Raw genomic sequence first — 267,355 nt, 5'->3', positions numbered from 1 at the left:
GCGAATTTTGTTAAACTTGTATATTCATTTGACCATACATGTGCTGCCTAGCCATACTAAACACCTTGCTAGCTAGGTTACTGGAGTGAATGTTGTTGATGTTAACATTGAATTTATGGTATCGCTTTCAGAATCAAGAAAACATAGAAGTCTATGTTGCAGATTTGTACATTGCAGTATACAATAATTGATATCAAACACAAATTAATGGCAAGTATTTGGAAACATATATATATATTATTGTAAATTGTGATTGATTCCTTATGGAAAGTCCCTGTACGCAATAGATGGGTACGCAATAGATAGGTACGCAATAGATTGGTACACAATAGATTGGTACGCAATAGATAGGCACGCAATAGATGGGCACGCAATAGATGGGCACGCAATAGATTGGTACGCAATAGATTGGTACGCAATAGATTGGTACGCAATAGATTGGTACGCAATAGATAGGTACGCAATAGATAGGTACGCAATAGATAGGTACGCAATAGATGGGTACGCAATAGATGGGTACGCAATAGATGGGTACGCAATAGATGGGTACGCAATAGATGGGTACGCAATAGATTGGTACGCAATAGATAGGTACGCAATAGATTGGTACGCAATAGATAGGTACGCAATAGATAGATACGCAATAGATAGGTACGCAATAGATAGGTACGCAATAGATAGGTACGCAATAGATGGGTACGCAATAGATGGGTACGCAATAGATGGGTACGCAATAGATAGGTACGCAATAGATGGGTACGCAATAGATTGGTACGCAATAGATAGGTACGCAATAGATTGGTACGCAATAGATAGGTACGCAATAGATTGGTACGCAATAGATAGGTACGCAATAGATAGGTACGCAATAGATTGGTACGCAATAGATAGGTACGCAATAGATAGGTACGCAATAGATAGGTATGCAATAGATTGGTACGCAATAGATAGATACGCAATAGATGGGTACGCAATAGATGGGTATGCAATAGATAGGTACGCAATAGATTGGTACGCAATAGATGGGTTTGCAATAGATAGGTACACAATAGATAGGTTTGCAATAGATAGGTACACAATAGATAGGTTCGCAATAGATAGGTACGCAATAGATGGGTACGCAATAGATAGGTACGCAATAGATTGGTACGCAATAGATAGATACGCAATAGATGGGTACGCAATAGATGGGTACGCAATAGATAGGTACGCAATAGATTGGTACGTAATAGATGGGTTTGCAATAGATAGGTACACAATAGATAGGTTCGCAATAGATAGGTACGCAATAAATTGGTACGCAATAGATAGGTACACAATAGATAGGTTCACAATAGATAGGTACGCAATAGATTGGTACGCAATAGATAGGTACACAATAGATAGGTTCGCAATAGATAGGTACGCAATAGATAGGTTCGCAATAGATAGGTACACAATAGATAGGTACACAATAGATAGGTTCGCAATAGATAGGTTCGCAATAGATAGGTACGCAATAGATAGGTACACAATAGATAGGTTCGCAATAGATAGGTACGCAATAGAATGGTACGCAATAGATAGGTTTGCAATAGATAGGTACGCAATAGATAGGTACGCAATAGATAGGTACACAATAGATAGGTTCGCAATAGATAGGTACGCAATAGATTGGTACGCAATAGATAGGTACGCAATAGATAGGTACACAATAGATAGGTACGTAATAGATAGGTACGCAATAGATTGGTACGCAATAGATAGGTACGCAATATATAGGTACGCAATAGATAGGTACGCAATAGATAGGTACGCAATAGATTGGTACGCAATAGATAGATACGCAATAGATAGGTACGCAATAGATTGGTACGCAATAGATAGATACGCAATAGATAGGTACGCAATAGATGGGTACGCAATAGATAGGTACACAATAGATGGGTACGCAATAGATAGGTACGCAATAGATGGGTACGCAATAGATGGGTACGCAATAGATGGGTACGCAATAGATTGGTATGCAATAGATAGGTACGCAATAGATAGGTACGCAATAGATGGGTACGCAATAGATGGGTACGCAATAGATAGGTACGCAATAGATAGGTACGCAATAGATAGGTACGCAATAGATGGGTACGCAATAGATGGGTACGCAATAGATGGGTACGCAATAGATGGGTACGCAATAGATAGGTACGCAATAGATAGGTACGCAATAGATAGGTACACAATAGATAGGTACACAATAGATGGGTACGCAATAGATGGGTACGCAATAGATGGGTACGCAATAGATAGGTACGCAATAGATAGGTACGCAAAAGATAGATACGTAATAGATGGGTACGCAATAGATGGGTATGCAATAGATAGATACGCAATAGATACATTTTGTACTCGGCAACAGTACGCAAGAAAACCCAGCTAAATGTGGCTCTCTTGCGTATACCCAGAGTATACTCAATAAATTAGGTATATACGTGACAGGTACTCAGGAAACTTAGTTTATACATAAAGGGATATCATGTGATGGAAATTAAGCACATCGTTTTTAAGAATTGTTTATTTATATATTTGTTTTTGTATTTCTAACAATTTACATATGACATGCACCAAAATCTGCTCCTTATATTTTTATTAATTAATTAAAAAAGAACGTATTCGTACATATCTGTAATTACCTCATGAAATGGTTAACTCTAATTGTTATTTATTTCATGTAGACATGATTGCATCATTGAAGCACAGTGAATTTACATATACAACATGATGTACTTCTCTAATGGACAAGCAGCTTCATTGAAAATAGACATTTATAGCAGTCTGAGATCTTCAGTTTATCAAATAGCATTGTATTTAAATGTCAGTCTCGAAAGCGATAACATGAAATGGTTTTTATTTTTTACTCTAGGCAAAAGATTTACTAAGATTACTTTAATTCAAAATATATTTCAAATCATGGCATGTTTTCATAAAAATCCAGTTATGTTTGGTTTCAGTACATTACTTTAGTCAATTTTATGATAAATATGATATGCATATTGACGTCCAAATAATACCGTAATTCAAAACGTATTTCAAATCATGGCATGTTTTCATAAATATCTAGTTACGTTTGGTTTCAGTACATTATTTTAGTCAATTGTATGATAAATATGGTATGTATATTGACTGTCAAAATAACACCTTAATTCAAAAAGTACTGCAGGGTATTTCAAATCATAGCATGTTTTAATAAATATCCAGTTATATTTGATTTCAGTACATTACTTTACTCAATTGTATGAAATACATGTTGATACTGTTCATTTCGTATTCCAATCCAACATAATTCAATGACAAGCAGCCATCTTGTTTTTTCAAATGTTACTGTTGACATGCATTTTTGTACATGTTAAGATACATGACAATTTCTCACCAGTGAATTACAATTCTTACCACTGAAAATAACATTGTTCTTGTTCACAATAGTGTGAAAGAAAACCAATTGTTACCAAACGTTACTTATTCTTTTCGTATGTATAGTGTTGGTTTCAGTAAATGCTTTAGTCTGTTGTTTTTTTAATTGCATTTTGATCTATTAATAAAAGTATTTCAAATCATGAAGTGGCTTGATATATATTATTGGCTATCCTCAGGGGCGGAGCTACGTCACAAGACGTTCCACTTTGCTAAGAAGTGCACCACTGTACATGTATTTCTATGGGCTCGGTGCACGCTGCTGTGGATCACCAGTCGAGCCGGTGAAAATTCGAGAAAACAACACAAACTCAACTTTGAAGTAATCCTGAACAACCGAATTTATTTATGCGCACACGTAGGAATAATCTTGTTACACTGTTCAGAGGAGTCTTGACAACCATCCAAAAGTACTGTTTTCTGAGAGTTTTTGGCCTTTGTTTTCACCCCGATGGTTGCCAGGCGGTGAAAATGCCCGGATGTCCGCCCCCGAAGATTGCATAGACCCTTTTTAGGGTCGAGCGCCAATGTTATCAATATTGTAGCCTTTCTTTATATTCACACATATGCATGACAGCAAGTTAACAACATTTTGAGAGAACAGCGCCCTCATGCTCGATATATGGTGAATTTCAAATGTTTGTAGCCATCATGTCATATTTTTGACAAAAGTTTGAAAGTTGTTTACGTAAATTGAAGCTGCTGAGCAAAGCGTTTCAAAGAAATGTTTCATAAAAGTGTTGTAAATCATAGAGGACCAGCACTCTACCACTTAACATATAGCATAATCGTTGTGTATTAATAAAATAGAAAAAGAACCCTTCCAAAAGAAAGATGTATTAAACAAAAATAAAACATGTACACACTGATAGTACAGGGCGATAACCTTTTACTGGAAACTGTTTTTGTGTACGTCCTAATTCTAATCCTACCCTGCAGTGCCCCCAAATTTAATTGAATATACCTTCCTAAGGACACCTATAGTTATATAGAGAGGTGTAGGGTTAGAACTAGGGAAACCTAAGGATATATTTTAAATGGTGCTACTGAAATGATTACCATATATGTTAATTTGTACATGTCATTTCTTATAAACAGACAGTGTGCAAATTATTACCATATATGGTGTCATTTTCTAAGATGACAGTATGCAAATGATTACCATATATGGTATAACATGGTGTCACTTTCTAAGATGACTATGTAAATGATTACCATATATGGTATAATATGGTGTCACTTTCTAAGATGACTATGTAAATGATTACCATATATGGTATAATATGGTGTCACTTTCTAAGATGACTATGTAAATGATTACCATATACGGTGCAATATGCAAATTATTTCCATATATGGCATAATATGGAATCATTTTCTAAGATGAAAGTATGCAAATGATTACCATATATGGTATATGGTGTCACTTTCTAAGATGACAGTATGCAAATGATTACCATATATGGTGTAATATGGTGTCACTTTCTAAGATGACAGTATGATTACCATATATGGTATAATATGTCACTTTATTGCACACTGGAATTTAAAAATCGAACTTGGCCAAGATCACAAACTGGTTAATATCCAAGATTTAATAAAAACTTGTTGATAAAAAAGTCTAGACTCATCGTGAAAACATCCCCGACTGGTCGTGAAACATACTGATTAGGAATTCATCCAAACAGGTAAAATATCTCCTGTGTAATCGTGAAATAACCTCTACTGGTCGTGAACTCTGATTGGTCGTAAAATCATTCTTGAATATGCTAATGAGCTTATGACATGGCAATATGAGAGCAAATCACAGAATGGTTAAGGTTCCACATTCATCACACTTCCCACCACTGCAGGTGCTATGTCAACAGGTATAACTAGACAGTTATGTCTTTATCATCAATTGTGACTGACAATCATAAGGAAATATTACCTGGAGGTAGTTGTGATTTTTTGTGTTGAATGAGATCAGTCAAGGCATTCTAACATTCTAGGCAACTATTACATCGAGTGTCACACATAAATGTCACACATACTGGCAACTATGTTACAAAATGAATGTTAACATAAATACACTAGTCATTTTAAGAACTACCTGTTTATTGTGAAAGTAACCCAGTGCAGACAATTTATTAGACTTTAAAATATAAACACTGTCAACATGGCAGTAATTTGTACACCAATACCAATTGTAGTTTCTGTTCACGACACACAGACAATTAGTAGGTTGACCCTTAACCTCTGAAAAATCCAAGATGGCAGACAAAAATTAAATGCTGAGTCATTCAAACTTGATTGAACTTTCTCACCACTGAATACATGTTGTCTATTATACATCAAGATGGTTTACAAATATCAACCATTCACTGATTCATGTTCACATGTAAAGATGGTTGACAAATATGTATACGAATGGATTCTTTCACAAATTGCTTAAATAAATTATAAGCAATGACAAAATACAGTAACCAACTAATCTGGATGCGCCAGTCATAAAAATTTTAGAATTTGAATAATTCTTAAAGTGACTAACCACAACGCTGATGTGCACAAAACTGACAATATTTATTTTATAGACAAAACAACTGACCATAGAAAAATTAATTATCAGATATTCTGAAAATGGATGACATCTCAGTTCAAAATGGATGACATCTTGGTTCAAAATGGATGACATCTTGGTTCAAAATGGATGACATCTTGGTTCAAAATGGCCGACATCTTGGTTCAAAATGGATGACATCTCGGTTCAAAATGGCCGACATCTCAGTTCAAAATGAATGACATCTTAGTTCAAAATGGCCAACATCTCAGTTGAAAATAGATGACATCTCGGTTCAAAATGGATGACATCTCGGTTCAAAATGGATGACATCTCGGTTCAAAATGGATGACATCTCGGTTCAAAATGGCGGACATCTCAGTTCAAAATGTCCAACATCTCACAGTTCAAAACATCTGACATCTCAGCACAATTCATTATGGCGAGCGACTCAATTCAATATCGTCATTGTCTTTATTTAAAATGTCCAACTAATGCAATAAAAAAATACTGGTGTCCAAATTCAGAGTATTGTTATTCACACCATCTGTATATTTGCTGTTTCTTCATCCCCAGAATCTAAATCCATATCATCATTACTAAATGACCTATCCACATTAAATGGATGTATGGGTGGAGGTGGCATTAACCTTTGTAGACTTGGTGGTGGCATTGGTGGGGGTGGCATGAATCGTTGTAAACTTTGTGGTGGTACAGGGGGTGGTGGTAATGACATTGGCATTGGTGCTGAACTTGATTGTGTAGAGAACTGTATACTGTGGAGGAAATAAACAACAATCATTATCATATGATCAAGTCCTATTGTTTTAGCAGCGGCATTTGACCTTTTGATAAGTCCCATATATCCCACATAACCTAACACTCCATACATTTGATACTCCTTGTCTCACAATTGTTTACCTTAATACTAGACCTGCTTCTCCCACAATTGTTTACCTTAATACTTAGACCTGCTTCTCCCACAATTGTTTACCTTAATACTAGACCTGCTTCTCCCACAATTGTTTACCTTAATACTCGACCTGCTTCTCTCACAATTGTTTACCTTAATACTAGACCTGCTTCTCCCACAATTGTTTACCTTAATACTAGACCTGCTTCTCCCACATTGTTTACCTTAATACTAGACCTGCTTCTCCCACAATTGTTTACCTTAATACTAGACCTGCTTCTCCCACAATTGTTTACCTTAATACTAGACCTGCTTCTCCCACAATTGTTTACCTTAATACTAGACCTGCTTCTCCCACAATTGTTTACCTTAATACTAGACCTGCTTCTCCCACAATTGTTTACCTTAATACTAGACCAACTTCTCTCACAATTATTTACCTTAATACTAGACCTGCTTCTCCCACAATTGTTTACCTTAATACTAGACCTGCTTCTCTCACAATTGTTTACCTTAATACTAGACCTGCTTCTCCCACAATTCTTTACCTTAATACTAGACCTGCTTCTCCCACAATTGTTTACCTTAATACTAGACCAACTTCTCTCACAATTCTTTACCTTAATACTCGACCTGCTTCTCCCACAATTCTTTACCTTAATACTCGACCTGCTTCTCCCACAATTGTTTACCTTAATACTTGACCTGCTTCTCCCACAATTGTTTACCTTAATACTAGACCCCCTTTCCTACAATTGTTTACCTTAATACTCGACCTGCTTCTCCCACAATTGTTTACCTTAATACTAGACCCACTTGTCTCACAATTGTTTACCTTAATACTAGATCTGCTTCTCCCACAATGGTTTACCTTAATACTAGACCAACCTCTCCCACAATTGTTTACCTTAATACTAGACCCACTTGTCCCACAATTGTTTACCTTAATACTAGACCCACTTGTCCCACAATTGTTTACCTTAATACTAGACCCCTTCACTCACTATTGTTTACCTTAATACTAGACCCACATGTCCCATAACTGTTAACCTTAATACTAGACCAACATCTCTCAACTTTTTTACCTTAATATTAGACCTACTTCTCCCACAATTGTTTACCTTAATATTAGACCCCTTCACTCACAATTGTTTACCTTAATACTAGACCCACTTCTCCTACAATTGTTTACCTCAATATTAGACCTACTTCTCCTACAATTGTTTACCTTAATACTAGACCCACTTGTCCTACAATTCCATACCTTGATATTGGGTTCTCATTGTCTTCTTGTTCTGATAATTCCATTGGTAATTCTCCTCCTTCAACACCCTGTTCATCAACTCCTTGTTCGTTAACTCTTTCCTCAACATTCTCCTCAGCATTCTCCTCATTACAAGGATAGTAATCCTCCTCCTCCGTGGGGGGATAATATTCCTCCTCTTTTTCTGGCATATCCTCAGATGAAAAATATTCCCCGTCTTCCCGTTCTTTTGGACTTGACATTTTTTCAGTGGTGTTGTCAGTTTTCTCAAGTTCATGTTCTTTTTCAGTATTTAGTTCACTGTCTTTGCTGTCGATTACTGCATCACTGACAGGGGTCACTATTTCAGTGGCCGACTCTGTTTCATGTGAGGGCGCTGTTTCATCTTCTTCTGCTGTTTGAGGGGGTACTTCTAAAGGAGGCTCAATTGTTTTTTCTGAGTCAACAATTGATTCTGTTGATTTTGGTATTGTCGGGTCTGGTTCAATGTTTTTATGTGTATCTGTCTGTTCTGTGTTTTCTGTAGGTTTTTCTGTTGTCTCCATTTCAACAATATTTTCTGTATTTTGTTGCGTGTCTGCAATTTTGTTATTAGCATCAACACTTGTCTTCTCTTCACCATTCTCCACCGATTTCGGTTTTTGTATTTCACCTGAAACTGAATAATTTAGTGAAAGTGTAACACTTTGTGAAGATAACATCAATAAGCTGTGTAATGCAAACACAAGTGATAGCTGTGTAATGTGAACACCAGTGATAGCTGTGTAATGTGAACACCAGTGATAGCTGTGTAATGCAAACACCAGTGATAGCTGTGTAATGTGAACACCAGTGATAGCTGTGTAATGTGAACACAAGTGATAGCTGTGTAATGTGAACACCAGTGATAGCTGTGTAATGTGAACACCAGTGATAGCTGTGTAATGTGAACACCAGTGATAGCTGTGTAATGTGAACACCAGTGATAGCTGTGTAATGTGAACACCAGTGATAGCTGTGTAATGTGAACACTAGTGATAGCTGTGTAATGCGAACACCAGTGATAGTTGTGTAATGCGAACACCAGTGATAGCTGTGTAATGCGAACACCAGTGATAGCTGTGTAATGCGAACACCAGTGATAGCTGTGTAATGCAAACACCAGTGATAGCTGTGTAATGTGAACACCAGTGATAGCTGTGTAATGTGAACACAAGTGATAGCTGTGTAATGTGAACACCAGTGATAGCTGTGTAATGTGAACACCAGTGATAGCTGTGTAATGTGAACACCAGTGATAGCTGTGTAATGTGAACACCAGTGATAGCTGTGTAATGTGAACACCAGTGATAGCTGTGTAATGCGAACACCAGTGATAGCTGTGTAATGCAAACACCAGTGATAGCTGTGTAATGCGAACACCAGTGATAGCTGTGTAATGCGAACACCAGTGATAGCTGTGTAATGCGAACACCAGTGATAGCTGTGTAATGCGAACACCAGTGATAGCTGTGTAATGCGAACACCAGTGATAGCTGTGTAATGTGAACACCAGTGATAGCTGTGTAATGCGAACACCAGTGATAGCTGTGTAATGTGAACACCAGTGATAGCTGTGTAATGCGAACACCAGTGATAGCTGTGTAATGCGAACACCAGTGATAGCTGTGTAATGCGAACACCAGTGATAGCTGTGTAATGTGAACACCAGTGATAGCTGTGTAATGTGAACACCAGTGATAGCTGTGTAATGTGAACACCAGTGATAGCTGTGTAATGTGAACACCAGTGATAGCTGTGTAATGCGAACACCAGTGATAGCTGTGTAATGTGAACACCAGTGATAGCTGTGTAATGCGAACACCAGTGATAGCTGTGTAATGTGAACACCAGTGATAGCTGTGTAATGCGAACACCAGTGATAGCTGTGTAATGTGAACACCAGTGATAGCTGTGTAATGCAAACACCAGTGATAGCTGTGTAATGTGAACACCAGTGATAGCTGTGTAATGTGAACACCAGTGATAGCTGTGTAATGTGAACACCAGTGATAGCTGTGTTATACAAACACCAGTGATAGCTGTGTTATACAAACACCAGTGATAGCTGTGTAATGTGAACACCAGTGATAGCTGTGTAATGTGAACACCAGTGATAGCTGTGTAATGCGAACACCAGTGATAGCTGTGTAATGTGAACACCAGTGATAGCTGTGTAATGCGAACACCAGTGATAGCTGTGTAATGCGAACACCAGTGATAGCTGTGTAATGCGAACACCAGTGATAGCTGTGTAATGCGAACACCAGTGATAGCTGTGTAATGTGAACACCAGTGATAGCTGTGTAATGTGAACACCAGTGATAGCTGTGTAATGTGAACACCAGTGATAGCTGTGTAATGTGAACACCAGTGATAGCTGTGTAATGCGAACACCAGTGATAGCTGTGTAATGCGAACACCAGTGATAGCTGTGTAATGCGAACACCAGTGATAGCTGTGTAATGCAAACATCAGTGATAGCTGTGTAATGCAAACACCAGTGATAGCTGTGTAATGCGAACACCAGTGATAGCTGTGTAATGTGAACACCAGTGATAGCTGTGTAATGCAAACACCAGTGATAGCTGTGTAATGTGAATACCAGTGATAGCTGTGTAATGTGAACACCAGTGATAGCTGTGTAATGTGAATACCAGTGATAGCTGTGTAATGTGAATACCAGTGATAGCTGTGTAATGTGAACACCAGTGATAGCTGTGTAATGCGAACACCAGTGATAGCTGTGTAATGCGAACACCAGTGATAGCTGTGTAATGTGAATACCAGTGATAGCTGTGTAATGTGAATACCAGTGATAGCTGTGTAATGCAAACACCAGTGATAGCTGTGTAATGTGAACACCAGTGATAGCTGTGTAATGCAAACACCAGTGATAGCTGTGTAATGTGAATACCAGTGATAGCTGTGTAATGCAAACACCAGTGATAGCTGTGTAATGCAAACACCAGTGGTAGCTGTGTAATGTGAACACCAGTGATAGCTGTGTAATGTGAACACCAGTGATAGCTGTGTAATTTGAACACCAGTGATAGCTGTGTAACGCGAACACCAGTGATAGCTGTGTAATGTGAACACCAGTGATAGCTGTGCAATGTGAACACCAGTGATAGCTGTGTAATGTGAACACCAGTGATAGCTGTGTAATGTGAACACCAGTGATAGCTGTGTAATGCAAACACCAGTGATAGCTGTGTAATGCAAACACCAGTGATAGCTGTGTAATGTGAACACCAGTGATAGCTGTGTAATGCAAACACCAGTGATAGCTGTGTAATGTGAATACCAGTGATAGCTGTGTAATGCAAACACCAGTGATAGCTGTGTAATGCAAACACCAGTGGTAGCTGTGTAATGTGAACACCAGTGATAGCTGTGTAATGTGAACACCAGTGATAGCTGTGTAATGTGAACACCAGTGATAGCTGTGTAATGTGAACACCAGTGATAGCTGTGTAACGCGAACACCAGTGATAGCTGTGTAATGTGAACACCAGTGATAGCTGTGCAATGTGAACACCAGTGATAGCTGTGTAATGCAAACACCAGTGATAGGTGTGTAATGTGAACACCACACTAAAATCAAAGAAAGCTTAGGAAGAACTCACATGTGCTGAGAGTATTGGAGAAACATTAAAAATAATTCAAAATTACTTGTATTTGAGATATTGATGGAAAAACTGAAAACAAATTATGCAAATCAGAAAATTAATATGAACAGATTTGAGTGTAAAACTAATGAGGTCTGTGCAAAGTAACATACCATCTATGTACCAAAAAATTATGAATTATTATGCTAATTAGAGAATTAATATGAACAGATTTTAACCCCAAACTAATCAGGTTTGTACATTGTCTTACAGCATCCATGTACAAAGTTTTATAGATATGTGATGATTGGTACTTGAGTCATCAGTGTGAAAGTTGAAAATCGATTAATTATGCAAATTAGGTGATTAATATGCACAATTATTTACCCTAAAACTAATCAGGTCTCTGCATGGTCTTAGAGGATCTATGTACCAAGTTTAAGTGAAATGTGATGATTAGTACTTATATATCCGTGGAAAAGCTAAAAATTAACTAATTATGCAAATTAGGTAATTTATATTCACAAATATTTATTCCAAAACAATAAATCTCTGCATAGTCCTTGAGTATCTATGTACTAAGTTTCATTGAAATGTAATGCTTACTACTTGAAATATCAAAAGCTGAAAATTAATTAATTATGGAAACTAGGTTATTAATATGTACTAAAAACTATCAGATCTGTGCAGTGTCCCATGACATCTATGTCCCAAGTTTCAGTGAAAATTAGGTAATTAATATGCACAAATTTTCACCAAAAACTGATCAAAACCTAGCATTAGTTCAGAGCATCTATGTACCAAGTTTCATCAAAATTCAATGAGTGGTTGTTTAGTTATCAGTGGAACAGTCATGGAACAGTCATGGAACAGCTAAAAATTGGCTAATTATTATGCAAATTAGGTAATTAATATGCACAGATTTTTACCAAAAACTAATCAAAACCTAGCATCAGTTCAAAGCATCTATGTACCAAGTTTCATCAAAATCCAATGAGTGGTTGTTTAGTTATCAGTGGAACAGTCATGGAACAGCTAAAAATTAGCTAATTATCATGCAAATTGGGTAATTAATATGCATGGATTTTGGAACAGACGGACACAAATACACACACACACACATTAACTGCAAAGACTCCCATTGTGTGCTTCGCACATGGAAGTAGAAAACATACCTGCTTGCTTTGCTTGTTTCATCTGTTGTTTTATTTTAAGTTTTTCATAGACTACCCGACTGACTGCATTGGCATTAGCATCACCTTCCTTCAGAAATATGTGTTTTATTTTATTGTATAAGTAATCAGCTTTCTCTCGCACTCTTTTGTTTCCTTTGTATTTTTTTATCTGCAAATAAATAAAAAATAAAAACGAGTGACTGAGACAGTTTGGAAAACGGTATGACCTAATGTTGAGTCATCTCATGTACCAGGTACACAAGGTATGAACCATCCCATGTACCAGGTACACAAGGTATGAACCATCCCATGTACCAGGAACACAAAGTATGAACCATCTCATGTACCAGGTACACAAGGTATGAGTCATCTCATGTACCAGGTACACAAAGTATGAGTCATCTCATGTACCAGGTACACAAGGTATGAGTCATCTCATGTACCAGGTACACAAAGTATGAGTCATCTCATGTACCAGGTACACAAAGTATGAGTCATCTCATGTACCAGGTACACAAAGTATGAGTCATCTCATGTACCAGGTACACAAAGTATGAGTCATCTCATGTACCAGGTACACAAAGTATGAGTCATCTCATGTACCAGGTACACAAAGTATGAGTCATCTCATGTACCAGGTACACAAAGTATGAGTCATCTCATGTACCAAGTACACAAAGTATGAGTCATCTCATGTACCAGGTACACAAAGTATGAGTCATCTCATGTACCAGGTACACAAAGTATGAGTCATCTCATATCATCTCACCTTTTTCAGTGTTTGTAGAAAATCTGTGTTCTTTTTAAACATAGCACCACTTAATTCCATACAATCAATGTCAGCCAAGGCTTTGATGCAACGATCAAAATCCTGAGAGAATAAAGAAAACCTTTAAATACTGTTTGAACACTACGTCACAAAATGAAAAAAAAAAAAAACACAGAATTGTATCTATATATGCAGTGAGTTACCACAGAAATACAGTGACCCCTTGCTAAGTCGCGCCTCGTTAAGTCGCGAGTACTTGGATGGCTCCCAAAATTTCTATTGTGTTTTGAAGTACAAAGACTAACGTTTCATGGCACAGTATTTTTAACTAACCGTTAAAGAGACAACTTAACACCTCCTGTCCAGCAATTGCTAAGATTCAATAGGTGATGGCGGCCTTACTCAAGATGTCAACAGGGGTGTCAAGTAGTGATCATACATACTGTAAAATCTGTATTAGAAGCCGCGGCTTCTATTAAAATGGTACAATGCAATAGAGGGGATGCGGCTTCTATTAGAGCACCTACACATATGAGAAGTGATGAATTTTTAGTTCTAAATTATTCAAAAAGAATGGGTGCGACTTCTATTAGGGATGCGGCTTCTAATACAGATTTTACGGTACTTCTTGGCCGGTCCCATTTTGGTATACCTCTATAAAACTCGCTACAATGAGTTGAATTCATTATCTGATCTCTATTTCTCAACTGTGCAGCATGTCAAAGCGAACGCTATCCAGCCTGTTCGTACGTCATAAACTCACAGCGATCGACCGTGTCAAGAAGAGGTGAAGGTTGCACGTGATCTAGCCGTGGGTGAGCCCACTATTCGTGGGTGGGTAAAAAATGAAGAGTAAATTTGTTTTCAAAGTTGACCAAGAGGCGAGACTGAACAGAAAAACGTGCGAAATTGTCCAACAATGATGACATCGATAAAGCTGTTTACGTTTCTTCAAGAACGGTCTGCCGGAACTCCACTCTCTGGTCCCATCTCCCAATGCAAAGCACGCAACTTAGATACGAGGACTTTGAATTTGAGGCCAGTTCAGGGTGGTTCTTGCGATGGCAAAAAAGACACGCTATACACGCAGTCTCACTCCAAGGCAAAGCTCAATCTGCGAACATGGACGCTTTCAGAACTTTTCCCGAAAAACTGAGAAAAATTATCTATGAAGGTGGTTATTTTGACGAACAAGTTTATAATTGCGATGAAACTGGTTCATTTTGGGAGCTGTTACCATTGACATCGCAAGCAACAGCAAACGACCCACATAATATCGGACACAAACAAAATAAACGCATCACTGCAGTGTTTACAGCAAACATAGTCATGATTTCATTGAAATACTGCCTGACACAAGATGATACATCAATTAACTAAACTGAGGGTTTATATGTGCTTTTATATGTTTTTCAATGCATGTCCTCCCTCTTTTATAAGGTCCCTTAGTAAGTCGCGGCCCTCGATAAGTCACGGTTTTTGCTTGGATCCCGACACCCACGACTTAGTGAGGGGCCACTGTATTTGTCACCTCTAACAAGGCACCCTAACTTGCCATCTGTGGGAGAATTTGTATCATCTAACAAGGCACCTATCACTGGTAGCATAGTGGTTGTCACATCAGACTCATGACCGGTAGAATCCAAGTTCAAATCCTACCTTAGGCTGAACACCTACACTGGGCGAGTGTACCAAGGACTTGATGGTAAGGCCAATTCCACATTTAACAAGGCACGTTAACTTACTACTTCTAAGAATATTTCTAACTGACACCCCAACTTGCACATGTAAAAATAAATCTAACTCGGCATCCTAACTTACTACTTCTAAGAACTTGCACATTTAACATCTAACTCGGCACCCTAACTTACTACTTCTAAGAACTTGCACATTTAACATCTAACTCGGCATCCTAACTTACTACTTCTAAGAACTTGCACATTTAACATCTAACTCGGCACCCTAACTTACTGCTTCTAAGAACTTGCACATTTAACATCTAACTCGGCACCCTAACTTACTGCTTCTAAGAACTTGCACATTTAACATCTAACTCGGCACCCTAACTTACTACTTCTAAGAACTTGCACATTTAACATCTAACTCGGCACCCTAACTTACTGCTTGTAAGTTCACATGCAGTGCACAACTCGGTCCTTGGTACACAATATGTGATATTAGAAACAGTAATGATTTAAGCAGAATCTTTAAAAGATAATTTGAGAAGAAAGATGTATTATACCTGATTTTCCATTGCTAGTGACTGTTTTACTGTCATATGGTGTTCTTCTAGCATTGCTTCTAACTCGGTATCTACACACAATAGAGATTGTAGTACATATAACAATTTTCAGAGTTTCGTGACAAAATATATAATTCATTTTCTCAACGGTGGCAGACATTGATTTTAAACACAGTAGCTACACACACATAATTAAATAAAAATCTGTAATAATTTACCACTAAAAAAAACAACAAACATGAATGCAGAAAGTAAACTTACTTCTTCTCTTCTCAAGCTTCTTGAGTTCCTTTTCATCTAATTTCTCAGGCCTAACAATGTAACACAGATTGCAAAGAGTGAAAGTATTAACAATATAATGTAATATTATTTCATTGCAGAGCACCCAGCTGATTCAGTTGAAAGCCCCCGACCTCATAGTACTTCCTCGTTCATTTCTAATAGCCATAATTCATAAAGCATAATTCTGTAGTGAGATGACGAAAGTGAGGCGAATTGACAATAATAACTTGAATTGCATAAGAAATCTTCTGACCTTTTTTTCAAAATCTCTTGTTTTTCTTTTTGTTCTTCTTTCTGCTTTTTGTGTTTTTCTGCCAGTTCAGTGATTTTCTTAATTTTCTCTGCACTTTTCTTCTGTAACAAACAATATATTATATTAAGTTAGGTCAACTTGAGGTTGCAAACAGCTTAAAAATAATTCGACCCACAGTAGGTTGGCTTTGTGAATTGTGGCTGAAACAGAGATGTGAAAAAAGTAACCATAGAATCTAGACTGAATTATTCTGCTGATAATTAAGTGAAAACCCAGTGAGTGTATATAAGTTGACCATAATCATAATAGTTTTCTTCGCAAACCAGTTATTAAAAAATATTCCAAAAAAAGAAGGTAAATAATGAAATCTACTCACCTTGTCATCGTCATTCTCTGCCACTTTCTTTTCTTCTTTTTCTTTTGCAAGTCTCAGCTTTTTCTCTTTCTCTAACCTTTCTCGCCGTTCTCTTTCCTTTTCTTGTTTCTTTTGCTCAAGTTCTTTTCGCTTCTTTTCCCTTGCTTCTTGCCTCTTCTTCTCCAGCTTCTCTTCTTTCTTCCTCGTTTTCTCCTCTTCTTTTCTTCTTGCCTTTTCCAGTTTTTCTTCTTCTTTCCGTCGGGCTTTATCTGACTTATCTTCATCTTTAGACTTTTCACTTTTCTTATCGTCTTTTTTGTGTCTTTTTTCATCTTTCATCTTTTTCCTTTTTTCTTTCTCCAACTTCTCTTCTTCTTCCTCTTGCTTTTCCCGTTCCCGCTGCTGTTTTAACGCTTCCTCTTCTTCTTGCTTTTTAGCTTCTTCTCGCTGTCGTCTTCTTTCTTCATCTTTTTTCTTCCAACTACTGATTTTATCTTCTTCATCGCTAGAGTCACTGTGTACCAGAAAAATATTTTTTATTATTAGTAATATAATTTGAAAATGGAATTACTATTAAGATGTGGAAGTGAAGGGGAGATGAAGATGGAGATGATTTCATTTTTTTGGTTCTAATTCTAAATTAGATTGTTATCTATTTAATGATTCATACTAATTAATGTCTTTCTGGGCCACAGGCCCATATGACTAAATATAATATACAACACGAAGTACCTAACTAATTTTATGAAATCCTCCCTCACTTAGTTAGATTTATAAGCACTGTTACCAATTTGGATGTCATTAAATTTTTAAATTTGTCACGAGTAGGGATATGCTAGAAATGTTTTGCAATCAATGTGAAACATAACATGGGATATAAAGGGGACAAAATTGGAATTCATTCTCGATTGAATTTAACGAGCAAAATGCACATGTTTTCCCTTCACTCACTACATACTCCAGGATTTTTTTTAAACAAGGGAACAGGGGTGCAGCACCCTCATGCCATGGCCATGTGCCCCCTTACCCTGGGGAGCAGATCCTCTGGCAACCATAAAATTCTGATTGACCAGGGATCACATGTTGCCACTGTCTTCAACTGTGACCTGTCTGATAGTAATTTTGGCCTCAAGGAATCCATAGAATGCAAAGTTTTTTCTAGAAAAACCCCTGCGTACTCTCTAGAATGCACAACTAATATGGATAAGTGCATATTTGTGCTTAACATTTATGATTTATGATTATGATTATAAAGTAATTTTCTGGCTCTAATATACTTTTGAAATATGTACAATATGTATGTAGTATGTCACGAGGGCACACTTTACTGATTGAACCACTTTTGTTTATAATAACTCCGCCATGAATAACTAGACATTTCCCACACCCTGGGCAAACCACACCAATGCCAAATCCATAAGAAAACAGAATATTTTTAATTTTTGTTGCCCATTATATGTCCTCATTTTTGTTCAAATTGTACATCAATTTATACGCATATTTGGTTTAGATTATCCAGCATCTCAAAACATATAAATGATCAATAGTTAACCTTTTCACCACCACTTCCCTCTTATCATCACAAAATTACAAAATAGTTATATTCTGCACTGTCCTAGCCAAATAATCAAATTTTTTGAAAAAAAAATTAAAATTGACTCAAATTTTGTCAGTTGGCTCCAAAATTAGGGTTCATTTCCAGGAATATTGAAAAATAAAAAAAAAAGTGCAGAAAAATTAGGAAGAGAGACTGGTGGTGAAAAGTTTAAGATTACAAACCTGCTAAGACTGCTGATGCTGTCGCTAGAAACTTGCTTGGCTGGGGTTTTCTTTTTCGCCGAGGTTGATACAGACCTCTTACGTGGTGCCGACTTTGCTTGTTTCCTTGGCTTTTTAACAGCTGTGGCAGACAGATAACATGAGTGAGGAACTCTGAGACATGTCTAGTACATACTTATACATGTATATAATTATCGTTACTATATATATATATATCTGACACCGCAAACAATAAGATTTACCCATCTGTAAAATGCCAAAATGTGCTACAGACACATTTGGATGTGTTCCATATTTGGAGATTGTGCGTCATCTTTATGTCAAACACTTTCCTTTGCTTATTGCTATCAGTGTAAGATGGAAATCAAAGAACGCCACAGAACACAAATATTCGAAAAGAGCAAAACATTGTCATTTCATAACTTTCAGCATGATGATGCAATCTCACAAGTTTTCTGCACTCAAGTTTCATCCTAACTTGTAAAACAAAATGATGCACATCATGGTCCCATGAATTCAGCTTGTTTTTAATAAATTCTATTTTTTTGAGTTGAATCACAAAACTCCTCCTCCTCCTCACAGTGAAAATGTGTGACAAATGTGATTGATCCAGCCATGTTTGGGATACAGCCATGTGTGTTATGTACGTACAAAGGTTAAACTGTAAGTCCCTGACTTCAGACGCTGACAAATAGTTTTATGCAGTATGTTACTAAACTAAAATTATGCACTACAATCTCCTGTACATTGAATGAAAGTGATAGTGTTATGTGTTATACAACACGTATCAGCTGGCTGTAAGAGCATACATTTTTCTCCAATGGTTTAAAGCGGGAGAGTCGTCACCTGCGCATGCGTTAGATGGCCATAGAGTATCAATGTTTACAAACAAGTGTCTACCCATGAGCCTTTGCGTTTTTTTAGCGTGTGTTGTTATGATTGCTTGGAACTCAATTCCCTCACATGCGCAGATGACGACCCCCCTGCTTTAAACTACTTTCCCTTAGCCTGCATTCCTGACAGAAACAAACACGTATATTATTGAACATAAAGTTTACCTTTTTTTGCCGTTGTTTTCTTTCTCTTTTTTGATTTGCCATCACTACTATCTTCATCACTTTTGTCATCCTCTGACACCTTCTCTTCTTCCTCATCCTCCTCCTCCTCCTCACTTTCAGAATCTCTGGATTTTCTTTTCCCTCTCTTCCCAACTTTTGCAGCACCTTTCTTCCCTGATTTTTCTTCCAGCACAAAATCCTGCAAACAATACACAGATCAGTTTAGAACAATGTATTACTTATTAGTGAAAATTGTTGTTTATTGAGTAAAAGACCAATAAACATTGGTGAGCACAAAATCTCCACTACCAGAACAGACAACTCAACACCACTACATAACAAAAAATACCAGGGCTTAACTACAACAGATCCTACAACAACCAAACACAGCCATTACAGAAGGCAAGACCAAGACCATAAACCAACACAAAAACAACCAGCATGGCCACACACTATCACCTCTCCACCACCAAGACCACAAACCATCAACACAAAAACAACCAGCATGGCCACACACTATCACCTCTCCACCACCAAGACCACAAACCATCAACACCAAAACAACCAGCATGGCCACACACTATCACCTCTCCAACACCAAAACAACCAGCATGGCCACACTATCACCTCTCAACCACCAAGACCACAAACCATCAACACCAAAACGACCAGCATGGCCACACACTATCACCTCTCCACCACCAAGACCACAAACCATCAACACAAAAACAACCAACATGGCCACACATTATCACCTCTTCACCACCAAGACCACAAACCATCAACACCAAAACAACCAGCATGGCCACACACTATCACCTCTCCACCACCAAGACCACAAACCATCAACACAAAAACAACCAACATGGCCACACATTATCACCTCTTCACCACCAAGACCACAAACCATCAACACCAAAACAACCAGCATGGCCACACACTATCACCTCTTCACCACCAAGACCACAAACCATCAACACAAAAACAACCAGCATGGCCACACACTATCACCTCTCCACCACCAAGACCACAAACCATCAACACAAAAACAACCAGCATGGCCACACACTATCACCTCTTCACCACCAAGACCACAAACCATCAACACCAAAACAACCAGCATGGCCACACACTATCACCTCTCAACCACCAAGACCACAAACCATCAACACCAAAACAACCAGCATGGCCACACACTATCACCTCTCCACCACCAAGACCACAGACCATCAATACCAAAACAACCAGCATGGCCACACACTATCACCTCTCCACCACCAAGACCACAAACCATCAACACCAAAACAACCAGTATGGCCACACACTATCACCTCTCAACCACCAAGACCACAAACCATCAACACCAAAACAACCAGCGTGGCCATACACTAACACCTCTCAACCACCAAGACCACAAACCATCAACACCAAAACAACCAGTATGGCCACACACTATCACCTCTCAACCACCAAGACCACAAACCATCAATACCAAAACAACCAGCATGGCCACACACTATCACCTCTCCACCACCAAGACCACAAACCATCAACACCAAAACAACCAGTATGGCCACACACTATCACCTCTCAACCACCAAGACCACAAACCATCAACACCAAAACAACCAGTATGGCCACACACTATCACCTCTCAACCACCAAGACCACAAACCATCAACACAAAACAACCAGCATGGCCACACACTATCACCTCTCCACCACCAAGACCACAAACCATCAATACCAAAACAACCAGCATGGCCACACACTATCACCTCTCAACCACCAAGACCACAAACCATCAATACCAAAACAACCAGCATGGCCACACACTATCACCTCTCAACCACCAAGACCACAAACCATCAACACCAAAACAACCAGCATGGCCACACACTATCTCCTCTTCACCACCAAGACCACAAACCATCAACACCAAAACAACCAGCATGGCCACACACTATCACCTCTCAACCACCAAGACCACAAACCATCAACACCAAAACAACCAGCATGGCCACACACTATCACCTCTCAACCACCAAGACCACAAACCATCAATACCAAAACAACCAGCATGGCCACACACTATCACCTCTCCACCACCAAGACCACAAACCATCAACACCAAAACAACCAGTATGGCCACACACTATCACCTCTCAACCACCAAGACCACAAACCATCAATACCAAAACAACCAGCATGGCCACACACTATCACCTCTCAACCACCAAGACCACAAACCATCAATACCAAAACAACCAGCATGGCCACACACTATCACCTCTCAACCACCAAGACCACAAACCATCAACACCAAAACAACCAGCATGGCCACACACTATCACCTCTCAACCACCAAGACCACAAAGCATCAACACCAAAACAACCAGCATGGCCACACACTATCACCTCTCAACCACCAAGACCACAAACCATCAATACCAAAACAACCAGCATGGCCACACACTATCACCTCTCCACCACCAAGACCACAAACCATCAACACCAAAACAACCAGTATGGCCACAAACTATCACCTCTCCACCACCAAGACCACAAACCATCAACACAAAACAGCCAGCATGGCCACACACTATCATCTCTCCACCACCAAGACCACAAACCATCAACACCAAAACAACCAGTATGGCCACACACTATCACCTCTCAACCACCAAGACAACACAAACTCTCCTTACTTCATCATCTTCATTATCATTGCCTGATGTAACATTTTCTTCTTCGTCATAATCTGTTTCTGGAGAGTCACTGCTTTCATACTCTGTGCTGTCTGTCTGTGCTTGTTTGACTTTCTTAGCAGCTGGTTTCTTCTATATATAAATACAAACAAATAAATATTAATTAAATTGTTTCTACCTGTAAAAACATTCTGATGTCAAGGAGGCATTGTTATGGTAGTAAAAATAACTAAACCAACATAGTTAAACAAATTCCCTTGTGGCAGCTCTGAATTGCTCTTTTTACGCACACATTTCAATGATCATGTCCATCCATCGTTGAATCAGGTTGTTCCCCTATTTGAACAGAGGAACCAATCAGAGAGCTTCTTACTTATAGCATTACAAGTTGAATATGATAGCCAGATACAAAAGAGACGAACACCAAGTTTCAGAAGTTACATAAACAACCACACCAATATTTAATAAATGACCATGCCCAAATGTTTTTGTAACTCGATGTTCATAACTATATTTTCGTAACTCGAACAATTCAGCATCTCGATATGGAAAGCATTACAGTGCACCATGAAAAAGAGTATATATAGTCAATGCACGTTAATTTTAGCACAACGCTAAATGTTTTCCGTCGGATTTTGAGCTATTATCGCTTACCAGTGTTTTTTCTTGCAAGCAAAACACAAATGAGAACTGTACTTATTTGCAAACAGGACAGAAATGAAAACTGTACTCGTCTGCCGGTAGTATCCATGAGATGTTTGTTAAACCATTGCTTATTGTCCAATTATATAAAACCAAAAAATCAATGGTTGCTTATATTCAAAGTATCGCAATGGAATTTTATTATTTTTATTATTTTTATCATCTTTGATTCAGGGTGCAGTGCTATCTTGGATTCAGGGAGCAGTGCTAACTTGGATTCATGGTGGAGTGCCATCTTGGATTCAGGGAGATGTGCCATCTTGGATTCAAATTCATGGTGCAGTGCTATCTTGGATTCAGGGAGCAGTGCCATTGAGGATTCAGGGAGCAGTGCCCCTGTGGATTCAGGGAGCAGTGCCCCTGTGGATTCAGGGAGCAGTGCCCCTGTGGATTCAGGGAGCAGTGCCATCTTGGATCCAGGGAGCATTGCCATCTTGGATTCAAATTCATGGTGCAGTGCTATCTTGGATTCAGGGAGCAGTGCCATTGAGGATTCAGGGAGCAGTGCCATTGAGGATTCAAATTCATGGAACAGTGCCACTGTGGATTCAGGGAGCAGTGCCCCTGTGGATTCAGGGAGCAGTGCCCCTGTGGATTCAGGGAGCAGTGCCCCTGTGGATTCAGGGAGCAGTGCCCCTGTGGATTCAGGGAGCAGTGCCCCTGTGGATTCAGGGAGCAGTGCCCCTGTGGATTCAGGGAGCAGTGCCATCTTGGATCCAGGGAGCATTGCCATCTTGGATTCAAATTCATGGTGCAGTGCTATCTTGGATTCAGGGAGCAGTGCCATTGAGGATTCAGGGAGCAGTGCCATTGAGGATTCAAATTCATGGAACAGTGCCACTGTGGATTCAGGGAGCAGTGCCCCTGTGGATTCAGGGAGCAGTGCCCCTGTGGATTCAGGGAGCAGTGCCCCTGTGGATTCAGGGAGCAGTGCCCCTGTGGATTCAGGGAGCAGTGCCCCTGTGGATTCAGGGAGCAGTGCCATCTTGGATCCAGGGAGCATTGCCATCTTGGATTCAAATTCATGGTGCAGTGCTATCTTGGATTCAGGGAGCAGTGCCATTGAGGATTCAGGGAGCAGTGCCATCTTGGATTCAAATTCATGGAGCAGTGCCACTGTGGCTTCAGGGAGCAGTGCCACTGTGGATTCAGGGAGCAGTGCCATCTTGGATTCAAATTCATGGTGCAGTGCTATCTTGGATTCAAGGAGATAGTGCCATTGTGGATTCAGGGAGCAGTGCCATCTTGGATTTATGGTGGAGTGCCACCTTAGGCTCAGAGCCAAGTGCCATCTTGGATTATATTCAGCCATATTGTGCTCACCAGTGGATCATACACTTTTACACATCTATGCATTTTCTGAATTCACCAAAATAAAGAATAACAAAACTTGCAAGTTGCAAATACCCATGTTAATATGAATACAAAGTTACAAACACTAATCAATTTTCAACCTCCACAAACTGCCTTTGTTTTTGTTTGATTTGTTGTTGCTTATTAACCATGAAAAGCCTGGTGGAAAATAAATTACTTTATAGTATTTTATTTTCACTTGCAATTTGGTTTTGATATTTTCACTGGAGGGATGAATTGGTGGAAGAAAGTTATTGTAAATTACACTGCCCCCTATTGCAATTTGGGAGAACATTTGGCTGCCAGTCATCTGTCTTTGATAAAATCATGTAGGACGTATCCTGAGCTTGTCCAAGATAATGCACTTTCAAAGAAACAAAATGGCTGTTGTTTGGCCATATTAGATCAAATCACTAAATGTATATATGCCCCACACAAATCACTAAGGGACGACATCAAAAGATCGATGTCGGATAAAAAACTTAATTCCTTTACTTTTTTTCAAACCCCCCCCCCCCCACTGAAACTTAATTGATAAATATTGGTCATGGCGTCAGACTACATTCACCATTAAGGAAGCGAGAAGGGAAAAACTAGAAAAAAAAAACATTTTTCTAAAAATCCCGAATTATGCAACCTTATATTGTGTACTTTCTTTATCTTTGGTCCGAATTTACAGTGCGCGATGCATTTGTTGAGTAATTTCAATTTATTCCCGGAAACTTAGTTGTAGGTGAACACGTCCTTCATGCATTTACATATCATGTTGAGTGACGGACTGAAGACAAAGGATTTAATTTGCATACTGATTTGTTGACCATCCGGCTTTATTATATCCTGTGTGATCTATAAGTAGTATCCGTTACGCGATCGCGATCGAAGCACAAACAAACATTACACTATAGTATTTCAAGGTTTCTTGGTGTTTTAATAACCTGGCCGCCGAAAAATGTCTGACACCGTTAAAATATATCTAAATGAAAGTGACCTGGGCTCTTATTATAGTCAGCCCATAAAGTGGAATCAAAAATGTAACTCCATGACTGACATTTTTCCTGCATCAAAAAAGAGTGGACATTCTTTTGATGTGAATTGTAAGCTGGTGATCGCGGCTCGTGGCATTGGAAAGGGTCGTCGCGCAATGCGTAAATTTAGTAGCTATATGGGATTACCGCCTCTTCTATCTGGAACCACATTCAGAGAAAACACTCAGAAAGTTTTAGACGTTGCTATAAGACTATTAGAACAAGAATTTCAAGATGCCGCCGATGAAATAAGAAAACTCAAAACAGAATTGGCGGAGATAGACGAGAATGATGACACCGATAAAAATCCAGTGGATATAGCGGTTTCTGTCGACGGGTCAAGCTGGGTGGTCCGAATTCAAATATCAGTGTGTGAACCCAATGCCGCACGTAATACAAACATGTGGTTAGTAGAGTTCAGTCGATATGTACGTGAATAATGCGATCGAAGTGCGCTGCCCAGAGTTTATTATATTATAGTAAAATTTAATATGACGCACGGTATGGTTTATATCACATATTCACTTCATTTCGAATAAAATAATTCACCATTGGAACATCGATGAATCACAAGTATTTAAAATATTTTCTCGATTTTCCGTAGACACCAGACTACTATCCTTTTTAATGATTTAAATGCGCCCATGTTTATGTTTGCGTAATTATTACGAATGCAACGCATTATCAAGTCAGTAATATTGAAATATTCACAGACCCAATACCCCGGGTCAGTGCCCTAACAATAGTAAAAAATAAAATGAATTTTGCGTAATTATTATGAAAGCAATATATTACAAAGTTGAAATATTCAGAGCTGGTACAATATTGTAACAAATTTGCGTAATTAAAAAAGCAGTGCACCAAGTAAACGATGTTAATATATTCAAAGTACAGAGTTGCATACAAGTTGCGTAATTACAGTACTGTCGGATACAAGTTTACTAGATCGACGCGCAGAGCACGAAAGAAAAAGGTTGCTAAGGTAACACGCCAGTTCAGTGCGTGAATTGGGGTCAAACTTCGGTCAACATACACTTGATGTCAGCATCGCCGTGCAGCAAGTTTCGCAAAGAAGTACTTGAAGTTCAATTGCACCCCAAAATGATGTCACTGATCATTCAGTTGTCGCATCGTGTGTTGTGTCATGTCATGTCCATGATGCACCCCGTTTCGACTTTGGCTTGCTTTTCCTTCTTAGTGCATGTTCTTGTTCACGTAAAAAGCGACCTCTCACCAATGTATTAAAACACTGATTATATTTGGTCAACGCGAAACATTATTTTTTCTAAACATTTTCTGAGACCATTTTCATCAGCGCAGGGTTATTTTTTCAAACAAGATTGCAGGCTTCGTAATATCTGCCATAACATCGCCCGGGCGACCTTTTGGTCCACATTTTTCTAAAAGGAAATCGAATCCTCCATAAGATCGCCCGGGCGGGGTATCGACCGAATCCGGTAGTGCTGACTTAGAGCTAACTGATTATAACAAATCCGATAACGGTACACTCTCCATAGGCTGAGAGTAATGCAAACATATCTGTACTTGAATGCATGTATACCCCGTAAGTAAATATGCTGTCATGAAGGCCCGCCCTATGTTTAGAGAACCGATTGTACTGTTGACGCTGTTCAACATAACAAAGGGACTTGAATAAATTAATTGCGTGGGTACGCCTTTTTGCTCAAGTTAGCACCCACTTTCGATGAAACTGCTAAGTTTTGTCACGTTTTAGGAAACAACCAACCAATTTTACATGATCTAATATTCCACGCATATCAGATACTTGTATATTTACAAAGTATGATCGAAATGGTAGACATTTTGTCATTAATTAGCTGTTTATCTGTGGCCAAATTCGAAAAAATGTTTTATTGAGTTTTTACGAAAACTAATTTTTGACTATCATAACTATTGAAGATGTCATCTTTCAACACTTTTCTCTACGCTAACGATGTACAAATTACACAATCTATTTGCCACAAAATGGGCTAAAATATGATGTCTCATGGACATTTATGTGAGCCGTTGACGTTGAGTTACGGCCTTGGGAACAGGAAGACGTTCGTAAAATTTAGTCCATAAAGTTCAACAGGCTTTATCTCCAGAACTAAGAGGCACATAAAAATTTCGAGACGCATTCTCAAAGATCATTATCTCATAAAGCAACAGTGAAAAGATCAGAAACATAGAAAAAAGGAACACCGAGAAACGGCCAATCCCGCAAAAAAACTCTCTGTTTAGAAGGCTAACGGGAACGATCTAACTTAATCCCCTGAGCAAATATCAAGACGAAACATATATGATCGTATTCTGCTATATCTAAGCTTTCTGAAAACATATACATTGCCATAACTGCATGCTTAGTAACTGGTGAGGAAAGTCCTAAACTCCATTAAACTATAAATTATGTTTCCCCTCTCGCTACCTTAAATACAAATTGATAATAGGACAGTAGTATGGCATAGCAGTTGGTTGTCAGGTGGGTGTAAAAAGACTTTACAAATGCACTTCATTTGACGCACATATTTACACTCAGACCAAAACATTTTCTCGTCTTGGATGTTTTTTTTATTAATTTTCTGTTATTTCTGTCCATGATTGGATAGAAAAAAAACGAACTACAAATTCTTCAAGATTTTTTTGAATTCATTAAAAAATAAAATCGTTTTTGTAAGATAGAAACTTTTTGAGGTCAAACCCCCCACCCCCAAACTAAAGCAAATAAGTTTTTTATCCGACATCGAGCTTTTGATGTCATACAAAACAGCCAAAATGTCTTTTTAGGGAGAATTATTTTATAGTAAACAAAATATAGACAGTTTTTGATCAATTGTCATAAACATTTATTATGAAAAACATCGAGCATACTGTGGTTTTTAATATGTAGTGATAAAAAACAAAAATTTCTGGTCGCACAGTAAAAATATATTTTCTGTCGTTGAATACATAATTAAGTATTTAATAAATGATTCAAACCTTAGGTTTGCGCGAGAAAGGTTTTCGTTTTCTTGCTGGTTTCTTTTTCTGAGCTGGTTTTCTAGGTTTCCCCTGAAATAGATGTAAATTAATTAAATTAAAAAAAGAAGTTATAACGCTACAGTTGTCACACAGCACGGGTTCAAATTCCATGTAAAACTACTATGTACAATGTATTTTACACAAAATGCATGTAGAGAGTCGGGATCAAAACTTGGCACTTGGCAAAATTTGCTGTCTGAACACTTGGTATGACCGAAATCATGCCCTCAGTAGTGAATTTAGGAAAACATATACTGTAAAATACTTTATTTCAGCTGGAACTAATTTTCGCTGAAAAGTGTTTTTGGCTATTTTGCATGAAATTTATTTTCACTGATTTATGACGAGTTGAATGTGAAATATAGGAAAAAAAGTATATTCGCTGGATTTTATTTTCACTGAATTATTCCTTCAGCGAAAATTAATTCCAAACAAAGATAAAGTATTTCACAGTATACTAAATTCATACTAGTATGACATGACGATGGAGGGAAGTGCAGCTATATATGGTCAGACACTGTAGTAATGAATGAAATGAACGCAAGACGTTGTCGGCAATGCAATCAGTTTCTACACTGACGTGTTCTTTTTGCCATTCATGTGCATGATGACTGGCAATAAATACCATAACAGCAAATGGAAATGATTTCAATAAAGTAATTATTATTTTTATAACATCTGTCACCGTAATGCCGTAAGTTACAGCGTGCCGTAATTTTGCGGTATTTTATGGGGTATTTTCATCCTACCATAATAGGAAATGCGAGTTCTGAATATGGAATGATTACGTTTAATAATAAATAAACCCCTTCAGGGTTTGACTGGACTCTACACAAAGAAAAGAAGTTTGCTGATTCTGTTATAAACTTTTTGGATTTCGGCATTCTCATGATTTCTAGGGTTCTACACAATGAAGTTTCAGCGACTTGTACAAATGTTTTTCTTCACAAATACGATAGAATTCTGAAATCATAAAAAATTCTAGCAGTGAAAATGTAACCGTTTATAGTAGTTAGGGAATCAATGCTGTAACTATGGGTAACCAACCTTTTTTTTGGGTGCTTCATCAATTACTAGTTTTTCATCTTCACTACTACTCTCATCCTTCTCTTCTTCTGCCTCCTCTGGTTCATCTTCTTCCTCTTCCTCAGCATCTTCTTCCTCTTTCTTCTCATTTTCCTCTTCCTCCTCCTCCTCTTCACCTTCCTCCTCCTCTTCTGCTTCTTCAGACTCTGTTGACTACAAGGGCATCAGTTTTATTAGTTTAAAATAAAGTAACAATCATTATCTGAGCGTTTCCATGACATCTGATCTCAACAGAGAACACAACAAAGGCCAGACTTTTTTTTATTCCTTGTTTCTCGAGTTTTTATAAGGCAACTTTCTTGAGGAGAACGGAAAAAAATAAAATTAATTTTTTTTTTCATTAGATTTGTGTGATTCTCAAAGAATTGTAAGTGAGGTCATTGATTGGAGATAAGAAATGAAATAAAATTTTATTCCATGTATACCTTTGTTACTCATCTGGGTGAGACTTTGGTACTTTGATCATGATGCTCCCACGAAAATGCAACTTGGATTTGTTATGCGGCGGGCGGAAAAAATGGAGATAAAAATAAGTTTTTTTTAGCAATTGTTTGCACTTACAAGTGGGCGCGAGAAATAACGGTGAAATTAAATTTTATTTTTATTTCATTTTCGCCTCCTGTTCGAAGGGTTCGCGAAACAAAGGATAATAAAAGTCTGGCCTAAGCTGTGTTGCAAGAATAAGCAGTCCAAAATCACTACTTAATCCATGACCTTTGACCTTATCAAATAAGCCAAGGTACCTGTCATGCCTGAGCAGTCTAGAACTACGGCTAATTCTGTGACCTCTTACTTGAACTGATCTAAGCTTCAGTGCGGTCTTAGCATAACTTAACATTTAGCGTGTTTTAAGCTGGCATTAAGCTAACTAAGCAGCTACTTATCTTAATTGCACAGAGTAATCAACCTAAATAAGTCTCTACTTTGTAGCACAGGTAAATGCTATAGAGAGAATATGTTGAAATTAATGATGACAAGTATAGCTGCATTAAAAGTTACACCCTGACTGTACTGTACATTTTGTGACCGAGCAACCTAGAATCAATGCTTTTTTCCATGACCTCAGTTACCGTATGCTGTGACGAAGCAGTCAAGAAACTATGGCTAAAACTATTTCTCAGGTAATACTCGGCACCACTGCACTTGACACTTGACTGTGATTTATAACAAATATGGTACTTACTGTTCCCGCAAACTTGACATTTGGCTTATTTTCAATTTCCCATAATCCTTCGTTAAAGCCACGCCTCTTATTTGGTTTTCCAAACTTATCTTTGAATTTAGCGTACGGAAATAACTCCTTTGCTGAAAGGAAGGCTCTGAATAAAAGAATTTATAAGAAATGCCACTCAGTAATCTGGTACTCCCAGTTATCAAGTGACTCACCCTACTGGCCTGTTTAGTATTGAACTATATATTGAAAACTAGACTGGGTGTCTGCATTATGCTGAAACCATAGCTGGAGTCAGCTTTGATGCAATCATCTATTATGTATCAGGACTAGTAATGGCAGGAAAATGCAACTATTTGAAAACGAATTAATTTGGTCAAACTATAGTCAAACGAACGATGGGCTCCAAAGCAAAAGGACTATTTATTTGATTCTGTTGTAGTTCCTGTGCACTGTTAACAAACCCCAGCAGGCAAGTGCAAGGCTCAATTAGCATAATGTCTTTCATGGGATATGTAAACAACAACGTCATCTCTTCAAAACTATGGCGGTTGATCTTGTTGTTTTGATTGCTCTATCAAAACAAGTTGATCACATTTTACTCAACATTTTATTGACTTTGAAGTGAATACCAATATTTAATAAATAATAATTAAACAAATGCATTTAATAAATGCCCGGTAATGCTATTTGTATCTCATGCTGTAAATATGTGATTTTCCGTTCAACTGCGAGATCTCGCAAGATGCATGATAGACGCACGTCAAAAGTTTGCCGAAAAATCAAACAATTTGATTTTGAACTTGAATTTCTTTATTTCGTAGCTCACATCGTCCGGCCGATCTTCGACAGAGGAATATTGCTTTTGAATACCCTTACTTATTCGAAATTGTCTATCATCAAATGTGTACAGCACATTATTAAGCATTGAAATGCCCCAAAAATATTTTCACATTTGTCGAATCCCACGCGATGTTTGACGCCACTACGATGCTATGACCTTTGTTTGTCCTATTTTTACATTCGATTTCACGCATAGCGCGTGATTCTCGCAGTGACGGAAAATGGTCTATTGTACCAGCACTATGACAATGGATGGTATCAAATTCAGTACATTCAAATTATTTCAGTAGTTATGAAAAGAGGAACCTATGACAAAATTTGTTCATACCGGTAAATTATTAACTATGATATTGTACAAAATTAAGCAGGTGTGAAAACATGTCAATAAAGCCTTTTGCGGAGCGCTCTTGTGATCATTGCAGCTTCATTCGGTTATTTTAGAAAATATATAACAAGTCAACAGAACTTGTTGCTTTCTGTAAGTCAGTCGTAATAGGCAGTTCAATTGAACACTTTGGCTGGTAAATACTGACAGCTCTATACAGTGTATTTACATGTGAATTTGGTTGGGACTGTTTGATTGTGACCATTATAGGCAAGTAATAAACAGTATTAAAAATGACATGTTCTTCTCCATACTGCATCTGTAACAAGGAATCATTTGGAACTGAATTCAGATTTATCATACCCATAACTGCATAACTGCTCCTCTTAAATAGTGTACACTGTACTTACGTTTCATGAGTTCCATAAAAAAATATTGGAAACTTATTTGCTGGTGGTTTGACAGCACCTTCCTGGATGTCATCAATCTGCAAATCACAACAACAATAAAATCGTGTATTTATAATTGTTAGAGATGAGATTAAAAACAATTACAAGCAGCCTTTGCGGGTAAATTTGATGTTGTGATGCAGATAATTAATTTTATTTGGAATTTAAGATTTTATTATTTAAGACAACAATAAAGAGATGTTCATTGTCTAAATTATCACCAAATACACGTATAATTGCCCCAAATACTAATACAGCTGTAGAAAATTAAATTTACAACTACAAGTCAGTTTCATTACCCTCGTAATTTCAATTACAGTAAAATACTTAAAATATTTATGGGTGTTTTGTATGGTATTCATTTTCACTATATAGGAAAAAAGGAGTATTCTCTAGATTTTATTTTAACCGAATCATTCCTTCAGCGAGAAAAGCAAAAATTAGTTGCAAGCGAAAATTGTATACAGTACAATGGCTATTGTTGTTATAACAATAACAATAATACTAGAACAATAGCCTATCCCAATACAGCAATAGCTACTAGCATGCTATTGAACTTGTGTTAGAAATCTGCCAAGCAAAGAGGTTTATGGAAACAAACGTGTACCAACATGTGCACGAGTATGGTACTTGGACTGTCTGTAATGTATGGTAATTCTTCAATAAAAACTTTATGCATTCATGATTGATTACATTGCTCAACTCTAGACTTCAGTCAAGTTCACAGGCCAAGATTTTAATTACTGTGTTGCAGAAAGCCATTTTCAGCTCCCCATTTATTTTAAAAAAATTGCTGATGAATGAATTGGAGGGACTGTGGCCTCAACCTGAATGGCTTCTCTTATTTTAAACAGTAATTGTGTAAATTGGTATTCAATACTACAATGTATGCTACATCTAATTTTTTACTGTGAGGGTAAAAATGTCATTTTGTTTATATATTCGTTTCTAGCTCTATTTTACTTGATAACATGTGTTTTATACAGTAGAAACAAAGTCGTAGAAGCAAAATAAGTACATGTATAATTTGAGACTAGGATGCAAGATGTCAATGTCAGCTCCAATGAATATAAAACCTTACTTGACTATTTACTCACTGTGGATAATTGCAAAGTTTGGTACGCTCGTCGATGGTAAGAGAAAGTGTCTCAAATCGACTGCCTGGATCACCATGATTTCAAGCTGCAGCCTATTAATGTATGCAACGTGAAATGCAGGAATACATCGAAAACGTTACATGCATATGTAATATAAAATTTATATCTCACCACACTCACCCTCGCAGGCCAATGAGGATATCCTTTCATTTTGGCAAAGATTTTATCTCCTGGTTTGAATGTTGGTTTGGCAGCCATCCTTCAATGGGATAAGGAACAAAACTGAAACTGCAGTCTATGGTGACAGTCGAGTTGAACAAACACACCGATACCTGGTTAGATTTCAGTACACAGCAACCGCTATACAGTTGTAATTAGTTCCATGGACCGTATAACAGCATTAAAATCGGTTCCTGTTGCAGTATACTGCAAATTCGTCGGGATTTCCTAATGCGTTTAAAATTAGGGTATCACATGGACGCCATATTGCCTGTTGAGTAGCATCTCATTACGTATGCAGCGGAACTATTGACCTTAGACCCCAACTAATATTTTTCCAGTAACAAAAAACGAAATAAACAGTAAGAAATACAGCACAGAATGTACTACTGTTCCCTATTGTATTGATATATTACAAAAATATGTGAGTATTTTCGAAACTTCAGCAAAAATACTGGAACAAATTAAGTTAATAAAATATAGTTGACCTGATAACCCCTAACCTTGTCCTCGTTCAAGGGAATATTTTAAAAATTAAAAAAAACAATTGTTTTAATTAATATTGTTTTGCTCTAAATCTACAAAGGAGATATGAGTTTTAATATTCATCAATCAGCCTACTGCACTGACCATTGAAATTATGTTTATACGATTGTAAAGCGAGTCCGTTATATTTTTGTGTTGTCAATGTGTATGGTGTGGGAGTTGTAAATGTGTAATCTGATTGATATGCCAGGCGTATATATCAGCATTGCCAAACTGCGATAAACCAGTGTATGTGGTCGTTGCAATCGATGTACTCTTGTTATTGTACATCGTTTATGGAATTAGAGTCCAACACATAGTTTGTGCATGGTAGCTGGAATACTAGGTACGTCAGTTTTGATTTGTTTTACTGAAAAATCTGTCGATCCTACTAATTTGGTTTTTGAAGAAGCGTTTGACGTTTGACAACCGCGTACGTGGATAGTCATTGACGCTTACTTTAAATTGCGGCTACCTGTACCGCGCTTTTATAATACTATTCTCTGTAAAAAGCGAGATATCTTTTTGCACACACCTTGATAACATCTTATTATGTTTTTGTCGAGAGCCGCTATAATTCAAACCGGAAAATAAAATAATATTTTGATTAGTGTGTAGATTGTGAACGTGTGTGTGGGAGTGTCTCCTCGCACTAACCTACAGAGTACATGTATGGCTTCGCTGCGAACATCGACGCATTGACAGTACCCGTGTAAAGTTATTTTATACAGACTGTAAAAAAATCTAGTAATAAAAACAAACAAACTTTGAATCAAATGTTTTCATTTCGTCATAAAACGTGATTATTAGATTTAAAAATAATACAGTAGAAATACTAATCGAGTATAGTAATCGCAGTGTAGTCACGCATATATAAGAGTTAACTCTGCACACGCAGACAGCTGGGGATGTTTTTGAAAAAGATGCTGGTTGGATTTGTAACAAAGTCTACAATACACCCTTCCTTGGTATGTTTGTACTCAGGAAGTGGCTAGCTATTTGATATCCAGGTGGTTAAAGGAATTGTAATTTGTATATTGCGCTGAAATAGTGAATTTATTTATTCCTATTACAAGACAAAAATCTTGTTTGATAAAATCTTCCAGCGAACCCCCTCTCCGTTCCTCGTTTACCAGGAACTGGTTTAAAAGTTTAAATGGGGAAAAGCCTCTAAATATTTTTGACTATATACAATGAGTTGCAAAGCTTACAAGTCAGTTTCTTCAAGGGCAGTTTTCTTCTGCAGCCATGTTTAAATTTTGTGTATTTTACACGTTGTGTAAGTCGTTATGAATCCCATATTGAACAGAACGCAACACGATGACCGTCACCCTATAATTATATATTTCAGTAAAATCATCTTTTTTTTAATTTTAAAATCATAATTAAAATGTATACTGTTTTCTATTTTCAATCTTTTATAAAAAACAAATTTAACTAAAAAAACATACCTTGAAGCTTTTAACCGATGCGTATGCGACAGAAACATAAATATTTTTTCTGTGTCTAATACAATACTGTAATTTAATAATACATGTTCTCTGTTGATACAAATTCAAAGCACACTTGTTCAGCGTCAGTTTTAATATTTCATAATCTTGGCTCACATCCAGTATTGAATCATTGATCAGTGAATTATGCAAAATAAATGCTACATTGTACCAAATAAAACATGCAAATTTAAAATTGCTTTTTGCATGAAAAGAGAGGTTGTAACAAATGAATGGGTGAATCTGAAAATATATTAAAGCGAGAGGGTCGTCACCTGTGGACACGCAGGAATTGAGTCCCAAACGGCGATAACAACACATGCTAAAAACACAAAGGCTCATGGGTAGACACTTGATAGTAAACAATCACATGCTATGTTCATCTGACGCATGCGTAGGTGATGACTTATCCGCTTCAACATTCAAATTTGAACAAACTTGTTATTAAAATCACATGAAATAATATTTTGCATATTTAAGTAATTAATTAAAATTAAAAATACAATTACCAGTAATTTAATTACTGAGTAAAAAAACATACTGTGGAATACTTTATTTTCGCTGGAATTAATTTTCGCTGAAAAGGCTTTTTGGGCGTTTTGTATGGAATTTATTTTCACTGATTTTTGATGAGTCTAATGTGAAATATAGGAAAAAAAGTATATTCACTGGATTTTTTTTTCACGGAATAATCCCTTCAGCGAAAATGGCGAAAATAAATTCCAAGCGAAAATAAAGTATTCTACAGTAATCAAAATTGTTCAGCTTCTGTCAATCATTTAGAACCTGACAGGTTAACAAAGTATATTTTAAAAACATTTATTTGACATCTACCTAATTATTTTGTTTTTTCTCATTATTTGTTGATTGTTAATACTAAACATCTTATCTAAATCAAAGCAATTCCACAGAGCTTTTTCAGTTGTTGCTTTCAATCCATGTTCAGAGTGAAATTGGTGAATTTAATTCCCTTAGATCAGATTACTAATATTATTCCCAAAGTACCCAAGATTAATCTCTGTGCATTTTATTGTTTTCTATATATAGCTGTAAATCTGGTCTATGCTTGATTTTTAATCATTCAGATGCTGTAGAGATACTGTAAATAATTTGTTTTCCAGTGGTTCAACTGAGCCAAGATAATATTCTTACCAAATCGTTTAAATGAAAAGATTTTACTTTGAGATTTGATGATGCGATCGAGGGCTACTGTGTTATCTTTCTCCATTAGCAACAGTCAGTCAGAATTTTTGCCAATAAATCTGTCGAGACAGTCAGTGGCACCATATTTTTTTTTTTTGAAAATTATTTATTATTATGTTGCAAATTATGAGTTTTCAGACATAAGTGGACATATGCCTGTCTAAAATGTGAATTTTGTGTCTAAAATGACAGATAGACAGGTGGCTGGCTAAAATGACAGGCAGACAGGTGGCTGTCTAAAATGACCGGCAGACAGGTGGCTGGCTAAAGTGACAAGTTGACAGGTTGGCTAAAATGACCGATAGACGGGTGGCTGGCTAAAATGAAAAGTTGACAGGTGGCTGTCTAAAATGACAGGCAGACAAGTGGCTGGCTAAAATGAATGGCAGACTGGTGGCTGGTTAAAATGAACGGCAGACAGGTGGCTGTCTAAAATGTTAGATAATGCTTGATAATATGCATAAAATTATTATTGTATAGCAACCCATAGTATTTAATGATTTATTTTCCATTCTTTCAAAGTTCTTAAACCATATAATTTTACCTGTACCTCAGACTCTGGCAGACCAGGTAGATTATGTTAAAATTTCCTACATGCATCTTGCATCTTGGAATGTACATGTATATGTGCATATATATTTTTATATTTTTTTTATATTGATCCAGTTCAAGATGGCCTAATGGCAGCCATTTTATACCTAAAAAGATTTTATGAAATGGCTTAATAGTAAAGTTATGCTTGGACTGTATTTTAGTGAATTCTATTCCCGAGTGCATTGCATATATGCTCACTAACATGCTTAGTCGTGTAAAATTTAAATTTCTATCCCATAATGCATTGCACATGCTCAGGAGTGTAAAATTTAAATTTCTATCCCACAATGCATTGCTTATGCTCAGAAGTGTAAAATTAAAATGTCTATCCCATAATGCATTGCTTATGCTCAGAAGTGTAAAATTAAAATGTCTATCCCATAATGCATTGCATATGCTCAGAAGTGTAAAATTAAAATGTCTATCCCATAATGCACTGCATACATGTATGTTCAGAAGTGACAAATTTTGTTAAAAATCAAGCATGACAAATTAGCATAAAATTTGCATATTAATAATTTTATATTTAAACTTGAAAAAGGAAATCAATAAATGATACGTATGTGTTGTACTGCTGTGCACCAAATTATTATGCAGTTCCTGGCTTTCAATATAATATCATTTAAAACTCTACTTTCCTGATTATCTGTCAATTTCTGATAAGTAAATGTAATTGGCTTAATTTATGTTGACATAAATTGTTTGAAAATAAATTATTTTTAAAAACAAAACAAAATACTTGTACTTTGTAAATCTCTAGTAGTCCCCCTTGGGTACTAGTTTTGGCATACTATACTATAGACTATAGGGTGTGAAACGTTTCGTAAGGTTTCGCCATTGAAATATTTTTGGAGTAATTTTAGTGTATTTGGTGTCCATACACATTGTCAGCTGGGCTACTAGTTTTAGAATACTGTAGCCTTTAGGAAAGATTTTATTAGTAGAAATTAAGGAAAGAAAACAAGTTGAAAAATCGTTTTTTCAGATTCGTACAAATCATGGAAAAATACCAAACTTTCACATCAAACGATCAATTCAGGCAATATAAGGCCAACTGCTTATATTTAAAACGAATTTGTTGTTTGTGTGTGGACAAATCTTTTTTATTATAACATGTACACCAGCAGCAAGGGGGATACTCAAAAAATGCAGCCTGTTACCCACAACACTGAATTTGGATTTTTTGAGAAGCATACATCAGGGGTTTTTCTAGAAAAAATGAACAAGAGGGAGCACAAATAGGGGAGGAAGTGGAGCGAGCAAGTGGGGGGGGGGGTACTATACTGACTATAGGGTGTGGAAGGTTCGGTAAGGTTTCAGCACCGTTTTAACGGTGTATCTATCGCCACTGAAATATTTTTGGAGTAATTTTAGTGTATTTGGTGTCCAGACACATTGTCAGCTGGTGTTGCTGGGAGGTTTTCACGGAGAAAAATATATTTGAGAAAGATTTCATGTTGTATGGCAGTACGGAAATGCCCAGCTCAAGAAATATATTCAAGTTCAATTGGCAATCCGGTAGAGGGCGCCAACCGAGAGTATCAGGGTGCTGCGCCCCTGTTCCCCAGTTTGGAAAAACCCTTGCATACATGGCAACATAGTTTTCAGAAGAGTATGACACAATTGACTTTTAATGGGAGCTTCCATATACAGAGTAATAATAATAAAAATGAGGTATAAATAAATGTATTCATGACTGGGCATATTTAATGTGACATACCATATTTAAACACTAGTCTCTTGGGCCAGTGAATTTTTATGACTTATGTCAATAACCTTGGTGCTTAGGGAGTAAAACAAGAGAATGCCAGTGTAATGTTTCTACTTGATATATGTTCTATATTACCCACTCATACCGCTGCTAAAGAGACTTAAATCTGTTGCTTGGCAACTGTTGCTAAGATTCCTCCCTTCAGTTTTTATGAGATGTTCTAAATTTGTATAAAATGCTAAAAAAGGTTGAAAACTTAAATTAGTGAGTGTGTTTTGCTGCTTTCTAATAAATTCTAGTGCAAATTTGATTCTAGCGAAGATTTCCTACAATCTTTGTTTTCATCTAGTGGAGTAGTAAGCTATTTAGGAATCTTAGCCTGTGGCATATTTAACTAGACTGGTTATTTTAATATATCACCTGTATTTGACAACATATCAAATTATATTTATATTTTACGATGTGATGTTTATGATGAGAGTAGTTATTTTTTATTTTTCCCCCACTAAACTTGTGTAATTTTTTTTGTAATTTCTATTATTATTAATAATTTTAAACAAGATATATAAGTATTTCTATATTATTATGGGTGAAAAATTTAAAAAAAAACAATGATATGGGTTTATTTTTTGAAAAGTGACAAAATTTACAAATTCTTGATATTACATGTTTTGTGTCAGTATTCTTTAAAATCCTTGACATCATCCCTTCAGTAGAAATTAATTCCAAGTGAAAAAAAAGTATTTTACAGTATTGGTAGACAGTATGATCTGAGCGATCTGATTGGTAGACAGTATGATCTGAGCGATCAGATTGGTAGATATTATGATCTGAGCAATTTGATTGGTAGACAGTATGATCTGAGGGATCTGATTGGCAGACTGTATGATTTGAGCGATCTGATTGGTAGATATTATGATCTGAGCGATCTGATTGGTAGACAGTATGATCTGATTGGAAGACATTATGATCTGAGCAATTTGATTGGTAGACAGTATGATCTGAGGGATCTGATTGGTAGACAGTATGATCTGGGGGATCTGATTGGTAGACAGTATGATCTGAGCAATCTGATTGGTAGACATTATTTTCTGAGCGATCTGATTGGTAGACATTATGATCTGAGCGATCTGATTGGTAGACATGATCTGAGTGATCTGATTGGTAGACATTATGATCTGAGCAATCTGATTGGTAGACCATATGTTCTGAGCGTAGCTTAAATTTAAATACAGTTATGCTGGATTAAATTTAGCTTAGCTTGCTTTCAAAACTGCCACATATCTGAAATGTGTAGTAATCTGTCTAACAATGTCTTATATTTGTAATGTTTGTAAATATTACAAAGAATAAGTTGAAAATATTGACAATCGTACTCGATTTATAAACTGTAAATTTTCATGAAAAGCAAACCCTGATAGACAGCTCGGAAGTTACACCTGCACTGTAATGTATGGGTGGATACACCTTTGAATATAAGCTTATAACAAGAATACCAGAAAGTATGTACTAAGGCCCTACAGAGATTGTATTCACCAGTGCACAGCAGAGGTTGATGTGATCCTGTGCTGCCTGAGTGCATAATTTTTCGGTATTCTCACCTGAACTGTAATGTATGGGTGGATTCACCTTTGAAAATGCAATTATAACAAGAATACCAGAAAGTATGTACTAAGGCACTACAGTGATTGTATTCACCAGTGCATAACAGAGGTTGATATGATCCTGTGCTGCCTGAGTGCATAATTTGTAGTATTCTCACCTGAACTGTAATGTATGGATGGATTCACATTTGAATATAAGATATTATAACAAGAATACCGCAAAGTATGTACTAAGGCACTACAGTGATTGTATTCACCAGTGCGTAGCAGAGATTGATGTGATCCTGTAATGCCTGAGTGCATAATTTGTGGTATTCTCACCTGAACTGTAATGTATGGGTGGATTCACCTTTGAATATGAGATTATAACAAGAATACCGCAAAGTATGTACTAAGGCACTACAGTGATTGTATTCACCAGTGCATAACAGAGGTTGATATGATCCTGTGCTGCCTGAGTGCATATTTTGTGGTATTCTCATGATAACTTTATTATCATACATGCACATCTTTTTGTAGGAATAATTTATTCCAGAGATTACAGTCTCAAATAACATTAAAATTGTTGCGCTAGTGTGGGAACGTCTGCGTGGGTGATGGGATGTTATTTTCATCGCGTACTATATCGCTTCTGAAACCAATGTAAACAAAGGAAAGTATTCAAATGTGATTTTGATAACCTGGAATGCATCAATATTTGTGACATAGTTTACTCCATATAAGGGGAAATTTGAGTGTTCGAACAAATGTTGTTACGTTTATAACGAATGCTGATACAAACTTTTACAGAACGGCAAAGTTTTCAGTGCTAGATACCGTACTCGACCGCGTTAGCGCCCAGGGGCCTCAACTCAGTATATACTAGTAACATTGGGCAATACTGATTTGGCTGAATTAATTCACCTGCAGTTACAAACAGTAGCAATAAAAAAAGTTTGTTTCTACGTTTCTATTCAGTTTATTCTTGCCAAGTGCAAACCATTCATCGTTATATCAAAACACGACCATCGTGTAAAAGTATGTTTCCACTCACGCTGACAATTAGAGACCAATTCAAATCTAATTATTCAGGTTTTTGTAAAGGTTACATTGACTTGATAGAAATGTATGAAAAAAACAGGCCCGTGAGATTGTTACTATGGCAACCAAGATGGTTTGTTCTTCTTAGTGTTGTACCGCAGGCATCTGATTTTTTTATTTGCAAATAAATTTAAAGCTTTGATTGTGTTAACAGATGCTATCGTAATTCTTTGACTTTGATTTCAGTATAATCTGTCGCCAGAAATATTACATGGTATTCACAAGTATTGGTTTAAAATGCTTTAATTTCAGAGAAAACTTCATTCAACTTTAACTATCTAAATAAAGATGAATCGTTTTTTTCTATTCTTTAAAAACAAATTTTGCTTGAGACTGCCGTACTGTCTTTGTATGTACTTTATATTGTGCCTCTAGAGATCAAACAATAAAAAACATACAAAGTTGACAAGTGTGCATATTTTAGTGTGTATAACAGTGACAATATTTTATGTCAAAACTTATATAATTAATTATTTGTAAAATGAGAGCTGATTTCTCATAGTCGTTTGAGCCAGTTTTAGTCAGGAAATTCTTCTAAAATGAGTTCTCACAGGAGAGTATTAGTCACCAAATCCCATGTAAACTGAGAGCTGATTTCTCACGGGAGTGTGAGCCAGGTGAATATTGGTCACCAAATCCATGTAAACTGAGAACTGATTTCTCACAGGAGTATGAGCCAAGTGAGTATTGGTCACCACATCCATGTAAGCGGAGAGCTGATTTCTCAGAGGAGTGTGAGCCAAGTGAGTATTGGTCACCAAATCCCCATGTAAACTGAGAGCTGATTTCTCACGGGAGTGTGAGTCAAGTCAGTATTGGTCACCAAATCCCATGTAAGCTGAGAGCTGATTTCTCAGAGGAGTGTGAGCCTAGTGAGTATTGGTCACCAAATCCCATGTAAGCTGAGAGCTGATTTCTCAGAGGAGTGTGAGCCTAGTGAGTATTGGTCACCAAATCCCATGTAAGCGGAGAGCTGATTTCTCACGGTAGTGTGAGCCAAGTGAGTATTAGTCACCATATCCATGTAAACTGAGAGCTGATTTCTCACGGGAGTGTGAGACAAGTGAGTATTACGGTAGTCACCAAATCCCATGTAAGCTAATGACTTAATAGTTGTTTATTATTCAACTGCTAGGCCTGCATCTGAGCTTAAGTCCTCACCAGATGTTGCATACATTATATTAATAACAATATGCAAATGACTCACAGATTACATCACAGTCTGAAGGCATCATACCCTTTTAGTATTATTCAGCACTATGTGGATGCTTTCTGTCAATGTTTTGAGAAAAACTGAATGGCAATTATGACAATTTAGCAGCATTTTCCCAGACCACAATGGAAACACATTTCGTTATTAAAACTCTATTAAAAATAATGTAGTAGATGTAAAACACGTAACTTGTACTTTATGAAGTATTTAGTTTATTTATCTTTTTTTTCTTCTGATGTCACCAAGCAAATTAATGAGATGTACCGTTGCTATAGGAAACAATGTTGAAATGTTCTAAAACAGTCACAACATGTATATACATCATGAGTACAATGACCCCATTTCACTTTATTAATAATAACATCAAAATTATAACATCTTTACATGTATATCTAAACAATTTTATGACTAAATATGTCTCATATTAATAACATAGATAAATAATTATTTTCATAAAGAAAGTTAAAGCAATTATTGAGAACAATTACATTCACTTTTATTAGAAAAATGAATCGATAAGAGTTCTTTAGGGTGCTTCGTCACCAATAACTACATGTATAATCCAAAACCCTGCCCCTCCAGGCTTGACTGTATGTATCAAGTGCCAAACTTGTGAAGACCACAATCATAGTAAATCTTGTCATGAAAGTGTTGAAAACTGATGGTGATAAAAGGGACTCGAGATGCAAGTAGCTGTCATGGTAACTGCAGTCATGGTTCCCAGTCGTACTTGACCACTCCAGCTGAATCCCTAGGGAACACATACAAAGAATCTCAATTTCCAGCAATTTGGTGGTGTTACATAATGGTTGTCATGGTAACCACTCCTACTTGGCCAGTCCTACTTATTCCCTGAGGATTTCAAACAAAGCAACTCAATTTGCAATTTTCAATCAGGTTTAATTGTGTTCACTGAAGGAGGAACAAAAGCACAAATTAGTCAGGTAGCACGTTACATGGCAAAACAAAAATGCATGATTCTGATAACCAGTACTTCAAACACAGGTAGGATTGGTCAAGTTTGTTTTCCTTCATCAATTTCTTTGATGTTGCTTTCTGATAAGTCCCTATGTTTAACAATACTTGCAGTCAAAGTGTTCCAAATTTGGCCTAAATTCTGGACAATTGAGTCAATTTCATCAAAGTCTCATTGAAATTTTGTGTGATTCCTCTTGTTTAACCAAACAGTCGAAGGTGGTTGGACTGGTTACCTTAATATAAAAGTTATTTTCACGAATTTGTATGTTTTTTATAAACTCTCTGTATGCCAACATTTTAGTGCCATATTTTGACTTTTTTTATGTATTTTTCAGTAATTTTTTTGACAATTTTATATTGCCTACAGGTATATGTATTGATCACAAATTTGGAATTGAAAATGCATTGTATGTTTTATCACATCATGCAGTATCAGTGTAAAACCATGTAATATTTTCTATAATACATTCCCTGAGTGGCAAATCTGATTGGTTCTTGCACACAATTTGAAACTGTGATGTCACCTCCTAAAAGCCAAAACATATCTCATTTAAAGAAAAATTACACGTATTTTAATTGTCGTGAAAACTGATTTTTTTTTAAATGTTTATAACTGATGGACAAGTATTGTAGGTGGATTATATATATGTACGAGGTATGATTATATTTGGTGACAGATGGCTATAATCCGTTCATCTTGTATGTATGTTGCTATGGTCTGGTATAATCATTGCTGACCATGAAGTGGCAACAACATTGTGTATATTTACACTAGGTTAGAATAGTTGATAAGAATGGTTGATACAAAACACATATCTGCAACCTTGTCCAACAAATCAGCAACATTGTAACAGCGTATCGGCAACATTGTCACAGCATATTGGCAACATTGTCACAGCATATTGGCAACATTGTCACAGCATATTGACAACATTGTCACAGCATATTGGCAACATTGTCACAGCATATTGTCAACATTATCACAGCATATCGGCAACATTGTCACAGCATACTGGCAACATTGTCACAGCATATTGACAACATTGTCACAGCATATTGACAACATTGTCACAGCATATTGGCAACATTGTCACAGCATATTGGCAACATTGTCACAGCATATCGGCAACATTGTCACAGCATATTGACAACATTGTCACAGCATACTGGCAACATTGTCACAGCATATCAGGAACATTGTCACAGCATATTGGCAACATTGTCACAGCATATTGGCAACATTGTCACAGCATATTGGCAACATTGTCACAGCATATTGGCAACATTGTCACAGCATATCGGCAACATTGTCACAGCATATTGACAACATTGTCACAGCATATTGGCAACATTGTCACAGCATATTGGAAACATTTATCACAGCATATCAGCAACATTGTCACATCATGTCTTCAACATTGTCACTTTTTGCTATTCTAATGACTTATAGAGGGTCCAACTGAACTATTTATTTTTGATGGATATTAGGGAATTAGATGTCTTTGAATTTTGATAGTTATTTTACAATACATCTATTGTATTTAAATATAATTTGGGCAATGTAATTGATTACTGAATCTTTTAATTTTATAGTGTTTGCATCTAAGTAGAGGATATGGAAGAAATCCTGGTACACTTGTTTGTGAATGATGCATATCCAGTCAATGAACAGCACTATTTTATTTATTATTTCACAAATTAAACCAAGTCAATCTGATTAATATTCAATATTAAAGCTCTATTTTTGTTTACCTTTTATATAATTATATTTTTTTATATTGTTATTTTTGTTTATTTCTGACTTTTTGTTTTGTTTTACTTTCTGTTATTAAGTTAAGGCAACCAGGATACGTTATATAAAAACTTAAAAGCCTCAAGTAAAACAAATGTTTATAAATAATCAAAAATAGCAATACAAACATATAAATATAAAAAACAAAATAATTGGAGACTATACCTGCATCAGATTTTAATAAAATTGGAACAAAGTGTGACATGTCGTTCATGGCGAAACAACAAAAATGTTTCTCAATAATAAAGTACTTGTTTTATGATGGTAAACTGTGAATACTTGTTTTGAATTATTTTTAGCTGAAAAGATATGCAAGTCGTGCATGACGCCATCTTGATTATCTAATCTGTGATTTAATAAATCTGCGATCTGAATTTCATCACTTCAACATTCAATAGTTATGTCTTCACATCTACACTCACTCATCGTGTATTGCCTGTTACATTTTATCTGTTTGTTTTTTCTTTGCATTGTGTATACCAGCTCCCAATAGACACATCACACTATGAGGTATAAATCAGTGATTCATTTGATACTATAAATTTATAAATTTGAACAGAAATGATCCTACTTCCTCTACTATAATATCGCTGGTGATTATATAACAAATGGAAAAAAGTGTTTCCATGGTGACTAATAACTCATTTTAATAATAGTTGATACAATAGATGTGAAATTTACAGGTAGTTAGATTAGCTGTGCATTCAATCAAGCAAATATGGTACATTTAGTTATTATGAGATGTATGATATGTTTGTCAGCTCAAATTAGACATTCGTATTTGAGTTTCTGAACAAATTTGTTAATTCACATATCCTGGTTAGGCTCCCAAGAAATGTTTTAATAGCAACACTGGATATGCACTTTTATCACATATTTGTAAAATTCATGTTAGACATTCGTATTTGAGTTTCTGAACAAATTTGTTAATTCACATATCCTGGTTAGGCTCCCAAGAAATGTTTTAATAGCAACACTGATATGTACTTTTATCACATATTTGTATTTTGTAAAATTCATGTTAGACATTCGTATTTGAGTTTCTGAACAAATTTGTTAATTCACATATCCTGGTTAGGCTCCTAAGAAATGTTTTACTAGCAATCCTGGATACGTATTTTGATCACATATTTGTATTTTGTAAAATTCATGTTAAAAGCCATTTGATTTTTTGACATAAGCCCCTCCCCTCCCCTCCCCCTCACCCCAAAAAACACCTTATCAGTAATTTGATTGTTACATTGTTTTCCTAGAATGCTGACTAGACAATATGTTTCGATGATATACATGTATTTAAAATTCGGTAAATTAGAATGTTTATGCAATATATAGTTTCAGATATTCTCTAAAGTTGTTGACATGGTAATATAGTTTTTACTGTAAAACATGTTTAAATAGCTACATGCTATTTTAGTGAATTTGACTCCATGCATGAATTAACTGAATCTTAATTTAGCTAAAGTGCCAACAATCTCATTGTGAGATTATACTAAATTAGCGACATCTTGAATTAGCAAAATTACAGATTAGCTAAATTAGCTAAAATAACATGCTAGCACAAAAAGACATGCTTTACAGTATTGGACTATATATATATATATATATATATATATATATATATATATATATATATATATATATATATATATATATATTATTTCTAAGTTTTCCATCCACATCTTGTTTTTCCAACTGTATCGCTTGCCAATCTTTCATGAGCTGTATGTTGTATGTTACTGCTGATAGAAAAAATTATCTTGAAAATGTTGTTGTAACCAAAATATACGACTTCACAAATGAATTGTTTTTTAATCACAGGCAATAAACTGATGGTAAAACTGTACAAGTAGCAACATTTCTATATATAGTACCGGTATATGTACATGTAAGCATCGAACAAGCAAAGACGTATTACAAATGTGGTGTTTCTTTTGAGGAAATAGTTACATTACGGTTACATCAATGTTCTCATTAATGTTTAGTACTTTATTTTCACTTGGAGTTTATTTTCACTGAAGGAATAAATAGAGAATTGAAGAACGTTTCACACTGTGTGACTGTTTACAGTGTGTGACCATTCACAGTGTGTGACCGTTTGCAGTGCGTGACCATTTGCAGTCTGTGAACGTTTGCAGTCTATGAGTGTTTGCAGTGTGTGAGCGTTTGTAGTATGTGAGCGCTTACAGTGTGTGGTCGTTTACAGTGTGTGAACATTTAGTGTGCGAGTGTTTACACTGAGCATTTACACTGTGTGAGCATTTACACTGAGCAGTTACACTGTGTGAGCGTTTACACTGTGTGAGCGTTTACACTGTGTAAGCGTTTACACTGTGAGCATTTACACTGTGTGAGCGTTTACACTGTGTGAGCGTTTACACTGTGTGAGTGGTCACACTGTGAACGTTTACAGTGACAGTATTCTATTTCCATTGCACACTGATCGCATTGCTGTATTTAAAGTAAACAAAGCCAAGTGTTAAAACATTACTAAATATGATTTTCACAATTTCTAAATAAGGAAGATACATGTGTAACATTTGGAGTATGTCTGTACTACTTTTACAGACAGGTAACAGTGCCAGATATATAAAACATAATGTGATGAGCAAACACACTGACTGAAATGTATTTTATAAATGTGCTCTACAGAGTCAGCTCCATGAGAAGCATTTGTTTTCTATTTATAGATAACTTTTGTAAATGTACATGTACACATTTAATTGATGAATATAGTCAGATTAAGTGTCAGGAAATCTGTAAACTTATTAGGTAAAAGCATTAATTATTTACTGGGTTTTAATTTCACTATTTCCACTGATAAATAAAACTATGTGAACATGTAAAAATAACTGTTACAATAAAACTGAATATGCTCAAAATATTAAAATAGTGAAATTATATGTCAGTGAAAATAAATGGTTTTACAGTATGTAAATAAATCCAGGGTGCAGATGAAAGGTTAAAGAGGTTCGTCACCAGCGCACACACGGGAATTGAGTCCCAAATGATAACATGCTCTAAAAATGCAAAGGCTCATGGGTAGACGCTTGTTTGTAAACAATGACACGCTATGGTCACCTGACGCACACGTTAGGTGACGACACCTCCGCTTTAAGCATAGTGTCTGTGAATATGCTAAAAACATTAAAATAGTAAAATTAATTAATTAAAATTAAAATAAATGGTTTTAGAGTTCAGGGTGCAGATGGAAGGTTAATTATTATAAAAATTATTGATTTCTAGCTGACTAGACACTGTTAGCATATACATAGTTATGTAGGTATATAGGTCATGCTGATAACAACAAAAATAAATACACAATATAACGCATGTATAAGTAGTCCTGGTATTTAACCTTTTCACCACTAGACTTCCTTGCCCAAAAATGTCTGCTCTTTTTTCTCATAATCTTCAATATTTCTGGAAATGACCTCTAATTTTGGAGCAAGCAGACAAAATGTGAGTAATTTTTCAGTTTTTCGTCAAAAAATTGGCTATTTTTATCCAATCTTCTGAAGGAAAGTACAGACTAGAAACGGGACTATTTTGTTAATTTGTGATGAAAAGAGGGAACTGGTGATGAAAAGGGGAACGCAACACTGATGTATATAAATCGTAGTTAGTCACTTTTTAGTATCCATGATATAATGACATAATAAATATTTCAGATAATCCTCTCAAATGCTGATGACATGTAGCATTTATTGAGGAACACATAGACTCATCGATCAATATTTGAGAAATTATTCATGTTCCCATGCAGTTATCGTTAAGTCTGATTTTACTTTCCTCACCCACTAGCCTTGTAATCTGTATATTGATCTCTTGTCTGACATCTGTTGGTGGAATTATTCATGTTCCCATGTAGTTTTCGTTAAGTCTGATTTTACTCTTCTCACCCACTAGCCTTGTAATCTGTATATTGATCTTTTGTCTGACATCTGTTGGTGGAATTATTCATGTTCCCATGTAGTTTTCGTTAAGTCTGATTTTACTTTCCTCACCCACTAGCCTTGTAATCTGTATATTGATCTTTTGTCTGACATCTGTTGGTAGAATTATTCATGTTCCCATGTAGTTTTCGTTATGTCTGATTTTACTCTTCTCACCCACTAGCCTTGTAATCTGTATATTGATCTTTTTTCTGACATCTGTTGGTGAAATTATTCATGTTCCCATGTAGTTTTCGTTAAATCTGATTTTACTTTCCTCACCCACTAGCCTTGTAATCTGTATATTGATCTCTTGTCTGACATCTGTTGGTGGAATTATTCATGTTCCCATGTAGTTTTCGTTAAGTCTGATTTTACTCTTCTCACCCACTAGCCTTGTAATCTGTATATTGATCTTTTGTCTGACATCTGTTGGTGAAATTATTCATGTTCCCATGTAGTTTTCGTTAAGTCTGATTTTACTTTCCTCACCCACTAGCCTTGAAATCTGTATATTGATCTCTTGTCTGACATCTGTTGGTGGAATTATTCATGTTCCCATGTAGTTTTCGTTAAGTCTGATTTTACTCTTCTCACCCACTAGCCTTGTAATCTGTATATTGATCTCTTGTCTGACATCTGTTGGTGGAATTATTCATGTTCCCATGAAGTTTTTGTTAAGTCTGATTTTACTTTCCTCACCCACTAGCCTTGTAATCTGTATATTGATCTCTTGTCTGACATCTGTTGGTAGAATTATTCATGTTCCCATGAAGTTTTTGTTAAGTCTGATTTTACTTTCCTCACCCACTAGCCTTGTAATCTGTATATTGATCTCTTGTCTGACATCTGTTGGTAGAATTATTCATGTTCCCATGAAGTTTTTGTTAAGTCTGATTTTACTTTCCTCACCCACTAGCCTTGTAATCTGTATATTGATCTCTTGTCTGACATCTGTTGGTAGAATTATTCATGTTCCCATGAAGTTTTTGTTAAGTCTGATTTTACTTTCCTCACCCACTAGCCTTGTAATCTGTATATTGATCTCTTGTCTGACATCTGTTGGTAGAATTATTCATGTTCCTAGGCAGTTTTCTTTAAATCTGATTTTATACATGTAGCATTTATTGAGGAACACATATTGTTGAAGCAAGGTGGATTATACACAATGTAACTATTTTGAAATTGTTTTGTGAAACATCTCTTTTAGGATGAGATGGTCAGAATCTATCTTTGTATTAAAGGGCGGTGGCCATCACGCCGTGTCCTGTTCGATGTGGGACTTATAGCAACGTATACAACACGTGTAAAATACATTGTTTATTTACATGAAATTTGAACATGCGCTGCACAATGACCACCGCGTTTTAAATGATTAACAATTCCATTAATAGTCTGCTCTGCTGTCCTCTGTATTAATCAAAATTCTTGTCTTGTTTTCCTTGCGTACTTATCATTTTATATAATTCCCAAATACATGATGGTAGCATCCTTGTTGATTTTTAGACTTACTACAGTTCCCTCCCCCCCAACAATGCTTATAATAATGCATACATTTTACTGTTTTGAGAAGCTGTTCTGAATCACATCGCCAATCCGTTTGAGAAATATGATTAAAGTTCACTTTAGTGTTGAAAGAATTAAGTACAAACTATTTATTTTAATACATTTGTCACATATTCTGTAATTTTTCATAATTCTAACTGAATTCAATCTTATTATAATTTAGGCCAAACAGACAATATGTGACTTTTACCCTAGTTTTTTAAAAAAATTTTGAATTTTTTGCAACATTTCATAGCAGACTGTAAATGGAAATATTTTGTGGATAGTGTCTATATGAAGTTGACTTTAGTGCTCAATGAATGGTAACTATGCAAAGAAGGCAGTCAGATAGTTTAGTCCGGAATCTAGCCAATTCAGAGTGCTCTTCCCAGTGCACGCAAGAATGGTCTGGTGAATCACTACATGAATTTTTGCATAGACAGATTGACTCATACATACATGTAAGGCTCATCCACAGCCCTCAAGACTGATTCCTTAGTTTATTATTTAATAATAATAATAATAATAACTTTATTTAATTAAGCGCAACAATTCCAACATATGAAGATCAAAGGCGCTGATACAATAAACAATCAGTCAAATATTAAAAGCACATTTAAATAAGTGCGTTTTCAGTCTGGATTTAAAAATGTCTACTGAAGGACTAGAACGAACAGACAGAGGTAATTCATTAAAAAGTTTAGGACCTAAATTTTCAAAAGCACGGTCTTTGTATAACACCTTGGACTTTTTACTACACACCTGACGAGTTTTAATAAGAAACTTTGATTCAGATCTTAAACTACGACTAGGTACATAAAATTCGATTAATTCACATAGATAATTTGGGGCAAAACCATACAAAGATTTATACACTAGTAAAAGTAATTTGAAATTGATTCTTTGTACAACTGGTAACCAATGAAGTTTAATAAAAATGTCTGTAATGTGGTCATATTTTCGAGCACGAGTGACAAGGCGGGCTGCTGCATTTTGTACACGAATAAGAGGTTTTATCTTAGTTACAGGGAGACCAGACAATAATGAATTACAGCTGTCTAAGCGAGAAGATATGAATGCATGTACCAACTTTTCAGTATCAGATTGGGATAATGATTTACGAATACGATTAATATTTCTTAGATGGGAATATCCAGATCTACAAATAGTAGAAATGTGTGTTTCCATAGATAGCTGCGAATCAAACAAGACACCTAAGTTTCTAGCACTTGACGAAGCACTAACCAATTCTTCACCAATTGCGATACTAGACAAAGGACACGAGTCTTGTGAGAATCTCCGAGACGACATGCACACAAATTCAGTTTTCGACACATTCAAAAGTAGGAAATTACAAGACATCCAATCGCTAACGTCTTGAATACATGTCTGAAGTATCACCCGGGCGCGAATTTGATCATCTTCAGAAACCGATAAATAAATCTGTGTGTCATCGGCGTAAAAATGATATTTTACGCCGTGACGTCGCAATAACTCGCCCAATGGACGCATGTACATTGAGAACAATAATGGCCCTAAGACGGAGCCCTGTGGAACACCGGTTTCTAATATAGACGTCATATCAGAAAATACATTTCCAATTTTCACTTTTTGAATGCGGTTACTCAAATACGACTCAAACCATTTGATGATGAGACCATTTAAACCAAAATTTGATCTCAACCTATCGATGAGAATCCTGTGATTCACAGTATCAAAAGCGGCTGAAAGATCCAAAAGTACGAGAGCAACTGAATTCTTAGAATTATCAATACTGCATAGTACATCGTTAGCGACCCGCAAAAGAGCCGTTTCAGTGCTATGTGCGGTCCGATACGCTGATTGAAACTCTTCATACAACGAATAATTCTCTAAATGTTGTTTCACTCTGGATGCAACGACACGTTCAAGGACTTTAGATATAAAAGACAAATTAGAAATCGGTCGATAATTTTTCAGCATGTTTGAATCCAACGATGCTTTCTTGAGCAGAGGTTTAATCAGCGCACATTTCAATTTCTCAGGAACACTTCCAGTGCGAAGTGATTCATTTATGTTATTTGCTGTTATTTCAAAGTCTCACATTAAAAAGCCTAGTTATGTAGTCCTTTGAAATCCACAGGTGGTTGTGATTGTTTATCCCTGGTTGATTCAGTGAAAACATGTTTAATTATCATTTATGAAAAAAATATTGTACACTGCCTAGTTATGTACCTGTATAGGATATATAATTTCTTTATATATTAAAATATTAATTGTATTTCTTGGTCAATTTGTTCGTTTTTGACAAAAATATAAATAAAACACATTTATCAATATGAATATGAGAAAATTATAGAAAAACAAAACAATATATTAGCCAAAATTAAGAAACAAGAGGACACAGAACCGGCAAGTACCGGTATAGTGTTTTCTTTGATGTAATGTCATCTGGGAATAGTAAAGTTTTGAGCTCTGTCAATACCTTGGAAACTTGTTCATTTTTGTTAAAAAATGTTCCAATTTTAGTGTAGTGGATTGAAATCAAAGTAGCAAATGTTTGATACTAGTAACTTATCAGAATGCCGGGAACCAGGAAAACCAGTGAATAATTTGTGCAAGCCAGAAATTAACACCACGTTCTCGCACAAAAACTGATGATCACTTGTGAATGTAAATTTTAAATGTACGTCAAGTGAGATTACATACAGATATTACATGCAGTAAAGGTTAACCTATTTATCATCACTTTTCATCACAAATTCACAAAATAGTCCGTTTATAGTCTGCAATTTCTTTCAAAATATTGGAACAAAAATAGACAAATTTTTTGAGTAAAAACTGAAAATCGACTAAAATTTTTTCCGTTGTCTTCAAAATTAGAGTTCATTTCCAGCAATATTGAAAATTTTAAGAAAAAAGTGCAGAAAAATTTGGGCAAAAACGTATGGTGGCGAAAGCGTTAAACGTTTGATACAGCATGTTTTGAAAAAAATACAAAAAGATACATAAACTCTTTAAAACTTGTGGCTGCTATGGACTTCTTGTGCACACCCAGATACTGTATATTCATAATAGTACACAATATGTTTTTTACTTGAGGTGTCGACAGGGGTATAAAATCGCAACTTTATGTATTTCTTGGCTGTTCCTCTTTGATAAAGCTCACTGGAATGAGTTGAATCTATGCGGACATGGATGCTGTGATGTTGTCCAATAAACAAAACGACTATTAATTACTACCCGGTAATTAATTTGTTTTTTAGCCATTTTCAAGCATAAGCTCCCCTTCACGAGACCCCTCGATAAGTCGCGACCTTGATAAGTCATGGTTTTTGCTTGGATCCCAACCCTCGTGACTTAGCAAGGTGCCACTGTATATAGAAAATTGTAGTAGGTGATGGTATTATTTATTCATTATTACCAGATGTTGTTGACAAAGTATTCTGTCTCAATTATAGATATGAACAGAGAAATACTGTGTTCTGTATTCCTGTCCATAATTGATAAGAAATAATTTGTTTGGAAAGTCTGATTAGATTGAATAATTACCAGGACTACGATTATCTACTACTTCTATATATTTATCAGTCCTAGCATCATTCAATAATTCTATTCTTTTTGATTTTTGTATTCTCTAGGGTGTAAATTAAAAAAAAAATTGTAATAAAAATATTAATGATTATAAAATAAGAACTATCAACAACATGATCTGTACAAAGGAAAATTATTATTTTGATCAATTTTGAAAAGCGGAATTGGTTTTACCTTGAATGATACACAGAAACGAACATAGAACATATACCCACAAATTGGATTATTATCTCATTTATGTGGCCACACTGTATAAAACATTTGTTATGCAATATGCTTTCGAGAGAGTATTTTTGTGAATACCAATCGTTCTAATAATCACATATAGGTACAGTTTGCCTGTAATGTAGGGAAGGTTGCAGACCCAGTATACGTAGGTCATACATATATGGCTGAAGTGTAACTTAACATTTAGTTAGCTTTAAAGGAGATGGTTGTCATGTTTGATATGGGATCAGGGTCCATAGCATTCGGAAAATCTTTTGAAAGTCTTTGGATTTTTTGAGGTCTGGAAAGTCTTTGAGTTGTCTTTAAATTACAGGAAAAATAAAAAAAATGTGAAAAGTCTTTAAATTTCTTCATAGTTATTAATTCATTTTAAAAAGGCCCATTGGTCAGAGTTTGAACCTTGAAAGTAAGTCTTCATGGTTATGAACTTGTAAATACAATATTGTTTTTGTACACATATAACCTGCTATTTTGATGTGCTTTGGTGATGATATTGGTCTGAATTAAGGGTCAAAATGTCTTGGAAAAATGCAAGAAAGTTTGGGAAAAAGTCTGGAAACGTTTTGGAAATCATTTGGCTCTTGTTGCTATGGACCCTGGGGATTCATACCGATTGATACAATTAGTGTAATATGCAATGCTTGTTCATGTGAAATTTGAATATGTGCTGTGCGACGACCATCTCCCTTTAACCTTTTCTCCATTAGTTCCCCATTAGTTCCCCATTTTAATCATAATTTCATAAAATAATCCTGTTTATAGTCTGCACTTTTCTTAAGAAGACTGGGGCAAAAATAGCTGAATTTTTTGAGTAAAAACTGAATATTGACTCAGATTTTGTCTGTTTGCTCCAAAATTAGGGTACATTCCCAGAAATATTGTAAAATGAAACAAAAAAAAGTGCAGACAAATTTGGGGGAGAAAGTCTTGTGGTGAGAAATTAGGATGGCTAAATTGTGCAGAATAATCTTCCTAAATAGATGTCAAATACTTAGCTTACTAACTTAGTGTAGGCAAATACTGGAATAATTTGAAAATATTGATTCTTACTTTTGTATGTATAGTATGTGTTATATAGTTTCCATGATTAGTTTTCATGACTGGGTAAAACTAAATAATATCAAAAGCAAAGCCAAGTGATAGCCTGCAAGTTGAATATGTTTGCACTGTACTATATGTATATGTGTGATGAATCCAATTTTAATCGATATTCAAAAAATGCAATATATTATTTTATTTATGGATCAGTAGTATATATTTAATTCTCACGAGTACATGACAGGAAACGCATTCATGCAGTGACAAAAATGATTCTCAGAATTACTGTAGAAAAATATGTCTGTCAAATATTTTTTTTTTTGCAGAATTTTTTTATATCAAATTGTTGCTAATATGAAAAATATAATAAATGCTTTTTATGAATATAAATTGAATTTTTTTAATGAATAGCCAATTTCACTGGAGTCTATAATTGTATCCCATGGTGCATTGCTACAAATTGGATGAATGTGTTTATTATCCATGGCAATAGTAAATATTTGCAATACAATTTGAAAATTCCGCGATTTCTTAGAATTCCTTCATGTATAGTTAATCTATTCATCATGCATGGAATGTGCCTACGAAAGTTATTACAAGGGAATTTCCTTTCTGTTATTAGGCCATATTTACTGACTATTGTGTTGTATGGGTAATTTAACATTTACATTTATTTCTATAGAGTGTGTGATATCTACAAAGGTCAATAAATTGGGCCATGCAAACTGGCTGTTGTGTTGTATGGGTTCACATTAAGGTTCTATTCCCAAAACTGCAGGTAAATAAATTAGGCCATGCAAACTGGCTGTTATGTTGTATGGGTTCACATTAAGGTTCTATTCCCAAAACTGCAGGTAAATAAATTAGGCCATGCAAACTGGCTGTTATGTTGTATGGGTTCACATTAAGGTTCTATTCCAAAAACTGCAGGTAAATAAATAAGGGCCATGCAAACTGGCTGTTGTGTTGTATGGGTTCACATTAAGGTTCTATTCCAAAAACTGCAGGTAAATAAATTAGGCCATGCAAACTGGCTGTTATGTTGTATGGGTTCACATTAAGCTTCTATTCCAAAAACTGCAGGTAAATAGATTAGGCCATGCAAACTGGCTGTTGTGTTGTATGGCTTCACATTAAGGTTCTATTCCAAAAACTGCAGGTAAATAAATTAGGCCATGCAAACTGGCTGTTATGTTGTATGGGTTCACATTAAGGTTCTATTCCAAAAACTGCAGGTAAATAAATTAGGCCATGCAAACTGGCTGTTGTGTTGTATGGGTTCACATTAAGGTTCTATTCCAAAAACTGCAGGTAAATAAATTAGGCCATGCAAACTGGTCAATAAATTCTAGGCGATGCAAACTCAATAATAACTTTTTTTGGAATGTACATATGTTATATGAAATGAATACAAAAAATACTTATAATAAATAGCGTAACAGGCGTAGCGGGGAAATTTTGATACAAATATGCAATACTGTGATTGGTCAATAAAAATGTTGTCTCTCGTGTTCGCACATAGCACATAGTCTTATCCCGTTTTGTTACATTCAAGCTTAGGCAGTATAAACTATGTATATAGCAGTATAATAAAACTATACAATATCAGTAATAATAATAAACAATAAACCTTTCCATAAATATTTCCGACAAGAGTATATGTAATGCATCATGGGAGAGAACTTCCCTGACTAAATGAAATGACAATTTTACTTGATAATGTTTTATATAGAAGAATTTCTATTAATAACAATATGTGACTCTTCATCTCATGTCACTGAACACAATATTATATCTCCATAGTAACCTCTGAACGAATTTTAGCTGTTTTTATAATACAGAACATTTTGGAGTAGTGGCCCAAATTTTGTTTTCAGTTGCCCTACTTGAATGGCTTTAAATCGTGATGATGAAGTATGAAAAAGTTGACTAATTTAATGAATAATTTTGTACATTTACCAATATAATTATGGTAGTTAAACTGTTAATACTTCTGGTTAATCCAGTATAATCCAGAGTGTTCAATTTAAGCTCTTGTGAGATCATAAGGGTAAATTTAGATTAATTTTTCTGTTCTGTTTATTTTAGATCTATTTATTTAAAAACATTGAGTCAATTGTTACGCCCACAAAATATATTATGCAAGTTCATTAGAATAGTTTAAACGCAATTAGATATTCAAAATTACGCAACTGAATCGATCTGGCGAGCTTGTAGTCAAGGTGCTATCCAATCAAAGACATGAATTCATGCGTCGAGTACCTCTTTGCCATCCATATATGGTAGGTTTGAACATTCAACATGGCGTCGAAGTTATTCACGCTCTCAGAGCGATTTCTATATTCTATCCAAGTTGTCCGGGAGGAATTATCTATATGCTTTGTTTGTTGTTCGGCACATGTCTATGTCATACATTTATGTCGTAAAAATAAGGTACAATACAAATGGCAGCTGATTTGAGTCTGAGTTGATTATAATCACATTACTGTTAACACGTCTTCTCTTGACGCTGTTTGTACCATTCATGGAACCTTTCAGCTGGCGACGTGTAAATCCTTTTCTTCAAAAGACTTTTTTGTCAAAATCTTTCTGCACTTTTTTTTATAATCTCCAATAATTTTGGAATGAACTCTCATTTTTAGAGCCAACAGATAAATTTTGAGTCAATTTTCTGTTTGCATTCTAAATTTTTTTCCCCCAATCTTTTGAAGGAAAGTGCAGACTATAGAGGGGACTATTTTGTGTTGAAAAGAGGGAACTGGTGGTGAAAAGGTTAATAGAACCTGATAGACCAGTAGAATAGGTTGAAAACACTGATCGCTTATCAAAAACACTGATCACTTATTGAGAACACTGATCGCTTATTGAAAACACTGATCGCTTATTGAAAACACTGATCACTTATTGCAAACACTGATCGCTTATTGAAAACACTGATCACTTATTGAGAACACTGATCACTTACTAAAAACACTGATCGCTTATTGAAAACACTGATCACTAACCAAAACACTTATCACTTACTAAAAACACTGATCACTTATTGAAAACACTGATCACTTATTGAAAACACTGATCACTTACCAAAAACACTGATCACTTATTGAGAACACTGATCACTTATTGAGAACACTGATCACTTACTAAAAACACTGATCACTTATTGAAAACACTGATCACTAACCAAAACACTGATCACTTACTAAAAACACTGATCACTTATTGAAAACACTGATCACTAACCAAAACACTGATCACTCACCAAAAACACTGATCACTTACCAAAAACACTGATCACTTAATTGAAAACACTGATCACTTATTGACAACACCACTTACCAAAAACACTGATCACTTAATTGAAAACACTGACCACTTACCAAAAACACTGATCACTTACCAAAAACACTGATCACTTATTGAGAACACTGATCACTTACTAAAAACACTGATCACTTATTGAAAACACTGATCACTAACCAAAACACTGATCACTTACTAAAAACCATGATCACTTATTGAAAACACTGATCACTTACCAAAAACACTGATTACTTAATTGAAAACACTGATCACTTATTGACAACACCACTTACCAAAAACACTGATCACTTAATTGAAAACACTGATCACTTAATTGAAAACACTGATCACTTAATTGAAAACACTGATCACTTAATTGAAAACACTGATCACTTATTGACAACACCACTTACCAAAAACACTGATCACTTAATTGAAAACACTGATCACTTAATTGAAAACACTGATCACTTAATTGAAAACACTGATCACTTAATTGAAAACACTGATCACTTATTGACAACACCACTTACCAAAAACACTGATCACTTAATTGAAAACACTGATCACTTAATTGAAAACACTGATCACTTATTGAAAACACTGACCACTTACCAAAAACACTGATAACTTACCAAAAAACTGATCACTTATTGAAAACACTGATCACTTATTGAAAACACTGATCACTTACCAAAAATCACTGATCACTTACCAAAAACACTGATCACTTAATTGAAAACACTGATCACTTAATGAAAAACACTGGTCACTTATTTGAAAACACTGATCACTGGTTGAAATGTTGGTTGTAATCGTTAAGTGTGAGGATAACTACATGCAGGGATCTCGCCATGCTGGTCGGCGGTGGTCGGCCCCGACCAGCACTCATGTTAGGCTGGCGAGATCCCTGACTACATGTATTATTAAAAATATATGACACTTAGTATTGTTTGTGAATGCAACTTGAACTGTGACCTTTTGTTCCATGATTTGAGTGCCTTTGCTGATTTTAACAAATTAAATGTAATAGTTTATTTTATTTTAATGAAATGGGATGTAAGTGTTACTGTGGACAAAGTGAGAGAAACGAACAATTTCATGGAAAAATTTGAATATTGAAGTATGTATCCTTTATGTCAGGTAGCCACTCTTTCTCCTACTTGTATAGAGTATATCCAACAGAAATTATTCATGAAAAAAACAATTGTTTATATGGATAATAGTGTTAAATGGAGATTTGAAAGGCTTTGGATTCTCATTTATTTAAGTTATTGTGGGACGATGCATCATTAATGACAGATTGGAGTGTTTTTATTGTGCAGTTTACATTAAAATAGAATTACAGATAATGAATGAAAACCCTTTATGTGCTCAGCAACTCAGATTGTGAGTAATTCACTTTATAAGTGTGTATAGCTTCATATATATATATTAATTGTACGATTCAAGCATAACTGAACATATAGCTAGTTTTAATCCAGCTCAAAGCGTAGCTTCTTATCAAAACATCTAAATTGCGCAGAAAAATCTTTCTAAATAAATTTCATATTAAAGTGGAGGAGTCGTCACTTGCGCATATGCGTTTAGTTCCATGCGACGACAACTACGGACGCTAAAAATGTAAAGGCTCATGGGTAGACGCTTTTTTGTAAACAATGACGCATGCTATGGCCATTCGCCGCATGTGTAGGTGACAAACGCCGATTTAATAAATTTTTAATAATTTAAAAAACTTTAAAGAATATGTTTAAACTATTGTAAATCCGACCATTACTTTAATTTAGCTTGTTTTCTTTTCAATCAGAAAAAGATGTATAATAATTAGATTAATTAATTAATTAATTAATTATCATAAAAATAATAACTCAGGCAGACAAAATCACATCATATGTGAGTTAATATATTCACTGTACTGCATACCAGCACTTCTTAGTATCATAATAACAATATCTTATCATGTTGTAGTTAGCAGTGTGTTTTTTATTTCTGTTAGATATCTGACTTGTCTAGTCAAATTAATTAAATTGATTGCAGGAAATTATAATTAATAATTTAACATTAGTTATCAATTATTCCAGGCAATTAAATCAGTTAATTATTTCAAGCAATTATTGTAATCAATTATTCAAAATAATAATCAATCATTTTTCTTTCAATCAATAATCATTGCTTGGTATGGAAACACCCGCAACAGGATTGCGTTTGCATGAAAGTCGGCATGAATGGCAATCAGAAGTCGTCCATGTCATTAGTTACTCACACTCATTTGTCAAACTGGATAACTTTGATACATGTATGTTACTAAACAGTCTCAGTCTGACATTTATTTAGCTTTAAGCTGAATTAAACGTATCTCAGCTTGTTTTCAAAACAACCATACATATAAAGTGAAATCTGCCTGATTATAAGAATTAAATCGTGACAGGTATCTTGGGTGGACCTCAGATTCTTTTTATTTCCATGGCAATATTTTCAATACTGTAATAATATTATTTAAGTAATTTTTTATGTAAGTTCAATAATGTAAGTGATTATTTTTGTCATTTTTAACAAGAAATGCTACTCCCAAGTTCTTGTGATTGGTTTATAGCTGATTTTTTGGTGGACTTCCTTTATACTTGTTTATTTTGTGGTTATATTTCAATCAAACTTTATCTATATTGTGGATAAGATTTCTGAGTATGCAGAATAATATGATGGTCTGTCTAGGTCTACTCATCATCAGTAGGTTGATTGTATATTGATAAATAATTTTACAAAAATATTAACATTTTACTTAGCGACAGTGTATGTCTCTGTAGGTTATCAAAACTGCATATTATACTAATTAAAAGTCTGCAACACTCATTTCCAAAAATGTATTGGCTAATAAATTTGATAGTGTTCAAGCAGGGCCAACAATTATTTTGACTTGTATAGATCCTTTAGACCATCAATTCATCACTGACTACAGATGTGAAGAATTACATCTAATGTAGCTGAGGTCAAGAGACTATTATCTGGAATATTACGAGGTTATCACAGGAATACCGCAAAGTATACATGAAGACAGTACTGGCAATTGTATTGAGCAATACACAGCAGAGGTTGATGCAATCCTGTGCTGCCTGAATGCATACTTTGCGGTATCTTCATGACTACAGATGTGAAGAATTGCATCTAGTGTAGCTGAGGTCAAGAGACTATTATGAGGGATATTATGAGGTTATCACAGGAATACCGCAAAGTATACATGAAGACAGTACTGGCAATTGTATTGAGCAATACACAGCAGAGGTTGATGCAATCCTGTGCTGCCTGAATGCATACTTTGCGGTATCTTCATGACTACAGATGTGAAGAATTGCATCTAGTGTAGCTGAGGTCAAGAGACTATTATGAGGGATATTATGAGGTTATCACAGGAATACCGCAAAGTATACATGAAGACAGTACTGGCAATTGTATTGAGCAATACACAGCAGAGGTTGATGCAATCCTGTGCTGCCTGAATGCATACTTTGCGGTATCTTCATGACTACAGATGTGAAGAATTGCATCTAGTGTAGCTGAGGTCAAGAGACTATTATGAGGGATATTATGAGGTTATCACAGGAATACTGCAAAGTATACCTGAAGGTAGTACTAGCAATTGTATTGAGCAATACACAGCAGAGGTTGATGCAATCCTGTGCTGCCTGAATGCATACTTTGCTGTATTCTCGTGATAATCTTATTATTAAACATCTTTTTATCTGCTTGTATTAATAATTTAATGAGATTATAGCTCTGCAAGGATGTTTGTGTTCAGTATCTCTATTTTCATTGCTCGCGATATTGCTTCTACGTCCAACAAAGGAAAGTGTCCGAATGTGACATCAATTACTTTGAATGTATCAATGCAGGGGATATACATGTAGTTTACCCATATAAAGGAAAAAATTAAACTTCCTTATATGAGTGATAATACTTTTCAGTATTAGTGCTGAATCTTGTTTTCGGTTTCTAATGTTTAATAATTAAAGAGGGGGTGTCATCATTTGCTCTTGCATCAAATGGCCGTAGTGTGTCATTGTTTAAAAATAAGTCAACCCATGAGCCTTTGCGTTTTTAGTGTACGTTGTTGTTGTCATCACTTGGGTCTTGATTCCCGCACGTATGCAGATTACGACCGTTCTGCTGACGACTGTTCTGCTGACGACTGTTCTGCTGACGACTGTTCTGCTTTAAGGTTGTATTGTAATTTGTAGTTCAATATTTGAGATTTTTCTCAGATTTTCTTTGTTTTGTATCACTATGTGCCGTGGTAATTTGCAACAGACACAGTCTTAAAACAATCAAATGGAAAGCCAAAATGCATCGAATGATCGCTAACAGTTGGACAAGCTGAAAATACTCAAAATCTGTAAAGAAACTTGTAATAATTTTAGAATGCAAATTCAAGTACTGTAAAATGACTAATTTTCACTGGGTTTAAATTTTTCTGAATATTCAGTGGGTTTTAAATTCATGGTTTATCATTTAGATAATGTTACATATTCACTGGGTTTTAATTTAAGCGCATTTTTCAGTCAGCAAAATAACCAAAATTAAAACCCAGCGAATAATTAACCCTTTTACAGTAGTTGTGATGCTGAAACAGAATTTTATTTTGGATAAGATTTCCATGAGGTGAAATGTAATCAATAAGGTCGGCACATAGGGGAGACATCAGTGTCACAGTGATTGATTGCTATCACATCAAGTGTTATTTCTATCATAAGATAATAGGTCTTTTGTAATTACACTATAAAGACTCTAACCATGCAAAGTCAGGGTGATCAACGCTTCAATGATCTTACTTTATGTATTGAACTTCAAAAAAGTACTGCGTGTACACACACAAAAATATCAAAGAAAAAAATAGAAAAGATTTCTAGATCATTATTTTATAAATTAATATTTATATTAATTAAGGTCCTTATTTGTTGTATTCTAATGCTTACCACATTGCCGACTGAAAGTTTCCATTGTAAAAAAAGAATGGTGCTAGTAGGCGCTAGCTACTTTTGCTTAGTAGGAAATCATTTTTTCCAGAAAAGCCATTTGTAAACATGAAAAATGTTTTGAAGGGTAGTTAATAAATCTTTTCATCCTCTCATCCCTGTATTGGCATCTACAGAACCCTTCCATGCATTTGGCCATTCCAGATTTTACTAGCACCCCCTTTTATTGTGGATCTTCATGTATATTTCCACTTTGCACGTTGCCTAATTTTTGTAATGCTTGTACAATGTTTTACAATCACTCATGGCGGTTTTCAGTCAGTGTTTTGCGTAGTTTTGCGATTTTGACGCAATCAGTACAAAAATAACTTTAAGCTCCTTGAATAAAATGACTAAGGGATGGACAATTAGAAAATTTTAGGCGATGGCACAATTGAAAACAAATTTGCACAGGAAAAAATCATGAAGAACAAATATTGCATCGATCAATAATAAATTGGATCAATTGTCTTATATATCACTCATTGGAAAAAAAATTGTAGTGGATTGAAAACAAAATTGCATGAAAGTAAAGGAAAATAAAAAAAAATTTGCATATTTTCTCACCCACCCAAAGTTTCTAATGGTCCACCCCTTAATTTCTTTTAACAATGTAGACTTATCTACATTTTCACTATGTTTTCAAAGTAGTATCCACTTTGTTGAACAAATAAGACGGCTGTTTTACGAGAGGTCATGTTTGCACTGCATGTAACTCCTTGGGGTAAATTGATTTAGAAAAGTGCCATGTCTACATATAATGCATTCTGACTAATCCACTCTTAGTATTAGTATTTTTTATGTGAATAGAAAGACCGGTCATGTCATTTTTTTTGTTTTATATGACAAGAACCAACACATACCAAAAATTATATCTCAAAAGTGAATATTTTGGTGTGTTTTGAGTCTAACCTGACCAGAAGTGGGGATTTGTTACTACTCTAAATATCCAAACATATTCTAGTATAAGGTAGCAATAATAAAAATAATAAAATTCCTTAAAGGCAATGTCCACTTGTGAGATGAACAATGAACAATTTCAATAATTTATTGCAGACTGGTTCAGAACTTGATATTTTTGAGTCATTTTAAATCTAAGGTACATCAATTAATTTATGAAAGTTAAATTCAGATTTTCAAATGTATATGTATTTTATCGTATATTTTTGTATTTTATTTATTGTATTTTGATGTATGTGTGAGTGAGGAGTCTGTAAATGGGACTTGTCTCTTAGATCTTTCCAAGTAAATAAATAAACAAATAAACAAACAAATAAATAAATAAAAAGCATTATTGATCATACCAACAAGTGATTCACTACTGAACCTTTGATCAGTAAATCCCCCCCCTCCCCCCAATGCTCGTCAACTGACTTTCCACTAAAAAACTCAAAATGTTATAAACTATGGGCAAGGTGATACATTCTATGTCACAGTCTATATAGGGACTGTATGTAAGTTCATGTAATCATGTAACTGACTTTTCACCAGAGAACACAACATTTTATACAGGTGCAGGCAAGGTGATGTGTTCATGGATATATAACAGGTGAAAAAGTCAGATAATGAAACAGTGAGTTACTCAATAAACATAGCAAGATAGGGAAGTCTTTCTTTCTGTTCTTGGGCATGAGGGTTAAGCCCAAACATAAACAAAATTCTCATTTTAATTGATAAAATATCAGTTTTCAAATATACCCAAACTATAACATTTTTCATTGAAATACTTAATCAGAATTGTGAATGAAGGTACTGGTGTGTATTTTGTATTATGTGTGTTATAAATTGTAGAAGTTTATGATGAAGTGTCAATGGAAGGTAATTTTAGAATTGCACTCGTCATTTTGGAGTTTGTGGACAGTTAACCAGATAATACCCATGATGCTCTGCTGCATTTTTATATTTTGCTAATTTCTCTATTTTAAACGCTATAATGCAAACATTTTGTAATGTAGAATAAATGCGAGCAATATTCCCCCACTATTGCATGTGAACAGAACTGTGAGCATATTCTCCCACTATTGCATGTGAACAGAACTGTGAGCATATTCCCCCACTATTGCATGTGAACAGAACTGTGAGCATATTCCCCCACTATTGCATGTGAACAGAACTGTGAGCATATTCTCCCACTATTGCATGTGAACAGAACTGTGAGCATATTCTCCCACTATTGCATGTGAACAGAACTGTGAGCATATTCCCCCACTATTGCATGTGAACAGAACTGTGAGCATATTCCCCCACTATTGCATGTGAACAGAACTGTGAGCATATTCTCCCACTATTGCATGTGAACAGAACTGTGAGCATATTCCCCCACTATTGCATGTGAACAGAACTGTGAGCATATTCCCCCACTATTGCATGTGAACAGAACTGTGAGCATATTCTCCCACTATTGCATGTGAACAGAACTGTGAGCATATTCTCCCACTATTGCATGTGAACAGAACTGTGAGCATATTCTCCCACTATTGCATGTGAACAGAACTGTGAGCATATTCTCCCACTATTGCATGTGAACAGAACTGTGAGCATATTCCCCCACTATTGCATGTGAACAGAACTGTGAGCATATTCCCCCACTATTGCATGTGAACAGAACTGTGAGCATATTCCCCCACTATTGCATGTGAACAGAACTGTGAGCATATTCCCCCACTATTGCATGTGAACAGAACTGTGAGCATATTCCCCCACTATTGCATGTGAACAGAACTGTGAGCTTGAGCTCCATGTGTGTGACTCGCTGACTTGGCAGTGAATGACTTGTTTGTTTGTTCATGGTACTAGAATGCTATTGCATTAACACAACATTTAAAATTGATATTACAGTTACAACTTTAGTTATTAGTAATTCTTGCTTATTTATCTTGAGATATTTTTAGTAAATCCCAATTCACTAATGACAGATAGAGCATTGAATACGGTACGAGTATAACTTAACATTAAACTAGCTTTCACCTGGATTTAAGCCAGCTTAACTTAAAATTGAAAATAGATTATGTTTACATTGTTAGAGAATAAAATAGAAAATGAGGTACATTTTTTTATGGAATGTCCAAAATATTACAATAACAGACAAAAACTATTGAGAGATGTAATAATTCCAAACACAGCCTACAACGTTAATCAGAAATTTATATACCTGATGAGTTGCAATGATGTTGAAATTATAAGGCAAGTGGGTGAATATGTATATGCCATATTTGACATCAGAACACAACATCCAATTAAAAGATAATTCTTACTTTTATCATTTTTTTTCCCTTTTCTTTTGAGCATTTTACAACCTACATTATGTTATTAACAAACATGTAGGCACAGTCAAGTTTAATCATAATTAACTTATAGTTTGCTTTTAAAAGTATCAAGTCTGAAGGTCTTGTATTTAATCTAGTAAAATAAAATAAGTTGAAATTATTATGGACATTGATACTAACTTTAACAAAAGTTTTTATAAAAAGTCAACGTCAGCTTATAGCCAAGTTACTGTAGAATACTTTATTTTAGCTAGAATAAATTTTCGCTGAAAAGACTTTTTGCGTGCTTTTTGTCTGGAATTTATTTTCACTATATGCACTGGATTTTATTTTCACTGAATCATTCCTTCAGCGAAAATTAATTCTAAGCGAAAATAAAGTATTTTACAGTGTACCTGAAGTGCACTGTATTATTTACTAATTATCATAGCAACAGCAGTATCATGTGATGTACCACCTAGCACTGTCATAAAAAGTTACAGTACACCCTGGTTCAGGTGTAAGGTTAACTTCCAGCCCACCTAGCACTGTCATAAAAAGTTACAGTACACCCTAGTTCAGGTGTAAGTTAACTTCCAGCCCACCTAGCACTGTCATAAAAAGTTACAGTACACCCTAGTTCAGGTGTAAGTTAACTTCCAGCTGGCTTTGCTTTCTTGCAAAAAGTTTTTCAATTTTTAAGTGAGTATAATTGTCATCATTTTAAAGTTATTCTTTAATTAATTACTAATATGGATATATTTAGTTAGATTACAGATATATAGTAGTAAAGCTTTAACCCTATTGCCACCACACTTTCTTACCCAAATTTTTCTTATATTCTTCAATATTTCTGAAAATTAACCCAAATTTTGGAGTGAACAGACAAAATTTAAGTCAATTTTCAGTTTTTACTCAAAAAATGTTTTTTTTTTTTATTCAACTCATCTGAAGGAAAGTGCAGACTATAAACAGGACTATTTTGTGAATTTGTGATGAAAAGAGGGATTAACTGGTGGTGAAAAGATTAGCTGGATTAAAGGTAGCCAAATGTTAGGTTACGCTCAGTCATCAGTGATTATAATCTTACTCATGACATCCTTGACTGGCGCAGTCGGAGTGATTAATTTGTTTTTGTAGTTTAAATAAAATAAAAAAAATTGCGAAATGGAGGTGTTAGCACGAAATCACGCCCGACTGCGCCAGTCTAATGACACCCTTGAAGCAGAGATTTTTTAAAAAAGGGAACAAGGGCACAGCGCCCTCATGCCATGGCCATGCACCTCCTTACCCTGGGGAGCAGATCCTCTGGCAACCATAAAATTCTGATTGACCAGGGATCACATGTGGCCACAGTCTTCAGCTGTGATCTCTGATAGTAATTTTGGCTCCAAGGAAGCCATAGAATGTTCTATTTTAACTTAGAATTATCAAAAACTCCACACCTTGATTGGGAGAACTCTATCTCCTCCACTTGGTGACGCCGCTGAATAGCAGTGCTCCCTCTTGCAGTTTTTTTTTCTAGAAAAACCCCTGCTTGAAGGGAAAAAAGATGACAGGTTGCTATTAGCAACTACAAGTACATTACAAGTCCCATACACACCATGTACATTGTTTTTACAAAATTTACACAAATGTTATTTCAAATATGATTTGTGATAAGAATAAACCATTTTCCGCCTGCAACATCCAGTGTTATGCGTGAAATCAAACGTAGAAACAAGACAAAAAAAGGTCACAGCGTCGTAGTGGTGACAAACATCACATGGGATTCAACAAACGAGAAAATATTTTTGGGGATATTTCCATGCTTAATAATGTGCTGTACATAATGTTGTAAGCTATGGAATAAAAAAAACGAGTTCAAAATCAAATCATTCGATTTTGTTTGTCACGCATCTTTCACACAACTTGCAAGATCTTGTAGTTAAACGGAAAATCACGTATTATGCACTTTTTTGTATCCATGGTTACTAAACCTTTCCATGCAGGTCATAAATTCCTGTCCTGCTTCAAATTTCAAGTGTGAATATAGCTATTATCTGGATCCTATTATTGGAGGATATGATTACAATATTTATCTATTTTTAAAGGTCACTAATAAAGTACATTATCAAATGCCTACAGCTGAATCCACCCACACATACTACAGTAAACCTAATAGGGCTACTCAAATTAAACCGTTTGTTTATGCATTTTTTAAATCACATTTAATATTTAAAAATGCGTTTTTTAAAAGTTCTTCGACTTCGATTTCACTCAAATTTTTATCACAGTTGTATATATTGTTTCAGAAATTGTAAAAAATCTAATAAACCCTTAAAGTTTCCCAGTTTTCTATTTTTTCAAAATCTCAAGTGGTCTATATATTTTCTGAGGATACCCCTATTAAATGATTGCTTTTCTCCAATGCTAACCAAATATGTTGTTTCTAAGAATCCATGAATTTTAATTTTCACAGATTTCACATTGTCAGTCTTTTAATGAAATGAGAGTTGTTTGTGAATGGAGAGAATTTATATATAGAGTGAGAGTCAATGATAAATGCTCTCACTTTTTTTTTATGTAATTTTGTTTATTTCTACTATATAAAACATCACAAAACTCAAAAAAAAGAAAAGCAATAAAATACATACTTGCTATTTGATGACAGGTAAAGAGAAATTAACTTTAAAAAAAAAAAAAAAATAACCAAAACTTGGTATAAGCATATTTAATATTTTCTTAAGAGGTATGCACTATAGATATTTAAGTTCAATTTTAATCAACAATCCGATTTGCATAATTAATTTCGATTTTTTCGTTAATATCCAGGTAAATATTCATTCAAATGATACCAAAGTTATTCTCAACCGTAACTTATGAAATTTGCAATATGTAATTAAGTTTTTTTTTAACTATATAAACACTACACAACACAAAGTCAAAAGAATAAAGTACATACCTATTTTACAACAATAAATATGAATGCTCTCCTTGCTTGTTTAAAAATATTACTGGGCAATGAGATGTACAATATAGTAATCTGGACCAAATGATGACGATGACCAGCCTCTTGGCAATTCTTTATTGCATAATAATGTTAATACAAACAACATTGTATAGATGTAACAGCTAAGACTGCAAGACACTTTCTGAACGGCTGATACATTGTATGGTGTTCAATCTTGTTCACATCCTTGATTTAACATGAGAAATTGCTCCTTTGAGAAGGATTGTGCTTGCTTTGTACTCACCCTAACACTAACCCTAACCCTACCTCTAGTGCTCTTCAATATAATTGTATATGCCCCTCCTAAGGACACCTTCACTTGCAAACATAAATTATAGTGGTATATTACTATGGTCCAAATTATTAATATTTAAAAATACAAGAATAAGATAGGATATTTTATTTGGAACGTACACAAAAACAATGCTTGAGTAAAGCCCAATATAAGAAACATAAAGTAACACAACTAATCTAAAATAATTTTAAAATCTGAAATACAAAATTAGCTAAAATACTACAAACATATTTGTCTACACTTGAAAAAACATTGATAAATAATTCTCCATTTGGTAAGGTTTGATAATCAGGTGATTTCATAAATAATGCAAAGAGGAATTTTTTCTCATGTTCTGAAAAACTGTTATTTTTACAATGAAAAAAGTAATGTTTTTCATCGCCCACATCATTAGAGTCACACTTGTTACATACCCTGTCAATTTTATTTATTCCCCTGTGATGGCCAATATAATTGACAAATGTAATTTTAGTTTATATAAATTTCTTATACAATATTCCATACACAGAACATCGCTTTGATTACCTGAGAGACAAATTGGCATGATTTTCACAATTCAGTAAAAACTGTCTTCTCAGCCTTGAATCTCTATAAGTGCATTCCATTGGCAGTTTTCAATTACCTAGTAGATAATAATATTGATATGGTTCCACCCCGTCGTTGATATGGTTTCTCCCCATCGCTTTAATGCCCCACCCTCGTTGAGATGCTCCCTTCCATCATTGATAGTCTCTTCCAATCATTGATATAATAACAACCTTTATTGATATCGTATCCCTTCTGGGATCTAGATTAGAATACAATAAGGATATAAGGAACAATAAAATACATAAGTAATAATAATAATAAAAAAGAAATAAATAGTAATACTGTGAAAATATTATTATATAAATATTTTTTTGGTGTTATTTTGAGGCAGCTGGTAAATTGCTTTTCATGAAATTCTCTCTTTTATTGAAACAGTCGCTGATAAACTTGGCAATTGCTTGGACGGTTTCAGAATTTTTGTTATTGAGAAGTGCTTTCAGATTACCGGATAATTTTTGTTTTGATAATCTCAGAAAAATACAGATATTTTTTTATTATTCACATTCAAAGCAATTTTACTGAATTTGATCTGTATAAACTCAGAAGTCCCAGTAGAAAACAAATGGCTGGTGAAAAACCCCAAGACTGGCAACAATTTGCTACTGTCACATACAGCATTGATATCAGATTCTTAATGATATTCTGACTGAAGCCTTGTGTCACAGCTTGTCAGTGGCTTTGCTCTACAGCTGTGTAAAGTATACTATAATGTTACCACTCCCATCCTGTACATGGTACATGTAAGTACATAGATTTGTTAATACAATACATTCTAGATTTAGTTGAACTGTATTTCTATACTTACATATACGCTAATTACTTGACCTGCTAATTTGTCAACATTATTACCTAAGTGTTCACATCACAATATCTAATGATCTAGTTAGCCTCACAGTCACGCTGCAGTGTGATAGAATTCCACCTCCTAATATACAAATGCAGCAATACATGTACATTGTTTTTCTTAACCAATTAATTATCAAATACAACAGGGAAAAAGAATTTGATAATTGATCTGTGATTCAGACATTCTGTAAAAGTTACTAAGCATACCACTATACATGTGACAACCAATATATCTTCTGAAAGCTTAGATATGGGATCATACTATAGTGTATGCGCCATACCAATGTTGATGGAGGGCTTATATGAAAATCAATTTTGTTATAAAATTGTGATTTTTTTAATTAAAATTAACTTTATATTAAGCACTACTGTATGTTTTCTTATGCTCAAATGAGATGATTTTTCTCTCTAAATCAACCTTTATGGCTTGTATTCCAAAGTATTATTTAGTAAATTTATGTTAAACATTGAACAAAAATCTTGTTGTTGTGCCATTGAATAGTCTTCATATGAAAAAATTATTTAAATCCGTGCCACTGCATCAGTTTTTTGAACAAAGGACACATCATTTTTGTAGCCATACCTAAAAAATTCACCATTAATTGATAGCAACATTTTAAATAATTAATCTCAGCCTGTCAATGTATGCTTTAAATTATCTAATGTTGTTTAGTGTTGTTATATGAGCAGGACTGATCATAGTATAACCTCCCTAAAGTATTACTACATTATGTATAAACAAGACTACTGTAAAATCAGTATTAGAGACCATATGGCTTGTATTGAAAATGGTACAATGCAACAGAGGGGGTGCAGCTTCTATACATATGAGAAATGACGAATTTTAATGGGTGCGACTGCCATTAGGGATGCAGCTTCTATTAGAGTAATACAGTTTTTACGGTACTCTCTGTCGAGTGCAGACATTGCTTCGAGCTATGCTATACGTACATGTATATTTCATAGCTTTTTTGTCCGTCATTGTTCATTCAGCATGGCTTATGGATACACAGTCATATTATTGTCAGTATTTCACAGTGTAGAGTTCAAATGTATGCAGTATTTGTTACATGGACAGGACTACAATAGTTATTATATTTGAATAGTAAGTTACCTATGTTTCGATTTATTGACTAAAGTACATGCTCCTATGTCTGTCATTGTTCATTCAGCATGGCTTATGGATACAGTCATATTATTGTCAGTATTTCACAGTGTAGAGTTCAAATGTATGCAGTATTTGTTACATGGACAGGACTACAATAGTTATTATATTTGAATAGTAAGTTACCTATGTTTCGATTTATTGACTAAAGTACATGCTCCTATGTCTGTCATTGTTCATTCAGCATGGCTTATGGATACACAGGCATATTATTGTCAGTATTTCACAGTGTAGAGTTCAAATGTATGCAGTATTTGTTACATGGACAGGACTACAATAGTTATTATATTTGAATAGTAAGTTACCTATGTTTCGATTTATTGACTAAAGTACATGCTCCTATGTCTGTCATTGTTCATTCAGCATGGCTTATGGATATACAGTCATATTATAGTTCAAATGTATGCAGTATTTGTTACATGGACAGGACTACAATAGTTATTATATTTGAATAGTAAGTTACCTATGTTATGATTTATTGACTAAAGTACATGCTCCTATGTCTGTCATTGTTCATTCAGCATGGCTTATGGATACAGTCATATTATAGTAATGTATGCAGTATTTGTTACATGGACAGGACTACAATAGTTATTATATTTGAATAGTAAGTTACCTATGTTTCGATTTATTGACTAAAGTACATGCTCCTATGTCTGTCATTGTTCATTCAGCATGGCTTATGGATATACAGTCATATTATAGTTCAAATGTATGCAGTATTTGTTACATGGACAGGACTACAATAGTTATTATATTTGAATAGTAAGTTACCTATGTTATGATTTATTGACTAAAGTACATGCTCCTATGTCTGTCATTGTTCATTCAGCATGGCTTATGGATACAGTCATATTATAGTAATGTATGCAGTATTTGTTACATGGACAGGACTACAATAGTTATTATATTTGAATAGTAAGTTACCTATGTTATGATTTATTGACTAAAGTACATGCTCCTATGTCTGTCATTGTTCATTCAGCATGGCTTATGGATATACAGTCATATTATAGTTCAAATGTATGCAGTATTTGTTACATGGACAGGACTACAATAGTTATTATATTTGAATAGTAAGTTACCTATGTTATGATTTATTGACTAAAGTACATGCTCCTATGTCTGTCATTGTTCATTCAGCATGGCTTATGGATATACAGTCATATTATAGTTCAAATGTATGCAGTATTTGTTACATGGACAGGACTACAATAGTTATTATATTTGAATAGTAAGTTACCTATGTTTCGATTTATTGACTAAAGTACATGCTCCTATGTCTGTCATTGTTCATTCAGCATGGCTTATGGATACACAGTCATATTATAGTAATGTATGCAGTATTTGTTACATGGATAGGACTACAATAGTTATTATATTTGAATAGTAAGTTACCTATGTTTCGATTTATTGACTAAAGTACATGCTCCTATGTCTGTCATTGTTCATTCAGCATGGCTTATGGATACAGTCATATTATTGTCAGTATTTCACAGTGTAGAGTTCAAATGTATGCAGTATTTGTTACATGGACAGGACTACAATAGTTATTATATTTGAATAGTAAGTTACCTATGTTTCGATTTATTGACTAAAGTACATGCTCCTATGTCTGTCATTGTTCATTCAGCATGGCTTATGGATATACAGTCATATTATAGTTCAAATGTATGCAGTATTTGTTACATGGACAGGACTACAATAGTTATTATATTTGAATAGTAAGTTACCTATGTTTCGATTTATTGACTAAAGTACATGCTCCTATGTCTGTCATTGTTCATTCAGCATGGCTTATGGATATACAGTCATATTATAGTTCAAATGTATGCAGTATTTGTTACATGGACAGGACTACAATAGTTATTATATTTGAATAGTAAGTTACCTATGTTTCGATTTATTGACTAAAGTACATGCTCCTATGTCTGTCATTGTTCATTCAGCATGGCTTATGGATATACAGTCATATTATAGTTCAAATGTATGCAGTATTTGTTACATGGACAGGACTACAATAGTTATTATATTTGAATAGTAAGTTACCTATGTTTCGATTTATTGACTAAAGTACATGCTCCTATGTCTGTCATTGTTCATTCAGCATGGCTTATGGATATACAGTCATATTATAGTTCAAATGTATGCAGTATTTGTTACATGGACAGGACTACAATAGTTATTATATTTGAATAGTAAGTTACCTATGTTTCGATTTATTGACTAAAGTACATGCTCCTATGTCTGTCATTGTTCATTCAGCATGGCTTATGGATATACAGTCATATTATAGTAATGTATGCAGTATTTGTTACATGGACAGGACTACAATAGTTATTATATTTGAATAGTAAGTTACCTATGTTATGATTTATTGACTAAAGTACATGCTCCTATGTCTGTCATTGTTCATTCAGCATGGCTTATGGATACAGTCATATTATAGTAATGTATGCAGTATTTGTTACATGGACAGGACTACAATAGTTATTATATTTGAATAGTAAGTTACCTATGTTATGATTTATTGACTAAAGTACATGCTCCTATGTCTGTCATTGTTCATTCAGCATGGCTTATGGATATACAGTCATATTATAGTTCAAATGTATGCAGTATTTGTTACATGGACAGGACTACAATAGTTATTATATTTGAATAGTAAGTTACCTATGTTATGATTTATTGACTAAAGTACATGCTCCTATGTCTGTCATTGTTCATTCAGCATGGCTTATGGATATACAGTCATATTATAGTTCAAATGTATGCAGTATTTGTTACATGGACAGGACTACAATAGTTATTATATTTGAATAGTAAGTTACCTATGTTTCGATTTATTGACTAAAGTACATGCTCCTATGTCTGTCATTGTTCATTCAGCATGGCTTATGGATACACAGGCATATTATTGTCAGTATTTCACAGTGTAGAGTTCAAATGTATGCAGTATTTGTTACATGGACAGGACTACAATAGTTATTATATTTGAATAGTAAGTTACCTATGTTTCGATTTATTGACTAAAGTACATGCTCCTATGTCTGTCATTGTTCATTCAGCATGGCTTATGGATATACAGTCATATTATAGTTCAAATGTATGCAGTATTTGTTACATGGACAGGACTACAATAGTTATTATATTTGAATAGTAAGTTACCTATGTTATGATTTATTGACTAAAGTACATGCTCCTATGTCTGTCATTGTTCATTCAGCATGGCTTATGGATACAGTCATATTATAGTAATGTATGCAGTATTTGTTACATGGACAGGACTACAATAGTTATTATATTTGAATAGTAAGTTACCTATGTTTCGATTTATTGACTAAAGTACATGCTCCTATGTCTGTCATTGTTCATTCAGCATGGCTTATGGATATACAGTCATATTATAGTTCAAATGTATGCAGTATTTGTTACATGGACAGGACTACAATAGTTATTATATTTGAATAGTAAGTTACCTATGTTATGATTTATTGACTAAAGTACATGCTCCTATGTCTGTCATTGTTCATTCAGCATGGCTTATGGATACAGTCATATTATAGTAATGTATGCAGTATTTGTTACATGGACAGGACTACAATAGTTATTATATTTGAATAGTAAGTTACCTATGTTATGATTTATTGACTAAAGTACATGCTCCTATGTCTGTCATTGTTCATTCAGCATGGCTTATGGATATACAGTCATATTATAGTTCAAATGTATGCAGTATTTGTTACATGGACAGGACTACAATAGTTATTATATTTGAATAGTAAGTTACCTATGTTATGATTTATTGACTAAAGTACATGCTCCTATGTCTGTCATTGTTCATTCAGCATGGCTTATGGATATACAGTCATATTATAGTTCAAATGTATGCAGTATTTGTTACATGGACAGGACTACAATAGTTATTATATTTGAATAGTAAGTTACCTATGTTTCGATTTATTGACTAAAGTACATGCTCCTATGTCTGTCATTGTTCATTCAGCATGGCTTATGGATACACAGTCATATTATAGTAATGTATGCAGTATTTGTTACATGGATAGGACTACAATAGTTATTATATTTGAATAGTAAGTTACCTATGTTTCGATTTATTGACTAAAGTACATGCTCCTATGTCTGTCATTGTTCATTCAGCATGGCTTATGGATACAGTCATATTATTGTCAGTATTTCACAGTGTAGAGTTCAAATGTATGCAGTATTTGTTACATGGACAGGACTACAATAGTTATTATATTTGAATAGTAAGTTACCTATGTTTCGATTTATTGACTAAAGTACATGCTCCTATGTCTGTCATTGTTCATTCAGCATGGCTTATGGATATACAGTCATATTATAGTTCAAATGTATGCAGTATTTGTTACATGGACAGGACTACAATAGTTATTATATTTGAATAGTAAGTTACCTATGTTTCGATTTATTGACTAAAGTACATGCTCCTATGTCTGTCATTGTTCATTCAGCATGGCTTATGGATATACAGTCATATTATAGTTCAAATGTATGCAGTATTTGTTACATGGACAGGACTACAATAGTTATTATATTTGAATAGTAAGTTACCTATGTTTCGATTTATTGACTAAAGTACATGCTCCTATGTCTGTCATTGTTCATTCAGCATGGCTTATGGATATACAGTCATATTATAGTTCAAATGTATGCAGTATTTGTTACATGGACAGGACTACAATAGTTATTATATTTGAATAGTAAGTTACCTATGTTTCGATTTATTGACTAAAGTACATGCTCCTATGTCTGTCATTGTTCATTCAGCATGGCTTATGGATATACAGTCATATTATAGTTCAAATGTATGCAGTATTTGTTACATGGACAGGACTACAATAGTTATTATATTTGAATAGTAAGTTACCTATGTTTCGATTTATTGACTAAAGTACATGCTCCTATGTCTGTCATTGTTCATTCAGCATGGCTTATGGATATACAGTCATATTATAGTAATGTATGCAGTATTTGTTACATGGACAGGACTACAATAGTTATTATATTTGAATAGTAAGTTACCTATGTTATGATTTATTGACTAAAGTACATGCTCCTATGTCTGTCATTGTTCATTCAGCATGGCTTATGGATACAGTCATATTATAGTAATGTATGCAGTATTTGTTACATGGACAGGACTACAATAGTTATTATATTTGAATAGTAAGTTACCTATGTTATGATTTATTGACTAAAGTACATGCTCCTATGTCTGTCATTGTTCATTCAGCATGGCTTATGGATATACAGTCATATTATAGTTCAAATGTATGCAGTATTTGTTACATGGACAGGACTACAATAGTTATTATATTTGAATAGTAAGTTACCTATGTTATGATTTATTGACTAAAGTACATGCTCCTATGTCTGTCATTGTTCATTCAGCATGGCTTATGGATATACAGTCATATTATAGTTCAAATGTATGCAGTATTTGTTACATGGACAGGACTACAATAGTTATTATATTTGAATAGTAAGTTACCTATGTTTCGATTTATTGACTAAAGTACATGCTCCTATGTCTGTCATTGTTCATTCAGCATGGCTTATGGATACACAGTCATATTATAGTAATGTATGCAGTATTTGTTACATGGATAGGACTACAATAGTTATTATATTTGAATAGTAAGTTACCTATGTTTCGATTTATTGACTAAAGTACATGCTCCTATGTCTGTCATTGTTCATTCAGCATGGCTTATGGATACAGTCATATTATTGTCAGTATTTCACAGTGTAGAGTTCAAATGTATGCAGTATTTGTTACATGGACAGGACTACAATAGTTATTATATTTGAATAGTAAGTTACCTATGTTTCGATTTATTGACTAAAGTACATGCTCCTATGTCTGTCATTGTTCATTCAGCATGGCTTATGGATATACAGTCATATTATAGTTCAAATGTATGCAGTATTTGTTACATGGACAGGACTACAATAGTTATTATATTTGAATAGTAAGTTACCTATGTTTCGATTTATTGACTAAAGTACATGCTCCTATGTCTGTCATTGTTCATTCAGCATGGCTTATGGATATACAGTCATATTATAGTTCAAATGTATGCAGTATTTGTTACATGGACAGGACTACAATAGTTATTATATTTGAATAGTAAGTTACCTATGTTTCGATTTATTGACTAAAGTACATGCTCCTATGTCTGTCATTGTTCATTCAGCATGGCTTATGGATATACAGTCATATTATAGTTCAAATGTATGCAGTATTTGTTACATGGACAGGACTACAATAGTTATTATATTTGAATAGTAAGTTACCTATGTTTCGATTTATTGACTAAAGTACATGCTCCTATGTCTGTCATTGTTCATTCAGCATGGCTTATGGATATACAGTCATATTATAGTTCAAATGTATGCAGTATTTGTTACATGGACAGGACTACAATAGTTATTATATTTGAATAGTAAGTTACCTATGTTTCGATTTATTGACTAAAGTACATGCTCCTATGTCTGTCATTGTTCATTCAGCATGGCTTATGGATATACAGTCATATTATAGTTCAAATGTATGCAGTATTTGTTACATGGACAGGACTACAATAGTTATTATATTTGAATAGTAAGTTACCTATGTTTCGATTTATTGACTAAAGTACATGCTCCTATGTCTGTCATTGTTCATTCAGCATGGCTTATGGATACACAGTCATATTATAGTTCAAATGTATGCAGTATTTGTTACATGGACAGGACTACAATAGTTATTATATTTGAATAGTAAGTTACCTATGTTTCGATTTATTGACTAAAGTACATGCTCCTATGTCTGTCATTGTTCATTCAGCATGGCTTATGGATATACAGTCATATTATAGTAATGTATGCAGTATTTGTTACATGGACAGGACTACAATAGTTATTATATTTGAATAGTAAGTTACCTATGTTTCGATTTATTGACTAAAGTACATGCTCCTATGTCTGTCATTGTTCATTCAGCATGGCTTATGGATATACAGTCATATTATAGTTCAAATGTATGCAGTATTTGTTACATGGACAGGACTACAATAGTTATTATATTTGAATAGTAAGTTACCTATGTTTCGATTTATTGACTAAAGTACATGCTCCTATGTCTGTCATTGTTCATTCAGCATGGCTTATGGATATACAGTCATATTATAGTTCAAATGTATGCAGTATTTGTTACATGGACAGGACTACAATAGTTATTATATTTGAATAGTAAGTTACCTATGTTTCGATTTATTGACTAAAGTACATGCTCCTATGTCTGTCATTGTTCATTCAGCATGGCTTATGGATATACAGTCATATTATAGTTCAAATGTATGCAGTATTTGTTACATGGACAGGACTACAATAGTTATTATATTTGAATAGTAAGTTACCTATGTTTCGATTTATTGACTAAAGTACATGCTCCTATGTCTGTCATTGTTCATTCAGCATGGCTTATGGATATACAGTCATATTATAGTTCAAATGTATGCAGTATTTGTTACATGGACAGGACTACAATAGTTATTATATTTGAATAGTAAGTTACCTATGTTTCGATTTATTGACTAAAGTACATGCTCCTATGTCTGTCATTGTTCATTCAGCATGGCTTATGGATATACAGTCATATTATAGTTCAAATGTATGCAGTATTTGTTACATGGACAGGACTACAATAGTTATTATATTTGAATAGTAAGTTACCTATGTTTCGATTTATTGACTAAAGTACATGCTCCTATGTCTGTCATTGTTCATTCAGCATGGCTTATGGATACACAGTCATATTATAGTTCAAATGTATGCAGTATTTGTTACATGGACAGGACTACAATAGTTATTATATTTGAATAGTAAGTTACCTATGTTTCGATTTATTGACTAAAGTACATGCTCCTATGTCTGTCATTGTTCATTCAGCATGGCTTATGGATATACAGTCATATTATAGTAATGTATGCAGTATTTGTTACATGGACAGGACTACAATAGTTATTATATTTGAATAGTAAGTTACCTATGTTTCGATTTATTGACTAAAGTACATGCTCCTATGTCTGTCATTGTTCATTCAGCATGGCTTATGGATACACAGTCATATTATAGTTCAAATGTATGCAGTATTTGTTACATGGACAGGACTACAATAGTTATTATATTTGAATAGTAAGTTACCTATGTTTCGATTTATTGACTAAAGTACATGCTCCTATGTCTGTCATTGTTCATTCAGCATGGCTTATGGATATACAGTCATATTATAGTAATGTATGCAGTATTTGTTACATGGACAGGACTACAATAGTTATTATATTTGAATAGTAAGTTACCTATGTTTCGATTTATTGACTAAAGTACATGCTCCTATGTCTGTCATTGTTCATTCAGCATGGCTTATGGATACACAGTCATATTATAGTAATGTATGCAGTATTTGTTACATGGACAGGACTACAATAGTTATTATATTTGAATAGTAAGTTACCTATGTTTCGATTTATTGACTAAAGTACATGCTCCTATGTCTGTCATTGTTCATTCAGCATGGCTTATGGATACACAGTCATATTATAGTAATGTATGCAGTATTTGTTACATGGACAGGACTACAATAGTTATTATATTTGAATAGTAAGTTACCTATGTTTCGATTTATTGACTAAAGTACATGCTCCTATGTCTGTCATTGTTCATTCAGCATGGCTTATGGATATACAGTCATATTATAGTTCAAATGTATGCAGTATTTGTTACATGGACAGGACTACAATAGTTATTATATTTGAATAGTAAGTTACCTATGTTTCGATTTATTGACTAAAGTACATGCTCCTATGTCTGTCATTGTTCATTCAGCATGGCTTATGGATACACAGTCATATTATAGTTCAAATGTATGCAGTATTTGTTACATGGACAGGACTACAATAGTTATTATATTTGAATAGTAAGTTACCTATGTTTCGATTTATTGACTAAAGTACATGCTCCTATGTCTGTCATTGTTCATTCAGCATGGCTTATGGATACAGTCATATTATAGTCAGTATTTCACAGTGTAGAGTTCAAATGTATGCAGTATTTGTTACATGGACAGGACTACAATAGTTATTATATTTGAATAGTAAGTTACCTATGTTTCGATTTATTGACTAAAGTACATGCTCCTATGTCTGTCATTGTTCATTCAGCATGGCTTATGGATACACAGTCATATTATAGTTCAAATGTATGCAGTATTTGTTACATGGACAGGACTACAATAGTTATTATATTTGAATAGTAAGTTACCTATGTTTCGATTTATTGACTAAAGTACATGCTCCTATGTCTGTCATTGTTCATTCAGCATGGCTTATGGACACAGTCATATTATAGTTCAAATGTATGCAGCTTTTGTTACATACATGTATGTTATTAACTAGAGCACATGCTTTCCATGCTCAGACATGGCTTACAGGTATGTGCACTATATACATATGTATGGGCAGGTCTGAGTGTTTTCTTTTCTGTCACATATTGCCTCCATGCTGGTACAGTACAGCTTAAAGTGTAATTTAACTTCTATGCTGGCTACTAGTTGGCTGTGACTCTCCACTAAAAAGGACATGCAGTACAATAACTGGGAATATGAATTAAGATATGTGCATACATATGTGCTTCAATTCACATTAGTTTGAATTGTGTTTGTGTTCTACTAATCCCTGTATCAGTTCAGATAATTTGTGATTGACTCTCTTCATAAAATTCATTTTTTTGTAAAAGTCTCACTCTTGGCCAATGGTTGACAATGACTATGAGGTTATTGTGAGGATACCGAAAAGTATGCACGAAGGCGGAGGTTGATGCAACTGCATAATGTCTGAGTGCATACTTTGCGATATCTTCATAATAACCTATAAGTTATTATTATACATCTTTTCTTCCAAAGGATACATCATGGGAATGCTGAAATACAAAAAGTTTAGAAAAGAATCAGCAAACTTCTTTGTATAGAGTCGGGTCAAACCCTGGTGGCAGCCATGTTTGTTTTTATTATTAGAGGACGCTTACTCACGTAATCATTCCATATTTGGAATTTGCATTTCCTAATATGGTAGGATGAAAAATACCCCGTAAAATACCTCAAAATTACGACACGCTGTAACTTATGGCGTTAATCATTAACAAAGTATATATCGAGGTACTCGCAATTACTGTAAAACATGTCTTATTAGCTAGCATGTTATTTTAGCTAATTTAGCTAATCTGTAATTTTGCTAATTCAAGATGTCGCTAATTTAAAAGAAAGTATATTTTCACAGAGAGATAGTCAACACTTTAGCTAAATTAAGATTCTGTTAATTCATGCCAATAGTCAAACCCGCTAAAATTGCATGCAGCTATTTCAATGTGTTCTACAGTACTCTTCATTTTCCAAGCTCAGATATGACTTCAAGGTATGTAGTAAGGGTACACATGTACATACATGGAGTTAGTCAAGTGGTTCAACTGTTGCTAAGTGGGTTAGCTAGATAGACAATAACTCTATTTAGTGAGTTAGTCAATTGGTTCAACTGTTGCTAAGTGGGTTAGCTAGATAGACAATAACTCTATTTAGTGAGTTAGTCAAGTGGTTCAACTGTTGCTAAGTGGGTTAGCTAGATAGACAATAACTCTATTTAGTGAGTTAGTCAATTGGTTCAACTGTTGCTAAGTGGGTTAGCTAGATAGACAATAACTCTATTTAGTGAGTTAGTCAATTGGTTCAACTGTTGCTAAGTGGGTTAGCTAGATAGACAATAACTCTATTTAGTGAGTTAGTCAATTGGTTCAACTGTTGCTAAGTGGGTTAGCTAGATAGACAATAACTCTATTTAGTGAGTTAGTCAATTGGTTCAACTGTTGCTAAGTGGGTTAGCTAGATAGACAATAACTCTATTTAGTGAGTTAGTCAATTGGTTCAACTGTTGCTAAGTGGGTTAGCTAGATAGACAATAACTATTTAGTGAGTTAGTCAATTGGTTCAACTGTTGCTAAGTGGGTTAGCTAGATAGACAATAACTCTATTTAGTGAGTTAGTCAATTGGTTCAACTGTTGCTAAGTGGGTTAGCTAGATAGACAATAACTCTATTTAGTGAGTTAGTCAATTGGTTCAACTGTTGCTAAGTGGGTTAGCTAGATAGACAATAACTCTATTTAGTGAGTTAGTCAATTGGTTCAACTGTCGCTAAGTGGGTTAGCTAGATAGACAATAACTCTATTTAGTGAGTTAGTCAATTGGTTCAACTGTTGCTAAGTGGGTTAGCTAGATAGACAATAACTCTATTTAGTGAGTTAGTCAATTGGTTCAACTGTTGCTAAGTGGGTTAGCTAGATAGACAATAACTCTATTTAGTGAGTTAGTCAATTGGTTCAACTGTTGCTAAGTGGGTTAGCTAGATAGACAATAACTCTATTTAGTGAGTTAGTCAATTGGTTCAACTGTTGCTAAGTGGGTTAGCTAGATAGACAATAACTCTATTTAGTGAGTTAGTCAATTGGTTCAACTGTTGCTAAGTGGGTTAGCTAGATAGACAATAACTCTATTTAGTGAGTTAGTCAATTGGTTCAACTGTTGCTAAGTGGGTTAGCTAGATAGACAATAACTCTATTTAGTGAGTTAGTCAATTGGTTCAACTGTTGCTAAGTGGGTTAGCTAGATAGACAATAACTCTATTTAGTGAGTTAGTCAATTGGTTCAACTGTTGCTAAGTGGGTTAGCTAGATAGACAATAACTCTATTTAGTGAGTTAGTCAAGTGGTTCAACTGTTGCTAAGTGGGTTAGCTAGATAGACAATAACTCTATTTAGTGAGTTAGTCAATTGGTTCAACTGTTGCTAAGTGGGTTAGCTAGATAGACAATAACTCTATTTAGTGAGTTAGTCAATTGGTTCAACTGTTGCTAAGTGGGTTAGCTAGATAGACAATAACTCTATTTAGTGAGTTAGTCAATTGGTTCAACTGTTGCTAAGTGGGTTAGCTAGATAGACAATAACTCTATTTAGTGAGTTAGTCAATTGGTTCAACTGTTGCTAAGTGGGTTAGCTAGATAGACAATAACTCTATTTAGTGAGTTAGTCAATTGGTTCAACTGTTGCTAAGTGGGTTAGCTAGATAGACAATAACTCTATTTAGTGAGTTAGTCAATTGGTTCAACTGTTGCTAAGTGGGTTAGCTAGATAGACAATAACTCTATTTAGTGAGTTAGTCAAGTGGTTCAATTGTTGCTAAGTGGGTTAGCTAGATAGACAATAACTCTATTTAGTGAGTTAGTCAATTGGTTCAACTGTTGCTAAGTGGGTTAGCTAGATAGACAATAACTATTTAGTGAGTTAGTCAATTGGCTCAACTGTTGCTAAGTGGGTTAGCTAGATAGACAATAACTCTATTTAGTGAGTTAGTCAATTGGCTCAACTGTTGCTAAGTGGGTTAGCTAGATAGACAATAACTCTATTTAGTGAGTTAGTCAAGTGGTTCAACTGTTGCTAAGTGGGTTAGCTAGATAGACAATAACTCTATTTAGTGAGTTAGTCAATTGGTTCAACTGTTGCTAAGTGGGTTAGCTAGATAGACAATAACTCTATTTAGTGAGTTAGTCAATTGGTTCAACTGTTGCTAAGTGGGTTAGCTAGATAGACAATAACTATTTAGTGAGTTAGTCAATTGGTTCAACTGTTGCTAAGTGGGTTAGCTAGATAGACAATAACTATTTAGTGAGTTAGTCAATTGGCTCAACTGTTGCTAAGTGGGTTAGCTAGATAGACAATAACTCTATTTAGTGAGTTAGTCAATTGGCTCAACTGTTGCTAAGTGGGTTAGCTAGATAGACAATAACTCTATTTAGTGAGTTAGTCAAGTGGCTCAACTGTTGCTAAGTGGGTTAGCTAGATAGACAATAACTCTATTTAGTGAGTTAGTCAATTGGTTCAACTGTTGCTAAGTGGGTTAGCTAGATAGACAATAACTCTATTTAGTGAGTTAGTCAATTGGTTCAACTGTTGCTAAGTGGGTTAGCTAGATAGACAATAACTCTATTTAGTGAGTTAGTCAATTGGCTCAACTGTTGCTAAGTGGGTTAGCTAGATAGACAATAACTCTATTTAGTGAGTTAGTCAATTGGCTCAACTGTTGCTAAGTGGGTTAGCTAGATAGACAATAACTCTATTTAGTGAGTTAGTCAAGTGGTTCAACTGTTGCTAAGTGGGTTAGCTAGATAGACAATAACTCTATTTAGTGAGTTAGTCAATTGGTTCAACTGTTGCTAAGTGGGTTAGCTAGATAGACAATAACTCTATTTAGTGAGTTAGTCAAGTGGTTCAACTGTTGCTAAGTGGGTTAGCTAGATAGACAATAACTCTATTTAGTGAGTTAGTCAAGTGGTTCAACTGTTGCTAAGTGGGTTAGCTAGATAGACAATAACTCTATTTAGTGAGTTAGTCAATTGGTTCAACTGTTGCTAAGTGGGTTAGCTAGATAGACAATAACTCTATTTAGTGAGTTAGTCAAGTGGTTCAACTGTTGCTAAGTGGGTTAGCTAGATAGACAATAACTCTATTTAGTGAGTTAGTCAATTGGTTCAACTGTTGCTAAGTGGGTTAGCTAGATAGACAATAACTCTATTTAGTGAGTTAGTCAAGTGGTTCAACTGTTGCTAAGTGGGTTAGCTAGATAGACAATAACTCTATTTAGTGAGTTAGTCAATTGGTTCAACTGTTGCTAAGTGGGTTAGCTAGATAGACAATAACTCTATTTAGTGAGTTAGTCAATTGGTTCAACTGTTGCTAAGTGGGTTAGCTAGATAGACAATAACTCTATTTAGTGAGTTAGTCAATTGGTTCAACTGTTGCTAAGTGGGTTAGCTAGATAAACAATAACTCTATTTAGAGACCGGCTATTAACTTGTTTAAAGTCAGAGCAGAGATCAAATTATATCACATCATAAAATAGCCTAGAATGAAGTATGTTTGCTCCTCTTAGGTGTCATATGATACAATATAGACTGGGCACAACTTAGCTCTCAAGCGGGATATCAACCGGGTTTGCCTTTGTCATAAAAAGTTACAATAAAGTGAGTATCATTATAATCAATAATTTTAACATATTCGTAGTAGCATTTACGTAAGTTACTAAGATTAGATATATTTAGGCTGATTACTCTATTTTAATATCTGATGGTTTTGAAAGCAAGCAAAGCTACAGTACTGTCAAATCTGAGCATAACTTAATTTCTAAGCTGGCTTTGCCTTTTCAAAAAAAAATTTTCTCATAGAAAAATTTTAAAGTCAGTATCATTTTCATCAATAATTTTAATTTATTCTATGTAGTATTTACCAATATTTACTAATATGACAAATATTTAGGCAGAATACTCTATACATTTTAAATATGAGATAGGTTTGAAAGCAAGCCACCACCAGAACTTTCCCGCCCAAATTTTTCTGCACTTTTTTCTTTTATTCTTCAATATATTTGGAAATGAACCAAAATTTTGGAGACAACAGACAATATTTGTGTCTATTTTCCCCTTTTACTCAAAAAAATTTGTTTATTTTGGTCCAAATCTTCTAAAGGAAAATGCAGACTATAAACAGAACTATTTTGTGAATTTGTGATGAAAAGATTACGCAAGCTATATATGAAGTTACATTTGAATCGTACATGTAGCTGTATTGAATTATGCATGCTTGGTATGTAAATTAAACATGACTTCAGGCGCGTAGTGGCCCAGTGAGACCAACTGTCAATGTAGAATGCAACATCAGGTCATTTTCCTTTACTTGCATAACATTTTATGTGACAAAAATAAAGAAAATGAAATATATGGGCATACCATACTCAGTTTGAAAGAAATTGATTTACAAAATAGAATGAAAATGTTTATTAGGGAATTTTACCTTACTATCTTTAGGGTTTGATGACATATGGTAAATAATAATATGTATCATCTTTATATCTAGTGCTCTGAATTATTAACATTGTTTCGGTGGGATTTTAACAATGAAGTGTTTTCATTGTGGTCTGTGAAAGCCTGTGCTATATTGTCGTTTATATTATTTAACAGTTGTTCTTAAAAGCTGATTATAGTAAACCAACCAACCTTACTGAGGACTAAAATGAATTTTCTGCTTTTTTGTATGGAATTTTATTTTCACTGAAATATATGAAGAAGTAAATTAGTTTTCTTTGTATTTTGTTTTTTCTGATCCATCCAATCAGCAAAAATAAATTCCAAGGGTAAATAATGTACTAAATAGTAACATAGGCAAATACTAGTATGAGGAATAAGTTGAAATTAAAGGCGCAATTCACTTGCCCCAGGCAAGTGTGAATTGGAGGTGTGGCTATGCTAAGGAGTGTTGTTAATCACTTGCATAGCCTATGACGCATCCTATTTCTGCGGCCCAACATCCTGTGACTTTGATTGACAGTAGTTAATTATTCAAGAATAGTAGCGCGTCCCTTTCCCCGGTTTGTGTTTTTGACTTTTATCTGCCAAAATCTCAGCTCGTACACTATTTATTGTCATAAATACTACATACAATCACTGCTGTGATATTCATAGTCACATGCATCCACTTTGGCACGACATAATCGACCTGTAAGTTCGAGAAAATGCGTTTTTACCGGAGCTTGGCTGGAGCTGTTTACTACAGCGTGACAAGCAAGGAAATAATTCCTATTGTTTAGGAGCGCATTTATAGTATACCTGACCCTTTAAGTACTTTACAATAACATATAGGTAAATAAGTTGAAATTATTGATGACATTGATACTCTCTTTTTATGAAAAGACAATTAAACCAGATGACAGAAAACTTAGAAGTTACTCCTAGACTATACTGTGCAGATATTTTGACATGATATATTGTCACAAATGAATGAATGAATGAATGAATGAATGAATGAATGAATGAATGAATGAATGAATGAATGAATGAATGAATAGAATTCTGACTTGAGGATGGATGCAGCTAGTAAATAATGTGAATATTTTAAAAGCACTGCAAATCTGAGTGATAAGTACTACCAGTATCAAATAAATGCCATAAAGCAAATCAAAATCAGGTTTGCATGGAAACACTATGTTTACAGTAACCCTGTATCAACAAATCCTACTAACATGTTCATGTAGGTGGCAATTTTAAATGAATGGGAAAAATGCATACAATTGTGGTTCAGTATTCAAAAAAACTAATTTTTTTTATCAGAATTTAAAACAGTAATAACAAAAAGTCATTGAGCAAACATTCAGAAAATTCCTGTTTCAAAATCAGCCTCTCCAAAATTTAAACATTTTGTACTTTCACTAGTGTATAGAAAACAGAGACTATTATTTTGAAGTCTGGCTGTTCAGAGTTGTATCTCAGACGGTTTTTGACAGTTCTTCTTTCAAACTTTACGCAAGGACAATACATCATATTTAAGAGATGTTTTTTTTATTTGAAAAAGAAATAAAAATGGCTGACTGGTCATTTTGGGCATAAAATTTGTTATTTTTGATTCTTGAACGTGTCAGCAGCTTTTTCTCGGACATGACCAGAACGATTTGGATCAAAGTTGGTATGATGATCATACCTACAATGTAGTGTGTTACAGGTGCACGCCATTTTTTTTTTGTGATTCAAACAAATTTCACTGACTGGCAACCAATTTTTACATTTTTCTCAGATACACTTCTACAGATTTATTTAATATTAGTGCATATAATTATTATAAATAACGATATATCAGCAACATTTTTTGAGAGTTAAGTTATGCCCAGACTGTACCGTATTATATAGCTCAGTGTCGTCTCAACACTAACACATATCTAAATTGAGTAATCTGTCTATACGTAAGTCTCATATTATTAACAAGTCAAATAAAATAACCAATACTAGTATGTTGAATTTATTAATGACAATAATACATGTTTTAAAAATTATAAATTTGTCTGAAATGGTATAGCCAGCTATAACTGATAGCCAGCTTAGAAGTTTATAGCTGTGATTTTGATCGCCTACGGAGGTAGCATATGATCACATACAGCTTGTCAATTACTGCTTTATGATGCTAGTTAACCCCAGATATGCCTTTCAGCTACCAATGATATTAACATATGTCAACAAGATAACAATTTTACTCTCACTGACTATTTATTACCATCACCAGCATACTTTGACCTTTTCACCACCAGACTTTCTCGTCAAATTTGTCTGCACTTTTTTCTTACATTCTTCAATATTTTTGGAAATAAACTATACTAAAAATATACTAAAAAAAATTGGCTATTTTTGTCCCATTCTTCTGAAGCAGACTAAACTGAACTATTTTGTGAATTTGTGATGAAAGGTGGAACTGGTGGTTAAAAGGCAAATTGAAAAACTTCCAAGCTGGCTATCAGCTTGTATTGTTTTTATGAAATTTTTTGAAATATTTTAATTGAATTGTTTGGGTTTAAAATTTCTGAATGGTAACAAAAGATAACTTTGGTCTATGAATTAACCATTTCACTACTAGTTCCTCTTTTCATCACAAATTCACAAAATAGTCCTGTTTATTTGCAATTTCCTTCAGAAGATTATGTCGAAAATGGACAAATTTTTTGAGTTAGAAACTCAAACTTTGTCTGTTATCTCCAAAATTTGGGTTCATTTCCAGAAATATTTAATAATATAAAAAAAAATAGTGCAGAAAAATTTGGGCGAAAAAGTCTTGTGGTTTATAAGACTAAGTTAAGGACTGTACTGGCTATGTTGTCATAAAATCTTGATGGTTCTTATGTTCTATGGAGGGATTATTTCATTATTATATAGTAGATAACATATGTGCAGATGCTCTACCGTAATAGAAGTCGCATCCCTTCTGTTGTGTTGTACAATTTTAATAGAAGCTGCGATTTCTAATACAGATTTTACAGTATTTCTTTTTGAATTGATTAAAATTTTTGAAGAAATAAACAAAAATAATGACATAATATGACTTTGGCAACTTGTTAATAGTGGCATGGAAAACCTAGGGGTATGTCTGAATTATTTAGTTTTTATCAAATTGTTTTATATACTGTTGTGTAAACAGATATACATGTATGTTCAATTTTATTTCATTTTTATACAAATTACGCATGATTAATTTTGACCAGAACACAACCAAAGATACACAATTATGACTATGTTGCAGTTAGGTATTCAGTCTTAATTTTGTGTCTCTATCAAATGCATAATTATGATGGAACAGATTGTTAAAAGAAAGTTCATTGGGATAAACCAAAAAATGAAAAATAAAATAACAACCCTACTACTTACTTGATATTGCCTGTTACCGGAAACACAAATTTGTTTTCATTGGGCTAAGAACAAATAAACCCCTGCTAATAATTAATCCATGTGTTACACTGCGTTATCACATCTTTAAAGTCACATTACGTTTACATCAATATTAATATATTCTCTTGTTATTTCAGGTGCTGTATTTGAAAAGATGACTAACTGAAATTATTTGTAACCACCTGGGGAATCTAGTTATTTGAGGCTAGTGACGGCCAGACAAACGCGTGTCAGGTTGTCAAAGATAACGGCATTTGGCACCAGTCGAAAGGTGAGTGAATTATGCTGTAAACAGACGCTACAAATAGTACAAATTCTCTATATATGAGAATTTCTCAATTATACCCCCCATTACCAAAATGTATGTTGTTGTTGTTGTTGAGGCTTTAAAAAAAAAAAAAATGGTGAAAATACCAAAATACCAGGATGTGTGACCTTTAAGGTCATGTATGAGTCTTTTTACAAATGTGTGAGGTTTTAATCAATATGTGTCATATTTGAATCTGAATGCTGTGCGGGTTGCTTATAACAATGCTTTTCGCGTTATATTTTATGTCAGTCATAACTTGAGTATTTCTGAAACTTAATGGTGTTCCCACAGGGCTGGCTTTTACACAAAATTTACTTCTAGTGAGAATTGTTTAATTGTGGCAGCCATGTCTACTGACATGTTGAGGGACAGCTATACTACTGGAAAAGCGTCTTTTCCGATATTTATAAGGCGCCATATTTCTAATTTCTGTTTTGCTTTTGTGTTTTTAGTAATTTTCAACGAGCTGGTTCTCGAAATAAAAACTATTATTATGATTATTATTATATTATTATTTGACTGGTTTCCATAGCAACAGATACATAGTTTGTGTACAGGAAATTTGCAAATATATATGCTGCATAAACACCGCCCTATGATTGCTCATGGTGACTCTACACAATATTTTGATTTGCTAATGTATTGTGTAAACAATTTTAATTTCAAAAATTGAATATTTCGATCAAATCCATAACAAATCTGTGGCTTTTGTGAAATTTTGTATCCACAAATCTTTCAAATTAAATTATGGAATTCACATGTAGATGTTTTACTGGTGTTTATTAAAAGCTTTACCAGTGTTGTTGTAGGCTTTGTTGCCAGTTTTTTTTTTTTTTTTTTCAACCTTAAAATAGTGCAAATATTTTAACATTTTGTAAATTTTCAGTAAATTTCATCACCATTTTGAACCATACAGACAGTTTCAGATATTTCTTTCAGTTTTTGATCAAAATGTTTGTAAATTGTTATCAACATTTGATGTGAGGAGAAGTAGACTACCGGTACTGTAAAATTTATTTAAGCTGGAATTTTGTTTTCACTGAAAAGAGCTTTTGGGTGTTTTGTATGGAATTTATTTTCACTGATTTTTGATGAGTTGAATGTAAAATATAGGAAAAAAGGTATATTCACTGGATTTTTTTTCACTGAATCATCCCTTCAGCGAAAATAGCAAAAATTAATTCCGAGCAAAAATAAAGTATTCTACAATATACAGAATCATTTTGTAGATTGAGCCGAAATTTGATAAATTAAAGAATGAAGCTGATCTATAAAATTCAGGAAAATTCCACATGTTGTGTAAATGAGATCTATGCATCTTTCTTTAACTTTTGTTCTTAGGGTCCTTTATTTCATATACCGGGGATATGCGTGGGATTTTAGTTGTTTATATGTCAGTCATTTGCTTTGTTTTACCCATTCGACTAGTTTTTCATAGCATTTGGGTATAATCTTACTTTTACTTCCCTGTTTTGCCTGAATTGTGTGATCAGTTATAGAGTGCCTGAAATTCTGACTCATCAACAAGGGGTGCAGATAAAAAGCAGAACAGCCCATTATTACTTGCCATCAGAATATTGAAAAAATGTACTTAATCACTATTACAATCTGCTAATGGTTTACTGAACTTATAACCTTTACTGATAAAACTAATGTATTAATATCAATATGATCTTCATACTAATGATTATTGATATCATATTTATAGAAGATTAGATACTTATCATATCATAAATCATCTTTACAATGTGACATATAGCCATCAATGGTGAAATGTTCACTATTCTGTTACAAATGTTCATTGTTCTGTTACAAACGTTCACTGTTTTGTTACAATGTTCACTGTTCTGTTACAATGTTCAGTTCTGTTACAATGTCCACTGTTTTGTTACAATGTTCACTGTTCTGTTACAAATGTTCACTGTTTTGTTACAATGTTCACTGTTCTGTTACAAATGTTCACTGTTTTGTTACAATGTTCACTGTTTTGTTACAATGTTCACTGTTCTGTTACAAATGTTCACTGTTCTGTTACAATGTTCACTGTTCTGTTACAATGTCCACTGTTCTGTTACAATGTCCACTGTTCTGTTACAATGTTCACTGTTCTGTTAAAATGTTTACTGTTCTGTTACAATGTTCACTGTTCTGTTACAATGTCCACTGTTCTGTTACAATGTTCACTGTTTTGTTACAATGTCCACTGTTCTGTTACAATGTTCACTGTTCTGTTAAAATGTTCACTGTTCTGTTAAAATGTTCAGTTCTGTTACAATGTCCACTGTTCTGTTACAATGTTTACTGTTCTGTTACAATGTTCACTGTTCTGTTACAAATGTTCACTGTTCTGTTACAAATGTTCACTGTTTTGTTACAATGTTCACTGTTTTGTTACAATGTCCACTGTTCTGTTACAATGTTCACTGTTCTGTTACAAATGTTCAGTTTTGTTACAATGTTCACTGTTCTGTTACAATGTTCAGTTCTGTTACAATGTCCACTGTTCTGTTACTATGTTCATTGTTCTGTTAAAATGTTTACTGTTCTGTTACAATGATCACTGTTCTGTTACAATGTTCATTGTTCTGTTAAAATGTTCACTGTTCTGTTAAAATGTTCACTGTTCTGTTACAATGTCCACTGTTCTGTTACAATGTCCACTGTTCTGTTACAATGTTCATTGTTCTGTTAAAATGTTCACTGTTCTGTTACAATGTTCACTGTTCTGTTACAATGTCCACTGTTCTGTTACAATGTTCCCTGTTCTGTTACAATGTCCACTGTTCTGTTGATAGCTATATTGTATCTGAGTTAAGTTATTGTACTGTCACCTGTTACCAAGCAATATCAAGTTACAGTACAAAAAGTGGGAACATGCAAATATGATAAAATCAAATATTTTTTTCAGAATACTAGCTATGAGTGGATGAGAGAAACACTGAGAGAAATGCTATGAGTGAATGAGAGAAATGCTATGAGTGAATGAGAGAAATGCTATGAGTGAATGAGAGACATGCTATGAGTGAATGAGAGAAATGCTATGAGTGAATGAGAGACATGCTATGAGTGAATGAGAGAAATGCTATGAGTGAATGAAAGAAATGCTATGAGTGAATGAGAGACATGCTATGAGTGAATGAGAGAAATGCTATGAGTGAATGAGAGAAATGCTGTGAGTGAATGAGAGAAATGCTATGAGTGAATGAGAGAAATGCTATGAGTGAATGAGAGAAATGCTATGAGTGAATGAGAAACATGCTATGAGTGAATGAGAGACATGCTATGAGTGAATGAGAGACATGCTATGAGTGAATGAGAGACATGCTATGAGTGAATGAGAGACATGCTATGAGTGAATGAGAGACATGCTATGAGTGAATGAGAGAAATGCTATGAGTGAATGAGAGAAATGCTATGAGTGAATGAGAAATGCTATGAGTGAATGAGAGACATGCTATGAGTGAATGAGAGAAATGCTATGAGTGAATGAGAGACATGCTATGAGTGAATGAGAGAAATGCTATGAGTGAATGAGAGACATGCTATGAGTGAATGAGAAATGCTATGAGTGAATGAGAAATGCTATGAGTGAATGAGAAATGCTATGAGTGAATGAGAGACATGCTATGAGTGAATGAGAGAAATGCTATGAGTGAATGAGAGACATGCTATGAGTGAATGAGAGACATGCTATGAGTGAATGAGAGACATGCTATGAGTGAATGAGAGACATGCTATGAGTGAATGAGAGAAATGCTATGAGTGAATGAGAGAAATGCTATGAGTGAATGAGAGAAATGCTATGAGTGAATGAGAGACATGCTATGAGTGAATGAGAGACATGCTATGAGTGAATGAGAGACATGCTATGAGTGAATGAGAAATGCTATGAGTGAATGAGAGAAATGCTATGAGTGAATGAGAAATGCTATGAGTGAATGAGAGACATGCTATGAGTGAATAAGAGACATGCTATGAGTGAATGAGAGACATGCTATGAGTGAATGAGAGACATGCTATGAGTGAATGAGAGACATGCTATGAGTGAATGAGAGACATGCTATGAGTGAATGAGAGACATGCTATGAGTGAATGAGAGACATGCTATGAGTGAATGAGAGACATGCTATGAGTGAATGAGAGACATGCTATGAGTGAATGAGAGACATGCTATGAGTGAATGAGAGAAAAGGTTATGAGTGAATGAGAGAAATGCTATGAGTGAATGAGAGACATGCTATGAGTGAATGAGAGACATGCTATGAGTGAATGAGAGACATGCTATGAGTGAATGAGAGACATGCTATGAGTGAATGAGAGACATGCTATGAGTGAATGAGAGACATGCTATGAGTGAATGAGAGACATGCTATGAGTGAATGAGAGACATGCTATGAGTGAATGAGAGAAATGCTATGAGTGAATGAGAGACATGCTGTGAGTGAATGAGAGAAATGCTGTGAGTGAATGAGAGACATGCTGTGAGTGAATGAGAGACATGCTGTGAGTGAATGAGAGAAATGCTGTGAGTGAATGAGAGACATGCTATGAGTGAATGAGAGAAATGCTATGAGTGAATGAGAGACATGCTATGAGTGAATGAGAGACATGCTATGAGTGAATGAGAGACATGCTATGAGTGAATGAGAGAAATGCTATGAGTGAATGAGAGAAATGCTATGAGTGAATGAGAGAAATGCTATGAGTGAATGAGAGACATGCTATGAGTGAATGAGAGACATGCTATGAGTGAATGAGAGACATGCTGTGAGTGAATGAGAGACATGCTGTGAGTGAATGAGAGACATGCTGTGAGTGAATGAGAGACATGCTATGAGTGAATGAGAGACATGCTATGAGTGAATGAGAGACATGCTATGAGTGAATGAGAGACATGCTATGAGTGAATGAGAGACATGCTATGAGTGAATGAGAGACATGCTATGAGTGAATGAGAGACATGCTATGAGTGAATGAGAGAAATGCTGTGAGTGAATGAGAGAAATGCTGTGAGTGAATGAGAGACATGCTGTGAGTGAATGAGAGACATGCTGTGAGTGAATGAGAGACATGCTGTGAGTGAATGAGAGACATGCTGTGAGTGAATGAGAGACATGCTGTGAGTGAATGAGAGAAATGCTGTGAGTGAATGAGAGACATGCTATGAGTGAATGAGAGAAATGCTATGAGTGAATGAGAGACATGCTATGAGTGAATGAGAGAAATGCTATGAGTGAATGAGAGACATGCTATGAGTGAAGAGAGACATGCTATGAGTGAATGAGAGACATGCTATGAGTGAATGAGAGAAATGCTATGAGTGAATGAGAGACATGCTATGAGTGAATGAGAGAAATGCTATGAGTGAATGAGAGAAATGCTATGAGTGAATGAGAGAAATGCTATGAGTGAATGAGAGACATGCTGTGAGTGAATGAGAGAAATGCTGTGAGTGAATGAGAAATGCTATGAGTGAATGAGAGAAATGCTATGAGTGAATGAGAGAATGCTATGAGTGAATGAGAGAAATGCTTTGAGTGAATGAGAGACATGCTATGAGTGAATGAGAGACATGCTATGAGTGAATGAGAGACATGCTGTGAGTGAATGAGAGACATGCTATGAGTGAAGAGAGAAATGCTATGAGTGAATGAGAGAAATGCTATGAGTGAATGAGAGAAATGCTATGAGTGAATGGGAGACATGCTGTGAGTGAATGAGAGAAATGCTGTGAGTGAATGAGAAATGCTATGAGTGAATGAGAGAAATGCTATGAGTGAATGAGAGACATGCTGTGAGTGAATGAGAAATGCTATGAGTGAATGAGAGAAATGCTATGAGTGAATGAGAGACATGCTATGAGTGAATGAGAGACATGCTATGAGTGAATGAGAGACATGCTATGAGTGAATGAGAGAAATGCTGTGAGTGAATGAGAAATGCTATGAGTGAATGAGAGACATGCTATGAGTGAATGAGAGACATGCTATGAGTGAATGAGAGAAATGCTATGAGTGAATGAGAAACATGCTATGAGTGAATGAGAGACATGCTATGAGTGAAGAGAGAAATGCTATGAGTGAATGAGAGACATGCTATGAGTGAATGAGAGACATGCTATGAGTGAATGAGAGACATGCTATGAGTGAATGAGAGACATGCTATGAGTGAATGAGAGACATGCTATGAGTGAATGAGAGACATGCTATGAGTGAATGAGAGACATGCTATGAGTGAAGAGAGAAATGCTATGAGTGAATGAGAGACATGCTGTGAGTGAATGAGAGACATGCTGTGAGTGAATGAGAGACATGCTGTGAGTGAATGAGAGACATGCTATGAGTGAATGAGAGAAATGCTGAGTGAATGAGAGACATGCTATGAGTGAATGAGAGACATGCTATGAGTGAATGAGAGAAATGCTATGAGTGAATGAGAGACATGCTATGAGTGAATGAGAGACATGCTATGAGTGAATGAGAGACATGCTATGAGTGAATGAGAGACATGCTATGAGTGAATGAGAGAAATGCTATGAGTGAATGAGAAATGCTATGAGTGAATGAGAGAAATGCTATGAGTGAATGAGAGACATGCTATGAGTGAATGAGAAATGCTATGAGTGAATGAGAGACATGCTATGAGTGAATGAGAAACATGCTATGAGTGAATAGAGAAATTCTGAGTGAATGAGAGACATGCTGTGAGTGAATGGAGAAATGCTATGAGTGAATGAGAAATGCTATGAGTGAGTGAGAGCAACGCTTTGAAGATATCTGTATAAATCTGAAAAACATCAAACCCACAATTATCAATCTGACGGTGTAATTGCTCCTAATTAGACCACTTAACTAATGATGTAATATCCTGTTATTGTCTTTGTATAGATAGGTACTTTGTATGCATGGTGAATGTAACAATTGTCAACACTCGTCATCAACGCAGGTGACGATAAAACCTGAATGTCATTGCATGTAATTGACGTGTACATAACTTCTTCTGATGTACACTTTGAATACTGGTTGACGACAAATCTAAAAATAGCATCTACTGTCTGTGCATCTGTTGAATGTAATTGAATCTTATAACGCTGATACAATTACTGAATCCATGCTTTGTGTTCATTTCAAATCCGTGTTATGTAATACATTTTATATCTTCTGACAACCATCATATTTTACATCATATTTAGCTAATACACTGATAAAAGGGATACTATGTACGCCAAATTTACTAAGGAAATCGTCACCTTCCTGTCTGAAAACAATATCAACAAATTTATTATCCTTATTAATACTAACCATCCTAAACTAATTAGACATGTGACACGGTATCTGAAAGTGTGTTTTAAAAAACACAAACTGCATTAATTTTTTACTACCTAATCTTATGTTATTTCAACTTTTTTTTTCTTTTTTTTTTACTTATCTTTTTACCTTACCTTTTATTACTTTCAGCCAAAAATGAATTTGTAATTTCATTATGGTGTAATAAAACTGTATTATTATTATTTATTTATTCATTTTGACAAATTTTGTATTTAATAATGGCAGAAAAAAAATGCTACAAAATATTGTTTTTCTGAAATTGTTCTCTCTTAAAAAAAAAGAGAGCAGACACTCCAAACGTAGATTTCGCTTCTACCGAATATGTTTTTGACATATCTAACATTTTAGTGCAAATAGCGCGACAACATGCTACAAAATATTGTTTTCCTGAAATTGTTCTCCCTTAAAAAAAAAGAGAAGACACTCCAAAACGTAGATTTCGCTTCTAATATGTTTTTGACATATCTAACATTTTTACGCAAATAGCAGCGAAAATATTTTGACGCAAAAATTAGTTTATAGTTTTAATATTAGTCAACAGTATGTTTTGCTCATTGTCATTTTTTTTAATTATTAATTCTAAAAGAAAAAAATGCCATTTTAGTAGCATTTTTTTCAGATCACAATGAAAACCCCACCAAATAATGTGTTTTGTAATACTACTTTACATCAGTTAAAAAATACCCTGTAAGACACCATACCATTGAGAAAAATATTGAGATGTATCGTTGCCATGGAAAGCAATGACGGAATACCATAAAACAGTTAGATCATGCATTCACTTTTTGTACAACATTACAGTAGTAGTAGTAGTAGTAGTCCAGAGTTTTAAATCCGGTTTGGTCCCCGAAGACGAGGGTGGCCGGATTCACCTTAAACTAGTTGCAATCGCTCTTACCCCCTCCCTGCACTTTGCACGATTTAAAGCATCCCTCATCCTCATCCCAACCTTCCCACTCTACTCCTCTACTTGCATCTTCCACGTCTTCTTTGGCCTTCCCCTATTCCTTTGACCGCTCACCTCTAAATCAAGGGCCCTTCTTAATACATGCCCATCCTCCCTCCTCAGCACATGCCCGTACCAACGTACCCCATTTGCCTTCGCCAACCGATCTACCGCTTCCTTCAAACCCAACATCTGTATCAAGTCCTCAGTTTTCTTTCTGTCCATCAACTTCACCCCACACATCACTCTCACCATCGCTCTCTCTGTCCTCCTTAAAATACCCAGCTCATTTTCACTCAAACACCATGTCTCGCTCCCATACAGCAATGCTGATCTCACACAACTCTTATAAACTATTCCTTTCATCTCCAAGGGAAATCTCTTCCCATATAGTAACTCTCCACATTCCCTAAACTTCACCCAAGCAAACCTTGCTCTAGCTGTCACAGCCGCCTCACACCCACCACCCACACTTACCTTGTCCCCCAGGTATGTAAACTCCTTCACTGTCTCAACCTCATCACACAACTTTTCTTCCTGTTCCACCACCCTTCCAGCTCCATTCTTACATCTTCCACACGCAAAATCCCTTGCCAATCTTTGGGTCACCCTCTTTATCTTTGCACATCTCCCATGTATATTGAATATATTGAACCTATATTTACTACTTATTTCATTTGTTTCATCCCTGTAACATAAAATCCTGCATAATTTAATCGTTTCACCACCAGTACCCTCTTTTCATCACAAATTCACAAAATAGTCCCGTTTATAGTCTGCAATTTCCTTCAGAGGATTGAGACAAAAATAGCAACATTTTTTGAGTAAAAACTGAAAATTTACTTAGCTCCAAAATTAGGGTTCATGTCCAGAAATTTTAAAGGATAGAAGAAAAAAGATCAGAAAATTTTGGGTGAGAAAGTCCGGTGGTGAAAAAGTTAAGGAAATGGCATTAGCCCCCTCCCTCCCCCCGGTACTTTTACTTTTGAATAGCTTTCTATTTATAAATATTCTATTTTTATTACTCTACTGCCATACAATGCATTCTGGTATAGTCTAATACAATAAATACATTAATTGAATTAATATTGTAACATCCAATCAAATTGAAGATTATATTGGATCCAGTAGACATGATGAACTTTGGTATTCTGGGGGCGACCAGTTTCCTTGACAACATTTCTGGAAATGCTTTAAACTAATGAAAACTGAAGGAAATTGGTGATTACTTTTAAGGCATCAAAGCAATCATTGCAGCAAGCTCTGACAAATTGTACTGTCATGTGACTTGTTTCCAACATGTATGACGTAACGTATCATGCGACTTACGCTAAGAATGCATATGACACAACAACAATTGTATCAACTGACGATTGGGAGGTATGTGATTCATACTGTCCTAGTGCATACTTTTTATTATTCATTATTATTGTTTCTCTATATGTAGTAATAATTTAAAGAGAAATACTTGTAACAGCCAAAAATGTCCTTGAAAATGCTTTACACTGTTGCGTCTAGTGACTGTGTTCTATTTGTTGTCACTTGTTATAGCACGTCTGTGTTGAGGTAAACAAAAAAAAGTGTTTAACCTAAATTTTCACCACCAGACTTTCTCACCAAAATTTGTCTGCATTTTTTTCTTATATTCTTCAATATTTTTTGTAATGAATCATAATTTTGGAGCCAACAGACAAGATTTGAGCCAATTTTTAATTTTTACTCAAAAAATTTGGCTAATTTTTACTCAATCTTCTGAAGGGAAGTGCAGACTATAAACAGGACTGTGAATTTGTGATGAAAAGATGGAACTTGTGGTGAAAGTGTTTAAATGTGATGTCAATCTGGAATGCGAGTAAATGTTAGTAACGGAATTTGAATGATTTATGGAGCATTAAAATGTCAGTGGTAAAGTATGTAAAACCAGCTCAGATTATGTTTATAACTTTCGCATATCTGAAATGCGCCAAAATATGTCTCATATTAGTAAAAAAGTTAAATTATCATTAATAATTGTAGTTTTTACCTATATTACTAATATAAGACATATTTAGGCAGATTACCCACAATTTACATATGTGACAGTTTTTAAAGCAAGCTAAGATAGATTAATAATTTTAATATTAATAATATTTTATTAGCCTTTGAAACGGCGTAAAAATTAAAATACAAGTCAACAACAACAAGAAAAAGAAAAGAAATTATAGCCAGCTTAAAACTAAGTAAATGTCAATTTACCGACAGATTTTACTGTTCAGTAAACGTATCATGATGTTTACTGACATGTATCGAATCTGGTCATGTGATACTATCACCGACAAAACAATTCATCATCTATAACTATAATCTAGTTGATGATGCATATCATCACGACAACGGAATCTTTAAACCGATTCATCATTGTTCAGCAAACAGGTCACCGTACTTTATAACATACACTAGAGTCTGGTAACTTTGCCTGCAAGCTATCAGCTGGCTTTGCCTGTTCTTAGAAACTAATAATTTGAGTGAGTGATTATTATCATTTTCAATAATTTCAGCTTATTCTTTGTAGTATTGTAGTATTGTAATATTTAGGCATATTACTGAGCACAACTTGGACCGTACCGAGGCTGTACTATATAGAGGTTGATGAGTGCCTGTAGATTGGTTCTTGTAAAGTGATCTGAACACTTGGATCATACCCAGGCTGTACTATATAGAGGTTGAAGAGAGCCTGTAGATTGGTTCTTGTAAAGTGACCTGAACACTTGGACCATACCCAGGCTGTACTATATAGAGGTTGATGAGTGCCTGTAGATTGGTTCTTGTAAAGTGACCTGAACACTTGGACCATACCCAGGCTGTACTATATAGAGGTTGATGAGTGCCTGTAGATTAGTTCTTGTAAAGTGACCTGAACACTTGGACCGTACCCAGGCTGTACTATATAGAGGTTGATGAGTGCCTGTAGATTGGTTCTTGTAAAGTGATCTGAACACTTGGATCATACCCAGGCTGTACTATATAGAGGTTGAAGAGAGCCTGTAGATTGGTTCTTGTAAAGTGACCTGAACACTTGGACCATACCCAGGCTGTACTATATAGAGGTTGATGAGTGCCTGTAGATTGGTTCTTGTAAAGTGACCTGAACACTTGGACCATACCCAGGCTGTACTATATAGAGGTTGATGAGTGCCTGTAGATTGGTTCTTGTAAAGTGACCTGAACACTTGGACCATACCCAGGCTGTACTTTATAGAGGTTGATGAGAGCCTGTAGACTGGTTCTTGTAAAGTGACCTGAACACTTGGACCATACCCAGGCTGTACTATATAGAGGTTGATGTGTGCCTGTAGATTGGTTCTTGTAAAGTGACCTGAACACTTGGACCATACCCAGGCTGTACTATATAGAGGTTGATGAGAGCCTGTAGATTGGTTCTTGTAAAGTGACCTGAACACTTGGACCATACCCAGGCTGTACTATATAGAGGTTGATGAGTGCCTGTAGATTGGTTCTTGTAAAGTGACCTGAACACTTGGACCATACCCAGGCTGTACTATATAGAGGTTGATGAGTGCCTGTAGATTAGTTCTTGTAAAGTGACCTGAACACTTGGACCATACCCAGGCTGTACTATATAGAGGTTGATGTGTGCCTGTAGATTGGTTCTTGTAAAGTGACCTGAACACTTGGACCATACCCAGGCTGTACTATATAGAGGTTGATGTGTGCCTGTAGATTGGTTCTTGTAAAGTGATCTGAACACTTGGACCATACCCAGGCTGTACTATATAGAGGTTGATGAGAGCCTGTAGATTGGTTCTTGTAAAGTGACCTGAACACTTGGACCATACCCAGGCTGTACTATATAGAGGTTGATGAGTGTCTGTAGATTGGTTCTTGTAAAGTGACCTGAACACTTGGACCATACCCAGGCTGTACTATATATAGGTTGATGAGTGCCTGTAGATTGGTTCTTGTAAAGTGATCTAAACACTTGGACCATACCCAGGCTGTACTATATAGAGGTTGATGAGTGCCTGTAGATTAGTTCTTGTAAAGTGACCTGAACACTTGGACCATACCCAGGCTGTACTATATAGAGATTGGTGAGAGCCTGTAGATTGGTTCTTGTAAAGTGACCTGAACACTTGGACCATACCCAGGCTGTACTATATAGAGGTTGATGAGTGCCTGTAGATTAGTTCTTGTAAAGTGACCTGAACACTTGGACAATACCCAGGCTGTACTATATAGAGGTTGATGAGTGCCTGTAGATTGGTTCTTGTACAGTGATCTAAACACTTGGACCATACCCAGGCTGTACTATATAGAGGTTGATGAGTGCCTGTTGATTGGTTCTTGTAAATTGATCTGAACACTTGGATCATACCCAGGCTGTACTATATAGAGGTTGATGTGTGCCTGTAGATTAGTTCTTGTAAAGTGACCTGAACACTTGGACCATACCCAGGCTGTACAATATAGAGGTTGATGAGTGCCTGTAGATTGGTTCTTGTAAAGTGACCTGAACACTTGGACCATACCCAGGCTGTACTATATAGAGGTTGATGAGAGCCTGTAGATTGGTTCTTGTAAAGTGACCTGAACACTTGGACCATACCCAGGCTGTACTATATAGAGGTTGATGAGTGCCTGTAGATTGGTTCTTGTAAAGTGACCTGAACACTTGGACCATACCCAGGCTGTACTATATAGAGGTTGATGAGTGTCTGTAGATTGGTTCTTGTAAAGTGACCTGAACACTTGGACCATACCCAGGCTGTACTATATATAGGTTGATGAGTGCCTGTAGATTGGTTCTTGTAAAGTGACCTGAACACTTGGACCATACCCAGGCTGTACTATATAGAGGTTGATGAGAGCCTGTAGATTAGTTCTTGTAAAGTGATCTGAACACTTGGATCATACCCAGGCTGTACTATATAGAGATTGATGAGAGCCTGTAGATTGGTTCTTGTAAAGTGACCTGAACACTTGGACCATACCCAGGCTGTACTATATAGAGGTTGATGAGTGCCTGTAGATTGGTTCTTGTAAAGTGATCTAAACACTTGGACCATACCCAGGCTGTACTATATAGAGGTTGATGAGAGCCTGTAGATTAGTTCTTGTAAAGTGATCTGAACACTTGGATCATACCCAGGCTGTACTATATAGAGGTTGATGAGAGCCTGTAGATTGGTTCTTGTAAAGTGACCTGAACACTTGGACCATACCCAGGCTGTACTATATAGAGTTTGATGTGTGCCTGTAGATTGGTTCTTGTAAAGTGACCTGAACACTTGGACCATACCCAGGCTGTACTATATAGAGGTTGATGAGAGCCTGTAGATTGGTTCTTGTAAAGTGACCTGAACACTTGGACCATACCCAGGCTGTACTATATAGAGGTTGATGAGTGCCTGTAGATTGGTTCTTGTAAAGTGACCTGAACACTTGGACCATACCCAGGCTGTACTATATAGAGGTTGATGAGTGCCTGTAGATTAGTTCTTGTAAAGTGACCTGAACACTTGGACCATACCCAGGCTGTACTATATAGAGGTTGATGTGTGCCTGTAGATTGGTTCTTGTAAAGTGACCTGAACACTTGGACCATACCCAGGCTGTACTATATAGAGGTTGATGTGTGCCTGTAGATTGGTTCTTGTAAAGTGATCTGAACACTTGGACCATACCCAGGCTGTACTATATAGAGGTTGATGAGAGCCTGTAGATTGGTTCTTGTAAAGTGACCTGAACACTTGGACCATACCCAGGCTGTACTATATAGAGGTTGATGAGTGTCTGTAGATTGGTTCTTGTAAAGTGACCTGAACACTTGGACCATACCCAGGCTGTACTATATATAGGTTGATGAGTGCCTGTAGATTGGTTCTTGTAAAGTGATCTAAACACTTGGACCATACCCAGGCTGTACTATATAGAGGTTGATGAGTGCCTGTAGATTAGTTCTTGTAAAGTGACCTGAACACTTGGACCATACCCAGGCTGTACTATATAGAGATTGGTGAGAGCCTGTAGATTGGTTCTTGTAAAGTGACCTGAACACTTGGACCATACCCAGGCTGTACTATATAGAGGTTGATGAGTGCCTGTAGATTAGTTCTTGTAAAGTGACCTGAACACTTGGACAATACCCAGGCTGTACTATATAGAGGTTGATGAGTGCCTGTAGATTGGTTCTTGTACAGTGATCTAAACACTTGGACCATACCCAGGCTGTACTATATAGAGGTTGATGAGTGCCTGTTGATTGGTTCTTGTAAATTGATCTGAACACTTGGATCATACCCAGGCTGTACTATATAGAGGTTGATGTGTGCCTGTAGATTAGTTCTTGTAAAGTGACCTGAACACTTGGACCATACCCAGGCTGTACAATATAGAGGTTGATGAGTGCCTGTAGATTGGTTCTTGTAAAGTGACCTGAACACTTGGACCATACCCAGGCTGTACTATATAGAGGTTGATGAGAGCCTGTAGATTGGTTCTTGTAAAGTGACCTGAACACTTGGACCATACCCAGGCTGTACTATATAGAGGTTGATGAGTGCCTGTAGATTGGTTCTTGTAAAGTGACCTGAACACTTGGACCATACCCAGGCTGTACTATATAGAGGTTGATGAGTGTCTGTAGATTGGTTCTTGTAAAGTGACCTGAACACTTGGACCATACCCAGGCTGTACTATATATAGGTTGATGAGTGCCTGTAGATTGGTTCTTGTAAAGTGACCTGAACACTTGGACCATACCCAGGCTGTACTATATAGAGGTTGATGAGAGCCTGTAGATTAGTTCTTGTAAAGTGATCTGAACACTTGGATCATACCCAGGCTGTACTATATAGAGATTGATGAGAGCCTGTAGATTGGTTCTTGTAAAGTGACCTGAACACTTGGACCATACCCAGGCTGTACTATATAGAGGTTGATGAGTGCCTGTAGATTGGTTCTTGTAAAGTGATCTAAACACTTGGACCATACCCAGGCTGTACTATATAGAGGTTGATGAGAGCCTGTAGATTAGTTCTTGTAAAGTGATCTGAACACTTGGATCATACCCAGGCTGTACTATATAGAGGTTGATGAGAGCCTGTAGATTGGTTCTTGTAAAGTGACCTGAACACTTGGACCATACCCAGGCTGTACTATATAGAGTTTGATGTGTGCCTGTAGATTGGTTCTTGTAAAGTGACCTGAACACTTGGACCATACCCAGGCTGTACTATATAGAGGTTGATTAGTGCCTGTACATTAATTCTTGTAAACTGACCTGAACACTCTTACTAATTACTCTAATGCATATACTGTCAAACTCATTTTATGCTGCATTAGCTCAATTGCAATATTCTAAAAGAGACACACTGTTGTGAATATTGATGACAAAGTCCTGAATTCATAAATATTTTATTTGACAGATAGTATTAAATTGATGTACTATGTCAGTGTCTAGCACAAGGTTGTCTGTATGTTATTACGGGTGTACAGTATGACTTGTACAGATTCATTTTTAGCAATATTTGTCACTCAATATCTGGTTTACAGTGCAGTCCCGGCGTAACTTAACTTCCTATCTATAGCTATCAGATGACTTTGTCTTTTCATAATTTATTATTAATTTTAAAGTGAGTATCATTGTTATCAATAATTTCAATATATTCTTCCTAGTATTTACCCATTTTATATATTTAGACAGATAACAATTCAGATAAGTGATAGTTTAAAAGTCAGCTATGCTAGTTAAATGATAGTGTACACTCAATCTGTTCTGTACATTTCCTTGTTTGCTTCACCTAGGTATATGTAGGTTTGAATTCTGCTAACCTTTGACAGTCACTTTTGTCATTTTTATTCAGATATGGCTATAATAAATTGCGTCTCTTTTAGTATCAATGGCTAAAATAATCTATAATAATTCTGGAAAAAATAATCATCTTTTAAAAACATGTCATCCACAGAAATGTGAATTAAATATCTGAAAAGGTTGACTTAAAATGACATGTATGGTATAGTAGTGTATTTCACTTTCTAATTTCTCTTCATTTGTGAAGTACTGTAGTTTAAAGCAGTTGGAAATTGGAAAAGAAAAAACTATTTTGTACTTAGCTGAATTCAGCCGTGCAAAACTTTTCAAATCATGAAGTTTGCTGGAAGCTTCAACATATAGCTGAAATATATGATATATAACAGAGATATTTAGTAATGTGTTAAATCAAGGGTGTTGTAGATAAAAATAGCCTGAACAATCAAACTTTTTGAGGATTAGGTGTGCCTATGCTTAAGGTAGAAGCCTATACAATAATGAAGATGCCCAGAATTTATTCATTTTACAATAAATTGTACTTCCGGGCAATATAAGGATATTGATAATGGGTACAAAAATGTAGTTGTGGGTCACCAGTCTAATTTTTGAGAAAATAATGCTTGTATTTTATTGGATAGTGGCTTTTTGTCCTTATTAAAACACTTTTATCACGAGTTTCTATGGTAGAGACATGGTGACATGTATAGTGAATTAATTAAAGGGTACTTTTTTTGTCCTGAATTTTTAAAAAAAATTGGGGTTTGAAAAAATTACAAAAATGACAATTTTTCTTCAACATTTTGTTCTTTGGACAAGCTTCTCAAAATATGTCACTGTAACACACAATAGAATGCTATTTTATGGTGCCATGGGACAATATCTTCATGATTTCACATAATAAACCAATGAACATTGTCAAGCAATTTATGACCAACTTTCCACAAAAAATTATGAGTAGGCTTCTACCTTAACATAATATCACTGTTACACTGATTACATAGGTCATTACTATCACTGTTACATGGATTACATAGGTCATTACTATCACTGTTACATGGATTACATAGGTCATTACTATCACTATTACACTGATTACATAGGTCATTACTATCACTGTTACACTGATTACATAGGTCATTACTATCACTGTTACATGGATTACATAGGTCATTACTATCACTGTTACACTGATTACATAGGTCATTACTATCACTGTTACATGGATTACATAGGTCATTACTATCACTGTTACACTGATTACATAGGTCAATACTATCACTGTTACATGGATTACATAGGTCAATACTATCACTGTTACATGGATTGCATAGGTCATTACTATCACTGTTACACTGATTACATAGGTCATTACTATCACTGTTACATGGATTACATAGGTCATTACTATCACTGTTACATGGATTACATAGGTCATTACTATCACTGTTACACTGATTACATAGGTCATTACTATCACTGTTACATGGATTACATAGGTCATTACTATCACTGTTACATGGATTACATAGGTCATTACTATCACTCTTACATGGATTACATAGGTCATTACTATCACTGTTACATGGATTACATAGGTCATTACTATCACTGTTACATGGATTACATAGATCATTACTATCACTGTTACATGGATTACATAGATCATTACTATCACTGTTACACTGATTACATAGGTCATTACTATCACTGTTACATGGATTACATAGGTCATTACTATCACTGTTACACTGATTACATAGGTCATTACTATCACTGTTACATGGATTACATAGGTCATTACTATCACTGTTACACTGATTACATAGGTCATTACTATCACTGTTACACTGATTACATAGGTCATTACTATCACTGTTACACTGATTACATAGGTCATTACTATCACTGTTACATGGATTACATAGGTCATTACTATCACTGTTACACTGATTACATAGGTCAATACTATCACTGTTACACTGATTACATAGGTCAATACTATCACTGTTACACGGATTACATAGGTCAATACTATCACTGTTACATGGATTACATAGGTCAATACTATCACTGTTACATGGATTGCATAGGTCATTACTATCACTGTTACACGGATTACATAGGTCAATACTATCACTGTTACATGGATTACATAGGTCAATACTATCACTGTTACATGGATTGCATAGGTCATTACTATCGCTGTTACACTGATTACATAGGTCATTACTATCACTGTTACATGGATTGCATAGGTCAATACTATCACTGTTACACGGATTGCATAGGTCATTACTATCGCTGTTACACTGATTACATAGGTCAATACTATCACTGTTACATGGATTGCATAGGTCATTACTATCACTGTTACACTGATTACATAGGTCAATAATATCACTGTTACACGGATTACATAGGTCATTACTATCACTGTTACATGGATTGCATAGGTCATTACTATCGCTGTTACACTGATTACATAGGTCAATACTATCACTGTTACATGGATTGCATAGGTCATTACTATCACTGTTACACTGATTACATAGGTCAATACTATCACTGTTACACTGATTACATAGGTCATTACTATCACTGTTACACTGATTACATAGGTCAATACTATCACTGTTACACGGATTACATAGGTCATTACTATCACTGATACACGGATTACATAGGTCAATACTATCACTGTTACACGAATTACATAGGTCATTACTATCACTGATACACAGATTACATAGGTCAATACTATCACTGTTACACAGATTACATATGTCAATACTATCACTGTTACACGGATTACATAGGTAATTACTATCACTGATACACGGATTACATAGGTCATTACTATCACTGTTACACGGATTACATAGGTCAATAATATCACTGTTACACGGATTACATAGGTCATTACTATCACTGTTACATGGATTGCATAGGTCATTACTATCACTGATACACGGATTACATAGGTCAATACTATCACTGTTACACGGATTACATAGGTCATTACTATCACTGATACACAGATTACATAGGTCATTACTATCACTGTTACACAGATTACATAGGCCAATACTATCACTGTTACATGGATTACATAGGTCATTACTATCACTGATACACGGATTACATAGGTCAATACTATCACTGATACAGGGATTACATAGGTCATTACTATCACTGATACACGGATTACATAGGTCATTACTATCACTGATACACGGATTACATAGGTCATTACTATCACTGATACACGGATTACATAAGTCATTAATATCACTGATACACGGATTACATAGGTCATTAATATCACTGATACACGGATTACATAGGTCATTAATATCACTGATACACGGATTACATAGGTCATTACTATCACTGATACACGGATTACATAGGTCATTACTATCACTGATACACGGATTACATAGGTCATTACTATCACTTATATGGATTACTTCTTAGATTTCATACAGAGACTAGAGACTATTTAATTATGAACCAGAATGATACACATGTATGTTGGATGTGCTTATCTTTTCAAAACATTTCTATACATTTTGTCTGTTCTTTGTCTGTCTATATATTTTGGTATTGAGTCCTTGAACAGGTATTTTTCATTGTTGTATTGTAGTTGTATTGTGTAGATGTACATGTATTTTTCACTATGTGAATTTTGTCTAGTAATTTACATTGTATGGTTGGGTATTTTATTTCCACTTCATTCTTATTTTCATTCAGTTTATTTCATCATCTATAGAAATTGCATTTAACATATTGCCGACTGAATGCATCTACGGATAGCCGAAATGAATTGCAATGTTTCAAAATGAATTGCAATTAACATAATTTTGAACGCATGGTAATGTTTTTCTCTCTGCTAAGATGCTGGAGTAAAATTTTGGGTATTTTTCTGTAATTTCTTTGTCTATTCTAAACCAGTGGGACATAATATATTGATTACATGTGTTGCTAAAAAATGTAATGTTTAATATGCATTTTAAAGGGCGTTAATCATCGTGCCATGCATGCATGTGATATATTGGTCTCATACAGTCAAAGATGGCAACTTTGACTGTTGCTCAGATCAACGAGTACAAACTTAAACGTTACCAAGCTTTACTAGTAGTTAGTTTTAGGTGATTGGAGGAAGGTATTGAAGAAGTCACCGGCGGTAATTAGTGCAAGTCGCACCCAGGTCAAACCTCATACTTGTGATTCCCATTAGAAGAGCGCATTGGATTGTGGGAAAATCAATGTTTATCAACACAAATGTCGCACATGCGCAGCAAAACGACTGCCACCCTTTAACTCTTGCATTAGAGGCAAGGTACCTATAGTTTAACTATGTACCGAGGATGTCATCATTACTCCAAGTATACGTCTACACAGTGCAGTCAAATTATACAGTACAGAGAAGCTTGAGTAATTTAATTAGCTATCACATGACTGCGTCTGGGATTGATGAGAACGTACACCTTGTGAATCTCATCAAAACCACGCTTCAATTACCGCTAATCGTAATTACCTGATTTTGGTGCAAACTGGTAAATAGCGAGACAGTATGCAGTTGACATGGGTCCCATACTACTGTAAAGGGGTTAATTATTCACTGGGTTTTAATTTTGCTTATTTCGCTGACTGGAAAATGTGCTAAATTAAAACCCAGTGAATATGTAAAATTTAGCATAGAACACATTATCTAACTTAAAAGCCACTGAATATGCCTGAAATGGTATCAGTGAAAATTAAACCCCGTGAAAATTTTACAGTATGCTTAAATAGTCTTAGTGTAACTTAACCTTTTCACCACCAGTTCCCTCTTTTCATCACAAATTCACAAAACAGTCCCAATTATAGTCTTCAATTTCCTTCAGATGATTGGGACAAAATAACCAATTTTTTTGAGTAAAAACTAGAAATTTACTCTGTTGGCTCAAAAATTAGGGTTCATTTCCAGAAATATTGAAGAATATTAGGAAACAGTAAAAAAAAATCGGCAGCTATTCACATTTAAAATTCGCATATACATGTAAAGCACCAATTCAGATCCCATAAGTCATTTATAATTCTAATATTTCATATAATAGTTCCAACACCTCTCTTGAAATGATCAGGAACAAGGAGGTAATCTGATGACATATATTTATATTTGTTTGAGGTGCATTTTATTTCTTCAGGAGGTAATCTGATGATAGTCTTGGTAATAAACCATGTTCACTGTAAGATCATGCTTTAATAATAATAATAATAATAATAATAATAATAATAATAATAACTTTATTGACATTATTCATTTCAAGTAGAACATAGTCAAATCTATAACTAAAAACCAATACATCAATACATAAACAAACACAAACAAAACAAGAAAAAAATACAGTTTAACAAAATGGCTTGGAAGAATCAGGGAGTTGATAATTACTGTATCACATTACCATACATTCTTTTATAAAAATGCCAAGCTGTATTAATGTGGAAGTGTTACCCATAATGTATTTAAATTTTGAATCTTCATCCATCAAATAGAAATTAACAGTTTTATTTTTAATTGAGTCAAACAATTTGCTCCTAATTGTAATATGTTGGGGGCATTTCATAACATAATGGAATTCATCCTCAATTGAATTTGTGTTGCATCTTGTACAGATCCTGTGCTCAACTTTAACCTTATATGCCTGCCTTTCTCAATATGCAAGAAATCATGAAAACCAAACCTGACTGATGTTATTCCTGGATGTAGAATGTAATTTTTTGTTATATTTTGGGACATGCAGGCCCAGATTTATCAGAGTAAAATCTACATGTATTTCATTTCATAAATTCAGTACATTAGGTGGTAAATGTTGTAGAGTGGTGGTTCTTGTGCCAACACTTATGTTGAAAAAAATTGCTTTTCCCACAATGCAATGCATTTTTCTAATGGAAATAGTGACTGAGTTTTTGGCCTGTGAGTGACATGCTCTGATAACCACCATCACCTCCTTTGATGCCGTTGTATCACCAAAGAATTATCTAATTAAAGCTTGGTAACGTCTCTGTTTCTATGCAACAGTCAGTCGCCATCTTTGTTCATATGAGACCCATATCTTGTGCATGCATGGCGAGACAGCCACCGTTCTATAAAATACTGTCATGAGGACGACATGAGATTCCCTGGTAATTGAATAGGAAGTTTGGTTGCAATGTAGTCCATGGTGCCTGTATGAGGAAGGAAGGATGTAAGAATTGAATTGATATGATATCTGCATTACCAAAGTGCATTTACTTACATTCTCTGTGGAATGAGTTGTTGAATAACATTTTATAGTAGATACAAATGTTGCCGTGGTGATGTTGTTGTTGCTATGGTGATCAAAAGTGACTTGCACTTCAGACAGTAATTTACGTCCACTCAGACATATCGCAATCTAAACAAGAATTTATTTGACTGTTTCTGTCTGCTTACATGTATGAGCATTTGGGATTTAGAATATTTTATGTAAAATGATTTTATTGCATCCTGGTTTTATTAATTCAGCATTTGATTTTTTAATCAGTTATTATTTTAATAATTTCTAAACTGAATTTTGAATACCTGTTGGTTATTGTCTCTCATAACGTTACGTACCACAGTACAGCCACACATGATATCAAGACACTCTTACTTTTCTTCGAGCTTATAGCCTGACCTAAGGAGGCACAGAGAGCCACAAATAGTGGGGGCGTTCCCTGCTGACTACCTAGCTTAGTGATAAAAGACCCATAGTTTCTGCAAAGGAGAATGATCCAGAATTAGCTGAAAAAACTTTTTGGGTGTTTTGTATGGAATTTATTTTCACTGATTTCTGAGTTTAATGTAAAATATAGAAAAAAAAGGTATAGTTGGTGAATTTTATTTTCACTGAATCATTCCTTCAGCGAAAATAGCGAAAATTAATTCCGAGCGAAAATAATTAAATAAAAGTATTTTACAGTAGCCATTATATGTACTGTCTTCTGTCATTGGTGCATGTTACATTGTCATCACATGACTCCAAAAGGAGAAAAAGCATGTTTTTCTAATTTTCTAAACTTTCAAAGAATATATATACCTACAGAACAAAAAACATGCTCAGTTGAAACTCAAGCTGGTTTAGTCAAATGTCTGTCTAATATTGGATATTCCTGTGGACTACAAGTAAATAAACACTGATTCAACCATTCAATCATGGTAGCTTAGCAACCAGGTAACCCGGAACTTGTGTATTGTTTGGTCGAACACAATTATTTACTGCTTTAAAATATTGAATACAAATGATGTCATGTACAATACAATGAGTTTAGGTTAAATCAATAAACAGTTGCCATAGCAACAGAAATATATTGATTAATTGCAATTGGTATTGGTTTATAAAAGAAAGGTTAAATGTTTTTAACAGAAATAGACTAAACAGAACATTTTTTTGTATTTAATTCCTTAAAAAAATAGTCTTAATAATTACTAATAATTTCTCGTATCCTGTACCGTATTACATTGAGATTTCCACCATATGCATCTGTGAACAGTTTATTAATTTCACTGTATACTTGGAAGCAGACTTCTGGGCATTCTCACTGCCTGGCAAGCATGAGAGTGAAAATAAATGCCGAAAACTCTCAGAAAATTTAGGATAGTTGTTGAAACTCTTCTGAACAGTGTAACAAGATTACTCTTACATGTGCAACATATATAAATTTTTTTGCTCAGGATTACTTTAAAGTTGAGTTGGTGCTGTTTTCATCGGCTCTTTGGCTGGTGTTTTACAACAAATCCCTCAGATCCCATAGAATCTATGATATAGTGGTGCAGGTCTTAGCAACATAGAACGTTCTGTGATGTAGCTCTGCCCCCCAAAATGTTCTGTGATGTAGCACTGCCCCCCCCCCCCCCAAAAAAAATTGGTATTTTAAACATAATTTATTTATTGGAATATAATTTCATGCATTTTCATTAAAACTTGTTGTATTCTAATTTTACATATTCATTCGAATATAACTTTGTTGATTTCTCTCACCAATTCAAACAGTAAAAAATTATTTTTTTTATTTACTTTTCTTTTCATTTCTTAAAGATATACATTCCAAGATGTCTGAATCGGGCTCTACCTCGGAATATGACTTTTTAATAAAGTTCTTGGCACTAGGTGACTCTGGTGTTGGCAAAACAAGTCTACTCTACCAGTATACTGATGGCACATTTAATTCAAAGTTTATATCAACAGTTGGTATTGATTTTAGGGAAAAACGTGTGGTGAGTATTAATTTTATGTTTCTGTGAATAGCGCCCTCTAGTCATGTGTGTCGCCCTCTTGAGTCAAAACAAGTCTACTCTACCAGTATGTTCTTTGTTCATTTAATTCAGAGTTTATATCAACAGTTAATATTTATTTTAAGGAAAAATGTGTGGTAGTATTAATGTAATGTTTTAGCAAATAATGCCCCCTTTGTCATGTGTGGTGTCCTCTGGAGTCAAAAGAAGTCTACCATACCAGTATAATGATCGTTCAATTAAAAAATCACAACTCAAATTTCATCTTACAAATCCTTTTTAAATTCCTTGATGAAAGGACACTAGACAACAATTATTCATCATTTTATTTCATTTTGAAATCATTAAGTCACTGCATACCTTTCCCTGAGAATTAGTGTAGTGGTTTATTATCATGAACAGCGCCCTCTATCAGATTATACCAACCTCTAGAGTCAGAATTATGAAATTGTTTGAACTCAACATCAGCCTGTATTGAGCTATACTGTAGAACTGCAAATAGTTTGGATTTTCAGCTTATATTCAGGAATGAGTTCACAGACAGACAGACAGCAGATAAAATGAATAGCGCCCTCTATCAGATAAAATGAATAGAAACAATGCATTATGATTATGTGGTCTTACTTGATCTAACATTTCTAAAACGTCTTTGAAGGCACTACTCCATCATAATGATGAGAAGATAAATGAACTGTTGCCTAGCAACCGTATTGACTCGAGAATATTTGTGTCAATTGCCTGGATATATTTGAACAGCCAGCGAGAAGACAATTAGTACATCACATCCACATTTTTTGTTAAATTGATAATATTTTTATATCATTTTCTTTCATCGCTGATTTTTGAATTAATTATTTGTGAAGTCTTACTGTTTTTCTCTGTGTTTGATGTTTGTAATTTTTGCTTTTGTTTGATGTAATTTTTAGTAATCAGTGATATTAGCCTTTGGCTAGGTATTTCAAACTGACTTCAAATAAACAATTTGACGATTTGATTTGAATCAAATTGATGATTTTGTATCACTTTTGATGCAATATGATTTTTGTAAGTGAATAATTGTGTCTAGTGCTTTAATGATTTAAATTTCTGTTAGGAATAATTATGCAAATGTTATGCAAATTAGTAAGACCATCTTTATTGCCACAGTGAATAGAATACTGTAAATGCATTAATTTTTCACTGGGTTTTAATTTTGATATTTTTGCTGATAAGTAAAATTTGCTAAATTAAATCTACTTGAACATGTAGAATAACAATAAACTCATTGTTTCCTTGACAAATTTGTGAAATTAGAACACAATGAATATGCTCAAAACATCAAAATAGTGAAAATAAATGGTTTTACAGAAATTAATGTACAAATTGTGCTTCTGATTATCATTTGCCTTACACATGTTTTTCTAATTGCTTGTGCAAATGAAGTGCACCACATACGGTTGAATTGGAAACATTTTGGTTGTTTCTTGGAAGATTTTGTCAATTCAAATCAGTACATGTAATGCAATTGAATATGGGGCACCTCTGACCAAGTTATTTCACAAATTATGCAAAGTGAGACAGATATAGCATCTTCAGAATGTTGTTCAATGATGAGGCAATGTTTTCTAGCAATAGACTGAAAATAGTTCAACATAGAATAGTGTTTCAGGTCATTTTAATCAGCAGCGACACACAAATCCTGCGGAGCATTATCTGGAATCCTGCTCAACTCGCGTATGAACTGATATAACGTGACTTCTGCCGTTCACACGCCTCAACGTTCTATAGTTACATCTGTTCTATTTCGGGTAGATCAATAAACTACTCGACTCTGCTTGCTCGCCAGGCGCATTTCCTGCTACATATTAACTTGAATATTAATTAGTAAAACTAATTTTTGTTTATTATATAATTTAGATGCACAGACCTAAAGGTGCTGATCCAAATGTCAGAGGTCAAAGAGTTCATCTTCAATTATGGGATACCGCTGGACAAGAAAGGTAATCAATAGACATTCCTTAAATGGTCACACATCCTGGTACTTGATATGACCCTCAAAAGGTCACACATCCTGGTACTTGGTATGACCCTCAAAAGGTCACACATCCTGGTACTTTACATGGCTTCTAAAATGTCACATCCTGGTATTTTACATGACCCCAAAAAGTCACGCATACCGTAAAAATCATATTTGAGGTCGCAGCTTTAATAGAAGCTGCACCCCTAACTTGAGACATTGTTTCATGTTGAAATTGACAAGTTTTGATTCCAGGAAAAAGCCTGCAATATAAGCCGCACCCCAAACTTTTACAAACCAAACAGCCACTACATATTTCAGAAAAAGATATACCATTTAATTTTAATTCAAGGCATAATTTTTTGAACATTCCAATCTTTCAGGACGCCTAGATTAGAGTCTAATTTAGGTTTCCCGTAGTTATTGACACTTATTCGAGACGTGGAGGTAATTGTTCGAGAGTGCAGTGTTTATTGTGGGTAGCATCAATGGGTAAACTGCGTTTTGACAATGAGCTGTTATTATTGTCAAAAGTGTTAAATTCTTCTTCAATGCTCAGCTTATCTTTCGAAAACAAATAATTTGTTGATTAAAAAAAAAAATCATGCTGTTTTCCCATCAAAATCAAAGCCAAAAGATCGTACAACAACAATGGTAAATCTCTTCCGTGTTGCATTCACTTTGAAGTCCCTGAACTACCATTAACATATTTAAATGAGCTATGGTAATTTAAACACGTTGGCACCATCCACCACCACCATCCGTTTCGATTGGTTAATTAGCGACTTGACCTATCAGATCAAAAAACAGTTTCAAGTCACTAAAGTGCTTGAACAAACAGGGCGGATATCGCATCAGATCGAGCATTTACATGTGACCGAAATCATTTGCTTTCGGTGAAACTAAGTTGAATTTTCACAACACATTAACGAATTAATTGTTTGTACGTTATTACAATAACTACTGAATAATAATCATCAATTGTAACACTTCGAAAACAAGTAAGTTATTCACTTGTGTGAAACCCAGCATGACCGGTCGGATCACGATACCATTACCGTGATCATTTGCTACTAAGAATGCATTCGTTATCAACAAAATTAAGAAAATAAATACATATTACATTAAATATACATATATATGTATTTTTTTGTTATCATGTGAACAGTTTTTTTTTCGATTGACTAATTTCCCTGATGGCTAAATTAGAACATGGAAGGTACAGGTACTCTGCCGCAAGTCGAACATGCCAGTAGTCAATCTACTGTGTCAGACGACTGTCTCTCAGTTGTGACCTATACCGGTGCTAACAAATTAGAGTGATGTCTATTCAAGAGATTGTAGTATACAGTACCATAATCTGCAAATGCATACAAATCTATTTGTAGATATTATTTATTGTGCAGTATGTTATACAGTGTGAAATTTCATTTGTGTACAAGTTTGTCTGTGTGTAAAAATCCGTGTGCACTTAGAATTGCAACAAAGTTGCAATCGAGTGTCGTGCGTCTCATTAGCATATCATTATCCCTTCTGGCCTTTGTTTTCTAAAAAAAAAATCCCACTGTTACCGAAGTGAATGCTCTAATTAAAGCCACACCAAGACTTCACACATCTGAAGTCGCGCATTAAAAAAAAAGGTCACACATCCTGGTACTTGACATGACCTCAAAAGGTCATACATCCTGGTACTTGACATGACCCCAGAAAGGTCACACATCCTGGTACTTGACATGACCCCAGAAAGGTCACATATCCTGTTACTTGACATGACCACAAAATGTCACACATCCTGGTACTTGACATGACCTCAAAAGGTCATACATCCTGGTACTTGTCATGACCACAAAAAAGTCACACATCATGGTACTTAGCATGATTTGAAATGGTAACGCATCATGATATCTTCTAGGCGTACAAATTTACTGAAATTTTCTTGATGACCTATTCCCATACATTTATATTGTCATTGAAGTTCCAAAACAATTAAAGAAAAAAATGTTAATAATGAGGTTATTTAGAATATTGCTCAGTATGCCCAAAAATACTTATATGTGTATTGACTGATGCATAGCTTAGATGAATGCAATCCTGTACCGCCTGAGTGCATACTTTTTTGTATCCTTGTGTTACCCTTACTTATACACATGTTTTTTTCTGCTCGTAAAAATAGTTGCATGCGAAATATTAGCCCAAAATTGAAATGAAAATGTTTTGCACTGTACAAACATTTGGCGTAAGTGATAATACTCTATTTTGTCACATTCCCTCAAAATTCACTACATATGACTGACGTCTGTAATATGGAACATTTCTAATGTTTATCCCAAATAAGGGAAAATTCTAACTTTAAATGTGCGCAAATAAAATTTAAACAAATGCAAATTATACTTTTTTGTGTGCCATATGTATATAGTAGAAACATTTGCTATTATAGGGCTACAATACCCCTGAAAGTACCAGGATGTTTGACCTTTTGAGGTCATGCATATTGCCTGTTGGTATGTGTGTGACACACTCAACACAGCTCTTTTTGTCTATTTTTGCAACCATGGTTAACAACATTTTCTGTTAGCCACATTCAGTTACATTCTGGTGGTCAATTGCCAAATAGGTTGACTATCAATTTTTCTTTGGCTGTGAAGTTTTGAAAGCAAGGTAAACCAGCATAAAGCCAGCTATTGTTAGGTTACTCTTAGACTATACAGTATTGCTCAGTGTGTATTATTGGGTTACCATCACAAGTTTTACATTGCATAATGTGCAGGCTTGTACTGTAGAGGGCGCCATTGATCATTCTGTCTAACGCGATTCATAAACCCAGTTCATAATTCTGACTCTAGAGGGTGGTATAATCTGATAGAGGGCGCTATTCAGTATTGCTCATTAACTTTTTTACCATCAGACTTTCTCGTCCATATTTGTTGGCACATTTTTTTTTGGTATTTTTCAATATTTCTAGAAATGAAATCAACATAATTTGGCTATTTTTGTCTCAAACTTCTAAAGTAAAGTGCAGACTATAAACGAGACTATTGTGAATTTGTGATGAAAAGTAGGAACTGTTGGAACATATAATTGGTTGTGCGTCAATATCTATCTGAGCACCCGCCATCCATAATTTTGATAAAGACCGTAGTTATTAAAAAATTATGTCTATTTAATCGAAACAATTACTATGAAATACCTAAAATTACTGTAAAATGACTAATTTTCACTGGGTTTAAATTTCACTGATTTAGCATTTCAGGCATATTTAGTGGGTTTTGAATTTAAATTTAATTTAGCGCATTTTCCAGTCAACAATAACAAAATTAAAACCCACTGAATAATTAACCCCTTCACAGTAAGCAAAATATTGACCTAAAATTTTGTCGGGAAGAATTATCCACTAAGATTCGTCTTAAACCATATTCCATGTTTGACTTTAATTTTGTCATTTTCAGGTTCCGTAGTTTAACCACAGCATTTTTTCGAGATGCAATGGGATTTATTCTTCTGTTTGATCTGACAAGTGAACAGTCATTTGTCAATATACGTAACTGGATAGCTCAGCTACAGATGCACGCTTACTGTGAAAATCCTGATATTGTACTCTGTGGAAATAAGACTGATTTAGAAGATCAGAGAGTTGTATCTGAAGACAAAGCAAGAGAACTGGCAGGAAAATATGGGTAAGCTGTGCTACCATCTATTTTTAATGTCATAAAATCTTCTGAACAGTGCCCTCTAGAGTTGTGTAAACATTCATACAGTGCTCTCTGATGTTAATTGTATTATTCCCTGTAAAGTGTATAGTGCCCTCTAGTGTTTATTTTATTGCTACCTTTTGAATAGTGCCCTCTAGTGTTTGTTTTATTACTACCTTTTGAATAGTGCCTTCTTGTGTTTATTCTATTGCTACTTTATGAATAATGACCTCTAGTGTTTATTTTATTACTACCTATGAATAGTGCCCTCTTGTGTTTATTCTACTGCTACTTTTTGAATAGTGCCCTCTAGTGTTTGTTTTATTACTACCTTTTGAATAGTGCCTTCTTGTGTTTATTCTACGGCTACTTTTTGAATAGTGCCTTCTTGTGTTTATTCTACTGCTACTTTTTGAATAATGACCTCTTGTGTTTATTTTATTACTACCATTTGAATAGTGCCTTCTTGTGTTTATTCTACTGCTACTTTTTGAATAATGACCTCTAGTGTTTATTTTATTACTACCTTTAAATAATGCCCTCTTGTGTTTATTCTACTGCTACTTTTTGAATAATTACCTCTCGTGTTTATATTGCTACTACCTTTTGAATAGTGCCTTCTAATGTTAAATTTATTGCTCTCTTTTGTGGCCTTCGTGGTTATTTTTTTTTGCAGTATTCTTCACAGTGCTCTTTTGTTTTTATGGTCTTGTTATCACATAAATGATTTCTTTTGGATTCATGTTATATAAAGTTCTTTGCACTGTCCCTCAAATGTTTTTTTAATAATAATATCTTCCTCAAAATATGGAACATTACTAGCACAGATTACATTGCAAAGAGTTTATTCACTCAAAATAACAAAACTTGTTTTCCCAAAACAGAATTTTGTTCAATATTTTTTTATTTGCAGTCTTCCATACTTTGAGACAAGTGCAGCGAGTGGTAGCAATGTGAGTAAAGCGGTGGAATGTTTACTTGACAACGTTATGATTCGAATGGAACAAAGTGTTGATATAAGTCAGTTCCCACACAGTTTTCAAAATCATAGACTTGGATCTCCAATGGAATTAGATGAAGCAGGAGAAGACGGAAAATGCCAATGTTAAGAAACATTCTTGGAATATTTCATGTAATATTTTCTAGACGATGTAATGTTTCAAATGGAAAAAGTTGTTGATAAAAATCACTTCCTGCATGGTTTTAAAAGTCATAGACTTGGATCACCAATGGAATTTGATGAAGGCGCCAAAGATGGAAAATGCGTATGTTAAGCAACATTCTTAGAATATTTCATGTAATGTATTCGGACAACATCATAATTCACATAGAACAAAGTCAGTTCTCACATGGTTTTCAAAATCATGGACTTGGATGAAGCAAGAGAAGACGGAAAATGCCAATGTTAAGGAACCTTCTTAGAATATTTTATGTAATATTAACTAATCTTATTAGGGAATTAAATTTCATGATCAAGACAAAGCTGGATTACAGTCTGGGCATAACTTAACTTCCTATCTGGCTATCAGCTAGCTTTGTCTTATAAAAATATAATTTTTAAAGTGAGTATCATGGCGTCACTAATTCCAACTTATTCATTGTAGTCTGTACCATGTGACTAGTATGGGACATATTTCGGCAGATTTCTTTGTACAATTTAGAGAACTGTGGCGGTTTTGAAAGCAAGCTTAAAATTAGATTTAAGCCATCTTAAATCTAGCTGCATTAAAGTTAATCTCAGACTATACTGTAAATTATGCTTACAAGAGATAACACTTATTGTACAATGTATTTGTCATTTGCCTCCAGATATTTTTTTGAAAATAACAGAAAACTGTTTCCAAAATTATTATAATTGTTGTTGCTAATTATAATAATGTGTAGGATTTGACCATCTATTACATGTTATTAATATGAATGATATATTTTTGAACGATCATTTTGCTCAAATCTGTTGCCCAATCTCGGATATATTTCATTTGCTTATCCTTTTCACCACCAGTTCCCTCTTTTCATCACCAGTTCCCTCTTTTCATCACCAGTTCCCTCTTTTCATCACAAATTCACAAAATAGTCTTGTTTATCGTCTTCACTTTCCTTCAGAGGATTGGGACAAAAAATAGCCAAATTTTTTGAGTAAAAACTGAAAATTGATTCAAATTTTATCTCCGAAATTAAGGTTAATTTCCAGAAATATTGAAGAATATAAGAAAAAAGTGCAGAACATTTTGACAAAAAGTCTATTGGTGAAAAGGTTAATTCATTTAATTCAGACAATGTAATATTTAGTCTCACCAGTCTGTACTGCTGTGCTATGAATTCTGACATAGCAATATTTTAATACCAAATCATACATATACAGTCTAAAGATTGAATCAGATACTGCCTAATGATATATTTCTCTCAACCAGTGGTGACTTTTGTTATAATAAGAATTCAATTCTGTAACGGGCCATCTGATTGGATATTGTCAGTATACAGCTGCATAAATTTTCTACAGTATTTAATTTTAAGAAATATGATTGCAATTCAATGTTAATTCAAAACTATTAAAATTATTGAAATTAAACAAAGTTCTTTATTTCTACTATACAATAATAATTAATTAATTTCTCAGTGCCAATGTTATTAAATTTCTTATGTATATACAGTCAATTTGTGTCAATGTCAAGTATTATCGTGATATCTTGTCTCAAATTGTGGGAGTTGGGAATCATTAAACTGATATGTGGAAGAGTTATTATATTCCATGTAATCCTTTATCTGTCATGTCTGTTTTTTGGATAGAGGGCAGTCTAACGAGTACAATATTAAAGCAGGGGAGTCGTCACCTGTGCATGTGTCAGATGGCCATAGTGTGTAATTGTTTACAAACAAGCGTCTACCCATGAGCCTTTGCGTTTTTAGGGTGCGTAGTTATCGTTGCTTGGGACTCAATTCCAGCATATGCGCAGGTGATGACCCTCCCGCTTTAATTGATAGGGGTTGGTATAATGTGCTTATGTTCATGTAAGTGGCAGTATAATATGGGTAATCTAATTTGTATGTTATAATGCATTGCTTAGAAGAAATAACATATTACTCCTCATCACTGAGTGGTGGGTTAAGTATATTGTTGAGTTATTTTGATAAAGGACATCACATACATATATCATCATTTATATCATCATTGAAAGTTAATAGCGGAAATTATAATATTTCTATTGCTTATCAATAGAGAGCAGTATACTGTTTTTATTGCTTTGTAATTGCTAGATTTCTGTTTAATTTTGCTTACTGCTAAAGAGCAGTACAATGAGTGCATTGCCCATTGTTTAATTTGTACATTTTCAGCAGGCAATATTGATTATGTGCACGGGATAGTATTTCCTAGCTGAGCCATAGAATTGGTTGATCGTTATGGCACAGAGAGCAGTATTTCCTAACTGAGGCATACAATTGGCTGATTGATATGGCACAGAGGACAGTATTTCCTAGCTGAGCCATACAATTGGCTGATTGATATGGCACAGAGGACAGTATTTCCTAGCTGAGCCATACAATTGGCTGATTGATATGGCACAGAGGACAGTATTTCCTAGCTGAGCCATACAATTAGTTGATTGATATGGCACAGAGGACAGTATTTCCTAGCTGAGCCATACAATTAGTTGATCGATATGGCACAGAGGACAGTATTTCCTAGCTGAGCCATACAATTGGTTGATCGTTATGGCACAGAGGACAATATTTCCTAGCTGAGCCATACAATTGGCTGATTGATATGGCACAGAGGACAGTATTTCCTAGCTGAGCCATACAATTAGTTGATCGATATGGCACAGAGGACAATATTTCCTAGCTGAGCCATACAATTGGCTGATTGATATGGCACAGAGGACAGTATTTCCTAGCTGAGCCATAAAATTAGTTGATCGATATGGCACAGAGAGCAGTATTTCCTAGCTAAGCCATACAATTGGTTGATTGATATGGCACAGAGGGCAGTATTTCCTAGCTGAGCCATACAATTGGTTGATCGTTATGGCACAGAGCAGTATTTCCTAACTGAGGCATACAATTGGTTGATCGTTATGGCACAGAGGACAGTATTTCCTAACTGAGCCATACAATTGGTTGATCGTTATGGCACAGAGGGCAATATTTTCTAGCTGAGCCATACAATTGGTTGATCGGTATGGCACACAGGACAGTATTTCTTAACTGAGGCATACAATTAGTTGAATGGTATGGCACAGATGGCATTATTTCCTAACTGAATCATACAATTGGTTGATCATGTGGCACAGAGGGCAATATTTCCTATCTGAGCCATACAATTGGATGATCGGTATGGCACAGAGGGCAATATTGCCTAGCTGATCCATACAATTGGTTGATCATTATGGCAGAGGGCAATATTTCCGAGCTGAGCCATACAATTGGTTGATCGGTATGGCACAGAGGGCAATATTGCCTAGCTGAGCCATACAATTGGTTGATCATTATGGCACAGAGGGCAATATTTCCTAGCTGAACCATACAATTGGTTGATCGATATGGCACAGATGGCATTATTTCCTAACTGAATCATACAATTGGTTGATCATGTGGCACAGGGAAGTATTTCCTAACTGAGCCATACAATTGGTTGAATGGTATGGCACATAGCAGTATTTCCTAGCTGAGCCATACAATTGATTGATCGATATGGCACAGAGGGCAGTATTTCCTAGCTGAGCCATACAATTGGTTGATCGATATGGCACAGATGGCAATATTTCCTAACTGAGCCATACAATTAGTTGAATGGTATGGCACAGAGGGCAGTATTTCCTAGCTGATCCAATTGGGTGAATCCATCAGTCGTAGCAGTCATTTATTAATAATGTAAATTATTTTAAATAGTTATGTAAGCATATCATAAAAGGTGCTAAAAGGTTGAAAGGTGAGAGGCTAAGAGTCAATGACATAATTGTAGTGTTACATAAAATAAGTCAATATTTGAATTGATTTATAAAAATGTTCAGGTTAGCAATTAATGAGATAATGTGTAGAACATGTTCAGATCTTTACACCATATTCAATTCGGGATTTGATAGAACAGACTGGAAATTTATTACTCAAGAAAAATTTCCCTTAATATTGATTACTAGAACTTTGGGTGTTTGTCAGAGTCCATGGAACAGTCTATTAAACCCCCTAGAACAGCATTATTGAACTATTCAGCCCATGTATGACCCCCTAGAACAGCAGTATTGAGCTATTCACTTCATGTATGACCGCCTAGAACAGCATTATTAAGCTATTCAGCCCATGTATGACCCCCTAGAACAGCATTATTGAGCTATTCAGCCCATGTATGACCCCCTAGAACAGTATTATTGAGCTATTCAGCCCATGTATGTCCCCTAGACTGTCATTATTAAGCTATTCAGCCCATGTATGACCCCCTAGAACAGCAGTATTGAGCTATTCACTTCATGTATGACCGCCTAGAACAGCATTATTGAGCTATTCAGCCCATGTATGACCCCCTAGAACAGCATTATTGAGCTATTCAGCCCATGTATGTCCCCTAGACTGTCATTATTGAGCTATTCAGCCCATGTATGACCCCCTAGAACAGCATTATTGAGCTATTCAGCCCATGTATGTCCCCTAGACTGTCATTATTGAGCTATTCAGCCCATGTATGACCCCCTAGAACAGCATTATTGAGCTATTCAGCCCATGTATGTCCCCTAGACTGTCATTATTGAGCTATTCAGCCCATGTATGACCCCCCTAGAACAGCATTATTGAACCATCCACTCTTGATGAAATGAAAATTCTACATTTGCTAATTATGTGTTATCAATTTTTTAATAGCTGTAAAACTAAATTATGAATATAGCAACACATTGTCAGTGTTTGATAACATCTATGCCAAAATAATCTGTATTTCTTGAATATTTTATAGAAATTATCTTTTATGTAAATGTGATTATTTCAAAATTGTTGTTTTAAAAATGCATGTATTTACAGATAAGCATGCGTTTGCTCATCAGTTATTTTACATCGTCTTGGGGAGTACCCTAGTGAGGAATCAACAAATATTTTACCTGGTCTTAGGGAGTACTCTGGTGATGGACCAACCCATATTTTACCTTGTCTTAGGGAGTACTCTGTACTGTACCAATCGATATATCATTCTCATGATACAATGTATCCATTTCATTTTATGTTTTCTGGTCAGTCATTTACGATAAGAATATATTTTAATGATCCAGCATCAAGAACAGTGTTTGAAATCATTCAAATGGAAACTTTTCAATCTAATGTTAATCACATGACTTGTATAATGGCTCTATGCAGTTAGTACACACACAAAATCTTTTGTTTTCTCAGAGATTGTTTCTCAGTCATAATTAAAATCAGTTTTGCTTTTGTATATACATGTATTACCTTAAAATCTGTATTAGAAGCCACATCCCTAATAGAAGATGCACACCCAGTCTTTTTGAACAATTGAGAACCAAAAATTCACCATTTCTCAAATGTGTAGATGCTCTAATAGAAGCTGCATCCCCTCTGTTGCATTGTACCATTTTAATAAAATCTGCAGCTTCTAATACAGATTTTACAGTACTTTTGATATTTGATATTGCTGGTTTTAGATCAACAAAACTGGCTCATTATTTGTCAATTACCGTAGATAAGATTTGAAACATTACAAATAACTACTTAATTTTTAAATACTATGTATGATAATGGTTATTGTTATCCTGTCTATTGTTATCCTGGCTATTGTTATCCTGTCTATTGTTGCCTGGTTTCTTAGTATTAAGAAGATGTACAGTGGATCATTATTGTTTTTTATGGATGTAATATTTGTTTCGTTTCAATCGTCAATTTCTGTAGTCTTATTTCAAGTTCATGGGTTACCATCCTATGTATACAAAACAATGCACCAGTGAATTTCAATTTGTCATGATCTTACAATGTTGATTCCTGCCTTGGTGTATATATTTAGAGAACTGTTGTAGTATTTATCACACAACTGAACAAAATGGTGGCTTTGATGACATAATCGGACAATGAATAAAGTGGTGATGGTATATAGGTGTCGCTAAATTTTTTTTTCCAAATGTGTAAAATATTCACTTTTATATTTACATCACAAGTTTTACATTGCATAATGTGCAGGCTTGTACTGTAGAGGGCGCCGTTGATCATTCTGTCTAACGCGATTCATAAACCCAGTTCAGGAAATCAAATTTACTGCACTATAAAGCGCTTAGTTTCAGTAGATATCTACATGGATTTGAACACTGGTGACGCTCTATTAGTTTTAGATATACTTGTGGGTTAGAACTTTGGGGATGCTCTGTATGGATATTAAAAATAAATTATTTTCAAGTACTGAATAAATTATAATTACCTCAGATGTGTTGCGTTTACTGTTGTGTTTTGTAGCATCGCTTTTGAATTAATCCCGATCTGATGCAATTGGTAAAATACTGTAGAATACTTTATTTTAACTTGGAATGAATGATTCAGTAAAAATAAAATCCAGTGAATATACCGTCAAAAATGAGTGAAAATAAATTCCATACTAAATGCCCAAAAAGTGTTTTCAGCGAAAATTAATTCCAGCTTTTACAGGAACCTTTTTCTTCACATTTTTCTGATGAGAATGTTTTTGATATCAGAAATATATATTTTGTTTTTTGGAACTATTTGACCATGAGACTGCCGTGGACGGATAAGCAAAATTTGATCAAACTATTTCAATGCCCATTTTGTTTTTATATAATACAGAGATTACAACACTAAGCCTGATTTAACTCGGCTGCTGGGTGTGTACCGCAGTGTCACCATGACTATGCATAGCAAAGACAGGTCAAGAATATTCTAGGAAATCTGAAACCAAGTCTTAAAAGACCAAAGCTGGGGCCAACAAGACAGAAAGTTAAGTGTCATAACTTGACTATCCCTGGAAATGATCAGAGGAAGTGGACCAAAAAGTGACATGAATGAAAGCACCCCTAAGTTACTGATAAAACAGTAGCTTGAGGGCGTGATTTAGATTCCCTAGATTGAGAGAATATTAGTTTGGCCAACTGCATTTCAATGGCGAGTTTAATTCATAGTAAAAAATATCACCACAGTGTGATGCGAAACAGGGCAGATCAAAAACCCACATCACCACAGTGTGACGCGCAAGACAGGGCAGATCAAAAACCCATATCACCACAGTGTGACGCAAGACAGGGGAGACCAAAAACCCACATCTCCACAGTGTGGCGCAAGACAGGGGAGATCAAAAACCCACATCACCACAGTGTGACGCAAAACAGGGGAGACCAAAAACCCATATCACCACAGTGTGATGCAAGACAGGGGAGACCAAAAACCCACATCACCACAGTGTGACGCAAAACAGGGGAGACCAAAAACCTATATCACCACAGTGTGATGCAAGACAGGGGAGATCAAAAACCCATATCACCACAGTGTGACACAAGACAGGGGAGACCAAAAACCCACATCTCCACAGTGTGGCGCAAGACAGGGGAGATCAAAAACCCACATCACCACAGTGTGACGCAAGACAGGGGAGACCAAAAACCCATATCACCACAGTGTGATGCAAGACAGGGGAGATCAAAACCCATATCACCACAGTGTGATGCAAGACAGGGGAGATCAAAACCCATATCACCACAGTGTGATGTAACACAGGGGAGATCAAAAACCCACATCACCACAGTGTGACGCAAGACATACTGCCAAACTTTTTATTGTACACTTCCTGAAAGTGGTCCAGAGATTTCAGGGTTATAAATGGTCCAATAACTACAGATTGTGGTAACAATGGTTCATATGTGTATATTCAGTCTTTCTAAAATGTAAGCAAGGAGTTCAAATGAAACGATATTCAGCACTGTCAACATTGTCATTTCGTACTTTGGAAATGTGCAATCCCACAATATCTTCAGCATACACTTGCGGTTAGCACATGCAGCTCGGATTAATAAAATCACTCGCATCTGCTGACGTCAACCCAAGAGAAAATATTGTGGAATTATATATTTTTAATTAAACCAAACATGTACAATAGTTACAAACCTTTTTATTTACTTTGGTTATTAAGTAACATTTCAGGATTCCTATAGCACCTAGGATAAATTCATCTAAATAGACATTGTACTCTTATTTCATTATAAATAAACATCACATGATCTGTTACGTTACAGATACATACGTTGATATAAAACATTATTATACATCTGTCACCATTACGCCATATGTTACAGCGTGCCATAATTTTGCGGTATTTTACGGGGCATTTTCATCCTACCATATAGGGAAATGCAAATTCCAAATATGGAATGATTACGCGCGTAAGCGGCCTCTAATAATAAAAACAAACATGGCTGCCACCAGGTTTTGACTGGACTCCACACAAAGTTCGCCGATTCTGTTCTAAACTTTTTGGATTTTGACATTCCCATGGTGTATCCTTGGTTGGAAAAGATGTATAATAATAAGGTTATTACGAAGACACCTCAAAGTATGCACTCAGACAGTACGCTATGCGTCGGATGATACACCCTGCTGTACTGTCTTTATGCATACTTTGAGGTATCCTCGTAATAACCTTACATTATTATACATCAGACTCCAAAACAATAGAATTCACTCATCTGTTTAAAGCTCTTTGAATAGGCATTTGAAAGTGTCACCATTTTATAATCCTTTTATTCTGAAAACACTCCTTTGTATAGCTTGAATGCATAAGCACTATAGCATGTGGGAAAAATAAAATCCCATCAGTGAATGCAAATGTTCAGACAACTTGAACATTTTTTGATGCCGTAACATTTTAAATGCAACCATATCATTTTCAAATGCATTCTTAACGCTTTCAAATGACTTACAAATGCATTCGTAACACTTTCAAATGCATTCTAACACTTTCAAATGCCTTTCAAATGCATTCGTAATATATTCAAATGCATTCGTAACGCTTTCAAATGACTTTCAAATGCCTTTCAAATGCATTCGTAACACTTTCAAATGCATTCGTAACACTTTCAAATGCATTCGTAACACTTTCGAATAAGTCCACATTGTTTTACGAATAGAAGAATTCCATTTTCGCTGGCAGATGTATAATAATGTTACATACAACAAACAGTTTCCAATCTTATAGACATTCTCCAATACATTGATATACAACATAATAAATGTTAATGTATTGTTATTATACAAGATAATTTCTTGCACTGATTCAGCACAAGAATCCTGACCTAGTGTACCATACTGAATGCTATACTAGTACTACCAGTATAGTGCATATAATCAACATATTGATTCTATTGTTAAAGCGCGGTAGTCGTTGCGCTGCGCATGTGCGACATTTGTGTTGATAAACATTTATTTTCCCACAATCCAATGCGTTCTTCAAATGGCGCTACTTGCACTAATTATCGACAGGTGACTCCTTCGATACCTTCCAATCACATGAAAATTGCCTAATTAAAGCTTGGAAACGTCTCAGTTCGTACTTGTTGATCTGCGTAACAGTCAAAGTCGCCATCTTTGTTTATACGAGACCCATATATCTCGCAAATGCGCAGCGCGACGACTACCACGCTTTAAACTAGTTATTATTCTGAATATATGAATTTAAACAAAGCATTGCTATATCACATCACACAAGGAGACTTGTTCTAACAATGCATAGACTAGATCATGATTGACAAGAATAAATAGGACAGCACAGCATAAATTAATATTATTTTTAAAGTAAGATTCTAGTGAGACTGAAAATATGCACAACCCAACACATTCCAACACCTTCTGGATATATTAATGTCCTTTGTCAGCAATAACTTTTGTGTTGAACTGTTTTCAATGACAAGTGTTGAATTTTGAGGTGGGAGAACTGTCATTGATGATACCCCCAAAAGTACCAGGATGAGTGATATCTTTCATTCCTGTCTTTTTAGTTTCATTAGGCTCCAAAAACAAGCAAGACATTTGATAAGCACGAAACTCATTGGATACATTGTACCATGTGACTAAAACAACGCCACATAGTATCAAACATGTGTACAACAATAGTTTTTGCTAATCACAATATAACTGGCATAGACTGGAATCACAGATACTAAATCTGTATACCAAGTGTATATATCTGTTACAGTAATTGCACAAGGCGGAACAAAAAAAATTGGTTTGGCTATTTATCATGCACACCAGCTTGCACATTTTACATGCTATTACCGGTAAGATACAGTAGAATGGACAAATGATGTTGTTTTCTGTATAATGCTTGTATTCAAAAGCATTATTTAATAAATGTTGAACTTTGAACACATAATTTGTTGTTGTATTAAAGACTCTTAATACAAAGACAAAATAAAAACCACATCATTTTTCAATTTTTCTTAGAACGAATAGCAAAACTCTGAATTGCTGCATTTGTACATAGGATATGCGAGTACAAAGATTATATGCTTTTGGTGCACAACATAAATGAGAATTAACAGATTACAAAAAACATGTTTTCAAATTAAACAACTGATCAAATAAAACAAACTCAGTCACCACACCAAATACTGCTGTCATGACAACGCAAGGATATTATCAACACAGATTTCTTCTGTTACTCTGGTATGGTAGTGCTCACTAACATGTCACTTTCAATAATGTCAACATTATTCAACACCTCAGACTATGTTGCCATTTATATATCACAACAATGTTGCCACTTATATTTTAGCTCAACAATGTTGCATTGTCTCAACAATGCTGTTGTTTTCGTACGACTTCAACAATATTTTCACAGTACAGTATTTCACCGACAATGTTGCCATTTTATCTTTGCAATGTTGCAATCTAAATCACTGCTCAGCAGTCCTCAGCATTTGGTACTGTTTTTGATATCACCTCACAATGTTGCTTCACCTCACAATGTTAAGAGCAGCAAACATGAGTTTCTTTGTCTCTCTCAATGGATGGATTCCGCCAATAATGTTGTTGTGCATGTAAATTCCCTGGAAAATTAGTTTCTGTTGTATGCCAAACTTTTGGAATAATGTGGTTATTTTCCATCTCTATTGCATTTTCATGATTGTCTAGGACATTAACTCCACAGTCTGGGCATGTCTGAGATAGAAATATCAGGTGCTGGCACAGATTAACAAAGGCATCTTGTAAACCTAGAAAACAATATATTATGATTAGTATAGCCTGGGAAAGTCTCAGGAATAATGTTAATATTGTAATAAGGTCACTGGTAGCCTAGTGGTTGTTGCATCAGACTCATGACCCGTAGACCCAAGTTCAAATCCTACATTAGGCTGAACATCAAAAGTGGGTGAGTGTGCCACAGACTCAATGGGAACGCCAATTCCACTGGCCGAGATTCATTCACTAACGAATGCGACTTTGGGGGAACCTTGGTTAATGTCTGCAGGTGCTTGTGTTCTACCGAGCCTGGTTGACGCCAGGATAGCGCATTAAATTGCCATTTGTTGGAGAGATGGCCACCCAGCCCTGTCATGTAGTCCCAAACATGAATATGACTTCTGTGGCAAAAATGCACTATGTGTCAGCACTAGCACTTGCAATTTGCACATACAAAAAGACAGGAGTGACAACAGTGACATTGAATGTCTGGAACTGTCGCCTGGCACAACATATATGTTTAAAAAAAGAAAGTATGTTAATATGGTGATAAGGATGTCCTTATATGGTGTTAGTGTAGACTAACCTTCATTGGTCAATGCAGATGTTTCGAAGAATAATGCACCGATAGACGTAGCATAGTCCTGCCCCTCTTCCTTGCTGACTTGTCTGTGTTCTGTTAAATCACATTTATTTCCTAAAACGCACAAAACTTTAAAAAAAATATAGTTTATTTAATCTGCTCTACATAGTATTGACCAAACTAGTGACATTATTTTGGTTATTGATGCTTATTTTTCATTTTACCCCTACTCAGCTGAGATAGCTCAGCTATAAGCAATGTACATTTCAATTAAAGAACTAAAGATATCATAAGCTAGTGAACAAATCTGAGAGAGGTCTATCTGAGGTACTTATATGTATAGTAACAAAGCAATCAGACTTGCAGTTTTTAATAAGAATTCAAAAATATCACTTTTTACCAAAAATGAGAAAAATATTCATCAAAATTAGAGAATTGAAGATATCATCACGAAATAAACAAATCAACGAGAGGTCTGTCCAAGGTACACATACACCAAGTATCAAGGAATAAGGTTTGTAGTTTTCAAGAAGAAGTTGAAAAAATAAAACATTGACACGGACAGACAATCATTCATATGATAAATTCCGCTGTCGACAGCGGAGCTAAAAACTAACAAAAGAATGATGATTTAAGATGGTCAATGAGGTAACTATAGCAACCATGGTTAGCAATGGTCAAAGCATATTTTGGACTAAGGTTAGTAATCACAATATTAAAATAAAAACCATACTGTGAAACACTTTATTTCTGCTTGAAATCTGCATGGAAGGGATGATTCAGTCAAAATAAAATCCAGCAGATATTCCTTTTTTCTTTTATTTCACATTCATCTCATCAAAAATCAGTGACAATAAACTCCATACACAAATGACCTAAAAAATCTTTGTAGCAAAAATGAATTCCAGCTAAAATAAAGTATTTTTAATTTAGTCTCAAATGAAATAAGTTTGTTAGAATATTTCAACATTGAAATGGGTCAGAGATAGAAGCTGATCATAGCAGTTGATAATGTTCTTTGACCACAAAAATTTTACCTGCGAGTTCAACATGGTTCAATCATAGCAGGTGGCCATAGCAACTGACCTTGGCAGTTGAATATTTTCTTTGACCAAACAAGTTTCACCATGCAAGTTCAACAGGTTCAACCATGGCAGGTGACCATAGCAATTCACTATATCAGTTGTAAAATGAATTGACCATGGCAGTTGCAATGCTCTAGTATTGGCGGCTTTAGTCTTGCAGCCATCAGTTTTACTTGACATTTAGCATTGGGGGCAGTACTAATGAAATTCAATTGAATTCAGAAAATATTCCACTTACTGATTCCTTCATCCACATTCCTTTGAAGTTCTGAAAATAAATTTTAAATTAAATTAAATAATAAATTCATGAAATCAGTGAAATACAACCAGCTTCATAGTAAAATGCATCTTTTGTGTACACCCGTCATGAGTGAGTATAACTAACTAGTAAATATAAGGAAAAGAATACAAATAGACCATTTCACAATCATTGCAAGATACTGTGTTAGATGAGAAATCAAGCATTAAAAGGGAACAAACAAAGGTAATGGCATCAAGTGGGGTCAAATCATCACACGAGATTCAACAAACACGAAAGTAGTTTTTGTGCATTTTTATTATTATAGCAATTGATGATGATCAATTTTGATGAAATACTGTAAATTCTGTATTAGAAACCGCATCCCTAATAGAAGTCGCATCCATACTATTTGAATAATTGAGAACCAAAAATTCATCATTTCTCATATGTGTAGATGCTCCAATAGAAGCTGCATCCCCTCTGTTGCATTGTACCATTTTAATAGAAGCCGCAGTTTCTAATACAGATTTTACAGTAATTGTATCTGATCTCACATTTCCCTCTGAAAGATCCACATTTAAACATTGAGCTATAAATAAGTTAGAAATAAAATCATTCAATTTTTGTAACAGACGTTTGGTCTGTGAGATCTCGCAGTGTAGGGGAAAATACTCTAAAATGACTAGTTTTCACTGGGTTTAAATTTCACTGATTTACCATTTCAGGCATATTCAGTGGGTTTTAAATTCACGGTTTTATCATTTAGATAATGTGTTCTATGCTAAATTTTACACAAATTTTATTCACTGGGGTTTAATTTAGTGTATATCCAGTCATCAAATTAAGCAAAATTAAAACCCAGTGAATAATTAACCCATTTACAGTAATTGTAATTGCTTAGTGAATAGTCTAATCAAATAAATGACAGAGCAAATACAAAATGAGGGTTTGTGAAAATGTTCCCCTGCAAACAATAACCTTCTTATCTTTCAATTCCATGGTGGTAAGTTTGAATTGGGAACTGATAAAAAAATTGAGGTTCAGAATTCAAAAGATAGTATTTGTCGGGTACTTCTTTCTTCTGATTTTTAACTATCCATAACATCCATTCCTTGGTTCCAACCTTAGTGCTATAAAGGTTTAATTTAACAGTTTTTTTTTCCAAATAAAAAACACTGAGCAGAAATATCCAAGATGGTTGACCGATGTACCCTACTCTGAGGAAATTTTAACACTTACCATTGGGTGTCATTGAATGAAATCGTAACACTTACCATTAGGTGTCATTGAATGCAATTGTTACACTTACTATTTGGTGTCATAGAATGAAGTTGTAACACTTATCATTGGGTGTCATTGAATGAAATCGTAACACTTATCATTTGGTGTCATTGAATGAAATTGTAACACTTAGCATTGGGTGTCATTGAATGAAATTTTATCACTTACCATCCACCCATGACTTGATTGCATTGAATGTATCCGGTACTGTAATATCATAGACTAATAGTGCAGCGTTAGCTTTGCGGTAATACATTGGCGCCATTGAACGAAACCTTTCCTGTCCAGCTGTGTCCCATAGTTGCAATTTTACTCTATGCTCATCAATATTTCTGAAATAAAATTGTTTTAAATTATTAAATTTCTTTTTTTAGGTTTATACATTTAGTACTCAGTAGAATACTTAATCAAAAACTGAAGAATGTGAAAATAAACAAAAATACAATACATACGTTCTTCTTGAGTGAGTATACATGTTGGTAGCTAAAATACTAAGAGTACCCTCTAACTGAGTGGTAAAATTACATTGTTTCCCCTAAGTGTGGACTAATAAGGCAAGTTGGAATTTAGGATCCCCTAGGTGTGTGGTGATAAATTGTGCTTTGCTTTACATTAATTATTTCTAGGGTTTTAATTTTGATGCATGTATTTTTTGCTAAAAAGTAAAAGCTGCTAAATTAAATCCACATGAACACAGGTTTTCCTGGCCAACACATGAAATTAAAAGCCAGCGAATATGCTCAACATATCAAAATATGAAAATTAATGCTTTTATAGTACCCCTAAGGAAGGAATGAGAGTACCTAAGTGAGTGGTCATAAATTACCCTGTACTCCAAAGTGTAGATCAATAAGTTGAGATTTAAGAGTTACTACATATAGTTTGGTCCAAGCATAAATATTTACACTGTATTATTAATTAAGTAGGCTGATTAGGTAGCCATCTTAGTTTGCTTTCTTAACTGCCACATATCTAACCTGAAGAATAATATTCCTAAATATATTTCATTTATTAGAAACATAAGTTGTAATTATCGATGACAATGATACTCAGGTTTTTTCTAGAAAAAATGAACAAGAGGGAGCCCAGGCGATTGACTTGGAAATGCCATATTGGAAGTTTTCTGCACCGTTTTAACAGTGTGTTTATTGCTATTGATATATTTTTGGAGTAATTTTAGTGTACTTGGTGTCCAGACACATTGTCAGCTGGTGTTGCTGGGAAGTTTTCATAGAAAAAAATATTTTTGAGAAAGATTTCATGTTGTACAGCAGCACGGAAGTGAGTGGTTCAAGAAATACTGGTATATTTATGACTTGAGCGCTGTGCCCCTGTTCCCCAGTTTAGAAAACCCCTGATGTATCACTCATTATCATAATAACACTTTATATCAAATGCAAAGCCAGCTGATAAACAGCTTGGAAGTTAAGTTACGCCTGGACTACACTGTGAGTGAGAAATGATACGTTAGAATTTGAAACTCCCTAAGTGAGACATTAATTACATTGTACCCCCTAAGTATAGAATAAAAAGTGACTTTATCTCTACATGCAAGCAAGTGGTAATAATATTGTACCCCTTAACTTACAATTTTATAGTGAAGAAAGAAGCTCCAATAGTCGGTGTGACTTTCTGACTAAAGTGTTTGCTAACGTAACGAAGAACAACACTCGTTTTACCAACACCTACAGAACAAAAACAAGAAATATACGGTGTAAGAACATTTGTGTCTGATTCTACAGAATAAAAACAAGAAAAATACGGTGTAATAACACTTGTTGTGTCTGGATCTACAGAATAAAAACAAGAAATATACAGTGTAAGAACACTTGTGTCTGATTCTACAGAATAAAAACAAGAAAAATACGGTGTAATAACACTTGTTGTGTCTGGATCTACAGAATAAAAACAAGAAATAAACTGTGTGAGAACACTTGTGTTATGTGGATCCACAGAATAAAAACTATGAATAAATAAATACAACTTATCCCTGTTAGTTATTAGTTTTACTGTATCAGATTTGTAATTTGGGTTAAACACCTACAAAATGTAAAATATTACATTTACCATTACATCAAACAACTACATGTAATACAAATGTAAGTGTCAAAACTTGTTGTCTGTCAAAATGTAAATACAAATATACATGCTGCTGTATGGTAACGTTCTTTTAAGATCTGAAAATCTCAACAAAATTTTCTTCAGATCTGAGGTCAGAAACAAGTTCATTTGCTGCACCCTCTTAAGGCAATAAGTGATAATTTATGGGTATTACTCTACATTTTTTTTTAATTCCTGTTTTCCAACTCCAACCCAGCAGAATTGAGTAATGCTGTAGAAAGTGAAAAAAAATAGTGTAATTACTGCCATTTCTGATTAATAATTAATTAATTTATTTCATCCTTAGAAATAGTTTCAATTCGCCCATTATGGGTTGGCAGGTTGTTCTTTATTGTTTAAGTAATAAAGTACAATACATACAATAAAATAAAATGTCAGTCATTTTCTGATTTCAAATATTTTACATAAATATTCACCAATTAATATGTCCTCTCTTGAACTCATAATATGCTTAAATATCTGGACATCACTTTTTAATTCTTCTGGAATATTGATATTTATGCACCTATATTTTTTTTTGTCAACATTGCTTACATGATCTGTTTTCTAAGGATGTTTTGGGTTGGGTATGCACTAATGTATATACATGTATATCAGTATTAAGGCTTGTAACTGCATCTAGTGTTATGTCTACGTTCTGTACCACAAGTATTATAAAATGTACATCCTTTTTTTTGTCTCATGCTGACAAAATTCTAGAACATTCCTTTTGACATTGTTCACAAAAATAACCATATTTTAAAAATGTTTGACCAGGACATGTAGCCAAATGGGAATGTGTCAATTTGGTCCAAAATAGAAAAAAAATAGAGAAAAATACATAAAATTTGTCCTTTTCACCACCAGTTCCCTTACTTCACTACAAATTCACAAAATAGTCTCATGTATAATATAATAACTTATTACACTGCCGAACCATCAGTGGGTTCAGTATGGTAAATAACAAGTATTACAAGACTAAGAAAATTTTCTAAATACAATACAATAATAAACATAAGAATAAATGGGTTGAAAAAAGAAATGTTAAAAAATTACTAGAATGAATACCATTAAAACAAGTCATTGTCAATGACACAGTTCTCGTTATGTTTTTAGTGACTGTTAAACAATGAAAAGAATAGTCAGATTCCGGTTTGTTTTAATATTAATATTTAACATATTAACTAAAAACTACAATGCAAGAAACGGGTATAAAGACTAAGTATAAATGAAATAGGTCAATAGAAAACTCTTAAACAAAAAGGCCACCAGTCTGCCATTCTGAATCGAATCAGGAAAAATAAAATAATGAGCATCTGTAACCCACCATGACTGATGTCAATGCTAAATTTGAATGAAATCAATCTTGACTAAAATTTTGTCTTGTATACATCGCTATGAGTCTCATATCGAACAGGACGCGGCACGACGACTGCCACCCTTTCAAATTTGCTAAATGACATGTCCCTATTTAAACGCGTTTTACAGTACTGTAAAATGACTAATTTTCACTGGGCTTAAATTTCACTGATTTACCATTTCAGGCATATTCAGTGGGTTTTAAGTTCACGGTTTCGTCATTTAGATAATGTGTTCTATGCTAAATTTTACATATTCACTGGGTTTTAAATTAGCGCATTTTCCAGTCAGCAAAATAAGCAAATTTAAAACCCAGTGAATAATTACCCCCTTTACAGTAGTTAACAAGTTTATCCAGGTCAATGACCCCAGGAATGTAGACACTGAAAGATGAGAATTTGAAAACTCAATGGTAAATCAAATCTCTAAACATAACAAGGCAAACTGTGTATAAAGTACACAATAGACAACTATGCCATGGTCATCTAATAATAGGATATTGTAATAGAGTAGAGAGAACACTGTAGACATTGAGATATCACTCAATCAGCTAGCTCTTAAAATAACAACACAAACACTCCATGTGTACAATAAATCTGTACTATTGTTCATAAATAGGGCAAGGCAGGACATGTATAGTACAGTCTGGGTGTAACTCCTAAGATGGCTATCAGCCGGCTTTGTAATATTGTAATCTTAAAACAAGTATTGTTATCAATAATTTCAACTTATTCACTTAAAATTTTATAAGCAACTACTGGGTCTGAACAAATTCACAAGGGATTTTTTTAAACAAGGGAACAGGGGTGCAGCGCCCTCATGCCATGCGCCCCCTTACCCTGGGGGAGCAGATTCTCTGGCAACGATAACATTCTGGTTGATCAGGGATCACATGTGGCCACAGTCTTCAACTGTGACCTGTCTGATAGTAATTTTGGCCCCAATTAAAAAACCTTCCTGACTACACCGTGGTGAAACAAGCGTTTCATGAACACAAAAACTAAAATTTATCGTTGATTCTATCTGTGCAAAGTTTATTGAAAGAAGAGAATCCACAGTTGAGAATATATGCAGAGTTCAAAATCAAATATAAAAGACACCCTTAGAAAATAGAATTTGTAGACAATACTCACTAAATAAGATGGAGGATGAATTACTACTTTGTTCTAAATATCCTGACATATGTTGAATTCCCTGATAAAATCAACCAATTCATTCCAGAAACTTACACATCTACTTAAGAATAAAGATGAGGAAATGATCACTAATTTAAAATAAAATATAGTCTCACTATGCGATTGTTGAAACCTAATTCAGTTAATCATGCTTCGAGTCAAAATGTTACATGCATGTATAATGGCATGTGGATATTTCACTGTGCTTTATGATATATATATTTCATTATATTTACAAAAAATCTGACCACGATTTTATGACTGTTAGTGAAGTACCGGTAGTGATAAGCTGTAAAATTAGTCATGTGACTGTCCTATAAAGCAGTCTCAAGTTGAAACAGCTGCTCAAGCCAGCAAAAATGGCCATGTACATGTATACCTGTATGTGTACGTGTACATATCGACTTTAGTTCAGTTCTGATAAAAATCGGCACGACATGGTTCCAATCATGTAAACGCATTGGGGCTGAAATCCCACCAATAACTATGCACATGTTACCACACTGTGTGGACAACTGTAGATTAACGAATGGTAGCACCCATGATTGCAAAAGCTGTTCTTCTGCTTTGAGCACACCTGTTTCTCAAGAAGAGTATATTCTGCATTAACAACTGTTGCTCTGACATGCATCAAGCAATGTAAATAAACATAACACAAGCACAACACAAAAATCATTATCAGCCATGTTGTTTGAGAGCCCTGTTCTGTTCACTGAATCACAGTCCCTCTATAGGTCTCGATAGAGGAACTGTGACTGAATGAACTGGATTGGTGGATCTTGGCTTTTGTTTGGTTTGACCACAGTCCCTCTATCCCCGGTCTGGAAACGACTAGCGTTCTTTTGTCTCGAACCGCAGTGCGGGTAAACAAACCGTTCACACGTTGGCCGAAGGAGTCAGGAAGTCAGACAGATTACAATACCTTCAAAAGTTACCGTCATGCAAAGCGATACCTCATTGTATGACTTCACTTTAACTTCAAATTCGGGCAACCACAACGTAAACAAAATTATCACTATGAAATTTGGGTTTTTTGAACCCTGATACGCATCACCACCAGCCTACCAACTCATAAACATCCAGTTCCTGCAATTCATAGATTAATATCGGGAATTATGTTAATGTTCTCGTTTTAATAGGGAAAAAACTTTGCGTGCCAACATGCTGACATCGCTAAAAAAATCTTGTCAAAATGGCGTCGTTCATGTTAACGTAGTCGATCGAAAAACCTGTGATATTTCTGATTCTTGGGGGGGTTCATAACAGTTCAAGTCAACTATACAACAACTAATGACTTTATTCTATGCAAAAGTATATAACAATACTTCAATGTTTGTATAGAAATAAATTTTTTAGCACAGAATTGAGTACATTGTCATTTCAAAACGTCACCATTTGCATTTACGATCTAAAAAGCATCCATAAAAGTCGCTCAATTTAACATTAATAAAATGCGGTGTGACAAATAACAAATCAGCCCACCAATTTTTAATGATATGTTTTGATTATAAAATGTCAAAATCGAAGACAAATATTGGTTTCGCGCCGAGAAGTATGGTAAATAAAATTGAGTTAATTTCAATCACCCCAAAATCAAAAAAGACAAATATCTGGATAAAGGTATGAAAATTTGTTGCGAAAATGTGTCGTTGCTGGTAAAATAGATGAATTAAAGAACTACTCGCCGGCTAAAATATGACCTTATACAGATATCCCGATTAAAAAATTATGTGAAAAAGTACGAATTCTGTAATAAACAACTAAGTTGTAAAAAAAATACATAACACGGACGATGTCAAATCACGTACTGATCACGTGACAATGCTTTGCCCACACCCGCAATGCGCCTTTGCCAGGGAAGGAGACCAATTCACACCTAATACAATGGCCTTTTCTAGACCGGGGATAGAGGGACTGTGGTTTGACTGTGTAAACGTATTTGAGATAATTTCCTGTTAATCAATGGGAGGAGCAGTAATTCAGCTTAGATAAACGTAGCAAATAATAAGTGGTACTGTTAAATTACTAAGAATTTACGACTTTTATTGAAATGGTAAAATACCAGAGAAAATATGGCTACTATTATAGCATACAGACATATAAGAAAAGATGAATTTTTGGTTATCAATTATTCAAAATAAATGAGAGTGCCTTCTAATAGGGATGAGGCTTCTAATATAGATTTTACAGTAACACAGATTTATTATAGATTACGGGTACTGCATTTAGTGAGTAGTGAGCCGTCACTGACACTCAAACTTGCTGTGAGGCAACTAGCTTTGCTAATTAACTGGCATGTCATTGAGGCAATAGAAAATACTATATTGATATCGGATTTGTTTTTGTACCATCTTGAACCCTTCTCAGAAAATAACACAAGGTTAAAATATGACATTGGCTCATAACTATGTCACAGAATGTGCATAAACGTAGTTTGCTAGTATTAAAATAAAATACTCAGAAATCCTTACTGTAATGTTCAAAATTCTGAAATAAAAATATATGGTCACCAAACTAAGTTTTCCACAAAACGGCCTCAAATACTGATCACAAATAATTTTTTTAAATAGTCTACAATTGGTTCCGATGGCAGAAACATTCCATCTAAACGTTGTGTTCAGTGACCTATGCGAAAACAAAGCGTACAATACCAGTTAACATTGATACCATTGCACGATTTAAAGAAAATGGGATTGCTTTAAGGTTGATAAGTTGTAAACATAATTGTGTTGATAAATATTTGTGTTTTCCTCACCCCTAGACCTGTAACCTTGTCTTTGTGTTTTGGTGGTCATTTTTTTTAATGTTTTTATTTCTCAATTGTAAAAGCGTTGTACCTTTTGTTACACAAAATAAAAAATATCAGTTTCTCATATAACATTTCAAAACTGAATCACCTTCATTGTGTAACAAATATGATTATTAATATATTATTATATTATAATTATTAAGTCATTTTGAGGGTTAATTACCAATGTTTGAAAACAAATGACCTTTGTTTTATTTTTTGCATGAGGAAGAATAGGGTAAACACTTTTGATTGTGTGTTTTTTGCCAAATTTGTTCATTTTGGAGGGACATTTGTCAATTTAGCACCTTTGTGCTTTTTTTTTTCAACGATGAATTCAATTTAGTTTTTTTTTATTTACTTTGTCTGTCATATATTCTTAAGAAATAGGTGTGCAGAATGGTTTTTTCAGTGAAAAATTACGTTATCAATTCTGCCACCCCCAGAAATTCTAATGGTCCATCCCTAATGGATACTAGAAGAATATCCCCCAATGCCATTCATTTCAGAGAAAAATATTTTGCTGACTGCACCCTGTATGTACCGAGAAATGTCATTGAACTGTACCACATATCTCCCGTCGAGCCACGTGGTATAAAATCATTCCTACATATGAAACGAAAACTCCTTTGAATTCACAGTTATTAATAAGTTGTATCTAGTTCCCAAAAGTTGGATTTCCGCCAATTTCGTCACACCCCCACGCACATGCACCTACTAAACAGTAATTTACTTGAGAAAATAAAGAATTACATTCGATGTTCTCCCTATTTTTCAGAATTGCGTAAACCATTACATAATAAAATGTCATGGTGACGTACAAAGTAAACTGTACTCGAGTAACAAGGCAATGTAAAATGGTCTGTCACGTACACAGTGCACATACAGACCTGAACTATTAGGATTACTTACCCTGTGAACCAAGAACTACGACTTTGGCTTCAATTGATCGCATATTCTTCGTTTACAACCTCTAACATTGCATTGCCCGTTTGCTGCAGGTAAAACCAGGGTCGAGGTATTGAGGACAATCCAAAAACTGGTGTCTGGCACGGAGAAGGTGAGCGACGGTCGGTTCCTAATTGCGGAATAGAAGTGGACAACGTCTATGTACGTTTAGTACCAAGCTATAGTGGGGTCACTGTCTCGTGGAATAAAGGTCTTATTCATAAATTCATAATAAGTACGGCTTACTAAATAAACAAAGCAAAACAAGCCGAAACATAAAACACAACGCTTCCACTGTCAATGAGCTTTCACCTAAACGACCTCTGACCTTACACGTGATTTCAGTTACTATTTCAATAGAACATTATTCACCAAAATTGTTGTTGAAATAAACATAATCATTCTAATATTACATTTTATAATTCACAATATTAAATTACTTTATTGATTCCTACAATTAAATAGCGACAACCGATCATTAAATTAAGAAATCGTTTGAAAAGTGAACGAAACAGTAGTCTGATAATGCTAGATATAGTCCGTATTCTACCAGGTTATTGATTATTGCCAAAATGGCAGACGAGACAGCCAAGGCGAGAGCCGCCGTCCCTGGAGGAGACACCATATTTGGGAAAATCATAAGAAAGGAAATACCATGTGACTTGTTGTATGAAGATGACCAGGTACCAATTATTTTGAGTCAGCAACTTAACCAGGGTATCGAAAGAGAAACTTCAAAGTAATAGTGCACGAGACAATTTGTAACCCCGCCCCCAAACACGTTGCTCTGAGTATATCGTTGAGTGGAAACCCCGGAAAACACTAAACCAGTTGAAAAACACTAAACCTATTGAAAAAGACTAAACCTGTTGAAAAAGACTAAACCGTCGTGGGTTCTGTTTCATGTTTTCGCTTTCTTTTAATCAAATATTCACTGGACGATTATGGTACACCCATAATACACCCTTTACCTCGGGTTTAGTGTTTTTATTGTCAGGTTTAGTGTTTTTCGACAGGTTTAGTGTTTTTCGACAGGTTTAGTGTTTTCCGGGGTTTCCACTCAACGTGAGTATATCGAGTTACTGTAAAACCATTTGTTTTCGCTGGGTTTTAATATTTTGAGCAATTTCACTGGGTTTTAATTTCACGAACTTCAAAAGCAATCAGTCCCATTATTAGTTGAGATGTTCGGGTGGATTTAATTTAATCAGACTTTACTTCTCAGTGGAACCAGCAAAAATAAAAAAAAATAGTGAACTATTAATTCATCTACAGTAAACGGAAATTTGTCCCTCAGATGGAAACAGGTTGGTGGGTTGCAGGTTGCGTGCAAAAGTGAAGTACCTTTTCTATATATTTGTATATGTTTGTATATGTTTTGCCCTGTGTGTGTGCGTTCATGCGTCCGTGCATCTGTGCGTCTGTGCGTCCGTGATCACCTGTATCTCAAACATGCATGGACCAATTAAGTTCAAACTTCACTCATACATCACACATTCTATGGGACATATGCACATACATTTTTTTCATGACCCGATTAACGATAGCCGAATAGTGGCCATTTTATGGCCGAAACTGCATCAAAATCGCACATTTTCACCATTCCCGACCCGGATCTCAGTTATGCATAATAGGGTCTTGATGCACAAATATTTTTTTTTTCCCGGATCAAGTTTGAAATGGCCTACCGGCGGCCATTTTGTTATAAAGAATTCAGTTCTGGATCCGTATCCGAGACATTTCTGGATTGCTCAAGTTCAAACTTCACACACACATGGTACATCATGGTACACCGCTTAACAATAGCTGAATGATGGCCATTTTAAGGTCGAAAATGCATCAAAATCACGTATTTTCACAATTTCGGAACAGGATCTCAGTCATTTAGGATGGATTTTGTTCAGATTTAGTACAATGTGTTGTACATATGCAGTTGCATTTCGGTCATGATCTGCTTTGAATGTATATGTCACTCAAATATGAACGGAACGGGGACGTGTCATTGACGACTTGTTCATTAATGTTCCAATATTTTTTTCCTGTAACACCTTGCCTGCATTTTTTTCAACAAAGTTCCAGTCACCCTCCACTATTTTCAACGGTCGATCCCTTACCGACATAGATAATACTCTGTTCTTATTTAATTCTGGAAAAAAAAGTCATGATCTGCAACAAAAGTAAAAAATTTAAATTGCTTGTCATCAACATTTTCTTTTACGAAGATAAAATACCAAATATCAAAAAATAGCAACACTCACAAAGAGTGTAACAACCATTCCTAATGAATAATCAAAGAAGCCATAGAAAACTTTGAGAAAAAAGTCAAAAGTCTTTGCTGTCTGTATTTGACATATTTTAACATATAATAATGGTATCTGGGACCATTCAAGCGATTAATTAATTAATTCAATTATGCTAATTATTTGGTAGAAAATTGATCTTCCATTATTACATCACAAGTGAGTGAATTTTTGCTGAATGAAATAAAAATCTCAAAGCTTCCATTTTTGACTCCCATGTGCAAAGCACATAATGGGAGTCTTTGCAGTTAGTGTGTCTGTGTGTGTGTATGTGTGTATGTGTGTATGTGTGTCCGACTGTTCCACTGCTATCTCAAGAACCATACATCAGTTTTTGATGAAACTTGGTGCATAGATGCTCTGGGCCAATGCGCAGATTTGATTAGGTTTTGGTAAAAATCCATGCTCGTTAATTACCTAATTTGCATGATATATAGCTAATTTTTAGTTGTTCTCTGACTGTTTCACTGATATCTAAAGAACCACTCATTGGATTTTGATGAAACTTGGTACATAGATGCTCTGAACATATGCGCAGATTTGATTAGTTTTTTGGTAAAAATTCGTGCATATTAATTACCTAATTTGCATGTTAATTAGCTGATTTTTAGCTGTTCCATGATTGTTCCACTGATATCTAAACAACCACTCATTGGATTTTGATGAAACTTTGTACATACATGCTCTGAACTAATGCTAGGTTTTGATTAGTTTTTGGTAATAATCCGTGGATACTAATTACCTAATTTGCATAATGATTAGTCAATTTTCGTTTTTTCCACTGATATCTCAAGTACTAATTATCACATTTCAGTGAAACTTGGTACATAGATGTCATATGACACTGCACAGACCTGATAGTTTTTATGGTAATATCAGTACATATTAATTACCTAATTTGCATAATTAATTAATTTTCAGCATTTGATATAAGTACTGATCATGACATTTCAATGAAACTTGGTACATAGATGTCATATGACACTGCACAGACCTGACAGTTTTTATGGTAATATCAGTACATATTAATTACCTAATTTGCATAATTAATTAATTTTCAGCATTTGATATAAGTAGTGAGCATTACATTTCAATAAAACTTGGTACTTACATACTCAAGGACTATGCAGAGATTGATTGTTTTTGATAAATATTTGTGCATATTAATCACCTAATTTGCATAATTAGTTAATTTTCAGCTTTTCCACGGGTATCTCAAGTACTAATCATCGCATTTCAATGAAACTTGGTACATAGATCCTTTAGGACTATGCAGAGACCTGATTAGTTTTAGGGTAAATAATTGTGCATATTAATTACCTAATTTGCATAATTATTTTTTAGCTTTTCTACTGATATCTAAAGTACTAATCATCACATTTCAATGAATCTAGAATTATGCACACCCAATTAGTTTCCGGTAAATATTTGTGCATATAAATTACCTAATTTGCATAATTAACCAACTTTCATACTGATATCTCAGGTACTATACATCACATATCAATGAATGTACATGGATGCTGTAGGACAATAGACAGACCTGAATAATTGTGGGTTAAAATCTGTACATATTAATTACCTAATTTGCATAATTAATCAATTTTAAGCTTTCACACTGATATCTAAAGTACTAAGTATTCCATTTCAATGAAACTTAGTACAAAGATGCTCTAGGACAATGTACAAACTTAATTAGTTTGGGGTAAAAATCAGTTCATATTAATTCCCTAGTAAGCATAATAATTCATAATTTTTTGGTTCTAATCACATTTCAATTAAACTTGGAAACATAGATTTTCTGTTACATTGCGCAGACCTCATTAGTTTTACACTCAAATCTGGTCATATTAATTTTCTGATTTGCATAATTAGTTTTCAGCTAAGTAATTTCGAATTATATTTAATGTGTCTCCAATACTCTCAGCACATGGGAGTTCTTTCTTTGATTTTGTTTTGGTTTAACATGAAATAATATTAGAAATTATAACCAGTAAATAGAAAACTTTTTTTAGATAGAAAACAATATTTATTACGTCAATTACTGTAAACGGTGTTTGCTGCTCAGAAATTTTTAACAAAGAACCTATAAACATTTTCTTTAGTTGTTCTACATTTAATAGCAGTAATAGTGCTTTGAAATATGTTTATTGTTGGTTGGTTTTGATAAAAAAATACATCCTCTGAAACAACAGCCATTTCTCAAATATATATGGCACAATTTTCAATCACATGAAATTGCCAAAGAAAACATGTGAGGTGCAGGTTTCAAACTGACGCACATGATCACGAGAAGCAAAACATTCACGTGATATTTCAAAGATGGTAGACATGTTTGAAATTCATAATATTCTTATTATTTTCACATCAGTTCTGGCTTTTTATTTATTTATTGCTTCCCTTTTGTAACAGGGGCTCACTATGTAAATTAGGAGCTGCACCAAATAAAAAATACATTTCACGCAAAGACTAATGAAAAAACTTTTGACAGACAAAAAGAAACTAAGTTACATAAACTAAAATAACAAAATATAACAACAAAAACATCTAAAAGTAGAAAAAATAAGAAAACTAAAATATAAGAAGTACACTGGAAAAATATTTATGGCTTCACGCACTGTAAACGTTCACACACTGTAAATGTTTACACATTGTAAACGTTCATGCACTGTAAACGTTCACACACTGTAAATGTTCATGCACTGTAAATGTTCACACACTGTAAATGTTCACACACTGTAAATGTTCACGCACTGTAAATGTTCACGCACTGTAAATGTTCATGCACTGTAAACGTTTACACATTGTAAACGTTCATGCACTGTAAATGTTCACACACTGTAAACGTTCACACACTGTAAATGTTCATGCACTGTAAACGTTCACACACTGTAAATGTTCATGCACTGTAAATGTTCACACACTGTAAATGTTCACACACTGTAAATGTTGATGCACTGTAAATGTTGATGCACTGTAAACTTCACACACTGTAAACGTTCACACACTGTAAATGTTCATGCACTGTAAACTTCACACACTGTAAACGTTCACACACTGTAAATGTTCACACTGTAAATGTTCACACACTGTAAATGTTGATGCACTGTAAACTTCACACACTGTAAATGTTGATGCACTGTAAATGTTCATGCACTGTAAACTTCACACACTGTAAACGTTCATGCACTGTAAATGTTCATGTACTGTAAACTTCACACACTGTAAACGTTCATGCACTGTAAATGTTCATGTACTGTAAATGTTCATGCACTGTAAACGTTCATGCACTGTAAACGTTCACACACTGTAAACGTTCACACACTGTAAACTTCACACACTGTAAACTTCACACACTGTAAATGTTCATGCACTGTAAACGTTCACACACTGTAAATGTTGATGCACTGTAAACTTCACACACTGTAAATGTTCATGCACTGTAAATGTTCACACACTGTAAACTTCACACACTGTAAACGTTCATGCACTGTAAATGTTCATGCACTGTAAACTTCACGCACTGTAAACGTTCATGCACTGTAAACTTCACACACTGTAAACTTCACGCACTGTAAACGTTCATGCACTGTAAACTTCACACACTGTAAACTTCACACACTGTAAACGTTCATGCACTGTAAATGTTCATGCACTGTAAACTTCACACACTGTAAATGTTGATGCACTGTAAATGTTCATGCACTGTAAACTTCACACACTGTAAACGTTCATGCACTGTAAATGTTCATGTACTGTAAACTTCACACACTGTAAACGTTCATGCACTGTAAATGTTCATGTACTGTAAATGTTCATGCACTGTAAACGTTCATGCACTGTAAACGTTCACACACTGTAAACGTTCACACACTGTAAACTTCACACACTGTAAACTTCACACACTGTAAATGTTCATGCACTGTAAACGTTCACACACTGTAAATGTTGATGCACTGTAAACTTCACACACTGTAAATGTTCATGCACTGTAAATGTTCACACACTGTAAACTTCACACACTGTAAACGTTCATGCACTGTAAATGTTCATGCACTGTAAACTTCACGCACTGTAAACGTTCATGCACTGTAAACTTCACACACTGTAAACTTCACGCACTGTAAACGTTCATGCACTGTAAACTTCACACACTGTAAACGTTCATGCACTGTAAATGTTCATGCACTGTAAACTTCACACACTGTAAATGTTCATGCACTGTAAACTTCACACACTGTAAACTTCACACACTGTAAACTTCACGCACTGTAAACGTTCATGCACTGTAAACTTCACACACTGTAAACGTTCATGCACTGTAAACTTCACACACTGTAAATGTTCATGCACTGTAAACTTCACACACTGTAAATGTTCATGCACTGTAAATGTTCATGCACTGTAAACTTCTCACACAGTGTAGATCAGCATATGATGAAAATGTCACTGAATGTAAGCGTTCATGTACTGTAAATGTTCTTTATTGCCAGGTTGTTATCTCATTAAACTAATACTACAAGCAGGGAATAGATATATATTAAGTACATGTAGGTTATGAGATTAATATCACATAATATACACTTGGGTAGTATGGTATATTGCATTGACTTCACTGTACTGCCTTCATGCATAGTTTGCGGTATTCTCGTAATAACCTCATAGTATTCTCGTGAGGATCCTTGAAGCATTATTGTATCAACTGGTGTAAAGCAATATATGTGTCTATATATTACAGGCCATTGCTTTCAAGGACATCAGTCCACAGGCACCAACACACTTTTTAGTTGTTCCTAAGAAAGCACTTGAAATGTTGCCTAAGGCGGAGGAAGAAGACACTCAGGTAAGTAACTAGATCAATCAATCTACGCAAGTCTTTTACACAATATTGACTGCTAGTGAAAATTGTTGCAGCCATGTTTATTGACATGTCGGGACCCTCGAAATAAAACTATTTTATCATTATTACATGTATTTACAGTACACGTGATGAAAGTGTGTTTATAGTCATCATAATACCATTTTTGCTCTATTAGAACTGCATCTCAAATAGAATTGCATCCTCAACAGAAGTGCATCTCCAATAGAAGCGCATCTCCAATAGAAGTGCATCTCCAATAGAAGTGCATCTCCAATAGAGGTGCATCTCCAATAGAGGCGCATCTCCAATAGAGGCGCATCTCCAATAGAGGTGCATCTCCAATAGAGGTGCATCTCTAATAGAGGTGCATCTCTAATAGAGTTGCATTAACCGTATACTAGGTTTGAAAAATGATAATCTTTTAATAGTGTGTCTTCAATGTTACCATTTTTGTCTTTCCAGATGCTGGGTCATCTTTTAATGGTTGCTAAGAAAGTAGCAGCTGACCTGGGTCTGAAAAACGGTTACCGGGTTGTGATCAATAGTGGATCAGACGGTGGCCAGTCAGTGTATCACCTGCATCTACATGTCCTTGGTGGAAGACAGCTAACATGGCCTCCTGGCTAACTTTTACTTAATTCATTGTTGCCTTGGTAAAACATCCACAAGTCTGCATATTCATAATGAACATATTTTTGACAAAAATGAATCATCTTCTCTATAAAAGTTTATTTTGCAAACAATTCATTCTATTCAGTCACTATCAGATGAGAAATCATAATGAAATATATTGAGACTATAAATATCGATTGCTGTTCAGTACATTCCCCTAAAACCTATCATGAAACTTATTCAGTGACATCATCTTGTTTAGTGACATCATCAGATTGTTAAGTGTGACATCATTTTGTTTAGTGACATCATCAGATTGTTAAGTGTGACATCATCTTGCTTAGTGACATCATCAGATTGTTAAGTATGACATCATCTTGCTTAGTGACATCATCAGATTGTTAAGTATGACATCATCTTGCTTAGTGACATCATCAGATTGTTAAGTGTGACATCAACAAATAGCTCAGTGACATCATTTAACTGTTTCAATGAAATAAGAACTGATATGATTTGGGATTGTTGCATGAAAATTTTACCAAATCTAGAGCTGCTAAAACAATAGAAAAAAATCGGTGTCACAGGAATTTTTTTTTTAGCTGATATCAAAATACGTTGCTATGGTCACAGCTTGCACTCAGAAAATTGGAACAATGATAGCCAAAATTAGGGTTCATTTCCAGAAATATTTAAGAATATAGAAAAAAAAAATACTGAACAATTTGGGCGAGAAAGTCTGGTGGTGAGAAAGTTAACAATATTGCACCATTGAGCTGTAAAAGAATGAATAATTTGTGTTTTTACATCATTTAGCAGTCATGTGATGGTAACATGAAGGTCATTGTAAACTAATAAAGGATTGCTCTGCTTGAATTGTGTTTATTTTTTAATTGATCGTAGACAAAAATGACAACATGATCTAGTTAAAATGACCACATGATCGAGTTAAAATGAGCACATGATCTAGTTAAAATGAGCACATGATCTAGTTAAAATGAGCACATGATCTAGTTAAAATCAGCACATGATGTAGTTAAAATGGCCACATGATCTAGTTAAAATGTTTTGGCCTCTCAAAAAGTGTTCACTGGTTTCTTAGATCAGTGGAACTGTAGGCCAAATATCGTGGTTTCCTAGATCAGTGGAACTGTAAGCTAAATATCGTGGATTCCTACATCAGTTGAACTGTAGACAAGATCACAGCGAGTATTCAAGACCAAGGACCATTAACAAAATACTAGGTCAAATTTTTAGTTTAATTTGGTTTATTTTGACTTGAAGGCACTTTATTTAAAATACATAGAAATATTCTGATCAAATTCAACAACTCTTGTACGCCTTAAAAAAAAAATTTTATGACTTCAGACTGTACTTTAGTGTGTATCTAATGCCCACATGTTGCGGAGTACACCATTCCAGTGGAGGGGGAGGGTATTAACTGGGGAGGTGATGTATTTTGCAGCCACAGGTAACTCAATCCAAAGATTTAGACACTCAATTTTGACTAATCGCAAGCATCCCGAGCATTTCAAGTGCTTCATTGGTTTGACAATTTCTGCAGCTTTGTATGAAAAAACAAACGTTCACCAGATACGCTTGTAAGATTATAGTTTTGAGAGTGAATTATGTACATGTTTTTGCATTTCTTGTAGAAATAGAAAAAATACATCGAGTGTAACTAAATTGGTAGACACTTTATGTTCGTGACGGAGTACATGTAATAACATCAGATACACACTACTCGAGTATACTATAAAAATGAATATTCAGAAAATAGGATGGTGCTCTTGGCTTAACACACATGCATGGTTGTAACATAGATCATGGATGACCAATTACACAAACGTGTTCCTGATGTATACATCTCACAACGGAATACAATAGAATTTACCATTTTGTTAAAACTCGTCTGCATTCATATATCTGTAAATTCAATTTTTTCTTTATTTGGTGTAAACTCTTAAGATTGGTGACATCACATCTGAACATTTGTTTATATCGAAGGCAGAAGCGCTGTAGCATGTGGCAGAAATGAAATCTAGTCATGGCTTTAGAAAATAAGATGGTGTTCTCAGTTTGAAACGCATGCATGATGGGAATTAGCTCATGAATGACTAATTTGCATAATCATTATAAAAGAGCATATTCGAACATAGATGGATCGAGGTCATTAAATAAATGCACAAATGTCTTCTATGCTGCATATATCTCAGAGAAAATACAAAAAACTACAACAAGATTGCAAATGTTTTCGTCACTTGCATTAAATTAGTACTAGTAAAATTCATAATAATCATGAGGTTACAGAGAAGTTTGCATTCAGGCAGTATGGGATCACATTGGCCTCTGCTATGCATCACTGGATACAATCACTGTACATCTGTCACACATATTTTTGTAGTAACCTCTGGTCATTTAACTCACTTGCTAGTGTTTTGCTTTATGTTCCACAAGATTTAGGTGACTGCATTTGTGAATATCAAAACTAGCAAATGTACCTCGCGTTGATTGGTCAGAATGCCATCACATGACAATAATGACTCAAAGTGACCTTGATTTCATTTTTGTACATACATGTGATGTGTATAAGCATCCTTAACTTAAGTGTCAATGGTGACCCTCTAACTTAGTGTGAAAAAGCTACAAAACTGTCACATTGGAAAGTGGTTAATTAATGTAAATGTTAAAAAGGATATAAACACATAAATACAGAATTGAATGATGGGAAATAATTAAAATGATGATACAATAAAACATGTTTTTGATAGAAATGAAATTTGATGTAATTGGCTTGTTCAAATATCAGCTGTCATTGATTGATCAACTTGTAACATTATGAAACACTTTATAATGTATTATGTAAGTTGTTGTTGCCGAAATGGTACAAGATCTGTGATTGGCCAGAATGGTATATGTATTATGATTGGTCAAAATGTTAAATCTACATGCTATTCTAATTTCAAATTCATAAAACATTTTCTGTACAAGATATGCTGTGGTACACTTTATGATAGTGCACAGAATTACATGTATATGTCTTGGTATTCTATTACCTGGTCATATCAAGCCTAATCACATTTAAAGCGGGGGGGGGGGGGGGGTCGTCACCTGTACATGCGTCAGATGGCCATAGCGTGTCATTGTTTACAAACAAGCGTATACCCATGAGCCTTTGCATTTTCAGCGGGTGTTATCGTCCCTTGGGACTCAATTCCATAGTGCACGCAGGTGACGACACTCCCACTTTGTCATTATATTGGTTGATCAGTATGAAAAATTACTAGTGATTGGTCAATATGACACTGCTTAGTAGCTATTAAATGACCAATCATTATAGCCGATACATAGTTTTCAAGAATAGTTTGTAGAACTCTACAATAAAGAGCACATTTGTTCAATAGAAAAAATAGTATACAACATATAGAAGCCTACTCACCCCTGTACCAACAATGGAATATCCTAAATTGGTATAATGATAATATACTGTAAAATCATTCATTTTCACTGGAATTTAATATCACTATTTTGACGTTTTGAACAATTTTACTGGATTGTATATTCCCAAATTCACAAGGAAACAATGAGTGTTATTGTTATTTTTTGCAGTTTTACTTATCCGTGAAAACAGCGAAATTAAAAACCAGTGAATATTCAAAGCAAAAAAACTAAAATTCTTCAAAAATGTATTCAGTGAGTATTAAAAACTCTCTCACAATAAATTCACATGATGACCCCCTTCCTCTAGATAGAAGGTGCAGTATTCATTCCCCTTGCTATAAACCACTCCACAATATGCCTAGCTACAATGCTAGTACTGTAGAATACTTTATTTTAGCTGGAATTAATGTTCGCTGAAAGGACTTTTTGGGTGTTTTGTACGGAATTTATTTTCACTGATTTTTGACGAGTTGAATGTAAAAGATAGAAAAAATGGTATATTCACTGGATTTAATTTTCACTGAATCATTCCTTCAGTGAAAATAGCGCAAATTAATTCTAAGCGAAAATAAAGTAATGTACAGTAATATCTCATGATCCATTCAAATTTATGTAAATGTCTGAAACGTTCTAGTAAAATAAAATACACATTCTTCATACTTTATGTTCTGTGTTTACAATGAAAAGAGAACCACGATGAATTATATTACTAGCATGTTTATACCAGGTACTACTCTACGTAGAAAGATGATCCGATAAACCGATTAATAGATATAAAACCTCACCCATTTATAAAAAATAAGCAATTAAGTATTGTTTATACATGTATACAGAAAAAGATTACAGTGCCAAATCTCAATGTTAAATACTGTAAAAGGGTTAATTATTCACTGGGTTTTAATTTTGCTTATTTCGCTGACTGAAAAAAGCGTTCAATTAAAACCAAGTGAATATGTAAAATTTAGCATAGAACACATTATCTAAATAATAAAACCGTGAATTTAAAACCCACTGAATATGCCTGAAATGGTAAATCAGCGCAATTTAAACTCAGTGAAAATTAGTCATTTCACAGTATTACATGGTGAAAGGAAATTTACAAAAAAAAAGTTTGCTTTGTTTCCTACACAATTTGTCTTTAAAGCTATGGGTTCTACACAAATTAAGCAATAGGTCACTTTCATAAATCGAGCGCCCTCAAACACTTCCTGTTTCAGAAGAACTGAAAGAGAGGCTAGTAGGTATAGAAACTCCACTGTCTCCATTCGCTGGTTCCGGCGTCCTTTGCGAATGGCAGGTAGGACGCAGGTAACTAGTAATCGCCATATTGTTCCATTTGGGCCGGTTTTCCGGCCGGAAGGAACGCGACTGGGTGACGTAATTTGAAAACATTCCAAGTTCCGTTCTACGTAAACGTGTCTGTAATACTACAATAAAGCCATGCTCATACATACTGCCTGCTTAGATTTGATATGTTCTATGCAAATTTATAAAAAAAAAAACAGTTTTTTTTATTCGCCCCACTTTCGAAAGTAAACGGCCACGAGCGTAAGCGCTGACGTCAGGTAACTAGGGGAAATGGAACAAGCAACGAGAAAGTGGTGAACCAATCAGAATGCCGGAACCGTTACTAGTTACCGGCCTCTTGTGGCTTGGTACGCCATGACACTTGAGGCGGGAACCAGCCAACTGTCTCCATAGACAGACACATCAGCTATCCAGGAAGTACTGTTTTAAATGTAAGAAACAATATGAATTTCGGGTCAAAATAAAAACAAACTCAAAATTCATAGTGTTTCTTAGCTTTAAAACAGTACTTTCTGGATAGCTGATGTGTCTGTCTATGGAGACAATGGGGTTTCTATACATACTGGCCTCTTTCAGTTCCTCTGAAACAGGAAGTGTTTGAGGGCGCTCGACTTATGAAGGGGTCTATACCGGTAATGTGCATATATTCGTGTTCACACTGCTTCCAAGTACCAATACCGTACAGTAGCACATGCACTGACATAAACTACAGAGGTGTTTCTATTGTCAAAATAAGTGATCTTTTAACAATTCGTCTTACAACAAATACAAATGGAGGTTTATATGACCTATACAGAAAATGCGCTTTCATTAAAGTAATTACAATAACCCAATATTACAGTTAAATATGACCAGCCTTCCAATCTGACTGCCAAGCCACGCTTCTATAAAAAACTGTTCTAATTAAAAGAATACCCCTTTCCCACCAAAAATCAGCTTGTATAAATGTATAGAAAAAATATCCCTCCCCTTTCTCCCACCAAAAATGAATGTCTTTATATTACAGATGAGAAAACCCAGTTTTAATTTTTCATTTGGACTTTTCATTAACTACTCATGTTACAGGGGTGAGCAGGTTGTATTTAGAGGGACTGGAAGTTACAGGATATTACATTTCCATGAGAAACCGGATGATTTCTTTGACTGCGTGTCAACGACCTTGACGCCTTGGTTCCTGGGATTTGGGCTTGATTCCTGTAAGAGATAAATAACACAAACTATCAGCGACACTACAGTAGTAACATGTAAAGTGCAGAAAACTTAAAGCTCTGGTCACTACTCTGTCATCGTCCCCCTGCACGATGTTGGACCGTTTGGACATTCCTCCCTCTAAACACCGTGTGGTAATTCTATTCATAACCGTGGATGGTTGTTGACACCCCCCTGAACAGCGTAACAAGATTACCCCTACATATGCAAAATATTTAAATTTAAATTTTCTCGATTTAAAATATTTTCACCGGTTCTTCGTTAGGTGTTTCACAGCAGCTCGTGCAGAGCTCATAAAAATACATAATAGAGTGGTGCTAGTCTTAAATAGCAACGTGGAGCGTCTTTGTGACTTAGCTCCACCGCAAAGATTTTGATAGCTTGGCCAAGCGCATTGAAGAAAGAAACAATATGATTGGTTGTTGGTAAACTGATTCTAAACTGTGAGGGCATTGTCACATAGTCCTAATGAAATACTTCAAGGTGATAGTGGAGTGCTTCGCCGGAACATTCACCTTGAAAATTCAAGATGCCACACTGTGTGAAAACAGCATTGCTAAACAGTGATTTTCCCACAATGCAAAGTGCTACAAATTCTTGACAGTTTTGGGAAGTTTTATCAAAAGAAGAGTGAAATAGAAGTACAATATGAGGAGACTTCATATGATATATATGGTGATATGGTAACAGCGTGGTGATATGATAACAGCGTGGTGATATGATAACAGCGTGGTGATATGATAACAGCGTGGTGATATGGTAACAGCGTGGTGACATGGTAACAGCGTGGTGACATGGTAACAGCGTGGTGATATGGTAACAGTGTGGTGATATGGTAACAGCGTGGTGATATGGTAACAGCGTGGTGATATGGTAACGGCGTGGTGACATGGTAACAGCGTGGTGACATGGTAACAGCGTGGTGACATGGTAACAGCGTGGTGATATGGTAACAGCGTGGTGATATGGTAACAGCGTGGTGATATGGTAACAGCGTGGTGATATGGTAACAGCGTGGTGATATGGTAACAGCGTGGTGATATGGTGACAGCGTGGTGATATGGTGACAGCGTGGTGATATGGTGACAGCGTGGTGATATGGTAACAGCGTGGTGATATGGTAACAGCGTGGTGATATGGTAACAGCGTGGTGATATGGTAACAGCGTGGTGATATGGTAACAGCGTGGTGATATAACAGCGTGGTGATATGATAACAGCGTGGTGATATGGTAACAGCGTGGTGATATGTAACAGCGTGGTGATATGGTAACAGCGTGGTGATATGGTAACAGCGTGGTGATATGGTAACAGCGTGGTGATATGGTAACAGCGTGGTGATATGGTAACAGCGTGGTGATATGGTAACAGCGTGGTGATATGGTAACAGCGTGGTGATATGGTAACAGCGTGGTGATATGGTAACAGCGTGGTGATATGGTAACAGCGTGGTGATATGGTAACAGCGTGGTGATATGGTAACAGCGTGGTGATATGGTAACAGCGTGGTGATATAGTAACAGCGTGGTGATATGGTAACAGCGTGGTGATATGGTAACAGCGTGGTGATATGGTAACAGCGTGGTGATATGGTAACAGCGTGGTGATATGGTAACAGCGTGGTGATATGGTAACAGCGTGGTGATATGGTAACAGCGTGGTGATATGGTAACAGTGTGGTGATATGGTAACAGTGTGGTGATATGGTAACAGCGTGGTGATATGGTAACAGCGTGGTGATATGGTAACAGCGTGGTGATATGGTAACAGCGTGGTGATATGGTAACAGCGTGGTGATATGGTAAGTGTGGTGATATGGTAACAGCGTGGTGATATGATAACAGCGTGGTGATATGATAACAGTGTGGTGATATGGTAACAGCGTGGTGATATGGTAACAGCGTGGTGATATGGTGACAGCGTGGTGATATGGTAACAGCGTGGTGATATGGTAACAGTGTGGTGATATGGTAACAGTGTGGTGATATGGTAACAGTGTGGTGATATGGTAACAGCGTGGTGATATGGTAACAGCGTGGTGATATGGTAACAGCGTGGTGATATGGTAACAGTGTGGTGATATGGTAACAGTGTGGTGATATGGTAAGTGTGGTGATATGGTAACAGTGTGGTGATATGGTAACAGCGTGGTGATATGGTAACAGCGTGGTGATATGGTAACAGTGTGGTGATATGGTAACAGTGTGGTGATATGGTAACAGTGTGGTGATATGGTAACAGCGTGGTGATATGGTAACAGTGTGGTGATATGGTAACAGCGTGGTGATATGGTAACAGTGTGGTGATATGGTAACAGTGTGGTGATATGGTAACAGCGTGGTGATATGATAAGTGTGGTGATATGGTAACAGCGTGGTGATATGGTAACAGTGTGGTGATATGGTAACAGCGTGGTGATATGGTAACAGTGTGGTGATATGGTAACAGCGTATTGATATGGTAACAGCGTGGTGATATGCAGGGTTCTCCCCAGAAAAAATGCATAGCGCCGGGGCTAATTTGCATAATAATTTGCATATCATTTACATATCTTTCCTTCATTGATTAACAGAACTTATTTACAATTATGAATATTAGTGAGCTCAGTCACAGGGCAAATATTTTTTTTAATGGAATCAACACATTATGTTTCACAATTTAGAAGAGTTTGAAACATTCTCGAAATACAAATGCTACAGACTAAAAATAAACACAAATACATTATTGTTGCAATTTAATTGTTTTGTAAAACGTTGAAGGAAACTCATTCAAAACGTTAAGCCAGATTTATGTTCACGAATCTCATAATTTTATTCACTCCAAAAACATTCTCTTTCAAAAAATCGATCACGTAATTAATTGACGTATTGTTGTAATTTATTATTCGTACCATCAACTTCTAAAACGTTTACAATTACAGTAATGAGCGAACAAATAAAGCTTCAAAACGATCATCAAAGTTACGACGTGACATAACTTACTTGGCCATGTTATACACCAGTTATAGCAATAATTCCTCAACAAATTTTACTTCTTTTTTTTTTTGATATGAAATGTAAGTAAAATCCGACTTATTTTTATCGGGAGCGATTATTTTTGATCACTTGATCGCTTCGGTAAAAAAAAACAGACCCGCCATGATGTTTGTGAAACATTAGCATGTGTCCTTTGACCCGATGGATCAAGAATTCCATTAACCAATCAAAATGCCGCATGGTAATGCCGCATGGTAATGCGTTTTCCGAATGGTAGTGATCATAAAAATTACATTGCGGAAGTAAAGCGATGTCGTAGCACGATGTGTTGGCATAACGATTTCAATTGAAAACTGCATGACAGCTTTCGAAAGAGGTGATTTGCAATTTTTAAAAGGTAAATTAGGTCTTGAAAGAAGAGTTTTCACATGATTCGCAATGATAACAGTGGACTGTCGACAGTCCCTCTGGCCTTACGTGTGTGTGTGTGTGTTTTTTTATTATTAATATTAATCAAACGCCATAGGCGTTTGCGAAATGCCGAAGGCATTTCAAGCGAGGGCCGTAAGGCCCGAGAGACTGTTATAGCCTGCTGCGCCACCACTCGCCACTGTAGAGAAATTCTCCTGTAGCGTACCATCATGATTGACAGGCAGAGTGATGTCATAAAAATGCTAACCAATCACAAGTCACGCAGTCCCAGGTCAACAGGAAGTAAAAAAAATTGAGCCACCAGACGACGCAATAGTTTATAAACTTCGTTCAGTCTGCACCTTATCAGCACAAGATCGGCAAGAAACATCAGTGTTCAGATGTCGGTCAATTTCCTCTCCTATCACCACCTCAATGTTGTTACATACGACGGTTTTCGACGAGCCTTTAAATAACTTTCGCCGACATTCTGCATCCTTTTTACCAGAGAATTCTCTTCCGCATAGAATACAAATTAGCTCCTTGGATCGGGGGGAAATGCACAATTTACTCACTACTTTCGTCGGAGTTTTACTGGGCGAAATGTTGTCGTACATCATGAGACACCAACGCACTCTTCCTTTGTTTAAAATTAGATAACTCGCGTTCGCAACTTGTAGTTCTGGATGATACTTGGCAGAAAGCGATCTATACTCGGCGAGACGATCAAAGTCATGCGTGACATAAAAAAACCCCGCGATTTGACCTTTGCATAACAGTTTAACTCCGCCCATATGCAAATTATTACTACGTCATCGAGATGCATGCATAATTAATATCAAGGCCAGTCCTGCAGGCTATAACAGTCTCTCGGGCCTTACGGCCCTCGCTTGAAATGCCTTCGGCATTTCGCAAACGCCTACGGCGTTTGATTAATATTAATATTAATAAAAAAAACACACACACGTAAGGCCAGAGGGACTGTCGACAGTCTATGATAACAGTTCAAATGTATTTTACCAAATCACGCAATAAACACATTGTTTTTTTCTTGAGTAGCGTGAACTGATCGTGATGTTATATCGAGGTGGAATTGATTTTGAAATAATTTTAGCTTTCAATCTAAAGACTGTGTCTATCGCAGAAAGTATTTACTTACAAACAAAGAGGTGCTAATTCCACAAATTTGACTAGCCGCTACGCATCGTGCGACTAGGTCTATTGTTTATAAATTATAATCCACGACTGGCAGGATGCGTGTCGGTCGGTACGTAATTATACCAACAATCAGACAATAGTCCTCGTCGGAAGCATTTCCGTGGTAGTCACTAATTTTGAGTGACGGTCAGGGCCGACCGGCGTGGCGAACAAAGCTTTTTCACATCTGATATTGGTATTTCAAATATGAAATCAAGCGCCGAGGTGGGAACACATAGCGCCGAGGTCCCAAGGTATAGCGCCGCGGACCTCGGCGCTAAAAAGCCCTGGGGAGAACCCTGGATATGGTAACAGTGTGGTGATATGGTAACAGCGTATTGATATGGTAACAGTGTGGTGATATGGTAACAGCGTATTGATATGGTAACAGTGTGGTGATATGGTAACAGTGTGGTGATATGGTAACAGTGTGGTGATATGGTAACAGCGTATTGATATGGTAACAGTGTGGTGATATGGTAACAGCGTATTGATATGGTAACAGTGTGGTGATATGATAACAGTGTGGTGATATGGTAACAGTGTGGTGATATGGTAACAGTGTGGTGATATGGTAACAGCGTATTGATGTGGTAACAGTGTGGTGATATGGTAACAGTGTGGTGATATGATAACAGTGTGGTGCTATGATAACAGTGTGGTGATATGGTAAGAGTGTGGTGATATGGTAACAGTGTGGTGATATGGTAACAGTGCGGTGATATGATAACAGTGCGATGATATGATAACAGTGTGGTGATATGGTAACAGTGTGGTGATATGGTAACAGTGTGGTGATATGATAACAGCGTGGTGATATGGTAACAGCGTGATGATAGGGTAACAGCGTGGTGATATGGTAACAGTGTGGTGATATGGTAACAGTGTGGTGATATGGTAACAGTGTGGTGATATGGTAACAGTGTGGTGATATAACAGTGTGGTGATATGGTAACAGTGTGGTGATATAACAGTGTGGTGATATGGTAACAGTGTGGTGATATGGTAACAGCGTGGTGATATGATAACAGTGTGGTGATATGATAACAGTGTGGTGATATGATAACAGTGTGGTGATATGGTAACAGTGTGGTGATATGGTAACAGTGTGGTGATATGGTAACAGTGTGGTGATATGGTAACAGTGTGGTGATATGGTAACAGTGTGGTGATATGGTAACAGCGTGGTGATATGGTAACAGCGTGGTGATATGGTAACAGCGTGGTGATATGGTAACAGTGTGGTGATATGGTAACAGCGTGGTGATATGGTAACAGCGTGGTGATATGGTAACAGTGTGGTGATATGGTAACAGCGTGGTGATATGGTAACAGTGTGGTGATATGGTAACAGCGTGGTGATATGGTAACAGCGTGGTGATATGGTAACAGTGTGGTGATATGGTAACAGTGTGGTGATATGGTAACAGTGTGGTGATATGGTAACAGTGTGGTGATATGATAACAGCGTGGTGATATGGTAACAGTGTGGTGATATGGTAACAGTGTGGTGATATGGTAACAGTGTGGTGATATGGTAACAGTGTGGTGATATGGTAACAGTGTGGTGATATGGTAACAGTGTGGTGATATGGTAACAGTGTGGTGATATGGTAACAGCGTGGTGATATGGTAAGTGTGGTGATATGGTAACAGTGTGGTGATATGGTAACAGTGTGGTGATATGGTAACAGTGTGGTGATATGGTAACAGTGTGGTGATATGGTAACAGCGTGGTGATATGGTAACAGTGTGGTGATATGGTAACAGTGTGGTGATATGGTAACAGTGTGGTGATATGGTAACAGTGTGGTGATATGGTAACAGCGTGGTGATATGGTAACAGTGTGGTGATATGGTTTTTTAATCTGCCCTGTCTCACATCACACTGTGGTTCTAAATAAGTCGTGATAAAATAACATACCATTTTCTTGTCCATCTTTCCTTTGATATCTCTAGCTAGTGTAATAAATGCCTGCAATCAACAAAACATACGTAAACATAAATAAACTTATCTTCTTTTTCCTTTCTTGTTTTTCATAAAATATTATTGCAACATACTGAAACTTGTATTTCTAAAGATGTAACATATTGTATTATTATACATCTGTCACCGTAACCCCATAAGTCACAGCATGCTGTAATTTTGCGGTATTTTTTTCATCCTACCATATTAGGAAATGCGAATTTCAAATAGGTAAATACTACGAAGAATAAGTTGAAACTATTGATGACAATGTTACTCACTTAAAAAGTTTTTATAAAAGGGAAGGCCAGCTTGAAAGTTAAGTTATGATTGGAATGTACTGTATATTCATTCATAATATGACAAATCTTTTAAAACATTTTGTTATTGGTACTAGTAGGTAATCCACTTATGATGTGATGTACTTACCTCCTCTACATTGACACTAGCTTTGGCACTTGTCTCCATAAACTTAATACCATATTCAATTGCAAGCTGTCAAAGAAATATTAACATTAGTTATATATACATATATAATAATGTCTTAATGACCAGAAAACACTAAATCTTAGGTATGTTGCAAGTTTATTATTACGACCACATTGCGGTCGATGTATAAAATACAATACTACTGTGAAATACTTTATTTTCACTTGGAATTAATTTTCGCTATTTTCGCTGAAGGAATGATTCAGTGAAAATAATATGCAGTGAATATACCTTTTTTCCTATATTTTACATTCAACTCATCAGTGAAAATAAATTCCATACAAAACACCCAAAACGTCTTTTCAGCAAAAATTTATTCCAGCTAAAATAAATTATTTTACAGTATGCAACAATAATTCATCACATGATAGTAGGATAACCATATCAAAGAAAGCTTGGAAAGAACTCCCGTGTGCTGAGAGTATTGGAGACACATTAAAAATTAATTAAAAATTACTTGAACTTGAGATATTGATGGAAACGCAGAAAACTAATTATGCAAATAAGGTAACTAATATGAACAGATTTAAGTGTAAAACTAATAAGATCTGCACAATGTACCAAGTTTCATTGAAATGTGATTAGAACCAAAAAATTATTAATTATTATGCTAATTAGAGAATTAATATAAACAGATTTTAACCCAAAATTAATCAGGCTGTCTATTGTCCTAGAGCATTTATGTACCTAGTTTTATTCAAATGTGATGATCAATACTTGAGATATCAGTATTAATTAATTATGTTAATTAGGTGATTAAGAAGCATAAATATTTACCAAAAACTAATATGGTGTATAGTCCTAGGTTCATTGAAATGTGATGGGTACTCTTTAAAAGTTTCATTAAAATCCAATGAGTGGTTTTTTAGACATCAGTGCAACAGCCATCAAACAGCAAAAAATTAACTAATTATGCAAATTAGGTAATTAATATGCACAATTATTTATCCCAAAATTAATCAGGTCTCTGCATGTCGCAAGTCTCATTGAAATGTGATGACTAGTACCTGAGATACATTTGTATCAGGTGAAAAGCTGAAAATTAACTAATTAAGCTAATAAGGTGATTAATATGCACAAATATTTACCCAAAAACTGATTAGGTCTCTGCATAGTCCTCAAGTAACTATGTACCAAGTTTCATTGAAATGTGATCATTACTACTCGAAATATCAAAAGCTGAAAATTAATTAATTATGCAAATTAGGTAATTAATATGTACTGATATTACCCTAAAAACTATCAGGTCTGGGCAGTGTCATATGACATCTTTGTAAGTTTAATTGAAATGTGATGATTAGGACTTGAGATATCAGTGGAATTCAAAGCCGGAAATTGATTAATCATTATGCAAATTAGGTAATTAATATAAACAGGTTTTTACCCAAAACTAATCAAATCTGCGCACTAGTTCAGAGCATCCATGTGCCAAGTTTCATCAAAATCCAATGAGTGGTTCTTCAGACATCAGTGGAACAGTCATGGAACAGCTAAAAATCAGCTAATTATCATGCAAATTAGGTAATTAATATTCATGAATTTTTACCAAAACCTAATCAACTCTGCACATTATCCCAGAGCATCTATGTACCAAGTTTCACCAAAATTTGATTAGTGGTTTTTGAGATAACGGTGGAACAAAAAAAGTGACATACATACATACATACATACATACATACATACATACAGACAGACAGGGTAACTGCAAAGACTCCCTTTTGTGCTTCGCACACGGGAGTCAAAAATACTTCACCACCTAAAAATTCAACCACTGTAAAAGGGTTAATTATTTTCCCTGACTGGAAAATGTGCTAAATTAAAACCCAGTGAGTATGTAAAATTTAGCATGGAACACATTATCTAAATGATAAAACCGTGAATTTAAACCTACTGAATATGCCTGAAATTGTAAATCAGTGAAATTTAAACCCAGTGAAAATTAGTCATTTTACAGTACCTAATTTAGCAGATTTTCATCATTTATTGGCTTCTAAAACTGTGTCTGATCACAGAATTGTGTTTTATTTGGGTTTATTTAGGTCAGATTTGTCTTAGATCTATGATTCAACACCACTATAGGCTTTAATTGATAGAACAAGTGCTGTTGAGCAGTACTGAAAAAACTCATACACAGTAAATCTGACCACCTGATTATTTAACAGATTTGCATAACTTATTAGCATCTGAAATCTCAACAGATCACAGAATTGTGTTTTTTTAAGTTCTCTAAAATTTAATCTACCTTTAATTTTTCTTCTTGGATCAATGGTTTGACTTATATTTAGGCTTAAATTTATATGAAAACGACAAAACTAATAAACTGGCAGTACATGTGAACACTGTGAGATGATCATCTGCTATAGGTGTACACACAAAAATATCATGGAGATGTGCTCCTAACAGAGCAAATATGGTAACTATTTAGCAGTCATGACCCGTAGACCCAAGTTTGAATCCTACATTAGGCTGAACATCAAAGGGTCGACCCATACCCTGGGTGAGTGTGCCACAGACTCAATGGGAAGGCCAATTCCACTGGCCGAGATTCATTCACTAACGAATGCGACTTTGAGGGAACCTTGGTTAAGGTCCACAGGTACTTGTGTTCGACCGAGCCTGGTTGACGCCAGGGTAGTGCATTAAATTGTCATTTGATAGAGAGTAGGCCACACAGCCCTGTCATGTAGTCCCAAACATGAGTATGACTTCTGTGGAAAGAATGCACTATGTGTCAGCACTAGCACTTTTAATATGCACATACAAAAAAGTCCGGAACTGTCGCCTGGCACAAAAAAACTATTTAAAAAAAAAAAGCAGTCCAATAACTGACCTGTTCTCCCCTTTCCTTAGTCACTGTTCTCCTGTCTTCCATGTCACATTTATTTCCTAGTATCATCTTCTCCACATCTGCCGATGCATGCTATAAAAAAAACAATCAACATCAAGAGCCATGAATACCGATTCAACAATACAACTTTAAAGCAATGATACCACAACCGTAATTTATGCAGAAATTCACAAAATAGTCCCATCTATAGTCTGTACTTTCCTTCAGAAAATTGGAACAAAAATAGCCAAATTTTTTGAGTAAAAACAGAAAATTTACTCAAATTTTGTCTGTTGGCTTCAAAATTAGGGTTTGTTTCCAGAAATATTGAAGAATATATGAAAAACTTGCAGAATGAATTAGGCAACAAAGACTGGTATTAAAAACCTTTTTACCACCAGACTTTCTCGTTTTTTAATTTAATCAGTAAATGGCACAGTTCAGGTCTGAGCCAATGCACCATGTATCACAAATTTAACTCATAGTTAACATTTTTAGGAATCTTAAAATCCATGATATATGGTAATACAATGGAGGAATGGGACAGTGAGCAATTCTCTCAATGTGACCTCTAGAGGGAGTCTGTTACTTTGGTGTGATTTATGCACTTGTAGCTGTTACTCACCTCTTCAATGTTTCTGATCCACTTCTTGATGTTATCAAAAGATTTCTCATTTGTGATGTCATAAACAAGCATGATGCCCTGAAATCATACAAACAAAATCTACTATTAATAACATGAACATTTGAATGCCAATGATGACACAAGTTCAAAAAGGTATTTCATTTAGGGAGGTTCAAGCCAAATTCTAGACTGACATGTAGGCGTGTGTGGCGCCCTCGCCGGCCGAACGGCATCAGACTTCACTAACGCCTGTTAGAATAGTGTATGTCTCGTCGGCACGATCAATACTGCCAATTCGCAAAGTTCACGCCTTCTTGCAATGAGTTTCAATGAATATTCATTTTGGTGGTCATGGTAACACCGTCAATCAAAGCCATATTTGCATTGACGGCAAAAGTCACAGACTGTTTTCAACAAGATGATAAATATTAGGCGAAAATTTGCCAGCACCTCATCACACTTTATGTCAACGAACAAATGAACTCTGCCGTGAATGGTTATTCTTTGATGGCTGTCACTATCTGACACACCTGCGATTTGATTGGTACTGACACAAAATCGTCGGGGGAAGTGAAAAACTACATCTCTCTGTCAGGGTGTGTTGGGTTTGGAACACTGCAGAGGGCGCAACTCATGCATCCTCGTCAGGGCGTTCAGCTTTCATCAATCAAAACAAAATGCATCATTCTAAATTACGTCGTGGTAAAATTGTAAGTACACCTATAAGGTACATTATGTATATGATAAAACATTTACGGACTGGATACGGCTATTGCTGCACTAGGGCGTATAGCTTATTCACCCTCACAAGCTTGGGCACTCCCGTCCCACAACCTCGGGCCGCTAAAACTGTATCCAGTCCATAACAAATATTATGTCTTCTTAGTTCATAAAATCTCAGGTAAATCCCGATTTTATGAGTTGAGTAGCCTGGGTTGCTAACGCGGTCGAGTATGTTTTAAAAAGTCAAAACAATACAGAAACAGTCAGGGAAATAATATCAAAGAACGCAATTTAGATGAGTTTAGAAAAACCATTTACCATTAGAGATGTACCAAGTGACATAACAAATTAAAACGATTCCTACTACAGTTTACTACACTGGCATGGCAAATTTCTTATTAGCCGTGAACCGACGAAGACAGCTACCAGAAAATAAGATGATAACGATAAATAACATATCCTGTAAAATACTTTATTTTAGCTGGAATTAAAGTGTTTTTGGGTGTTTTGTATGGAATTTATTTTCACTGATTTTTGACAAGGAATGTGAAATATAGGAAAAATAAAAACAATTAATTCCAAGCGAAAATAAAGTATTTCACAGTATCTGTCACTGTATCACCATAAGTTACAGAGTACCATAATTGTGTGGTATTGAACGCACTTTCTGCATCCTACCATTTTAATGCATGCAAATTCCAAATACATGTATGGAACAATTACCAAGTTGAAGGAAGTTCATAGCCTGTAAGTTCTGGGTATCCTACACCAAGTACTTTGATTGGAAGATGTACAATAATATAAGGTTATTACGAGAATACCTCAAAGTATGCATGAAGACAGCAGTGTTCTCCCCAGAAAAATGTATCAGAGTGGCGGCTAATTTGCATATAATTTACATATCATTAGCATTTGTCTGAAGATAAAGAAAACAATAATGACAGGCTTGCATGGATGAAAATGTGTCTTTATTTTTTAACAAATTTATGTAGAAGATTAAATGAATCTGCTGCTGTGTGATTTCTATGTAATGTTGATTCTTCGGACTTTCATGGAAGCCCAGTGATCTGCAGCTTTTGAGAACGCCGTGATTTTCTTTGCTTCCCACTTCTATTAAATGACATGGCCTTCTTGTGCATCTCCGAGTGTGCGTGTTTATCGATAGCATATTTCGTAATAGTTATACATGGCATAGAATTCCATACCAAAGAACTATTTCTGGATGTTTTTAAGTTGAATTTTCCACATATGTGTCACAGCATTCCTAAAAGATAAGAAATAGGAGCGAATCAATACTTGTATTTAAAAAATATCGTTACGATCAACACGAAAATAAACAAATTGCCGCCATTTTGAAAAGTCGCTAAACTTAAAAATTGCCACGATAAACTTTACCCAACTATTTCAAAACACAATACTAGTATTAGTTACTTTGATAAATCGTAGCCAACAATTTTTGAACTTCCAGAAAGAAGGTCGTTTCCAAAAAAATGTTTCGACGATCGGCAAAAAATGAAGCCATACAAAAATTTACTAAACTAGGTCAAAACTCGCTTCCAAGTAAAACGCTACAAATAAATACTTTTTTTACCTTTGCCATCGGATGTTTCTCTCAGCCACGTATATTTTGTTGTCCATTGTGCATCAAATCTAGAGTTTATTTTTTTGCACTTTTCGTTGTAACATCATCTTGGACACGTTTAGTACCACTGCCGACAGGGGTACCGGTGACCGCGTTGCTGGTGGGTTTATCGCTCGCAACCAGGGGCCCAGCAGGGCGTTCTACGCGGAACCACAACGTAATATTTCTGCTGTTTGACATCGTTGCTTCTTCCAGCCAAATATGCTACTGAGAAAATACTCGCTATTACCCCAATTAAATAGGGCGAAAGTGTTTATTGTCGAAGTACGAAGCTGTATTAGTCCATTGTCTTTGCGTAATCACTGACATGTTTCCATTCACACCTGATTTGGCTCACAGTACGGACGCTGATGACGCTGACTAACAGATTCGCACGTGTATTAACAAGCTAAAAGAAAGAGTAACAGGAAATGCCACAGAGTAGCGGGCAATCTCTCAGAGTAGCGGCATAAATAATGGAGTAGCGGCCCCGCTACGCTAAAACGCTTTGGGGAGAACACTGGACAGTACAGCTGGAGTATCGACCGATGCGCACCGGAGGTCGATGCACGGCGTACTGTCTGAGGAAATGTCGAAATTCAAATGTTCAGAACAGAATCAGCGAAATTCTTTGCATGGAGTCCGGTGAAACTCTGGTGGCAGCCATGTTTTGTTTTTATTATAGGAGGACGCTTACGTGAGTAATCATTCCATATTCGTATTTCCTAATATGGTAGGATGAAAATACCCTGTAAAATACAGCAAAATTACGGCACGCTGTAACTTATGGCGTTATAGTGACAGATGTATAATAATAATAAAATTATTATGAGAATACCACAAAGTATGATAGATACACCATTACTCACACTGTACTGTGCATACTTTGCAGTATTTTCACAATAACCTTATATTATTAGAATAAAGACTTACCATAGCACCCCTGTAGTACGCTGTGGTAATAGTACGGAATCTCTCCTGTCCTGCTGTGTCCCTGTAATTCAAATACACCAAGATAGAGAGTCAGCTAATATCAATATTTTAAATATACAGTTTGGTGGTCAGCTAATGTAAATATTTGAAATATACAGTCAGAGGGTCAGGTAACATCAATATTTAAAATATACAGTTAGGGGGTCAGCTAATATCAATATTTTAAATATACAGTTTGGTGGTCAGCTAATGTAAATATTTGAAATATACAGTCAGAGGGTCAGGTAACATCAATATTTAAAATATACAGTTAGGGGGTCAGCTAATATCAATATTATATATATACAGTTAGGGGGTCAGCTACCAGTAATATCAATATTTTATATATACATGTGGTCAATATATAGGTGGGTTACTATGCTCAGTTTTGAAAGCAAGCTAAGCTAAGTGAACACTAACTGAATGTAAAGATGCACTCAGACCAGACTGAAGGTGACTCATTGAAAGTTATGTGTATGTGTATGTGGTAAGGTCAGCACAGTTCCTTTTAATTTTTTTGAATCTTGAAAATACTGTGAAAATTTGCCCATTTTCCCTTTGAAATGTTTTTTTCTGCATACAAAATGCATGGAAAGTTTCTCAAAAGACAAAATTTCACTGAGAAACTACAATTGAATCTGAGAAAATTCAGCGAAAATAAGGCTTAGAGGGAACACTGGTTATCAGCAATTCAGCTCACTAAAATAACCTGATGATTGCTGATTCAAATCACCCACATCAAATATAATAACCAGCCTGACAACTCCATTAAAGAGATAAACTACCATCAAAACAGATTTTCTGGACTTTTCGAAGGTTTTATCTCATAGCGTTGTTTACAAATCCCGGGTAAAAACAATTGGTTGCCAAACCACTTTTCACACAAAATAGATAAAACATCTATATAAGCATAGCATAATTAATTTTTATGGTAAAATGTCATTTTCATTAAGTTACATATACATTTACAGGTGTGCTAAAGAAAATTTTGAATTTGAACATTATTTGGAAAAAATTAAAAATAAAAATCATAGAATAGCTTATACTAAATTTAGAACTTCTGCACATTTTCTTCCCATTGAATCCGGTAGACATAAAGGCATTTTGAAGGAAAACAGGCTATGTAATCTCCATGAATGCAATGAAGTAGGGGATGAGAAACATTACATTTTATATTGTAATAATTGTCAAATCAAAGAACAAAGATCTAGATTCCTTGCAGCTTTATACATCTATGCCCCAAAGCTGGAAGATTTTAGCATGGATGAATTATTTGCTATTATTGTTTCAAGTAATGATTTTTTCATTCTTAGCATTTTTGCAAAATTTATTTTCTATATTCTTGATATGTTTTAATACTGTAAGTTTTTGTTGTTCTGAATGTTTTGTTTTGTTATTGTTATTTTTGGACTTTACAAATAAAAAATTCTATCTATCTATCTATATATACTTAGGGTGAATAAACGGTATGATGTATAATAACAGTTTTTATTATGAGAAATTTTGGTGTAATACTAATTATTTTTCAAGAATTAGCATTTTATGATAAATTTCTTGTTTTACACTGGGTAAAAAAATCTGAAAAGTTAATGACTTGTATGTTTAAATCGATAACAACACTTTTGAAACCAAAAATTTTGATAAATTTGTTGTCCCACATTTGTCAGGTTGAATACCCGTGAATAACTTGACATAATGATGTCAACTACCGTACTTTCAGTTACTGTTTATGACATCACGTGGGTACCCTGACACAATATAATTTACATCCCAAGAAATTATAAACAACAAAATCAAACATTTCTAAGTGTAGAGAAACATGTCTAGCAGACTCTGTGGTTTTCCTTCAGACATAGCTATTGAATGAAACATACGTATACATTCTTTCCTTACATGGGGGCATCAAAGGCAATTGCATCAATGCCCTGAAAGTTTTCCTTGGTGCCCTTTGAAAAATACAGTTGTTCGATAAACAATTATCGAAACACAATTTTATCAAATTTTGCCTTGAAGATTCGTGTTCTATCAATTCTGAAATTAAAGCCTTAATAATCCTTAAAATTAATCTATTATTTTACCCAGCCTTCATTTGGTAGTACTCCTCTATTTAATGTCAATGCATAACGAAAAATTATGTTATTAATTTTAATTTTGCGAGAACATTTTTTGAAATTTGAGTGAAAATCATGAAATATTGTACATGTTATGTAACAGCAGAAAAAAAAATCTGTAGGTTTTTAGGGGTTTTCCATTTGAAATCTAAGAGGTGGGGGTCGGGTCAGGTGGAGGAGAGCTGAACTTTGCAAATATTACATTCACAGGTGTCAGACAAAATATTTTTCATTCACGCTTCGGATACTTTAGGTAACTTTCTAAGAGACAGGATTAGGGTTCAACTTGTCACTACAACAATCTAAGGAGATTGATACAATGTAGCTATACTGAAAACACAGTCAACCATAACACGATTTACATGTCTGGTGAAAGTGTTCTCACAATCCAATCTGAGGTCAAAGGTTATACACCTTGTGCTATCACATGACTAAGCATTGGCCATGGAATATTTTATAATCATATCGAAACAACAATCTTTGCATCATGTCTGAATTTAAAAAAAAATATTTGACCATTAAATACTGTACTTACTGTAAAATACTGATTCAATTTCACGAAAGATGAATTTCACTAATATCAAGAGTCAGTGAAAATCCCACAAGTTATTAACAATGAAAAAGTTTCTGGTGTCCTACAAACTTTGTTTTTATGAAGGCCATGATATCAACAAATTGTAACATGTTATACTAGTAATTCTTTACAACAAAAGCTTTGCCAGTGGTGATTAATGTTTGCTTTAAAATAACTCGAGCAGGTGACTGGTCAAGTTTCTGTCTTTTTGGATTAGTTGACTGAAGACATTTTTACTCAGTTCTAGATTACAAAGACTTTCATTAAAGAGCAGTAGTTGTCGCGCCATGCATGCACAAAATATATGTGTCTCATATAAACAAAGATGGCAACTTTGACTGTTACATAGACCAACGAGTACAAATTGAGACGTTTCCAAGCTTTCATTAGGTATTTGTAGGTGATTGGAAGGTATCGAAGAAGTCACCGGTGGTAATTAGTGCAAGTCACGCACAGGTCATAATTGTGATTTCCATTAGAAGAGCAGAGTGGATTGTGGAAAAATCAATGTTTATCAACACAAATGTTGCACATGTGCAGCGCGACGACTGCTACCCTTTAACACATGCCTACAGAAAGCAGTCAAGGTTTGCTGACATAATGATATTCAACACGATCAGGCATCAGTAATTTTTCACTGTGACCTCTTGTGAGAGAATAACTGGATTTGATGATGAATGAACACTGTGTCTACTCCATCAGTTGTGTTGAGTTGACTCAGCCACTACTGTACAATACTTTATTTTCCCTTGGAATTAATTTTTGCTATTTTCGCTGAAGGAATGATTCAGTGAAAATAAAATCCAGCGAATATACCTTTTTCCCTATATTTTACATTCAACTTGTCAAATATCAGTGAAAATAAATTCCATTCAAAACACCCAAAAAATCTTTTCAGCCAAAATTAATTCCAGCTAAAATAAAGTATTTTACAGTAAGGCCACACCGATTTAATTTAATGGATGACATCCACGCGCACATTAGTTTTTGCCTGTTTTCAACAAAAAAAATCTCCGACGACGAGTTTTCACGAATTGGTTTTCTGTCCAGAACTTGCCGACTCTTATTGTCGCAAAACTTGTTTTGGACTACCTCAAAACATACCAATTTTGTCGTAAATGATCTTCTGCACATGCTTATTGCGTTGCCGGGAATTCCAACATGGCGACCACACCACCAAAATATGTGAACATAAAAGTTCAGAGAAAAAACAGAGGGATTTTTGTAGACTGGTACGCAATTGACGTAGGCCAGGGAAATGTGACGTTTATACTGCTATACGAGAGATTGGTAGCGGCAAGTGAGTTCCGCCCAGACAAGTTTAAGGACATATTGTCCAGAGTGGCTGTCCCACGTTTCTTCTGCAATGATGAGAGAAATGGGAGAGGAGTGGAGGTGTATGGTGGCCTAAAAGTCAGTCAGGCGACAAGTCAGTTCGGTTGCTTTGTCCGCATTGAAGCCGACAAAACTGCAACGAAAGCAGAGGAAGCTCCTCGGCCAAGGTCCGATTTTTTTTTTCATTTTCTGATTTGGATAATTTGCTTGCACACACAGTCAGTAATATTTTGATCATAGGACAAATTTTCATTAAGATACATGTACATAATTTTCTGCATCCAAATTTTTGTTGGTGTTTTTTTTTTTTTTCAATATCGAGCCTTTTGTAATTTGTTACATAGTTGAAGTAGTTCTAGAGCATTTGTGTCTGCACTTAGTCTATCTGAAGTGTCACTTTAAAAGCTGTAGTTTGAATGTCAAAGAAGTTAATTTCCAGGTTGCTGTTGACAAACTTATTGTTCATTTTTAATTCATTTTTTTTTCAATACAACACAGTAAGTTTTTCTTTATTTAGTATTTATTTATTTATTGTTGTTTTTATGATACACTGTGTTCTGTAGTTCAATTCGTAATTTTTATATCAGCTCCATAGTCCTGTGGTTTTAGCAACATTTTTTTTTTGGCAGGTTTTTTTTTTTTTTTTTCGCCCTCTCGCATTAGATTTGGGGTCTCCAGAGGATGTCATTCATAAAATTAAATCAGTGTGGCCTAATTGTGTATACTAAGTAAACATTCTCTACTTTACATTGAATATCATCCTGCATGTAAGTACAACAACAAAAACACAGAACTGGCACAAATTGCCACACTAACACATTATAGTTAGAGGGAAATTTAACATTTAGCCAGGTTTAAGCTGCCTCAAAGCTGCTTGCTTTCAAAACCAACACATATTTAAATTCTGCAAAGTAATCTGTCCCATACTAGTAACATAGGTAAACATTACAAAGAATAAGGGTCTTAAAAACTTTATAAATTATAATAATTTATGAAAAAGACAAAACTAGCTGATAGTCAGCTTAGAAGTTGAGTTACACTTGGACTGTACTATAAGTTGAATATAATAAATGAGTGCAGTGTACAATGATATCATTTGAAAATGTTCCAATATTATAATTTGAATTTGAATTTTGATAGTACCAGTAACAACTTACCATATTTGTAATTTAATTTTCTTTCCATCTAATTCTATCGTCCTTATTTTGAAATCAATACCTGTAAGACACAAAACATACAGTTGTGATCACCATGGTTACAAGAACAATAGGAGTATACCCTATACTAAATATCCAATTACTATTAAGCCTAGTCCCACCACATTACTCTTAAATCACCGTGGTGATGAAATCAGATCTTACCTATCAGACCTCTGAGCAGGCATATATGATACTGTAAGCATCAAAAGAATTTGTATACACGCCTTAAATAAGTGATTTTAAAACTGAATGTTGTTTTTCAATTAGACAAGTTGAAGGATTATAAATGTGTGTGATTGTTCCACCAGTAAAAGGTGCTTTTTTAAAACATTTAATGGCATAGCACAGTTGAAGTAAAACTTTTATAACAAACTTTTAGTTGGCTTGTAGCTATCTTAGTTTGCTTTTAAAACTGTCACATATCTAAATAGTGTAATCTGTTTAAATATGTTCCATATTATCTCATTTTGAAAATTGTACGTTTTACTGATAGGATAATGCCAGCTGATGACGACCTTGGAAGTTAAGTTACAGCTGAACTGTACTGCAGCTGGTTGGCTACTTTTGCTTACTTTCTAATCACCATATAACTTAATTTTGAGTATTCAGTCCAAATGTGAATTACTGTAAAAGACTTTATTTTAGCTGGAATTAATTTCCACTGAAAAGACTTTGTGGACGTTTTGTAGGGAATTTATTTTCACTGATTTTTTACAAGATGAATGTAAAATATAAGAAAAAAGGTATATTCGGTTGGATTTTATAAATGTTTTGTTTTAAATATTACTTAATTCTATCAAGACATAATGTCTCAAATTGAGAAAATTTTAAGCAAGTGGGGTTTGGGGTGGACTGTGAATAGTGATAAGTACAAATGATTGCTGTGTAGCCCTGTGAACATTGATTGTGTATCAGAAATTATTTTTATTATTATTACGTTAATTTTCTATCTATCCATGACTATTTGAACTTTCTGTAAATAATTGTGATAAATACAAGCCATTCGTGTGTAGCCCTGTGAACATTGATAGCGTATCAGCGATTATTATTATTACCTTAATTTTCTATCTATCCATGACTATTTGAACTTTCTGTAAATAATTGTGATAAATACAAGCCATTCGTGTGTAGCCCTGTGAACATTGATAGCGTATCAGCGATTATTATTATTACCTTAATTTTCTATCTATCCATGACTATTTGAACTTTCTATGGTAAATGGGTATGCACATACATCACATGACAGGAAAGCCAGCAAACTTTACTTCCTACTGCTGAAGTTAAAGTTGTATCGTCAGCAAAACTCAGTCGAAAGCCTTTTCAATTTGAGAAACTTGGCCAAAATCAAATATGAAACTTCAGAAAGTTACTGCAATGACGCATTATAGTGTAGAAACCTGATGTATTTAAACTGTTTACTGTGGAATACTTTATTTTCGCTGGAATTAATTTTCGCTGAAAAGGCTTTTTGGGCGTTTTGCTTGGAATTTATTTTCACTGATTTTTAATGAGATTAATGTGAAATAAAGGAAAAAAATATATTCGCTGGATTTTATTTTCACGGAATCATCCCTTCAGCGAAAATAGCGAAAATAAATTCCAAGCGAAAATAAAGTATTCTACAGTATAGACTTTATTATTTATAACTTGAGTGAAATAATTCTACAAAAGTTAAAATTCAAAATGACTACACAGAGAAAAACTCAAGATAATGATGTGCATTTGGAAAATACTTCACATAGAATATTTACTTTTTGATATACAATCTTTGATCATCAATCAAACACAGTATCCTGCATGGTGAAAGCTCAATCACGAATGAATCTACGAACTGCTCTGTGACATTTTGCTATGACAAGGCAAACATATTATATACTTATTATTTTTATTCATTCCTAACACTCACCCCAAGGGGATGGAATTTTTACTTGCTGATGATATCTGTTGACAACATTTTGACACCGACTTACCACCCAAGGAAAATACTACGGTAATTGAGTTACCAAAATATGTTCATAATCTGCTTCACAAAAAAGGAGGAGAGCATTAAAAGCACTCTAATAGCTGCCTCAGTTCAAAAAATACAATAATAATAATCGCATACTTTTATATTGTTACATACAGATACACATTTTATATAGAATTCTTTATTAATATTGTAAAGTTAATGTGACATTTCTTTTTCAGTTAACAAGTTAATAAAGTTTTTTTACATACTTATGTAGTCATAAAACTTTCCGCAAATATTAAAGGTGAGACAATTGATAATACATATATAATGTATTCCTCATATTGCAACACTGTTTAACTGGTTTCTTTGATTATTGTAGTATTTAGATATATGTTTTTATAAATATGATTTCAATGTTTGTCATGCGCGAATTTAGGGCAAATCAATTGACAAACCCAGCCCACCGGAGGTGCGTGGACACATCAATAGGAGCCAGTGTTTGTTGTTGTTTATTTGTTATTTCCATTTATTTACACTTTATTATTCACTCACATCATTTTGCCATTGCAAAAAAGATATTAATATTTATTTATTTATTTATTGCTTCCCTTTTGTAACAGGGGCTCACTATGTAAACTAGGAGCTGCACCAAATAGAAAAAAAAAATACATTTCACTCAAAGACTTATGGATAAAAAACTTTTGATAGACAAAAAGAAATTAAGTTACATGAACTAAGATAACACAATATAACAACAACAAAAAACATCTAAAAGTAGCAACAACAACAAAAAATAAGAAAACTAAAATATAAGAAATATTATTATTAATATTATGTGAAATTAAACATTGAAGATTACGCATGAGAATACATTGGGAACGATGGAGGAAATATTATATTTAGTTTTTATGTATCCTTTGTTAGCGTAGAATGTTATGTGTAAAAATGGAATGAATATCCAGCGCCCCTGGATATGAGTCGGTAAATTGTGTTTACTCTATACTTGGACTACACATAGTTCTTTGGCAGTAACGTGGCCGGCCACAGCCGGAATAATCGATCTGTTAAAACTGCTCTAACACAATTTTGCCAACAATACAGCAAAAGTTCAAAAATAGAAGTACTAGTATATCGTGCATACGTGGGTGATGTGTTCTTATTTCAAAAAATAAAAAAACAGAGTGACACAAAAGAATACACGGAAATGAATGCGGAACAAAAACATCTGCAAAACGCCTCGTCTATTGTTGTTGGCTTCGAGGACACAACATTGACCATGGTCGGTAATGGCATTTCTGACACGAATTTAAATCGACAGATAACGACACGTAGACGACAAACTTTCGTTAAAATGTTCGTTTTTTAACCAGACAGCGTTGGTCTATTCACATTCCTGGAGACTGCCGTTCAAAAGTTCATTTCAAAACAATCGGAAACACGGTCACCAACGCCTGCATCGTGTGTCGTCCGGGATTTAGTTTCGTGAAATGTCAATTTACTGAACTTACCAGACACACAGAACGTTAAAATTTCACTCACCTATTGTTGATATAAATGTCGAATTAAATGCGTCTTCTGAGAATCTAAAAAGTACACAAGTTTTTCCAACACCAGAGTCACCTATGAGAAGCAGTTTGAAAAGAAAATCATAGGTTTTCGCCATTTTGTCTGTGCGTCTGTCAGGGAAACACCCTCATTTGCATAAATTGTAGGCGGCGTATGACGTCATTGCTAACTCGGTGCTTCCCGACCGCTGATCGCAAACGACAGTAATTGGGTCCCCATGCTTAATCAATGGCTTGTTTTTTGTTTGTTTTTTAAAAACTCTAAATGCGTACAAACATTTGCAAAAAATGAACAATTCCAGGTACAGAAACATCAAAAGCAAACTCTATTTGCGAAGGAATTCCACCAAATTCTGAGCGCCATTTATGAAGTGGTACATATTGGTCCACTGGATCGCCGGGAGATGCTCAAAAGACATGGAAATTGAAAAATAACCCTTTTCGCGTTTATCTTTTTAGAAAAAGTATGTCCTTATTTTGTTTTGTTTTTCCTAAACACCATACGTACACTATCGTTTGGCAACCACCCATAATCACGATGCGCCGCGTTTTGTGCTGTACAATGCAATCAATACGGAGTTCCGATGAAAACGAGTACCTTCACATTCGCAGACCTGTACACAGAGCTAACTAGGTCCCGGTGACCTCGCTATGTTTCCCTCACATTGCCTGAGAGGTATGGCGCAGCGCATACACCGAAGATTGAACATTCTTAAAATAAGGGGGCGGCCCCGTTGGTTATTGGGGGGGGGACTGGAAGATTTGGTGAAAAGAAGTAGACATGATCATGATAGATGTCTAATATACCGGTAAATACATTGCATACACTTATAAAGATAATCGTGTTCTGCACTGACCACACTCCGTTTCATGGAGGCATGGCTGTTGTTTTCAAGGTAAAACGCTATGTAAAAGTAAAAATATTATCTTTTTTTTATATACATGTATATTACAACGATGAAGAAAATCACTATACTCAGTTCGGAGTAAATCGTTCAATAAAGTAGCATGTGTTGTTTTTTAGAGCGCTTTACCATTGTTTTCTATGACAAGGATATATCTCAAAATTTATATATATATGTGTGTGTATTATATATCGCATGCATGGCAGTAAATCGGCTAATGGTTTAAGAAACCCAACAAATAGTCGTGGGTAGTGGGCGTTAATCATGGATTATGTTATAAATGAAAAGTTTAGTGTAGTAGTTAAAAAAATGAGAACAAAGGTATAATACAGTAGTACTGATTTAATTTGTTTAGATCTTCAAGTTCGGATCCCTCTCAAACAGCTAATCTCAGACGCTACAATTATAATACATTTATTAGTTGTCTGAGACTGGCAGCGCCTTGGTTTAAAGAGTCAGACTCGGACTGTGAAATGTCCGCCAACACATATATGTACAGTGTATTTTGGTTCTTGTTGCCCTAAAATAAACATTTGTGAAAAAATCAACTAATAAGTCATATTCTGGTAAAGCTGACAAAACTATTTAAATTATAGATTTTAGCGAACACGCGTGTGTACATTGACCAATTATCTGTGACTGTGGTCTACGATTGTCAGTTATTTATTATTCACACATCCCAACACGTTCAACCAGAGAGATCCTAACTTTTTATCAACCTGCCGACAGAGTGAACTTTGCTACAAACTCACTTTTTCCATGTTATATAATACATTACACAATACATTAGACATTAAACTCAACAGTATCAAGGAAGCCGTTTTTAGGCAAAGTAGGTTTGCAGTGTTTGATACTGTAATTTTTATTATTTTTTTTTATTTTTTATCGCTAGCAGTATTCTAACTCTTATGAAAAATTCCCTTGTTAGTGTAAATACATAAATAAATAAATAAATAAATAAATAAATAAATAAATAAATAAATAAATAAATAAATAAATAAATAAATAAATAAATAAATAAATAAATAAATAAATAAATAAATAAATAAATAAATAAATAAATAAATAAATAAATAAATAAATAAGATTCCAAGTTGTAGCCGAATTTGCTTCAGACTTCTCAACTTATCCGGCAGTGGAACTGCGCCGCCAAAGGTCAAATGAAAAAGCCATGCCAGGGTTTTGCACTGAATATTGCAAAAACTTGCAGATATAAATGATTGAAGTGCGGGAATTACTACAATATCGATGCAAATTGTCAATAATACCAATGTGTTTTTGTTAAGAAAATATTTTTAAGTTCGATTAAATAAAGAGTAATTTTTGTTATTCGATTTTGTTTTTCAGGTGCAGAATTTTTGTTCCAACATTTATGATATCGAGTCAACGACATGATACGTACGTATGCGCCTGTACAGTCGCTATCACAGTACACGGTCACTACAATACTATCGCCGCGTACTAAGCCGTGCTGGCGGTTGAAATTGGCATCTACTTATCAAGAAAAACGCTTGGCTTCATCCCGAACGAATTGCTGTGATTTTCGTCTTACCATGATCGTAAATATGCAGAGAATCTGAACAATGAAATCGTGTATGCTGTATCGCAGTTTACGATCCCAAATTCATGTCAGTTTCTTCGAACAATTAAAGGGCGGCAGTCGTCGTGCCGCGTCCTGTTCGATATGGGACTCATAGCGACGTATACAACGCGTGTAAAATACATTGTTTATTTACATGAAATTCGAACACGCGCTGCGCGACGACCACCGCGCTTTAATATAAAAGTTCGTTAGACGCAAAGTATTATTTCACGCAATGAGCTTCAATGTTACTAGTACACACCAATATAGCACATACTATGGGATATTTAATGTCTCAAACAATTTTGTTTCAATTATTGTCGTATATCAAATTTCAAACTGACCATATTGCTATATAATAGCGTATCTCTACATAAAAGAATTACAATTTCCGTTGTTTCCATAGTAACAAAGAAAAAATGACCTATTGTCTTCTGTGATTTTGGCTATCCATATGCCGATTCTAACAATCCGGTCCGATCCGGTCTGATCCGGTTCGGTCCAGTCTGTTACGATTACTTTGCAAAACTATTAGATTGGGTACCAGCCTGTAACACATTACCACGGCATTCTTTATTTTGATCATATAATTTTGTTAAATAAATTCATTTTTGAAATATTTGTACGTTCTGAGTTTATTCATATTGTTATTGTTATTTTGGTTATCATCAGTCCCTATCATGTTAATTTCCCTTTTCCAGTATAATTTATATTTTTCTTTCAACTTCCAAACTTAATTTCTTGATTTCTCTTTCGTTTAGTATAGTTGACTAAACGACATTTATTTGTGAATGAGAGAGTGTGCTCAGTGAGCAGTCAAACTGCATACCTCGTATCGCCTTAATATTCACATGGACGTACTACGTTCATGCTCAGACTGAGGTTCATGGTATTTAAAGCGAGAGGGTCATCATCCTGCGCAGGCGCGGGAATTGAGTCCCAAACGACGATAACAACACACGCTAATAACGCAACGGCTCATGGGTAGACGCTTGTTGGTAAACAACGACACGCTATGGCCATCTGACGCATGCGCAGGTGACGACTCCCCGCTTTAACACTTATTCCTATAACCAAAGACACTAGAAAAGATATTCTTTTCTAGTGTTTTTGTTATAACCAACCACAGTCACTCTACTAGGATAGTAGAGTGACTGTGAACCAGCACACCACTATATGATCTACCTATACGAGCCGCACAAAATCATACTATTGACCAATGACATTGATCGGATATATAACAAGTATAACACTAGATGTTACAAGTAGTCTGTGAAATGCATATCATTTAATTCATTCTATATATAAAAAGTCCGAAACAGACCGATTGCCTCCGTACACCATTCCTAACGGGGTACAGTCACTTCGCCCGAAATCCACTTCGCCCGAACTCCTTCGCCTGATTACCAGTTCGCCCAATTACAGGTTCGCCCAATTACCGGTTCGCCCGTTTTCCCTTTCGCCCGATTTACCGATGTTACACAGTAGGCCTACTGGGGGTTTCGATTCGAAATGTACATCTGGTAAAATGCATAAAATCTACCATATGATCGCATTTTAGTCGGGGTTTTCTTGCCGATGCAAACACTGCAACTGATGTGACTGTCCCTCAACTCATTGTTTCCTCCTGATACACAAATGGCATAAAACGCAACGCAACGGCATAAAATTACGTTACAACCCTGTTTTAAACTTCACGTTCGTCACCTTATAAAAAACTAATTTCGACTTCTACGTTATCTTGTTTTGACTACACGTAAATACCAAACATACGAGGAATCAGGCGAACTGGTAATCGGGTGAAATGGCAATCGGGCGAACAGGTAATCGGGCGAAACCGTTCGGGCGAAGTGGTAATTGGGCGAAATGCCCCCAATTCGTCACCAACACCTCCATCTCGAAGGTTTATATAATGGGTATAAACGTTTGTGGAGTCAATGAGAAGCTACTTACAAGATTGTGCTTGATTGGCTACCTAACCTCAACACCTAACAGTCAGACCAATCAGAGAGCAGCTTGTTGACAGGTCGTTTTCAACGTATCAAAATCTGTTTTGTTTGTATGAATGTCTATGTAGTTATCTAACTGCTGATGGCAGCTCAACAACTTTGATTATTTGCCTCTTTTGTATTTTTTGCTTTTCATTTCATATTGTTATGAAGAATCGTGGATATAAAGTTTGGTTGCCAACACTCCATGCTCTATGCTAACAAGATATTACGCCCTCTACAGCTCGATTTTATTTTTCAAGTACTTATGTCATACATAGTCGTCCTATCACGGGACTGTGCTTCATGTCGTTTTGCGCTAGATGTCGTTGTCTTCTCCAATTTCCATTTTAATTCATGCATCTTAAAGTTGCATGTCGCAAAATTTAGTTTAGTTTTGGACAATGTAAGTAATATGTATACTGTAATAAATATAGTGGCTGCAGCATTCGCAGGATATCTGCCTTGACATTAGGTCAATTCCGGTTCACTGCAAGATCTCGCGTATTGCGTGAATAACGTGGACCGAACGTGTGTCACAAAAATCAAACTATTTGATTTTAATTTCAAATTTTTGAATTTGTGTGTAGCACAGTATTAAGCAGGAAAATACCTCAAAAATAGTTTAGCATTTGTCGAATCCTATGCGGTGTTTTTTTCATGATTACCACGCTATGACTTCGCTTGTCATGTTTGTTTACGTTCGAAAATAAGTATTCAAAAGAAACCTTGTGAGTGAGCGTCTTTATGGTTCAGGACTGTTAATATTGTTCTCAGCAAGTATTACATACCTCTAACCACCCACCCACCTAGTTTAACCCACCCACCTAGTTCATGAAAGGTACTAACGTTAGTACCTTCCATGCCTAGTTTAACCCACCCACCTAGTTTAACCCACCCACCTAGTTTAACCCACCCACCTAGTTTAACCCACCCACCTAGTTTAACAAACCCACCTAGTTTAACCCATTCATCTAGTTTAACCCACTCACCTAGTTTAACCAACCCACCTAGTTTAACCCACCCACCTAGTTTAACCCACCCACCTAGTTTAACCCACCCACCCAGTTTAACCAACCCACCTAGTTTAACCAACTAAACCTTCCGATAAGTACTTGTTTCAACAAACAACACACTGACGTTATGGTTGTAATATTTTTTGTAACACAAACACATCCACAGTTTTAGAATACTTCATTCCATGACATTATATATACTAAAGTTACTAATTCTGACTTCTCAAGTCAAACATTTATTTTTCATAAATTGTCCCATGGCCTATATAAAGATATATATCTATCAATGTTTTGGGTGGTGGGATTTAAGTTTCGGATTTTGTACCCATGCCAATAATCGCTGACGTGGAGAAAACTTTTCTACCACTCCAAACAAGCAGCATAAGGGCATGAAATGGTCAGAAGTTCTCTTAACCAATGTGTAAAAAGATGTAATTTTTGACACACCACACAATCTCTGTATATATAATAATGTCTGGTGCATTGTTACCAAACCATCACAAATGAGATCATACACCCAACAAGGCGTGTGTCTCAGACTTCTTTCACTTTAGGTGGCATCTGATGACACAAGCATAGTGTGTATTATCCAAATAACTGTAACAATGTGTAATGCACTTTCAATTAAAGCATCACTTGGGTGGGCTATACACTCAGCAATGTACACATTTCAGACTCCTCTCATCTTTCTTGACTCCATTCATACAGCAAGGCAATATCTTCCATTATCTGTGTTTATTTCTAGGGTGTATTGATGTATTGTAATTAGTGTCACCCAAATGTAGAATCACATATGTCCTTGTGATCACTGGACATAGGCAGCAAAGAAAATGTCAAAAGCCCCTTTTAACATTTGATTTAGAGATGCATCATTGGTCAGAGTTTAACATCTTTGTAAAGCCAAACCTAGAGCAGAAACCATCTTACAGGGGTTTTGACATTTTCTTTACTGCCTATGTCCAGTGATCACAAGGACATATGTGATTCTACATTTGGGTGACACTAATTACAATACATCAATACACCCTAGTTCGATTTGTTGCTTGGTAACAATATTCACCATTTTGGCTCTTGTCTTATCACCAACTAGATATTTTCTCTTAGTACATCACGCATAAATATGCAGCAAGTCAATCATTCGATCTAGACCAATGTGAACAACATCATCACTATCTTACGATAATCATTGAATATCACCAACTGTTTTTTTAAATATTTTTATGGTGTAAGATTCTAACTAAGTCTCTGAAGCCAAATTTCTCATACAATCACAGACCCATCTGTCTTTTCTTTCATGGGGTGATTCCCAGCACATCTGAGTCATTGTAGTCATATTACTATGGGCTATGTCAATCATGTTCATCCGATTACTGTTTGTGTAAATTTATATATGTATTTATTACTATTAAATATGACGTTACACTGCATATTAATATTTATGACTATACAGGTAACAACTTCTGGAAGCTGAGCACCGGGGTTATAGCTTCTTATGGCATAACTTGTAAATGTGGCATATCTATAAATATATAAATATTATTAATATACATCTGTCGCCGTAACGCCATAAGTTACAGCGTGCCGTGATTTTGCTGTATTTTACGGGGTATTTTCATCCTACCATATTAGGAAATGCGAATTCCAAATATGGAATGATTACGCGCGTAAGCGTCCTCTAATAATAAAAACAAACATGGTTGCCAACAGGGATTGACTAGACTCCATACAAAGAAGTTTGCTGATTCTGTTCTAAACTTTAGAATTCGGCATTCCCAATTCATACATACATGTTTGACTGTGACTCGTATTTTTTTGCATTTTTTTTTGTCCTTCAAGATCATGTTTTCTTTGTTGGAAGTTCGCAATTCATCTCAAAGTGCATAGCGTTCTGGCGTTCGTTTAGGCACCTCACGGTGTTGAGGGAGGTGGTTTAGGTTTGTGTGGCAAACGACAATCACTCAACGACAGACGCTCACAACTTGGATCCCACCATTAACAAAAAACAATATTATGGTTTTATAATTTTTCAGATGTTTTTAATTCAGTATTTATTTCAATATTCTTCCAAAATTCAACCACTATATTTTCCTAAAAATCAAACAATACCGGTTTTATGTATTTCCGTATTAAACCTGTAGTCAATCCATGTTCCAGAGCCACTTGGTTTAGCCGTGCATTATCAGCCAATATACCATTGATTGCATATGCAAATTTTGTGTTTGGACCAATCAAATCAATGGATTAATACCATCAAAATACTGGTATAGTATAATACATATAACATCCGGTGTCCCGTAGCGGCGTTCGAATTCTAGCTAACAAAATTGCAGTGAAATTGCACCCGGGTAATTGCCATCTGTTTCAAAAGAACACGGGACAATGCATAATTCGACGACGATATATGGTATTGTAATTTTCCACTATGGGTAAACAGATTACAGGAGATGATGAAGGTAATTTCGAAAGCTGCAGATTTGTGCCGAGTGTACACCAACCACTGCATTAGAGCGATGGCGTGCAAAGTCTTTCTTTCGGCCGGAGTTGAGACAAGACATATTATGTACGTGTCACAAAAAAACGATGCGAGAATCCGATCTTACACCATCAAACTTACCCCAGATCAACGACAAAACTTGTCAGTCATACTGTCACAAAACTTTGAATATACCAAAGGTATCCAGGTCAGATGTTGGAACTGAGGTCACCGTGCCAGTCGCCGTACATGATACACCGCGCCACGCCGCGTCTCAAATTTCAGTCGAGTCAAATACCACTGAACGTCAAATATCCACAGACACAAATAGTAAGATGAGTCACAAAACGGGTTTATTTCACAACAGTACTTTCAATGGGCAAATTACAATTCAAATTGTACAAAAACCGGAATGAAAACGTGGAAAACCCGTTGTTTTAATGACCCAAACTGTACACGATCCTGTATTTCAAATAGCGCTGACGCAGTCAGTAAACGCTTCAATGTTTCTTACACCTCTCTTCTTCTTTTGAAACAAATAGATTTTTACATTACATACAGTTGAAAGGATTACTAACGTAATATCCATTGCGGTATTAAATGATGACGCCTCAAAGCAAAAAATATAATTTATGTACAAAAATAACATCAACCCATTGCAATGATTGACTGAAATAATTCAAATGGAGAATGAGATCCGGTGGCTGAATCTAACGTGTAACGTGGCGACTTGGTGCACTACATATGCATTGGTTTGAGTCACATGCATAGTACTTTTTTACTTTGATTAAAATAGTATTTAATTTTTGTAAATGTTTATATTGTAATGATTGAAAAAATATGCTGATATACAACAGACTTAAGGTAGCGGGACTATTATTTGCATACTTGTTTTCATCTTCTAATTGTAGCTAAATGACTACAAATAGACCCGAGAAAGTATATATTTTTAGAATCGCCAGACTTCAAGCTTTTCACAAGTGTATTTTGCATGCCCGTATCTGCAATCTACGACGCGTTACTCAATCAAAGGTGAAAAATTACTTTTTCTGTAAAAAAAATAATTACGCATTTATGCTGGCGATAAGAAGTATTTTTTTCACTTTTCCTAGTTGTTGAATAGTCTGGTAAATTGAATGTGTCTGGTTAGTTTTATTCAAGCAACGTGTTTTAAAAAATAGTGTCCTGAATTTCAATTACTGTTTTAGTCGCATTGCCCCCAACTCAAACCACAACTCGTTGGTAAATAATCGATGAAATAGTTTGTCTGGACACATTCAAGTTCGTCTCATTGTCACATTAAAGCTGTGAAAATTTGGTGTTAATCCGACGACAATAAGTATACGTTATTTTTTGTTAAAGACCTTGTATTTTGAAAAAACATAAACTCCTAGAAAACGTCCATGAAGTAACAGCAAAGATTTTCAAGCTTGTTTATCGGCACAATCAATTTGTTTTCCCATCAAGGTCTGTTTTATCATGTGTAGGGACATCCAATAAATTATATTATAGGGACATGTGTAGGGACATACGTGTAGTGGCGTGAAGCTAGGCGATTAGGTGCCGTACGCGAGCGCCGGTTCGAGTCACGCACGCAGTACGTATTTACTATAATTAGACATAGTCTTTACCTTGCCGTTTATTCGGTGTTATTTGCTTACTTTACTTCCTATGTCGACAGCAACTATGAGTTTAAAAATTATTTCTCAGTAGGGACATCCAAATGTGTAAGGCTATTGGAAACCAAAAAAATAAAAGAATGGGATAGCTATAATTGGATAAATTCGGCATATGAAAACACCAAAATCAATGATTTTTTTCCAGTCGCTGTGTGACCTTGTGTCTGACACATTCATATGCAAATGACTAATCTGTGAAACAAATAGGGGCGGAGACAAACCACTCAAATGTTTGGAAACACTCATTGTGTGTCAGATAGCTACTGATAACACATCCTAACATTGCTTTGTCTTGAGTTTATCTTTGAAACTTATAGGCACACAGATTAAACCTGTGTTGTTGATTTTGGAAAACACTACTGAGGCTGAGTCTTGCTTCCCTTCAGAAAATCTATATTTTAACCAACTTACATGACATTCTATGTTATATTGACTTTATCATATGAAAGTTTATGGTGCATTTCATCAATTAATAAATAAATGTGAAAATCGTAATTTTCAACACAAATAATAGTCTCGCTACCTTAATTATCATTCAAAACAACCACTAGCAATAATAAAGTAGTATTCATGTCACTATGGGTGTTATTAATGTGCATGTTTAGTCTTATACCATAACACAACGCTACTAACAGTATTTAGTTTCCAAATGATACAGAGATAACACAAACGTTGTTTTCAATTTCATGCTCCCATTGAGAAGTATAATGTGATCTCTCGATTAAACCACACGTCGTATCAACACCAAGCACTATACCATTTCGACTAACCGATATACCAGATACAACACCATTGTCATCCACTTTGGTCCACACTCCTTGTATGCCAGGTCTTGTCCACAATTTGCCACTCATTCCAACACCCAATAGACTTTGATCTGGTAGCACTGATATTGACATTACGGCAGCACTATTGCTAACAGGACCAGTCCATGTATCTTGGATATCAGTAAGTATCATCAATTCATTCGTCATACCTATGCCAACTATGGTACCATCGGACATCTGAGTAACATCGATCACTGAGCCACCATTTGACAGTGGACCACTCCAAGGTATATCCAAGCTAGCCTTGTTGTACAATTGATTGTTGTCACCCACACCTAGTATTGAGTTATCATTAAGAATGGTCATTGCAATCACACAGCAACTGTTAGGTGCTGGACCAGACCATGTTCCATTAATACCGTCTCTAGTATAGAGTTGGTTATCGGTTCCAATGCCATATATAACTGAAAATGATCAGAATCAGAAATAATACATAATAAAATACATGACATTTGTTAATTGACGACTCATCTAAATATATTTGTTCTCTCTGTACGTGACCGTTTTTTTTATTGTAATCTAAAATAATGGTTTATGAAAAGACATTATATATGGTTATGTGTTGATAAATGGAAACATGCAAAGTCACATTGTTTAGTTATGTGGTGATACAATTCACACACATTCTAAATGCAATGACAATTTGTCATCACAATGTGTTGATGTATGTAAACATCTCAGATGCAAAGTCACATTGTTTAGTTATGTGGTGATACAATTCACACACATTCTAAATGCAATGACAATTTGTCATCACAATGTGCTGATGTATGTAAACATCTAGGATGCAAAGTCACTCATGCTGGATGCAGTGTTTCTTTGTTTTGTACAACGAGTGATCACTTGCTCAACATTATTCATATGCTTGTGTCATAGGCAGAACGTGTATATAATTTTCAATTATTGGGATATATTTTATTTATATGTTCATTAAATTTATATTGCATAATGTTATAATTTGTTCAACACATGTGAGCTAAATATAAACTATACTTACGGCAGAAATCTGCAGCAGAGACTAGTGCAGTTCCGGTAATATCAAGACTATCAGACTTCCATGAAAACACATTGCCTTCAATACCACATGAACAGTCATCGGTGATCTGTAGAATCTCAAACCCATCTAATTCCCTGTCCCACATATTAAAATTTGCTAGATCACCTTGGGATGGATCAAATCCGCCTCCCAACGTATCTTGTTCCTGTCCTAATATAAGGACACCGCCAGATCTTATCATCAATCCAGTTCTGAGATTACTACCATCAACTGCCAGTATACTATTATCATAGATGTTCCATATTCCACCAACTGAATTCCATGTGACACACACGTGATGCCAGGCACCATCATTTATAGACACTCCAGTCGCACCAGTGGACAGGGCTCTTATGCCTATTGCTAAATCTTCTGGGAAACTGAGAAAGAATTCATTGTCTGATGCAGCAATATTGTACGAAAATGGTGTTCCTCCAGACACTTCAACTGTTCGTGCCCAAATACATGCTGTAACTGCTGACATTGAAGGTATTGGCTCCAGAACTTCAACCCTTGAATTTTCATCAACAGTTAGCACATTGCATGGAGACTGCGTAACTGAAATCAAATGCAAACAGACGTCAAAGAAACAGTTTAACACAAGTAGCATTCACATTCAATGTAGTAGACCTTTAATCAAATTACAACTCACTGAATATTCTTTCTGATTGGTGATGTAATGAATATAAAGAACTAGATTCACAGCGACTTGTAAATAACAACGACCACAAAACCCAAAAAAGGTTCTTTGCTTCAACGACAAAAAAGTTGTCTGCTTCAACGACAATGCTTACAAACATTTGAGTAATCTTTACTTCATAGAATCGTTTGATTGCTAGATGGCGCAACGTATTATCGTCTCTAACATTCAAAGCGTTAAGAGATTTGTACATACATTTGTACGGTACATACTGAGTTGTGAGCAAGTCGTCCTTGCTCTTAAATTATTCCCGCTTGTTATCCAAACACGCAAATTTAAAGCGGGAGGGTCGTCACCTGCACACGCGCGGTAATTGAGTCTCAAGCACACGCTAAAAACGCAAAGGCTCATGGGTAGACGCCTGTTTGTAATCAATGACACGCCATGGCCATCTGACGCATGCGCAGGTGATGACTCCCCGCTTTAAATGTTAGTATCCAATAGTATCCAATGCAACAATTACTGCCGCAATAAGTCTCTGATTCTGCTTCTGCATACTGAACATGACTAATCTAGGCAGTATGTATTTGTTGGTGGTCAATGTTCAACATGTTTTTTTTTTGCAGTAACAATGAACCTGTGGTTTAATACAATAACAGTGTTACACAGGTGATATCAGATGGCATCAATGTCACAAGTTTGTTCTAGATTTCGAAAAGAAACCATTTGATAAAGTTGAAAGGGATATGCCACATGTGAGGTAGGACGTGCTCACTCTTTTCGAACTTTAACTTGAACTTGAACTTGACGTTACTCCATGTAGACCATGGTATCCATGTACCCTTCTCTTACTAATATTGTGTAATGAATATTTTTGTAGTTTTGTGTTCTTGGACAAATGATAAATGTCTGCGACTCAAGTGGAGAATCAAACAAATGACACGATTTTTTGCAGCTCCTGAAAACTTTTGATTTCACTACATTAATATACATTTTAACTACCTGAAAACTAACCTGGAAATGAAATGCAGTGACAGTGGTACAAGTAGAAACATCCGTTCAGGTCAAAGAAACCAATGAAAAGAATTTGTAGGAAATGCAACTTGATAGGTCACTATTGTATCACCCAAGATGGCTGACGATGAAAGACATTAAGTCCACCCTGGAGGCTCTTGGTCATATAATCGACCATACAACATCAATGCAAAAGACGTTGGAGAGTTACAGAAATGTCTCATGTCTTTGGAGTAAAAATACAAACCAATTTAGAACCGACCACCACTAAAAACAAGATATACACCAAAGCACAGCAATCTGGAAATACATGGCATTTCTCAAGAACCCCATGAAGATACATTTAAGTAGCGTGAGCTAGTCGCGGACGCCGATAGAATTGATATTACCTCTGACAACATTGACGTGAGCCATCGCTTACTATCAAAACCAGGCTTGCTACCAGCATCTATTATCGTGAGATGTGTCGCCAGATCAACACGTAATAATCTATACAGCCCAAGACAATAAATCAACAAACGACATGAATGTAGATGTCAGTACAACAAACACCGTATACATTACCGACATTGCCAACAAAAACATATTTCACTAAGCAAACACGACCAGTAAACAATGCAAAAGTTTATATAGTTTATATATGTATATATCCACTGCTAAGAATAACTGTAAGCCATTTCACTATCATATCATTATCTACACAATTCGACGAACGTGTTGTCTTTTCATGTGTCTTGAAACTAATTTCCTTGGACTGACTGTAGCATAATTACAATACTATCTGTATAATTTACCATCATATAATTTAATTAACGTGTAATCGCGACAATTCAAAAACTATAGGAGTATCACTGTACATTCAACACTACTTGTTATTTACCCGTGTTGCCAAATTCAAAATGATATTAATCGAACCGTGCGGAAAGCCACATAAATAACAAAAAGATTATTGTGGGTTTTAATACCCAAGTTATTACCACACCAAGAAGAATCAGTGGTAATTCCAGCACTGCCATTGTAGCCACCTATGTTATTCAACATGGAAAAATTCACACAGATAATAGCGACCATCATGCAGTTTTGTGCTTTAAAAAATTCTCATTACGCTTTAAAAAGGACGATACTGTCTTGAAATTTGACAATACTAATTATGACCAAAGTGAACTTATCACTATGACCCCTATGACGTACATTAAATTCCTTTAGCCAGTTGTCTGGTGAAAGAATCCTGACAGATACCGCAGATATTGTTCTTGAAGAATTTAAACACTTTAACACTAATAGCGGATCTAATCTAGTGTATAAAATTCTTGCTTCGGACAATTTCACCCAGTATTAACATGCAATTATCGTAACTTCTGTTATTATAATTACGAATAATAATAATCAGATTCAAGAGGCTTGCAGGCCATGTGTCCCCCTAAATCCAAATTAGTCAATGCATTTGACATGAAACAAAAATATGGTTGGTGCCGTGAATTTATCCTTGATTCTCAAATGCTTTTTATCAGTGCAAACTGAACACAACATATTGAAACACACAATTTAAGATGCGTTAAGCTAAGATAACATACCTACTGGTTCGGTTGTCAGTAGCATGGTTGATGGTTGAGTTGATTCAGTGGTCGTGGGCACACCAGTTACTTCGGTTGTCAGTGGCATTGTTGATGGTTGAGTTGATTCAATGGTCGTGGGCACACCAGTTACTTTGGTTGTCAGTGGCATTGTTGATGGTTGAGTTAATTCAGTGGTCGTAGACACACCAGTTACTTCGGTTGTCAGTGGCATTGTTGATGGTTGAGTTGATTCAGTGGTCGTGGGCACACCAGTTACTTCGGTTGTCAGTAGCATTGTTGATGGTTGAGTTGATTCAGTTGTCGTGGGCACACCAGTTACTTCAGTTGTCAGTGGCATTGTTGATGGTTGAGTTGATTCAATGGTCGTGGGCACACCACTTTCTTCGGTTGTCAGTGGCACTGTTGATGGTTGAGTTGATTCAATGGTCGTGGGCACACCACTTTCTTCGGTTGTCAGTAGCATGGTTGATGGTTGAGTTGATTCAGTGGTCGTGGGCACACCAGTTACTTCGGTTGTCAGTGGCATTGTTGATGGTTGAGTTGATTCAATGGTCGTGGGCACACCAGTTACTTTGGTTGTCAGTGGCATTGTTGATGGTTGAGTTAATTCAGTGGTCGTAGACACACCAGTTACTTCGGTTGTCAGTGGCATTGTTGATGGTTGAGTTGATTCAGTGGTCGTGGGCACACCAGTTACTTCGGTTGTCAGTAGCATTGTTGATGGTTGAGTTGATTCAGTTGTCGTGGGCACACCAGTTACTTCAGTTGTCAGTGGCATTGTTGATGGTTGAGTTGATTCAATGGTCGTGGGCACACCACTTTCTTCGGTTGTCAGTGGCACTGTTGATGGTTGAGTTGATTCAGTGGTCGTGGGCACACCAGTTCCTTCAGTTGTCAGTATCAATGTTGACGCTTGAGAAGACTCAGTAGTAGTTAGAGCACGTGACCCAGCATTTGTGAAAACAATTGTTTGAGTACCCAAAGATGTATGTGGCTGCATTGTTTGAGAAGATGATAATATGGTTGATGACAATGTAGATCTATCTGTATTTTGTAGGCTTTCTGAAGCACTTGTACTTGCCAGAAAAGATGTAGTTTGTTGTTTTGTTAAAAATGTTGTTCTAAATTTTGTTGTTTCGTAATTGCCTGTATTCGTTGGAGACAGTCTTTTTGAAGATTGTGTCACAGATACATCAGGATATGTGATATGGCTGTTTACTGTTGAATCGTATGGATGTAATGTGATACGTCTGGTTGAACTTGCAATAGAATGGGACATGAGAGAAGTGGAAGGTATGTTGTCTGGATCAGTATTGGTTGGAGATACTGTGCGAGTCATTGTAATTGACATAGTACTTATAGGCATGTGGGACATTGTGGAAGTTGCGTTTGATGTTGTATTGACAGTGGAAGTAGTTTCACTTATGGCTGTGTCATTCAAACTGGTTGTATCTGAAAGTTAATCATAATATAATAAACATGGCAGGTACGATCTATTTAAAGCAGGAAGTTGCTTTGTCTTGTTGTTAAACATCGATACAAACGAACATCATTGTATTTACAAACTTAGCACACGCACAGGAGCCAAGAGTTTTGTCCTCTTGGTGGGCTATCATTGCACACACTTACAGCAGCGCATATATGTTTTATGTTACTTGTTCTGTGTTTTAAATGTTTTGATTTTCCCTTGGAATTTGGCAGGGGGGTTGGTACCCCCTTAAGTGCGAACCGGTGTCACCGGCCTGCCTACGGGGTTCCAAGGTGTTTTTGTACTGTTGCGTGATCGTCTTTTATTTTATTTTACCCGTGAACCAAAAAGCATAATATAATATAATATAATATAATATAATATAATATAATATAATACAATCGGGTGAACGCGGTGCTTTTCAGCGCTCCCCGATTTTCTGCCTGTTTTGCGTTTTTGCGCTCGTTGTGCGCCCGTGTTTCTACACAGCTGTATACATAGTGTGTCTACCCTTTACGTGAGTAATTTATAGTTGTTGTTTTCGTTATTATTGTGGGTTTTGGAGTGTTTTTGCCTTTGCCTTGGCAAGGTGGTCGGCAACCAAGATGGCTGCCGCTCACACAAGGCCACCGTCAACACCAACAGGTCACCTTACTAGAAACCATGCGGTACGGTGTGAAAACATTGATGGCATTCCTGTTGAAACTTATGTGGAGTCGGTTGCGGATTTAGTCGGGGCCAGTAATATTGTGGCTGCATCCCGTATGAACCGATCGGTTATTGTCTTTTTAAATAAGGTTACATGGGTCGACATGGTTTCTGCCGCTGGCCTTGACATTGGAGACCTCCATGTTTCTGTTGAACCTCTTGTCCGGCCCTCTACAAAAATTGTGCTATCAAATGTTCCCCCTTTTTTACCTGACAATTTTATTACAGATGCCTTAGCTAAATACGGGCGTGTCATGAGCGCGGTGCGAGCGATCCCACTCGGGTGCAAAAGACCAGCACTGAAACATGTAAAGTCTTTTCGCCGCCAAGTTTATGTATATTTAAAAGATCTCAATATCAACGGTTTATTACCTATTACTTTTCAAGGTCAGACATATAATATTTACGTTTCGTCTGACGAATTGACGTGCTTTTCATGTAACATGAAGGGACATACACGTAAAACTTGCCCAAACTCTCAAACAACGAATATGCAAATGATGAATGATGAAAACAATAGTGCCCAAAATAGCACTCAAACAGACTCTCAACAGGTGAATGTAATAACTAATTTAAACTCCCCTGACACATTGCACGGCAAAGACGATGACATAACTGATATAATTAACACCCAAGCATCAGATACTGAGATAAACAATCATGAGACCGATGGTACAACAGATAACATTGAAATTGAAACTGAAATGAATACAGATTCATCCAAATATATGAGCAAAAAGCGCACACGCTCTAGATCACCAGTTCATAGAGAAGAACAAAACAATGACCAGTTAAATGACGAAAATAAATGTGAACCAAGTTCTAAAAAGCGTAACGATGAAAATGCAATCGAAATTGTTGAACAAAATTGTCCGATTGATGAAGAGAGGGTACGAACCCCTCCTTCCCCTTCCATTGCACCACCATCGCCTCCCCCACCCCCTCCACCCCACAAACCCTTTCCCCACGTATATGCCAATGTAACAGTGTGCACTCCAAAGCCACAGCCCGAGCTTACGGAGTCGGCCCCATTTCCATCATCTCCCTCACTTGAGTTAACAGTTGAATCCCCGCGCGATTCGCCGCTATCCGAACTCCCCATTGATTTAAGTGGTTTAACTGATCAATCACAAGACCTTTTCAGCACACCTATGTCACAAAATAAAACCGCTGATGATATGGAGGAAACTGCCAGCGAATGTAGTGAGAATGAGGGGTCTATCATTTCAAATGTTTCAACATGTACTGATAACAGCGAATCAACAATATCAAACGCTAATATCAAAACCTTTTTAGTGTCCACACTTCACTCACGTAGATTTATAGACAAGTGTTTTGAATTTTGCCCCAATCTTAAAATATTGGTCCGACATCTGATAAACTACCGCAATACCACGCAGTTGAACACATCTGATAAATCTCGCATGCACAGACTCATTAAAAAAATTAAACAGCAAATCAAAACGGGTAACTTTATCGCTGATTTTTAATTTCCCTTGTTATGATGGCAAACACAATTACATGCGCAACTTACAATGTCAATGGTTGCCGGGACGCCCTCAAACGGTACAGTGTTTTCAATTATCTCAAGCGTGACCATCCCTGTAATATTTATATGCTACAAGAAACACACTCTCTTGTCTCCGATGAAAATATTTGGAAACTTGTGTGGCGTGGCCTTGGTATTTTTTCTCATGGCACTGTTAATCGTGCGGGTGTGGCTATTTTGTTTTCGCCAGGAGCAACTGTGAATATTTTATCACAATCTGAGATCATGCCTGGGTACGTGTTGCACGTTCATGTTCAAATTAATGAAAATCTTGTTCACATAATTAATGTCTATGCACCTATTAATGGCGCTGAGCGTGTGGAATGCTTCACTAAAATTGAACAATTCATCAGTTCTCTAAATAATGACCCAGTAATCATGGGAGGCGATTTTAATTGTACTACTGAACCCGACATTGACCGTAATAGAGGGACTGAACCGAACATGCGCACTGCAAAGCTCCTCAAATCTGTCCTGAATCATCACAAACTGTTTGATGCATGGCGCCAATACCACGGGAACACATTAAACTTTACTTGGGGGCGTGGTGGTACGCTTGTGCGCCTTGATAGGTTTTATGTCAGCAAATGTATGCGTGGGAAAATTAAGAATATTGACATAAGCAATGGCGCATTAGCTTTTTCTGACCATTCCCTTGTCCACATCAACATCGCCATTGGTGACAGTAAAAACAAAAGTCCAGTGTGGTGTATGAATACAGAAATTCTGCGCGATGAAGTGTATGTGGCAATCTTAACTGATTTTTGGGCGAAGTGGCAAACACTTCGAAATAATTATGTAAATATACAGACATGGTGGGATATTGGCAAAAATAAAATAAAGTTACTCACACAACAGTATTGCACACTCAAACAAAATAAATACAAAACCGAAAAACAAGCATTGGAAATGGAAATTAAAACCATCGAACGTTGTACTGCACACGATGCACCGCTCTTAAACAGTTACACTGAAAAGAAAAAACTTCTCGCACGCCTTGTTCAACGTGAACACAAAGGCAGTGCTACGCGTGCGCGACATCAGTTTTTAAATGAAAGTGATGTTTGCAATTCCTTCTTTTTCCAGTTAGAGGAAAAGAAGGGAACCAAAAAGGCGATCTTTCAGTTGAGGCACCAGGATAATACTCTTACTGAAAATCAAACTGAAATACGGAAAATCATACACACCTTTTACAATAACCTGTATACACCTGATAACATTGACATTGAAGCTCAAAATAGCCTCCTTGAAGGGCTACCTCAACTAAATGAAACAGATCGTGATGACCTTGACAAACCAATCACGTTTGACGAACTGAGTGCCACGGTCAAACTACTTCCCCATGGGCGTACTCCCGGTATCGACGGAATACCAAACGAATTTTACCAAACTTTTTGGCATATCATTGGAAGTGATCTGTGCGATGTATTTACTGCTGCCACAAACGAAAATGTGCTCCCCCTATCCTGCACAAGGGCCGTGGTCACTCTTCTCCCTAAAGAAGGTGACGTTACCAACGTAAAACACTGGCGACCCGTGAGTCTGTTATGTAGCGATTACAAAATGTTCACTAAATCGCTTGCATTGCGTTTGCGCGGTGTTTTAGGCAGCATTATTCATCCAGACCAAACTTGCAGCATACCAAACAGGCATATTCACGACAATATAAATCTACTTCGTGACAGTATTGACTATGCCAACTTAACTAACTCGCCCCTGGCTATTGTTGCCATTGACCAGGAAAAGGCATTTGATAGGATACATCACGGATACCTCTTTAATACGCTTCGTGCCTTTGGTTTTGGTGACCGTTTCCTTTCTTACATTCGCCTCATGTATACCAATGCGCAGTCCCTGGTCCGCGTTAACTGCGCCCTTACTACACCCATCACAGTGGCCCGTGGCATTAGGCAAGGGTGTTCAATGTCCACTGCCCTCTACGTCATTGCCATTGAACCACTACTTCATAAAATTAGGAATGATGAAAACATTGAAGGGTTGGTTATACCTCACAGCAAAAACCAACGTTCTAAACTCACCGCTTACGCCGACGACGTGGAATTTTTCATAACTCGCAAGCAGGATTTCAACTTACTAAGTCGCTGGTTACATGTCTACGAGCTTGCGTCAAACTCTAAAATCAATCTCGAAAAATCAGAAGGGTTATGGGTAGGTAGCTGGCGCAACATCACCTACTCCCCTCTCAATATAACATGGAACAGCGAGGGGTTGAAACTGTTGGGTGTTTATCTTGGGAATAATCCAACTTATACGAATCAGAACTGGGCTGAACTTGTTGCAAAAGTAAATAATAAGATCAACTTCTGGAATCATTTTGTTTACAGCATGTCTTACAGAACGCGCGCTCTTATCATTAATAATCTGATTTCATCGCAGTTAATGTATCGCTTTAATAGCCTTGTGCCGCCATCAGACGTAGTTCTGAAGGTACAGAAAATGCTGCTCGACTTCTTTTGGCAAGGGCGACATTGGGTATCTGCTGCAACACTGTACCTCCCCTTGGAAAGAGGTGGACAAAATGTTACACATCTTCCAACACGCATAAGTACTATGCGACTTTCCTATATTCAAAGATATCTATATAATAACCATGACCACCCTTGTTTTAAGTTCACAGACTACTTTTTTATGCAAGCGAGCAATATGTCATATGCAAGTCAACTTCTATGCACCACTATCAAAGCACCTTTACAAAGATTGCCATTATTTTATTATGAGCTCCTCCAGTGTTGGAAATCTGTAGAGAAAGTGCGTAAGTTCAATGATAATAACGTAACTGATATTCTTAATGAGCCACTGTTTAACAACCCACTCATCATACATCCCATACGAAATGAGCCTTTTGCGCTCAGACATTTTGTTGACGCGGGAATAACCAAAGTATGTGATTTGGTATCAGAAACGAATAAAACTTGGTTGGAGGCCGCTGATATGTCGGATAAAATTAAAATCCATTCCGAGCGTATTCTCCATCTCAGTATCAAGGTCATTCACGATTCTATTCCTACCAAATGGAAAGATACTATCAACACCTACTTCAAAGGGAATGGGAAGTGTAATCAACCTCTTTCACATCATAGCTTTGAACTGCACTTTTCTGATGAACTAAATTTGCCACTATATAAGTTTGAAAAAGGCGCAATCTATAAATATCTAATACGTGTCCAGTCAATAACACAACACTTACAAAAACTTGACACTGTTTGGCGGGACATCCTTAGTCTGCCTGAAAGTGCTAAACCCAACTTCAAGGATTGCTATGAAACACCAGTCATTAACAAATATGGGGATCTGCAGTGGCGTATTGTCCATGGTGCCTTTCCAACGGGGAGATTTCTGTTCAAAGCTCGTTTGAACAATTCAGATAAATGTCCCTTTTGTGATGAAGTTGACACACTTCAACACATTTTTTATGATTGTCCATCAAATAGCGCCTTACTCCATTATTTTAATAACATCGCGTCGCGACTGCTTCAACCAGATTTTCGCATTCCGATTTGGTGGTTCACTATTTTACCACCCCATCGCTCAAAACACTTTATGTCGAGCAAGGCACAAGGTTTATTTTGTTTCTTAGCGTGCATGGCTAAGGTTGCAATTCATGTCAGCCGTCGTAATAAAAGGCAAAACAAAGGATCGAGTGAGCCTCTGGACATTTTTATTCAAAGTATTATAAGTCGAGGCTTGAAACAGAATATGAATGTTTCCGGATCATGAACCAACTGCCTGAATTTGAGATTATGTGGACGGTAGAGGATGAACTATGTAAAATCGAGGATAACACACTTCGAATTCTACTGTAAACATGGCAGGTACGATCTATTTAAAGCAGGAAGTTGCTTTGTCTTGTTGTTAAACATCGATACAAACGAACATCATTGTATTTACAATCTTAGCACACGCACAGGAGCCAAGAGTTTTGTCCTCTTGGTGGGCTATCATTGCACACACTTACAGCAGCGCATATATGTTTTATGTTACTTGTTCTGTGTTTTAAATGTTTTGATTTTCCCTTGGAATTTGGCAGGGGGGTTGGTACCCCCTTAAGTGCGAACCGGTGTCACCGGCCTGCCTACGGGGTTCCAAGGTGTTTTTGTACTGTTACGTGATCGTCTTTTATTTTATTTTACCCGTGAACCAAAAAGCATAATATAATATAATATAATATAATATAATATAATATAATATAATATAATCGGGTGAACGCCGTGCTTTTCAGCGCTCCCCGATTTTCTGCCTATTTTGCGTTTTTGCGTTCGTTGTGCGCCCGTGTTTCTACACAGTTGTATATATAGTGTGTCTACCTTTTACGTGAGTAATTTATAGTTGTTGTTTTTGTTATTATTGTGGTTTTTGTAGAGTTTTTGCTTTTGCCTTGGCAAGGTGGTCGGCAACCAAGATGGCTGCCGTTCACACAAGGCCACCGTCAACACCAACAGGTCACCTTACTAGAAACCATGCGGTACGATGTGAAAACATTGATGGCATTCCTGTTGAAACTTATGTGGAGTCGGTTGCAGATTTAGTCGGGGCCAGTAATATTGTGGCTGCATCCCGTATGAGCCGATCGGTTATTGTCTTTTTAAATAAGGTTACATGGGTCAACATGGTTTCTGCCGCTGGCCTTGACATTGGAGACCTCCATGTTTCTGTTGAACCTCTTGTCCGCCCCTCTACAAAAATTGTGCTATCAAATGTTCCCCTTTTTTACCTGACAATTTTATTACAGATGCCTTAGCTAAATACGGGCGTGTCATGAGCGCGGTGCGAGCGATCCCACTCGGGTGCAAAAGACCAGCACTGAAACATGTAAAGTCTTTTCGCTGCCAAGTTTATGTATATTTAAAAGATCTCAATATCAACAGTTTATTACCTATTACTTTTCAAGGTCAGACATATAATATTTACGTTTCGTCTGACGAATTGACTTGCTTTTCATGTAACATGAAGAGACATACATGTAAAACTTGCCCAAAATCTCAAACAACAAATATGCAAATGATGAATGATGAAAACAATAGTGCTCAAAATAGCACTCCAACAGACTCTCAACAGGTGAATGTAGTAACTAATTTAAATTCCCTGACACATTGCACGACAAAGACGATGACATAACTGATATAATTAACACCCAAGCACCAGATACTGAGATAAACAATCATGAGACTGATGGTACAACATTGAAACTGAAATGAATACAGATTCATCCAAATATATGAGCAAAAAGCGCACGCGCTCTAGATCACCAGTTCACAGAGAAGAACAAAACAATGACCAGTTAAATGACGAAAATAAATGTGAACCAAGTTCTAAAAAGCATAACGATGAAAATGCAATCGAAATTGTTGAACAAAATTGTCCGATTGATGAAGAGAGGGTACGAACCCCTCCTTCCCCTTCCATTGCACCACCATCGCCTCCCCCACCCCCTCCACCCCACAAACCCTTTCCCCACGTATATGCCAATGTAACATTGTGCACTCCAAAGCCACAGCCCGAGCTTACGGAGTCTGCCCCATTTCCATCATCTCCCTCACTTGAGTTCACAGTTGAATCCCCGCGCGATTCGCCGCTATCCGAACTCCCCATTGATTTAAGTGGTTTAACTGATCAATCACAAGACCTTTTCAGCACACCTATGTCACAAAATAAAACCGCTGATGATATGGAGGAAACTGCCAGCGAATGTAGTGAGAATGAGGGGTCTATCATTTCAAATGTTTCAACATGTACTGATAACAGCGAATCAACAATATCAAACGCTAATATCAAAACCTTTTTAGTGTCTACACTTCACTCACGTAGATTTATAGACAAGTGTTTTGAATTTTGCCCCAATCTTAAAATATTGGTCCGACATCTGATAAACTACCGCAATACCACGCAGTTGAACACATCTGATAAATCTCGCATGCACAGACTCATTAAAAAAATTAAACAGCAAATCAAAACGGGTAACTTTATCGCTGATTTTTAATTTCCCTTGTTATGATGGCAAACACAATTACATGCGCAACTTACAATGTCAATGGTTGCCGGGACGCCCTCAAACGGTACAGTGTTTTCAATTATCTCAAGCGTGACCATCCCTGTAATATTTATATGCTACAAGAAACACACTCTCTTGTCTCCGATGAAAATATTTGGAAACTTGTGTGGCGTGGCCTTGGTATTTTTTCTCATGGCACTGTTAATCGTGCGGGTGTGGCTATTTTGTTTTCGCCAGGAGCAACTGTGAATATTTTATCACAATCTGAGATCATGCCTGGGTACGTGTTGCACGTTCATGTTCAAATTAATGAAAATCTTGTTCACATAATTAATGTCTATGCACCTATTAATGGCGCTGAGCGTGTGGAATGCTTCACTAAAATTGAACAATTCATCAGTTCTCTAAATAATGACCCAGTAATCATGGGAGGCGATTTTAATTGTACTACTGAACCCGACATTGACCGTAATAGAGGGACTGAACCGAACATGCGCACTGCAAAGCTCCTCAAATCTGTCCTGAATCATCACAAACTGTTTGATGCATGGCGCCAATACCACGGGAACACATTAAACTTTACTTGGGGGCGTGGTGGTACGCTTGTGCGCCTTGATAGGTTTTATGTCAGCAAATGTATGCGTGGGAAAATTAAGAATATTGACATAAGCAATGGCGCATTAGCTTTTTCTGACCATTCCCTTGTCCACATCAACATCGCCATTGATGACAGTAAAAACAAAAGTCCAGTGTGGTGTATGAATACAGAAATTCTGCGCGATGAAGTGTATGTGGCAATCTTAACTGATTTTTGGGCGAAGTGGCAAACACTTCGAAATAATTATGTAAATATACAGACATGGTGGGATATTGGCAAAAATAAAATAAAGTTACTCACACAACAGTATTGCACACTCAAACAAAATAAATACAAAACCGAAAAACAAGCATTGGAAATGGAAATTAAAACCATCGAACGTTGTACTGCACACGATGCACCGCTCTTAAACAGTTACACTGAAAAGAAAAAACTTCTCGCACGCCTTGTTCAACGTGAACACAAAGGCAGTGCTACGCGTGCGCGACATCAGTATTTAAATGAAAGTGATGTTTGCAATTCCTTCTTTTTCCAGTTAGAGAAAAAGAAGGGAACCAAAAAGGCGATCTTTCAGTTGAGGCACCAGGATAATACTCTTACTGAAAATCAAACTGAAATACGGAAAATCATACACACCTTTTACAATAACCTGTATACACCTGATAACATTGACATTGAAGCTCAAAATAGCCTCCTTGAAGGGCTACCTCAACTAAATGAAACAGATCGTGATGACCTTGACAAACCAATCACGTTTGACGAACTGAGTGCCACGGTCAAACTACTTCCCCATGGGCGTACTCCCGGTATCGACGGAATACCAAACGAATTTTACCAAACTTTTTGGCATATCATTGGAAGTGATCTGTGCGATGTATTTACTGCTGCCACAAACGAAAATGTGCTCCCCCTATCCTGCACAAGGGCCGTGGTCACTCTTCTCCCTTAAGAAGGTGACGTTACCAACGTAAAACACTGGCGACCCGTGAGTCTGTTATGTAGCGATTACAAAATGTTCACTAAATCGCTTGCATTGCGTTTGCGCGGTGTTTTAGGCAGCATTATTCATCCAGACCAAACTTGCAGCATACCAAACAGGCATATTCACGACAATATAAATCTACTTCGTGACAGTATTGACTATGCCAACTTAACTAACTCGCCCCTGGCTATTGTTGCCATTGACCAGGAAAAGGCATTTGATAGGATACATCACGGATACCTCTTTAATACGCTTCGTGCCTTTGGTTTTGGTGACCGTTTCCTTTCTTACATTCGCCTCATGTATACCAATGCCCAGTCCCTGGTCCGCGTTAACTGCGCCCTTACTACACCCATCACAGTGGCCCGTGGCATTAGGCAAGGGTGTTCAATGTCCACTGCCCTCTACGTCATTGCCATTGAACCACTACTTCATAAAATTAGGAATGATGAAAACATTGAAGGGTTGGTTATACCTCACAGCAAAAACCAACGTTCTAAATTCACCGCTTACGCCGACGACGTGGAATTTTTCATAACTCGCAAGCAGGATTTCAACTTACTAAGTCGCTGGTTACATGTCTACGAGCTTGCGTCAAACTCTAAAATCAATCTCGAAAAATCAGAAGGGTTATGGGTAGGTAGCTGGCGCAACATCACCTACTCCCCTCTCAATATAACATGGAACAGCGAGGGGTTGAAACTGTTGGGTGTTTATCTTGGGAATAATCCAACTTATACGAATCAGAACTGGGCTGAACTTGTTGCAAAAGTAAATAATAAGATCAACTTCTGGAATCATTTTGTTTACAGCATGTCTTACAGAACGCGCGCTCTTATCATTAATAATCTGATTTCATCGCAGTTAATGTATCGCTTTAATAGCCTTGTGCCACCATCAGACGTAGTTCTGAAGGTACAGAAAATGCTGCTCGACTTCTTTTGGCAAGGGCGACATTGGGTATCTGCTGCAACACTGTACCTCCCCTTGGAAAGAGGTGGACAAAATGTTACACATCTTCCAACACGCATAAGTACTATGCGACTTTCCTATATTCAAAGATATCTATATAATAACCATGACCACCCTTGTTTTAAGTTCACAGACTACTTTTTTATGCAAGCGAGCAATATGTCATATGCAAGTCAACTTCTATGCACCACTATCAAAGCACCTTTACAAAGATTGCCATTATTTTATTATGAGCTCCTCCAGTGTTGGAAATCTGTAGAGAAAGTGCGTAAGTTCAATGATAATAACGTAACTGATATTCTTAATGAGCCACTGTTTAACAACCCACTCATCATACATCCCATACGAAATGAGCCTTTTGCGCTCAGACATTTTGTTGACGCGGGAATAACCAAAGTATGTGATTTGGTATCAGAAACGAATAAAACTTGGTTGGAGGCCGCTGATATGTCGGATAAAATTAAAATCTATTCCGAGCGTATTCTCCATCTCAGTATCAAGGTCATTCACGATTCTATTCCTACCAAATGGAAAGATACTATCAACACCTACTTCAAAGGGAATGGGAAGTGTAATCAACCTCTTTCACATCATAGCTTTGAACTGCACTTTTCTGATGAACTAAATTTGCCACTATATAAGTTTGAAAAAGGCGCAATCTATAAATATCTAATACGTGTCCAGTCAATAACACAACACTTACAAAAACTTGACACTGTTTGGCGGGACATCCTTAGTCTGCCTGAAAGTGCTAAACCCAACTTCAAGGATTGCTATGAAACACCAGTCATTAACAAATATGGGGATCTGCAGTGGCGTATTGTCCATGGTGCCTTTCCAACGGGGAGATTTCTGTTCAAAGCTCGTTTGAACAATTCAGATAAATGTCCCTTTTGTGATGAAGTTGACACACTTCAACACATTTTTTATGATTGTCCATCAAATAGCGCCTTACTCCATTATTTTAATAACATCGCGTCGCGACTGCTTCAACCAGATTTTCGCATTCCGATTTGGTGGTTCACTATTTTACCACCCCATCGCTCAAAACACTTTATGTCGAGCAAGGCACAAGGTTTATTTTGTTTCTTAGCGTGCATGGCTAAGGTTGCAATTCATGTCAGCCGTCGTAATAAAAGGCAAAACAAAGGATCGAGTGAGCCTCTGGACATTTTTATTCAAAGTATTAAGTCGAGGCTTGAAACAGAATATGAATGTTTCCGGATCATGAACCAACTGCCTGAATTTGAGATTATGTGGACGGTAGAGGATGCACTATGTAAAATCGAGGATAACACACTTCGCATTCTACTGTAAACATGGCAGGTACAATCTATTTAAAGCAGGAAGTTGCTTTGTCTTGTTGTTAAACATCGATACAAACGAACATCATTGTATTTACAAACTTAGCACACGCACAGGAGCCAAGAGTTTTGTCCTCTTGGTGGGCTATCATTGCACACACTTACAGCAGCGCATATATGTTTTATGTTACTTGTTCTGTGTTTTAAATGTTTTGATTTTCCCTTGGAATTTGGCAGGGGGGTTGGTACCCCCTTAAGTGCGAACCGGTGTCACCGGCCTGCCTACGGGGTTCCAAGGTGTTTTTGTACTGTTGCGTGATCGTCTTTTATTTTATTTTACCCGTGAACCAAAAAGCATAATATAATATAATATAATATAATATAATATAATATAATATAATATAATATAATATAATATAATATAATATAATATAATATAATATAATATATTATAATATAATATAATATAATATAATATAATATAATATAATATAATATAATATAATATAATATAATATAATATAATATAATCGGGTGAACGCCGTGCTTTTCAGCGCTCCCCGATTTTCTGCCTATTTTGCGTTTTTGCGTTCGTTGTGCGCCCGTGTTTCTACACAGTTGTATATATAGTGTGTCTACCTTTTACGTGAGTAATTTATAGTTGTTGTTTTTGTTATTATTGTGTTTTTTGTAGAGTTTTTGCTTTTGCCTTGGCAAGGTGGTCGGCAACCAAGATGGCTGCCGCTCACACAAGGCCACCGTCAACACCAACAGGTCACCTTACTAGAAACCATGCGGTACGATGTGAAAACATTGATGGCATTCCTGTTGAAACTTATGTGGAGTCGGTTGCAGATTTAGTCGGGGCCAGTAATATTGTGGCTGCATCCCGTATGAGCCGATCAGTTATTGTCTTTTTAAATAAGGTTACATGGGTCAACATGGTTTCTGCCGCTGGCCTTGACATTGCAGACCTCCATGTTTCTGTTGAACCTCTTGTCCGCCCCTCTACAAAAATTGTGCTATCAAATGTTCCCCCTTTTTTACCTGACAATTTTATTACAGATGCCTTAGCTAAATACGGGCGTGTCATGAGCGCGGTGCGAGCGATCCCACTCGGGTGCAAAAGACCAGCACTGAAACATGTAAAGTCTTTTCGCTGCCAAGTTTATGTATATTTAAAAGATCTCAATATCAACAGTTTATTACCTATTACTTTTCAAGGTCAGACATATAATATTTACGTTTCGTCTGACGAATTGACTTGCTTTTCATGTAACATGAAGAGACATACATGTAAAACTTGCCCAAAATCTCAAACAACAAATATGCAAATGATGAATGATGAAAACAATAGTGCTCAAAATAGCACTCCAACAGACTCTCAACAGGTGAATGTAGTAACTAATTTAAATTCCCCTGACACATTGCACGACAAAGACGATGACATAACTGATATAATTAACACCCAAGCACCAGATACTGAGATAAACAATCATGAGACTGATGGTACAACAGATAACATTGAAACTGAAATGAATACAGATTCATCCAAATATATGAGCAAAAAGCGCACGCGCTCTAGATCACCAGTTCACAGAGAAGAACAAAACAATGACCAGTTAAATGACGAAAATAAATGTGAACCAAGTTCTAAAAAGCGTAACGATGAAAATGCAATCGAAATTGTTGAACAAAATTGTCCGAGCTTACGGAGTCGGCCCCATTTCCATCATCTCCCTCACTTGAGTTCACAGTTGAATCCCCGCGCGATTCGCCGCTATCCGAACTCCCTATTGATTTAAGTGGTTTAACTGTTCAATCACAAGACCTTTTCAGCACACCTATGTCACAAAATAAAACCGCTGGTGATATGGAGGAAACTGCCAGCGAATGTAGTGAGAATGAGGGGTCTATCATTTCAGATGTTTCAACATGTACTGATAACAGCGAATCAACAATATCAAACGCAAATATCAAAACCTTTTTGGTGTCTACACTGCACTCACGTAGATTTATAGACAAGTGTTTTGAATTCTTCCCCAATCTTAAAATATTGGTCCGACATCTGATAAACTACCGCAATACCACGCAGTTGAACACATCTGACAAATCTCGCATACACAGACTTATCAAAAAAATTAAACAGCAAATCAAAACGAGTAACTTTATCGCTGATTTTTAATTCCCACTTTTATGATGGCAAACACAATTACATGCGCAACTTACAATGTCAATGGTTGCCGGGACGCCCTCAAACGGTACAGTGTGTTCAATTATCTTAAGCGTGATCATTCCTGTAATTTTTATATGTTACAAGAAACACACTCTCTTGTCTCCGATGAAAATATTTGGAAACTTGTGTGGCGTGGCCTTGAAATTTTTTCTCATGGCACTGTTAATCGTGCGGGTGTGGCGATTTTGTTTTCGCCAGGAGCAACTGTGAATATTTTATCACAATCTGAGATCATGCCTGGGTACGTGTTGCACGCTCATGTTCAAATTAATGAAAATCTTCTTCACAATATTAATGTCTATGCACCTATTAATGGCGCTGAGCGTGTGGAATGCTTCACTAAAATTGAACAATTCATCAGTTCTCTAAATAATGACCCAGTAATCATGGGAGGCGATTTTAATTGTACTACTGAACCCGACATTGACCGTAATAGAGGGACTGAACCGGACATGCGCACTGCAAAGCTCCTCAAATCTGTCGTGAATCATCACAAACTGTTTGATGCATGGCGCCAATACCACGGGAACACATTAAACTTTACTTGGGGGCGTGGTGGTACGCTTGTGCGCCTTGATAGGTTTTATGTCAGTAAATGTATGCGTGGGAAAATTAAGAATATTGACATAAGCAATGGTGCATTAGCCTATTCTGACCATTCCCTTGTCCACATCAACATCGCTATTGGCGACAGTAAAAACAAAAGTCCAGTGTGGTGTATGAATACAGAAATTCTGCGCGATGAAGTGTATGTGGCAATCTTAACTGATTTTTGGGCGAAGTGGCAAACACTTCGAAATAATTACGTAAATATACAGACATGGTGGGATATTTGCAAAAATAAAATAAAGTTACTCACACAACAGTATTGCACTCTCAAACAAAATAAATACAAAACCGAAAAACAAGCATTGGAAATGGAAATTAAAACCATCGAACGTTGTACTGCACACGATGCACCGCTCTTAAACAGTTATACTGAAAAGAAAAAGACTTCTCGCACACCTTGTTCAACGTGAACACAAAGGCAGTGCTACGCGTGCGCGACATCAGTTTTTAAATGAAAGTGATGTTTGCAATTCCTTCTTCTTCCAGTTAGAGAAAAAGAAGGGGACCAAAAAGGCGATCTTTCAGTTGAGGCACCAGGATAACACTCTTACTGAAAATCAAACTGAAATACGGAGAATCATACACACCTTTTACAATAACCTGTATACACCTGATAACATTGACATTGAAGTTCAAAATAGCCTCCTTGAAGGGCTACCGAAACTAAATGAAACAGATCGTGATGACCTTGACAAACCAATCACGTTTGACGAACTGAGTGCCACAGTCAAACTACTTCCCCATGGGCGTACTCCCGGTATCGACGGAATACCAAACGTTTTGACATATCATTGGAAGTCATCTGTGCGATGTATTTTCTGCTGCCACAAACGAAAATGTGCTCCCCCTATCCCGCACAAGGGCCGTTGTCACTCTTCACCCTAAAAAAGGTGACGTTACCAACGTAAAACACTGGCGACCTGTGAGTCTGTTATGTAGCGATTACAAAATGTTCACTAAATCGCTTGCATTGCGGTTGCGCGGTGTTTTAGGCAGCATTATTCATCCAGACCAAACAGGCATATTCACGACAATATAAATCTACTTCGTGACAGTATTGACTATGCCAACTTAACTAACTCACCACTGGCTATTGTTGCCATTGACCAGGAAAAGGCATTTGATAGGATACATCACGGATACCTCTTTAATACGCTTCGTGCCTTTGGTTTTGGTGACTGTTTCCTTTCTTACATTCGCCTCATGTATACCAATGCCCAGTGCCTGGTCCGCGTTAACTGCGCCCTTACTACACCCATCACAGTGGCCCGTGGCATTAGGCAAGGGTGTTCAATGTCCACTGCCCTCTACGTCATTGCCAATGAGCCACTACTTCATAAAATCAGGAATGATGAAAACATTGAAGGGTTGGTTATACCTCACAGCAAAAACCAACATTCTAAACTCACTGCTGACGCTGACGACGTGGAATTTTTCATAACTCGCAAGCAGGATTTCAACTTACTGAGTCGCTGGTTGCTTGCGTCAAACTCTAAAATCAATCTCCAAAAATCAGAAGGGTTATGGGTAGGTAGCTGGCGCAACATCACTTACCCCCCTCTCAATATCAAATGGAACAGCGATGGGTTGAAACTGTTGGGTGTTTATTTTGGGAATAATCTAACTTATACAAATCAGAACTGGGCTGAACTTGTTGCAAAAGTAAATAATAAGATCAACTTCTGGAATCACTTTGTTCACAGTATGTCTTACAGAACGCGCGCTCTTATTATTAATAATCTGATTTCATCGCAGTTATTGTACCGCTTTAATAGCCTTGTGCCACCATCGGACGTAGTTCTGAAGGTACAGAAAATGCTGCTCGATTTCTTTTGGCAAGGCCGACATTGGATATCTGCCGCAACACTGTACCTCCCCTTTGAAAGGGGTGGACAAAATGTTACACATCTTCCAACACGCATAAGTACTATGCGACTTTCCTATATTCAAAGATATCTATATAATAATCATGACCACCCCTGTTTTAAGTTCACAGACTACTTTTTATGCAAGCGAGCAATATATCATATGCAAGTCAACTTCTATGCACCACTATCAAAGCACCTTTACAAAGATTGCCATTATTTTATTGTGAACTCCTCCAGTGTTGGAAATCTGTGCGTAAATTCAATGATAATAACGTGACTGTTATTCTTAATGAGCCACTGTTTAACAACACACTCATCATACACTCCATATTAAATGAGCCTTTTGCGCTCAGACATTTTGTTGACGCGGGAATAACCAAAGTATGCGATTTAGTCTCAGAAACGAATAAAACTTGGTTGGAGGCCGCTGATATGTCGGATAAAATTAAAATTAAAATCCATTCGGAGCGTATTCTCCATCTCAGTATCAAAGTGTCACACGCAACGTAATATTACCGTAATTGGTATAGTATAGGTGTGATGGTTCAAATACCAAAATGGCAACAGTAACAGAAGACTTCCCTGGCGGCGATGATAAAATACGAACACGGAGCCAACAGATGAGGTTTCAACTGGTACTGGTATTATTATACTCTGCAAACATCAAGTACAATAACGCGGTAAAACTCCACTACTCCAATGACTAGATACTTAAACTCCAATACAATTCAACGAGATCTCCGATCTGAACTCAGTGCTGAACAACTCCCCTATATATACCCACACTGTCTATAAATAGACCATTACATCAGCATACATAATGAGTCTGGAATTTACTATAAATTTCTAGAATGTTCCATTACCTTCTATTGCCTCCTACAGTGTTCTATTACCTATTCAACCAGTTTCTAAACAAAATCTAGAATATTCCACCCAAACACAGTACGGGTCTAGAACATTCTCAGTGACACGGGAGTGGTAAATAAGTCGTATGCGACACAAAGTTATTCACGATTCTATTCCTACAAAATGGAAAGATACTATCAACACTTACTTCAAAGGGAACGGGAAGTGTAATCAACCTCTTTCACATCATAGCTTTGAACTGCACTTTTCTGATGAACTAAATTTGCCACTATATAAGTTTAAAAATGGCGCAATCTATAAATATCGAATACGTGTCCTGACAATAACACAACACCCACAAAGACTTTACACATATTGGCGTGACATCCTTAGTCTGCCTGCTAAACCCAACTTCAAGGATTGCTCTGAATCACCAGTCATTATTAACAAATATGGGGATCTGCAGTGGCGTATTGTCCATGGTGCCTTTCCAACGGGGAGATTTCTGTTCAAAGGTCGTTTTAACAATTCAGATAAATGCCCTTTTGTGAGGAAGTTGACACACTTCAACACATTCAACCAGACTTTCGCATTCCGATTTGGTGGTTTACCATTTTACCACCCTATCGCTCAAAGCACTTTATGTCTAGCAAGGCACAATGTATATTTTGTTTCTTAGCGTGCATGGCTAAGGTTGTAATTCATGTCAGCCGTCGTAATAAAAGGCAAAACAAAGGCTCGAGTGAGTCTCTGGAAATGTGTATTCAAAGTATTAAGTTGAGGCTTGAAACAGAATATCATGGATCATGAACCAACTGCCTGAATTTGAGACTACGTGGACAGTAGAGGATGCACTATGTAAAATCGAGGATGACACACTCCACATTCTACTGTAATTGTGGCAAGTAGGATCTATTAAAACAAGAAAGTTGTCTTGTCTTAGTGTTAAACATCGATACAAACAAAGACCATTACAAACTTGGCGCACGCACAGAGTTAAGAGCCAAAAGTTTTGTCCTCTTGGTGGGCTATATTTGCATACACTTGCATCAGCGCATATAAGTTTTATGTTACTTGTTCTGTGTTTTAAATGTTTTAATTTTCCCCTTGGAATTTGGCAGGGGGTGGTACCCCCTTAAGTGCGAACCGGTGTCACCGACCTGCCTACGGGGTTCCAAGGTGTTTTTGTGCTGTTACGTGATCGTCTTTTATTTTATTTTATTTTATTTTACATGTGAAACAAAAAGCAGAATAGAATAGAATAGAATAGAATAGAATAGAATAGAATAGAATAGAATAGAATAGAATAGAATAGAATAGAATAGAATAGAATAGAATAGAAAGCCCCTGACTATAATTGGCGCAGGAGTGATACATTATCTGCGTTTCGTAGATTAGCAGATAATTGCTATCTATTCGTATGTAAATTATTCAGGTGCCATTGCACCTGTTCTGACTGGTTATTGGCTAAATAACCAGGTGCTCATGGGTATATAGTAAGAAGAGTGTTCTATTGTATTCAGTCTGGGTTGCAAACAACTCACGATGTCCACACCGACGGAAGGCCTCAGTGAACCGATAACACCACCAAACATCAAGGACTTGCTTGACGATGTTACTAGCAATATTACCACCGTTGTAGAAGACCGTTTGGCGAAGATTAAGCGCGACTTGTCTGAAGAAAATAGCGAAGCTCTTGAGACGGCGGCAAAACGTGCCAGGGCCGACAAGCATGATTTCAAAAAACCTGGTAATCGGCAGCAGTTCGAGCACGAGCAGAAGGTGATGGAGTGCCTGCATACTGCCATGGATGCCACTACTAAGAATGCTGTGGAGAAAGCCAAAGACGCTCTCGAGAAAGGTATGGCTCTGGTATCTCATCGTATGAAGCTTATCAAGCTGGCCGATAAAAGCGAATTTGGGTGGGGCACAGTGAATGAATACATTTCTGATGAGTTGGCCTCTGACACTGATGACGAAAAGCGTATTCAGCGTTCCGAAAAACGTGCAGGGACAAAAATCAAACAAAAGAAGCGCTATCGCCGAACCCAACCCAGTCAACAGAATTTGAATACTAGTAGCAATTTGTTCAGAGATGCACGTCACGGATCACAAACTTCTGAATTCCGGATTGGTCCCTGTTTCAGGTCCCTGTCCGAATCCAGGGAGCCCACCCTTCCTAATTCGGTGACACTTGGCTTGGGCAATATTGTTTTTTCTCATCCCATCGTTCCGGCTTCGCCTAGCGTTTATAACATAGAGTTAAATGCATGCAATTCTGAGCAAATATTGTCACGGTCCGTGGTCGGGCGGCTAAAGAGCTCATTGTCTTTCTGGCAAAATTCTTTGTCCTGCCCGCTTTTTGTACGTTCATTAATTGCATTTGGTTACCGTTTACCTTTATCAAATTATCCCCCGCAGTTTGTGGGTAAAAATAATTTGTCCAGCAGGAAGCACCCCCAATTCGTTCGTCAAGCAATCAATAAATTACTTGCCAATGGCTGTGTTTCACGCCAGTTTTCTCGACCTTATTGCGTAAACCCTTTGACAGTGGCAGAAGGGAAAAAGCTCAGATTAGTTCTCGATCTCAGACATGTGAACCTTTACTTAGCGAAGCCTTCATTTAGATACGAAGACCTAAAAACTTTAGCTCAGATGTCAACTTTTATTTTTTCGTTTGGGATCTTGAATCCGGCTATCACCATGTTGGTATTTGGCATGAACATCGCAAGTCTTTGGGTTTTTGTTGGAATTTTGACGGCGAGATCAGGTATTTTACATTCAATGTGTTGCCGTTCGGCTTGAGCACTGCCTGTTATTGTTTTACTAAGCTTCTGAGGCCGTTGGTTAAGAGATGGCGTAGTATGTCACACGTGTCAATAGTGTATTTAGACGACGGTATTTCTGGTCAAGGTTGTCTGACATCTGCTAGAGCAGCTAGTATTGTTCAACGAACTGATTTGCATAAATCTGGTCTTAAAGTTAACGAGCAGAAAAGTCGCTGAGAGCCCGCTCAAATCGGCGAATGGTTGGGGTTTGTCATTAACACCTTGCGGATGGAATTTTCCCTTCCACAGTGTAACGTTGACAAGGTAAAGAAATCAATTTCGACTGTAATTACTGTGAACAGATGCTCGGTTCGCGATCTTGCTCGCATTGCCGGTTTTTTGATATCTTTGTCCATCGCTGTTGGTCCGATTACTCGTCTATTTACGAGGCAAATGTATTTTACTATTGAGAATCGATCGTCGTGGTCGCAGATCGTTAATATATCTGGACCTGTGCTTCAGGAACTTTTGTTTTGGTCGAGTAGTGGACGCTCTGAATGGTTTTCATATCAAACCCAAATTCTCGGCAACTGCGGTTGTATTTTCAGATGCAAGCGACACTGGTTATGGTGATCACTATAGCTATAATTCAGAATTCTTTTATTCTAATGGGTTGTGGGATGAAACAGAACGCGTACAGAGCTTCACATTTCGCGAGTTAAAAGCTGTACTTTATGTATTAACTTCGTTTTTGTTGACTTTGAGGCATAGAAAAGTTAGGTGGTTTTCGGATAACCAGAATGCTTGTAGAATAATTTCGGTCGGTAGTGCAAAGCCATCTCTTTAGGAGTTAGCCATTGAAATTTTTCAAATCTGTTGTCAGAATGATATTCAACTCCAGGCGACTTGGCTACCGAGGTCCGAGAATGAAAAAGCGGATCTGCTGAGTAGAATTGTTGATACAGACGATTGGTCACTAAATCCCAACATTTTCGACATGTTGGACAAAATATGGGGCCCGCATAGCATTGACAGATTTGCGTCTTGTCACAACGCTCAACTGCCACGTTTCAATTCAGCAGCTTGGAACCCCGGTACAGAGGCCATTGACGCATTCTGTCAGAATTGGTCCACTGAAAATAATTGGGTATGTCCTCCCGTCAGTCTTGTAATTCCCGCTATTCGTCATCTTCAGAGTTGCAGAGGAAAGGCAACTTTAAAGCGAACCTAAATGCGGCCTTAATTTATAGTTGTGTATATTCTAAACTGTATTCGAAATAATATTGCAGTGGTTTAATTTTGTTTTAATTATAACTGTAGCTTGGATAGGCATTTGAAGTGCTTGCCATGGAGGCCATTCATGGAGGGGAATAATTAACGAACGAACATATTTATAATCCGGGTACTTTTCAAAGCTATGACGTTTTAGTATCTGATCGCATTCGTATACGCCATTGTACATAGCCGTTCATGCTGTCAAGCATTGTGTACTATTAGTATAAACTCAACTTTTATATGCACAATGTGCTTTTTAAAACTTGGGTTAGAGCAATATGCGTTTGAACCACAGTATTTTGAGAGTGAAAGCCCAATTGCGTTAAAGTACCGTACTTCCCCGATCGTAAGCCCCCCCCCCGAGTATGAAGCCCATCCCTATGTTTTTACTTGGTATGTATCGAGTTGAGAGCATTCACGATTATAAGCCCTATGGATGTACTGTTTTTACTGAGCGTCGACGATATTCTTTAAAATATGCGTGTAAAAGGTGTGTTTCATTTCATAATAATCGTGATTGGCATGTTAGTTTGGTTCATGCTTTTAGTTTTATGAGAAAACTCGCATTAATTTCAAGTTCAGAGTGCATGGCGAACGTACACAACGTGATTCGCATCGTTTCTATTCTGTCATTTACTCAGGATGAAGATCGATGTTGCAATTCTGGAGTAATCCATATTTCTTTGAGTAGTAGCCTTCGAAAAGCCAAAAATGTGATCGTTAAGTCGTGTACCTGATTATTGGGCATGGTTTACTTTGAGACTATTATGAAAAGCCTAGGGTTTGAACGATGAGACATGTTGGCGACCGAGAAAGGTGTTTAAATTCTTCCTCCACACTCAGTTTACCCACGGTTACTATTAACCGTCGTTTATATTTCGGAAATTGCGAATCGCCAGTTTTTAGGAAAAAAAATCATCGTTTTTTCGTTGCAATCAGTGCTACAGATCGCATTTTAACATTGCGGTAATTCACTTCCGCATTGCGCTAAAAAATCATCGTCAATAATCGGAAAATTTCATCATTACGACACATCATTTTGATTGGTTAATGAAAGACATGACCTGTTATGTCAAAGGAAGTTGTTCCAGGTCAAATCGTGCTGAAAAACCTCATGGTGGAAAATTGTTTTGCGTCGAGCGTTTGCGTACGATCGAAAACATACCAAAACGAAGATAATGATAAATGCCTTCGTCCACTGTTTCCTCACAAACCCGACCCATTATTTCACCGTAAATTCAGACGGTATGTAAATCGTATTGTAATAAAATGTGTGTTTTTTATGAACATGTTTGTTTCTTCATTGTAAGTATCGTTCAAATCAATGACGCATTTTTTTCAAAAATAAGTATTATTTTCCTGAGCCCGGCGTGGTGAACGAATATTTTTTTTGGATAATTTTTCGTTGTTTGCAAGATGGCTACAGTGTTTAACCCCAAAACAAAATCATTTTTTCTGAGTTGGTCCTCGAGTACAAGCTCATCCCTTACTTTTCCTTTAATGGCCATCTGCCGCTTTCTGGTCGGTGTTGCGTCCGCAGCCTGGGCGTTTTGCTGACTTTGTTAAGTTTGTTCGCGTCCTTCCCCGTATCCCCGGTTTGCTAGTGAGAGGAAGGGGTCAAACATTCAATTTGGTTAAAACTAGCAAGACATCCAGTCTTGTTGGTTGTCCGAATTTCAATATGTTGGCTTTGAGACTCTCATTCGATCCAGACCCACATGATGCGCGGGACGCGAGCAAACTTCAGTCCACAGGGACTGGTTAAATTGGAATTGCCAAATTATATAATTGCATATAGTAATGTCGCTTGGTGTACGTTTGTATTGTATGATTAATGTCGCAGTCCGATCTGTCATGACTAAGGATTCTTGTAAATAGGTATTTAATATGAATAAATTTATGTCGCATCATTTTGTATGCTAGTTTACTTTCCTACAGGATATGTAGCTTTTCTGCATATTCGCCTTTCGGCATGTCGGTATACATATATATATATTCGCCTTTCGGCGTGTGTCGGTATAGATATTCGCCTTTCGGCGTGTGTCGGTATAGATATTCGCCTTTCGGCGTGTGTCGGTATAGATATTCGCCTTTCGGCGTGTGTCGGTATAGATATTCGCCTTTCGGCGTGTGTCGGTATAGATATTTGCCTTTCGGCGTGTGTCGGTATAGATATTCGCCTTTGGGCCTGTGTCTGTATATATTCGCCTTTCGGCATGTTGCTGGCGCTATGGAAGTGCAGCCATTTGCTGACGCTGTTCTTGTGGGACAGCAATGTTCGATGTGAGTAGACAATTCGTTATTTCCAATTCGCGGTTAAATGTCGGTATATTATTGCGTCGTCGTGTCAATTTTATTGTATAAATTGTGTAGTTTTAGATGTCTTTCAGATACAAAATTGGAAGGCTGAACTCAGCAACCCAGCACTGGATGACTTCTGTGACACTCTTCCCGATGTGATGTTGGCGTCTAGAGCCGGTAATACGTTAAGCAAGTTCACCGGCAGTTGGCTCAGATGGAAACGATGGTGTCAGAAAAATCTGTCGGCGGGCGCTGCCTGTCCAGCAAAGCCGTTGCACATTGCTATATATCTTCGGAGTTTGTTGGACAACGCAAATACAGTTGCGCCCATGGATTCCGCATTGTATAATATTAGATGGGCGCACTCAATGGCTGGTATAGTATCCCCGACTTGTCATCCAATGGTTCGAGCTACGATAGAGGGCTGCAGGCGCATTCTCGCTAAACCTAGAAAGGCCAAAGAGCCAGTCTACCCAGAAATTCTGGCCACACTGGTGTCCCAAAAGAATCTGTCTTCGTTATCAGACTTACGATTGCTATGCTTGTGCCTTATTTCGTATGCTGGATTTATGCGTATTGGCGAGCTCTTGAGCGTTAAAAAAAGCGACATTTCATTTTCAGATTCTCATATGGAGATTAAATTGCATAAGCGAAAGAACGACAAATTTCGAGAAGGAAGTTCTATAATTATTGCAAGGTCTCCCAAAAATACTTGTCCCGTACGTGTTACTGAAATGTTCATATCTAAATTGGGGGTTAACGTTAATTCCGAAAGTTTCTTAATTCGAAGACTAGTACATACTAAGCAGGGGCTCAAGCCTCACAATCATTTAGGGATTTCATATTCTACTGCTAGAGATTTAATGATGAAAGGTATCAAACCACTGGTTAACGATATTTCCCAATTCGGCACTCACAGTTTTCGTATGGGTGGCGCAACGGCGGCAGCTAATAGTAACGTTAATGAAAGGTGCATTGCCAGACACGGAGGGTGGAAGAGCACGAGTTCAAAAGACAGATATATTTGCGATTCGCTTCAAAGCAAACTAGAAGTATCAAAGTCCCTTGGGGTCTAACATACACGTTTGTAAAACCATAACTAAATTTTTGCTCTCCTGGGTACTGCAACCACCGCATACCGCATTTCATGCTTGTTGTTTAATTTGTACGAATAATTGGAGTTAAGTATAGATTGATAAATTATCTGCGTTTCGTAGATTAGCAGATAATTGCTATCTATTCGTATGTAAATTATTCAGGTGCCATTGCACCTATCCTGACTGCAGCTGGTTATTGGCTAAATAACCAGGTGCTCATGGGTATATAGTAAGAAGAGTGTTCTATTGTATTCAGTCTCGGTTGCAAACAACTCACAATGTATTTTTTCTTATTTAATATATGTTCAATTTTAATATGGATAACTCCCGACATCCACCCCTAGATACATCTGACATTGTGTCGGGTACAGGTTTCCAGATGTTTTTTTCCCCTTAACGGGTTTTTTATATCTGGTTTTCCTGGGCGGTCAATGTATTCGCGATGGGGATTTATCATCGATTATTCCGTGAATATTTACATATGTAAGGGGGATACTTGTAATAGGCGCGTGTGGCTCCTGTGTACTGCAACCACCACATACCGCATTTCATGCTTGTTGTTTAATTTGTACGAATAATTGGAGTTAAGTATAGATTGTATCTGCGTCGCACTCAAGCTTTGTGCTGTGTACTCTATTTAGTCTATTCAATAGATGATAGGAAGTACGTTTGTGATGCGGAATATTACATTCTAATTTGAGCAGACTTAGATCTACTATAAATACGCATCAAGTTTGTTTTTCTATTTAATAAAGTGTTTTGCTGTGTCGTGAACAAAAACATTCACATACCAATGTCATGGGATTCTCGCTGGACTTTATTACTCATTACTACCTCCAACCTCAGCATCACAACTGTCAGATCCAGTCCCTGTAGGCCATAGTTTTAATCAACTACTCACATTGCATTTTGAGCACCCATCAGCTATCACAATATACTGTGGTAGTAATGTTATTGAGCTATATTTCGTTCAAGCTCATTGCCTTTCAGACAAGCAGTTGGATTGCTTGACGGTCTTATTTAATCACGGTAATTGCAAGAGTAGTCAGTTTTGTGTTGTATTATGTCAATGTCTTGTGTTGTGTTACAATCCAGTTACTATTCACATGACGATTTCAAAAATAAGACTGTACTACCAAAATTGAAAAAAGTGCAGATTTCAGAATAACAGGAAGTCGCACGCAGTATCATCGTCAGTTGGAAATGATTACCGTAGTTATGAATATATTAGTAAATATTACAAATGAACAACAACAACAACAACAACAACAACAACAACAACAAATGAATACAACGTTTTCTCATCACAGGCTGAGATATTTGACCTGTGCTAAGGAGCTGTCCGTGGAAGCTACTTATGTAATGCCAAATCTTCTGTTCACTGCTTTTACTTATAATGTACATGCTTCACACATTATTGTACTTGATAAACGATTAGAATAACAATCCTGGGACTTTGGCTCGTAATATAAATATATACAGCTTGCTTTGTACTCATATGATCCATACCATGCTTCACTTTGATACGTTCTTCTTGTGTTATAGTTATATTATAGTACACATGTGGCGTTCAGGATATTTCTGACAACTGGCACCATGTTCAATATAATTGTGTCATCTCTGATGTCATATATTATTATATTCTATACTAAGTTATACATATTCTAAGATGAGTATCAATAATGACGATGCAATCAATAAATCAATCAATCAATCAATCAATCAATCAACCAATCAAAAGACTAACGAGTGAGTGTAGACACAGTATGTATTAATATTGATGTAATTACTTGTTTTGTTGTTTCCACTTGGATTTGTAAGCAGTACAACGGAAGTAATAATGACAACAATGGATATAATAACTGCTCCCACAGCAATACCAATAACGGTCGCAGTTATACCAGTGGTGACAGCAGTCCCTTCTACTGCTACTTCTGTACTGGCACCAGATGCACCTGTTCCTCCTACTGCTGTCCCGCCTTGCTGTGATGATTTGCAACACAATTGTCGCTTAAAGAAACAATTAGTAATATTTATTTCATTTTACAAATCCGCCTTCTTTTTGGTTCTCGAAGTGCCAAGTGATTCTGACAAAACATATCCAAGACAAACATTTTCTTGCAATGATGAGCACTATTATTTAAAAAATGACCCGTCACTAAAAGTTAGATTAGAAAAGATACATTGGTTTTCATCTCCCCAATGTGCATCGCTCCTGATTCAGGTTGTGACACCCTCTGTTCCTAGGAATATTATCCTGGATAGAATTTGTAACACACCAGCATAACAGCTACTATGCTACCATGAATAATTCATATTGTAGTTGATAATACATCCTTATTAATGCTTTGACTCACCAATTTCGTTTGAATGTCTTTGAATGTTTTAATTCCTTCTTGTACATCATCAGCACTAAAAAAATACATACGTCAAACAATGATGCATTTTGTTACCACATTGCCTCTTACTATAAATAATACTACACACACTATAAATAGCACGATTGTGTCGGAAATGTCTAATTCCAAATAAACTTTGTATAATAGATAGTGACTACTTAATTGATGATGCATATAACCCAATACTAAACAATACAATAGGAAATATGTGACATAGTCACGCTATGTCTAGATTGTAATTACATGTATAAGAATTGAGTGTCGTAAATGACACTCTGAGAAATATGTTTTGTGGCCCAAAGTTGGGTTCATTTCACACTACATGTACGATGTCCAAAAATCAATCAATCAATCAATCAATCAATCAATCAATCAATGTATAATAATTTTTACACCATTTCGAGCTATACCAACATATAGCGTGTGTATACCAAACATCCAACCTTTTCATATTATCATAATACACAGGACATTGTATTAAAAATGGTGATGTACCACATGTATAGCCGTATTCAAATGAAGATAATGAAAAATTGAAAATTCTGTGATGTTATCAGGGATAATACTGAAGGTTTTACTTTACTTACAGGTTCTGAGCATGCTCCCCAGTATCACTAACCACTTGTGACAAATCTGCACCTGCTGACGTGTCTTCAGTTGCAGTGGTCATCGTACGTTGCATTTAATATTATAGCACGTATTGCTATAATATAATATTGCAGCTCATAACAACATATGTGTTGTTGTCGAGGTCCATCAATAGAAAGAATTCATGTTTGACTTTTTAGATACGCGAATTTAGTTGCTTTTTACCATATGGCGATGTGGTACTACGGCACAAAAGGGATTGTAGAATTACCCTAACCCTACTAATAAGCTTAAAGAGTATTTTTAGACGGAATTGTTTTGAATCTGAAACACAGTAATAACACTGCGAACATTTGTAATACTTGTTAGCTTTCCTAATGATTGACTCACCCTGTCTTATTTGACAGACGAGATAATTTGACAGACGAGTTTTGTAATAACAGGAAAAAAGTTTTCAATCATTGTGGACTTCATTAAATAAAACGGATATTTCAGGTGTAAATAGATTGACTCTCAGGCCGATCGACCTTAAAAAAACATTTATTATACCTCCCTTGCTATGCCTACATGTAAATCAATGCCACAATATATTCGGCCTTATTCGCATAACATTTCTAAATGTTTAACTGACTAATGCTGTGGACACGATCCTAATTAGTTATTGTACTGTCGTAATCATTATTTTTATAATCAAAATAAGGTGTAGTCTTGTTAGATATGTGCATGTGCCAATATAGTCAAAGATATGCGTCAGAGGAACGACAGCACAAAACATGTAATGGATAAGCAGTCGTGTCTTACAATTTTGAACTCCATTTACAAAAACATAATCCTTTATATTATTCTTAACAACGTGCTCAAATGCTCATGTTTAAAAACCACTAACCGATTATGGAGCATTTTATTAATAAACCCACGTGACATACCTTTATGCACATTAATCTAGATGATTCTATTTTGAAATTGTGAGTCCTAGTCATACAATTCATTCAAACCTAATGTTTATTTACTCCATCGGTAAAATGTTGTTTTATTTTGGATTCACCAAGAGTGGATTTTGTTCTAATAAACCTAATATTTATCAGCTCTCGGGATGAATTATGTATCGTTATGCTCTGTAACTACCACATTTAAAAGAACGTAGGTAGTGGTGACTCGTCACATCGCAATCTTCATCAGAGCAGTCTTTTACAAATACGACTCAGCTTACTTGACCAGTGGTAAGACCTGTCTTTTGGTACCCGAAATTGTTGACGTAATAACTGATGACGATTATTGTAACCAATCAACGAAGGTTTTTATTTACTATGCTAATCAATCAATTACATACACGCCACTTATTGCTACAATTACTAGAATTAGAGATACACTTGATGTATTGCCCAGTATCATAAAATTCAGTCTGTAAAATAGAAAGTTTCTGACCACGCCCCGTATCTGTAAGACAAATCCATTGTAAATCCCATGAATAAGATTTATATGACATTATCATGAAAATTGCTTACACTGATATTAGTGACTTACGATAATGTTGTTATCCCATGAGCCGTACTGCTTTGATAGCTCGACAATCCAGCCGCCATAGTGAGAGTTATGGCGCCACCAACGTCAGTTATCCTGCCGTCGTGTATTGCAGCTTTACATGCACACGAATCCTGAGATGAACAGATACAATAGAGAGGATGTAGTGGATTACTGCTCTATATGCACACGAATTCTGTGATGAACAGATACAATAGAGAGGATGTAGTGGATTACTACTCTATATGCACACGAATCCTGAGATGAACAGATACAATAGAGAGGATGTAGTGAATTACTGCTCTATATGCACACGAATACTGAGATGAACAGATACAATAGAGAGGATGTAGTGGATTACTGCTCTATATGCACACGAATCCTGAGATGAACAGATACAATAGAGAGGATGTAGTGGATTACTGCTCTATATGCACACGAATCCTGAGATGAACAGATACAATAGAGAGAATGTAGTGGATTACTACTTTATATGCACACGAATCCTGTGATGAACAGATACAACAGAGAGGATGTAGTGGATTACTGCTCTATATGCACACGAATCCTGTGATGAACAGATACAGCAGGGAGGATGTAGTGGATTACTACTCTATATGCACACGAATCCTGTGATGAACAGATACAACAGAGAGGATGTAGTGGATTACTGCTCTATATGTACACGAATCATGTGATGAACAGATACAACAGAGAGGATGTAGTGGATTACTGTTCTATATGCACACGAATCATGTGATGAACAGATACAATAGAGAGGATGTAGTGGATTACTGCTCTATATGCACACGAATCCTGTGATGAACAGATACAACAGAGAGGATGTAGTGGATTACTGCTCTATATGTACACGAATTATGTGATGAACAGATACAACAGAGAGGATGTAGTGGATTACTGCTCTATATGCACACGAATCATGTGATGAACAGATACAATAGAGAGTATGTAGTGGATTACTACTCTATATGTTCACGAATCCTGTGATGAACAGATACAACAGAGAGGATGTAGTGGATTACTGCTCTATATGCACACGAATCCTGAGATGAACAGATACGATAGAGAGGATGTAGTGGATTACTACTCTATATGCACACGAATCCTGTGATGAACAGATACAACAGAGAGGATGTAGTGGATTACTGCTCTATATGTACACGAATCATGTGATGAACAGATACAACAGAGAGGATGTAGTGGATTACTGTTCTATATGCACACGAATCATGTGATGAACAGATACAATAGAGAGGATGTAGTGGATTACTGCTCTATATGCACACGAATCCTGTGATGAACAGATACAACAGAGAGGATGTAGTGGATTACTGCTCTATATGTACACGAATTATGTGATGAACAGATACAACAGAGAGGATGTAGTGGATTACTGCTCTATATGCACACGAATCATGTGATGAACAGATACAATAGAGAGTATGTAGTGGATTACTACTCTATATGTTCACGAATCCTGTGATGAACAGATACAACAGAGAGGATGTAGTGGATTACTGCTCTTTATGCACACGAATCCTGAGATGAACAGATACGATAGAGAGGATGTAGTGAATTACTACTGTATATGCACACAAATCCTGAGATCAACAGATACAATAGAGAGGATGTAGTGGATTACTGATATATATGCACCTGTATCCTGAGATGAACAGATACAATAGAGAGGATGTAGTGGATTACTGATATATATGCACCTGTATCCTGAGATGAACAGATACAATAGAGAGGATGCAGTGGATTACTACTCTATATGCACACGAATTCTGATTTGAACAGATACAATAGAGAGGATGTAGTGGATTACTGCTCTATATGCACACGAATTCTGATTTGAACAGATACAATAGAGAGGATGTAGTGGATTACTGCTGTATATGCACACAACTCCTAAGATGAACAGATACAATAAAGAAGATGTAGTGGATTACTACTCTATATGCACACGAATTCTGATTTGAACAGATACAATAGAGAGGATGTAGTGGATTACTGCTGTATATGCACACAACTCCTGAGATGAACAGATACAATAAAGAGGATGTAGTGGATTACTGCTCTATATGCACACGAATCCTGAAATGAACAGATACAATAGAGAGGATGTAGTGAATTACTGCTCTATATGCACACGAATCCTGTGATGAACAGATACAACAGAGAGGATGTAGTGGATTACTGCTCTATATGCACGCGAATCCTGTGATGAACAGATACAACAGAGAGGATGTAGTGGATTACTGCTCTATATGCACACGAGTCCTGATATGAACAGATAGAATAGAGAGGATGTAGTGGATTACTACTCTATATGCACACGAATCCTGAAATGAACAGATACAATAGAGAGGATGTAGTGAATTACTGCTCTATATGCACAAGAATCCTGTGATGAACAGATACAACAGAGAGGATGTAGTGGATTACTGCTCTATATGCACGCGAATCCTGTGATGAACAGATACAACAGAGAGGATGTAGTGGATTACTACTCTATATGCACACGAATCCTGAGATGAACAGATACAATAGAGAGGGTGTAGTGGATTACTGCTCTATATGCACACGAATCCTGAGATGAACAGATAGAACAGAGAGGATGTAGTGGATTACTACTCTATATGCACACGAATCCTGTGATGAACAGATACAATAGAGAGGATGTAGTGGATTACTGCTCTATATGCACACGAATCCTGAGATGAACAGATACAATAGAGAGGATGTAGTGGACTACTACTTTATATGCACACGAATCCTGAGATGAACAGATACAATAGAGAGGATGTAGTGGATTACTACTCTATATGCACACGAATACAATAGAGAGGATGTAGTGGATTACTACTCTATATGCACACGAATCCTGAGATGAACAGATACAATAGAGAGGATGTAGGGAATTACTGCTCTATATGCACACGAATACTGAGATGAACAGATACAATAGAGAGGATGTAGTGGATTACTGCTTTATATGCACACGAATCCTGAGATGAACAGATACAATAGAGAGAATGTAGTGGATTACTATTCTATATGCACACAAATACAATAGAGAGGATGTAGTGGATTACTACTCTATATGCACACGAGTCCTGAGATGAACAGATACAATAGAGAGGATGTAGTGGATTACTACTCTATATGCACACGAATACAATAGAGAGGATGTAGTGGATTAGTACTCTATATGCACACGAATCCTGGGATGAACAGATAAAATAGAGAGGATGTAGTGGATTACTACACTATATGCACACGAATACAATAGAGAGGATGTAGTGGATTACTACTCTATATGCACACGAGTCCTGAGATATACAGATACAATAGAGAGGATGTAATGGATTACTACTCTATATGCACACGAATACAATAGAGAGGATGTAGTGGATTACTACTCTATATGCACACGAATCCTGTGATGAACAGATGCAATAGAGAGGATGTAGTGGATTACTACTCTATATGCACACGAATCCTGTGATGAACAGATACAACAGAGAGGATGTAGTGGATTACTGCTATATATGCACACAAATCCTGTGATCAACAGATACAATAGAGAGGATGTAGTGGATTGCTACTCTATATGTACACGAATCCTGAGATCAACAGATACATATGAGAGGATGTAGTGGATTACTGCTCTATATGCACACAAATCCTGTGATCAACTGATACAATAGAGAGGATGTAGTGGATTACTACTCTATATGTACACGAATCCTGAGATCAACAGATACAATAGAGAGGATGTAGTGGATTACTGTTCTATATGCACACGAATCCTGTGATGAACAGATACAATAGAGAGGATGTAGTGGATTACTGCTCTATATGCACACAAATCCTGTGATCAACAGATACAATAGAGAGGATGTAGTGGATTACTCCTTTATATGCACACGAATCCTGAGATGAACAGATACAATAGAGAGGATGTAGTGAATTACTGCTCTATATGCACACGAATCCTGTGATGAACAGATACAACAGAGAGGATGTAGTGGATTACTGCTCTATATGCACACGAATCCTGTGATGAACAGATACAACAGAGAGGATGCAGTGGATTACTGCTCGATATGCACACGAATCCTGTGATGAACAGATACAGCAGAGAGGATGTAGTGGATTACTGCTCTATATGCACACGAATCCTGTGATGAACAGATACAACAGAGAGGATGCAGTGGATTACTGCTCGATATGCACACGAATCCTGTGATGAACAGATACAGCAGAGAGAATGTAGTGGATTACTGCTCTATATGCACACGAATCCTGTGATGAACAGATACAACAGAGAGGATGTAGTGGATTACTGCTCTATATGCACACGAATCCTGTGATGAACAGATACAGCAGGGAGGATGTAGTGGATTACTACTCTATATGCACACGAATCCTGTGATGAACAGATACAACAGAGAGGATGTAGTGGATTACTGCTCTATATGTACACGAATCATGTGATGAACAGATACAACAGAGAGGAAGTAGTGGATTACTGCTCTATATGCACACGAATCATGTGATGAACAGATACAATAGAGAGGATGTAGTGGATTACTGCTCTATATGCACACGAATCCTGTGATGAACAGATACAACAGAGAGGATGTAGTGGATTACTGCTCTATATGTACACGAATCATGTGATGAACAGATACAACAGAGAGGATGTAGTGGATTACTGCTCTATATGCACACGAATCATGTGATGAACAGATACAATAGAGAGTATGTAGTGGATTACTACTCTATATGTACACGAATCCTGTGATGAACAGATACAACAGAGAGGATGTAGTGGATTACTGCTCTATATGCACACGAATCCTGAGATGAACAGATACGATAGAGAGGATGTAGTGAATTACTACTCTATATGCACGCAAATCCTGAGATCAACAGATACAATAGAGAGGATGTAGTAGATTACTGATATATATGCACCTGTATCCAGAGATGAACAGATACAATAGAGAGGATGTAGTGGATTACTGCTCTATATGCACACAACTCCAGAGATGAACAGATACAATAGAGAGGATGTAGTGGATTACTACTCTATATGCACACGAGTCCTGATATGAACAGATACAATAGAGAGGTTGTAGTGGATTACTACTCTATATGCACACGAATTCTGATTTGAACAGATACAATAGAGAGGATGTAGTGGATTACTGCTCTATATGCACACGAATCCTGTGATGAACAGATACAACAGAGAGGATGTAGTGGATTACTACTCTATATGCACACGAATCCTGTGATGAACAGATACAACAGAGAGGGTGTAGTGGATTACTGCTCTATATGCACACGAATCCTGAGATGAACAGATAGAACAGAGAGGATGTAGTAGATTACTACTCTATATGCACACGAATCCTGTGATGAACAGATACAATAGAGAGGATGTAGTGGATTACTGCTCTATATGCACACGAATCCTGAGATGAACAGATACAATAGAGAGGATGTAGTGGACTACTACTTTATATGCACACGAATCCTGAGATGAACAGATACAATAGAGAGGATGTAGTGGATTACTACTCTATATGCACACGAATACAATAGAGAGGATGTAGTGGATTACTACTCTATATGCACACGAATCCTGAGATGAACAGATACAATAGAGAGGATGTAGGGAATTACTGCTCTATATGCACACGAATACTGAGATGAACAGATACAATAGAGAGGATGTAGTGGATTACTGCTTTATATGCACACGAATCCTGAGATGAACAGATACAATAGAGAGAATGTAGTGGATTACTATTCTATATGCACACAAATACAATAGAGAGGATGTAGTGGATTACTACTCTATATGCACACGAGTCCTGAGATGAACAGATACAATAGAGAGGATGTAGTGGATTACTACTCTATATGCACACGAATACAATAGAGAGGATGTAGTGGATTAGTACTCTATATGCACACGAATCCTGGGATGAACAGATAAAATAGAGAGGATGTAGTGGATTACTACACTATATGCACACGAATACAATAGAGAGGATGTAGTGGATTACTACTCTATATGCACACGAGTCCTGAGATATACAGATACAATAGAGAGGATGTAATGGATTACTACTCTATATGCACACGAATACAATAGAGAGGATGTAGTGGATTACTACTCTATATGCACACGAATCCTGTGATGAACAGATGCAATAGAGAGAATGTAGTGGATTACTACTCTATATGCACACGAATCCTGTGATGAACAGATACAACAGAGAGGATGTAGTGGATTACTGCTATATATGCACACAAATCCTGTGATCAACAGATACAATAGAGAGGATGTAGTGGATTGCTACTCTATATGTACACGAATCCTGAGATCAACAGATACAATAGAGAGGATGTAGTGGATTACTGCTCTATATGCACACAAATCCTGTGATCAACTGATACAATAGAGAGGATGTAGTGGATTACTACTCTATATGTACACGAATCCTGAGATCAACAGATACAATAGAGAGGATGTAGTGGATTACTGTTCTATATGCACACGAATCCTGTGATGAACAGATACAATAGAGAGGATGTAGTGGATTACTGCTCTATATGCACACAAATCCTGTGATCAACAGATACAATAGAGAGGATGTAGTGGATTACTCCTTTATATGCACACGAATCCTGAGATGAACAGATACAATAGAGAGGATGTAGTGAATTACTGCTCTATATGCACACGAATCCTGTGATGAACAGATACAACAGAGAGGATGTAGTGGATTACTGCTCTATATGCACACGAATCCTGTGATGAACAGATACAACAGAGAGGATGCAGTGGATTACTGCTCGATATGCACACGAATCCTGTGATGAACAGATACAGCAGAGAGGATGTAGTGGATTACTGCTCTATATGCACACGAATCCTGTGATGAACAGATACAACAGAGAGGATGCAGTGGATTACTGCTCGATATGCACACGAATCCTGTGATGAACAGATACAGCAGAGAGAATGTAGTGGATTACTGCTCTATATGCACACGAATCCTGTGATGAACAGATACAACAGAGAGGATGTAGTGGATTACTGCTCTATATGCACACGAATCCTGTGATGAACAGATACAGCAGGGAGGATGTAGTGGATTACTACTCTATATGCACACGAATCCTGTGATGAACAGATACAACAGAGAGGATGTAGTGGATTACTGCTCTATATGTACACGAATCATGTGATGAACAGATACAACAGAGAGGAAGTAGTGGATTACTGCTCTATATGCACACGAATCATGTGATGAACAGATACAATAGAGAGGATGTAGTGGATTACTGCTCTATATGCACACGAATCCTGTGATGAACAGATACAACAGAGAGGATGTAGTGGATTACTGCTCTATATGTACACGAATCATGTGATGAACAGATACAACAGAGAGGATGTAGTGGATTACTGCTCTATATGCACACGAATCATGTGATGAACAGATACAATAGAGAGTATGTAGTGGATTACTACTCTATATGTACACGAATCCTGTGATGAACAGATACAACAGAGAGGATGTAGTGGATTACTGCTCTATATGCACACGAATCCTGAGATGAACAGATACGATAGAGAGGATGTAGTGAATTACTACTCTATATGCACACAAATCCTGAGATCAACAGATACAATAGAGAGGATGTAGTAGATTACTGATATATATGCACCTGTATCCAGAGATGAACAGATACAATAGAGAGGATGTAGTGGATTACTGCTCTATATGCACACAACTCCAGAGATGAACAGATACAATAGAGAGGATGTAGTGGATTACTACTCTATATGCACACGAGTCCTGATATGAACAGATACAATAGAGAGGTTGTAGTGGATTACTACTCTATATGCACACGAATTCTGATTTGAACAGATACAATAGAGAGGATGTAGTGGACTACTGCTCTATATGCACACGAATCCTGTGATGAACAGATACAACAGAGAGGATGTAGTGGATTACTACTCTATATGCACACGAATCCTGTGATGAACAGATACAACAGAGAGGATGTAGTGGATTACTGCTCTATATACACACGAATCCTGTGAACAGATACAATAGAGAGGATGTAGTAGATTACTACTCTATATGCACACGAATCCTGAGATGAACAGATACAATGGAGAGGATGTAGTGCATTACTGCTCTATATGCACACGAATCCTGAGATCAACAGATACAATAGAGAGGATTTAGTGGATTACTACTCTATATGCACACGAATTCTAAGATGAACAGATACAATAGAGAGGATGTAGTGGATTACTGCTCTATATGCACACGAATCCTGTGATGAACAGATACAACAGAGAGGATGTAGTGGATTACTGCTCTATATGCACACGAATCCTGTGATGAACAGATACAATAGAGAGGATGTAGTTGATTACTGCTCTATATGCACACGAATCCTGAGATGAACAGATACAATAGAGAGGATGTAGTGGATTACTACTTTATATGCACACGAATCCTGAGATGAACAGATACAATAGAGAGGATGTAGTGAATTACTACTCTATATGCACACGAGTCCTGAGATCAACAGATACAATAGAGAGGATGTAGTGGATTACTGCTCTATATGCACACGAATCCTGAGATCAACAGATACAATAGAGAGGATTTAGTGGATTACTACTCTATATGCACACGAATTCTGAGATGAACAGATACAATAGAGAGGATGTAGTGGATTACTGCTCTATATGCACACGATTCCTGTGATGAACAGATACAACAGAGAGGATGTAGTGGATTACTGCTCTATATGCACACGTATCCTGTGATGAACAGATACAACAGAGAGGATGTAGTGGATTACTACACTATATGCACACGAATACAATAGAGAGGATGTAGTGGATTACTACTCTATATGCACACGAGTCCTGAGATATACAGATACAATAGAGAGGATGTAATGGATTACTACTCTATATGCACACGAATACAATAGAGAGGATGTAGTGGATTACTACTCTATATGCACACGAATTCTGAGATGAACAGATACAATAGAGAGGATGTAGTGGATTACTGCTCTATATGCACACGAATCCTGTGATGAACAGATACAATAGAGAGGATGTAGTAGATTACTACTCTATATGCACACGAATCCTGAGATGAACAGATACAATGGAGAGGATGTAGTGCATTACTGCTCTATATGCACACGAATCCTGAGATCAACATATACAATAGAGAGGATTTAGTGGATTACTACTCTATATGCACACGAATTCTGAGATGAACAGATACAATAGAGAGGATGTAGTGGATTACTGCTCTATATGCACTCGAATCCTGTGATGAACAGATACAACAGAGAGGATGTAGTGGATTACTGCTCTATATGCACACGAATCCTGAGATGAACAGATACAATGGAGAGGATGTAGTGCATTACTGCTCTATATGCGCACGAATCCTGAGATCAACAGATACAATAGAGAGGATTTAGTGGATTACTACTCTATATGCACACGAATTCTGAGATGAACAGATACAATAGAGAGGATGTAGTGGATTACTGCTCTATATGCACACGAATCCTGTGATGAACAGATACAACAGAGAGGATGTAGTGGATTACTGCTCTATATGCACACGAATCCTGTGATGAACAGATACAATAGAGAGGATGTAGTTGATTACTGCTCTATATGCACACGAATCCTGAGATGAACAGATACAATAGAGAGGATGTAGTGGATTACTACTTTATATGCACACGAATCCTGAGATGAACAGATACAATAGAGAGGATGTAGTGAATTACTACTCTATATGCACACGAGTCCTGAGATCAACAGATACAATAGAGAGGATGTAGTGGATTACTGCTCTATATGCACACGAATCCTGAGATCAACAGATACAATAGAGAGGATTTAGTGGATTACTACTCTATATGCACACGAATTCTGAGATGAACAGATACAATAGAGAGGATGTAGTGGATTACTGCTCTATATGCACACGATTCCTGTGATGAACAGATACAACAGAGAGGATGTAGTGGATTACTGCTCTATATGCACACGAATCCTGTGATGAACAGATACAACAGAGAGGATGTAGTGGATTACTGCTCTATATGCACACGAATCCTGTGATGAACAGATACAATAGAGAGGATGTAGTAGATTCCTACTCTATATGCACACGAATCCTGAGATGAACAGATACAATGGAGAGGATGTAGTGCATTACTGCTCTATATGCACACGAATCCTGAGATCAACAGATACAATAGAGAGGATTTAGTGGATTACTACTCTATATGCACACGAATTCTAAGATGAACAGATACAATAGAGAGGATGTAGTGGATTACCGCTCTATATGCACACGAATCCTGTGATGAACAGATACAACAGAGAGGATGTAGTGGATTACTGCTCTATATGCACACGAATCCTGAGATGAACAGATACAATGGAGAGGATGTAGTGCATTACTGCTCTATATGCACACGAATCCTGAGATCAACAGATACAATAGAGAGGATTTAGTGGATTACTACTCTATATGCACACGAATTCTGAGATGAACAGATACAATAGAGAGGATGTAGTGGATTACTGCTCTATATGCACACGAATCCTGTGATGAACAGATACAACAGAGAGGATGTAGTGGATTACTGCTCTATATGCACACGAATCCTGTGATGAACAGATACAACAGAGAGGATGTAGTGGATTACTGCTCTATATGCACACGAATCCTGTGATGAACAGATACAATAGAGAGGATGTAGTAGATTACTACTCTATATGCACACGAATCCTGAGATGAACAGATACAATGGAGAGGATGTAGTGCATTACTGCTCTATATGCACACGAATCCTGAGATCAACAGACACAATAGAGAGTCGTTGTCCTAAGTACCTATTCAAAATTACAGGTCTATATGTGATAACATATCCGTGATACTCAACGACTAGTAAATGAAATTGAAAAAGGATTTCACAATATAATATGCATACGTGCACTTGGTAACAAGGAAATGAAATGAGTTGTCTGTGGTTCTAATGTGCCTATGCAGATTGTAAGTGCCTTCAGAACACACCTAAGATGATTCATATTACAATTGACAACACAAAGGAGGTATTCTATATAAACATAATAGGAAAGATATAGTCTACCACTGTTCACTGCGAAGTAGTAGTAACGACTATCGTAGATCATGCTATGTGTCAACGCAATGCAGGTGAGATACAATTATATAAAGGCACGTGTTATCATATTATTCTATTCATTATCGCCATTGTCATGATATAAACGTGATTCAAATTGCTACGAAGATCATCCCTCCTGTGGTATGGATATTACTAACAAAATAGTGATTGTTATCGCGTTGTCCTGTAGTTTACTCTCGCACAAATCACACCCACTAACATTTATTCACTGGCTATGCAATGTTGGGAAACCATTCATCAAATAATAAAAATCACTAAATTCAATAAATAAAGATTTGACTGATTCCAACAAATCAACACCAAATAACCTTGCGCCATACTAACTGTACTATATATGGATTGAGTTATCAATATATACAAGTTATAAGGTTATTACGAAGATACCTCAAAGTATGTTTGTTATTATTATTAGAGGACGCTTACGCGCGCAATCATACCATATTTGGAATTCGCATTTCCTAATATGGTAGGATGATAATACCCCGTAAAATGCCACAAAATTACGGCATGAACTTATGGTGTTACGGTGACAGATTTATAATAATATGTAGTAATTTGTTCAAATTGATACACGAGTATAATATTCTGTTTGCTCCATTTCTTATTCCATTTTACTGCTTCAAAAAACTAACACTTAATTCAGAGATTGTAGTTTGTGATTGCATAATCAAGGTCGTAAACCATTCTGTCTCATAAGTAAAATTTGAATGCATAAACAATTAGTTTATCCTATCACAATTATCTTTTAAGTCGGCACTATAGTGAAACAAATGTATATATGCACAGATGTTGAGAATGGAAAAAAATTGAAATGCGATTTCGTATCTATACGACTTTGTATCACACATCTCATATTTTGATTGGTATCTGAACCTACCAGAAAAATTTGAATTAATATAATTTCTTATGAGAAATATTGTGTAAAACCAGCAATATCTTTAGATATTGACGTATTTTTTATAGACTTATCTATGATGTATTAAGTGCAGTCTGGATTTGTATTACATAATATATATAATATATAAAAAATATTAAACTGCTTCATTACAATGAACCTCCACGATACGTAGGATAAAACATACATATAGATAATGAGTTGATATGCATTAAAATTGTGTTTGTTCATGTGATAGAAAAGTCTTAGTGACAGTAAGGAGTTAGTAATGTTCATTTGTTATTTAAAAGCCGAAGAAATTATCGCATTTATCCCCGAATCCATTATAATTATTGTTATTGTTGTTGTTGTTGTTGTAAATTACTACCCCTAGTATTAAACAAATTAACTTGCGAATAGAGGATTTGCATTCTCGTGTCATAAAAACGTCAATAAAACCTCTATTTCTGATAATGGTGATTTATAATACTGAATAGACACTGTATAACGTGCTTCACAAATGATATTTTCACTTTTATTATAACATAAAATACACTAAATCCAATTGCAACATGTACCTACCCCAGAGTACATTGTTGTACCCCATACTCTACATGAGTTGGAAGTACATCCAGCTGGACATGTAAATCTGTGTTATGAATAGAAATACTTCATGAACTAGATCATACTAGCAATGTGTGTTCAGACCGAGGCTCACATAGTGTCAGAGTACTTGGTTCAGCAACCTAATGTTACATGAGAAAAACATTGTTATGCAGTTTTTTTTTTCTATTTTTTTCCCCAAACTAATAAATGTCATCTAATAAGTGCCAGAATAGTCAGTCGACAAGTCACAAGTCACAAGTGGGGCATATTTCTGCCTGTTTGTTTAGTTTGTGCTAAATTAATCTACCTGGCCATTTCTATATTCAGACATTACTGTGCTCGTTTGGCATTCTCGTGTTCATGTGGTGAATTAATCTGCCTAGCCATTTCTATATTTAGACATTACTGTGCTCGTGTGGCACTCTCGTGTTCATGTGGTGAATTAATCTACCTGGCCATTTCTATATTTAGACATTACTGTACTCGTGTGGCACTCTCGTGTTCATGTGGTGAATTAATCTACCTGGCCATTTCTATATTTAAACATTACTGTGCGCGTGTGGCACTCTCGTGTTCATGTGGTGAATTAATCTACCTGACCATTTCTATATTTAGACATTACTGTGCTCGTGTGGCACTCTCGTGTTCATGTGGTGAATTAATCTACCTGGCCATTTCTATATTTAAACATTACTGTGCGCGTGTGGCACTCTCGTGTTCATGTGATGAATTAATCTACCTGGCAATTTCTATATTTAGACATTACTGTGCTCATGTGGCACTCTTGTGTTCATGTGGTGAATTAATCTGCCTAGCCATTTCTATATTTAAACATTACTGTGCGCGTGTGGCACTCTCGTGTTCATGTGGTAAATTAATCTACCTGGCCATTTCTATATTTAAACATTACTGTGCGCGTGTGACACTCTCGTGTTCATGTGGTAAATTAATCTACCTGGCCATTTCTGTATTTAAACGTTACTGTGCGCGTGTGGCACTCTCGTGTTCATGTGGTGAATTAATCTACCTGGCCATTTCTATATTTAAACATTACTGTGCGCGTGTGGCACTCTCGTGTTCATGTGGTGAATTAATCTACCTAGGCATGCGGTGCTGTATATGTTCATATATACATTTATTGCAATTTACAGTAAATCAAAACATTGTAATTGATGTAATTTACTATGTCTCGAATGAGATGTCATGGTACAACATACACTATTTAGTTGTAATACATTAAATAGAGTGCTACGAAGAACGCATTGGCAGAGATGAAGACCTGATTTTAATAAACAATCGGAGGATACGTACTCTTCAATACACAATAAATCAGTGCATTGAAACACATTATAAATGAAGATACGTTGTACTCACATACACGGCCCAGTCTGTAGAGTACAGTGTGAAGATGCAGGAGTACTACAAAGAATCATAGGACCTGAACAAGTAAAAAAAAAATAATATATAAACATATCACAGACCATTGATTACAAAACTGAAATAACATTATGTGCGTAATTCAAAATATACTTCATCTGTGCATGGCTGATATTAATCGTCATTTAATGTGATAATTTATCAATTGAATGGCGCACAATTCATGTGACCTTTCAATATAAGACAGCTAGCCAGCTAATATGACTGTTTCTTTCTTATTATGATTGTTATTGAAATATGCTATCGAATTCACATACACAAATTTCAACAACCCTGATAACACACGGGATACGATTCTTGACTGTATCACCTAGGTGTGACAGTTCTCGTTCCAGAATGTTTTGTAAGGTTGAAGAAGGTTTGAAAGCGAGGCCACATATGATTTATATTAAACGTGTAATTATATGTTTTATAATATAATATTTATTAATTATTCTGAGAATTATAAAATTTCCCTTTGAGGCATCATTTCACCAATATTTTTGAATGTAGTTGCCAAAAAGACCACGTGTTGGTCAAACAGAATTCATAGCTGTTTCTTCAGTTGTCAATATCACGGTAGATTTTTGAACTGATTCAGTCGTTGTATCCATACTGGTAAATTCTATTGATGTGTGTGGCTGTGTTGTATGTGAAATTGAGGTATGTGGCAAAGATGTGGTTGGTGGTACTGTCCATTTAAATATTGTTGTTTGTAGTTGTGTTGTATGCGAAAGTGATGTACTGGGTGATGATGTGGTTGGTGGTACTGTCCATTTAACCATTGTTGTTTGTGATTGTGTTGTATGAGAAAGTGATGTACTGGGTGAAGATGTGGTTGGTGGTATTGTCCATTTAAATAGTGTTGTTTGTGATTGTGTTGTATGAGGAAGTGATGTACTGGGTGATGATGTGGTTGTTGGTACTGTCGATTTAACTATTGTTGTTTGTGGTTGAGTTGTATGAGAAAGTGATGTACTGGGTGAAGGTGTGGTTGTTGGTACTGTCGATTTAACTATTGTTGTTTGTAGTTGTGTTGTATGAGAAAGTAATGTACTGGGTGATGATGTGATTGTTGGTACTGTCGATTTAACTATTGTTGTTTGTAGTTGTGTTGTATGAGGAAGTGATGTACTGGGTGATGATGTGGTTGTTGGTACTGTCGATTTAACTATTGTTGTTTGTGGTTGAGTTGTATGAGAAAGTGATGTACTGGGTGAAGGTGTGGTTGTTGGTACTGTCGATTTAACTATTGTTGTTTGTAGTTGTGTTGTATGAGAAAGTGATGTACTGGGTGATGGTGTGGTTGGTGGTACTGTCGATTTAACTATTGTTGTTTGTGGTTGAGTTGTATGAGAAAGTGATGTACTGGGTGATGATGTGGTTGGTGGTACTGTCGATTTAACTATTGTTGTTAGTTCTTGTGTTGTTTCATTGAAACTGGTTGCATCTGGAATAAAATTTAAGATTTAACCTCAGTTATCTTGAGCTTCAATAAGACAAATAGCTATCAAGTATTTACTAATGCCAGAACAGAATAATGCATTAACATTATCACGTATTTGTCACAACATTATATATGAAATGAGTGCAATAATTTGCATTTAAACTATTATATAAGTTTGTTTATCACATATATCCATTTCACAGCTTTTAAAGACTAAGAAAGATATCGAAGTTTACGAACACGTATTCAAGTTGTCAGAGACTTTTGGTTCATTTGCATAATCGATCGCCGTGCATGAACGCCAACAACAATTTGCTTATCCAATTGTGAGAAATGTAGTTACTTTAGAGTCATCACGATATTTACAGTTTATGAATCTAAGCATATAGAATTACCAGTATATTTACTAATAATTCAGAAAATAGTGTATAAATTCACAAATATTTGAAATATTAGCTTATTTTGCGAAAGTCAATGTGTCAAAATGTCAATCTGTTTTCACGGACTAATGCAATTGCCCGGATGATTATAACATGTAGATTTATTACGCTGAACTGTCATTATATAAGAAATAAAAATCAATCTGTAACAGAATAATAATATTCTTCAGGACAGCAATAATCATCAATTATTGAAATTTATCTTTTGTGTATGACATGTGTGAGTTGATACATGTATCTGACGTAATTTAGGTTTAAAATTAAAAAAAAGACAATTCTCAGTCGATTCACCATTAGTAATGTAGGAGATAGCGATATATTTATTAACAGAAAAATATAGTTTGTCCATTCGATAGCAGTAAAATATGGTTCCATTCGATAAAACCAACACATAGTTGCATTTTATTGGACTCAACATGGTTTTATATGATAGGGCCGAAATATAAATTATGGTTCCATTCGATGACATCAACATACAGCATGCTAAAGTTTGTTTAAGAGATTACTTGGAAATCAATTTCACTATTGTATGACTACTCATATTATTCAATACACATTGTATAATCGTCTAAATAACACGATTCGCTGGAATGTTTATGAGGATTTGTTATCGATAACTTATTGTAATGATGATATTGTATTTGCAAATAATAACGAGTATAGTTTTTTTTTATAACAAAATCTGTCTTTTATGGAAAAAAATATTCAGACAACTATGAAGCACAATCGATTGTGCGCAAGTGCGCATTGCTACTGAAATCGGACACGTACACTGTAACGCCATATTATCCTCGGGGGCGGACATCCGGGCATTTTCTATCGCCTGGCAACCCTCGCGGTGAAAACAAAGACCAACAACTCGCAGAAAACAATACTTTGGGATGGTTGTTGAGACACCCCTGAACAGTGTAACAAGATTAGCCCTACATGTGTAACATATATGAATTTGGTTGTTCAGGATTACTTCAAAGTTGAGTTTGTGTTGTTTTCTCGAGTTTTCACCGGCTCCACAGACGTCCCACAGCAGCGCGCACAGAGCCCATAGAAATGCATGTACAGTGGTGCGCGTCTTAGCAACGTGGAACGTCTTGTGACGTAGCTCCGCCCCCGAGGATAGTATCCCAAAATGAAATAGCGTGAAGTAAATATGCTCTTACAATAATTAAATGGACATTCGGAATTGGGATCCATGACGTCACAAATAACGTGCGAAATATAATTTTACTTCTTCACAAAAATATAGCCTAGTATAATCACGGTCTGTACGACCTATTAAGTTACAAACTTCCCGGGAGAAGAATCTGTTCATTAGAAAATTATATGTGATTATAACAAAGTGAATCATTTCTTTGAAATAAAAGACTGGTTGGAAAGTATATTTTGAATGTAAGTGATAAATTGCGATTCTATCGTTTGGAAAAGTTACATTAAACACACGTTATTACTTGTTGAACTGTTTCCACTTGGCATAGTAAGCAGTACAGATAATGTTATAACAGCAGATACAATAATTACTGCAGCAACAGCAACACCAACAAGTGTACCAACTGCAGCACCTGCACCTGCTCCTGCCCCAGCTCCTGTTCCAGATCCACTTTGTGATGAATTATTTTTGCAGCACAGTTCTTGCTTTAAAATAAAGAAATTATATGAGGTTATTACGAGGATATCTCAAAGTATGCACGAAGACAGTACAGCGGATGTATCGACCGACGCGCAGCAATGTACTGTACTATCCTCGAAATAACCTTATTATTATACATCTTTTTCTCCCAAGGATACATCAAGGGAATGCCGAAATCGAAAATGTTTTGAACAGAATCAGCGAACTTCTTTGTGTGGAGTCTGGTCATACCCTCGTGGCAGCCGTGTTTGTTTTTATTATTAGAGAACGCTTACGCGCGTAATCATTCCATATTTGGAATTCGCATTTCCTAGTATGGTAGAATGAAAAATACTCCGTAAAATTCTGCAAAATTTCGACACGCTGTAACTTATGGCGTTACGATGACAGATTTTTAATGAACAACTTTATTTCTAATATTACTCACCAGCTTTTCCTTGATGTCGTTAACATATTCAATGGCGTCTTGTACGTCATCAGAGCTGACAAATTAAATATAATTACATTCAAAATAATATTTTAAAATGACATCATTGTGTCTTATGACGTTGAAAGCATTATTTCAGATGTATACATGTTTACATGTTTTTATTACTGGAACACTTCACAATTACACAATAATATGATATTAATGCTGAGGTAGTGTGTAACATAATCACATACCAATATTATATTTATGCCGATTCGAGCAAATTGAAAGAAGGTGTAACATTTAAATGGAATAAATATCTTTAAACATGTCGAAGTGCCGCAACTTACGTTGTATATTAAAAATCCCAATATGTTAATAACATAGCCAATCTGAAGTGATGATGACAAGGTGATATATTACATTACTTGGTTAAGTTGGTGAAATATGTGTACACATGTTTCAAAACTCTCGTCCGCATAAAGTCTCTATCCCAATGCATTGCTACCGTCTCTTTTTGAATTGTTGGCTCGAGGGCGTGTTTTTAAATTAGCAAGCCATGGTGAAATACACTGTATTTTACGGCTGTTCATGTTTATAAGTGGGTCCCAACCGTGAATAGGACATAGCAGGCGTAAATTCTGCAGTTAAGTGATATTGACAAAAAATACAGGTGTTGAGTACGAAAAGGAAACTTATTTTTACAGAATTACGCAAAAGACGCTAAAACAAATTACTGCTGTGAACCTAGAAATGGTGTCCACCCTCAAAACCCGATCGGGCATTCAGTCCTAATTGCTGTTTTTCAATTTTGACGATTATTGACATTTCATATATCAACAACGCCACCATTAGGAAACTACTTGAACTACAACATCAACATGCAGATGTGAATTTTCTCTACCGATAAATAAAAACATGTGCTTGAATGGAAATAACTTCAGAAACAAGTCTTTTTTCCTTATTATTAAATCGTTTTTTGTCTATGGAGGTGTTTTTATCACTACGTTTCTAGTTTAGTTCATGCCGAATTTAATTTTTAAAGTCGTATTAAAATTGTTACGCTACGTTTATTTCATACAAAAATCATGCTCTTTCATAACAAAAACTACTTATTTGCCATGCCAAAGAAATAAGTCCTTTCACACTCATTACAATAGTGACTAATCACAAAGAATGACATTCATGAGCACCATTCATGAACGGTAACCGTATAGTAATAAAAACCACGTGGAAGTGGAAAATTTAGATCACAAACAACTTTCATTGGAAATAAATGCGTATGTAAATACAATGCTCGTGTTATTGCTTACTATACCCACACGATTAGTGCATGCACAATTTATTTTATACAACTATATGATAGGAACGGCATGTCAAATACCCACGTTATAAAATGTTTGAATTAAACGCCTGAAAGAGTTGATGATGTAAACAGAATGGAAGTGTTGATGTAAACAGAATGGAAGTGTTGATGTAAACAAAATGGAAGTGTTAATGTAAACAGAATTGACGTGTTGATGTAAACGAAATGGAAGACTTGATGTAAACGAAATGGAAGTGTTGATGTAAACGAAATGGAAGTGTTAATATAAACGAAATGGAAGTGTTGATGTGAACGAAATGGAAGTGTTGATGTAAACGAAATGGAAGTGTTGATGTAAACGAAATGGAAGTGTTGATGTAAACGAAATGGAAGTGTTGATGTAAACGAAATGGAAGTGTTGATGTAAACAAAATGGAAGTGTTGATGTAAACAAAATGGAAGTGTTGATGTAAACACAATGGGAGTGTTGATGTAAAAGAAATGGAAGTGTTAATGTAAACGAAATGGAAGTGTTAATGTAAACGGAATGGAAGTGTTAATGTAAACGGAATGGAAGTGTTAATGTAAACGAAATGGAAGTGTTGATGTAAACGAAATGGAAGTGTTAATGTAAACGAAATGGAAGTGTTGATGTAAACAGAATGGAAGTGTTAATGTAAACGAAATGGAAGTGTTAATGCAAACGAAATGGAAGTGTTAATGTAAACGAAATAGAAGTGTTAATGCAAATAGAATGGAAGTGTTAATGTAAACGAAATGGAAGTGTTGATGTAAACAGAATGGAAGTGTTAATGTAAACAGAATAGAAGTGTTAATGCAAATAGAATGGAAGTGTTAATGTAAACGAAATGGAAGTGTTAATGCAAATAGAATGGAAGTGTTAATGTAAACGAAATGGAAGTGTTAATGCAAATAGAATGGAAGTGTTAATGTAAAAGAAATGGAAGTGTTGATGTAAACGAAATGGAAGTGTTAATGTAAACGAAATGGAAGTGTTAATGCAAACAAAATGGAAGTGTTAATATAAACGAAATGGAAGTGTTAATGCAAATAAAATGGAAGTGTTAATGTAAATGAAATGGAAGTGTTAATGCAAACGAAATGGAAGTGTTAATGTAAACGAAATGGAAGTGTTAATGCAAATAGAATGGAAGTGTTAATGTAAACGAAATGGAAGTGTTGATGTAAACAGAATGGAAGTGTTAATGTAAACAGAATGGAAGTGTTGATGTAAACGAAATGGAAGTGTTAATGTAAACGAAATGGAAGTGTTGATGTAAACGAAATGGAAGTGTTGATGTAAACGAAATGGAAGTGTTGATGTAAACGAAATGGAAGTGTTGATGTAAAAGAAATGGAAGTGTTAATGTAAACAGAATGGAAGTGTTGATGTAAACGGAATGGAAGTGTTGATGTAAACATAATGGAAGTGTTGATGTAAACGGGATGGAAGTGTTGATGTAAACAGAATGGAAGTGTTAATGTAAACGGAATGGAAGTTTTGATGTAAACAGAATGGAAGTGTTGATGTAAACGGAATGGAAGTGTTGATTTAAACGGAATGGAAGTGTTAATGTAAACAGAATGAAAGTGTTGATGTAAACGGAATGGAAGTGTTGATGTAAACAAAATGGAAGTGTTGATGTAAACGGAATGGAAGTGTTGATGTAAACGGAATGGAAGTGTTGATGTAAACAGAATAGAAGTGTTAATGTAAACGGAATGGAAGTGTTGATGTAAACGAAATGGAAGTGTTGATGTAAACGAAATGGAAGTGTTGATGTAAACGAAATGGAAGTGTTGATGTAAACGAAATGGAAGTGTTGATGTAAAAGAAATGGAAGTGTTAATGTAAACGGAATGGAAGTGGTGATGTAAACGGAATGGAAGTGTTGATGTAAACAGAATGGAAGTGTTGATGTAAACGGAATGGAAGTGTTGATGTAAACGGAATGGAAGTGTTAATGTAAACGGAATGGAAGTTTTGATGTAAACAGAATGGAAGTGTTGATGTAAACGAAATGGAAGTGTTGATGTAAACGGAATGGAAGTGTTGATTTAAACGGAATGGAAGTGTTAATGTAAACAGAATGAAAGTGTTGATGTAAACGGAATGGAAGTGTTAATGTAAACAAAATGGAAGTGTTGATGTAAACGGAATGGAAGTGTTGATGTAAACGGAATGGAAGTGTTGATGTAAACGAAATGGAAGTGTTGATGTAAAAGAAATGGAAGTGTTAATGTAAACGGAATGGAAGTGGTGATGTAAACGGAATGGAAGTGTTGATGTAAACAGAATGGAAGTGTTGATGTAAACGGAATGGAAGTGTTGATGTAAACGGAATGGAAGTGTTAATGTAAACGGAATGGAAGTTTTGATGTAAACAGAATGGAAGTGTTGATGTAAACGAAATGGAAGTGTTGATGTAAACGGAATGGAAGTGTTGATTTAAACGGAATGGAAGTGTTAATGTAAACAGAATGAAAGTGTTGATGTAAACGGAATGGAAGTGTTAATGTAAACAAAATGGAAGTGTTGATGTAAACGGAATGGAAGTGTTGATGTAAACGGAATGGAAGTGTTGATGTAAACAGAATAGAAGTGTTAATGTAAACGGAATGGAAGTGTTGATGTAAACAGAATGGAAGTGTTGATGTAAACAAAATGGAAGTGTTATTGTAAACGAAATGGAAGTGTTGATGTAAAAGAAATGGAAGTGTTGATGTAAACAAAATGGAAGTGTTAATGTAAACGAAATGGAAGTGTTGATGTAAACGAAATGGAAGTGTTAATGTAAACGAAATGGAAGTGTTGATGTAAACGAAATGGAAGTGTTGATGTAAACGAAATGGAAGTGTTGATGTAAACGGAAGGAAAGTGTTGATGTAAACAGAATGGAAGTGTTAATGTAAACGAAATGGAAGTGTTAATGCAAATAGAATGGAAGTGTTAATGTAAACGAAATGGAAGTGTTAATGCAAATAGAATGGAAGTGTTAATGTAAACGAAATGGAAGTGTTGATGTAATTGCACATGATGTACATTTTATTCAGTCAGCACCAGTGACATGCCTAGCTCAGTCCAGATTGGTATTCTCGGAAGCGAACATCTGTGCTTTTTCACGGTCCAGCAACCACAACCGATGTGAGCAACGGTTAAAAATAACAACAACTGTACATTGGGCTAGTTGTTGAGATTCCAATGTACAGTGTAACAAGAATACGCCTACTTGTGCAACATATGAAAAGGTGGTTGTTCGGATGTGTCTAACAGTTGAGTTTTTTTTTATTTTAGCTGTTTTGACCGGTTCTGGCTCTTTGACCAGCGCTCCACAGCAGCTCACACAGAGTGCATAGAAATGCATTGAACAGTATTGCGCGTTTTAGGAACACACACATTTTTTGACATAGCTCTGCCCAAGGAATAGTTGGGTTGATCACTGGAGTAACTAATTAACACGTGTTTAGAAACAAAATAGTGATTATAAATAAATTATTGATATAATATGTTACAATTTAATTTTCTTTGTATGCCGCTATTCTGTCAATATGTTATCACATAAAGAGATATTGTCCATTAAATACACCATAATGAACTTTAAAATATTCTACTTACGTTTTCTTAGCTTGATTTCCAACATCACTAATCAATTCCTGCAATTCTGGTGTCTCTTCTGCTGCAGCTTCCATGTTGCATTATTCCGTGAAAACACACTGCCAGTGTATCGCTATACTGTAATAGCCGATTTGATAAAATATGAAACAACGCCTTTATGATCTTAAAATAGAAAACCAATCTGCATGTACGTTGGATGCTCGTACATTGAGAAAGTGAGTCTATATGACGATATAATATATTACTGGTACAGAGTATTGATATATTGCCAGATCAACTAATCAGCTTAATAAATGGAGATTAGTAAATGTATACTGAAAATAAATGTATACTTAAAATCTCGTACCGCTCAATATATCTGTATATGAGTTCAAATGTATTTAACATATTTGCCGTGTACTAATAACGTCAATTAATATATATATATATATATATATATATATACTTAATAATATTAATATATATATATAAATTAATACTTATATTCAACGCCTATTCATATTTTAATGTTTATTCTACATAGTGATGCGCATGAACGAGCACCGTTGATACATGCAATGCGTACACACATAAGCCTAACCAGTATATTGTTAAGAGATATTCTAAATTTATGTTTATATTTATTAACATGGATATATACAACCAGGAATCAAAATTACGGTATGACTAAGATGAAATGATTTTGTTGATGATTATAATAATTTTTATTCGTCATATGTTATATTTTCAATTATATTTACCATTAATAATTTTATTCATATTATCGAAACATTGCTTTTATGACAAATGAACAAATTATAACTCTGACTTACTAAGTATTCATTTAAGAAGGTAAATACTAACCACCGAATTACTAACTATCTCCCTGAGAAGGTGAGTACTACCCACTAAATTACTAAGTATCTATTTCAGAAAGTAAATACTATCCACTAAATTATTAAGTATCCATCTGAGAAAGTAAATACTATCCACTGAATTACTAAGTATCAATTTGAGAAGGTAAATACTACCCACTGTATTATTAAGTATCTCTTTGAGAAGGTAAGTGGATCATGAATGTTTTTATCATATTTTATTTACTGTCATGAATTTGTTTTTGCGTATCTGTTAACCGACTTAATTAACTGATTATTAGCGAATTGCTGTGTTATGTCTGTCATCGTGTAGGCCTATTTGAAGTTTTGAACTTGGCTCAGTGGTTTGGAACTAATTACAAGATACCGTCACTATTCTGACATCCGTAGTTATTAATGTAGTGAACGATTAATCAAAAGATATGACGTATTCAGTACTTAGTGTGATTGGCTTTATGATTGAAGGTTACGCCCTAGAGTCTTTTACTGTTTTGTAATTGGTTAGAGTTTTGAAAATGAATAAAGAGTGTTTGAGTTGGTCTTGGCGAATACTCCACGATAGACGCAGTAGAGAGAGAGAGAGTCCGAGAGAGTCCAGGGGCGAGCCTTGAGGCAGTCCAGTCTTGGGCGAGTCTTGGTTCAGCCTTGTGAGAGTCTTGGGGACTTTTCCCCAGGGCGCTGTGTCTGGTAGAGTGCTCGATTGACCGACTAAGACGAGAGCTGAAACGTATTTCGTTGTGTGTGTCTTATTTGACTGTAAAGTTAAAGTGACTTTCCCGATCCCGTACCTCAAGGGGACGAGATATAGAGACGAGACGAGATTCCCCCCTGACACGTGTGGAGAACCCCGAGAGAGAAAGAGATTACCCCTGATACGTTTTGGATGAACCCGGGCAGGTGTTTAACACACATTGACATCCTGTGAAGAGAAGTGAAATGGCGAAGGTGTGTCTTTCTTGTGAACCGAACTAGCAGCGATGGCAGAGACGACTCGGAAACTGCGTTTGACGACTAACGACTTTACCAGTATGGCACCGATGAACGACGCTGAAGAGATAAAGACTTCTGAACCCCTTATGAAGGACCAGTATCGTATAGGACTGTATAATTAAGAATTGAGCGACATTAAAGACAAGAAGATGAAAGAACGACCCCGGAATAACGCGACAAGAGAAGAGACGCTTATAGACTTTGACTTTAGCTATTTGCTTAGAGAACCGCTCGCTGGACACTGTAACTGACACTGTGTAACTCAAGGACGTTGAACTCTTTTCCCCATTCCTAACCCTATTGCTCAGTAATGTAATGTATTGCTGGTTTTTTCTATTGTTTTTACCGTTTTTTTTGTGATGTCGAATTGTATGTATGTAAGCGCCCAGATTTTGGTTTTGAACTGATATTTGGTGACGTGCGAGGTCCTTTATAACGATTTAAGCGCGCCTCAGTGGACAAGTATTTACAACACAGTGTTTTGAGTTTTGTGATGTTTTATGGTGTTTTAATGAGTTTATGAGTACGGACATGATGGGGAAAGTAATGCACCAATGAGTTTTTCAGAGTTTTGAGATTTGTCGAGTACAGAGATACCAACGTTTAAGAGTTGTTTTTGTTTATGTGTTGTTTCCGGAATACTTCTGACGCTTTTTGAGTTGATAGCACCTTTGTAACGTTTTTTGATGTCATTTGGAATGAGAGGTGGTGCGCTTATATACGTATTGTTTGATATCACAAGCTTTTGTTCATGATTGACAGGATTATATGTAACTCAGTAGTGTATATCGTTTTAGTCTTTTTCCCGTCTTTATTGCCAGAGAAGTAATGTGTTATGAAAGCGACATTGTCTTTGCATTCTGTTTCCACGCCGTATGACTTGTGTTTAGATTAACGACTTGTGAGTTCAGTTGAAGTTTATAAACGTATATGACAGGAGTTTGGTTAATAGCTTTTTATTCATTGTTTATTAGTTACCGCTTTGCAATGCTTTAACCGAAAGACGCATCCCTGGTAATCACGTGATCATGCTGTCGACTGCAGCGATTGGCTGATCGCTTGGTTACACCGCCATGCCTTAGTTTTTTTGACCTTTTGATATAGAGATTGTAACCTTAGTAACGGAGACAGTGCAGCGAAGGGTTACTCTCAGCGAACCGTTTTGAGAAAAGTGAGTCGTTTGGTAGCCTTTCCCTTGTTTTTGATTTATAACCGTTGATATTTGTGACTTTATAACCATTGTATTTAGACTTTATAATCATTGTACTTAATTAGTGTTTTACTCTTTTGATTTATTCCTTTTCTTAGTATTGTATTTAACCTGTATGACGATGAGTAGAGGACGGTATCTTTGATTTGTGAACGTGCAATGCCCAGAGGCATATCTCAGTTTGGGTGAAGGGATGTGTCATGAATTTGTTTTTGCGTATCTGTTAACCGACTTAATTAACTGATTATTAGCGAATTGCTGTGTTATGTCTGTCATCGTGTAGGCCTATTTGAAGTTTTGGACGGAACTTGGCTCAGTGGTTTGGAACTAATTACAAGATACCGTCGCTATTCTGACATCCGTAGTTATTAATGTAGTGAACGATTAATCAAAGGATATGACGTATTCAGTACTTAGTGTGATTGGCTTTATGATTGAAGGTTACGCCCTAGAGTCTTTTACTGTTTTGTAATTGGTTAGAGTTTTGAAAATGAATAAAGAGAGTTTGAGTTGGTCTTGGCGAATACTCCACGATAGACGCAGCAGAGAGAGAGAGAGAGTCCGAGAGAGTCCAGGGGCGAGCCTTGAGGCAGTCCAGTCTTGGGCGAGTCTTGGTTCAGCCTTGTGAGAGTCTTGGGGACTTTTCCCCAGGGCGCTGTGTCTGGTAGAGTGCTCGATTGACCGACTAAGACGAGAGCTGAAACGTATTTCGTTGTGTGTGTCTTATTTGACTGTAAAGTTAAAGTGACTTTCCCGATCCCGTACCTCAAGGGGACGAGATATAGAGACGAGACGAGATTCCCCCCTGACACGTGTGGAGAACCCCGAGAGAGAAAGAGATTTCCCCCTGATATTACCGTGGATTTTTTAGCCTACACATTCCATAATTTAGAACGGGTTCTCTATAATTTAAATATCTTTCAAAATTGTATATATATATCAAAATCCCTTGGTAATACATCTTAGAAGTTGGGAAGCATTAGAATAATTATTTAGTGCCGAAATAATGTGTTTTATACACCCGATTTGGTGCTTCACGACACCAAGGGCATTGTATTTTGGAAAATGGACAGTTACTTGCATATTCACGAGTACATAATGCCGTCACTGCATGTACACAGTGAATATCCCTTAAAGTTGTTAGAAAGCTTCAACAACAGGAAACGTCAAAAGTCGATTTACCGGAAATTCTCAATTGATGACAGTTTAGAGAACGGAGCATCCATAATTAAAATATTAGTTTAATTGGACAATTCGTTCTGATTCTGATGCTATAACTGCGGGAAACTCAACCATCTATTTTTAAATATATATTATTATATAATAGTATATTTCTTATAATTATAATAATACCATATACATTATGGCAAGTTAAAGGAGGAATTAAATAAACCGTGCCGCAAAATTAAACGTTTAAGTGATGTTGGTGTTGCACCGTACAAAGCTGCCTGGTCACCTTGTGATATCAGAAGAACACATCTGGTATCTTTCTTAGGAATATTTTTATTTTTCTGGTACTGTCAATGAAGTTTTATTTGAAAACACTTGTATTTCCCACAAAATGTGATCTAATGATCTCAGAGATGGCCTGCAGTTGAAATTGTGTATCAAACTACAATGATAATATTTTGGTGGTCGACCTCCCATTTTCGAGTCTAACTAATTAAATTTCTGATCCACTTTGTGAATTCTGCTCCTATACTAAGCGCCATATGGTTCGCGTCTTTCGAAAATGCCGTCTTATATCTGAAACCATTAGTTTATTAGTGAGGGTCGGTTAAAGAGACACACGCTGTAAATATTCACTTCTTTCAATAGAGTATTTGGTTTTACTTACATCACAAGATAGTCATTGAAATGATTGTAGTCCTCAGTTTTGAATACTAAACGAATAACAATGTAAAATTATGCGACCGAAAGACTGTTATCACTACATTACGCCCCACGTGATGCATAAAATCATGTTGTATGACTAGCTTTAACTATTCAAACACAACTTGGTCAGATCAAATGTGTTCAACAATTGGGTGTGATTTAGGAATGATATTGCGGCAGCCCATATCCTTCAAATTTGTGTTACAAGAACTAAGACAATTTCGCTAGTAATTATAATATATTGACCACATTCGAATCTGATGAAATACTATATACATATACCTTCGATATTAGACATACCATAACTTTTACACATGGTTGTCATAGTCCCGACGTAAATGAAATTACAACTTTGGTGACTATATATAATCTCGATGATAAAGAACGACACGTTATTGCACGACAGCTGGCAAAGGCGGTTTTGTGCGCAGTAATAGTTATTTATTTTAATGCTACTGTTGTACCCCGGGCTTTGTTCGAATACATCAAATAGACATCCCGCTAACCTACGTGCAATATGGATGCAAGAAGGACTGCTGTGAATTATTCAAGAGAAATAATTCATATTTTTGTAGTTTTCCCAGTGGTTGTAATGACAGTGTTGATCACACTAATGGCAGTATTGTTCAGCAATTCGGGATGTTGTCACAGTAAGTTTTAATTGCATACACTTCTTTTCTCATAGTACACGTAGTGGATGACAATCATACGAAGGTATATGACAATTTTCTGTGTTGCTTTTGAAAAGTTTTGTTGTTAAATTAAGGACACTCCCATCGACATCGACAGAATGGGATAGGATAGGCCAGTCACACTCTCATTTGTGCCCCAAATAATATGATAGACGAATGTACTTTCATTTCTTTACATGAAGTTACTTGATGCCACGCCAATGTGTTCACAATTTTAAAATCACAGTTTATGAACATATGTAGAACCATTTTTCGGAGATGAAGAGGACGTTCTTTGTATCAATATCACGTTGACAAGTGTTTCGTTGAGTTGGTTTGCATGATTTCTATCAAACCCAATACATGATTCTACATACTGGTTTCTGGTTAGATTTGAGTGATTAGATCAACTTTACATTACCAGAAATGATTGATCATCTCATAGCACTATTTACTTCCGATAAATAACGCGGCCATTCTTCAATTCACACCTATCAGATATATTCAAGTGACGTTTATCTACTTCACGAAATAATAGAAAAGTAAAAAGCGTTGCCCAGGTTGTGTGCGTTCCAGGCTCCATGCGTTCAACGATTCCAACATTCATTATATCTGTGAAACGAATTGTATGTTTGAACAAATTGTACAAGAAGCTTTATTGGATTACCTGAATATATCAAAAAGATTTATACAGTCAAGTAATTAAACCTATTTGGCCGCAATATATGTACCCTTTTGATCCTGGCATAGAATATGTTTATTTGCGTTGCGCGTGTCTATGGTGCATACACGTTTGACTAATATTGAATACACATCAAAATGGCATTACTGATATAAAATATTTAGTGTTTAATAATAATGTCATTCCTTATTAAATTTTATTTCGAATTTAGCTGAAGTCTACAAAACAAATAATTATTCACCAGTGTTGAACATGTTGAATATTCGGGTACCACTAACAACTGACACTGCAACTGCAACTCGTATTCATTTAACTACGTCATCACACGGTGATACAGATTATCCAACCACAGGCAGTGTTACAGATTATCCAACCACAGGTAGTGTTACAGATTATCCAACCACAGGTAGTGTTACAGATTATCCAACCACAGGTAGTGTTAAAGATTATATCCCCACTGTTGTTGAACACCCACTACAAACAACATTACCGAATAATGGTAAGTATTTGAAGTTAAGAATAAAAGATTATTACGAGAAGAACTCAAAGTATGCACGAAGACCGTACAGTGGGAGTATCGACCGACATGCAGCGAAGGTCGATACAAAGGTGTACTGTCTGAGTGCATACATTGAGGCATCCTCGTAATAACCTTATTATTATACATCTTTTGCTTCCAAAGAAACATCATGGGAATGCCGAAATCCGAAAAGTTTAGTACAAAATCAACATACTTCTTTATGTGGAGTCCGTACAAACCCTGGTGGCAGCCATGTTTGTTTTCATTATTAGAGGACGCTTACTCGCATAATTATTCAATATTTGGAATTCGCATTTCCTTATATGGTAGGATGAAAATACCTCGTAAAACACCACAGAATTAGGGCGATCCAGAAAACAACGGCGAGAAACTTTAACATATGATCAACTATTTTTAGATCACAAAAGTGAGCAACACATAATAATTCACCAGCAAATACAAGAATTTGATTGACCGAAAAGACTTGAATAATAATCATAATATATCATATATGTCCGATTTTTTATAGTTTGTTTTAAAACTGAAAATACTGCACGACCAGAGGTTCCAGGAGTTGCCAATGATATCTTATTTGGTACACACAATATACATGCAGATGCTGAATCATGCTGTCAATCTTGTATTGAATTTACTGGATGTGTGGCATGGGTCTTCCATAAGTCAGGAAAAGAAGTTGGAGCGTGCTGGTTAAAAGATGGTATACCCCCTGCACAAAACAATACATGTTGTGTTTCGGGATATCTCATCTCTTAAATATCAATTATTGTGGTGAACACGTGATAACAATTCCGAAGCATATGATGTACGGTGACATAAGTAGCAGTAGTTTGTTAAAAATGTTATTATACATCATTTAAACAGACGTTAGGAAGAACAAATTTAGCGAAACGTTTACTTTCAGAGTTTACCGCCAGTTGCAGCATCGACGTATTCAAAATTTGCAAAATATAACGTGGTATACTTTCGTATCCTTTCATACATCTCGGGTATGTGCTCTTACCTTTAACATTTTCAATTGTTATTACATGTAGTAGCAATCGGGAGAGGCGACCAACTGTGAAAATAAGCAGTATAAATAGTGTCACCTTGACAGAACTCTACTTTAGAACTACTGCTACAATTGTCTCTGATTACGAGGTTACGCAAAAAATGATGTAAGCAAAGTTTGTTTGAATCATGCATAATTTATTTGAAATATACGAGGGCAACAGATTGAATGGAGTCCAGTACCCTTGGAAACTGGCATAATAATTGGTCTCCTCAATCTAATTTGCATAGTTATACCGACAATGATTGCATTCTGACACTCCATAGATTACAGTAGTAAATGTTTAATAAATTGTGTTATTTGTGATGGAACATGTATGCAATTATACCTACTGATAGACAGACAGACAGACATACAGGCATGCAGACATGCAGACAGGCAGACAGGCAGACAGACAGACAGACAGACAGACAGACAGACAGACGGACACGGACGGACACGGACGAACAGACACCAACATTTTACTGCGTTTATCCCGCGGCATTTATCCCATATTTGGCGTTTCGTTGTCTACAGAAGACGACTTTCCAAAGCGTAATAAACTGCTATTCATCATTTATGCTGACTTCGGGTCTTCACAATCTATCAAAAGGCAATGCCACACAACATAACACAACACCCACAAGCAGAACCACTTCCTGTTAGCTAGCTGTTTTTACTGCATTGTCCGGTTAGCTCTCTACAGAGTCAGTGTTTTATTAATAATTTGTTCTTGTAAAATAACAATTCATAACGTAATATATAATGTAACATGTTTGTAAAATCTAAATGATTTTTTTAACAAATTGTAGTTCTAGTTATCTAGGCCGTACATCTAACCACAAATATACCGGTATGTAGTTTGAAACAGAGCATATTATTAAAAATTAAAACCATTAATGCTCAAGTATCTAGAAAGCTTATATCAATAAGCATGATAATGTTATTTGTAAATGTGGTATATCAGATTTTTCTTTCAAATTTACTAAAAAACTGAAGTTCAAAAAAGCTGAAATATATAAATTTACATAACGGTATAGGAAATGTTTGTCATTTCTTATTCTCTCCATAGAGGAGTCAGATACTGGAATTGTATAATTGCTTTAACTAGCCACGCCACCATCAAATTTACATAAATGTATAATTTATACTATACCGGAAACAAAATTGAATAAGACACCTGATAACATTGATGATTGTCTAATAGTAGTGCAAATTTGGTCTACTGACATATGCTTTTTTGCACCAACAAAAAAACAAACAAACAAACAAATGACTTTATGAGCATAGTGCAGAATTTATCTTTCAGTTTAGATATTGGTCAAAAGTAAATAAATTCATATTATTTTAAAACAGTACTTTTGTGGTAGCTGATGCGTGTCTGTCTATGGAGACAGTGGAGTATATAATTACTGACCTTGATTTTAGCTTCTACTTAGATTGACATTATATTGACAAATTCAAATATAGAACATACTGATTCATGTACCACGTTTTAATCTTTCGCCAGAATTCATGAAAAGATATGAAAAAGTAAAGCAGCAATGGGTGTGAAATTTTGTGCAAGGGGTGTATTATGCGAATAAAGTGTTGTCTTTAATATTGTTTGTTCAATGTGTGATGGTTATTGTAAGAATTAAATATTTTGAAGTTTTATTTGTGTTTTTGTAATTCTTCACTGTGCAATGGAAGTGGAATTACTTATAATCAATAATTGTAATATATCTTAGTAATATTTTGTTCCCATATTAGTGCATAAGCATTGCACAATTTTGATTTCTAATCAAGCCAATGAACATAGTTTTTGAAAAGACCATGGACAAAAATATTTCCAAGCGAATTAATGTCAAGCGTGTGCATGAAAACGAGTTGGCCTTTGCTCAGGCCGATATCTTTGACACCGACTTTGTGGCAGGCCAGCTCTATAAAAAAACATTTTTTCAACTATGTGGGTACGAGCGTTTTTGCCCTCTATTCTGTGGAGGAATGCTTTGTATAAGAAACATTGTCATTACATACACATGAAAGATAATACTAGATCCAGGCAAAGGAATCTATAAAAACATTGCCCTGGTTGACAATCTGACCACCCAAATAAATATGTCGCCTGTGCCTTAAGATGTATTGGATTCTAAAGGCAGAGACCATTACTTCATAATATCAGGTTGTATGAGGCTTGTTTTAATTAACATATCATTAGTGGCCAAGCCAGAATGATACTTCAGACAAGTGTGCAGGATTTCTGACTTTCATAATTTGAAAGATTGTGTTAACCTAGCATTGACCACAGACGTGTTTTGGATTTCAAAATATCCTAAAAAGTTGTAGATGCAGATCGTAACTATCATTATCTCATATGACCAAGTATGTAATATATTCAAGGTGGGTTGTATTTTACTTCATCAAGACGTGAGCATTGGGAACGCCACCTTTACTGCAATGAACCAGTTGTGTTGATCAAAACTAAGATGTACGTTTTATCCTGTCACGGCCATTCCAGTCTCAATAACTTAAAAATGTCTCAATGTCTCATATACTTTAACTACTGTAATTTGATTTAATTATCTGTTAAAACTTACACTTTTGGTGCAAACTAATAACGCTAAATGATAATCAGGAAGGTAACAATGAAATTGAAGACGAGATATGTGCAACACAATGCGTTTTCTAGCTAGTTTCAATGTTATAGTTTGAGTTTGCATAATGTAATTGACTCCCGAATCTTTTCGCTCTAAATAATGTCTGATCTGACTTTTCCATCTGCAAAGTCACCTGGTATATTACGATAGCAGTGCCTCTGTCGTCCTTTAGAAGTATGGCAAGATATTCCTGCCATATTTCACATCACCACTTTACGACTCCTGGTATGTATATAATAATAATGCTTATTTGCCATAGATTACATAAAAGAATTCAATAACAATAAATAAATAAATAAATAATAACTAATAAATATTAATAGAAAATAATAATTATTAATAAATAATAATATTAATCTATGGCTGGAAAACAGAAATTAGCTCATGCAGAGCTAGTCTAGACTGTTTCCCATCAAAATGTATTTTTAAATAGCTATTAATTAAAAGGGCAATCAAGTAGACATAATAAACTTATTTACAATGGTTTGTTTACACACAGATACATATTTGTATACCTCTATATATTGGATTTTAACTAAGGATAATTACAGTGGATTAAATAGTCTTTCGCTTCTTTTTTTCAAATTTGCTCGACTACGAATCAATTGGATATCCGGAGGAAAGCTGTACCAAATTTTAGTTCCCTGGTAATCGACTGAAAACTGACCCAAATTTGTCCTTTTCATTGGTAGAATAAAGTTTGAATTATCCTTCGACCTAGTGTGATAATGATGAGTATGGAAAGAGAAGTAGTAAAGTCACGTGACAATCTGTGAAATTGTAGATCATGTATAAATGTACATAGCTGATACTTAAATTACATTGGAATTCATGTAATGAAGATATTTCTAAGTCTGTCATAAAAATAGGAATTAATTCACATTGCTATTTCACTACCACAATTTAGATGTATTAAACAATGCGGGGTATGTCATTTTCACCTGAGATAAGCTCAGCTCTTGAATTAACATTATTCTTAATATAAATCTTTCCATTATTTGTCCATTAAAATATACCTAGCTCTCTTTCTTGCAATATTTACCTTAAACAGAAGTTGACGTGTTACTAATACTAAATTTTCATTTATAAAGATTCTCTGTAACGTCTTTCAAGTTCTTTCTATTTTCGTAAATTGAATTTCTAGAATTACGTGTGGTAAACATAACGCTGATTGGTCGTGGTTTGGTGTGTTCGTTTTCACTGTTGTTTTCTCTTGTAGGAAGACGATGGGCAATGTAGATATCACTTGCCTGCATCTCTGGACTGGTTTTCTTAAATACTGTCAATGCGGTGGCTGTTGTATCATTTCCACTCATGGGCACGCCACTAACTTACAGGTTAATTCTCCGTTGACATTGATTAAGATCGGTAACTTCTCTTTCCAGCGCCATCACCAGTTGACTCAAGTCTTTGTTTACTTGTATGAGTTCTTTGTTACTTTGAAACACATGGTAAAGACGAGCGGACAGAGCTTCATATTTCACATTAAAAGAATCAAATGAGCTGACAATGTCCGCTTGCTTTTTCCCCACCTCCATTAAATCATTTCCGATCTTCAATAGTTCACTGATGGTCTTATTTTCGTTTAAGCTTGTATCTTGACAGACATTCACGACCTAATTGTCCGTGAATCAAATAAGTTGTTAAAACTGGAATGGAAATGTGGAAGCAGCATTCTTGTATATCAGAATAAATGGTGAAACATAGCAAAATAGAATTAAACGAAATTTTACAAAATTATTGTAAAACTTTGAGTTACTGAGTAAATGTATGTACAGAGTTCATGTACGGAGGCTCAGTCACAGATTTTTATAAAACACAGCACATAAGACTACAAACATCACTGATATGATTGAGTGCATGACAAATGACATGACATCGATTCTTAATAATTATCTAACAAGTAATAAGTTAAACACGTACTGGGAGATACAGGTGTGGTAACTGATCTACTTAACTGTAACCATGAATATACGATATGTGCCTGTCAATGGCTGGCTTTATCGATACCGACATTGATAGTCTCAATGACAATAAATAGAAATGTCAATAATTACCACAGAAAACTATGATGTACGAGAGTTGTGTCTGGCATTAGTTGTATTCATCTTCACCGACAAAGATAACCTAAATGACACTGCACGCAGAGGTCACGTGGCGGCACGAAATTCTGCATGTGTAGGCGAGATCTGAAATCTAGCCAGTCTGAAACGCTATTTCCTGCATTTTGAGGGGCAAAATGTATCACAAATAAATTAAATATCCCCACAAATACTAATGACTGACACAAGGGGAGATATGCACCCACAGCTTATGTTTTGTTTTAGGTACATTGGCAGCGGGTATTTCCGATTTATCATTAGTCAATGTTTTTATCGCGACATTCAGAATAAATGGGTTGGAAATAGCGCCAAACAATACAAAGCAGAAACGATTTGTAATTAAGAAATTTAGTGTATTGGCGACCCGCTGGATCGAAGTGAATCTGCAAGAACGATTTCTCGATATCGCTGGTCAAAACAGCGTAACAAGATTGTAGTGATATTAATTAAGAAGCGATGACCCTGTGTCGAGGCTATCATTGAGGCTTGGTTGATTGACGTCATTATTAGTACTACAATCATAAACGACGCGAATATGCGTTGTACTGCTCCTGCGTTTCACAACTCGATGATTGAGGCAGGTAGTGACCATCAGTGTTGACGTCATTTGATTTGTTCTATATACCCGTTACGTAATTTACATGAAAACACATTTTCACAACACAACAATTTAAACAGGCAGTATCGGCAACTACACTGCTATCTGCTGTATTTCGGACATTGAGCGTCAGTGGTTCCTGTTGATCAGCGGGGATTACTGCAAAACACACGTGCATCCTTCAGTGGACAGAACACTCGCCGGGAAAAAAGTACAACTCGAACACCTGGTACATACTGAAACGCGCGGAACTGCCATTAGATCTCTGCACAAAGTGTTAAACTAGAACCATGCGCCGAGTCACTTTTTCTTCGATTTAGAAAAGTACAAAGGCAGTAAAAAGACCATTTCACAACTTGACACTCTTGATGACTAAAGAATTTTACGCGGACATGTTTGCACCAGCTCAGTCCTCGGCCTCTACAAGAAGCGTATACTAGAAAGTTTGCCTTTGCTACCAGGGTACCAAAACATCTTGAATTTTCAAGGTGAATGTTCCGGCGAAGCACTCCACTATCACCTTGAAGTATTTCATTAGGACTATGTGTATGTGACAATGCCCTCACAGTTTATAATCAGTTTAACAACAGCCAATCATATAACTTCTTTCTTGAACGCGCTTGGCCAATCTATCAAAATCTTCGAGGCGGAGCTAAGTCACTAAACGCTCCACGTTGCTATTTAAGACGCGCACCACTCTACCATGTATTTCTATGGACTCTGCGCGAGCTACTGTGCACTGATCAAAAAGCCGGTGAAAATAGCTAAAATCGAGAAAACTGCACAAACTTAACTTTGAAGAAATCCAACCAAATTTAAATATGTTGCATATGTAGGGGGTGACAACAACCATCCCATAATACCATTTTCTGAGAATTTATTGGCCTTTGTTTCACCATGATGGTTGCCAGGCGGTGAAAATGCCTGACCCGAGAATAAATGTTGCTGAGCACAGCTAAAGCTGTGTTTGCTTGGATGTCGAGGCGATACAGTGACAATATCCATACATCATGCAACTCACTGATATTCAGACCAAAGCTATTCAAGCTATCCTTAATAATAGTGGTAATAGTGTTGTCACTACTGTTGACTATTATAGAAGAGTAGGTGTTATACCCCAAAGTTCGTGATATCACTGCAACACATATCGGCAGTAATGAAGCCGAAAACATCAGAAATGCAGAGCTTCGAGCGCTTTCTGGCAGTCTTTGTAACAAAGCTTTCTATTGGTCGGTAAACTTTCTATCGCGCAACCACGTGACATACACGGTGATGAATGGTATTACCGCACAGTGTTGTAGAGGGAGGAATGTCCGAACGGAACAACACCGTGCAGGCGGACGATGTCCCAAAACGACATTGCAACAAGCTAGTGAAGAATTGTCTAAAACTGTGAAACTGTTAGCCAATAGTAAATCCCCTGGTATCGACGGCCTGTCAGGGGAGTTCTACAAACATTTCTGTGCTATCATGGGACCGGACTTGTTTGAAGTGTTAAATTGCTTTTTCGAAGACGGACTACTACCAACAAACGCTCTTATAACACTTTTACCAAAAAAGGCAATACTAACCTTTTTTTTTGCTTTTTTTTACCAAGACAGTCTTGGCTAGATAGTTTAAAAATTTCGCAGCATTGTCAATGTTAGAACATACTCGAAAATCAATTTTAAAATACAAATGTATAGGGAACCGAGGCACGCTTATGTGGTTAAAAGCCCCGAAAGTGTGTTTGCGTTGTTCTTTGATTGACAGGTCACTGTTGATGTTATATGCAAATGATTGCTGGCCCCTGGTACGGAGCAGCGGTGTGCTACTTCCTGTCCTGGCTCTCTGTTTAATTACCTCAAGCGCGACCAACTAGCAAACTACAAAAAAACAAACAAAAAACAGAAAAAAGTAGACGCTTCAAGCATGCAAGCAGAATGAAACAAAACATACAGTTGTAAATGATAAGTAAACTTGTTCACCCTTAAATAATATGATTTTTCATTTATTTTCATGTAGGAGGAAGCCCCGATAGGCGATTTAATTTTCGCGCAAAACAAGGCCACAATTTCTTTTGTTTTCTTGGTACTGTACATAGATTTCAAGCTTTTTCCCATTGTGGGAGAAACTAAAAAATGTTTCCACACATTTTTACTCCAACGGCATTTTAACACTGAAGTAACTATTTTTCGTTTCGCTGTAGCGATTACTGTGCTGATCAGATTGCGATGCAATTGACAAACAAAACACTGCTGTTGCTGTCATCGATAACATGGCCAGGGCCATGACCCCTCACAAACGCACGACGATTCATATCATCTGGACATGGAACTAGGGGTTTATAGTTCCATGATCTGGATTACGCATAGCTTCTCTGCGATTTACGCTCCGTATATCTTAAGCTAAGCTTGGACCCCCAATACATTTTGCTGGATCCGCCACCGGTTTCGAATTTGTTTCACTAGCGTTTAGGTGATTGAGCAGTAAAAATTACGAATAGCGTTGTGTAGAAAAATTTTACGGCGCATTTCAACCTGGTCGTCTAACTTCGCATGGTCCATTTCACCGAGGAACGCGGAAACTCCGTCATACCCTGGAGTTCCATGGTCATACAAAATATTTTTTAAGGTTTGAGGGAAGGTAAATTTAGACGCAGCCCACCCAATTGCGATGTTTATATAACTGTATAAATATCTCTTTGGCGTAATCCATTGTGCCCCTCCCTCAGTGAAATTGATAATACGACGCCACGACAGTGACTTCGCGGACGATTTTTCGTCCGTTTCCTCGATTTGTAAATATTTTTATTCTATTTTTTACCTGAGGATTTAACATCAGCAAATTTCGGTGTATGGTGTATTTTTATGAGTT

At 35.9% G+C, this 267,355-nt stretch overlaps 7 protein-coding genes across 7 annotated transcripts; 2 read left to right on the top strand and 5 right to left on the bottom strand.

Annotated features, from left to right (window-relative positions):
- Positions 1–28,315: 28,315 nt before the first annotated feature.
- On the bottom strand, positions 28,316–33,975 carry LOC100313630 (hepatoma derived growth factor). The gene is made up of 5 exons (NM_001168091.1): positions 33,657–33,975; positions 32,350–32,426; positions 30,784–30,919; positions 29,562–29,753; positions 28,316–28,544 (listed from the first exon to the last, which is right to left on the bottom strand). The coding sequence occupies exons 1-5, from the start codon at positions 33,741–33,743 to the stop codon at positions 28,467–28,469; spliced, it is 570 nt and encodes a 189-aa protein (NP_001161563.1). The 5' UTR covers positions 33,744–33,975; the 3' UTR covers positions 28,316–28,466.
- Positions 33,976–34,432: 457 nt separating this feature from the next.
- On the top strand, positions 34,433–129,805 carry LOC100370511 (ras-related protein Rab-27A-like). The gene is made up of 6 exons (XM_085494629.1): positions 34,433–34,575; positions 92,172–92,305; positions 116,516–116,694; positions 118,609–118,691; positions 122,155–122,382; positions 123,311–129,805. Exons 3-6 carry the CDS (start codon positions 116,530–116,532, stop codon positions 123,504–123,506), a joined length of 672 nt encoding a protein of 223 aa, XP_085350755.1. The 5' UTR covers positions 34,433–34,575; positions 92,172–92,305; positions 116,516–116,529; the 3' UTR covers positions 123,507–129,805.
- Positions 129,806–133,803: 3,998 nt separating this feature from the next.
- LOC100370364 (uncharacterized) lies at positions 133,804–146,428 on the bottom strand. Its single transcript, XM_002735466.4, has 6 exons — positions 146,084–146,428; positions 139,338–139,434; positions 137,918–138,081; positions 136,466–136,495; positions 135,146–135,271; positions 133,804–134,591 (listed from the first exon to the last, which is right to left on the bottom strand). The coding sequence occupies exons 1-6, from the start codon at positions 146,124–146,126 to the stop codon at positions 134,347–134,349; spliced, it is 705 nt and encodes a 234-aa protein (XP_002735512.2). The 5' UTR covers positions 146,127–146,428; the 3' UTR covers positions 133,804–134,346.
- Positions 146,429–146,644: 216 nt separating this feature from the next.
- On the top strand, positions 146,645–154,083 carry LOC100370214 (adenosine 5'-monophosphoramidase HINT1-like). The gene is made up of 3 exons (XM_002735465.4): positions 146,645–146,802; positions 153,158–153,262; positions 153,743–154,083. Exons 1-3 carry the CDS (start codon positions 146,692–146,694, stop codon positions 153,905–153,907), a joined length of 381 nt encoding a protein of 126 aa, XP_002735511.2. The 5' UTR covers positions 146,645–146,691; the 3' UTR covers positions 153,908–154,083.
- Positions 154,084–159,632: 5,549 nt separating this feature from the next.
- On the bottom strand, positions 159,633–182,536 carry LOC100370066 (ras-related protein Rab-8A-like). Its single transcript, XM_002735464.4, has 8 exons — positions 182,362–182,536; positions 178,830–178,890; positions 173,614–173,674; positions 170,337–170,414; positions 169,715–169,804; positions 166,825–166,890; positions 166,354–166,404; positions 159,633–159,832 (listed from the first exon to the last, which is right to left on the bottom strand). Exons 1-8 carry the CDS (start codon positions 182,483–182,485, stop codon positions 159,737–159,739), a joined length of 627 nt encoding a protein of 208 aa, XP_002735510.1. The 5' UTR covers positions 182,486–182,536; the 3' UTR covers positions 159,633–159,736.
- An 8,146-nt stretch (positions 182,537–190,682) lies between these two features.
- On the bottom strand, positions 190,683–227,821 carry LOC144362834 (uncharacterized). Its single transcript, XM_085494317.1, has 6 exons — positions 226,702–227,821; positions 226,073–226,127; positions 225,506–225,725; positions 197,122–198,576; positions 193,855–194,451; positions 190,683–193,261 (listed from the first exon to the last, which is right to left on the bottom strand). The coding sequence occupies exons 1-6, from the start codon at positions 226,794–226,796 to the stop codon at positions 192,669–192,671; spliced, it is 3,015 nt and encodes a 1,004-aa protein (XP_085350443.1). The 5' UTR covers positions 226,797–227,821; the 3' UTR covers positions 190,683–192,668.
- Positions 227,822–227,974: 153 nt separating this feature from the next.
- LOC146730191 (uncharacterized) lies at positions 227,975–251,491 on the bottom strand. The gene is made up of 7 exons (XM_085494318.1): positions 251,311–251,491; positions 246,386–246,440; positions 245,780–245,963; positions 242,406–242,469; positions 241,008–241,074; positions 228,227–228,357; positions 227,975–228,139 (listed from the first exon to the last, which is right to left on the bottom strand). The coding sequence occupies exons 1-7, from the start codon at positions 251,382–251,384 to the stop codon at positions 228,100–228,102; spliced, it is 615 nt and encodes a 204-aa protein (XP_085350444.1). The 5' UTR covers positions 251,385–251,491; the 3' UTR covers positions 227,975–228,099.
- Between the last annotated feature and the right edge of the window lie 15,864 nt (positions 251,492–267,355).

The sequence above is a fragment of the Saccoglossus kowalevskii genome, chromosome 20 (assembly GCF_978046115.1).
Source record: "Saccoglossus kowalevskii chromosome 20, keSacKowa6.1, whole genome shotgun sequence".
Lineage (NCBI taxonomy): Eukaryota > Metazoa > Hemichordata > Enteropneusta > Harrimaniidae > Saccoglossus > Saccoglossus kowalevskii.
This window is presented reverse-complemented; position numbering and strand designations above follow the sequence as displayed.

Excerpts from the sequence above, each read along its gene's own strand:
- LOC100313630 (NM_001168091.1), bottom strand. The coding sequence starts at position 33,743 with ATGGCTGCCAAACCAACATTCAAACCAGGAGATAAAATCTTTGCCAAA. Across the intron at positions 30,920-32,349 it reads TTTTATGGAACTCATGAAAC|AGCCTTCCTTTCAGCAAAGG; the intron begins GTAAGTACAGTG and ends TCTTTTATTCAG. Across the intron at positions 28,545-29,561 it reads ATGAAGCACCCAAAAAAAAG|GGGAAACCTAGAAAACCAGC; the intron begins GTTGGTTACCCA and ends CATCTATTTCAG.
- LOC100370511 (XM_085494629.1), top strand. The coding sequence starts at position 116,530 with ATGTCTGAATCGGGCTCTACCTCGGAATATGACTTTTTAATAAAGTTC. Across the intron at positions 118,692-122,154 it reads GATACCGCTGGACAAGAAAG|GTTCCGTAGTTTAACCACAG; the intron begins GTAATCAATAGA and ends TGTCATTTTCAG. Across the intron at positions 122,383-123,310 it reads GAACTGGCAGGAAAATATGG|TCTTCCATACTTTGAGACAA; the intron begins GTAAGCTGTGCT and ends TTTTATTTGCAG.
- LOC100370364 (XM_002735466.4), bottom strand. The coding sequence starts at position 146,126 with ATGCGATCAATTGAAGCCAAAGTCGTAGTTCTTGGTTCACAGG. Across the intron at positions 139,435-146,083 it reads CGTAGTTCTTGGTTCACAGG|GTGTTGGTAAAACGAGTGTT; the intron begins GTAAGTAATCCT and ends TTTGTTCTGTAG. Across the intron at positions 136,496-137,917 it reads AATCAAGTCATGGGTGGATG|AACTTCAAAGGAATGTGGAT; the intron begins GTAAGTGATAAA and ends ATTTATTTTCAG.
- LOC100370214 (XM_002735465.4), top strand. The coding sequence starts at position 146,692 with ATGGCAGACGAGACAGCCAAGGCGAGAGCCGCCGTCCCTGGAGGAGAC. Across the intron at positions 146,803-153,157 it reads TGTTGTATGAAGATGACCAG|GCCATTGCTTTCAAGGACAT; the intron begins GTACCAATTATT and ends TATATATTACAG. Across the intron at positions 153,263-153,742 it reads CGGAGGAAGAAGACACTCAG|ATGCTGGGTCATCTTTTAAT; the intron begins GTAAGTAACTAG and ends TTGTCTTTCCAG.
- LOC100370066 (XM_002735464.4), bottom strand. The coding sequence starts at position 182,485 with ATGGCGAAAACCTATGATTTTCTTTTCAAACTGCTTCTCATAGGTGAC. Across the intron at positions 178,891-182,361 it reads GACATTTATATCAACAATAG|GTATTGATTTCAAAATAAGG; the intron begins GTGAGTGAAATT and ends TGTGTCTTACAG. Across the intron at positions 166,405-166,824 it reads CTAGTGTCAATGTAGAGGAG|GCATTTATTACACTAGCTAG; the intron begins GTAAGTACATCA and ends TGTTGATTGCAG.
- LOC144362834 (XM_085494317.1), bottom strand. The coding sequence starts at position 226,796 with ATGCAACGTACGATGACCACTGCAACTGAAGACACGTCAGCAGGTGCA. Across the intron at positions 225,726-226,072 it reads AAGACATTCAAACGAAATTG|CGACAATTGTGTTGCAAATC; the intron begins GTGAGTCAAAGC and ends TGTTTCTTTAAG. Across the intron at positions 194,452-197,121 it reads ACTGACAACCGAACCAGTAG|TTACGCAGTCTCCATGCAAT; the intron begins GTATGTTATCTT and ends ATTTGATTTCAG.
- LOC146730191 (XM_085494318.1), bottom strand. The coding sequence starts at position 251,384 with ATGGAAGCTGCAGCAGAAGAGACACCAGAATTGCAGGAATTGATTAGT. Across the intron at positions 246,441-251,310 it reads GGAAATCAAGCTAAGAAAAC|CTCTGATGACGTACAAGACG; the intron begins GTAAGTAGAATA and ends TTAATTTGTCAG. Across the intron at positions 245,964-246,385 it reads ACGACATCAAGGAAAAGCTG|CAAGAACTGTGCTGCAAAAA; the intron begins GTGAGTAATATT and ends TTTATTTTAAAG.